Here is a 243,793-nt window from a genome sequence, read left to right as displayed (position 1 = left end):
GCTGATTCATTTTTCAATTGACCTAAACACATAAACGATGTTTATTGAGAGAGGCAGGGTGGCACAGTTATTAAAAGTATAGGCCCTGGTGCCACACTATTCCTGACTCTACAGTTTACTGGCACAGTGACATTAGAAAGTTGCATCACCATCTCTGTACCTCAGTTTCTCACCTGTAAATGGGGATAATAAGCGCCCACTGCCTGTGGCTGCTATGAGAACTTAATGAGATAGGTGTAAACACTCGGAACAGCACCTGGCAATGACTGAGTGTGAGCTGTTGTTGTTGTTTTTGATAATACCCCATGACATGCAGTTGCCTAGCACTTCACGGACATGACTTATTTATTGACAACGACCTATGAGCACTGACTAGTAAGCACCTACTGTGTTTCAGATACTGTCGTAGGATCCTGGGATTCACGGAACGAATCAGACACAGATCCCATTCTGTGGAGCCCACGTTCTCCTGGGAGGGAGAAGGAGACAGACAGTAAGCAATAGGTAAAACAAACAAGCTGTGAAGTTTGACAGAAGATGTAAGTGCTAAGAATAAAAGAAAAACTAGAGCAGGGTGAAGGGACTAGAAATCCTGGTGGAGGGAGGACAGGTCACAATTTTTGTTTGTTTTTTAATTTTTATGTATTGATATTTTTATAAAGAGAGAGGGAGAGAAAGAGAAATATCAATTTGTTGTTCCACTTATTTATTCATTCCTTAACTGCTTGCATGTGCCCTGACCAGGGATTGAACTCGCAACCTTGGCATATAGGAATGATGCTCTAACCAAATAAGCTACCCAGCCAGGGAAGCTTGCAATTCGAAATAGAATGGTCATGTTCAATCTGGTTGAGAGAGCAAATGTGAGGGAAGACTTGAAGAAAGAGAGAGAAGTCAGCTATGCAGGTACCTGAGGGAAGAGCGTTCCAGGTAGAAGGAACTGTTGGATCTGTTGGATTAAAGGTACTCCATTGAGAGTGAGCCTGGTAGGGTTGAAGGACAAGGCAGGGGACGGTGGGGACAGGAGTGGATGGAAGAGAGGGAGCAAGGAGGTGTGGGAGTTGACAGAGTAGAGGGTTCAGGAGAGCTCGGTAGGCTACTGCTAGGCTGTAACTTCCCTCTGAGTGAGGTGGGAGCCAGTGGTCAATGATGGGAACCATTACCAATCCATTTACTAATGAATAAATTGGGCAGAAAGAGGCTAAGTAACCACACAAAGTTATAAAACTACTAAAATGAATAGTTGGGATTATTTCCCTACAGAGTTTTATGTTTTTTTATGGGGCATTGAGGGGTGATGCAAACAGGGGCAGGGAAAGCAAACATTGAGGAAATGTGGCCTGCATATCCTCCTTTGTAAAATGAAAAGATCGAATCAATGATCTCGAAGGTCGAGACACAATGGTCTGTTGTCCACTGGCCTCCAGAGGACAGATGACCGAAAGTCATGGAAGATATGGTGAGACAGCCATTGTTCTTGTTTGGCCAATTGACCGTGATCTTGTGTTCCCACAAAACCTTGTGTGCAGCTCTGTCACTGTTCTTTTCATACTGTATTAAAAATATGTGCTTAAAAATCTGTCTTTCCTTCACAGACTAAAGCTCCCCATTCTTGCATCTGACACTTGGCTTATCACAGGATTCTCTGCACTTGGCAATGGATTTGACAAAGAGGAGGCTCTCAGTAAATATGTATGTACTCTGCTTTTGTTTTAAATCAAAACAAAGGTCCTTTTTATTGCAGGGAAGTGGTGATCAAGAGAGAATAGCAACAGGAGAAAGTCACCACCACTGTCGGCTGGAAGGGCGGAAGGAGAAAGGGTTACAGCAGTCCACTGGTTGGGTCACCAGCTGGATACCTAGGAGAAGACACAGCCTCTGCCTCAAAATGTTTTCTGACCTGGAACTTAATGTGCAGCCTGACATGGCCCAGACACCAACCACTTCATAGGAGCTTTTCCAGAAATCCTCCTCCCTTATCTTCCCTATCATATCTGGAGCTTAGGGGCACTGGGAAGACTGATTAAAGGCACAGAATCCATCATTTCTGGGCAATGCTGAGAAAGTTATTGGCCTCTTTGTGACTTAGTTTTCTCCCCTGTAAAGTTGGGAAATTACTATCTGTCTCAGGGGATACTTTAAAGACAAAAATGTGAGGTTACAGGTATAAAGCATCTAGGCTTGCCTGGCAAAAAGCAAATGTTCAAATGATGCTAATTCACCCCACCCCTTTTAAATGACACAGAACATAACAAAACGATTTTGTATTCAACTCTTCTCTATTAGAGAAGAACTTTTCTTTTTTTAACCCTTACCTGAGGAAATGCTTATTGATTTTAGAGAGAGACGAAGTGGGAGAGAGAGAAGCACATTGATGTGAGAATTATCGATTGGCTGCCTCCCACATGCGCCCCTGCAGGGGATGAAACCCTCAGCCTTTGCTGTATGGGACGACGCTCCAACTAACTGAGCCACCTGACCAGGGTGAGAAGAACTTTTATGTGGACACTGGGAAACCTATCAAAGGGCAGAGGACCTTCCTGGAAGTTTTTGTCCCATGGCTCGGAGTATAACTGTATGCCTTGGTGGGTGGGGAATGGAATACAGTGTGAGTGGTTACAGACATGGAGTTCAGAGGCCTTCACTGTGGAGGACAGGACCACGGGAATGGCTGACAGGGGCTGAGGGGGGTTATTTGAGGGTCCCTCCCCTTCCTTCTTCAATCTCCTTTTTGAAAATGACAATTCAATTAAGTGATGATAAATGATTTTTTTCTTCATGTCTGTCTCTTCTTTTTTTCAAGCTTTCTATGAGTGGATGTTACTTGTGTAATAAAAAAGTTAAGTGTCAAGTTTTAGGCCCACTGAGAAGACTCCGTTGGGGAGGCTGCTAGGGAGGCTTTCCCTGTTACCACCCATTACCTGTACAATGGGTGGTGACAGGTGAATAGAAATAAGATGGGCTGTAGGAGGGGCCGAGCTGCAGCTGCATGGGACAGCGATGGCCATTTCAAACCAGCCTCACCATCTGGTTCTGCAGCCCTGACAGCTTTCCTTCGACTAGAGAGTGCCTTTGCAATAGTTAGGACTGTGGTGCTGTTCCTTCGGAGAACGTGGGCATGCTTTCAAGACTTAGAATGTGTACTCACTCCCTTCTGGGGGCTGAGGTATAATCATGGTGAACATTGGAGTCTTTACCTCCCCTCTATTTGCTGTGCATTTTTTTGATTATGGTATTTGGTGTTATTTTGCCTCTGTGACGGTGAAGGCTGGTGCTCACCCATATCCATGTATGTGTCTCTCTGTCTTGGGGACACACTAGACTAATTTCCCAGCCTGACTTGCAGTCAGTCGTGGCCATGAGTCTGGCTATGGGAATGGGGGAGAGTGATGTACACTACTTAGAAGCCTGGCCTCTGAAACCTCTCACAGAGTCCTCCAGCTCTCTTTCCTCAACATCACCTGGCTGAAGGCTGAAGAGCCAGTAGCCAACTTTGAAGCCCTGAAGGATGGAAGGATGGTGGAACTACCAGAGAGGGGGAGTCTGGGACCCTGAATGATTGGATAAAGCAAATCCCTCCCCCTTTTCCATCAATCACATTGGACTCCGATGTGAGCAAGAAACCCCTTTGCCATGCCCAGCATCAAGATTCTGCTGTTGTTTGTTATAGCAGTTAGAATACTCTTTACTAATACACCCATAGAGGCTCCATCCTGGGGGAGAAATAGCTTACTCTGAGTGGTATCCCTGGCCACATGACGCCAGATGGACACTTCCAAGGGGGGATTGGCTGCAGCTGGATATTAACTTCTCTCAAGGGGCCACAAAAAGCAAACAAGATCATTTCTTGTAACCCATGAGGACAAATTTCTCTGAATTACATTTGCTGGTTTATGTTTCCCTCTTCTGTGAATAACTACCTCTGCTTCTTATTATCTGCAGGTTGTTCATGAGGATGGAGAGCACTGAACCCGGTGATAGAGTGAAAGGTGTTACACAGCAGGGAAGGGTTTTGACAACGTGAATATGTGAGGAGCCCAGAGTAAGCTGACTACACTTAACCCTGTCAGCACAGTCCTGACCTTTGCGCGCCCTCCTCACGAGTCGCCCTCCTTGCAGTCCAGTGCAGAAAACGCAAGGAATATCCAAGTCTCTAGAGCTATATTGTGCGACATGGTATCCACTAGACACTGTGGCTACTTAAATTTAGTTAATAAAATTTTACTAACTTGAAAACAAGTTCCTCCATTGAACTAGCCACCCTTCAAGTGCTCAGTAGCCACGCGTGGTTAATGGCTGCTCTGTTGGACAGCACAGTTCAAGAATGTTTCTGTCATTGCTGAAAGTTCTGCTGGACAGCACTGCTCTGGAAACACGCTTCCTGCCTTTGGGGCTCATCTCAAGATCTACAACCGTGGCGGAGTGCTGGGTGAATTTAGTCCAAACCCCATTCTCATCACACTGCGCTTCATTCCCACTCAGAGATGATACTTTCTCATTCAACTAATGCACGCTGGTCACCCACGGCTGTCAGACTCTATGCTGAACATTGAAACAGGCTGAATTATCACTTCGCTAAAGAAGATGGTTACAGCAAAAACCTTCTTTTGTGGGTTGGTTGGATGGGCTCAAACCTTGATTAAATTACTTAACTTTTCTGAGCCTCATAGCACTATTGGGAGGTGATGTGTGAAAAACACATTTAGTAGACTCGATAAGTGATAACCATTTTTGCTCACGACATCGTCGTCGTCGTCGTCATCATCACCATCATCACCATCGTCCCAGTTGATAGGGAATACAACAGGAAGGGAACTCAGTCTCATCCACTATGGGATAGTAAGGACCGTTGCATGCCTCCCCTGTACTGGTCAGAGATCTATCCTCTTTACAGCGTGTAGTCACTGGTCTTAGCTCTCCTTCGGCTGCTCCTACCAGCTCTTCAATGTAAAGAATATGTACTCCGGTCCCCGCCCCACACGCAGCGCCCAAGCAGTCCTTCACGCCCTCACTCGCTTCTCTTTTTCACTCTCTTCTGAGTATGTTCTTTTTTCACAATATCTTTCTGAAAAGTAGAACCCAGAACGTTCCCAAGTGCTTCCAGCATTGTTCAAATACTATCTTCTCAATGTCTAGCAAGGTACATGGCCACGAGGGGATATTCATTTAAAATTTTAAAATTAATTTATAAAGGTTTACTTCTGCAACTGAATTTTGAAAGTTAAATGTAAGACAGTTCATAACCATTACTACACACAAACATACACCTTTTCTTACATAAACGTAAACATTTAAAATGAATATTTTTCATTAACAGTGTATCTGGAAACATGTGCAGTGCTGAGTACAGTGATATGACGACCTGCAGTCATCTGAACACAATCCGACATTTCTGTTATAGGAGCGAAAATTATATTAGTTGTTTTTTGGGGGGTGGGGATGGTGGTGGAGTATTTTTAACATTAGGTTGGGCTAGTACAGTGTCATCTAAAATCTCAGATTGTTTTTCATAATACTTGTTATGGGCCAAATTCTTTCTATTCTCTCCTTCTGCAACTGAATTTTTTAAACCTACATGTAAGACTTGGCATTCATTCCCCTCAAGTTGCAATTTGTTGTTTTGACCTAGACTGAAGGTCTTTTGAAATCTTGAGTCTTTTATCCACACAGTGATCCCTCGCAGCTGTGACTATAGTAAATATGACTTTACTTCCAAATCACTGAAGCATCCAAGGCCAAGAACAGAGGCCTGTATATAATAAAACAAATGTGACCTTGTCCATCTGCATAAATCTGCTTCCCCCGCACTGATCCTCATAGGAGTGCCGTTCCGGGGCTCCATGTTCTCCTGGAACCTGGCCCTTTGCTTTCCCCCTCCTCCCTGTTAGGTCTCCCTGTTCAGACCCAAACCAAAAGACCGTCAAGCATGGTAAAGGAGAGAATATGTCAGTTTACCCTACTGCACCTTAATAGCTTTGATGACAAAAACAAAATTCAACACAGAGTTTGAAACAGTGGAGATAAAATAGGGTTTGGGGTGCATGGAAGATTCCAATTAGAAATTAAATATAGATCAGAAACTCATTTGATGAATTCTTCCCTTATTTCATATCCTTAGTCAGGAGAAGGTGAAAGGCAGGTGACACTCACTCTCCCTGTAAAGAATCAGCAAGCACAGAGGGGAAGATGAATACCACTCTACAGGCCACCTTTCCAGAGCCTTTGGTTTGGGCATGTGAAGTCATTCCTGGGGTGTACAGATGTCAAGCTCTGTCTCCCCCCAGGCACTGGCAGGGGGTGGCTCCCCACGGCTCACCACCTCCCCAGAAGCAGCCCCTGTTAACTGTTGGACACATACCTTTCCAGACCTTTCTTCCACATCAAATAAATAAATATGAATAAAAAATGTCACAAGAAAACATTTAGAAACAGTAACCAAATTCTTCCCTTGCTACAACACTGGTTCAGACAGCCTGGGTCTTTTGGGCTTGTTGCCATGGTGAGAGAAAGAAGAGAAAAGGCAAATATAGACGGTTGTGAGAGTCTTCGCCTGGCTTTGGCTTTCAAGAGCCAAAACCTTTGGAATAAGAATGAATCCTGGCATCTACAAAGCCTTTAAAGAAATATAATAAATAGGAAAAGGAGATGATTTGAGGAGGACAGAGGAATTGCCCATTTGGCATTTTCCCTACCGTTGGATATTCTCCTGGGGACGTGGGAGCAGAGACAGAAAAAAAAGCTGTGAAGAGGTAGATTTTGGAAGGTCCTGGAGTGAGGGGCTTGGAGGCCTGTCTCTGAGGCAGCATCCTGGGAAGTTGCCCATAGACAGTCTCTCAGCACAACTGCCTGGGCAGGAAGCAGGAGCAGCAAAACGAGTGCTGGGCCTGAAGAAGGATTTCTGGGCCCTGGGCAGCATGGAGAAGAGGCAGGGGAACCTCTGGGTTAACAGGAAGGGGTGACCCAGACTCAGGCAGGATGACATGAGGATGTCTATCTTGTCAGACGCCCGTGTTGACGCACAGCCTCAAGTGTCAGGTGGACTGCCTGCTGGTTATCCCATCTTCCAGTTCCTGGCATCTCAGATACAGCTCCGGAGAAAAGGAACGAGAAACTTCAAATTCACTGAGAATGTATCCATAAGGTTGATACAATGGAGATTCAAAACAGAAATTAGACTAAATCATAGAAAAATAAGAGGAGTTTTATTTCTTGTACACCTGAGTTATAGACCTACTAATGCACACACAATATTTTTTACATAAATGGTATCATAATCCACATATTGTTCTTATGTTTCACTTACAATATATCTGAAAAACTCTCCAGTGCATAGTATTACATATATGGATTGGCTATGATTTATTTTTACTCAGCCATATCCTTTCTGTAACAAATTTGGGTTGTTTCCAGTTTTTGCTGTTGCAACCTCCAGTGGGTATCCTTATGCACATAATTTAGCGTCCATATGTATTTCTGCAGGAAGGGTTTCTTGAAGTGAATAGGATATAGGATCAAAGGACATGTGGATTTTTAATTTTTATAAATACTGGCAATTTGTTCTCCAAAATGACTCTCAAATTTGTATATCCTGTGACAGTATATGTTTCCCTTTATAACTTTACAATCTTTTTTAAAGTCTATTTTATTAATTATGCTATTACAGTTGTCCCAATTTTTTCTCCCCTTTATTCCCCTCCACCTTGCATGCCCCCCTCCTCCAACATTCCCCACCCTCTTAGTTCATGTCCAGGGGTCATACATATAAGTTCTTTGGCTTCTCCATTTCTTATAGAATATACTATTCTATACTATTCTTAACTTCCCTCTGTCTATTTTTGCCTATCAGTTATGCTTCTTTTTCCCTGTACCTTTTCCCTCCATTCTCCACATCCCCTTCCCCACTGATAACCCTCCATGTGATCTCCATTTCTGTGATTCTGTTCCTGTTCTGGTTGTTTGCTTAGTTTTTGTTTTTGTTTTTTAGGTTCAGCTGTTAATAGTTGTGAGTTTGTTTTCATTTTACTGTTCATAGTTTTTGATCTTCTTCTATTTCTTAGATAAGTCCCTTTAACATTTCACATAATAAGGGCTTGGTGAGGATGAACTCATTTAACTACCTTATCTGTGATAACTTACAATCTTTAATACTATTAGTATTTTAATTTTTGAGAGTTTGATAGTTAAAAATGTTTTTCATTGTTATTTTTATTTTTACTTCCTTAATTGAGGGGTTTAACCACTAAGAGATCAATAAAGAATCAATATTTTTAATTTTTTCCCAACTTAGTATTTAAAAATATTGCCATTTACAGAATTCTTATTTATGGCAAAACATGAAAGGTATTTCTTCTAAGGTCAGGAAAAGATAAGGATGCCATAGTCTCCACTACTATTTAATAGTGTGTTAGAAATATAAGCCAATGAAGTCAGACAAGAGAAAACAATTGGAATTAAAAGTGAAAAAATAAGTAAAACTATTTCTGTTATAGATATCATACATGGAAGCCCCAAGAGAATCAATATTATAACAAAACAACAATAAAAGAATTTCTTAACAAAATATAAAACTGACATTCAATAGCCAACTGCCAGTCAGCCAACTGCTCCTGATCTTCAAGAAGCGAGAGAGCGAGCACCAGCATCTAGGTCAACCAGGCCACTGAACACATTACTCAGCTGGACTGGCAGTTTTTTAAAGAAAAACTTCCCAGTTTCTGAGGAACACAGCAGGCGGATCTACATGGCACGGGTGGTAGTGCCAGGATAAAGCAAGTAAGTAAACACACTTCTGCGAATAAGAACCAAGCTTTGCAGCGTAAGAAGAAAGGTATGAAATAAAAGAAGGCATGGAGAAAGTCTGTAATGGCTACATTTGAATTAGAAGTAGAAGTTTATAATTTAAAATATATATTTCTTAACTCTGTCGAATACCACTACAGCAACAATGAGCACGCCTGGTGCCAAGATCCTGGCGGTTTCTAAGTAACATACCCCACCCACTAAAGGAAACCAGAGCTCTGCGGAGAAATGGCTAATTCCAGGAGTTGAAAGGGAAAGGACAAGGTGAGGTTCAGATCGGCCAAAAATCAAGTTAGTGTTCAAATACTGACAGAGCCACATAAAAAAAGAAACAAGAACAAGAGCATCCTACTTACCAAACTCAGAACAATTTGAACATGAGAAAGAATAATTACTAGAGCTAAAAATGTTGTTCAGCAATGTGTCAAGACACAAGATCAATATACAAAAATCAATTGTATACATGTAGACTAGCAATGAACAATCTGAAAGTGAAATTTAAAAACAAATCCATTTAAATAGCATCACAAGAACAAAATAGTTAGGAATGAATTTTTAAGTATAATACAAGACTTGTGCACTAAAGAAAAGTCATTGAAAGAAACTGAAGAACTAAGTAAATGAAAAGACATCACGTGTTCATTGACTAGAAGATTTAATATTGTTGAAATGGCGATACTCCCCAAATGCATCCACAGATTAAATACAATCCCTATCAAAGTCCCACCTGTCTTTTTTGCAGAAGTTGACAAGAGGCTGATCCTAAAATATTTTTGGAAATGCAAGAAACCCAGAAGTGACAAACCATTCTTGAAAGAGAAGAACAAGACTGAAGGACTCACATTCTCTGTTTCAAAATGTATGACAAAGCTACCGTAATCAAGATGGTGTTGTACTGGCACAAGGATCGACATATAAATGAGATAGAATTGAGAGTCCAGAAATAAAACTACATATCTATGGTTAGTTGATTTTCAACAAAGGTATCAAGACAATTCCAACACATTGAGCTGGGAACTTACATCTCCACATTCAAAAGAATTGTTGGAGCCCTCTATCTCATACCATGTACAAAAATTAACTGAAAATAGATCAAAGACCTAAATGTAAGAACTATAAAATTCTTAGAAAAAAACATAGGGATAAATCTTTGTGACTACGATTTTGGTAATTGTGTCTTTTTAAACATAATTTACATAGGTAGTTGTTTCTTAGATATGACACCAAAAACACAAAAGAAAAAATAGGTATATTGGACTATATCACAACTGAAACTTTTGTGCTTCCAAGAAGACTATCAAAAAAGTGAAAAATAACCCACATACTGGGAGAAAATGGTGAAAATCTTGTGTCTGATAAGTGTATATATAAAGAACTCTTCTCTCTTTGTGGCACCACGGAGGTGGTTGGCTGCTTCTATGAAGATGAACATCTCTTTCCCAGCCACCGTCTGCAAGAAACTCATAGAAGCAGAATTCATTGTCTAATGAATTCAAACTTTGTACCCTTTACGAGAAGCATATGGGCACAGAAGTTGTTGCTGATGCTCTGGGAGAAGAGTGGAAGGCTTACGTGGTTCAAATCAGTGGTGGGAACGACAAACAAGTTTCCCCATGAAGCAAGCTATCTTGACCAATGGCCGTGTCTGCCTGCTACTGAGTAAGGGACACACCTGTTACAGACCAAGGAAGACTGGGGACAGAGGCACAAATCTGTGCAGGGTTGCATTGTGGATGCTATTCTCAGTGTTCTCAACTAGGTCATTTGTAAAAAAAGGGAAGAAAGGTATTCCTGATCTCACTGATACTATTATGCCTTGTTGCCTGGGGCCCAAAAGAGCTAGCAGAATCCATAAACTTTTCAGTCTCTCTAAAGAAGATGATGTCTGCCCTGGCTGAAATGGCTCAGTTGGTTGGGCATTGTTCCGCAAAGAGAAAGGTCACCAGCTTGATTCCCAGTCAGGACACATGCCTCAGTTACAGGCTCAGTGCCCCATCGGGGTGTGTGTGAGAGGCTAGCAACCAATGTTTCTCTCCCTGTTTCTCCCTCCCTTCCCCTCTCTCTAAAAAATAAATAAATAAATACATGTGTTTGAATCATGCACCCCAAACTGGGGTGGGGGAGGAGGGTTAGGGAGAGTTTAGTATGTCTTAGATTTTATGAAACTCTAATTTCTGTAAGAAACTTAATTCCCACCAACTTCTTTATTTTTCCTTCTTCATGAGTAAATTGCCAAAAGATTTCCTCCAAGTTCCCTTGTTCTCTTCCAAAAGTTGTGCCCTCTCAATACCTACATGTTTAAACTCATGTACTTTCAAGCCCTTACTTTTCAATTCCCCATTAGCAAGCGCTCTGATCCAGCACAGCTGTTCTCAATTATCTCTCTACTTAGTGTGGGACTCTCTGGGATGCGACTGAGCTTTCTTTTTCCCAAAGAGTCTCTGTTTAACTCTCCACTTCCACGTGGCCTTTATAGCTGGTGCCACTGATTTCAGGTATTTGTTTCCCACTCAATGAAATGGGAGTTTGCGATATTCTATTTCCCGGTTATATGGTGGATATAATTGTGTTGTGTGGAGAGTTGGGATTTTATTTGCTGTCCTGATCTGCATGGTTTTTGGAAGATGTGTAGAAAGATTCAGTTTAGACAACTGTCATGCCTACGAAGAGCCCTCACTCTGTAGCCTCAGTTGATAAATGCTGACACATCAATTGTTAGATAAGACTTTCAGGAGTTCCAGTCAAAATGGAGGTGTAGGTAGACATGCTTCACCTCCTCGCACAACTACAGAGAGAATTACAATTATATCCCAAAACAAACAACCAGAACTATGAGAAAATCGAGCCTATGGAAATCCAACAACCAAGGATTTAAAGAAGCCGTATTCATCCAGATGGGTAGCCAGGCAGAATCACAGAGATAGGCCGAGAGGTGCAGAGACGTGGTGTAGCCTGGAGAGGTGCTGGCAGTGGAATGGGCAGTCCCACGCTCACATGTGCTAGATAAAAACTGGAAGGGACACCTTAGGAGCAAGTGATCCCAGCCCCAGGCCAAACTACACAGCCCGGGGTTCCAGCGCCAGGAAGATAAATCCCCGTAACTTCTGGCTGTAAACATCAGTGGGGACAGGGGTGGCAGAAGAAACTGCTGGATTTTCAGAAGAGTCCATTTAAAGGGCCCACATGGACTTAGAATATATGCAAACCCACCCACTCTGGGATTCACCACCAAGGCAACAGCTGGAAGGGCGCCAGCCGTATATGGAGATTGGGTGAAGTAACTGGAAATGTGGCAAGTGCCAGGCAAACATCCAGAAGCCAGGCAGCAGTACTGTCCCTTCTCCAAGCCCTCCCGCCACACTGAGCCACAAAGCAGTGAAGAGGGTTACCCTGCCCTGGCGATTACCTAAGGCTCCACACCACACAGTGTACAGGTGCCGTTCCTAAGACAGGGAGTCAAAGCAGCTCTACTTAATACATAGAAACAAACACAGGGAGGCTGCCAAATTGAGGAGGCAAAGATATATGGCCCAAATGAAAGAACAGAACAAAATCCCAGAAAAAGAACTAAACAAAATGGAAATAAGCAACCTATCAGATGCAGAGTTCAAACTGCTGGTGATCAGGATACTCAAAAGAACTCACTGAGTATGGCAACAACATAAGGGAAGAAATGAAGATTACACTAAGTGAAATAAAGAAAAATCTACAGGGAACCAACAGTGGAGAGGATGAAGCTGGGAATCAAACCAACAATTTGGAATACAAGGAAGCAAAAAGTATTCAATCAGAACAGAAAGAAAAAAGAATTTAAAAAACGAGGATAGGCTTAGGAACCTCTGGGACAACTTTAAATGTACCAACATCCCAATCATAAGGATGCCAGAAGAGGAAGAGCAAGAAATTGAAAATTTATTTGAAATAATGATGAAAGAAAACTTCCCTAATTTGGTGAAGGAAATAGACATACAAATCCAGGAAACACAGAGAGTCCAAAACAAGTGGGACCCAAAGAGAACCACTCCAAGACACATCTAATTAAAATGCCAAAGGTTAAAGATAAAGAGAGAATCTTAAAAGCAGCAAGAGAAAAGCAGAGTTACCTACAAAGGAGTTCCCATAAGACTGTCAGCTGATTTCTCAAAAGAAACTGTGCAGGCAAGAAGAGACTGGCAAGAAATATTCAAAGTGATGAAAAGCAAGGGCCTACAACCTAAATTACTCTATGTAGCAAAGCTATGATTTAGAATGGAAGGGCAGATAAAGTAAGTCTCTTTATTTCCCAAAGTAAAGCTAAAGGAGTTCACTATTACCAAGCCATTAAATTTTAACTGTTATTTTCTACCACATATGCATATATATACACACACACACAATTCTATTTACACATTATTTATACATATATATGCATACACATATGTACATAAAACACACACATATAATTTATGTAGGTTTCTCCAAGTATGGGTGTGGTTTTCATTTAATTATTGGATGCTTACATTATTAACTGGCTGAAATGAATATGAGAAAAATCCCACTCAGCTGAAGTCTGGAGTAGAAAACTCGATTTGAATAGGTGGTATTCTCTGATAAAGCAGAATTCTATATAATGATGCATTTTGTTGTCCTTGTCAAAGCTGGAATATCCTCCCCTTCACACCCCTTTGCCCTTACATAGCCTGTCTCCTTACTTCTCAGACACCTAGCTAGCCACGGAGATCCGCATCCCTACCTCCTGTGTCTCTAATGCAGACGTCCCAAAATGGATATGCTGTGTGGCCTGTGCAACATTCCATCAAAATTTAAATTACAAACATTTAAACACAAGACTTTTAATTGTTTTTTCCACTACCATTTAGTCCCATTATACTCCCTCCCACCCCACCCCCGCAATCACTACACTCTTGTCCATGTCCATGAGTCCTTTTTCTTTTTTGCTCAAACCCTCCACCCCCAACTGCCCCTCCACCCCAAAAGCTGTCATCCTGCTGAGTCTGTTTCTATTTTGCTTGTTAGTTCAGTCTGTTCATTAGATTCCACATGTGTGAAATCACGTGGTATTTGTCTTCCTCCGACTGGCTTATTTCACTTAGCATAATGTTTTTTAGGTCTATCTGTGTTGTCACGAAGGGTAAAATTTTCTTTTTAATAGCCAAGTAGTATTCCATTAAACGTAAGATTTCACGCAAGAACTTGTTTCTCATTTCTTTTCACAAAATGAGTGACTAGACAGCATTCCTGAGGTCATAACAATCATCCAGAGCTGAGCAGTGATTCCTATTTAGAAAAAGCTCCTCACAGCCCCTCCCCTTTATAACACCTCACACTCACGCCCCCCCCCACCCTTTCACTCTTTGCCTTCCCGACTTCTTCCCTAGAGGCATTTGACTCTTTTACTCCAGTTCTAACCATCCTTTTGTGTTGAACTCTATTACACCTTAGTCCCGACCTGTAGTACAGTTCGTGTTATCATGAAGCACTAATGAAGCACTTTCCAGCATAGAGACGTGAAGTAGGGAGGTCCACACAACTTGGCAATACTACTCAACCTTACTTACCCTTCTCTCCCAGACCTGCCTTACTTGGCACACACGTACCTTCTCTCTGCCTGGGCTCCCGTTCTGATATCACTAAGAACCCTCCCTCTGTGTTCTCTCAAGTATAATCCAGTGATTAATTCCAACAGTTACATGTAGTGTTATGTAATCACAGTCCATCCCCTCCAGGAGACTGAGGCAGGAAAGAGCAAAACTGGGTCTTACTCATCTTTGCATCCCCAGAGCCTAAAAGTGCTTGATAAGGAATCCGTTATAATGGCAGGACGTATGCTAGGCCCATTTCAGTCAGGTTGAGCTAAATTATGCTGTGGTGCCAAATCTCAGTGGCTTATAAAGCAAAGGTTTCTTTTTGCACCATGGATTAGCTGCATCCTGGCTGCATGTGTTCACCTTAGGTTCCAGGTTGAAAGAAAAGCCCCATGAGACTGCCAATCTCATTGCAGAGTAAGGGACTGGTGTCCACATTCTGGCTCCTAAGGCTATTAGGCTTCTGCTCAGAAGTGGCACACTTCATTTCTTCTCACACTGCATTGGCTCAAGCAAATCATATGCACCAGCATGAAGCCAATGGGGGCAAAGATGCAAAACCCTCTTAAAAGGCAAATGGCTTGAACATTAATAGAATTTACCACATTTGCCATTGCATCCAGCTCACCTTTCTAGGGACATGGAAACCTATAGAACATGTTTCCCAGGCTTCTCTGTCAGCTGACTTCTCCTAGTGGGAAACCCACACAGGAGGCAGGAGAGTGTGAGGCTGGGAGAGCCAGGGCATTTGGCCCCCTCCCTATCACAGGGGGCTCCTCCTGTGGAGGCTGTTTTTCCTCCACGGCTCCAACTCTCACCAGACGGACTTGTGAAGTTTCTGCTTCTGCCGAGTAGCCCGGGACACTATGACTTTAGAGTTAGTCACATACTTTGGTCATTCTCCCAATCTATAGGTTGTGATCTGCTCACATCATCCAGTTGTTTCACAAATAAATTTAAAGAATGTCCATGAAAATACGTGAAAAATGAAGTGGTGGACAGATAAAGTACTTAAGGGAATACAAAATGAGCTGACCTGGTGCAGATGAAAAGAAAGTGAGCCTGCGGATCGTAACTCTTGGGTTCAGAAACTCGCTCTGCCACCAGCCTATCCAGGCAACACTGTGTTCTCTGTTTTCCCCACCAATAAATGGGAATAATGCTGTTGATAACGGAGTGGTAACAGAGTAGCACAAGCGAGGATGAGTATCTGTGAAGATGTATGTTGTCCAGTGTGAAAAGCTATACAAATGTTAAATGAATTTACGAGTTATAACCAGTAAACAACTTTATTTCTATCAAATTAAAAAGTATGAATAATCTTCAAGCAAAATAATCAAAATAATCAATAAGACAATTAACAGTTAGAAGAGCATTTACAGATCAGGTTTAGGTACTTTGAATTAAGCACATACACACAAATCAAGCGGGCCGACGACGTTCACATGGAGGGAAAACACTGACTCATCGTAAACACATGACTTCTGGGAAAGTGGAGCTGACATTTCACAGGACAGTAAACCAAAGAGACCAGCTGTCATTAGGTTAGAGAACTGATTGGAGCTTGAGAGGGATCACAGTGAAATGCCATTGGAACTCAACAGTTTCCCCCCAGAGATCTGTTCATCTCAAAAACAAGAGTATATAAAAATCAGTAGTACAAATTCTCATAAGACTAGAAAAGCCCTCTAAACCTTAACACTTTGGAGCTTACATAAAGACTCAGTTTCCATTTTTCTTCTCTTTTCTTTAAATTAAACATGTCAATTTGTTTTTATTTAGTACACTTCTGACTTTATAGCCAAAGCTTTAAAGTAAGGAAAAGAACGGTTTAATGAAATGGAGTTAGACACACACTAACCCCAAGGAGAATCTTCTAGGTGCACTGCTCCTTTGAAAAGTTTTACACAGGAAATCTTTCATTTCAAAGATACCAAACTTCCTAGAATAGCCTGATTATTACTAAAGGAAGGAAGGAAGGACTAGCCACGCGATACAGAAACTCTCTGCCTTTGGGAAATGTTTTACCATCTCTATCTCTTTCTTGTTCTCTCTCACACACACACACTAATTGGGGGATTCCCTGAAGCATACACATAACGGCATTTATTTTGGCAAGAGTTGTGCAATTTGTTAAAAGAAAGATAAGGTATGGCATTTATAAACAATTGCAATTATAATATATCTGAACAGATGCAGGAAGCAGATTTTTCTTCACAGCTGAAATATGGCTTCATGGTTCCCCGACATCTGTGTGTTGCACACTTCTCCTCTGGAAACCAGGCTGGGTCGGTTCCATACGGAAAGGGCTGATAACTTACGAGCAGACCACATTCCCGTATTAAAGGAAATCTCCATTACTGAGTTCTTTTGAGACACCAATACACAAGGGAGTTACTGAAAATGGAGGGGAAGAGGGACGCAATTCGTACTGTGAACATGACTCTGCCTTATGAATTGCCTCTCTGGCAAAATTAATTGCAGCAAGAACAGATACTGTCTGTTAAACGAAAAGTAAGAAATGAAATTCATCAGGTGCATACAGATGCCTCCCAAGATCCTCTAACCCAGGTAGAGTACAGATGAGACATTATGCCCCCTGTCTATACAGTGTGTAACTACCACCAGGACGCACTGAGTGCCCGTGTCCTCTCTCAGCACCCGAGCGCCAAAACCAAAGATTCCGGGTGGGAGCAAATACATTGTGTTATCTATTAACGAGAATAGAGAGTTCAAACTAAAGAGAGGTACCAAAAAGGCCCAAGTTCATGTAAACAGGATTATTTCAGTTTTTAAATGCAAGGAGGCAAGATAATTGAAATAATATCTATTACTTAAGGTAAATGTTAAGGAGTTAATTAGACAATGCATGTAATGTGCTTAGCATGAAGTAGCAATTAGCAGCAACTGCTAAGAATGCCTATACCATAACACTGGGAAATCTGTGGTCTTCACGATTTGAGCAAAGACCTCCAACGGGCTGGTAAACCATTTAGACCAACAGCTAAAGTCAAATACTGAACGCAGGTTCCAGTGAACTAAATTTTATAAAAGCCCTATTTATGGGTTTGCACAGGCATCCTTCTAACATTATCCTGTCTCAACAACAATTTAAGTGGCAGGAAAAGCCACAGCAGAATTTAAGTGGCAGGAAAAGCCACAACAGCAGCTCTCTCACCCATTCCTCTTATCACTTTTTCCCTTCCCTACCAAAGAGGGGGGTATAACCTGGCTGAAGCTAGAGCTCATCTGGGCTTGGCTCCTGGAGAGTGATGGGAAGTAACACTGGGGAAGGCAGGTAAGACAGGAAGCCAGTCTCCCCTGGTTCTGCCAGAACTGTGCATGAGAAGCAGCACTACCACATCAGATGGCAGGCAAAAGGGTGAACTTGGCATTCAGAATCATATTAATGTGTGATGTAATATAGGGAGATGGTATAAAGTCGGGGTTACCCTGTGTTAGGTGCACAATCACCATTGGTTCATCTGCCAGAACTTTAAGGGGATCAGTTCATTATCAGAACCTCGTTTGGGATGGCAGCGAGGGAGTGATTTGTTCTGATCTCAGGAGCCCAGACCTATATGTGAGCACCATGGCTGAGGGTGGCTGAAGGGTAAAGGTCCCTTTAGGGGCACAAAACCATGGACACAACAGGGTAAAAGTGAGGGACATGAGCTCGCCTTCTCCACAAATTAGCCCGGACTCAAGCCAGCCCATGTTGACAGCCTTTCATTATATTCGTAAGTGAGTAGTTACAGAGAAGGGCCAAGGGCTCAGATTTTCCTGTAGCAGCTTCCTTTGCTTAAGCAAAGAAAATAAAAACAATATCATATAAACCTGAATGTCACCACAAGTAACTCTGTTATATTTGATGTGAGTCTGCTCTTAAATATAAGCAAAACCAAGCAGGTTTGTGCCCTGGGCTGCATGGGACAGGAAACAGGAAGTTAACATCCAAAGGAAACTCAGGCGGCAGAGTCAGGAAAACCTGGGTGTGAGTCCTGGCTACACTGTTTATTGGCAGCAGGAACCTGGGCAAATCATTTCACATCTATGACCTTGGCTTCTTCCTTATAAATGTGGGACTGTGCCTATCTCACAGGATGCCCGGAAGATGAAACACAGGGCAGGGCAACAGTAGGCTTCAGTTGCAAGTACGTGAAACATAGTTTATTCTTGTATTATTATTTATTAATCATTGTATTATTTTCCATATGGGCAACTGTACCTACTTTTGTCCCAGCCTGTATTTATAAAGGTCCAAAAACTGCATATATCACTCAGTAGGCCTTTGATAAATGGTACCTATTTTATGTTTGCAAGGGCATTAAACACAGCGATATTTTCAAGTCTAAATAAGCCTGTCAGGATAATGGAAAGCAAAATGAATTCAGAGCTGCTTAGAATCACAGATTATAAGGACAGGTATAAATCTTAAGAGACCATCCAAACTATTTCTGCCTAATAGGGAAGGAACCACGTGTGTGGCAATAGAATGAAAACCAAGAAAAGCTGTTCCTTCAATTTTACTTTTCTCATAATATTTACTTTTCTCAAAAATTTAATCTTTTTACAAAAAGTTAATATTTTTCAAAGTCGTTGAAGGAGTTTGTTGAAGAAAACCAGAAACATATATTTTTAGGCCACTGAACATGAGACACCCACCATCGTTCAAAGACCATGGAAAAGGTGTTTGTATTTTATTGGTATCACCTAGGAAAGGGCCCCTCAGTTGCTGGGCAATCTCGGAAACAGCAGACACTGCTGAGACACAGTGAGTGACCTTGACGCTGGCTGAAGCTGTCTATTTTGCTGGAAGGGAGAAGGAGGAGAGTGAAGGATGGAGGAGTAGAGTATGGAATCGGGGATCAGGCCATTTCCCATTTCCTATACCTCTGCCCGACCCCAAAGGCAATGATTACACTGAAGTCACTCCCAGGAATAGTAAAGGACCCTTGCTGGGGATAATCACAATGCTTGAAGAGGAATACTTATTTTTAAGGCAGCAGGAATAAACTTCATTGTCCTTCCCAGAGGAGAGCAAGAATTAATTATACAAGGTGGCCACCAAGTCTGGAAACCTAGCAAATCCTTAAAAAATGATTTATTGATATTACATTACAATGAATGACAAAATAGTGTTATCTGTATTTTTAGACTTTATGGCCACCCTGTAGAATCTTTGGAATAAAAAAAATTAAGATTTTGTTTTCTCCTAATTGTAAAGCTGTATACTTAGCCTAGGCACAGCTAGTGCAACACATTTCCTGAACGCACAGGCTCCATTCCCTTTACCAACTACTTATAACAAGCACGGGTCACTTACAGGAGAAAAACACTGTCAGCATTTAGCAGCATTTCCAAACATGTTTTCTTTATCTTGAATAAAAAGTAAACTATTATTTTAGTTGGGTAATTCCATATGGTGTTATTATATCTATACAGAAGATACGATCTTTTAACATTTATGTAGGTGAATATTTCTTACTTTTTGAGGATTTAAAAAAGACTCTGAGGATTTTATTTTTGCACAAAAAAAGTAAGGGAATGATGTCCACCCATGAGCATCAGACCAGCAGTGTAAGGAGACCCTCCAAGAGCTCAAGTTCTGGTGCATGAAGTGATTTGACATCATCCCCTAGGTCTCAGCTCTTAGAAAGGAATTTCAGAGGGATAAAAGCAATAAGTATCCATATAATTTAATAGCCTAGGAAGGGAAGAAACAGATGTAAAAAAAAAAACCAAGTCTAATAAACATAGCAGAAGCCCAATCCTTTCATTCCAGGATGTCTGAAAAGGAGAGATTCTATGGTGCATGGACACAGAAAAGGAGGTGCTCCTAGCAGAAAAAATAAACGTGGATACAGTCACTCAAAATCAGAGAAGTAACCACCAGGAGCTATTGGCTTCGACCTCGTTGTCTCCAGAGGGGCACGAAGCATGTGGGACAAAGTCCAGGCTACAGTCCTTGCCATTCCCAGGCCTGCTGGTGCTATGGTTCAACAGCCTTTAGGGGATGGGAGAACCAGAGAGCACCACCACCAAGGGTAAAAAGGCTGCTACTATGGCAACAACATGACTGTCAAAAATCAGCTAGAGCTGGGGATATACACTGTTAGAAATCCAGCCTGCACTTGCTTTCTTGTGAAGGGCTTGACACATGTGCAGAGATATCTTCAACATGTCTAGATGACCCTTCCTTTGAAAGTCAGAGAAGAGCCTCTTCAGTAACTCTTTTTACTCATTAGTTTTTATATCAGATCACCACTTAAACTAGAAAAGACGCAAGCTATCTCAGCTAGCTTCTAATTGGGACACGGCACCAGTACTACACACACAATTGAGAGAATGACCACTTCTTATGGTTCTTCCTCCAGGTAGGCTCAGTATGCTTCTTTGGACTCTATAGGTGTGATCTTGTTCGAGAAAAGCGTGTAAACATAGGGCCAGATTTTGTTAGTCTCCGTTCCAGAAAATTGGTGGAGCACTCCTCGGCTCCTGAAAAACAAAGTCAAACCCACAAAGGCATTTTAGGTTCCCTTTTAACACAGTATTAGAGCCAATGAAGGTCCTGGATAAAATGTAAGCATGATCTTATAGTCTATATCACACACGACAAAGAGCCTAACTAGCCCCTTCAAATGCACCAACACCCCCCCACCCCGGGTGTTATCTAACTAAGACCATAGCTTTTCAATTGCGGCATGCTTGCCACGATGCCACCTTTCATTCTTCCCTTTAAAACATATCAAAGAAGGCCCCCGTGGCTACTGTTGAAACGGGCAAGTTTATGAAACTCGGGAAGGTGGTGCTGGTCCTGGCCGACGCTACTCTGTGTCATTGTGAAGAACATTGATGCTGGCCCCTCAGACCATCCCTACAGCCATGCTCTAGTGGCTGGAATGGACCACTACCCCCACAAAGTGACAGCTGCCATGGACAAGGAGAAAATTGCCAAGAGGTCATAGACCAAGTCTTTTGTGAAAGTTTATAATCACCTCATGCCCACAAGGTACTCTGTGGATATCCCCTTGGACAAAATTGCCATCAAGAAGGACAACTTCAGAGACCCTGCTCTGAAACACAAAGCTGGACAGAAGACCAAGGTCAAGTTCATGGAGAGGTACAGACTGGCAAAAACAAATGGCTCTTCCAGAAGCTGTGGTTTTAGATCTTTTTTGTTTCAGTCATTAAAAAATTTTTTAAAAAGAACAAAAAATATATGAAAGAATAAGATTATTCTTTGGGGACAATCCAAAATCTGCCTCACTACACATTCCTGAAAACCAAATTACTGACCAAGTTTGGTCTCTAAAACCATTACGTTGGCAATGATTGTGAAACACAGGATGAGTCACAACAGTCTGATCAGGAACCTCTGATCTAAGGGCTAAACTACTTGGAGGTGACAAGGTCAGCAATGGACCACAGCGAAGGCTGTAAACTGCTGTCCCGGGTGCAGATACACATGTGGTTTCACTGGGCTGACACGCTGTGAGAATTTTAAAATTTGTCGCTAATATAAAAATCGGGATTCCTTTTCTCCACACAAAGAGCCAGATTTCTACTCCCCTCTTGAAAACCAGGGATCATTGGTCACAATGGGCCTGAGTGCCCCATGGTGATTAACTGGCTGGAGCCGCACAGAAGCTGTACAGTTCCACTGTCACTCAACTGCCCCTATCAGGCCTGACACTCCTTGCAATACCTGCCTGGCCCCTGAAGCCATTCAAATTTGCAATCTTCAGCTTATAGTTTTCCAGACACATGGAGGCCAAAAGTCCCATCCAATCTTCTAAGATATTTATGTGTGGCAGTGTCAAGATGTAAACCATTATTTTGGCCACTTAAAAATAAAAATGAAAATAAGTCTAGATGCAATTTATAGCCAGAGATGATCAGGTTTCAGAGCTTATAGTTTCAGCATAAAAGTACTGGGCATTATCTCCCACGAACAACCCCAGCATTTCAACTGACTTCTGGGGATGTGCTGGGGCTTTTAGGGCTTATCTGTCTGAGAGAAACACTACCACCCCCCACCCCCCACCCCCAGGCCCTTCTCATGAAGCTCCACACCTTTCCCACTGGCTGACTGCCGTGAAAACACTGAAGCACACTCACTTGTACAGTTCAATGACTGGCTTTGCCACATCCTTGTACTGTCTCAGCCTGGCAGCAACTGCTTCAGGTTTATCATCCTCCTGCTGGACCAACGGTTCACCAGTGACGTCATCAAGCCCCTGCAAAGACCAGAGAAACCAGTTAATATGGGCAACAGTGGGGCCACTTCATAGGTAAAAACTTTCCAGTGTGAAAGCATGTATTCATCTTTGATTCCTACCACATAATGACTTAGGCCTGGGCAACCATGGTAATGGCAAAGGTACTTGAAAAAGAAAATGCACTCTTAACAGCAATTTAACCTTACTTCATGAGAGCTGACATTAAATCTTTATTAACTTTTTAGATCCTTGCAAACATGTTCCAGTGCTGTTGATATATGATCTCTCCAATTCAGTTTAAATTTCCATTGCAGCCTCCTTCCCCCAATAAGCAACCTTCAAACAATGTCACTCTGGCCCTCTAAACATTCCTAAAGCTGCCTTGCTTTCTAACACCTGAGTTCCTAATGTAGAAAATTAAATGTTTCAAGGAACCAACTGGTTTTCTTAAGAAAAACACTAATCCAGGAGAAGGTATTTCAGTCCCATTTCAGCTAACTTTCAAATTCTATCATGTAGCTTTTCTAAGGTTAATCCTACTCAGGTTATTTTAGTAAAAAATCAAGTAATGCCTTAACTAAAGTTGAATTAAAACAGGCATATCATACACCCATGATAATCAGGAACAAACATTCTGAGAACTAAAAAAAAAGCAAAAAAAACCCCACCTTATTTTTGATGTATTTTAACCTCCTACGGAACCATACTTACGAATAGCAAATTCAACACATCAGAATTTTGCCTCCCATGTCCATGGCTATTACCCACAAGGGGAGATAATCAAAAGAAATAAATCTGTCAAAAGGCAGGCTAGAGCAGAACCAAAAGGCTTAGGCAACTCAACTGGATAATCAGAAACTGGCTCTAAATTGGAAACGCACTGCAATCCCATTACAGCTCAGGGTCTTGGGTACATAATTTACACTCAGGATTTATTGGTGAGCCACATAATTATCCTGTGTGTGTTTCATGTCCGTTACCTTATACAACAGGAGCGACAGGGATGGGAGAAGCTGTACATCACCTATATCCCCCTCTCCTTTATTCTACTTTTGGCTGCAAAGCTCAGAAATCATTTCTGGGATTCTGAGCACCAGCAAATACAACTGTTCCCAGAAAGAGCAGAATGATACGCGGGCAACAGCACCGTCCTTCTGGGGGAGCCAGACCACAGCAGCTGGTTGAGTTGGCCCAGACACTTTCACTGCTGTCTTCGGGAGCAGCACTGTAACTACAGGTGTTCTTTTTGAGAAACTCAGTCTTTGCAAAGTAAGTCAGTGTCAAAGCTTCTCAAATTTTATGAAACCTTTGCAAGGCCAAGTCTAGGCAGGCCAAATGTGAAGCATTTGTGTTGGACTTCAGGGCATATTCAGAACCCTATTTTCTTCCTCTTCCATTTTCCCCCTATTCTAAACTTCTTGTGATGGAAAGGAGAAGAGATCTAATAAAGAATTCCAGATCTACTTACATTTTAAAAAGAAGTCTTCAAAAGGAGACTGGTGCTCAGTCCAAATAGTAAGACTCACTGGAACTTTACTGAACTTGTGGCACCCAGGAGTTAGGAAGGCATCCTTAATGTTTGTTGCTAGGTTGCTTTTTAAAAAGATTATTAATATTTCATATACCTAATAAAGATGAGAATACCATTTTTCTCAGATCCCATCCAGGAATCGATGTTACAAACTTTAACTTACATTCCTTAACTACTAGTGAATGAGCATTTTAAATATTTGTTGGCTAAGTATATTTGCTCGTTTCTGAATAGTTTCTTCCTATCTTTATCCACTTGTCCACTAAAACGTTTTACCTCTCTCTCGTCAGTCTGTGAGAGTACTTTGTATTTTCTTACTTGTACATTAGGTGGATTGAAGTCCAGGTTGTAGACCCTTCCACTGGGAGGGTGAATCCAACGGCGGCTGAGACGGTCTTTGAGCGTTTCAAATGGAATGTTCAAAGTGATCACTAGATCCAGGTCACAGATTCTGTCCAAGGCTTCAGCCTGAACTAATGTCCTAGGAAAACCTAAATGCCAAAAATAAAACACAACAAATGCAAGACATTTCTCAATTATAATTATTCAATGAAATATTACCCACTTCCAAAATTTAGTGTCAGAAAATTGCTACTCTTAATGTGATTCCAGCATTGGGAATACTCAAAGATTAAGGAGTCACATGATAAAAGTAGAAAGTGTACTAATCTAACAATCACGTGACTAGTCCCAGGTCCAGTCTCCTCTCTGCTCTTGACCACCTGTGTGAACTTGGACAAGTTATATCACCTCCATTTCCTCTTCTGATAAAGAAGTGAAGGGTCAAAATTATATTTGTGTCCTTTTAGCTCTATCAGTTTGAGTATATTATTCTTAGGTTGCCACAAAAAACTGTGTATTTTTTTTAAGAGCCTAAATCAATTAAAGTAGGGTCCTTCACTCAGGCTTTGGAGCCTGCTCCTTAACAAGGTGGGCAAAAGTTCAATCTTAAAAGAACTGGTGCCTTTAAAACTATCTCGATACTGAGAAATTTAGAAAGTCAGCCTAGTTTTCCATTTGTGGGGAAATAAACAGCAAAACTGAAATTTGGGCACATGAGCATCTCTTCCTTTTTTCTCTTTAAGCGTAAACTCTTGGTGACTCCTAATTATCTTTCTTTCCCAGGGATTAATCTGCTTTAAATGTAACTCCAAGTTTGGCTGGGATGGGACTACACAATGGTATATTTCTCCCAAAAAGAATCATTTCAGGTTGTCCGCTCTGTTAAAAAAAACCTTCCTGTATCTAACATTATTTTTTTTTTTAAATGTCCTTTAAATCTTAGGAAAAAGTGTCAGGTAAACGGGAAGCTGGAAAGCTGATTAGAGGTATGACAGGAAGTGCAACATTCAGAAGAGAAACTTTTGAATCACTAATCTATCTCCACCTTTCCATCATTGGAAATAATGAAGATGACCATGCAAAGATGGGTCTTCATGGCCCTAAAACACTTCATATTCAAAGAACTCCTTTTCCTACTGCAAGAAGTCAGTTCAAACATGAGTGAACATGAATGTCCTGTGCTCTGTGTTGAAATCCTAAAGTGGTATGAAGGTCAAATTGATTTCAGAGTGCTTGTTGAGTTAAAAGTGACAAATTCCATCCAAAGGCTATCTCTACGCCCCTGCTTCAGGTACAGACCACTGCTGAAAACTCTCTCCGATACTCCCTTCAAAGCCTTCCTTATTGCCTGTCCACGAGGCCAGGCCCCTCTCTCCAATGCCCGTCCTTCCCAGGCTCCTCATTTTTTCCATAAAGAAACAGGTTCTCCTCTCCACATTGCAGGGGTCTGGGCTAAATCATGGATGAAATTCCTGGATTTCCTGGGTCCTGCATGTTACCCAGTTGCAACCCAACTCACCTGTTTCCACAATTTCACCTTCAGGCTGCCATGATACCATTTTCCTCATCTATATTTCTCTAATTTACTCTTCTTTTGCCCATTATCAAATGATATGAAGCCCAAAGGTGACTTTGGCTGTATCAACTTATTTTCAACATTGCTCTCTGCAGGCCTCGTTAGCTCTTTTCTGTCGTTGAGCGTGTCAAAGATATCTCAGCCTCAAGGCCTTGCACTTGCTGTTCTACACCCAGAATGTTCTTCCTGCAGATCCCTGAATATCTGACTCCTTATCATTTGGGCTATGTGTGCATATGTAGCTAACTTCTCAGGGTGACTTCTGGAAGTAGTATATTTAAAATAGCCCTATTCCCCTCCCATTTTCTATCTTATTACTTTTACTTATTACTTTTTAAATTTTCCATTATTTTTACTGTAAACAATTTCTTATTATTTACCTACTTTCTACCCCTACCTCACTTCCTGAGAAAAGGGACTTTGACTTAATCATTGCTGTACCCTTTAGTGCCTAAAAAACATCGACACAGTTGGGCAATTTAGTATATGGCCTTATTTCCAAAGTTTATGCACTGATAAACTTGCTTATACTTTGCATTTAAGGTTGCAAGCCCATCAGAAATTATTTCCAACTCTTACAAAATTCAACATGTGGTCTGCAGCCCAGTGCAAGCCTGGGTCGCAGTAAGTGCAGAAACAAGAGAAAGCATTTAGGAATTTCATAGCAATTCCAGAGTAACTTTAAGTCTGTTGAATCTAAAATTTGGGCTTGAATTTGTTTTTTAACTTTTCTAGCAATTTGTTTTTATTGTACTTGACAAAAGGATTGTTTGGCAATGGATTGGGAAAAAATAAAACTGGACTTTCACTCCAGATGGCTTGTTCTAGGTTTCCCTTGGAGTTTACTTTCTAATTTCTCCAATAAGGGAAACCATCCAACCACCCCAGTATGTAACTTTTGATGGTGTTTATTACAGAAGGGATATAAATTAAGCTGCATCTCTTCCCAAAGAACACAAGAACAGAGAGCCAAACCTGCAGTACATTTCAACTCTACTCTTATGACAAGGAAAGACAGAATAAGTTCGAACAGAGATGAAAAGAACTTATCTTGCAGGTAACATCTAGTGCAATGGCTATCATGTGCTTAACCTGAGGTACACACATGTTCCCGCTAGGCAAAAGGGTTGTTTCAGCATTACAGACACGTCAGAAGAAATTGCCTTCATGTTCTCAGAGCTGGCCTCTTCTGATCCACTTTGCATTCAGGCTGGTTTCAATGTAGAAATTCAACCGGGACATTGGTATTTCTGATCTTGTAGTCCAGGCTCTTGTGCTAACAGCCACCCAGCCACCCTTCCTCCCGCACTCACTCTGGCTAAGCAGCCCCTTCATATAAAGGCACCCAAATGCTGTGAAATTATGCTGGAAAGTATGTTTATAGTAGCTTTCTTTTGCAATAAATGGATGGGTGATTACTATCTACTCTTCTATAGTTTCTACTTTTTTCTAATTGAGCATAGAGTATTTTCAATGAAAAAAAAAAATCTTACCTTTAAATAAAGAATTGCTGACTACTAGATTTTTGTTTCAAATCTCAACATAATTTCTATCAGACCGGGTTTGTGACCACTTGACATTTGAGGAAGTGAAATACATCATATTTGCCCAAATCACCCAAGTACACCATGGAAACCTTGGCCTTAGCCTTCAAAGGCAGCAATGCCTGGCACACAGTGGACAAACATTTAAATGTAACACTAGGGTAGTTGTCTTCCAGTTTTCCATTCAGTGATCATACTTATTTGACTAGTCCACCTTATTTTAAAATCCCAGTTTAAATCCATGAAATTTTATGACTCTTTTGAGCTCTGTAAACTCAATATGTAACCTTCTTTCTATTATGGAATGGTTTGATTGCTTTAATATCAATTTAGTAAGCACCTTCTCTTTTGATTATGAAGTTTAAAAACAAACTGAACTTTATAATCGCTGCTTTACAGCACTTGGGTGTATTCTTGAGCCCCAAATACATGGTAGCTACCAGGTAGATAACAATGCGATGCTATCTGAGTCCCCAAAGAGCAAGACTGGACCCATGTGAGTCCTCAGGGCTCAATTCAACATATGGCTACTTAGACTGGAGGGTAGGGAAGGAGTCTCAGAACATTTCAGATAAAACCATGCCTCTTTTACCTCTCCCATTAAATACCTTTACAATACTACACCCGCTCAACCAGATCCTTTCCTCTGCTTCCCTTCCCCCAACAGCTCACTGTAGATCACAACGGGGATGCTAGAGAGAGAACACTGGGAGTGGGCCTGGACACTATGCTTTGTCTATTAGTCGACGTTAGGCCTTACTTCCCCTACACTGTGCTAGAGCTTGGTCTAGAAGATGAACTTTCTGACAGAAGGCTTAAGGCATGTCTTACTCCCCTTGTGATCCTCTGGTACTGTGCCTGGTACATTCTACACTGAAATTCCAGCAAAGACAGGGCAGTGCACTTCCACATTTTAAAGGCACTCTCTCACTGAGTGCCAGGTCCTGGCCAACTGGAATTAGAAAGGTTCCTGCAGCCAAAACAACCCCAAGATCAGTCTTTATGCTCTTTTCCCAAATCCGTCAAAAAATTTTTTTCTAAAGCAGTAGCTTCCAGTACGACCCTTACTGGAGCATAGAAAGAAGATAATATAACTTCTATTGTATTTTTTTGGTTCCTTCATTTTAAGCTTCTATTTTGGAGGATACATTTTATAATGTATGTAATAAAAGTGTATGCGCACATTTATGCATATATATATAATTTGTACATAAATATTTATACATTGAAGATGAACACTCAACATATTTCCTGCTAAGTGCGCACAAAGAATTTTGGGGATCATGCCACACTGAAGACCTTAGTCCTCAGCCACAGGCCCTAGTCTTGTATTCTCGCCACTGCTCTAACAAGAAAACAGTGCTCATTATCCTTTGGATAGAGGCTGAGAGCTGAAAAAAGTAGTAGGAGAGAACTGGAAACTCTAAAAGAGACCATAACCATTTTTCCAACAAATAAAAGCTCAAATATTATTATTGGCTAACATTTCCTTGCAAACCAATCTGTTCAGCTTCCCAACTGTTTCTGAGCTCTGGGGCCCTCTGCAGGAATGGGTAGAAAATGCAACTGTGTACAAAATAAACTGAACTCAGAATGAAACTATTTTGGGTAGTCCCTACCTATTCAGCTCTCACATTCAGAACTGCTAAGGACCACAAAGAATAGTTAATTCTGGTGGCTTAAAGGTCTTCTGTTAGGACAACGGCTCTTAGCATGTCCTCCCAACCTCAAAATAGGTTCAAGTTAAAAGAACCATGCAAAATACATTAGCTCAAGGAAAGTTAAAATTAAAGAGCTCGTTTTAAGATGTTAATACTGTTGGAATGCAACCATTTCAACAGTTTAGAACAGTGATTTTCAACCAGTGTGCTGCAGTACATTAGTGTGCCACAAGAATGTTTAAAACATGTAATATCTGACTATCCAATCAGTGGCGCTGACCTCTTTCCCCTTAGATTGTCAAATAAAAAAAAATGACAATAGCCAACACAACAACAGCCGTCCAGTGGAATGAATCAAAATAATACCTAATTTTTTCTGTAAGATCAGAAAAAAATATACTTTGTGTGTGCCACAGAATTTTAGTAATTAGTTTATGTGTGCAATGAGATAAAAAGGTTGAAAATTGCTGGTTTAGAAGTACCAATAACAATGGGGAGAAAAGGCACACAACTGTAATTGAATAACAATACAAAATTAAAATTTAAAAATAAATAAATAAATAAATAAATAAATAAAAGAAGTACCAATAACAGAAATCAACCAGTTATTCCACATCTTTAAGGGTTCCCCAACTGATGGACTAAGACAAAATTATCAGAGAAGATTTAAAGGGGAAAATAAGGGTTATAGGTGCCCAGATTCCATCCCAGATTTATCATGATGAACTTTAATTTGGGGTATAAGTTAAACAGCCTAGTAAATTAGCACAAAGACTCAGCCTTAAGCTGCTGATAGCACAAGAGTACCATGAGGCAGGAATGAAACACAACTTCCAGGAACCCAAGCCACATGCATTAGCTGTAGCCCAGAATCCAAGTCAAGAAAGGTATAGCTTTGCAGTCTTTTCCACACATTGAGTGCCCCATTTTTAGGAGCATTCACACAGACAAAGCAACTCTGCTCAGGAGAAGCTGGACTAGATGGCTTCCCAGTCCACAGTTCAATAATAATTCAGCAAACACAGAATAAAGAGAAATGTGAGCTTTTACAGAAGTGGGAAAGATCAGTAGTGGGCTAAAGATAGTTTATCCAATAAATGGTGTTGGGAAAGTTGGACAGTTACATGTAGAAAAATGAAATAATACCACCTTCTTATACCACATGCAAGAATAAATCCAAAATGGATCAAAGACTTATATGTTAGACCTGAAACCATAAAAACCCTAGAAGAAAACATAGGCAGTAAAATCTCAGACACTGTTCATAGCACTATCCTATCAGATATTTCTTCCTAGGTAAGAGAAACAAAAGAAAAAAAATAAACAAATGGGACTACATGAAACTAAAAAGTTTTTGCACAGCAAAGAAAAACATCAAAATAGAAAGACAACCCACAGAATGGGGGAACATATTTGCCAACACATCAGTGCATCTGATAATGGGCTACTGTATTTTGCCATATATAAGGTGCACTTTTTTGCCCAAATTTTTGAGGGAAAATTAGGATGCACATTATACTTAGGTAGTACCTGAATTTCCTTGTATCTGTTTTTGTGTTTTGTAATTATTTGTTATATAAAATTCCCTGTACATAATGTGTTCAAAAATAAATGCTAAAATTACTTTATAATACAAAAATCTAGTAGCTAAATAAAAATAATAATCAAATTAAAAAATTAAAATGAAAGATTCTTTCCCTGAAAGTTCGGGCCAAAAATGTGGGTGCACATTACACACGGGAGCACACTGTACACGGCAAAATACAGGTAATATCCAAAAGTTATAAAGAACTTTCAACACTCAACACCAAGAAAACAAACAACCCAATTTAAAAATAGGCAAAAGACCTGAATAGACACTTCTCCAAAGAGGACATACAGATGGCCAATAGACATATGAAAACATACTCAACATCACTACTCATGAGAGAAAGCAAATTAAAACCACAATCAGATATCATCTCACACCTGTCAGAATGGCCGTCATCAACAAATCAACAAAGAACACGTGCTGGCGAGGATGTGGAGACACAGGAACCCTTTGCACTGTTGGTGGGAATGCAGACTGGTGCAGCCACTGTGGAAAGCCATATGGAGATACCTCAAAAAATTCAAAATGGATCTGCCTTTTGACCCAATGACCCACTTCTGGTACTATATCCAAAGAAACCCAAAACACTAATTCAAAAGCACATAAGCACCTCTATTTTCATTTCAGCGTTATTTACAATAACCAAGATATGGAAGCAGCCCAAGTGCCCATCACTAGATGAGTGGATAAAACAACTCATTTTACACAATGACATTTACACAATGGAATACCACTCAGTGGTAAAAAAAGAAGAAAGTCTTACCCTTTGCAACAGTATGGATGACCTGGAAAATATTATGCTAAGTGAAATAAGCCAGTCAGAGAAAGTCAAATACCATTTGATTTCACTCATATGTAGACTCTAATGAACTAACTGAACTAACAAGGAAAATGGGGACAGACTCATAGGTGGAGACCAAGATGGCAGCTAGCACTGGGGTGGTAGGTGGAGGGAGGTGAGGAGGTGGAGGGATTGAGCAAAAAGGAAAAAGGACTAATGGACACCGACAACAGTGTGGTGATTGCAGGCCTATGGGGGGGGCTATAAGGGAACTAAATGGTAGTGGAAAAAATACAATAAAAAATTATTTGAAAAAATTTTTAAAAAAGAAAGAGGCAGTGGGGAGACAGAATATCACCACCACCATCATCCAACATAACATTTCCACGTGGGAGAATGAGTCTCCTTGACAACAGAAGAGATAAACAGCATCCTAAGGGGAGACGAGGTTTCCTTTAAGGCAGAAGGACAGAGCATTCTGCATAAAGCTAGAGAGTATGTGGAGAGGAGGTTGGAGGAAAGGGTAAGGAAAGAGAATTCCAGAGAGGACAGTGAAAGAGTCAAGAATCAGGGAGAAGGAGAAGGAGAGTCAGTAATAGAAAAAGAATTTGTTTTAGAAAAAGGACATTGAGGGAGGCTGACCTTTCTATGAATAACCAAGAACCTCAGAGATGAAAGGTATATGTAAAGTATTTAAGTGCATTCCAGCTAAGAAAGTATCCTCTCCTACATACATGATTTAGACTAGGCAGGCTTTGATTACAACGATGGGCCCAAGGGTTTGCCACTCTAGCTGTGGGTGTGTATTCTTCTTTAAATACGTTTGCTTGTAGACTCTATTAAAATCAGGAGCTCTCTGAGGGCTGGGGCTGTGTTTATTCCTGAGGTGCCCAAGCAAGACCCAGGCAGTTCCACGCGGACACTGTATTCCTGGTGGGCAGGGATTACTGGCCAAGTGAACTGGATGCACACTCAAATTCTATCAACAGGTGGCAGCATTAATAATTTTTCCTTTAGAAAGAACTGCAACCAAGTTCTAGTATGCTTGTATTTTTACTGAAAGTAATCCTCAAAGACCTGTTTTCTTCATGACTAGCATATTCCAGCTTCCTTAGATGGCCTATTCCAAGTGCATATATTCCATTAATTGTGGAGGAAACCAGAAAATGCAACAGGCAAAGTAAAATAAGGACCACATTTTAAGCACAGAAAGCTGATTTTCCTCCCCACTAACGACACATGAGACTGTTCCATCACTTGATTTCTCACCAGAAGTACAGAAAACCTACCTCTTGCTTCTCCATACGAGCCTACCCCTACCTCTCGTCTCACAACCCAACCTAGAAGAGCTGCTCTGTCCTCTTGAATCAAACAGCCAATCCACATTGAAAGCCAAAATTTTATGTAGTTCAATTTCTCTCCAAATCTGGCATGCTATATCATGAACTATGGTTGCCTACAGGTTGTTTTTTACACACCCTTCCCCACCCCCTCAAAAATAAGATTTACTAGGTGCAGGGAGATGTCGCTAAATTCCTGACTGGTGCTGTGTTCCCAGCACTGCGGGCCACTGGGCCTTGGCACCTGCTCATCTCGGCCATGCCAAGAGCCTGAGAGAGGGCAGCTGGTGCCACAGCAACAAGCTGCAGCGGTGGCAGGGAACTAGGACGCTTCTGTTTTTCTAATTTGGAGTGCATTCATTCCAGAGGAAGGGCGCAGAGCCAGAGTCCACTGCCACATTCCCAAGCAGAAAAGCAAGCCCTCCACTTGACGAAAATAAAAGGGCAGTTCTGAAGGGCGACATCTGCCTATGATTGGCAGCTTGTGAAAAGGCCACACAACACCAGGCCCCCTTCCTACCAGCACTAAAAATGAAAGTTTACCATTTGTGCCAACATGGATGGACCTACAGAGTGTTATGCAAAGTGAAATAAGTCAGTCAGAGAAAGACAAATTCCATTATGATTTCACTTATATGAGATAGCTAAAGAATAATATAATTGAATGAACAAAACAAAAACAGACTCACAGATACAGAGAACAGACTGATGGCTACCGAAAAAAGGTGGGGGGTGAGCTAGGTAATCTGGTGAAAAAGGTGAAAGGATTGAGAAGTACAGATTGGCAGTTACAAAACAGTCATGGAAATGTAAAGTACAGGATAAGAAATACAGTCAGTAGTATTGTAATAACTATGTACGGTGCCAGGGGGGTACTGGAAATCCCAGGGCAACATTTCGTAAAGTGTATGATTCTCTAACCGTTATGCTGTATACCTGAAACTAATACAAAGTCATACTGAATGTACCGTAAACTGTGATTGAAAAGATTGAAAAATAAAAAAGATCTGGGGCCAACATGGAAGAGATCATCCATCTCTTCCCAGTTCGTTGGGAAAGCAAGAACCAAATTATAAATGCAGGCCGTGGCTCATCACAATTAATCACTGAATGATCAGCTAAATCTGAAAGCAGGCAGTGCAGTTATTCCTGCAGTCTTCCCTGACCCAGAGGCGTTCGTACCATTCAGGTCATCAGCCAGAAGCCTCAACAAGTGAAATTATTCAAAATCTGTTTTATGAAGGTCTTTTCTCGTTCATTTTATAATTGCCTTATCTCTTTACACAGTATTCGTTTGGATGTGTATCTGAGACCTCCATATTCCACTTCAACCAGTTTTTACTGACAGACGGTGAAAACAAGAAGCAGCTGTGTTCCAGATGTTGGCAAACAGAGCTGAGGCTACACCTCACTGTTTTGAGTTCCCTATTTCCCACTGTGCTGAGCCTTTGGACACACTCCCTCCTCACTGAAACCTCCCTGGGACACTTGGAATTCCTCTATATTATATCCCAGAGTTTAAGAGATTTGTAACAAATGAGTCCTGCTCTCAAGGAGCTTGTAGATTAGTGGTAAATGATTTTAAAACCTACATGTGCTATAATCACTACTTACTGATCCACTGATAAAGAGAAGATAGATACTCCAGAAAATGTGGTTTTAAGCCACATGTCTGCCTCTTCAAAGTGGCTTTGTGAAATAAAAGATGAATTCCTACGACGCGAACATTCTTGGGAAGTTTTCTAACTGTCATTGAGATCGGCATGATGGTTTTCCTGCTTAAGCACTTACCTTACAACCTTTGTTCTTAAACATGTTACACTAAAAATCTTTGAGCCCTTTCCCCAGTAAGGGAGAGGCATACTGCATTAAGGAAGGATATGCCATCTGCAAATCCCTTCCTCAAAGGCTCTTCTTTTTAAGAATTCTGCTTGCTTGTTTTTTAAACATAAATCTCTATGAACACATTAGGGGAAGACTGGTCCCCCTGTATCACAAAAGGAAATTATAAATAATTTTACCACAGGCCCATATTGCTCCAAGGAAAATACAGAAGCTGAGTACCCCCTACACAGTTTGAGCAACAGGCTGCAAGTGAGACCTCTCTGTCATCGAACACATTTAATCAGCCTTTTCTGTGTGTCAAATACAGTTGTAGGTACTGTCAACACGGACATGACCCAAACAGACATCATCTGCTTTCTGAGGCCTACTTTGGGGGTGAGGGTATAAGAAAGGTGGCAAACATCAAATACACAGATAAATGTGTAGTGCCACGCGATCACGAGGTAAGAAGAGAGCACGACACGGGTAGATAGGACGGTATAGGAAGGGCAATCCACATGGGTATCGGCGGGCAGAGGGCACAGGATGTGCAAAGGCTCTGCAGCATGAATGTGTATGGCACATACAGATAGAAAAATTACTAAGTAGCTACAGGACATAAGCAAAGCTTTGCTCAAGCCTGCCCTCAAGTAAAAGGTCTGAACGTGGTAGAAGGCAAAAGGAAACACAGAAGAAAAATTTAAAGTTCTGAAGGGCACAAGGACCATTCAAGAATATCTCAGCCGGCTGAACTGGTGAACAAAATGACATTTTTAAACATGCAAACTCCTGGAATATACGGCACACACCCCAAAAGCCCTCTGCAAGGAGGGAGGGAAAGAGAAGAGAAGGGAGGAAAAACTATCTAAAGCGAATCCAGTCAATCAACTGATGAATGAAAAAGTTGTGTCAAAAAGAAGTGCAAATTCATAATCAACAAAAAAGCAAACAAAATATAACCAGAGACATTGAAGCTAAGAACAATCTAACAATAGCCAGAGGGGAGTGGGGAGGGGACAGTGGGGAGAGGGGTTTACAGGAACTACTATAAAAGACACATGGACAAAATCAAGGGGCAGGGTGGAGGCGGGGGAGGGAGGTGGGACTGGCTGGGGTGGGCTGGAGGGATGGGGAGAAAAGGCAGACAACTGTAACTGAATAACAATAAAAATTTTTTTAAAAGGAGTGCAAATTTATTCACATAGAATTCATTACCACAAAATTCACTCATTTATAAAGTGCACAGTGCAAGGGTTTATAGCGTACTCACAGATGCACAACCAAGAGATCACTCAAAATAAAATGAAGAGAAGTGGTAGTGGGGGGGGGGGGGAAGCACTGCAGAAAACTCATTTAAATTTTTTAAATGTAAGACCAAAAAATGGAAAATTAATAATACAGAAGAAAATTTATAATAAATATTAGAAACAAAAGCCAACTAAAATTGGGAAGAAGGGGAGCAGAGGCAGTGGAGGTATAAAGTATAGTAAGAGGTTCACTGTAGGAAGATAATATATCCTGTCTAATCTGAAATGTGAAAATTGAAACCCAAAACGAGTGTGTCTATCTCCTAATGGCTTTCACAGTCGTAAAGAGCTCCCACTGGAATTAATACCCCTGGTGATGAAGAAAGGTGTACCTGAATTCAGTGATGATTCTTTCAGCTTCACTTCAGCTTTGGCTGCTGAATTTGAGTAAAACTAAATATTTTTCAAAAGTGGGTAAAGTATGATGCCAATCTTGTACATTTCTACCTGCACTTGTGCATGGAAAGGTGTCTGGAATGATGGTTTTCAATTATTAACCCTGGTTATTTCTGGCCAGTAGGATTTGTTGCTTTCTTTTCATATTTCCAATTGGTTTGAATGTTTTATGGTGACCGTGTATCCCTTTTATAAAAACAGTGTAAAAAGATAAAACTAAATTCTTTGCATTTTTCCACAACATATTCTATTTTTAACCGTAAGCAACTTGTTCATCTTTCCAAAATCTGGATTTTCTTATGATAGCACAATCAACAGAAATTGGTTTGCTTTACATTACTAGGTAAGATTTAATGAAGATGAGTGGCTTCATTTAGTTATTTTTCCCAGAGTATACTTAATAAGGTGTGAATATGATCATCTTTAATTATTAAAATGACAACATTCTTAAGTTCTCAGCAGTTTATTATTGAAATGTTAAGTTGTAACAGGATCTTAACATTGATGATAACAACCCATATCTGCCATTGGACATTATACTACATTCCAGAACTGCGCTAAGGGTTTTAATTTTGTTCGCCAGTCCTTGCAAAACTATGCCATACATACTTGTATGTTATGGATAATAGAAAAAGAATCCAAGAAAGGTAACTCTGCTTGTTCAAGGCTACCCAGCTGCTAAGTCATTCAGGCAGGTTTGACCCACAAGTTCATGCTTTTTCTACCACATTACCATTTTCTTAGTACGGTGCTTTGTGTATACTAAGTGCACAATTAACTGTTTCATTTTAAACCAGCAAAGCATACCTCAGAAGTTTTGGATGAAGCTTTGTAATAAATTTTCTTGGTTTATTCAATTCCCAAGATATCTGCTTCATAAATTAGGGAAGTAGGCTCTCCTACCACCTAAAATTAGGATTTGAAGACAGTCTCATCTTGTCTTTATAGACTTCTGATTAACTAGTAATAACAAATGTCATTAAGTACAACTACAAGTATATGAGAAGACATGCCCCAATGCCCTGGCCAGTGTGGCTCAGTTGGTTGGAGCATCATCCCATACATCAAAATGTTGTGGGCTTGATTCCAGGTCAGGGCACATACCTAGGTTGCAGGTTCGATCCCCAATCAGGGTGCTTACAGAACGTGGCCAATTGATGTTTCTCCCTCACATCTTTCTCTCTCTCTCTCTAACCTCCCTTCCTCTCTAAAAAAAAAAAAAAAAAAAAAGCAATGAAAGAGTGTCCTTGGGTGTGGATTTCAAAAAAAAAAAAAAGACATGCCCCAAATATAGAGAAACCACAGTTTAACATCTAAAGTGTATATAAGTCAAAAATTTTAAATCAAGTTAAAAAATAAGTTATTCACTCTTTCAAACTCAAGTTATTCAGTCTTTTAAACTCAAAGTTTTAAATTTTATTTTTACCTTCCTTCTAACTCATACTTAATATTAACTTTGACATGTATTCAACTCCCTGTTTTTGAATTCATGCAGTATTTAACTTTTGCCCCACCCACTTTCCCAGCCTCTTTGCTCATATTGTTGGTTTTAGGATTATCCAACTGCTTGTGGTTTCCAGAACACATCGTGTTGTTTCACGCCCCTCTAACGTTTGCATATGATGTTCCCTCTGACTAGCTGTGGTGTCGCCTTCTCCAGGAGGCCTTCCTAGTATCTGTCTCTCTCCCAAAACAGGGCCACAGCCACTTTGTTTTCCGTGTAGCCTCTCCCCTTTTGTCCCTCCCCCTGTGCAACTGGAGATGCAGCACTTGCTCCTTCTGCACTATGAGGTCAGGACGCGTGCTATTGCCGCCTCAGACCCATTCCAAGCACATCAGGACACATAAAAATGTACACTCCATTCATTGTTTGATCTCTGAAACAAGTTTTTCTAGGGTGTGCTCAAATATGTGGGTACAGATGTTTTCCACATGGCCCTTAATGCTTACATATTAAAATCTACTCATCCTCTGAAAAAGAACCACATAAACAAAGTCAGGATTGTCTGCTATATTAAGATTGCTCCTCACCCCAAGGCAGCAGCCAGACCAATCAGAAGAAGTCTACCAGAGATGGACATGGGAACGGGGTCTCAGGAGGGAACCCAGCCAAATGAAGAAGAGACTCAAGGCTTTACCATGTTTTTCACTTAGATACTCTTGAGCTCATATTGACAAAATTGATAAAAAAGAAAAGAAAAAATGAGTTCCTATTGGTTGGATTTAAATCAAAGAAATAAAAGACGACCCTCACTGCCTAGGGTAACCAAAGGTTGGATCATCACTAGACTCAAACTCCAAGGGGCCAGCCCCTGCCCACTCTGCTGCTCTACTGTGATGTCTGGGCAGTGATCAACCCACAACCCTTCGGCTTACGGGAAGAAACTCCAACCGACGGGGCCACACTGCCCAGGGCAGGGTTGTAATACCTCTAATGGAATCCACAGCTAGATATAAAACCTGAACAGGCTGTGCACTCTGAACAAGGTGTGTCATAAGAGAGTATACTACATTTCAATTCAAGTGGCATCAGAATGACTCTGTAACCTAACCCTGCTGGGTAACTGTCTTTTCTCTCTAACTCAACCAATAGTGCTTTATGTAGAATACTGTTGCTTAGTCCGATCTAAATACAGACAATATTTCTTCTTGTTGCCCACCTTCCTCTGGGGAAGCCATGTGTTCTTTCTCAGAATACTAGTCAACCTGAAATTAATTATATGCCTACAAATCCTTTCATTTAAGAATATCCAAATACTTAATCAATTTAGGAAGTATAATCAAAGATAGGCCTCAGGTTTTGTATTTCTTCTTCTAAGAATGTTATTTTAAAGTGACTAAATTTATTTTAAAGCACAAATTTAAAGATGCAAAACTTTTGTGGAGAAGATTATTATGGCCGTCTGGCTATAATAACAACTTTTTTAATCATCCAAACCCAACCAACATATAGATGTGGACCCTTCATGAAACCCAAACATACAACAAGCAAATGCCGTGATCAGACTCTACGCCCAAGGCACTAAAATAACAACAACAATGTGCTCACATAGAAAATGAGCAAAACAACAACCATTTAAGGAGTGCTGCCCAAACTGTCCCTCCAGTGAGAATTGGGATGTGGAAAAAAACAAAACCAAACACTTGTCAGACAGTCACACTGTCTAGGGGCATGGATGGGTCTCTGGCAATGCGGCACTCAGACTAATTATACACACACCCGTCTTTGTCCCTGCTGTCATCTCACCAAGAATACATTCCTTTCTTGAAAAAAATCTTCCCACTTAGCTCTCAGAACAGACACCATCTGCGCCATGACTGGCTGAATGCGTCTTCATCGGGAGCTCCTTGATAAGCTACTCTGCCTCTATTCTCTCTCCAGTAACTTTTCCTCCTTTCCCCTTCACTGACCCAGTGCAAAGTCAGTCATATTTATACTTTATTCACTTTAGAAACGCCCAGGATTTAACAGGTGTTTCAGCCTTTTATGTAGGTATAACAAACACTGGTTGAACCAACAGAGCTACCGTGAGGGGCAAGTCATGAGTGTGTCAGGAAGGACAAGGCTGGTGAGGCACCGAAGATTTCGATTGTTCAATCTCTGCCTGGCAGACATAACTGCCACAGTACCCCAGCAGAGTCCCATCAATTCTGCAACACTCTGCATTCCTGAGGAACCATTCCAACCGCTTCGAACCTCCCATTCGAAGTTTCAGAGTATACATCATTGGTTATCTGATACACTTTTCAGGACCACACATCTGAAGGGAAATGAGTAAGATAATCTACTACCTCTCACATGCATGCGCGCGTGCACACAAACATACACACGGAGTGAAAGAGGAAAAGCGTAATGCTTTTTCTCCCACAGAGAATGTCTTCAGTGACCTTCCAAAGAAAACTATCATACCCTTTGTTCTTGAAACATCCCCTACATTCACAAGGACAACAACAAAAAAAATGCCCTTGGCATTCCTTATAATATGTGATTCCGAACTTACAGGGTTATTGGCTTTTTTCTGTAGACATATGTTGCCCGGTGGGATCTAACACTCTTCAGAGCATCTGATCCAGAAAGAAAAATATGGAGGGGGTAAGGTCAGAGCAGCCATGTGCCAGCGCAGGACAGTAAAACACATTGCAGAGTCCGAACGAAATATGCCACGTCCACCCCCTGGCGTTTGTTTTCCCAGCACTGCCTTTTATTTCACACCGAGGCCTCTGAGTGAGCATGCACCCTGGAACACCTCAGGTCTGAGGCCGTGGAACTCTCAGGCAAAACAAACACATGCGAAACACTGCACACATTCAAGCCACTCAGACTTCTGATTTTTTTTTTTAATCCCAGAATTGCCTACAGAAAGTGCCCGTTAGCATTCAACGCTGCTCTGGATGCAACAAATGGAGCACTCAACCGTGGGCCGAATGATGGTTCTCATTCTAAAGGTATCTTCATCTCCAACGAAAAGGCTTAAATTGCATTCCACTTGTAATTCCCAATTTTAAGGCTGTTCTCTGTGAAACCAAACTCTGACAACAAATTTAAAATATTCTGATACCTACACCTAAAATCATCTGGCAGACAATTCTGTTACATCTTGCTATCTGGAGATAAATTAGGACCAAGTTTTAAGAACACACAGGTTACTGTTCAAGTGCACAAGTTGGCATTCAAGTTTAGACATGAAAAATGTCTAATACTAACAAACCTTCCTACTGGCTCCACCTTATTTCCAGCCTTCTTTGAGAAAGTGAAGAATTTGTATTTGTTTTAAAGAGCTGGTTATTATGCCCTAGTTACTATTTCACCTTAAGATCACCTAGTAAGCAGTAAATACCTTCTTTATGAAACAAAAAATGGTTTCATAACAAATTTGGAAGTCTTGTGCATTATATTTCTCTGGTAGGATAATTTTTCCTAAAAATTAAAGAAAACTATTTTTAAAATACTGCTCTCACACATTAAACTTCTAAGGAAATTAAAGAAAGAAAAAAAGGGAGGGAACCCCATACACATATATACATATTAATGCATAAAGGAGTGTTTCTCACCCAGCTGAAAAGTACACTGTGAAGGCGAGGTCGTGCTGAACTTTTTTTTAGCAAGGGCATGGCTGAACAAACCACAGAGCATTCCCCAACCCCATCCTCCAGCCCCCTTGGTGTTCCCTTGGCTTCCAGCCACTGGACTCATTTCCACCCACCATTTGCAGGATGCCTCTCTACAGCCATATGGACCAAGATGATGAGTCATCTGTCATCCAGAATTTTTCTCTTGACCTTTCCACACTCAATCACCTTTCACACACTCAACAGGCACGTCGTCTGCAGAGCACGTGCCCTGCACCTAAGGAGTTTAAGGCTGAACATGGAACTCAGCATTCCTGACACTCCTCACTTTGCCAGATGGATTTATTCCAGAGCTTTAAAGAAATATCAAAACTCAAAAAGTGACCAGATGGGGGTTCAAGGAGAAAACATACAAACTCAGTTAGGAGACTGACGTACTTTATTAAAAACAGGCCTACGATGTAAAAGAACTTCAGTTATTTACCCCAAGGGAAAAGTTATGGCAAAAGCAAAGCATTGAAAAGATACATAAAACAATCCACAACTGAAACTGACTTTTCAACTTTGCATAGTTAAATGCTGTTTGCAAAACTACTTTTGAACTTAATTCTTTACGCAGTCACCAAGGAAAAGAATAAAGGCCTGCACATGGTGTACAACAAATAATAGAATCTCATACTTCTACAGCACTTACAACATGCAAGCATTCTGCTACGCTCTTCGCATACAGTCACTCACTTGATCCTTACAAGCCCCTTTCTGCTCCCCGTTTCCGTCAGGAACGGGATGCGCAAAGGTGAGGTGTCTGGCCCGAGGTCACACACACTGGCTGTAAATGGCAGAGGCGAGATTCAAAGCGGGCAGCCTGGCACTACCTGGGGTAAGTCACTATTAGACTGACCGCCTTCCCCAAAATGTGTAACATAGATGATCACTTTTTAAAACAGAGTTTTAAGTGAACTTAAAAAAGTTCACCTTATAAGTTGAGAAGACTTACAATTCAAGAGTTTAAACTTGGGAAATTACTGTTAGGTGGTAGCAAAGCCAAAGTTTGTTAGTCATGGCAAACACCTACCCAAGAAGTGTCAGAGGGCTAACTTTTGAGAGCAAAATTGTAAAGTCTGGAGAAATTAACCTGGCTGAACAAGTGTAGGGAAGGTGATAATAGCCAAGAAACTCAAAAGGCTTGGAAGACAGTAAAAGAAACCCCAGGACTGTGATACCTAACATCACAATCCTGTCCCTTCTTTCTGCTCAGTCTGTTCTCTCCCAAATGGTATCTCCCCTCCAACACACTGCTATTGTTTAAATTCAGACTGTCAACTATCCCACCAATCTCTTCTCTGGCTTTTAGTCTCCACTGCCTCCCTGCCCCCAGCACCTAATCTCCCCTCTGCTGCTAAGCAGAGAGTCTTTCTGAGACACAAATCTGAGCATGTCATGCCCCTACTTAGTAAGTCTTCAATGGTCCCAATAGCCAACGATTTCCAGTTCCACCATCTCTGTATGGAATCCAATACCACCCCCTCCAGGATTTCTCTTGCTTCCTCCTGCCTGTAAGCCCAGCAAATACTAGGCTGTCATTCCTCTCTTATCCAGTTCACACTGCCCCTCTGCTGAAAAAAAATCTACCTTCCCAACCCTTATTCATCACCCTACAAAACATCACTTTACCTCTTTTTCAAAAGTTGTTCCAATCCTTACTATCACTAACACACCATAATTTTCTCCTTTAGGTCCTGAGGGTACCACATATATATATACTTCTATTTTATACTTCAGTGATTAATTTTTTACATACCTGACTCCCCTACTAAAATATAAGCCCTTAAAGAATAGCAACGTCTTACTTTTTTTTTTAAATCCTCACCCAAGGAAATGTTTTTATTGATTTGAGAGAGACAGAGAGACAGAGAGAAACGTCGATGTGAGAAACTTCAACTGGTTGCCTCCTGTACATGCCTTGACCAGGGATCGGACCCACAACATTTTGGTGCACAGGACTACGTCCAACCAACTGAGCCACCTGCCCAGTGTGGCAATGTCTTACCATTTTATCAACAGCACTTAATAGTTTCTGACACACAGAAGACGTTTTATTCATTATTGCCAAAAGAATAAACACATGCCTTCCGCAAGCCATTACAGTCTTTCTTTTAACAAGTTTTCAATTCAGTCCATTGGTATCCTCCAGCCCTATGAAAACACAGTTCCAAGTTTTAATGGGAGTTATTCTAATAAGATATGATCTACTTTATAATCAACTTTTGAGAACATCTGCAAAGTGAGTAACATGTTGAGTAACAGTTCACAAAGAATGCTCCACAGAACAAATCCTGGAGGTTCAGAAAATACCTCATGATATCTCCTTCTGTGAAGTATTAAATCACACTATCATATTAAATGTTTGACAAAATCCTGACGTAAAGCAAACTGATTAGCTTTGGCACTTACTTTGGGCAGGTAACTAAACCCCACTTTGTCTCAGTTTTCTCATCTATTAAATGTGGATAATGGTACCCACTTCATACAGTTATTATAGGGGTTAAAGGAGATAATATCAAGTGTTCAGAACGATTCTTGACACACAGTATGTGTTTGTAATTTTTAATATTTAAACCGACATTTTTCTAAACATATTTGAACACAAAGTCTGTTTGTGATCTAGCCATAATAAACATTGCACACTACATACTTTGAGAAGCTCTGACATAGAATATACTCCACCGTGTTAGTCATTCCGGAGGTCCATGACTCCAGACTTTAGCGCACATATAGGCAATCTGATAGTTTAAATGTAGGACAATTCCTCCGGTTTCTCTGGGGCTGGCAAGCATCAAGGTTTCAACTGTCACAGCTTCCTGAGACTTCAGTTTCACCAAATTAAGACAGAAATGACCGCATGGTGTGAACTGAAGAAAAACTGCGAGGCACTGGGAAGAACTACTTCAGCTAAGTCTACTGTCACTTTTTTTGTTCATAGAAAGCAGTATGTTCATCAAGTTTCTATTTTCTTTGCACTAAGGAATCTTGCTGCTTAGTAAGACAAAGAACCCACCCAGTCTATCTTTTTCCTTTGATCAATCAAAAGATTTATACCAGGCAAATTTAAAGTAGAAGATTCTGAATTCCAGCTTGCTGAAGTATAAAATTATGCAATATTTTGTGTGTGAACCTCTGTATGCATTTTCTTGGGTGAAATATCACAGCTGTCATCAAGGGATCCATAATGCCTAAAAGGCTAGGAACGACTGGGTTTTTAAATCAGGTCCTTGTACTGTTTAAATACGTATTAAAACTCAAACGGTATCAAAGGGCATATACGGTCAAAGGTAAGTCTCTCTCCCAACCCTAATCTTTATCCAGAGTGAACACTGTTATCAGTTGTTTATATCCTTCCAAAGATAGCTTATGCAGGTGTTTGTAAGTATATACAGTAATATTATACCACAGGTGGCAAACACAAGGCCCACGGGCCGAATCCAGCCCTCCACCTTGTTTTATCTGGCCCAGCACCTTGTTTCTACCCGGCAGCAGCGCCGAGCTCTCACTTAACTGTTAAGGAGTAGTTACATTTATACAGCCCTAAAATTACATTCAGCCCTTTGAAGGCAACTGTGAGGCTGACGTGGCCCCCGGTGAAAATGAGTTTGACACCCTGTATTATTCCATTCCTCCATTTGTTACATAAATAAGAATGCATGATACACACTAAACTGCAGCTAGCTTTGTTCAATTGGCAGTTTATCGTGAGAGCTATCCCTATTAACACAGAGGTACAGATTATTTGGTTAATGAACACACCAAAACTTAAAGCATCCCTGTGATAGATACTGGGGTTGTTACCAATGTCTTGCTATTTATAAATAATGCTGAAAATTAACATTCTTGCAGCTATATCTTTAGGCAAGAAATCCAGCACAGAATTGCTGAAAAGTATGAAGTCTTCTAAGCTGCTCCAAGGGTTGCCCATTTTATACTCTCAAAAGTACTTATTTCCTACATACTCAATAAAAGATTTTCTGTCTTTGTTAATCTGACAGGTAAAAATGATAACTCATGGTTTTAATTTGTGTGGTCTGTTGAATGAAAGAACCTCTGATTTCAGATGTGACACGTACAGCAACTTAGTCATGGAAACAAAAGGCATCATCAAAACTGGAACAATAATAGAATTCAATAAAGGACAAACTATCCACAGAAATCCAGCTTAACCCTGGCCGGTGTGGCTCAGTGGACTGAGCGACGACCTGCGAAACAAAAGAAATCCAGCTTACCCACAGGTTGGACTCACCGTCTAGTAGCCAGTGCTGATCACGCCTGTTCTCCAGCTCCAACATCATCAGGCGTGTGATCACATGATCTGGAACCAAAAGACCTTTCTCTATGTACTGCTTTGCCATACCACCAACTTCTATTAAAAAGACAGGAAAAAGGGACACTCAAAAAAAGCTTCAAAAAGCTCAAAAAAAGAGACACTCAAAAAATACAAAGCTTATAAACTCTTTTTTTTTTTTTTTGACAGCTTCCCCTTCTCTCCCATTTGTCCCTGTTGGTATGGGGGGAAAGTTATAGATAGATGTTTTTTGAGCAATGTCAAATATTGGTTTCAATAATGGCACTGCCTCCCTATTGTCTCCCAAAGAATTATAAAAGCAGCTTGTGAAGATATACACAGGCAGAAATAAAAGAAAATATAAATTAGACATAAAGTGAAAATAAGAGTAGGAAACAAACTTGAAGTCTAGAGGGAAGATGGTACATAAAAGGCCAGGAAGTCAGTCCTGGAGACTTCCTAAAGGTGAGCTACAAGTGGATACTGAGCCTCCCAACAGTTTATGATAACAAGGAAAGGCTGGCACCTACATGACTCGCAGTATAAACAGCACTAAAGGAGGCTGAGAAGCACAACCACTCCTTAAAGACCAAGGGAATAAAAATTTCCACTGTTCTTCTAGAAAGAATTCTGGGTCATATAAACAACTGGTTTATTTCCTTTCTTGGGCCTCAGTATAAGCCAGTGGCATCTGGCTGACATAACTGTAAAGCAAACTCAGTGTTACCAGTGGACTGGCAAGTTCATAAAGGGAGGAGAAATTTTTTAAAGATTTTATTTATTTATTTTTAGAGAGAGGGGAAGGGAAGGAGAAAGAGAGGAAGAGAAACATCAATGCGTGGTTGCCTCTTGAGTGCCCCTTAGTGGGGACCTGCCCCACAACCCAGGCACGTGCCCTGACTGGGAATTGAACCTGCGATCCTTCAGTTTGCAGGCCAACACTCAATCTACTGAGCCACACCAGCTGGGGCTGGGATGAAAATTTTTTTAAAAATTATTTTCAGAGATGAAAATGCTTGTATTTTGGGGTAGAAACAAGGGAAGGATGGTGGGGAGTACTGAGGTGATGGGGAGGAGTGGAGGGGAAGGCAGATAATTGTACTTGAACAACAATATAAAAAATAAATTTAAAAAATGCTTGTATTTTAATTTAAAATAACAATTATTTATGGAAATTGTGAGTTGGGTTCAGCAGAACAAATTATCAGTTTAAATTGGTTAAATTCCTAGAAACTGATTTTTTAAAAAACCAAGATGAAGTCCTCTGCTCTCCAAAGAATTGATAGTGAACCAGGAAGAACCACATTCTTGACAATTCAATTAAGTTCTTATAAAAACATAAAGCAGAATTATATTCTTTGGTGGGGGAGCTCAAGAATCATTTTGCCCCCACCTTCACCTTGAATTTAAAATAGAGCCTTTCCTTCCCAAGACTGAGTCTACACGAATTCCACCTTCCACAGAAATATGAGCCGGGAAGAGCTCTGGATCACTGGATCACCACCACTGGACAAAAGTAGCTCAAAGTTAGGCCCCATGGCACGGATTCGGTAACTCGCTGAAAGAAGCAGAACACAAAAGCCAACCACATTACTGGATGTGGCTGAACATGAATGTGAACAAAACACATTCATTCAACAAGTACTCAGACTACATACTGCATGACAGGTGATGTTCTACAAATGTAGCAGTGAAGAGGAGCTGCTTACTGATATTTCAAAGCAGTGTTACTTTCCTTAAGAACAACTATAACTGTTGGGAACCTCCCTGCCTAGTTTCAGAAGCTGTAATCCCAGGTGGCTAAGACTGAGTAAAAAGACTTTGGGAACATTTAAGAGACAAAGCTTATCTTTCTTGTACAGGCACAGCCTCTGCCCCCTTTCACCTCACCCCACTTGGCCACAGGTGGATGAATGGTTAGCCAATGATGGGTAAGATTCCTCAAAGGAGGGCCGACCTAAGACAGGCATGGTCGCAAAGGGGCCCTCAGGGAAGGACTTGGGGGAGCTATAGAAAAAGGGGGTGATGGACCCTCACCCCTCGGCTTTGACATAGCCTGAGTCCTCATTCTGTCTGCAAGAAGTCTCCTAATCTCTCAGCTGCCTTACTTCCCCTCCCTGACCTAAGCCTGAAACAATTCTGGAGGTGGGTGCGGCCCTGTGCTGGAAAGGGTGGGTTCCCTAGGGCAATCAGGTCTAAGAAAGAATGCATAAAATCCAACGAAACCTACTTTGCTAATACCCTTAATTTAAATGATAAGGGTCCAAGACTGAAATGAGTTTGTTTCCCCAAAGTTTTATGGTCCTTTCGCAATCTGGCCCTGCCTCTAAATAAGCCCTCATAGTTCTTTGAATGTTATCTATTGTTTGATCATTACTGCCTGACAATGACTGATGAGCTTTCCGTATATGCCCTGTATTCTTACACAAATTAAGCCAATAAAAGCCTGTCAAGGCAAGGGTCAGGGCACTCTCCCCTTGAGAGAATGGCCGTGCCATCCCTTTTCCTCCACAGGACTCAGTAGTCCGTGTGAAGTTGTCTCATCTCAGCCACAATGCCACGGACACTGCTTGACTGTGTCTGCGTCATACAACAATCATTACCTGAGCATGTATTTATGTCCTAGGCACTGTGCTTTAAGCACTGCATGTGTGTGTCATCTCATTTAATCCTCATAAATCCTCACCCTCACACAGGAGGTAACAGCCATTTTTTGTGAATACAAAAAATGTATTCACCTTTTTGAGATACAACACTCACCATAACATTCACCATTTGAAAATGTACAACTCAGTGGTTTTTAATGCATTCTCCACGTTGTGCAATCATCACCACTACCTAGTTCCAGAGCATTTTTATCACCCCAGAAAGAAGCCCTGTACCCATCAGCAGTCCCTTCCCATTTCCTCCTCCCTCTAGCCTGTGGCAACTGCTACCCTACATTCTGTCTTCACAGATTGGCCTATCCTACACACCTTGTATGAACAGAATCACACAATATGTGGCATTTTGTGTCTGGTTTCTTTCACTTAGCAGACTGATTTTAAGGTTCATTCGTGTTGTGCCATATATCTATATGTCATTCATTTTTATGGCTGAATATTATTATTCCATTGTATCATATTTTGTATATTATTATATCATATTTTGTTTAGCCACTTGATGGACACTTGGGCTGTTCATATGTAACTCACTTTTGGGTTATGTATGCCTTCAGCTCTCCTGGGTAATACCTGGAGGGTATGTATGTGCGTTTTACATCTGAAGAATCACTGTCACATAGTATGCTTGTAACTGACAAGCTTGGTGCTGTCCTACTTGGCAATGGTCAGACCAGCCAGCCCCAAGCCCTGATCTAGTCCTACCCACCACACTTTACACATCAACAAATACACATCTTCTAAGGGGAGAGACCGAGATGTGAAATGGCTCCAAACATCCCCCGAGGAAACAGTAAAAGACCAGGGAATGCCTTCTCCGGAAAAGAGAAGACCCAGAGAAGGACATGATAACAACTTGCCTGTGCCCTGACACTTTACACATGGGAGAGGCATCCCAAGTGGACAGAGAAAGCTGCCTGAGGAAATGCTTGAATGGAGACTCGAAGACTGTCTAGGAAGGAATACTGCAGAGAGAATCTGACAACTGGACTTGGGATTGTGCAACATACTCTTCCAACTATTTTTGGCCGCCTTGGCTCTTCTCTGGAGAACAGACATGGCATCATTCTGATACAAAATCAAACTTCCACCACATCTCTCAATCCCCACCATGAAAACCTGGAAAGATCAACAGCCAGAGCACAATGGATTTAACAACATGAATCTGAATGAAAACGTTACTACAACAACAAACAAAAATAAAACATGGATGAGAAGTTACAGGCCCATTCTGGAAAACATGACCTTCATCGGCCCATGTGAGCTTGCTTGGAAGAAAAACAGTATCATTAAGTGCTAATGCTAACATGTTTGGATAAAATACACAGCTGCTCCAATTTCTCAAGTAGAATTCCAAAGAAAGGCTGCAGACAAGCACGTATTTTAGTTCTGATTGCCTATAAAAGTGCCTATAAATGGAGGGCAAACTGCATACAGACGACAGAGCTGAAAGCGTCCACAAAGCAACAAATTCGCCAAGATGCCAGCCAAATCACCAGAAACAGATAACAAACTCCATGTTCTCTTCATTGTTCATGCCAGAAAACACAGAGAATGAAAGACCCCAGTAAAAGAGCTTCATCTCCTCACAAGGCTGCCTAAAACTAGGAGAAACCACTGTCACTCCCAGGATCACCTCTTCTTCCAAAGGTCCTTGAAAATGCCAAAACACACACTCGCTCCACACGAGGCAAGGTCCAAATGAAGTGTAGCTCTGTGATTCTACCAATTACAATTTCTTTATCCCCCACTCCTGAGAATATTTTGGCACTGAAATAGTTACTTTTTAAAAAATTAATAAAACAAAGAAAAACTGTCTAGAAACTGTTTATCCTTGATATCATTTTGATGAATCTCTTCTAGTCAAAAAAAAAAAATTAGACTTTTAAAAAAAATATTGGTTAAGAAACAGATACCAAGGACCTGTAGAGGTGAAGCTTACGGAAGCAGCTCCTAAATTTAGGGTATTTTGGCAGTGAACTCAATGACTCATTTCAGATGTGCAGGATCCACCCTTCAATTGGCCCTGCTCAAGGCCAGGCTTTCTTTTTCCTTCACACCAAAAAGACGCGGTTCCAAAGTCCTCCGTGACACTTCCGTCCATAGGTATGAAGAAAATTCTGATGTGATGGTCAAGAGCATGGGCTTTACAGCCACACGTCCTGGCTTAACACCCTGACACTGCCACTTACAGGCTTTTAAGACTTTGTCCACATTGTGTGTTTTTGCCTCAGTCTCTTTACCTATAAATTGGGAACAATACCGCCTAGCGTTGTTTTAAAAGTTGTATGTGGTTAATGTGTGTAAAGGACTTGGAATAATGCCTCTTTGCAAATTTCATTCAAGGATACGGAGACATTAAGTATTTGCTCCTGTATGCCAGCTGTTGTTCTAAGTAGTTTAAACACATGGACCTGTTTAATCCTCACAAATATCTACAAGGTCAATGATATTATTTTCCCCATTTTATAAGTAAGTCAGCTGAAGCACAGAGAGGTTGAGTAACTTGCCCAAAGTAATTCAGCTAAATAAGTGCTGTAGCCGGAACTCAAACTCAGGCAGCCTGGCACCAGAGTTCATTTTCTTAACCACTCATTACACTATACCGTCTCTCAATGTTTGTAAGCATTTCCTTGAACAGAAGCACTTTGAATGTTAGAATATGTGTGTAATTTTGTGATTTATAAGAAACATAAATAGGGTCCACAGTGGGGCTCAGCACTCCCCAAACCCTTGGAATTTCCTGAGTGGTAAGAACAATGGGAGCATCTTTCATTATAATATTTGGTCTCTTGTCCTTAGGTCCTGAAAATGTTCCAGAGCCCTAAAAGTGAAATGGGTATTTTGCTTTCACAATAATCCCCTTTCCTCATCTCAGTTTACAACAACAAGGTAGCTGTTGGAAAACACCTAAGGGTACGCACTGGTTGCCAGAGGAACCAACCATAAATAGAGGGATATACTTTCACTCCCACCCCCTGATTTCCCGGGAGGGGAGAAGGGCTGAAAGTTGATTCAATCACCAGTGGCCAATGAGTGAATCAGTCATGCCTATGTACTGTGGCCTTCACAGAAACCCAAAGAGGGGGGGTTAGGAGAGCTTCCAGGCTGGGAACTATAGTACTTCAATGTGTTAGACCCCAAGCTCCATGAGGACAGAAGCTCCTTTGTTCCAGACCTGTCTCTCTGTATCTCTTCATCTCGCTATTGGTTTGTATCCTCTAATATCCCTTGTAGTAAATTGGTAATCTAGTAAGTAAATGGGTTTCCTGAAATCTCCGAGCTGCTCTAGCAACAGGACCCAAGGAAGAAGAGGGAACCTCTATTTATAGTCAGTGGGTTAGAAGCACCGGTGACCACCTGGGCTGACAACTGGCATCTGAACTAGAGGGTGATCTTGCAGGACCTGTGGTGTCTACAGATAGACAACACCAGAACTGCGCCAAAATGTGGAACACCCTGCTGGTACTGGAGATCTGCTTGGTGATGGGGAAGCTTTCCCTCTCCCCGAACACACACACCTGCCAACATTTGAAACTGACTGCAGAACCTTTCAGCATTCCTCTGGAATAGTGAAGCCCCGGGGTAAAGGGACAAGAGCATAGTGGGAATTGAGGTCTTTTTGTGAAACTCTGGCAAAACCTATTTCCTCAGTGACAGTATGCTCTGAGGGGAAATACCTGGTCCTGTTCTGTTTAACAACTTTGCTTCCATTACGCACTGTATATCCCACAAAATAAATAAAGCATTTAACAGCAAGTGTTTCTGAGCAGCTGCTTCCTACCCAATTCTAAGCACCCTCCAATCCTGTACCTCATAGCTAGTCAACCTCCTCCTCTCCCCAGGGCCCCCTCCCTCTCTAATACATCTTCCACTCAACTTCCAGAAGAACTTCCCCAAAACACAAGTTGGCACAAGTCACTTCCTCGTCCAATACCAGAAATGCATTCCCTGGCCTATAGGATGGAATGGAAACTCCTTAGCAGAGCATTCAGAATCACTGTGATCTGGCTCTGCGGGACTCCTCAAACCTCACCTCCCGCCACAGTTCCATTATTGGTGGACCCTGGACCCCCTGCTCTGTGCCAGGCACAATTTAAGTAAGCTGTGCTCCCTTCCCTCAAGCAGTGTGTAGACTCATGGAGGAAAGGCAGGCCTGGAGAGAGGCAGTGCTCTGACAGAGATGTGCCTGGGACAGGGACACAGGGACCTCAGTCCAACCTCAGACCCAAGGAACACTTCCCGCCCTGGAGCTGGGCTTTGAGGGGCTGGCAAAAGTTGGCTGGAAGGGCCACCCTTCAAGTTCTACATGCACTGGCCACATCACAGCCATGAATTTTCCACTTCCTTCAGAAGAGTAACCCCTCCTATGTTCCACCAGATTCTGGGTTGAAACTAGTCCCTAAGTGCCTCTGTACAGATGAGAAAAAAGATGTTTATGAGCCAACCTTTAAAGATTTCTGAGCTTATGACTCTAAAATACTCTGTAACAGAAGAAGCAGAAAGTTTAGCATGAAGGAAACAACTTATTTTTCAAACATGTAAGTGGGTACTTGGAAGTCACCCCCAGTGAGAGGCTATACTAGACTAGACCACCAAAAACAGGCTGCCTGTCTCTGAGCCATCTCTTCTGGGCCTCTGTGTGACACAGGTGACCTTCCCCCTAAAGATTTTCTGATACATCACAACATGTTAGAGATGGCAAAGTATTTCTAAAGAAGCTAAGAAAGATACTTTATAATTTATTTAATATAAAATAATACAACACTTTGACACTATAAACTAACACTTTAATCCAATTCACCCTTTGTTTCTTTGGACACCAGACTAAGATTCCCAAGGGAATCTCCTGAGGAACAGTGACTTCACACAGAGCACACCGGTCTTCAAACCTTTCCTTTGCTATTAATCTTAAGGTACAGTCCTTAGCTCATCATGAGGACAATTATATGGGTATAATAAACACAGGAAATTGTAGCTAAAATTATTTGAATCTGTGACCTATATAATTAATCATTCACAAGGTCAAAAGAAGGTTAATAGAAAAAAAATTTTCTTGTAACCTAGATTTGAACCCAAATTTATATAAAGTACAAATGTGCATCTCTTTACCACTAATGGTGAGATTAAAATAAAACTATAATATGATTTCTCTTTTTATTAAGGTACAATTGACAGATAATATCACATTAGTTTCAGGCATACAACATAATGATTTAATGTTTGTATATCAAATGTGGAATGATCATCACAATAGATGTAGTTAACATCTGTCACCACACATAGTTACAAATTATTTTTTCTTGTGATGAGAATTTTTTTAAGACTTTATTTATTTATTTTTAGAGAGAGGGAAAGGGAAGGAGAAAGAGAGGGAGAGAAACATCAATGTGTGGTTGCCTCTTACATGCCCTTTACTGGGGACCTGGCCCAGAACCCAGGCATGAGCCCAACTGGGAATCAAACAGGAGACCCTTTGGTTCGCAGGCCGGCACTCAGTCCACTGAGCAACACCAGCCAGGGCTTGTGATGAGAATTTTTAAGATCTACTCTCTTAGCAACTTTCAAATATGCAATACAGTATTATTAACAATTGTCACCATGCTGTATATTATATTCCCATGATTTATTTATTTTATAACTGGAAATTTGTACCTTTTAACCACCTCCATCCATTTTGCCCACCCCCTACCTCTGGCAACCACCAATCTGTTCTCTGCATCTATGAGCTTGGTTTTTTGTTTGTTTTTTTTTTTTAGATTTCACATATAAGTGACATCATATAGTTGATTATTCCTGATATCTGCCTTTTAATCATGGGAAAATACCCTTTTAAAAACACTAGAATGGTTTCATAATGAGGCAAGGAGTCAATGATACAAAGAATTAGCCTCAGGCTGGGAATCAGGAGTCTTAGCTCTCAGTTCTGCTTCCAAGTGACTGCTCACAGGACTGAAAACATCAGCGCACTTCCCTTATCGTGGCTTCAAGTTTCCTCCTCTGCAGGAGCGAGTTGGACCTTTCTACCTGTCATCTCAGACGTGGAATTCCAATTCCCTGTACCTGGCTTTGTGGCCACGTGTGAAGGTGAGAGGACTGGCTTGCCCAGTATGACTCAAACCACGCTAGTGTCCTTTTAACCACTGACATTCCACCTCTGCAGGGAGGTAAGGGACCTCAGAGATTAAGGAGAACCTCCCCGCTTTCATAGGCGGCCAAGGCATGGATCATTAAACCCACTCTAGATGTGAGGAGTGGAATCCGGACCAGAACTCACACCTGAATCATCTGTCAGTGTTCTGTGTATCATACCTTGCCTGGAAGACTTTGTGGGATTAAGGGCCAATGCTCAGGCTTCCTTGCTCCTTTCTCTCTAGCCAGACTGGATATTTACATTCACTTAGTCTAATTTTATAACTCTGGGTCCAGAAATGTGTCGACAGTGGATGTGTTTCTATAATAGCCAGGATAAAAATATGCATGGACAAAAGCCACAACAACTTTCAGTAGGGGAGGGGCTAGCTTAACTGAGAAAGAAGGTGATATAATACATAAGCACAAAGGATGTCCAGCAGATTCTTTATCCATAAGCTTTCTCAATCCATCAGCAGACCAATTTTGACCCTCCATACTGATTTGAAGAACAAAATAGTGCAGTAATCTCATTTTAAGACTTTAAGTAAATCATGAAAGAAAAAAATGCTGGGATTTCATAAGCCCCAAAATACTGGATTTCCTATATGTCAGGAGTGTTTTCTTGGCCCAGAATAGGAACACATGCACTTACCACGGACATCTGGCACAGGACCAGGTGCTGCCTCATATAAGCAGCAAAGGAGAAAAAGCAGATTGGGGTGGAGGCAACAGAAGCTGGGCAAAGGAACAAATGGGAAAAGGCAAGTAATCTGAAAGGCTTGCCGAAATCATGAGTTTTAGACCGCAAATGTTTAACCATCTCCTTAAGCCCACGTTCTGCAAGTCGGCCTGGGAATCCACTATACCAGGCACTTTCAGCCCTGAGGAGTGGGATCATACTTCAAATTTCTTGAACTCTCCAGATTTTCTCTGCCTACCCTACAACCTTATCCCAACCAATTCCTAGTCCCATTCAGAGGACTGGGAGGAATTTCACTTTTAAAGCAATATAAGAAGAAATTCTTTCCTTTGCAGAAGGCCCATGGTATGGATCTGGCTATGCCAGGCACCTTTTCAGCTGCCTCTCTGTGCAGGATCTTGGCTGCAGAACCGCACAAGGGAAGCTGCTGTTTCCTCCAGTACCATCTGCTCCAACAGGATGGACTGCTACTGCTGCCCATGGGGGACTCTCTCTCCTCCTTCCCTCCCTCCCTCCCTCCTCTCTTTCCTTCTTCCCTCCCTCCTCCCCTCCCCACCCCCTTCCGTCATAGCTCTCTGGCAGTGCTCTGGTGGAGAACTACAACAAGGCCACCAAAGATGTGCCGTGCTCACCAGCCTCCCCGTGCTGGCAGCAGACAGTCCTGCAAACAAAGGGAAAGAGAAGGAGACAGATAGCTGATGCCAACACTCTTTTCCAACAGGGCTCCCAGTGGGGTCATAAGGTCACTGAGTTGGATGACATGCAATCATCCTTTAACACCGAGCCAAAACAATAATACCAAAGGGCAGCCAGTATGAAAAACAGCATGGAGGGCCCCCCCAAAATTAAAAATAGAACTACTTCTGGGTACTTATCCAAAGGAAATGAAAACATTAACTCACAAAGATACAGGCACCCCCATGTTCACTGCAACATTATTTATAATAGCCAAGATATGGAAATAAATGTCCATTGACAGATGAATGGATAGAGATATGGTACTTTTATACAATGGAATATTACTCAGCCATAAAAAAACCAAAATCTTGCCATTTATGACACCAATGCGGAACCTTGAGGGCATGATGCTAAGTGAAATAAGTCAGAGAAAGACAGATAGTGTCATATGATCTCACTTGTATGTGAAATCTAAAATAAAATACCAAGCTCATAGATACAGAGAACAGATCTCTGGTTACCAGGGGTGTGTGGGGGGGGGGCGGCAAAATGGGTAAAGGTGGTAAAAAGATATAACCTTCCAGTATAAAGTAAGTCAGTCATGAGGATATAATATATAGCATGGTATCTATAGTTAATAATACTGTGTTGTATATTTTAAAGCTAAGAAAGTAGAAAGTTCTCATCACTAAAAAAGTTTTGTAACTATGTAAGACTTACTGTGGTGATCATTTTGCAATGGATACAAATATCAAATCATTGTGCTGTACACCTAAAACGAATATAATGTTATATGTCAATTAGTCATGTGCCCCTTAACGAAGGGAATCCATTCTGAGAAATGAGTTGTTTGGCCATTTCATCATTGTTTGAACATCACAGAGTGCCCTTACACAAACCAAGATGGTACAGTCTACCGCACACCTAGGCTGTGCAGTATAGACATTGCTCCTAAGCTACAAGCCTATAAGCATGTCATTGCACAAAATTAAATCAAGCACAAGAGAAAATGGTTCAATCAAGAGATGCACTAAGCACAGGTTGTAAGGCAGCAGCAGGCATAACACAGCATACTGTTTTACAGCAAAAGTATTTTTAGTAAGTAAAAAGAGTACATTCTAAAATAATATTTATGCCCTGTTGGTGTGGCTCAGTGGATTGAGTGCTGGCATGCAATCCAAAGGGTCGCCAGTTCGATTCCCAGTCGGGGCACATGCCTGGGTTGCAGGCTAGTCTCCAGTAGGGGGCGCTCAAGAGGCAGCCACATATTGATGTTTCCCTCCTCCCTCCCTTCCCCTCTCTCTAAAAATAAATAAAATCTTTAAAAAATAAAATATTTTTAAAAGTATAGTACAGTAAATATATAAACCAGTAAAACAGCCATTTATCATCATCAGCAAGTATTATGTAGTAATGTATGTAATAATTGTGCTTTAAATGCTGGACCAGCGGTTGCTGACTGGTGTCAGAATCACTAGGTATTTTGTATATTTTTTAAACTAAAAAGTGTTTTGTATGCAAATTGGGAAAATATTATAAATTTTAAAATTTATAATATTTTAAATTTTATGTATTTGTATGTATATACTTAACTGCAAGGTTAAATTAACTATTAAAAAATGGTCCATGCAGACAATTTTGGTGATTCAAAGTTTAACACTTCATGAAATGGACAGTATCCTTAAGGAGAAATACAAAAATAGGGTAGAAGGCAGATGTTTTTATAGAATTTTAAAAATAACAAAAAAAAGAGAAAGACAGAAAATACCTGATTGGCTGGGGCCAATCAACCTTATTTAGGGTGAGACAAACCCAGAGCTGGCTTGGTGCCTGGGTTGGCTGACTGGATATAATGCATTTCTGGTCAAGCAGAACATTTATTTACAGGGTCGTGAGAGTTATCTAAGTCCCAGTGTGGTGATGTTGCACCCCAGGCAGGAGCAGTTCCATCTTGGGCTGAGAAATTTATTTCAACACCATTGTGGGTCACATTTTTAAATATTAAACACTGGGCCAGGCATTACTCTAATGCCTTCTATGTGTTATCTCATTCTTACATTAAGAGGGTAGTACCATTGTTATCTTGGTGTGCAGTGGAAGAATGTGCAGATACAAAGTGCTTTAGCAACTTGCTGGCCAGCTTCCCAGACAGTGTGATCCCGGAGGCTGCACTCTTAACACATGCCCAACAGTGGGGTGGCTTCCCAGGCCCTGCCTCCAAAGCATTCCTCCACTTCCTCAAGCAATTAGTCTCTCCTCCCAGTCCCTCCCACTCTGGAATCCTTTGTTGTACCATCTACCCTCTCCCCTTCTGAACACCTCAAGAGCAGGTCTTGTTCCCCTGAGTGACTTAGACTAAGCCTCAAGGAGCTAAGGCTACCTTCTATGGTTTTTAGGTTGAGTAAGTAAATAAATAAAGATGGGATCTTTTTTTTTAAGGAAGGAAGAAAAGCAAAATAAAATGTAGCAAATAATAATAATAAACCTTGACCCCGTGAGGTTCTATCCTAGGCAAAAGGAAACTAACTTTTAAAAACATTCCTCTCTTTCTTAGATACTTGAGGGGAAATATGACACTTTAAAATTTTGATTAGGTTAAACAATACACAGACTAAAGTTCTAAAGCATCAGTCTATGCTTGTTCCAGGTCCTTTCTTCAGGGAAAACAAACAAGTAAGTTTTGGGCTAGGCAAAGGTAGGGCTAAGATTTATTTTGGGAGTTAATTGTGAAGAAATAAACTGTTCTGGATAAGAAAGTAACAGGTAGTGGAAGGCTGAAATCCAGGAGACAGAAAAAGAACAAATTCTCCAAAGGGAAAAGAGCAAGAAGGTAACAAATTGTACTCTCAGCTAGGGGAGGGGCAAGCAGGGCTAGAGGATCAGAGGATCGCCTAGGGAATGACTGACAGGTCTTGGGATGGAGGTGTCTCATATACCATGTCAAGATATTGCCTGTGCCAGACGCTAATCCTTATCACCCACAAAACCTCAATACAATCACCTTATATTAGGGGTCATTTAGGAGAGGAAAACAAAGGTAGTGTCCAACATAGGGTGAAACAATGCAGAAAAGGGCAGCCCTTACAAGACTGGAAAGCACACGTGAAGAATTCCAGAGAAGCATGTAATCTGAGAAGGAGGTAAGTAGGGAGAGGAGTAAGAGACAGTGGAGTGTAACAGCTGTGCCCACCAAGCAGGAGATGAGAACCCGTTTTTCTAATTCAATAGATAATGCTGGAGGAGCAGCCAAGTGCCACAGACTGTTACCCAGTGTCACCAATGGTTCCTACTCTGAGAGCACATCTGTTCCCAGGCAGTGCAGTCAACTTCTTGCTACAATGACTCAAAACTAACAACCAGGTTGGCAAGCCTCTAACTCAGTCCAAGCTGGCCCCAAAGCAGGAGCAGTGGGAAGGAAGAGGAGAAAGCATTGGATTTCATCTTGCAATCTGGAAGTTCTACCTCACTAACTAATCTAAAGATGAGCTGCTAAAGTACCCAAGGGGAAACATTAAGCCCTGCCCATTAAACCAAGGATCACTTCCAGAGTAAAGCAATCTATTCCCACAGTTGCCTCTATACATTATGAGGTCCTAGATACCTGAGAATATTTCCCTCATAAATCAAACCGCAGGGGCCCCTCAATTCCTACCTCTTAAGTTTATTCTGCACTCAAGTCTTCTTCTGCTACATATTACTATTCCAAATAGCATATACATGAAATTGAAAGCTCCACCAGATATACTAATTTTAGACTCACTTTAAAACTTTCACTTTCTCCACCTGCCAAATGAAAGGAGGAAAACAAAGCAGGCATACAGTTCAGCTGCCACAGCTGTTCTCTAAAAACTGGTACAAAGAAGGTGACATACATTCTTTTTGAGACAAGAATTTTCCATCCCTGTTTTTATTTTTATTATTACTTTTTTTAATGCGAAGCCAGAAGATACCTGGAGTCTCTAAAAATGATCAAACTTGTGTAATTGAGACACCTCGCCACAGCAAGGCAGTGATGTCTGGCAGCAGCCATAAAAATAAAGTCATGTTTTAAACTCACTCCACTTCTCAAGTACATAATTGGATTCCACTACAATCTAAAAACAAAAGGATAAAATTTTCAGATAGATTTTAATTTAATAGAAACCACTGATAATTGCTATGGTGATTATTATTTTATTTATCTCTATTTTATACCAAACATCAACAACATCCAGTTCATGTAACTTTTTAAGAGCAACTATTTCTTCTATTTCATGCAGAAAGCATCACTGAATAAATCTGTGTCAAAAAGAAAAAAGACCAAAGAGAGAAAGGAAAGGAGGAAAGGAGAAAGAGAGGGAGGGAGAGTGAAGGAAAAAAAAAAGATTTAGAGAGAGAGAGAGAGACCATTACAACAGGGATGATGCCCCAACATATAACAGCTGCCTTGCCTTGTGCAAAACTTGGACTGCCAAGAATAAAGCTTTAAAAAAAAAAAGATTCTGCATTTTTTTTCTGCCTTTCATGGGCCACTAACTATAAAACAGATTTCTAAGGCATGTTTTCTAATCAGGTCTATATTACTAAAAGCAAATTAGAGCAGAACCAAATTTACAGAAAGATTCTATCATCATAATTTAACTTTTAGAAACACCACTTCCCACCCCCCACCCGGGGGTTCCTGGCTTCTGTCGCTTAGAACATCTCGAGCCCATTAACAGAAGTTCCAGCTAGGGCTCAGCCACCATCTGTGGCTGTCTTTCTCAATCCTGGCCATCAAGGACAAGCAATGTTTCAGTGCTGTTTGGCTTGGCTAGGTTCCTCTAGACATAAGCTAAGTGTTCACATTTTTTATTCTCTGGGGTTTAAGCTGCAGCAGTGCTTGAAACATGACATCCAGAACCTAACTTGACCTTGATTATGACATTTAGACGGGCACTCTGAGACAGCATGACAGAAATATCTGTGCTGGAAAAATAAAATACTTCTACTAGGCTCTTAAAATTCATTTCCTCTAAAAAATATCATTGATCATTGGAAGTGAAATGAACAAAGTCTGCCACCCCAAAATACGCCTTTTGGGGTATTGATTATTTTACCTTGGTTATTTTCAAGATATAAAAGGAATTTAGACAGAGGACCTGCTTTAGGAAGGGAACTATCATCACAGATAACTACAGTTACACACACACACACATATAGTTACATATAGATATAACTATGAACAAAGTGTGATGGACAGGAAAGAACCTACCCATTGGAAAGATGCCCCCCCCAAAGAGTGTTTATTTACCAAACAGTCGCATTTCAGTCTCTATGTGAATTGACTTCTGGCCCTTTGAAGTCCCAAATCACAACCCCTTCCCACTCCCTCCTTAGCTCAAGATGACATATAAGCCTTTTAACGGCCCCATCTTTCCTTGGGCCCCATAACTTAGGGGACCCCCATAAGTACATATGTAATAAATTTGGTCACTTTCTCCTGTCACTCTGACCCATGTTAATTTGAGGAACACAGAAGGGTCGCTGGAAATCAACTCCCGACAACTAACACCAACACACCGGCTTGCTACTTGACACTCACTTTGGACAAAAAACTGAAGAGGGTGGGGAAAAAACACCTCTAGTAATCAAGACAAATAATATTTTGTTGCAATATTTTAAAATGTCAAAATTAGTACAAAAAAACCATGATGAAAGGCTATGAAAATTTTAAATAAAGACAGGATCCAACCCTGCACTTGTACAATTTACTGACTTCACCCTAATCTCAATCCTACTGGATCTGGTCTTTAGTCAAAATGTCGCTATGTGTGGTACAGGCTAAATCTATACACTGGAATACTACTTGGCCATAAAAAAGAAGGAAATTCTATCTTTTGCAACAGCATGGATGAACCTGGAGAGCATCCTAAATGAAATAAGCCAGGCAGAGAAAGACAAATACTGATTTCACTTATGATTTCACTTATATGTAGAATCTGATGAACAAAATAAACTAACAAACAAAATAGAAATAAACTCATAAATACAGAGAGCAGACTGACAGCTGTCACAGAGGAGGGGGGTTCAGGGGCTAGATGAAAAAGGTGAAGGGATTAAGTAAAAAACAAAAAACTCATAGACAACAGTATGGTGATTACTAGAAGGAAAGAGGGGTAGTAAGAGGTAGAAGAGAGTAAAGGGGGGATACATGGGGATGGAAGGACACTAGGGGTGCAGCAGACACACAATACAATACACAGATGATATTATTATAGAATTGTACACCTGAAACCTATAATTTTATTAACCAGTGTCACCCCAATATCCAATTAAAATAAAAATAGAAAGATAAATTAAAATATAAAATGACAAAAGTAAATTGTTGGTGTTTTGCTCATTTTATCGCATTAAACTACTGCTTATCTTAATTATTTTCTTTTTGGTGCCCTCAAATTTTTCATGCAGAGAGAGTGCCTCACTCCTCACACCCCAGCCTCGGCCCTGCCACCAGCCCTGGGAGGTGGCTCTACAGCTACTCTCATCTGTAAGTGCGTAAACAATAAAGACTAGCTACTTTGCCTAAAATTGTAGAGTGCGGGTGGCCAGGCCAGACTCCAAACCAGCTATGTGGCTCAGAGCCCATGGTCCTACAGACAGCTTACTACCTCTCAGAGCTTCGCATCATCACTAAGGCATTCAGCATAAACCTACGAAATCCTGAATACTAAGAAATAACATGTGGAAAACAATCCCAATTAACTGTAATTGATGATAATCTGAGCACATTTAGTCATGACTTGTTTGTTGCTGATCAATGTCCTGCAATGTTGAGGTAATTGCACCGAACTCCTGTCATTTTTCTAATTTGTCCCTAATTCTTTAGCCATCCTAACCCTTGGAACTGGTTATACCTGGTTTGGAGTCTGGCCTGGCCACCCGCGCTCTACAATTTTAGGCAAAGTAGCTGGTCTTTGTTGTTTACGCACTTACAGATGAGAGTAGCTGTAGAGCCACCTCCCAGGGCTGGTGGCAGGGCCGAGGCTGGGGTGTGAGGAGTGAGGCACTCTCTCTGCTTGAAAAATTTGAGGGCACCAAAAAGAAAATAATTAAGATAAGCAGTAGTTTAATGCAATAAAATGAGCAGAACACCAACAATTTACTTTTGTTATTTTATATTTTAATTTATCTTTCTATTTTTATTTTAATTGGATATTGGGGTGACACTGGTTAATAAAATGATAGGTTTCAGGTGTACAATTCTATAATAATATCTTCTGTGTATTGTATTGTGTGTCTGCTGCACCCCTAGTCCTTCCATCCCCATGTATCCCCCTTTACCGCCCCCCCCAACACTCTCCTCACTTAAAAGGACAGGACTACAGATGCAAGTAGCCTGAAGTATCTAGTGCCAGTACTTAGGTTCTGAGATGACCCTGGTATATATTCTCAAACACTGTCAGTTTTATGAGGCTCGCTGAGCTACAGTGTGCATTGCAGGACAATGTATAGAAATACTCCCAAATAATGTGTTCATTTACAAAGAGAGTAGAATTCAGAAATAAATCCACTTAGCTCCGATGGTCTCAGCACCATGGGAGCTAGTGGTGGTGGACAGTGCGGTTAAAAGGGGTCATAATGAAACAGGCTGAAAAAGAGCCTAGAAATGATACGGAAGAATGGTTGTGGGAACTAGGGCTATTTTTCTTGGGGGGAAAAAAGACAACTCAAAAGTTGGGGAAGTGGTGCCTAGCAACTATTTTCAATGATCTAAAGAACTAGTAGATTTAATTTATGTGACACAAAAGACTGAAGTTGGATAAGTGGATGACAGCTTATGGGTAACAGTTTCAAGGAGCTGGCTTTCATCTCAGTGTAAGGGAAGAAATCTCCCACAATGAGACCTGTCCAGCAATAAAAGCCTGCCTCCAGAGGAGGGACACTGCTATAGAAAGGATCCAGCACGGAGTGGCCACTTGGACAGAAGACTTAAAATCCCTTCCAATTCCAAGACGTTAAGAAATAGAAACTTAACACATTGATTGCTATGCATAGTGTTTAGTTCCTAAAAACCTTAGAAAACTAAAACAAAACCATGAGCTTAATGGAAAGGAGGTCTTACACTTTCATTTTATTCCAAGCTAGATTCTTCATATTTTTAATTACTAAGCCACTGAAGTAATGCAAGTTAAAAATCAATGTCCCTTTTGGAAGAACTAAATTATGTCCTGAGACAGTATTTATAGCTATAATTTAAGAAAATTAAGACACTACTCATATACGCAAGTCAGTATTTTATAGCTATCCTGCATACTACACTGGCTATTCTCACCAAGATCTATAGGTATCATGTACAAGAAAAAAATACAGAAGCAGCTGAGTTAGAATTTAGGGAAACAGAGCAAAGCAAAAATCGAATCAGATATACCAGCAGCCCAGTAAATTAAAAGAGCTTGGGAAAAATCTATCCAATCAGACAAATAGGTAATGTTCAAAAACAGTCCATCTTAATGATTAAATAATTTTTATCTTTTTTAATCCTTACCCAAGGACATGTTTCCATTGATTTTTAGAGACAGAAGAAGGAAGAGGGGAGGGGAGAGAGAAAGAAAAAGAGAAACACCGACGGCTCACGCACCCCATGCACCCCAACCAGGGATCGAACCCACAACCCAGACATCCAGGCATGTGCCCTGACGGAATCAAACTGGCAATGTTTTCATGCACCAAATGAAGCTTCAACCAACTGAACCATGTGGCCAGGAACACAATTTTTAAAAAGCAGTTTTGCATTCTGGGAGTCTTTCAAAAGAGGTACACACATAACTTTAACGTAGGTATTTTTGTTTGGACAGAAATGGAAACAAGACACATTGAAAGATCAATAGAAGAACAACAGAAGTAATCAAGAGCTTACAAACAGTGAGCGCGTGCTTGTGGCCTTTGCTACACACACACGCACACCCGTGCACATGTACATTGCCTAAACCCCGATGGATTATGCCAGCGATTCCACTGATGCACTACACTCACTGGGGAGGACTTTAAATGGAATCAAAGCATTATGCCACAGAGAAGGGAACAAACCACAGAGAAGCCTCCTACTTGCCAAGCATTTTATAGAGATGACCTCCCGCCCCTCCCCTATCTGGCCCCCCACCCAGTACCCCTGCGAGGTAAGAATTCTTACAAAGGAAGCCAAGTTAATTAACTTCCCCCCAAATGTACAGAGCCCATTGAGCCTAGACTCCAAAGCCTAGCTACATTTTCTCTATGCCATACAGCCAACTCCTGCACCTACCACTTGCTATGCCAAAACCCACTGGATTCTTCCACCTGGAACTTCCCACAAATACGCAGGTATGTTGAACTCCTTATCCTCCCCAATTCTGGACTGCCCTTTCTATGAAATGGGGACACTCTGCCCCCCAATCATTGAAGTTCAACCCTTCAAAGGGCTGCCGTCGGCTCTGCCTTTCCACCATTCCCACACACAATCATACTAAGTACTGCCGTCACTACCTCAGCTCCCCCCAGACCCCCTGCTTGCCCGTACCCTATGCCTGATCTAAACCGCTGTGACACAACCGCAGCTGTGCTCCACTTTCTTTCCACTACAACGCACTCCATACTTTGCTATGATGAACAACAATCATGCCACTGAAGGAGTTTTAGGAAGGCACCGACTCCCACAGACTTCCTATTTATAAACTCAATCGGAATTACATGTAAGCCCCAAAGGACATTTCTAATTTCCTGCCTATAATTCCTCCAACTCTAGGTTTCAATCAAAATACCCCTAATTTTAATTACCTACTCTCAGCCATGGTATGACCCCTCCTGCTCCCGCTTTTCCACCTGCCAGAATCTTACCTGTCCTTCAAGGCTCCATTTCAATACCATCTCTCCTACAGCTTTCAGTTACCATGTCATGCAGAGGAGTAACAAACAACATTTTTTAATGTTTTAAAATATTTTATTTATGTACTTTTAGACAGAGGGGAAGGAAGGGACAGAAACATCAATGAGTGTGAGATACATTGATTAGTTGACTCTCACATGCCCCTAACTGGGGACACGGCCTGCAACCCAGGCATGTGCTCTGACTGGGACTTGAACCAGGGACCTTTTGGTCCACAGGTCCATGCGTAATCCACTGAGTCACACCAGCCAGGGCACAAACAACTCTTCATCCCTGATGGTAGGTTAGACATTGGAGATACAAAAAAGAACTCAAAAGTTTATACAAGTAACTTCTCTCTTCTTCACTGATCTTATTAAAACTTTTTTATATTCATTTTTAGTAGCCCTCAGTATATTCTGACTTATAAAACAATTAATTGGGCATATGCTTTATTGCTTTGTCAATTCCTTAAAGGTGGAGACCATTTTTTTATTCCCATTAACAGGATGCAATGATTTATTATCTGTGACATCACAAGCACAATAAAAGAAAAAGATAAACTGCACTTCATCAATATTAAAAATGTTTGTGCTTCCACAGATTTAATCACAAAAAGAAAAAAGACAATTCACAGAATGAGAGAAAATATATACCAATCATATTATAATAAAAAGACTTATATCCAGAATATATAAAGAATTCAACAATAAAAGGACAAAGGAGCCCATTTAAACATGGGCAAAGGTTTTGAACAGACATTTCTCCAAAGATACACAAATGGTCAGTAACACATGAAAAGACATCATTAGTCCTTGGAGAAATGCCAATCAAAATCACAATAAGATACCACTTCACAACTACTAGGTAGCTAAAATTAAAAAGACAAGACAGTAAGTGAATGTAAGGAGAATTAAAACCTCATTCATTGCTGGGGGGAATGCAAAATGGTGCAACTGCTTTGGAAAACAGCAGTTCCTCAAATTGTTAAACATAGTATCACCATATGACTCAGCAATTCCACTCACAGGTATGTACCCAAGAGAAATGAAAACATGTACCCACACAAAAACTTGTATGTTCATAGCAGGAAACAACCCAGGAGTCCACAACTAATTAATGAATAAACAAAATGTGACATATCCATACCATCAAATACTACCCAGTAACAAAAAGGAATTAAGTAGTGATACACAGCACAGTTGAACTGTGAAAATATGCTGAGTGAAAGAAGCCAGATACAAAAAAATCACATATTATATAAATCTATTTATATTTAATACCCAGAATAAGCAAATCAATAGTCAGTAGATTGGTGATTGCCAGGAGCTGGAAGGAGGGGGGAATGGGGAACGATGGCTAATGGGTTACAGGGTTTCTTTCTGCGATAATAAAAATGTTCTAAAATCAGACACTGATGATGGCTGTACAACTCTATAAAATGTACTAAAAACTACTGATTTATAGACTTTAAAAGAATAAATTTTATTGTATGCAAGTTTGTCTCAGTAAAGATGTTATACATAAAAAAACAAAGACAATAAGACAAAAAACCCCAATTGCTTTCCACCAGTTATACTGAAGCTCAAACTCGTGGTCCTGCCTCAAGGTCCTTTGCCTCCCTTTCCAGCCTCCCCTTCTATACCACCTCCTCCTCACTCACAGTGCTCCTGAGACACCGCCTTCCTCTCCGCTTCACTACAGAAAGCTCACTCCTACATCAAGGTCTTTCCACATTTGTTCCCTCTGTCCCCAAATCTCTACACATCTGGCTCCTGCCCTCATTCAGAGTTCAGCTTAAACAGCCCCTCACAGAGACGTTCTTCAACTTCGCGATCGAAAGCAGTCTTCCTGGTCACTGTCCATTATTGCATTGCCGTATTTATTTTGTGGTACTTGCACAAGATAGAAGGTATGAAATGTAAGGAACACAAGGTTTCCTTTGTGCCAGGCCTAGCACTGCTTGGCCCGCTGAGAATGTTAGTTACGATGACCAGGCCTCCAGAATTACAAAAAGTGCCAGCATCACAGGTTGCTGGTCAAGAAAACTGCTGAAGAACAGAAAATAGTTAATTTCTAGATTCTTGGCAATTTGATGAGTAGGGGTGACTCTGCATTATTTCAATACTATCATTCTCACTGGTTAAATAAGGGATGCTTGACCTGTCATTTAATTAATATAAGAATTCTTGGAATTTAGAAGTCAAATGTTAAAATGTAACACCAGCCATCTACTTGGACTTGGTGAAGCTACACAAATGAGACCTTCTGTACCATGTCTCAAAGGTCAATCTGAGAACTAAACTTCAAGTGGTTGGGGGTGGGGAGGCACAGAGTAATCCAAAGCCTCTACTACCTGCCCACACTTTAAAAAGAAAAAAAGAAAAAAAAACTGGTTTGCTGAAAACCAATACACAGTTGATATATCTGACCCATTGTGAAAGCATACTGTCTAAAGTTTTACAAGAAAAATATAATTTCCAAGTCTTTAAATCTTCTCACAGTGCTAGAAAACAGACCAGCATTATATAATATCCTTTAACAATTTACTTGGCGGATTTTAAAGGAAACAGGCAATTCAATATGCCCTTTATAATGGGTATATTTATATATAGCTAAAAGCCTGGTTCCCAGTTTACTAGTTTCATGATTAGTTGCCATCACTTGAGTTCCAGGAAATTGGAAACAGAAGTTTAAAAGTTTCATAAACTATGGCACAGTATTTGTGTGTACCTTAATAAGCACAAGTACTGGAAGCTGGAAAAGATGATAGGGAGCAGATACTATAATCCTTTCCTTTGATACCACTTTAGCTCACCTGGAGTCACTTCACACAGCATCCCAAAGGTAATTTTTAATAGGCAAATCCAAACATCACTGTCCTATTTAAAACCCTTCGACAGCTTTCCAAAGCCACTAAATAATATCCAATCCATTCCAGGACCCGTAAGGCTCTATGTGTTCTTCTCTCTCACCTCACTCCCTTCCACATTTCCCTTGCCCACTAGGATCACTGGTTTTCTTTCTGTTCCTCAAACAAGCTGTGCTTGTTTTCACCTTAGGACCTTGGTGCTTGCTTCTCCCTAGAACACTCTGATCCTAGATCATTACATGTTCATTCCTCTGGCTATTTATCTCCCAGAGAAGTCTTTCCTAATCACATGACCTAGAACAGCTACCTTAGCCCTCACTACTAATTCATCACCACTTTACTTCCTTCACGACATATATCTATTGAATACCATCCTATTTATTCCATATGGTCTCATCTGTCTTCTCAACTTCTTTGTCCCCTCAACTCCCCATGGACCTGCACTTCTAAGAACAAAGGAATATTTGAGTAGGTAGTCAAAAAACATCTGTTTATTGAATGGGATATTATATAGAAATTTAAAATGCTTTTGAAGAAGCTTTAAAAACAAAGAAAAAATTATCATAATACATATATAAGTGGAAGGGGAAAAGTTATCAATTAATATAACCCCAAGTTAGTTCATTAGGGGTAGCAGGGCAAAGACACAGGAAAGAAAAAAACAAAATAACATATTAGAATTTTCAAGAGTCAGGGTGGTATTACAGGTAGTTTTTATTGCCTCTTCAATTTCTCCCACAATTTCACATTTTCCAAATTTTCTAAAAGGTATGACTTTGATCACATAAAGTTACTTTTCAAAAATGATCACCCTGAAAGAATGCTCAGATTCCGCAGCTCCTGTGGCTATGGCAGACCTACAGAGCGCGTTATTCAAGTCACAGATAGCTTTCTACAAATATGTGTGAAAACCCTCAAAGAAACCAGAAAAAAGATAAGGGGATGCGCAATGCACCTGCAGACTGAAAAGATGCCTCAAAATTTGACAGATTCCTTGATCTGGGCTGTATCCCTAGTCTCACCAAGCTTGAAAAAAAAAAGTAATATAGCATATTCTAGAAATCCTATAATAAGCCAAGACCCTGTAGGATCTACACAAAGGTTAATATAAAGCTGTGTTAGATACATTGCTGAACTCTGTCTCTCAAGTCTCTTTAATAGAGCTCCTTTATCCTTTATCCTCCAATTCTCAGAAGTTTTCACTTAAGTAAAAAAAGACAGATATTTATACTTAATAAGTACTGGAAAAAATCCCCAAAATCCTGAGCCCTCCAAACTAGGTCATCTTTTCAGAAAAGAGAGACACAGACCATAGTCTAATTTGAAATGCTAGTCCCATCTGCAAACCCAGCAAGAGCTGCAGTTAATATTAATTAAGAACACAAATAGGTTTATCCTTGAACATCTTCTCTCTCAGTCAAGTCCAGGATACTTCCAATGAAAATCTGTTAACTTTCCTGCACTTGAGACAGATCAAGTACAGAAGAATGTGATTTTTAAAAGTACCGCTATTTTTCCAACCCATAACAGAGATTCTCAGATTCTTCAGAGGACGGTTTCGGTCACACATCACTCAACAAAGGAAGCTATCACTACATATAAAAAGTTTTAATGGGCCCTAGCCACGTGGCTCAGTTGGTTGCAGCATTAGCCCATACCTCAAAAGGTTGCAGGTTTGATCCTTGTAACATATGGGAGACAACCAATCAATGTTCCTCTCTCCCATGGATCTTCCTCTCTCTCCCCCTTCCTCCCTCCCTCTCTCTAAAAATCAATAAAAAATATATCCTTGAGTGAGTCCACGTAGGTGTGTGCACTCATACACACACACAAGCTGATGTTCCTTATGACAGAGTGTAGGACCCAGCTCCTGTCAATCTCAGATAACTCTCCCTTCTATATACTCATGCATTAAGCTAAAGAAACTGTGAGCCAAAAATTTGGGGGAGAGTCTTCAAATACGGTATTTGATAAGCCTCAGCCTGCATTGCTTCAGGCAGCCTAGGCAGAGCCAATGTGCCACGGCTAGCATGAGACTAATCTCAGATCTCTAGTAATCTGAGGTTGCCACCCCAAAATATGCCTGTTTGGGATATTATTTTAGGCTGGTTCATTTTGAGAAACAGCAGACATGGGAGAAGCTCTGAAAAACAAGTATAAGTTACCCTTTATAATAGTTAGAGTTGTAAGGGAAATCTCCATTTGTCAGGGTGTTTCCCTCACTGTACCAGGCTTGCCTTCACTATTAATGGAAAAGGCTTGGATTTAAATCTGAATCTTACCCTGTCTACTGTGCTTTTCCTGATAAGTGACTCTCTACCCAGAACATCATTTTTTTTTTTTTTGTCTTTAGCTTAAGGTATTTGAGGTGAGGGCTTCTACCATTTTGCCCACTCACTTTTCTTGGGTCTCCCCCATGTATGCAGGAGGTACATGTTATTAAATTTTTATTTCTTTTTCTCTTGCTAATCTTCCTTATGTCAATTTGATTGTTAGACCAACCACAAGAACTTGAAAGGATAGAGGAAAAATTTGCCTCTCCGAAAGGTGGGGAGCCAGTTAGGAGGTAAGCATTCTTACCCTGCCAGCCTCCCTGAACTCTATCTTCCAAGCTCGGTGGAAGTTAGACTTGGTGAGCTAATTTTAGCCTGGCAGGAGAAAATATTGATGAAACTAGTTTCTGGGGCAACAGTGACTCTGGTAAAGACTTGGTTTGAATGTTCTTATTTTCGGTTGATCCTGCCCTTCCCAGAGATGGTAAAAACAGGGCCCCTCATGGTTCTGGTTTGCTGATGGCCAGAGGATATACATTCATCTGGTGGGAAGTGGAGTAGGCTGTGGATCTAAAGATAGAGAATTTTTTAAAAAATGAAGTTACCCTACTCTGTTCAAAAAGGGGGGCAGCAGAGAAACACATGGTTCCCTATATTTTGCAATAGCTGGTTCTAACTCTGGTGATGTAAAGTATGTAACCAATAAGGGCTGCAGAGACTATCAAAGAGATAGGAAGACCAATACCCAATAGATTTATGGCTTAGACTAGGCAGAACACCAGCTTCATCCAACATGGCAACTAACTTCACACATCCCACACCACCATGGGCACTGTGATCAGAAACAGAAAACCCATATAAGGACACAAGATGGCAGATGGGGCTCTTTCCAGAAGTCTCTACCGCTTTCCCAGAAAACTCCTGACTATTCCTCTCCTGGCCTTCAATTATATAAGCCTCAATAAAAGAAGTAAGTACTAGGGAGGGATTGCTCTGCCTGTGGAGTACCCTTCTCCCTGTCCTACTGCTTCACTAACAAACTTTCACTCACGTTTGAATTCTTCCCTGTGGGAAGCCAAGAACCCACAATGGGTCACAGACCTCCAGATTCCCAGACCTCCAGACCGTCTGCATCACTGGGACTGAACTTTTGCATCTTGGTTATCCTTTGCTCTCTTTTGTGGGGGCCTCATGCTTCCTTGGTTAAACCATAAAAAGCTTATTAGTTTGAGTTGCTATTGAGATTACTAGATTCTACTACCAAAGGCCAGATGATGGATTCTTTGAATTGGAAAAAATTTTAATTTGGAAAATTTTTAGAGAGCTCTCATTATCAACAGTTCTTTTGTAGCCACCTATGGAAAGACCAAATACAAAGAAATATAATGGCTAGGCTTCTTGATTTGAGCACTCATTCTAGCGACCCTGTATATAAGTGGATCAGTCTATGGTGTCATTTAGGTGGCAACTCAGTTCTTTGAGGAATTTAAAACAGCTGTCTTGTTCTACAAATTTGTCTTTACATGCCCAGAAATCAAAGCCTATACCAAACCTCACCTATTCATCTCAAAAGGCTTGTAAATATAGGCCTCAGGAAACCAAAGTCCTTTTAAGAGGAACTTTGTATCTTTCCCTTTGCCTTTGAGATGTAAATACCTGGTCTTCTCCAGGAGTTCTTATCTAGGCCATCTTTACTAAATGTACATTTCACAGAGGTAATTCTTTTCTTTTTTCCAGAAATTTTTTCAAAGTTTAGCAAGCATGCTCAACTATTACATACACTTTTTTTACTTATTTATTTTAATAGAGGTAATTCTTATCTAAGGAAAAAAGGGGGAGAGGAAGGTCACCCGACTGGATTCCACTTCTTTTAAGGAAACCAGGAGGTCTGTTTGCATCAGTTTGTAAATTCCTGTAGCTGGATATATGTGTGTTGTAGATGTGTGATGTTTTCTACACCCAGGTGGTACTGATACTTTGTTAAAACAGTTCTATTTAACTGGCTTAAAAACAAGCAAACACTTATAAATTAAGAATTGGGTGTTCTAGGTGTGGAAGAAAAGGGGCCACATGCCAAGTCTGACAAGCTCAAGGGAGGCCTGCATGACAGCCTTGCAAACTTGGAGACCTAAAATAACCACAAAGGGTGGTCTGAAATTTAAACATCAACTAAAAGCTGTTCATGGTGGCCAGTCATGCCGTAGGCTCCAACCTTCCCTGACAAAAGACAATCTTTTATCTTAATTGAGCCTATTCTTTTTTTAAATTTTTATTTACTTATTTATTTTATTTTATTTTAGACGGTAAGGGAGGGAGAGAGGGAGAGAAACATCATTGTGAGTTGCTTCTGGCGCCCCCTACTGGGGACCTGGCCTAGAGCCCAGGCTTGTGCCCTAACTGGGAGACTCTTTGGTTAGGAGGCTGGCATTCAATCCACCAAGCCACACCAGCCAGGGCTGACTATTGTCTTTTTGCATCTACAACAACATACCTTTGGAACATCAAAGTAACTTCACCTTCACCCGACCCCTCTGGGCACAACAGCGGCACTAGAGCAGAGACCATAAATCCCCTCATTGTTATTATTGTTGGCTATTAACTATCCTGCACCCACCTATGTAAAAGAAGTGTCTGTCTTTTTACTTTTATCCAGTCCCAGAGGTTCCTCAGTCCCACCCCCACTTTGCTTTCTCCCACCTCCCCAATCTATCACCAATGGATTTCAGGTAACCCCCCCTATGCCTTCTTTGATTATAACATGTAAAGTAAGATGCAAAACTGCTGTTTTTCTGGTGTATTTTCTCAACTTGTTGAGATTTTGCTTGCCAGCAATTGTCAGTTTGGCTCAGATAAACTCACAAAAATTCTCTACAGGTTTGAATGTTCTTACGTTGACAAAAAGCATTCTCTCCCTCTCAGGAGCTTGCCTGCCCTTTTCCCTTCCTCCTCTTCTTCCCCTGGGCCCATTACCTTTGCCTTTCTCTCTCAATCTCCAAGGGCCTCTTTTCTGTCTCTGTAACTTGTTTCCTGAGCCAGCTGGCTCACTTTTACTACCTCTGTAATTTTCTAAATAAACTTTCTCATCATTTTAAAAAAATTCGGGCATTCTGAAATTGTCAGAAATAAGGAAATTAACTTAAATGATTTTCTTTCAGGTTTATGTAATTTGGGGAAAATGTTCAAAATTAAAAGTTGTTTATTGGTTTAATTAAAACAGGTGTAGAGCCCCAGCCAGGGCTCAGTTGTTTTGGAGTGTCAGGCCAAACGCCAGAAGGTTGCAGGTTTGATCCCCAGTCAACGCGAATAGGATATGGGAGGCAAGCGATTGATGTCTGTCTGTCTGTCTGTCTCTCTCTCTAAATCAACAAACATCCTCAAGTAAGGATTTAAAAAAAAAAATAACAGATGGAAAGTTAGTATAAAATATAATACTTTTATTCTACGTAGGCTTATAAACTTGTCAGCAAAAATAACAATTTAGAATGATAGCTGACTTGGTGTCACATTTCACAAAGTTTTGGGGGATAACCTAAACATAATTATTGAGAACAAGTAAAATAAATAGATGCAGGTGAAATAAAGAGGTTTTGTGAACTTCTCAGCAATATTTGTTTTAAATAGTTTTTAAATAGCTTCCGCAAATATTTTGGTAACTTGAAACATTCAAGTTTTACTAACTGCATTAAATAATGAAAATTACTAAGTATGCAGTTCATTTCCCAAAAAAGGTGAAATACTGAAATATTAATTGTTAAATAAGTCTATATTTATCTACTTTGGCTCTTATTATAGAGAAAGTAAGATAAATTTGGTTTACTAGTAAACATATCTTGTGTCAGACTGAAAGAATGTAATATTAAAAAGGGCATGTTTCTTGAAATTATGAAGTACACTTGCCAGTAAAAGGGCTTATGTTTCTAGGTTATGAAATGTACTCATAAATTTGGCAACCTAAAGAATGCTAACTGCTTAGTTTTCATTAGAAATCAAGGTTTTTAAGGGTTAAAAATCCCTATATATGTAATTGAAACTAGTAGGAATAAGGGAGAAATCTTTACATGAAGGAAAGTAGGGTGTGTTTCCAATTAAAAAAAGGGGAAGGACAGGGGCATGTGAGATATGGAGATACACTTTTGGTAAGGGAGATGAGAGTAACTTTGTTTAAACTACAATGAGGTTATAAAGGGCAAAACTAATATACAAAAGTTGAAGAGAAAATTGTACCTTGTGTAATTAAACTGACCACAGTTGAATTGTTGTTATAAGGGTTTTAAAAATTAAGCTTTAATATCAATGATATACTTATATAAAGATAAAATTTAATTTTCTTTTATTTGCTAAAAGAACAAAGCTTTCTTAGACTGTCAGTCTTCTAAGAGATTATAAAGGTTTTCCTTTTCAGGTAATCTGTCCAGAAAGCAAATATTCTATGTTCTATCAAACTAATTTTCTGCATTTCATGTTGTCTTAAACACATTCTTGAATACTTAAAAAAAAATGAATCTTCTCAACAGTAAGAGCTAGATTTTGCTAACAATTATGTAAACTTTGTCTTTGAAATCTTTTGTTGCCTTAGTTAAGTATTGTTTCATTATGACCTATGATCCTATTTAGTCAAGTGTTTTAAAACCTTTTGATAGTTTCTGACAACTTCCCAAAATTCCAATTTTTAAAGAGTCTTTTTCCTAAACTAACAATAACTTTGAGATTTTCCTAAAGGGCCCTTGAGTCATTTCAAAGGATATCTCTCTCCTTGTAAGAGGGGAACAGTAAAATAATCTGGCTTATTTGGTATGTTGAATTGTATGGGAACCAAGGTCAAAATAAGTGAAGATAAACTTCTAGGGTATATTGTATGGGTAAAAAATGGTTGTAAATTAAATCAATAGTTGGGACTGTGGGAAACCCAAGACAGCCTCTTGGTTCTTCTAGGCTCTCGGGCACACTCCATTTTTCAGTATTTTGCATTCCTTCATCCACCATAGGGCAATTCAGTTGGACTTCATTCCACTGCCACTTAGTATGGATTATCAATATGTTCTTGTCGTATTTATGTTTCCAGATGGGTTGAAGCCTTCCCCCCCCTACAAGGCTGATACACTCACAGTGACAAAGAAACTGTCAGAAAAAGTGTTTCCCACCTGGATATACCTTCCACAGTTTCTAGTGTTTGAGGCACCCACTGCACTGGGTAAACCATTGGAGCCTTGATGAAGGACTTGCAAACTTCTTAGAATTATCATTATCACCCTCAATCATCAGTCAAGGTTGAGAGGACTAATGGAAAAACTGGATTCAAGGAGAACAAGTCTTATTTACATGGAAATGAATGAACTGACAAGGATGATTATACTGTTTATGACTTTTTGTTTGAAATATTGATCTTTTACATCTTTTGTTTTCCAGGGATAAAGAAAGCTGTTTCTCTTCAACTACCTATGATAGATCGACTTGGTAAATTATACCTTTATGAACAGAATAAAAACATTTATCTCTTCCTCCCTACCTGATCCCTCCAGAATTTGGGACCTCTTAGCGAATAGCCTTATTTTCAGGGCAATATAGTTGTGTGCATAAGTTCAGAAAGAATCTATTTTCCTTGTAACAGGACTCAATTCGAAACACTGGTTTTATTACCAGGGCTTTGACTAGAATGTCATTTTGAGAGAGATATGCATAGACTCAAATATGACCAGATAGCTTTATGGAACTAAGATCGCCTTTGGGAGCCAATAAAAGGCCTCTGAAAAATACCAGCCTGATACCTTGCTTAGAGTTCCAACAGCCTACCTAGTGAGTAAAGGTCACTTCCTGGCAGGTACAGGATCCTCAGGATATTTTGGGGACCTCAAAAACGGAGGACTATGCCCAAATCTATAGATACTGTAGGTGAAGTCTAATCAAGCCCTTTGCTTGGCTTTTCTGGCCTCGAGAGGCTATTAAAAGTTCAATCTAGAGATTCCTTATGAGAAAGTCCAGCAAAGCAGATCTAAAAGAACCTATATAGTTAATTATTATTCTTGTTGAACTTGCACAAATAATTAGGCCAAATTTACTGAAATTAGACTTATCTTGCAATTAAATTAGTCTTAATTTGGCCATCTTTGGTAAAATTGAGGATGATTTTAGAGGGAAATGTTTATTTCAGTAATACACCTTTATGGATCTAAGACTCTAGCACCATTCATTGTCTTTTGAGATTTTGTTTCTATCTGTAAACTGGACAGGATCCCAAATTACTCTAATTTCCTCAAATATTTGGCTGAACTCTACAAACTAGTGTTTCAAAATTTTCTCTCATCCTTGACTTGGAACCACTGAGAACTATAACTGTCCTTTTTCCAGAAGTCCTGCAAACTGCAACTAGACTATTTGATACAAACTTTAAAAAATAACCAAAATTGCCACAATAGCTCAAGTTTAGTCCATCTCCAGACCTGGCATAAACCACTAAAAACATTTGTCTGAACACCTAATTGAAAGGACAAAGTCAGCCCCCTTTGCTATTGTGGCACCGTTTGCCTAGCAGGCCTATGACCTTGCTAACATGACTTCCATTTCAACTCTTCTGAGCTTGTCCCCAGGACTGGAAATCACTGGAAGCTAAAAGAGAACTAACACTCCCTACAGCCACAGGCAGGAGATAACATTGGAACAAACTGTAGCCTCAAGTTACAACACCCAACAGCCCAGGGGCCCACAGCCCAGAGCAACCCCCACCCTTTTTTAATCCAATTACAATCCAATAAAAGCTCAAATCTCCTCCACCCCTCAGTGCTGGAGTATCTCTCTACACCTTGCCCCTCTCCTTCCTCAGAGAGTGAATAAAAACTTTATTCTTTACACTTCCTTCTCTTTGTGAATTGGTCATGGGATCCCCTTAGCACTGATGACATCAGAGACATTTCAACCTGCAAAAGCAGCACTGAGCCTGACATCTAGAAATCTTCAGTGGGCTCAGAAACAGATTTATAATTTGCTCCAATCATTAACCTTTTTTTCTTTTTGGTCTCCACAGATATGCCTCTTATTAATTACCTGATTGCTTGCTCAATATAAGCCCAATGTTTGGAGCTCACCTGCAAGACCACATCCTGAAATGAGACACAACTGCTTAAGTGATCTGACCCATTCTCAAGACTAAGGCTAGTTTAATAAAATCTAGAACAATCTATCAACAGTGCTTCTGGAATGTGAAACTTCTTACTTGAGGTTTCAAAGATGGGATTGAAGGGGAGCAGAAATTGCCACCTCAAAATATGCCTCTTTGGGGTAGTGACTGTTTTAGACTGGTTAATTTTAAGAAACAGCAGACAGTGGAGAAACTCTGAAAACCAAGTAGAAGTTACCCCTTGTAAAAACTAATTGCATTTATAAGGGAAATCTGTATTTGTGAAGGTGTTTCCTTCACCGTACCAGGCCTGCCTTCATTGCCAATGGAGAAGGGTTGTAAATCTACATAACAATTTTATCCTATTTATTGTGCTTTTCCAGGTAACCTCCTATAAACTGACTCTCCATTTCCAACATCTTTTGTCTTTAACTGAGGTGGTATTTAAGGTGATGACTTCTGCCATTTTGACAAAGTGCTCAGTTTTCCTAGGTCTTCCCCATGTATGCAGAAGGTAAGCATACATACTATTAAACTTTTATTTCTTTCCAGCTAATCTACCTCGTGTCAATTTGATTATTAGACCAGCCAAAAGTACCTTGAAGGTGTTATAGAGGAAACCACAGGCCCAAAATAGCATCACTGGCGCTAAAAGCCTCTGATACCAAATGTAGACTCAATACTGGGTCTAAGTACATTTTCATCCTCTCCGTAAACAGAATCAACCAGTCTGGACTTTTCTGGTCAACACCAATAAAGTAATCTGTCACATGGGCCCTATATATACCCCAGAGAAAGAAGAGGCATCTCGGTTATACAAACAGTCACGGAGATGTAAAGTACAGCATAGGCAATACATTCAATGATATTGTAATAACTGTGTAAGGTGTTACATTACATGGGTATGAGATTTATCAGGGTGATCAGTTCATAAGGTATATAAATGTCTAATCACTATGTTGTACACCTGAAACTAATATATAATAATACGTAAAATCATGTGTCAACTGTAATTGGAAAATAAGTTAACTTTTAAAAAATCATTCTCTTTTAAATAAAGACCAATATAGGAATAAAAATTAAAAAGGAAAATGTGCATGATAAAAAAACCCTTCCCATTCTCCTCACTCCCCACCCCCTTCAAAAAAAAAAGAAGATGATGTCCTGGCCCCAAAATAATCTTTTTTCTTTTATTAATGGTTCTTTGCCCAAACCTTCTTACTTTAAAAATCTTCTATTTTGTAAACCCCTGAGTGCCCCCCTAGGTGCTAGATAGGATGTTGTCCCATTTATGAATACTTAATAAAACCAATCAGATGTTCAAATTAACTCAGTTGATTTTTTAACAAAGGATAGAGAAAAATTTTTCCACCCCCTCAAAATCATAAGTACAAACTTTTACCATAAAGCCAAGCTAATTAATCACAATGGATTTGATCACTGGATGCTGTTTGACTCCTCCTGGGGAAGGTATAGATAGAATTCCTGACCCACGCCTTCCACACAGACTTTGTCGAACTCGTATGCATCAGTTACTTTGCTAGATTCCTCTCCTCTGTGTCTCTCAGTAGAAACTGGAACATGGGGAAAGCAGAAGGGACAAGGGGCACCAGATAATCTTAGATTTTGCTACAGTTCCCAGCACCTAGGAGACTGACACATAGCAGGTACTCCGTAAATATCTCCTGGATGAATCTGACAGACATTTGCTGCACTTCATTATAACTGTATGTGACAGAAGCAACTGAACCAACAAGCTATGGGCAAAGGAAAGAGACAAATTCTGCCAGGGCAGGTAGGGGAGGAAGATTTCCCAGAAGCAATGAGCTCCTTCCCTGAAGGAGCAGCTTTTCACCAGGCAGAGGCTGCGGGAAAGCCATGTGGACGACAGTGTGCCCTAATCAAAGCTGGAACAGATGGCCTGAGCTACTTTCCAATTCAAATTCCTACCGAGGTTTTATTTCCTGGGGTTTTGTTGTGTTTCATCATCTCCTTCAAACCTTCACTATAAAGGGGGTACATACACAGGGGTTGTTGTGCTTCTCTACCCAGGAAGCTAGCTAAAAGCGAACAGCAGGTAACAGAGAAAGAAATACTGTGGAATGTTTTATTTACTAGGCAGTAAGCCTGTAACTCTTAGGCCTTCTGAGAGAAAAAAATAATCTGAGAACACCCTCCAAGTCCACTAGAAACAAGCCACTTTAAAAACAAATTTGTATCCTTTATTTTTCTGCTTCTCTAAATGGGTTCATGCAAAAACTACTTGATTCCCAATGTGGGGGGGTGGGGGCGGATGGTAATCTAAACATTTTATAGTCATTTCTTACTCCAGGGAGAAACACTGAGGAGTAAAGGGGGTGGAGGGAGGGAGTTTAAAGATAGTTGAAAGAGAATGAAAATTAAAATTCAGAAGAAGGGAAAGTTAAAATGAAAAGAAATGAGAATAAGGGAAAAGAGCAAGTGGAAAATTTTCAAAACCTCTAACAGCAGAAATACACCACTTCCGATCATATTCTCATAAAATGGAAAGGGCCACTAATGCAGCCCCAGCATGGACGGTGTGAAGCCCTTCATGCCAGCGGAAACGAGTCACAAAGTCAAGGAGAGAGAATGCTAGGAGATGGGCTCAATCCCAGCTATCATTTCCTCCCCTCACTCTGCCTCCCTCTCCCCACCAGGGGCAAGCCCCACCTATCACAAAACCCTTCGGTGGGGAACCAGACTCCCCCCTCACACTGCTCTCCCTGAAAACTGAGAAGAACTGTCCCAAACATGGAAAGAATAAAATGCATTTTAATGTGGTATTAATGTTAAAATCGACCTAATAATTGATGTAACAATACCCTCCCCCCACCCCCGAGAAAATTCAAGCTGTAACCTGGTACACAGAACTGTTCCGTTTGAGAGATGGGCGTGGGGGGCGGGGGGAGGCCGGGGAGAATTATTGAAAATCCAAGTAAAAATCTGCTTTCGGCCCTGACCGGTGTAGCCCAGCTGGCTGGGCGTCCACCCGCACAGCACACCGCGGAGGGCCGCGGGGTTGCGGGTGGATTGCCTGTCGGCGCACACGTAGGTTGCGGTTTAGGTCCCCCACCCAGGCGCTTACCAGAGGCGAGCGTCAATGCTTCTCTCCCTCGCTCTGTCCCTCCCTTCCCCTCTCTCTAAAAACAAATAAATAAAAATCTTTTTTAAAAAAACCAACTTGCTTCTATAACCTGTTTAAGAGATAAAAAAAACTCAGCCTTTGAGACTCCTAACTCCCATTTTTGAGCTTGCTTTCCAGCACAGTCCTCCACCCACCTCTGCAAACTACTGTGCGCCTCTGTGATGAAGACCCCTGGGCAATGACCACCTTGGACAACGAGAACAGCGGCGACTGTCAAATACGCCGTTGCAGTAACAAGTTTCCAGAAAGGAGTGGCTCGTTAGGAGCATCGGCATCCCCCGAGGGTTAGGCACCTCACAGCGGCGCACCAGCCACCTCTCTCCCTTCGGTGCCAGTTAATGAGCTGGTGTGAACGTGGGGCGGAGGACAGCGCAGGGCCATTCTGAAACCCCAAGAGATCAGGCCATCTACATCCCCACATTCATCATGCAAGCCGGGGGAGGGGGGGCATTCTTAAAAAGCCAGTTCTGTGGAACCTTGATTCAATGTGTGATTTATCAGCTCGGGTCTCCTGACCGCCAGGCCCAGGCTTGGGGAGGAGGGGACTTCGTGGTGACAATTTACCTCCGAAGCCGACAGGGAACAGACAGGCTTTTCAGAGCCACCCGGGGCAGTCTGGAGGCCCGAGGGGACACGGAGGGGCTGGAACTGCGCGGCTCCCATCACCACTGCGCCACAGGTTCCCCGCGGCGGGCGCAGCCGGGCGGACTCCCACAGGTGGGCGGCCTGGGGGGCCTGGGCGAGACGGGGGGGGATGGGTGGGGGGCGCGGGATGGGCCTGAGGCGCAGCGGAGGGGGCGGCTGTGCCTGCAGGAAGCAGGGCGAGAGGGGAGCTCGGAGTCGCCAGCTACCTGGTCCTCGCTCCCTCCGCTGGCGGTTACAGGCTTCTCCCCAGGGCAGGAGGAGCCCGGCGGAGAGAGGAGCCGCGCGCACCTCCCACCTCCTCCCAGCGCGCCCCGGCCTTGTCCCCGCACGGCCGCGGCCCACCGGCTGCATGCGCCCCGGCACGTAGCAGCCTGCACGGCCACGCGCGGGCGGGGGAAGAGCGCCCGGCCGGAGGAGACCTGGCCCCTCTCAGCCCATTCGTCTGCCCGGCCTAACTGAAGGGTCCCGCTTCGGTTCACAGCGGCCCTCGCCCGCGCACCCTGCTCACCCGTGTCGGCTTTGATGTTCTCCCGCAAGAAGTGGCCGCTGGAGAGATGCTGGAGGCCAAAGTTCTGGGCGATCCTCTGGCACACGGTGCCCTTGCCGGAGCCGGGCGGCCCGAGGATGACCGCGCGCAGGAGTTTGGAAGCCATTGCCTTCTCGAGGAGTGGGGCGGCCACACGGGCAACCCGGACAGCGGCCTCGGAGAAGCCCCGGGAACTTTGTTTCTTCGGCCCCCGCCTCTGACAGCCTCCGCTCGCTCCGGGACTCGCTGGCTGTCGCTGCAGGGGAAGGAGAGACTTTTGAGACAGCCCCTCCCCTCAGCCCGGAGGCCCGGCGGCTGGAAGGCGGAGTGCGGAGCCACGCTGCACCTCCCCGCCCTCCGCGCGCCCACGCCCGCGGGCTCGGACAGGTCCGAGGACCCCGCCCCTGGCAGGGTCGGCCTCCGGGGCTCAGAGGTCGGCCGGCCAGTCCCACCTCGGTCCCACCTCGATCCCTCCCTCTATCTCGTTCCCAACGTCCGTGCGAGGACGGGGTCGGGCATCGGACGCCCGCCCCACACCGTGCGCCCGCCCCCTGCCGCCCCAGGCCCCCTGCCGGGGATGACCCCCTGCGGGGCCCTCGCACGTGGGCTGTGTTTAGTGCGCGCCTCCGCCCCTCCCCGGCGGCGGCTGTCACATCCCACGAAGGCGCGGCGATGCCGCCGCCTAGACGACCCAGCGACCGTCTCCGAACGCGCTTCCCCACCGCGAGGAGCCGGAGGCCGGCGCCTCTCCCCCCAAAGCAGTCACAGAAACACACACCTTCGCCGGGACGCCGCGCTCTCCGGGACCGGCCTGCAGCCGGGATCCCGCGGGCGGCGCCGCCTCCGCCCGCCTCCGCCTGCCCCCGCTCCGGGTCACTGCCGGCAGTGCGGGACCCGCGCCTTACGTAAGCCGAGCAGACCGGCTCCACGCGAGACGCCGGCCTGCGCCGCTCCCCTGCCCGCAGCTCCGCCAGCCCGAGCCCACGTGCTCCCCGAGACCCAGTAGAGGCTGTGGGGGCGAAGGGAGGTAGAGAAGACTCAAGGGACTGAAAACCCGTTTTTGTGGTCGCCTAGGGACCCAATCAACCGCTCGAGGAAAAGAAAAATACAATTTATTGAGCGCCTGTTGCATGGCACGTTGTGGGCTAGGTGAGTTTCTTAGGCAACGACCATTCCTGGTAGGGCGGTCATTCACAGGTGAGGAAAGGAGACCTGGAGTATGGCCGTTCATTTCACTCATTGATTCATTCATTCAATCAACGTTTATTGAGCGCCTAAGGTGTGCCAGACACGGGCGCTTGGCATACAGCTGTGAACCACAGACGGAATCCCGCCCTCGTGGAAGCCACATTCCAGCGGGCGTCTTGAACCCTCGTCTGCCTGACTCCAAAGCCCAGGCTCCTTGGGGCGAAAGAAAGGAAGGGATGACCACTCACCTGCGCTCAGGATCGTGTAACCAACTGATGCCAGGACGTCAGGGCTCCGCTGTTGACACTACACTTACAACTCATCAAGTCCACATGGGTGCTATCGCCTCCCTCCCCTCCCCCACATATCCAAATTCCTGTGATTTTAAATCAGTTCCAACCCTATGCAGCCTCCATTTCCCACTGGGAGTACTGTGATAACTGCTGTCCCATTAGTCTCTGGCTTCCGTCAGTCCATCCTCACAGCTGCCAGAAATACTGCTAAAACTGCCAAATCAATTTCTGTTATTTCACTTCAGATATTATTGTCCCTTCAGGATACAGTTCAAGAAAAAAATCCAGCACAGGAACACAGATGCCTTCCATATAGCTTTGCTTTCCACCAGCTCCCCTTCTCTGCACTTCTTCCACAGGCTTCCTGCCTTTGGGAAATCCGCTGCAGGTTCTGAGTGCCACCAGCCACAGCTTACAGATAGGGAAGGACAGTGTGCAGAAGAGCGTCCTCTATATTCCTGGCTGCTCTATGTTAGGACGCTGGGGGTGGGAGGGAAGGGCCTGGCACAGTATCCTTTCCCCACCTCTGGCAGCCCTTTTCCTCCACACACAGACAGCCAGGCAGCAACTAGTGTCTGGCTACCTGGGCACGCTCATAAGTCACCAATGCCAGGGCAGCATTAATTCCATAGGCTCATCTCCCTCTCTAAAATATCTGAGTTTCTGTAGACCTCAGGGGGGTGTTAAACTGTTCAGCCCTTCACCTGGGAACAAAGAAGGGGTGGGAGGAGTGTAATCTCCCCTCTTCTTCCTGCCATATGCCCTATAATATATAGCAGATACTTTGTGCTGGTTCTCAAACCTGAGCTTGCCACAGAATCACTCCAGGGGCTTGTTAAAACAGATTGGTGAGTGCCACCCGCTTGCTGAGTTTCCGATTCTGTAGGTCTAAGGTGGACATTTCTAACAAGTTTCCAGGTAATGCTGTGGCTGCTGATCTGGAGACCACACTTTTAAACCCCTGCTCTAGTGAAATGAGCATTGAGACATGGGAGCTGGTGGTCCCTCGATTCCTCTGCCTGCTGTGGGATGTTGGGCCCCTGAACTCACCTCTTTCTAAAATGAGATTGAATTAGTATACCTCCAAAGGTCCCTTTGTGTCTACCAAGAATTGATTCTGTAAATTCCCACAGGAAATACAGCTTCTAGCCTCCACAAAAACCTTCCCTTATCACCCAATTCTTTTGCCTACTTTTGAAATGTCTTCACCAACATCACCTTATGGTGTCATGGAGCCACTCCCACGGTCCCAGGACTTTGTATTGAGGAGTTTAGGAGCTTATATTGTGAAGCAGAAAGAAGAGTTGTGACACAGGTAAACTTAGAGAACCCCAGTGGGAACGGAACCTAGCATTTCACAAAAGGCCACTCAAAGGACCTTCCCTGTGCACACAGCCACATCAGGGCCGCGCAGCTCAGCTACTGTTTGGAAGCTGTAGAACCAGAAGAAATGGGCTTTGGAGTCTAACACCCCTGGGACTAGACTGCAACAGCACCATTTACGAAGTCTGCAAGCTCTTGACCTCTGCGAGCCTTTGTTTGCTTAGCTGAAAAGGGAGATGATACTTACCTCATAGACTTGTGGCAAGGCTGAAATGAGGTAATACTTATAAAGGATTTACCACAGTGCTGGGCATATAATAAATATTTCATCATAAATATCATGGACATTTTAACAATAGGACAATTACTTGGCCTCTCATCTCAGTTCCCAAACCATGAGGAATAAATGAACTAGTGTGACAAAGAACCTAGCAGCTTCCCTGGCCTTAGGAAATGATAGCTATTCTTATTTCATATACTCATGTAATCAACTTCTTCCTATTTCCTTTGCCTAAGGTTTTAAACCCATTTACAATTTCTCACAGTCTACACAATAATATGCATCTATGTGTTTGTTTGCCCTGTAAACAAATGAAACACTAATGGCAGAGGTCAAATTTTAGTCATCATTCTATCCTCAAAAATACACAGCACTTTGCCTGTAATGACTATTTTGTTAATGTTGGCAGGTCTCCTTCCTCCTCCCAATACATATAACACTAAGCAGCATAGCCTCTCAGCAACTTCACTAGATGGTAATATGAAGTCTACATTCACACATTCCTTCATCAGAGTCTCACAAGCTTGCAAAGAAGGTAAAGTCCTTGCTCCTATCTTACAGATGAGAAAACTAAGGCTCTAAGAGGTTAGGTGAACCTCCCAAGGTCACAGAGCTAGTAGGTGGTACAGCAGGGAGTCAATCCCAGATAATGTCGTGTTGAGTATGGCACTCCTGTTTGTTAAACTTCAGTCATTTCTATACCACTTCCATAGTTTTGCCATAACCTGGTCTCACCTAGCTCTTAACTGCTTACCATGCTTTTTAATTTTAATTTGATTTGTTTAAATAATTTATTTGAAAAAGAAACTATATATAGTTCACTAACCATAAATAAAAAGATAAAATACAATGAACACACACAAAAAAATAGGGTTGCCATATTCCAACTAAAATCTTTGACCTGTTGAGTTTCTGGGTTTAATCTTTTTTTGCTGTTGTTAGTGGAGACTTTTTATTACTATTTTAAAGTATAAATGGCAATTGGTTTCCATTACAGCTCACATTCAATATTATTCTGTATTAGTTTCAGGTGAACAGCAAAGTGGTTAGAGAGTCATATACTTAACCAAGTGTGCCCACCTGACTGAGTTTAATCTTCATTGAAAATAAAAAGGGGGTTCTTTACCAAGTATTAGAGGGGTACTTAAGACATAGAGCATCTAAATGAGACTTTGTGTTTATCTGTAATTGCATAGCTCAAAATGAAATTAGATAAGGAATGCATTTTTTGTTATAGCACAACTTATATATTGCACTTGGACAAAATTAACATCATTTACAGTATCTTAAGAAAAATTGTCTTTGAATGGGAGCTTCCTTTTCAGTATTTTGAGTTCTACAAGATGTATTTAGAAAATTTACTACTGTGGAAAATTAAGACTGCTTAAATCGAAGGGGTGGAGGGGCGGGCCTGTGGTTTTTCTTTTTGATTAATTGCTGTAACGCCGTCCTTCAGGCAGCTGAGGGAGTTTCATATTTTCTTTAGACATCACTGGGCACTGAAGCTCCTGCGGGACAACTTTGATATGATATGAGTTCTGCCATTTTGGTAGCACAGATATGGCTCTTGGGTCCACCGCTCCATTAGAACGATTAACTCCATTCATATTAATTTTTGTTACAAATCATACAAAGGGGGGGGGTTGCTTCTGGGCATTTAGGTCCACCTTCTATTTTAAAGCTATATATTCAGTTTTCATAAATTGTCTGAGCCCATGGTGGCTGCCATCTTTCATGGAATACTTTTTTAATATTTGGTTTAATATTACTTGAAACCAGATCCATGTACCACATAGAATCATCCCTAACACCATATCAAATTATGTCTTGCATCATGAGGGATGCATGTCACACACTCTTCTGTACCTCAAAGGGTACCTTTGAAATGTAATTTACTATAACTCACCAGTATTTTTAAATGATGTGTTCACCCCAACCAGGGTTTACAGATATGATACTGATCCCACTTAAGTTAAACCCCCATTCTTCTAGCTGTCACTTCTTGGTCACTCTCTATCATAATTTCTGGCTTATATTTGTTGGACACTGTAGGATGTTTGAACATAGTGGCTTCATCTTTTTCATCATGGTCTCCACACAGGTAGATACAGGATAAGGACATAGAGAGTAAATATTATTGAATGGTTGACTTGCTGCTGAATGAATGAGTGGACAGTTGTCTCTCTCTTTGCCCTCTGTGAAGATTCTCTGGATACACAGAAGAAAGGCTAGTGACTTGGACATGCCAAGATGGACAAAACTTGAAAATAAGAGGAAGAATAAACAAGATTTCATTCTGACGGTACCCCACTCCTTTCTCCCTATAGGCACTCATTAAATACTCAAGAAGCCAAATGGTTCATTGAGAGAATGAACGGATAAATAATGAATGTGGCATTGTGAGCATATTTTGTGATTACAAGAAAAAGAAATATCTTATCCCCCAATTTTTCTAGCCCACATGTTTATTAACCTATAATACCTTAACAGTTATTGAAAAGAAGCAGCCGCATTTACTTTACTAAGGCTGCTCTGTCAAACAAACAGAAAAGTTCCCAAGTAGTTCAAAAAAAAGAAAGAAAGAAAGAACTGAGAGGAAAGAAATCCACATTCCTTGCATTTACCTGTCATGACCCATTATTTTCCATGAGCAACAGACTATTTACAAATCATGCCCGGAGTAACAGTTGGTATAGAGGAACTCTCTCAGGAGATGAAGATTAACTCCACCCTTGACCTTTTCACTGGGAAACACTAGAGAGCAAAGTAACCATCCATTGTGTACTACCCTTCAAATATAATGAGAGAATGATGGTGTCTTGCTCAGAACTTTGCTCTGATTTGTACATCTGGTAGTGGGGACGAATAGGGCTGTGCCATTCCCACTCTTCACCTCACCCTTCTAACCACAATCACTAGCAGAATTCCTTCTAGAAGTTGCCTTGGCATTAGGAAGCATATCTGGAGTCAGATGCCTTTGGGTGTGTTTTTCCTCTATGTAAAGTTAACTGCCAGGGCAAGTACAACTTTCTTTCTGCTTCTATTGAATAAAGGGACTGAAACTGAATACTATTTTATTCTGCTCAAGTCTAGCTCAAGGCTGGGTGGATAAAGGGCATCCCCTCTATGGAAGTCTTCTAAGTTTGGTGTTCTGATAATGGCAGTAAAGATTATAATGAACATTTATTGAGTGTTTGCTATGTGCCAGACCAGTTCACTCTCTTCTCTTCCCTCTCTCCCTCTCTCTCTCTCTCTCTCTCTCTCATTACTGTGCTATGCTGATTCAGAGACTTCTGGAGTAACACTGTTATCTTTGTACTTTATAGATGAAGAAACTAAAACACTAACAGGTTAGGTAATGTATTGCCCTGTGTCATGAGCTGGTTAGTAGTAGAGCTGGGATTTGATCCCAGGCATTAGGATCAAGCACATAGGCACTACACCCCATCCAGTCTCCCTAGCACTTGAGTGAAGAGGGTTCTAAGACTGTCAGGAGGTTCCACACCATACTATACAGAGAAATGCTAACAGGAGAGAGAAAGTCACTCATGTCCAGACTGACTTGACTACTTCAACAGCTAGGTGAGACAGCTAGTTCCAGGAAAGATTCTTCCCACGAGGCTCTCTCTTTCAGGCATCTCCACAGATTTTAACTAATACCTTCCTCCTGAACTTGCCAATTCATCTGCTAGGCTTATGTTTCCAAGTTATTGCTTTTCCCAAGTTTTGGTCTTGCTGCCAGACCCCTTTGACATGATGCTTGGCTCACTGTTGATCTGGCTCTCAAATGGCATTAGCACTTTATTCTTCACCCCATGACCACAGGCTAGCCTACCAACTCCAGGGTCAAGTTCAAGCTGTCATCCCCCACCACTAGCACCACCAGTCCCAAACTTGGCGCCAGATCCCCAGCCCAGGCCATAGACCCCACTTACCTGAGAGTTCACCATGGGCAAGTCATTCTGAGAGACAAACCAAAAGGGTAGAAAGGGAGTATAATTTAAGAGGTGTCTTGTTGGAGAGTTGCCCAGAAAACCCAGAGCAGAACAAAATTTAGAAATGTGATGACCAGTTGTAAGAAGGATGATTAAGTAAGGGTTTTTAAGTAAATCCCAAATATAGAAAGGCAATTTAGCGCAGGGATCAAGAGGATGAACTCTAGAGACAGGCTGACAAATTCAACTCTTGGCTCTACCACTTACCAGATGTGCAACTTTAGCAGTTCCTTCATGGATGCTTCATTTTTTCCACCTTAAAAAGAAATGGAAATAGTAGTAGTTCCTATCTCATAGGGTTGTTGGGAACTTAAACGAGTTAGCATATCAAAGACTTGGAACAACACCTGGCATGGAGTAAGTACTATATAACTGTAAATTTCACTGTTACTGGTTCTTCAATCACCACAAAGGTCAATGTACTTCACAGCACTACAAACAAGTTCTTGGAAGAATTAAGTTGTGCCAGACAACTATATTCCACTACCAGGGCTGTCTTCTGAGAGTACTCATACTATTTGTTTCTGCAGTTTGTTTTCGCATAAAGACTTTCATATGTTTGAAAACAGCTATCTTGTCCCACCTGAAGCTTCTCTTCTTTGTGCGAAATATTCTGAATTACCCAGCCATTCCTTAAGTAATATGGTATCCCACTGAAGACGAACAAAATAGTGTCTTTTGCTGCTTAAGTAAGAAATACCAGAAACTTCTGTTCATCCTCTGTTCAAATCTATCTATAAAGAGATTTATAAATAGGTAACATACAGAAAGAACCTTTTTAATGAAATAAAATAACAATAATAGCTAATTATATTGAATATTACTATGCCACCTAGTAGACTTCATTTTGAACTACACAAATCCTTGGGAGTTTTTGGATGATCCACAGAGGATTCCCAAAGAGGATGAGATAGAATTTTCTACAAGGCAGATTATGTCTGTCCCTGAAATACAATGATTTCCCTTCGTGAAATAGCCCTCCCTATCATGTTATCTCGGGAGCGGCCGTGTGAATTACTTGGGCAAATGAAAGCAGACACTGAAGAGCCAGGGTTCCCCGCACCTCTTTCCTCTTTGTCACCATGGCCAGCAGGTAAAACCCAGCAGTGATAAAAACTGAGCCATGAGTGAAAGTTTGACTAAGTTATACTTATAAGTGTTGGTAAATTTTGTGCCGGCTGCTGCAGTCATATGATTAACCCTAATCAATAGACATATGATGTAAAGCATATTTGAGATCACTTAAATAATACAGCTAAATTTTAACTAAACTGTAAAAAGTCCTAGCTATTATAAGACCTACAACGAAAGTAGCTTTAAACAATGTGAATACACAGCAGCTAAGATCCAAACTGGGATTAGACAGCCCACTATACTTAGCCTTAAACCTTAAAAATTATCATAACAAAACCCTTCTTTGCCAGAGCACTACTAGCCAAAGCTTACAACTCAAAGGACTTGGCAGTGCTTCATATCCCTCTGGAATATGCCTTGAGTCCCAAGGTAAAGATGACTCTACCTCCATAGACAAAATAACTGAAACATGATGGACATGTAACATAAGCAAGAAACATATTTTTATTGTTCTAAGACATCAAGTTTTTTATTTTTAAGATTTTATTTATTCTCACACAGAACCCAGGCATGTGCCCTGACCAGGAATGGAACCGGTGACCTTTCCCTCTGCAGAACAACACCTGACCAACTGAGCCGCGTCAGTCAGGGCGGCCACCAAGACTGTTTGAGGTCATTTATTATCACAGCATAAGCTAGCCTAACTTGGCTACTGCCTCCTCAGCCTTTGACGTTAAATGTTGTACAGAAGTCTTATTGATTATGCTCATATAATATGATGCAGAACCCTTCCACTACCTGGGTCTCTTTTGGATGAGTATATTTCTTCTAAGATGAGATACACAGTAACACATAAGACATTCTAAATATAGTCTGATAAGCAGTCTCTTGACTATGTTCATTCTATAGCAGGATAATATTGTCCCCTATTTTAATCCATGGTCTTTTTCTCTCTCTTTTTGTAACAGCTAAGTAATTTTATGCCCGTTGCCTTAGGAAGAAATAATTTAGCAGGAGAGAGTTTTAGGCTGGGCCTCCAAAAGGAAGAAAAATGTGCTTAGACAGTTTAATTGATTTTCAGAGTCTGCAAAATGTTGAAGGCTCTCTACTCCCTATACCTTGGACTAGGAAAAATCCCCTGGGCTAGGGTGAGGGAAGAGGCAAAGGAGAATTTACGTGGCAATGGTTCCCTGGAAAAAGCAGGACCTGCACATCTGTTTACTTCCCAGAACTGAGCCCTAAAGGGAGCATAAAAGACACGGAAGATAGGTTGGAAAGAGCCAAATTCAGGGAAGACTTGTGTCCTCTTTCCCAGGTAGCACCTAGAGAAGTGGCAAGACCCCAGAGTGAAGTGTATCACAGAATGGATTTGGTCTGCAAGCAGGTCTTATTTGGCAAGCACAAGATTTTTAAACAATTTGATTTTGAATGACTTGAGTGGAGTGTGCCTTCCCTAGGTTCTCCAGTCCTCACTCCCTACTATCTCACACCCAGTGTACTATACTGACTTGCCTCTAAAGGCATTTGAGTTTAAAATCCCTGACTTACAGACAGGTAGACATGACGAAACTTCACATGGTATTCCATATATCTCAGCAAAGTAATTCCACTTACTCAAGAGAGTGGTAAGAGAAAGAGAAAGAATAAAATGAAGAGGATCCCAACAGTCAGGTATAGGGAGAAGTCACCTGGGATGCTACGACACTTCCAAAATCCTTCTCTCCACCAAAACTGGGTAAAGCCTAGAGACACTGAATTGACTAAGATTAAGTTTTTACCACTTAGCAAAATAAATGTTTTGGGTTGGATATTGTGGTTGTCTCCCCTGAATTTATTCCTTCTCTCTCTCTCTCTCATTGAATACAGTAATGAAGCTTGGGGAGCTGGCCTTGACTCAAATGATATACCTGATTGGCCCAAGGGTATTTTAATTACCCCTTGCTGTTAATTAATTCAGGAATGGATAAGTGACCCTATTCTGAGGAATTATGAGTAAAACCAATTTTATAGAAGTGTCTAGGAAGGTTCATAGTAACAAATGGGAGCCATCAGTCTTTATTTCAAACAAGATGTTTTGCAGCCTGACTGTTGCTGATGGCCACCCGACAGTCAAGGAATAACTATATTCCAGGTTCTGAGCTAGGTATTGGGGATACAGAGTTGAATAGGTTTCCTATTTTAATAAACTTTACGTTTAATGCGGGAGTCAGACACACAACAACAAAAATGAAACCAAACAAAAAGTTTTGGAAGAATAGCCTGAAGTGCTGAAGTGTCAAAGAGACTTTAATCAGAAACTGGGTCCAGCATTTACAAGCCTGGTGATTTCAATCCATCGGTTAACATTAATTCCCTCCCACCTACAAAAAGAATAATAATACCTATTCCATAAGGGGTTTTTTTTTTTGATGATTAAATACTTTTTGAAAAATGATCATATATCAAACATACAGTAAGCACTCAATAAATATTAACTATTACTACCGATTCAACACTTTCTTTATTTTCAGAGAGAGGGAAAGGGAGGGAAAAAGAGAGGGGGAGAAACATCATTGTCTCTCCCATGCCCCCAAGTAGGGACCAGGCATGTGCTCCGACAGGGCATCTAACCAGTAACCTTTCGATTCGCAGGCCACCAGCACTCACTCCACTGAGCCATACCAGCCAGGGCAACGCTATCTTTCAACCACTGTTCTAGATGCCTGAGATACTTCAGGGAATCAAACAGATAGAAATCTCTGTCCTCATGCAGCTTACATCACTATTTTCATACAATATGATAAATATAATGAAGGTATGTATGAAACTCGCCATTATATTTCCAGAATCTGGGTTTCCTAGCTTGGTAGTCTCCCAGGTTCTAAGAAAAGGAATAGGGTACAAGTCCTTTTTTTGACAGATGACCCTAGCAAGCATGGTGAGGGAGAGGAACGTGAACATGGAAAAGGAGGGAAGCTGCTGCAGTACGTGTGAATGAGAGGGTCACCTCTGTGGGCAACGGGCGCTTGTTCTTACAGGGACCATCTGAATGAATGTGTAGAACACACCTCAGCACTGTCCGGGGGTATTAGTTCACCAACCTGTTCTTCATCGGTAGAAGGTTGCTCCTGAGGCAGCCCTCAAGCAGGAAGACACAGGAGGCCACCTGCATGCACAGTAATCCATCTGCACTTGATCTCACCGCAGGGTTAAGAGGACCCAACAGCTCTGCTATATTAGCATTGTGCCAGGCATGTGGTTGGCACTGGATAAATACGTAAAAGAAAAAGAAAAGGGGAAATCACTTAAGCCTGTCTGAGGGAGACAAGGGAGCCTTTCTAGAGAAATTCATAATTTCTGAGGTTAGATTTTAAGGACATGTCTGCTAAGGGGACAGAAGCACAGAGTGTATCCCTGGGAAAGGGAATAACATCAAGGATTTGGATTGTGGATGGAGAAAAAGACCCAGAACTACTAGAGGTTAAAAGAGTAAAGAATTAAGGATAGAAAAGGCAGGAGAGAGGGGAGAAGCCAGGTCCCCAAAAGATTTCTATTCAGTCCTAACCATTTAGATTTTATGTTAAGGGAATGGAATCATTAAGTTATACAAACACAAAGGCAATGCGATTGGTTCTGAATTTTGGAAAGACGAATTTGTCCCTGCAGACACCCAATAGAATGGATTGAGTCTAATCTCAGGTGAAGTAATTAAGACAATGTTAATAATATTCGAGGAGAGACCATGGCAGGAGAGATAGAACAAAAGAGTCAAATATAAAAATCACCCAAATGTCCTCGCGGGGTAGCTCAGTTGTTTGCAGTGACTTCCTGATGCACCGGGGTTGCAGGTTTGATCCCTGGTCAGGGCACACGTAAGCATCATCTGGTGAATGCATAAGTGAGTGAAACAACAGATCAATGTTTCTCTCTCATGTCAATAAATTACAAAAAAATTTAAAGTACATAAGAAATAGTATAAATTGGTTACATGTAGGGGAAGAGAAAGAAATGAGAATGATGGTCAAGTTTCTGGCTTTATGACTAAGGAAACACAGAAGGAGGAGAACAGCCGAGGGGTGAGGGATTCTTTTCACATATATTATACCAGGGGCCTTTGAACTTTTATGCTTTATTACCTCCTAAAATAATTTAGAAACATGTAACCCTAACACATGTTGACACTGCCTATTAAAATTGTGTATCATAAATGTAAAAAATGTCAAGGAGTACAATTTCCAGACACACTATAACACTGACATTTTAAACAAACTAATGTCACTTTGTTTGTTTGTTTATAGAGAGAGGGTAAGGGAGGAAGAAAGGGAGGGAGAGAAACATTGATATGAGGTTGCCTCTCCAGCTCCTCCCCCCACCCCCCCCCACCCCCCCCAGTTAAGGAACAGACCTCAGCCCGTGCATGCACCCTGACTGGGAAGCTAACCGGCCACCTTTCAGTTTTCCAGATGGCATCAACACCCAACCAAATGAGCCACACTGGTCAGGGCTATACCATTCTTTTAAATGTATCAGAGTCTAAATACCATAGCAAATTGATAGCCACTATGATCCTCTTGAAAATTACATGAACAAGTTCTTCTTTGACAAATTTTTATATCAATCCTTTTGTTCCTCGAGTGAACATCTCCATCCTGCTTCCTCTCACATCCCCCTTTTATTGTGATGTTATATGTTTTTATTCTTGAAAGTCTTTTATTCTTGATTACCCTAATATATTTGGCAACATTTACATATATCAACTTTGATAATTCCTGTGACCTTAAGCTCTTTTTAGTAACTCAATGCTACAATAGCAAAACGAATCACTAAGAATTGGGCAGAGGATCTGGACAGACATTTTTCCAGACAAAATATACAGATGGCCAACAGGAGCTCAACATCACTAATCATCGGGGAAATATTAGTCAAAGCTGCAATGAGATATATCACCTCACACCTGTTACAATACTTCAGAAAGAACTCAATTCTCAGAATTAAGTTATCATAATTATTAGTTACATACTAGTGCTCAAAATAAACAATGCATGACTATTTTGATCAAAATTATTAAATAAAAATAATATTACCAATTCCTCTCTAAGATAAGTTATAATTTAAAAAACTGCTTCATGTGAATATTGTTGCTAGACTGCAATATGGTTCAGCATTAATTCTACCCCATTTTCCATTTTTATAGATATAAGTGTTGAGAAAACGTATTCACATCAGTCAGAGGTTGGGATAGAAGGAGTTTTGTTGCAGCAATATCATGCAATTCTTTGAATTCCTTCCAAGTTATGTTCCAAAAACCACAGAGTGATTTATTATTAAAATGCATATTTTAGTCATCTGTTAGCTGAAACTTGATTCATCCCTTCATTCTGTTGAAAAAAATTACAAGCACCACACTTGTAAAAGGGTTTGTTATCCAACCATGAGAGTCACTCACTTTCTGGATTTCTGGGAAGTTTACCAAAAAGGTTTTCTCAAGAATTTTCAAATGATTATTAGATCATACCTGTTACCTTTCTACCTAGAGTCATTGTGATTAACTTGATATGCTCAGAAAGGATTAGCAAATGAAAACACTATTAATGTCAAAATACCTTGGTTAATAAAAATTTTGACAAGGAATTTTTCTTAATTAAATCATGTGATTTAAATGTAATTTATTCAAAACTCGGTGTTGTGTTTTTAGCTCCTTTGATTTATGGAAAATATCCACCTACCACCTAACTGCCCAAATCAGTCCTCACTGTCAAACCAACCAGCCAAATATCAGATCTGTTTTCTGTGTCAGAAAAGATCTGACTACATTTTTCTATTCAAATAAACATGTTGAGACACATCCCCATGACAACCATTTCATTTCTGAATTCAAAGAGAAAGAGAGACAGGGACAGAGACAGACAGAGGAGAAACCTGCTGAGAATTTGTTCCTGAATGAAATGGAATATATAAAATGCCATTCTATTTCATTTTTTTTTATCAATCCCCCCTCTTGTTTCATTTTGTTTTGTTTGTTTGTTTGTGTGCGTGTTTCTGCTTTCGCAAGGTTCTATGTCAGAAGTGGTAAATTCTTTGACAACAGTCAGAGGGTGGAAAAGCTGAGGTAGTTCAGTAAAAATTGTGTAACTTGATTCAAAACATCCCAACAGGGGCCAAAATAGTCCATTTCAGACGCCACCTTTCATTCTTCATACACATTCTTACATTCAGCCTGTGTGTAAGTCAGGCAAAACACAAGCCCTGCTTTGGGTGCACGCTGCCTGGATAAGAAAAGAGTTAGCCTAGCCCGGTATTTTCAATGGTCTCTCTGGGGTTCTGGAGGTGTATACACCCTGTGCAAGGTGTATAATACAATGAGGACAAGTAAAGCTCTTTATGTTATCACATGGGGCATGGATGATTATGAAAGTGGAGAAGAGAAAGAAAACTGGCATAACACCTCAACACACAGCATCTTCTTAGAGAAATCCTTTCTCTCAAAATTACCTATGGAAAACAAGATCCAGGAACTCATTCCCCCAAAAAATTCTCCCTGCTGTCACACCTCTTGGAAAGTCTTTCCGTTTGTCTTTGAAAACCATTTGATTCATTTATGCCATTTGATCCTCACAACTGCTCTGTAAGTTCTGTACTTAAAACAGCTAGCACGCTAACATGACTCTCATTTAACAGATGAAGAAACAAAGGTGCTTTTGCCAACTACCCACAGTCACTTGAACGCAGCTGAATAGACAGCTTAGCTTCTCTCAGCAGAGCCCCCTGCTACTCAGTGCTCCAGCCAAGCACAATAAGGCACAACCCCAGCACTATTGCCTTTGTACCTGGAAGGCTTCTGCTGTTCCTCTCTGCCTCTTCACAGAGTGTTGGACTAACATAGTTTCTATTGATTTCTCATTGAGGCTCAGTTAGGGTTTTATCCCTGGCTCAAGCTGATTTTTTCCTCCAACATCCTATTAAGAAAAAAAAAAAGTACTTAAAATACATCCAAATTAAAAATATATATATATATATTATATACCCACCTGTATACCCATCACCTAGATTCTACCATTATATTTTACCATACCTGCCAGGCTTATTGGTTTTCGTTCTGGAACATAAAGCTCTTTTTAATTAAAGTATTGTTGACATACAATATTGTATTAGTTTCGGGTGTAGAACATAGTGAGATTTCGTTTATATGCCTTACAAAGTGATTGCCACAAAAAGTCCACTATCCATCTGTCACCATACAAAGTTACTGTGGTATCATTGGCCGTATTCCCTATGCTGTACTTTACACCCCGTGACTTATTTATGCTGTAGCTATACATTTGTACCTTTTAATCTCCTTCACCTTTTTGCCCATACCCCACCGCTCAACCCTCTCCTGCCAGGCTCATTTTTAAACAATCCTTGAGCAGCTTATATTTCCCCCTCTTACAAAACGGGAAAATCCCACTGTATCATCATCCCAGGTGTTTTCAAAGATTTAGCGTTCTGATCCACAGAACCCTAGAAATATAAGTTTTCTCATCTCCACTGCTCAAGGTCATTCATTTAGTGCAGTGGTCCCAAACCTGGAGGTCCATTAGAACCATCTTGGGAGTTGTCTAAACATACCAGTAGCCTGGCCCTATCCCAGATCAACTGAGTCAGAACCTCTGTGAGCAGATACAGTATGTGAGCTCTCAATAACCAACAAGTAATTAATGAGTAGCAACTCTGTGTCAGGCACCATCTTAGGCATCAGGATGAATACGGAAGTCCCTTCCCTCACGGAGCACCACCCTCTCGCCTCGCCCCAGATTTTTTTTTCTGAACAAGGTGTTCCAGTTTAGAACTTCCATCTAATTCTCCTTCCCTCTCAGACTTCCAGATTTTTGTTCAGGACCCAGACTATTCTTCCCCTTCTCTGACAAGAGAGTGCCTACTCATGGTCAAGGTTCAGTTTACATGTCACCTCCTCTGGAGTCTCGCCCCGACAGCTCAGTTAATTACACCCATCTCAGGAGTCCTAGTGCTGGCTTTTCATATCCAAGTTAACATAGGATACAGCACACTGTGCTAGGGTTTCTAATGTCACGTGCGAGACTCCACTAACTGTGAAGAGGCAGAGACTGTTGCGTTTGACCTGATAACCTCATTACCTAGGAAAGTGCCCAGATCGTGGCACAACTTCAAATCGTTTTTCTTTTATGAAAGAGGATTTTCTTTTTATTTTATTTTACTATTTTTTATTTTATTTTTTATTTTATTTTATTTTTTATTATGTATACATTTTTTATTTTATTTTTTATCCTCACCAGAGGACATTTTCTCATTGCTGCAATATTTTGGTGTACAGGGCAACACTCCAACCAACTGAGCCACACCAGCCAGGGCCGAGTTTCATAATTTCAAGCAAACAAAAGGTCAGTTGATACTATACTGAATCTGAGGCAGTCGCCACCACAGTGCGTGGCCTGTTTCCTGAGAGTCATTCTGAATTCCGTCCAGATAACTTGTTTGATGGTGTGAGGGGACAGAAGCTAGACTTGGCAGAGGACCGAATCAAGATAATGAAGGGCTCCTGAGGCTTCCATATTGGGGTTGGTTTGTTTGTTTTGTTGTTTTGATTTTTCCAAGTTCTCCACTGCAAACTCTTCATTGAAAACAAAATCAATAGAATTTGTAGTGGGGAATGTCCTGGAGAAGACAGACATGAAAGACACCGCTGGGCTTGACAGAGAGAGTGCAGGCTTTGAAGTCTCATCTCCACCCTAACTATTTATTTGACTTAGGCAGTTTTACTAAACCTCTTTGAACCTAAGTTTCTTTACTTACAAAATCAAACAAATATTTTGTCCTCATCTCCGCATTAGACTGCAAGCTTTGTGAAGAATTATATTAATAGCTAACATTTACTGAGCGCTTACCACGAGTCAGCTACATTGCTAACTCCTTTACAATTTAACACACAAACCCTTCGAGGTACTATTATCATCCCTGTTTTACAGGTCATGAAACTGAGCCACATTAAGTGAGTTGACAATGATTATACAGCTAGCAAAGAGTGGATTCGAATTCAGACACTCTCACTTCTACACCTCCGTACCCCAAAGCCTGAACTCTTTCCTCTATACCTATGTTCCTTAAACGTTTTGGCTCATTTTGTACCTTTTTGTATTAACATCTAGAATTTTTTATCATTAGTTTAAATTATTGAAAAGACTACAATTTTCTGGGTATTATAAATATTGACATTTTAAAACCATTACATCACATTTTTTTGTGAAAGGAAAGGAAAGGAAAGGAGGAAGAAAAGAGCTGCAACTTATAAAAGATGACAAGAATGCACATCTAACCGACGCTACGTTGCGTTTGTTATTATTAATTGCACGTTTTGCAGGCTGTGACTGTGGCAGTCCTGAACAAGAAGGATCTCCTGTTTAAGTTGCAGTAATTTCTGGCTGTGGATGATCATCATTCCTTTGGTGGCTGATTTTCATGTTCTTCTATTGTTTTGGGGATGGCTCTCTCCAAGAAACCTGCAACTTTCCTCACAACCCTTTGCTCTCTCTCCTGTTAAGAACTATAGCCCTTTTCTGCTGAGTTTTTAGAACCTCCTACTACCATATCCACTACTTCTACCATCAGACTCATACTCACCACCATAAGGACTGCCCCCTTTATTGGTGCATAATTTGATTGCTGTTGTCCCCTATAATTTCTAAAATCTTTATAGTTCCTGCCTCGACTACAATTACCACTGCCAAATTTTCTCCTTCATTGTAACCGTTATATCCTCCAGACCTGCCGCCATACCTCCACCTTTGTTTCCACATCCTGGTCTATCACCCCGTCTACTACTACAACCAGTAACATATCTGCCATAATTGCCACCATCACCTGCAAACCTACTATCTACTATTATGTCCTTCAAATGTACCTGTGCTGCCACCACCGCCATTACCATAGCTGCTCCACCAAAACTACCACTAGGTGGGAGTTCCCTCCACAACCCCTACAATCGCCAAATCCCTCCCTGACCTCTTTGTGATCCAGAAGACTGCATTTCTTTGTAGAAAGAGCCTTTTTCACTTTGCGGTTATGCCCATTAAGAGTGTAGTATTTCTGAACAACAGTTGTATCAACTGCACCATAATCACCAAAAATGACAAAAGCAAATCTTCTTTCTTCCATTCTGCTTGTCTTCTATAATTTTTATGGTTTCAACCTTACCATACTTTTCAAAGTAGTCTCTCACATTCTTTTGTATCATCCTTGATACCACCAACAAAAATTTCGTTTCAGTGTTAGACGGGCACCAGGCTTTCGGGAATCCTCACTAGCAATAGACTCTGGTTCCATTACATGCCCACCAGCCTGGTCTAGACACATTGCTACAACCACCTCTTCAACGTCAAAGTAAGTTACAAAATCAAAGCCCCTGGAATGTTTTGTTTAGGGGTCTCATCTGAATCCCATCCTCTCAATTATCTTCTCTTAGGTATTTTCCACCCCTCCCTCCACTGTTTTCCCATCCTGATTATACATGCCAGCTCAATTCTCTCATGTCTTGAGCTCTCCATTTCTCCTTCCCTTCTAGAAAGAATTGTTTTCACTCCCTATCTCTTCTTCCTTATCTGCCATTCATGCCTTAGCCTATTTCAGTCTGACTTCTGTCCCAACCACCTCACTGAAATTCCTTTTATTAAGATGACTCATCAGCCCTGGCTGGTGAGGCTCAGTGGATTGAGCGCAGGCCTGTGAACCAAAGGGTGGCTGGTTCATTTGCAAGTCAGGGCACATGCCTGGGTTGCAGGCTAGGTCCCCAGTAGGGAGCATGTGAGAGGCAACCAACCACACATTGATGCTTCTCTCCCTCCCCCTCTCTCTAAAAATAAATAAATAAAATATTTTTAAAAAACCAGAGATGACCCATCAGTCACTTCTCTCTCGGCTATATTTATTGAAGGCCTACTCTATGCCAGGCACTGGGAATACAGCCACAAACAAAACAAAATCCCTGTACTTACATATTTCCCATCCTAGTAGAGATAACAGATGATTAACTAATAAATATTCTAAAGTCAGGTAAAGATATGTGCCATGATGAGGAACTCATCTGGATGAGGGGCTGGAGTGAGATGGGATGCTATATTAGATAAAGTGGTCAAAGAATCCCTCTTTGAAAAGGAAACATTTGAGGCAGAGTTTTGACCACAATAAGGGTGTAAGGCATGCAAATATCTAGGGGTTAAGAGGAGTTTAAGAAAGGGGGACGGCAAGTGCAAAGGGCCAAATGAGAAGGAACTCCTATTTCTTAAATCCAATCAAAGGACAGTTCTCAATATTAACTTTATTTGACTTTCTGCAACACTCACCAACTATGGACTTCTCCCTCTACCTTGAAAATTCTCTATTGACTCTACCATGCCATGTGTCTGTGGCTTTCCTGCTGCTTCTTTGTCCATCTCACTTTACTTTCGTGCTGGAGCACCTCATCTGCTACCTAATTTTTAACTTTATTGAGAAATAATTGACAAGTATGACTGTATGTATTTAACATGCACAATGTGATGATTTGACGTATGTTGTGGAATGATTACTAAGATCAAGATAACTAACACATCCACCACCTCACACAGTGGACCCTTCCTTTATGTGTGGTGAGAATGCTTAAGACCTACTCTCAGCAACTTTTAAGTACACAGCTCTGCATTACTAACCGCAGCCACCATGCTGTGTACTAGATCCCCTGCACCCTTTCTTTGTACTTTTTGACCTGCATTATTCCATCTCCCCCGCCTCCCAGCCTCTGGCATCACCATTCTATTCTTTGTTTCTATGAAATTTGTTGTTGTTGTTGCTTTTACGATTTCATGTATAAGTGATTATAGGAGACACGTATAGGTTCTGTGTGGTGTGGGCCCAACTCCCTCTCAGAAAGGCCAGTGGGGAGTGAGGTCCAGCCCACAGGACCCACGCCCACGGATAGGTTCTCCGGTGGGCAATCAGGCCTGCATTGTACCTAGACTGCTATGAGACTTGCTTTTGCTAAAACTCCCCCACCCTGAATTGAGGCAGCAAACATTTACTGCATATCTTTAAAGTAACTTCCTAAAATCTCTGCTAAACCTTCCAAGGAGGAGTGTAACCAGCTTAACCACTTTTCCCTTTACATTTGCAAATATCCTTCCTCTTTTATGTAATCAGCAACATTCTCTCCTTTGTTTTCTGTAACCACCTAAATCAAACCTGTGCATAGTAAATGAGGATCATCCTCAATGTAATGGGCCCAGAAAAGCAGTAAAAGCCTGTCAAGGCAAGGGTCTAGGCGCTCTCTTCTTGAGACAGTGGCCATGCTGTCCCTTTTCCTCCACAGGACTCGGTAGTCTGTGAATTTGTCTTGTCTCAGCCACAACACACAGATCCCGCCCTTGGGATCCGCATCAAGTGATACCATACATTTTTTTTGTCTGTCTCTGTTTGGCTTATTTCATTAGCATAATGCCCTCCAGGTTTGTCCATGTGGTCGCATAGCACCTAATTCTTTTTTTTTATATATTTTATTTATTTTTAGAGTGAGGGCAGGAGGGAGGGAGAAAGAGAGGGAGAGAAACATCAATGTATGGTGGTCTCTCGTGCACCCCCACTGGGGTCCTGGCCTGCATCCCAGGCATGTGCCCTGACTGAGAATCGAACTGGCGACCCTTTGGTTCCCAGGCCAGCATTCAATCCACTGAGCCACACCAGCCAGGTCTTGATTTTTTTTTTTAAAGATAACCCAATTTTATTTATTTTTTAAATTTTATTTATTTACTTTTGAGAGAGAGGGGAAGGAAGGCAGAGAAACATCATTGTGTGAGAAATACATCAATTGCCTCTCACATGCCCCCAAATGGGGATGGGGTGCATGACACCTAATTCTTAAACATGGCTACATATTATTTTCTTACGGCTTTATCTCTGACCTGCCTTTCTATCACTCTGTATTCTCTCACTGAGTGATCTCAGCTATGATTTTGGCTTCAACTACCAGTCGCATGTTGAGAAAACCAAGGTTCATATTTATTTCTAATGCATACTTACTTCCTGAACACCAGACTCATATATCGTATGCCCACCCCTACTGGGATATATCTTAGGAACTTCAAACTCATTATGTCTAAAGACGAGCTCACCATCTTCTTTCTTAAAGCAACTTCTTGCACAGTATTCCCTCTGTAAGTTGGTGGGAAGTATTATCTACCTAAACGTCTCTGGGACTCCTCCCACTTTCTTTCCCTCCACGATGAAAGAGTCACAGGGCCAGTCTATCTACTGTCTAGTTCTCCATGCCCAATGCCACTGCCTATTGCAGGTTCTCCCCCACCATTTCTTGCCATTTCTTACTGACTTGCCAGCTTCCCAGCTGGTTTCCCTGTGTCTAGTTTGTTTAGTTTGTTACTCCTGATCTTTTTTTTTTTTCATTCTTTCCTAGGGTATTAATTCTTACGTTAAATATTCCCAAATTCTACATGGACTCCTATCTATGAACCTCAGGTTTATACATTCAGTGTATATCCATGACTAAAACTCAGTGTAACTGTATGAACCAGAACTGTGAGGCTCATTCTTGACACTTCATTCTTTATGAAAGCCTGCACACAATCAATCATATGTCCACCTTGCCTCCAGATCTGCTCATTCCTCTCTTGCCTGGCTTCCCTTAAACCAGCAAACCTTTCTTTCATGTTCCCTCACCTTATTTTCTGCACTGACTCTGAAAAGATTTTTATGAAATATGTATCCAATCTTGTCACTCTACACTTAAAATTTTCCTCATTTCCATTAGGATAAAAACAAACTCCTTAGTGAGGAACATACGGTTTTTCAAGACCTAGCCTCCTACCTACCTCACCAAGTTAATATTCCATTACTCTACACAGGCACCTATAATTCTGCCATCCTAAATCAATTATAATCACAAATTTAATATATTGTGTTCTCACTGATCTTCAGGCCTTTGTATATGCTGTACCTTCTACCAGGAGTGTCCAACCTGAGGCCCACAGGCCGCATGCAACCCAGGATGGCTATGAATACAGCCCAGCATAAAATTGTAAATTTACTTATAGCATTATGAGATTTTTTGTGTGTGATTATGTGTCGCAATGTATTTAATGTGTGGCCCAAGACAACTTTTATTCTTCCAGTGTGACCCAGAGATGCCAAAAGGTGGGACACCCCTATTACAGGCAGTGCTGGCAAAATTCTATTCAATCTTAAACTCAGCTTAATCTCACTAGCCTCTTCTCACTTCTCATACTCCCAGGTATCGCTGTGGTAGGTGCTTCTCTGTGCTCTGTTTGCCTGAGTGCTTGCACACATCTCTATCCTTCCCTTATAATTCTAAGTCTATTGATTTTTTTCTTCCCCTTATTTATAATCTCTTTTAGTCCAGAGTCTGTGTCTTTCCTCTTTACCCCCAGAGCCTAGTTAGGGGTCTAACACACAGGAAGCATTCAGTAAATATTCTTTTGAAGGCATAGAAGGAAGAAAGAAATAACCAAACACAACCGTGGTAAGGAGGATTGCAGAAACTGGGAACAAGATGAGGCCAGACACAGCGAACAGACCAGATGTCTTAAAATCCCTTCCAATCCTGAGCTGCGATGAGTCTCTGGGATGAGAAAACATGAAAATCATAATGAGAGGGGACATTTGGTGTGATTCATCTCATTCATCTTGCTCCTTTTTCCCTCTGGTCTGCAAAAAGAAAGCTGTATTCAGATTCTGAACAAGGATCAAGCCAATGGGTTTACAGGTGCCATTACTTAACAATTTATCTATTAAAGCCCAGCAATGCACAACCTACCTATCTTTCTTTGACTCCTCTTCCTTATGATCTGCCTTTTGATGAAGAAAAAAAAAAGGAACAAAAGACTTACTGGAGAAATATGTAATTGTTTAATTTGGGCCTCTCTTGTATCCTCTAACAACCCAGCAAAATGGTGATTCTTAGTCCTTGCTGAATTTCACAGGGTAGATTATCCTTGCCCATTCTACTGCAGGAGAATAGCAGTGTGGGGAAGGAAGAGAAAGGGACATTATTTTTCCAGGCCTTCTTCCCAACAAAGAGGAAGGAGGGAAAGAATTATTGCCAAAGGGCTGTGTGTTTTGCTAGGCAATGAATCCTTTTCTCTGGTAATATCTAAAACCCTCTGGCAAACCCAGAAATCCAACTTTTGGAAATCTCTCTACTAAACTAAAATTATGAATAAATAAGGACATACATACATGACTCTTTTATGCAATATGATTTAAAGTTGAAGAGGCAAAAGACAAAAATACTAGAAACTACTCAGGTATTTATTATAGGGGAAAAATGAAATAAAATATGGTATATGTAAACTATGGATATTATGCATGAAACAAGGTTGGGTTTTTTTTTTACCAATTTTTAACATTTATTATTGACACTATCACAGATGTCCCCATTTTCTTCTCCTTTAACTGTCCCCACCCAGCCGCAGTTCCCCCCCTCCCCTCTGCCCATCACCTACAATAAGTTAAATCTATATTTACTTAGAGTGGTTTGAATTAAACATAGGTGAAAAAAGTTATTTTTATGAGTTTGTGAGTCCCACTTTAAAAGAGTGTGACAAAAATCTCTAAATAAGTGAATATGTATGCACACCATACGTATATATGGTATATGTAGCATGTGTATATAGATATACACATACAGATAAGGGTGTGAAAAGATACGTATCAAAATATTCACATTTGTTGTCGGAGGCATTTCAAGCGAAAGGGAATACTGTTGACTGATTTACACAATAGTATTCCCTCTGACTGGTATTATTTGGTTTGTTGCCTCAAGCAGGCATTAGTTTTGTATTTCAAAGTGAAAATCCAAATTTTAAAAGTACACACACACACACACACACACCCCAGGAGAAAAATGGGAAAACAGAGGCTAAAATCCTATGGCTGGGCTCCATGAACCTTTTCTTAAATCAACCAGTCTGCTGCGTGACAGCACCAAGTGCTACGGCAGCCCAAGCTCTGGAATCGACCATCTGAACTGTGTGTTCTAGGGAAGGAGAAAAGTAGAAAAAGGCAGTTTGATTGCCTCTGGCTCTGAGCCAAAGGAGTTGCTAGGGGTGGGAGTGGAATTTTTCCATGGCAAAGGAAAAGGAAAAAATCAGATCACATTTCCTACTGGCAGAGCCCTATTTATTCAGGAAGATCTTGGGGGCTCATGCTGTTCATAACAGAAGCACGTTCATTGGGCCATGCCTTAATTTTCACTATTATAAATCTTTTCTTTCTTCCTTTCTCTTCCTTTCCTATCATTCTCTCTCTCTCTCTCTCTCTCTCTCTCTCTCTCTCTCTCTCTCTCCCTCTCTCTCTCTCCTTTTCTTCTGCCTTCAAGTTTGAAAGTGTTTCCTTCCTAAAATGCAAACTAGAAAACTGCCCTCGTGAAGTGCTGTGTGTGACCGTCATTAGACTAAGTACACAAGGAAGTCAGGGCAAACCAATGTGAAGAACCATTGATTCAGCAAGGAAAGTTACATCCTCCAAGAGAAGCAGACTTTTCTCTCTTTTTACCTCACAAAACAAACTGCCTCAACAGTTTTGGGGGACTTGAAAGCCCACAAGAGGGGGCTCGTCTCCTTTACCTCTTCTCCCACTCTCTCCCAGCCAGGGTACTTGGACAGAAATAATGGACATTCAGAAATCATTTCTGTAAGATTTTACTTGGCAACAAATTCAATGGTAAGTGTGGATCTATAAAATCATGTACCTGGAAGGGACTTAATAGCCATCTACCCCCATCTCTACTGATACACTAGTAATACTTGTCACCATTTCCTGAGGGTTTACTATCAATGATGCATTCTCTCACTTCATATAATCCCCATAGTATTGCTAGGAGGAAGGGGCTTCATTGTCCCAGCTTTGATGAACAAACAGGCTAGGTAACTTTTTGATGTCACATAGGCAGTAAGTTATTATGACTAGCCAACCAAGCCCCAGGTTCCATTCTCTTTGCCCAGGTACACTGTGTCACCGAAAAGTGATCACAATCTCTAGTTGGACAGATAGTGGCAGGCTCACTATTTTTACAGGCAATTCATTGCTAATTATGAGGAATATTATTTTTATGCTGGCTGTCTTCAGCTCAAGTGTCACTCAGAATATATCTAATCTCTAGATCTCTGTTACCTGTTCTTAGTTCTTTCAACTGTCCCTTCTTACTTCTCACCATTCTGTTCCTGCCCCTCTTACACACACTCTAGTTTGTCAGCTTCCCAACTAATTTTTGTGGCCAGAACCGAAAACAATACCCCACTGAAAACTCCACGATGGAAGAGAATGTGTCTGTCTTGTTCCCCAAACAGAGCCAGACTCTTGTCTCACTCTGGATGGTTTCGAAGTTGGCTGATGCAGTCTAGGTCACTTCCTTTTATTGGCAGTCCACCCACCTCCGCACTGACTACCCGCCCAGATTTTGCTGCCACTCAAATCACTAAGGCTCTTTGAGCCTCTGTTTTCAGCATCTGTAAAATGGGGATAATAATGCCTCTTTCATGGAAATTTCTTGAGGATTAAATGAGATAATGGATGCAAGGTACCTAATACATAAGAAATGAATTTACTCAAAATAAATTTCTATCTTAACTTCTTACACTGTACAGGGTGGAGCAAAAGTAGGTTTACATTTGTATGCGAAACAGAGTTTATTGTTGTATTGTTATTTATTACTTATTGCACTATTTTCCATATGAACAATTGTAAAACTACTTCTGCCCCATCCTATATGTGCCACTTACTCACTTAAGGACATGGTGTTCAGTCTGAAAAGCAGAGAAAAAGAATAATATGTGAAACTCCTGGTGTTTATATGAAGAAAACAAAACCTAGGAATTAAAACACCTAAAAAACCCCAGAAGGTCAAGGCTGTTCTGTAGAAAACCACTCAGTCAGGTATCTCCCTGGCATAGTGCTAGGGCCAGAACAAACGTCATCCAGCCTGCAGTTATGAAACACTGAGGGCCCAGAGAGCCGTCAGGTAAGGTCAGTGACGTTGTGATGCCTCTGGACCAGGCTTCCACGGCGTCAGAAAGATAAACCCAAGGCAACAAAGCACCAGCAGTCAGGAAAGAATCAAGGTGAGTTTTGGGGGATTGAATCCAGTCACTTACTCAATAAACATCATAGAGCGCCCAATATAGGCCAGGTGCTGTGCTCAGCTGCTGCCCACGCAGGAAGGAGAAAGTCTAAGTTGCTGCCTCCAGCAGCTCAAAGTCTAGCCGGAAAGACCGGAACACAGATATTCTCGAGACAGTGGGGTCAGTACACAGATGTTTGCGCGAAGGCCAGCGGAGGCACAAAGGACTAGAGAAGGTGTCAATAAAATGACTATGTTGTTTCTAAAGTCTTACTTTTGAGCAAGGGGAATGATGTTATCTGAAAAAGTAATGAGCTGAGACTCAGGAGATGGGAGCTCTAATCCTTCCTGCTTCACGTAGACTCTACACAAGTATTTTCAACTCTCAGGGACTTAGGGTCCCAACTGAACCACACGTTTCTTAAGGTTCAGGCAGTGACTTAAGCTCTCTGTATGTCTGTTTCCTCGCTGAAAAATGGGGACAGCAATAATATCTACCTCATAGGATTCAATGGCTTAATATTTGCAAAAGTACTCAGAACAGGGCCTGATTCACAATAAGCACTACATGCCGTTAAATAAAATTAATATAACTATGGTAACTTTGTCACCAGGCCTCTATTTTTAGACCTCTGAGTGAGAGAAATTAAAGGACTTTTTAAGGACCCTACAAGCCCCACTGGTGACTCTCATATCATCAGAGCACCCTGCCCTCCTCCCTCCTCCTTACGGTCACCTTCCAACACTCGGGTCGCTGACTTACCTCCTGGCACGTGATGACTCTCCCAACACTCTTCCCATTATAGTCCTGGGATTTCTTTGCCCACAGAGACAATTCTTGTGGCTGCATGGCCTCTGCATCCCTTGACTTCTCCTGTTCACTCTCTAACCTGGGGAGCGTGTGGGCATGAGTCACACTCTAAACACCGTCATTTTGACTTCTGACAAAATGCAGTTTATTTCTATGTTTCCTTAGGGAGTTCCCATTTGATCCTAGTGTATACAGAGCTATGCATAAAATATAGATTTTTTAATATATCTTCAGTTCTTCTGATAAAGGGACTAAATGGGTCATAACATAGTGAGTTGAAATAATAGAGCTACTTAAAAATTAAGTGAATCAATTCCATGCCTAAAACAAACATATTTTATTTTAGACATTTCTTAGTTGAAAGTTGCAGTCCTTGGAGATTACATAGGTAGTCTGTATTTAATATTACATTAAGTGAATGGATGGGGGTGGGAGAGCCTTTGTGTTGGGTAGCTCAAAAAGAATCTATGTATGCCTCAAGAAGGCTGTAATTTTATTATGGCAAGACACAGGAAATCTGTTAAAATTTAAGGCTCTTTCTTCACTTCTAGATTCTCTCCTTGTGTTTACCAGGTTAATAAAACATAGCTCCACTCCCTCTTCCTTGTCTTTACCAGGTCTCCTCACCCACCATCGTGGGTTGCTTTTCATGTGGGTTTGTCCATGGAGTCCTTTAGCTATCAGGACAGAAGCGGCTTCTCTAACCTCAGCCCTTGCTTTGCTGGGTCTGGGAATGTGGGATTGAACTGCTCCCTGAATCTGCTAGGAGCCCTGCACCCCTGCTCTAGCCCACTCTTGGATTCCAGCCTTCCAGAATCTTGATTTACTGACCCTGCTTCTGCAGCTACAGGAAACTCCAAATATCTCACTTGTACTTGAATTCCCCACTGGGCTGAGAGCTCTTCTCTAACCCTATGTCTACTTATTTGGATTCTCACACCAGCTTAGCTCTTGCTGTAATACCAACGCCATCACTAGTTGTGAGATCTGGGACAAGTAACCTAAGTTTCCGAATCTTCATTTTTTATTTCTTTTTATTTTAGTTAAAAATATTTTACTGATTTTCAATTACAGTACTAAAGATTCATGCATCATTACCTCTGTGATTAGTAGCATATATTAAGACAACAAAAGAATATTTTTTCTATGTAACTTTCAACAGGAATTGAATCTGTAACATAAAGCACATTAAGAAAATGATGCCATAGTGCAGTAACCAACTTAAAAAGCAAGCAAAGAAAATGCAATAAAAAAGAAATAGAGCAAAGGGGAAAGAGAGAGGGAGAAAAGGGAGGGAGGGGGAAAAAGGGAGGGAGACAGGGAGGAAGGAAGGAAGGAAAAGGAAGAATCTCCATTTTCTGAATCTCCTCGGGCTGTTATGAGACAAAATGAATGTGATGGATAGATACAGGTATGAATATAGATTAGGAGATAAATACAAAGAACATAGATATTCAAGAAACATTATTTCTCTTCTATGCCTGCCTTTCATGTATCTCAGCTTAGGGTGCCATGTCCATTGCTTCCGCCTCGTTGACTCTCCATGAAAGCCCAAGTTTCCCATCCTTCTGAGATGGTCCTGTGTGTCTACCAGCCTGTGCTGTCTCCTCTCTCTTCATCTTCCTCCCCGGTCTGTGACCCTGAGGTCTCTGCTTGCACCATGGTTGAGCCAGCACATCTACCAACAGTTCCATCTGTTTAGACCATCATCTTCTCTTCTTCCTTATCGTCAAATCCTCAAACCCATACTCTCCAAACATCACTGATACTCAAAAGTTTAGTCTAAGGGCCAGCAGCAGCAGTATCCCCTGGAGCTTCTTAGAAATGCAGAATGTGCTGCTCCACCCAGACCTACTGAATAGTTACTGCATTGTAACAAGGTCCCCAGGTGATTGGTAAATAAGTGCCCTGTGATTTGAAAAGCACAGCACTAGATTCTTCTTCAGGGCTCAACTCAAAGTCCTTGCCTCTATGAAAGTGTCACTGACCCTCCTATCCAACTTGTCCACTTACCTCCATTTGACACTGTTATCTGCCTTCTTCTCTGTGCTCCCAGATACCCAAACACTCGCCCATTCATCCATTCCTGTCTCCATCCACCCAGGCCTGCATCCTTCTGTGCCTTCACTCATTCACGCCTCCACCCATCCTTGAATCTGCAAATACTCAATGAGGGCTTATCTTGACAAGACACTTCCCTTATTGATGAAGATAAAAAGATAAATCCTACATACCCCTTTCCCTCAGAGGTCTCACAGTCTTGCGGAGAAAGTAACTAGTTTCTAGACACTTATAAGATATTGATGAGTGGTATTTACTCAGCAGTCACAAATATTTACTTTTTTCTACCAGGCTAGGGAGCACAAAGAAGGAACACACCCCTCAGCCCAATGGGGTCAGAAAGGCTAACCAGAAACATTGACATCCAAGCTGAATGCTAACCTTTTTAAGTCTCAGCTTACACATTCCTCCTCCAGGGAGCCTTCTCTGATGTTCCTAGTAGAGACTAGATTATGTATCCTGTTCTGTGCACTATCCCACAGGAATCAGTCTGCCAAAAATGCAAAGAAAATACATCTCCAGGCTTGGGAACAGCATGTGCAAAAGTCTACAGGCTAAAAATATCATGGAACATGTGGCACATGCATACTAATATATCCCCTGCACTGTAATGGTTCCTGTACATATCATTCTCCCCTACTTATGCATGAGTTTCTAAAGGGCAGGAGCTATGGCTTGTTGATCTCTGCATTCCCAGCACCTGGCACAGTGACAGGACACCAACAAGAACATGGGTTTGGGAGGAGATTCCTTCCGGCTTTAGTTCACTGTCCTTCAAACTAATATCTTGGATCCCTTCTAGTGCAGTAGGATAAGACCTCTAAGAGAAAAAAAAATAATTAAATGAAAAATTACAGATTATAGCAGGTATATGAATTCTGTATAAGCAGAAGTTATCATTAAAAAAAAATCTATCTAATTCATTGGTAATAGTCTAAAGGGTGGAGAGGAAAAAGTTCAGAGGTGGCCAACTAGTAAAGCATGAGCATATGTTTCTGGTTTCACCGCCTCTCCACCATCAAGTCCAGGGGCACATGTGTCCTTCACTGGAGACTCTTCTACGTGGCTTGGTTTCAGCCCCCGCGTTACATTTCATCTGCATACAGCACCGAGGTGGGCACCTCTTCTACTCACTGTTGAGAAGGGAGTCGAAGGTCAGCTGGCTCGTTCTGGGTACCTGAGCTGAAGTTACTTCACTCCCATGCCCTTTTAAAAATTCTGTTGGAATTATGAACTTTAGAGTCAAGCAGATATTTAAAAAATGTTCTAGTTCACCAGTTTCCAACTTGCAACCCTTGGCTCCATTTGAGTTCATGGCAAGTGGTCCATGAACGTATCTTGGCACGCTGTCCTGTGTACAGACTGGACTATGGTTACACTCAGACAGGTTCTGGTTTTCAAATCATGGAGTGTAGCACTTCAGAACACTGACTCTGGAGCCAGACTGCCTGGATTTGAATCTCAGCTCCACCACTACCTGCCTTGTGTCTTTAGGCAAAGCACTTTCTATGCCTCAATTTCCCCATCTATAAAATTGGTATAATTAAGTATACCTCTTGTAGGATTAAATGAGCTAATATTTGCATAGTGCTTAGCATAATATCTAGAGTGTAAGAAGCATTATGTAAATGTTGGTTAAACAAAATAAAATAAATAAAGGTGGTTGCCGCATTTATTACAACTCAAATAATTATATGTACATATATTAAACATTGTCCATCTCTCCTTAGCCTGTAAGGCATAGGAGGACCATGTGGCCTTTTTCTTAATGATGCTGGCAGAGTAGCTGGCACATAGTGTTTAATGGATACCATTATATGGGATAGGCTCTTCACCTCTTTCCTCACTGCATCCCCCTGCTCAAGAACCTACTATGGCTCCCTATTGCTTACTGTACCAAATTCAGTTTCTGTGCCTGAATTGCAAGGCCTTGGCAACCTAGCCACTTTTGGTCTCCCTGTCCCATGCCTTCTCAACAAGGGCAATATCACCCCCAAGCATGCAAATACTGGTTCTTGGGATTGAAAAAAATCTTACTCTTTTCACAGATGTAGTACATAAACAGATCTATAGTATATAACAAATATATATCTGTGGTATTAAGATTTCAGTGGAGGAGTAATTGGGAAAAATGACTAAAAAGATTCCTCAGCAATAATGAAAAAAAGTTTAAGAAACATTGTTCCAACCATATTTCTCTCAAGAGAAAGAGCACTCACAGCATAAAGGGCCTGGAAATCATTTTGTTTTTTCTTTTGGTCATTAGTTTCCTCAGAAGTAAAATGAAGGAAATCTGCCCTTGACCTCTGAGGCCCTCTTCAGCTCTGACACTTGATGCCCCTAATAACTGAGTGCTCACCAAGACGACACATGTGTATTCAACTACCCTTTTCATAAGTGAATTTCATTACCACCTACTGGCCCTTATTTTCTCTTGCCATTCACCTCCCCCACACTCCCAGAACTTCTGTCTTTCCCTCCCCTTTTTAAGGACCCACCTCCTTCACATAAAGCCTTCTCTCACAGCACTGCCTCCCACCCGCCTCCTATCCAGACAGTGCTGGCTACCCTGTGTGAGCTAGGATTTGAGTGAAGAATAGTTCCCCAGAGCCCTGGGACATGAGATTTTTAGCTGGTCCCCAGTTTGGCGTAGACAATGACTATTTGCTGAGTCAGTGAATGAATGAATAATATTTATGTATCTCTCTCCTTCCTCCTCCCTGTCCCCTTTCACTATATACAAAGCAGTAAATAACTCATTGGACAGGGAAGGTTGTCCTAATTTGAGATACCCCTACAGCAAACCCCGAGACAAGAATTGGAGTGCAAGTTGTCTCTTTGGGAGTGGCCCCAGGAAACACTGGCAGAGGAGTGGAGAACTAAGTTAGGGAAGTAACAGATACCAATAAAAGTTGTGATTTTGGCTCTGGTCAGGTGGCTCAGTTGGTTAGAGTGTTGCTCCAATACACCAAGGTTCCAGGTTAGATCCCCAGTCAGGGCACATACAAGAATCAAGCAATGAATGCATAAGTAAGTGGAACAACAAATTGATCCATATCTCTCTCTTCTCCCTCCTCTGCCTCTCTCATTCTTCCTCTTTCTCTCTCAAATCAATTTTTTTTTAAGTTGTGATATTACATAAATCACCACTGTGGACAACCATAGTGTTCATCTTGCTTAATTCAACTGGAGGACTCTAGGAGCCTATGTAGTTACCCCACAAGAGGGGAAGGAGGTAGGGTACTTATCCCATTAGACTATGGTTGAGAGCTGCTCCCTGGGAACATTAACTCCATGATAGTTCCGTCCTGCTGCAGGTGAGGGCATAGTGGTCACTGGCATTCAGAGAATGCCATCTGGCAAAGAGACCTAGGCACTGGAGGTTGATATTCAGGTCAGTAACCAGGGATGCAATTAAGGTCAAGAGATATGACGGAACACCTACAGCATCTGCTACAGGGATACAGGTGAGGAGCGAGGGGAAAAGGACTGCTTGAGACCTTCCCATCCAAACAGATAAAACATAATCCATCTCAAACAGATAAAAGGACGGTCTTGCATTTGTAAAATACCTTGCATTTTTACATTTTTCTTTCACTTTTCTATCTCATCACCCCTGAGGGGATATCCCTACAATGTAGCACAACTCCTGGGCGGGCCCCAGTGTCCCTCCCTGGATGGCATTCCTGTAGTTACTGAATGTCCTGCCCGAGAGGCAGGGAGGACAGGAATGCTAGTGATAGTAATGTTATCACTCTGTTTCCATTTGACAGATGAAGAGACCTTAAACATTCTTTAATCAGGGGCAGAATCGAATGAGAAGATAGGCAGAGGCCGGAGCTCTTTCCCTCGCCTCCCCCACTCCGGGAAGTGGTGTGTTTAGAATGTTGTGGCCTAGTTACAGGTCTGGTCTCTACTCCTCTGGCTCCTTCCTGTCTGTTAGGACTGACCACACCTGAACCACTCCATCCCCAAGTTGCCCCTAACGCAGCTCCCTGAGCAAAGCAGCCGTGCTTGGCAAAGGGCCCTCTGACACTCCACCCCACTCGCAACTGAGGTTTACTCTGCTGCTAACATCCTGTAAGGCTGCAGCCAGGCCATTTAGCCTCTCAACCCTCGTTTGTCTTGTGTGTAAAATAGTTCAACTCTCTTGTTGACACTGAGAGATAAACTAGGAGAAAGTGTTTTGTCAGACTGTAAAGTGCTATAAAAATATAAGATACTATCATTGCTGTAGTTAATGCTTCCTTTCTCTGAACAAACGTGCTTGGGTCAAAACCACACAATAGCACTCACATTTTCAACCACCACTGCATCTCAGACGACTTGCTATTCCCTGCAGGTGCTGTGTTCTTCCTTGTCTCCATGCCTACATCTCTCAGCCTCTGCTCATGTTGACTTCTAGTTATCTCCTGCTAGTCCTTCAGGACTCCGCTCCCAGGACACTTATTCCAGGCATTCTTTCCTGACCACCACCCTCTGCAGTCTGAACAGATGTCCCATCTCTGCATGCCCATGGTCCCCAGGGCTCCCTCTGTTGCTCGCTCCCTTCCTTGTTTCACCCACCAAAACGGAAACTCTGGCAGCGCAAGGCAACTATACTACCCTGTTAGGGCTGCCTTAACGAAATGCCAGGTAGGTTAAACTACAGAAACTTACTTGTTCAAAGTTCAGCAGGCTGGAATTTTGAGATCAAGACCAAGGTATCACTAGAGCTGGTTTCTTCTAAGGCCTCTCTCTTTGGCTTGTAGGTGGCCACCTTCTTGTGCCTGTGTCCTAATCTCTTCTTCAGAGAAGGACACCAGTCATATTGGATTAGGGCACATCCTAAATGTAACGGGGTGCTGAGTCAGAGGTCCCCAAAATGGGGAAAACTCCCACTAACCTGGCATGGGGTAAGGGAAAGTGGAGCAGGGACGTTTAGAGGTACTTTGCATATCTAAAGAACTTGGCCAGTGTTTTAGTAATGCTAATAGCTGTGCCTGCTGTGCATGGAGCCAGGGAGGTGGGTGTGACTCTAACTCCTGATGCAGTGCGGCAGGAAGCGGTCTCCAGGTTACTGTATCTGGGCTAGTGGCTTGGAGGCTATTCCCACATCAAGGGACCAAGCCTGACTGGACTAACACTGGCAGTCTAGAAAGGCAGAAGAAACCAGAATACTGTCAGGTGTAACCCTTCGTGGGAGGAGTCGGAAATGGGGTTACAGAGGAAGATCCACCCTGGCAATTTAAACCCTTGTATGGGGCAGCCAAACTGGCTTAACCATGCAACTTGGGAAGGAGAAGCTATGGACCATGTGGCTTGGGAGCATTGCTGGCCACGTGGTTCGAGAGGATGGAGAAGGACCCCCACAGGCCCACCATGAGGAAGGGCCATGCAGTTTTGGATTAAGAACAGGAGCCTAGCTGAGCATGGACGACTGGAAGAAGCTGGAATACAGACGGGAATCACCCCAGCTAAGCTGCAGGCCTCTCTTTCTCTTCCTGAGAGACAGTACCCCAACTGGCTTGGTTTGGCAAGGGGAGGCAGGACTGTGTGATTATGGGTGGTTTTTTTGTTTCTAAAGGGAGTGGGACTTAAAAACAGAATTCCACCATTTTTCTGAACCTGTATAGTTTTTGAATACATAATTCCTTTCCTTATCATAAGACTCTGGCATTGGGAGTCACAGTTCTTGTCGGCAGCGGGCAGTAGAACCAGAGGAATAGAACCCAGTGGTTCTGTTTCAATCCGGTGCCCAACTCACAATTTCAATAATTGCCTGTGGCAGGCTGACCCCCTCAGGAGTAGGAGAGTGAGACTGTGGCATTCCCCAGTCTCTGAGAATTTCTCTGTACCCCTCCTGAGGGTGTTGGCTGCCTAAACACTCCTGAAAGGTGAATGGGAAATGGATCTGGGGAGGGATCAGATGAGTGAAATGGTTTGGCTGAAAATTGGTTTCTGAGCACTGTTTTGGAATAATGGAGTTGTAGGTAATAGCTTTGGTTTATATGCTGCTTCCAAGTTGTCCTGGTCTGCTCGCTTACACAAAGACCCCATTTTAAAGTAATCACCTCTTTAAAGACCCTATCTCCAAGTACAGGTTACATCCTGAGGGACTAGGGGTTAGGACTTCAACATATGAATTCCTTGGGGAAACAATCCAACACATCACAGGGACCTTGGTTTTATGTCCCTATAACTCTTTACTGACACAGAGAAAGTGCGCAATAAGTGCTAGTTTAGTCAATGAATGAAGAAATAAACAGGTATGAATTAGACATATATTCTCAACCAGAGCATAAGGTACTTGAAGACAATGAAAGCGCACTAGATTTGGGATTAGAGGACCTGGATTATTCTTTGCTTTATATTAGTAGAGAAGGAGATCCTTCTGGCAACAGCATCAAAAGATGCTCTTTAACCTGGGTCTAACATGCCTGTTTCTCCCCTAAAGGCATTAGAGATTCAGAGCATTTATTTTTCATAATGTCTGGAGCACTTGCCAAATTCCAAGCTCCTACAATTTCAACTTAAGAAAATGCCATTTGCTGCTCAAAAATTTATTATTGGCCTCCCTTTGCCTCCTACATTCTTCCAGCGAAAAGCTATGTTTCCCTGCAGGGTGGGTGATTCTTCCTTAGCCACTTAGTAATCACTGGGGAATCTGTTGTTCTTACTATTGTAGCTTGATTACTCCTTAGTGTTTCTTCAACCTAACAGCATTTTGGAATTGGAAGGAGATTTTAAAATCATGAAATCTGGAGCTTCAGACCTAATCTGAATCTTGCCTCCTAGGACAAACTAAGGTTTCCTCATCTGTCAAATGAGGAGAGTAATATTTCATACACATATTCTGAGTATTAAATAGGGTAATAAGGGCTTTGTACATAAGAGGATTGAAATACTACTAGTTTTTTCCCTCTTTTCATTTTGTAGGTGAGTAAATAAAGGCCCAGATTAATAGAAAGCTCTAAGCAATATCAAATCACCAGTCTTTAAAACAAGCCAGAGTTTGAACACTGATGTCTTTTAAAACATTGCTTGTATTTCATTGTGGTAAGAACATTTAACATGAGATCTAAGTGTACAGTATGTTATTGTTGACTCTAGGTACAGTGTTGTACAACAGATCTCCAGAACTTATTCGTCTTGCTTAACCGAAACTTTATGCTTGTTGATTAGCAGCTCCCCATGTTCCTCCCCCCTGTCTGTGACAACCACTATTCCACCCTTAGAGTCTATGAATTTGACTATTTTAGATATCTCATATAAGTGGAATCGTGCCATATTTGTCTTTCTCTAATGGATGTGTTTCACTTAGTATAATATCCTCGTTGTTCATCCATGTTGTCACATTATAGAATTTTCATCTTTTTTGAGACTGAATAGTATTTCATTAGTATGTATTATCTCTAACGTCTTGATTTTAAGTCAGAAACTAATTCTTTTACCCCCATGTTGCTTTGTAAAATCTCTTAACTACCCACTAAGGGAGGAATTTTTTTAAACAACAAGCAGATATCTCAGTTGGCAAGTCATCGAGAATAGAACAGCAACCATTTAAAAAAGAAGCGCAACAATTTTCTATAAGAGACTGGCATCCAACACTCAGGGATCTCGTGGACAAGTGAAGACAGGTTCCCTTGGAATGTTCTGCCATCCGGGCTAGTCTAGCCAGTGATAGAAGTTTAAAATTCCAGCCTAAGGGTGAAATCATGCAAATGTGTTTCCCTGAAGTATGCATTCGCTCCTGCCTTCAGCATTATTCTCTGGATGTTTCTGGAACTTTAGGCAGAGGATTAGTGCTTCTGCTTGAGGACAGCTGCCTCCTCATTAGATTTCCAGCCTCTTTTCAGTTCATTTTGCTGTTGACATCAGAATTCTCTTTCCAGGACACAGATCTGATCTTGTCACTATTCTGCTCAAAAATTCTTCATGGTTCCCAATTTCTACAGGATAAAGTACAGACTTTGAAAAAAGATTTTACTTATTTATTTTTAGAGAAAGGGGAAGGGAGGGAGAAAGAGGGAGAGAAAAATGGATGTGCCAGAGAAACATTGATCGGTAGAAACACTGATTGGCTGCCCCTCATGTGTGCCCCAGCAGGGGACCTGGCCCACAACCCAGACAAGTCCCCCCACCAGGAGTCGAGCTGGCAACCTTTCAGTTTGTGGACTGACACCCAATCCACTGAGCCACACCAGTCAGGGCCAAGTACAGACTTTTTAATGCAGGGAAAACAAGTGCATATTTTTAAATGCCTATATGCATCTGCGCAGATCATACGTGCGTGAGATTGCTCACGCTGCTGTAACAAATTGCTACAGACTGGATGGCTAAACAACAGAAGTTCATTTTCTCATAGGTCTGGAGGCTGGAAGTCCAAGGTGTTGGCAGGGTTGGTTTCTCCTCAGGCTTCTCTTCTAGGCTTTCAGATGGCTGCCTTCTAGCTACGTGCTCACATGGGCCTTCCTCTGTGCACACATGCCCTTGGTGTTTCTTTACGTGTCCAATTTCCCCTTCTTATAAGGACACCAGCCTAACGTCCTCACAGTCATCTGAGTTGCTGCCACCACCACTATACTGGAAAGGAAGAGAAGGCTAGAGCCCAGCTCTCTTCCTGCCTCAGTGTCCATCGGTATACTAATTAAAGTCCTACATGAAGCTGAGGGTCACACTGTCCCAAGCGAGACAAATGCCAGCGAGGTGTATCATGGGAAGCTCATTGAGGCGGTAGACAACATGAACTGCCAGATGTCCAACACTACAGTCACATACAGAGATGGCCGAGTGGCACAGCTGGGGCAGGTGTACATCCGTGGAAGCAAGCTCCCCTTTCTGATCTTGCCTGACACGCTCAAAAATGCACCCATGTTAAAGAGCATGAAAGATAAAAACCAAGGCCCAGTAGCAAGTCAGGGAAAAGCTGCCGTTGTGAGGAAGAGACACGGAAACACCCTGCAGCCCTTGTCTTTCTCTCTTGGGTCGTCTGGGTTCTGCAGCAGGTGTGCTTATGTACACGTCCTCGGTTTCCTTCAGACATCTTTCTCGTTAGATCAGGGGAGATGTTAAACTAAATATATTTTTTTTCTTCTTGAGAAAAAAAGGGACACCAGCCAGATTGGATTAGGACTCAATCTAATGGCCTATTTTAATTTAAACACATCTTTAAAGGCCTTATCTCCAAATACAACCACATTCTGAGGGACTGGGGGTTAGTTTCAAAACATGAATTTTGGGAGCAGATGTAATTCAGTCCATTATAATATGTGTGCCTTAGAAAGCCACACATTGTGGAAAGAGTTTGTTAAAGAGTATTTTACTATAAATTAAATTGTTTGGTTAATTTTTATAGTTCAGATGTAAATTCTCTTTGATGGGAAGACTTTGATATCACTGAAAGTATCACTGGCGTGAGCCAGACACTGAGAGCCGCCATAGTGGAACTCCCAGAATTATGGCTGCTACTAGGTCTCAATCCAGGGTTCCAGATTCACTGTGACCTAATATTCCATCTTAACTTTGTATCCCCAGCCCAACATCTAACAAGCATTCAATCGTTGCTTTTTTTTAATGCAATGAAATCAACCACCCCAAAGCCCTGCCTCTTTCATACCCTAGTTATCGGTCTCACTAAATGTCATTGTCTTCCCTAATCATGTCTCTCACTCCTTTGTGTCTTTACACATGGTGTGGTCTCATCCTTGTCCATTCCTTTCCTCAAAGCCAACACAGCGATTGAAACCTGATGTAAATGTCGCAGACAAACTCTCCCTCCTTTATTCTCTCATTGCATCATGTGTACCTTACTATTTAGTGAATATCAGAATGGGTTTTAAAAGTCAGTTTTCCTGTCTCCCTCACTAGACTTTAACTCCTTGAGGGCAAGAAAAATGTTCCATCACATGTTAGGTTGCAATTCTGCACGGTGGTACGGGTGGCATTCATTCACATGGATGGACCCAAGGAGGGAGCCTTGTGGTTTTTTCTCACCCAAGAGCATCTACAAGCCCAGCGTGACTCCAAGCCAAATAGAGGAAAGAGATCCTTTCACGATGAGGCCCCAGGACCCTCAGATCTAACTGCGAGAGTGCCCAAATCAAACTACAGCTTTGGAAGTTGACTACTCCACCCCCTACTCCTCTACCTCTCAGTCACTCTGCCATCTGACCGTAGGAGCCTGTCAGTCCAGGTCTCAGGCTGCAATAGAACATTAGCAAGAATGACCTGTCCTTGACAAACCTACATGACATTTGATAAATGGGGCCGGAAGAAGGAGGCAGATATTTTGTTACGTACTTGACTGGGACAGAAAATATAAAAGTGCTAACTGTCTCTGGGAGGTGACATTATGGAGTTTTACTTATCCTGCAGAATAGGTTGCATTGTCTTAACTTTCTGCAAAGACCATGCTTGACTTGTATAATTGAAAATAAAGATACATATTATAAGGAGAATAAAGTCCCATCACAGCATCCTAGGGTCCATAAAATTCAATTGTGCAACATGTGGGGGTCTTGGTATTATGAGATTACTGAAGCGATCAGGGCAAACCAAAGCAACCAGCCAGGGGGTATCTGGGGGTCAGTTATTGCCATCCAAATCTGCTCCTGCCGTGGCTGTGGTTTGGCATTTCCTACTGGGGGTGGACAACAGCAGCAATTTGCAGACAATTCTAATTAGCTAACCCTCATGTTGTCAACCCAATATTGGGGACACTGGGCACCCTTTATAATACGGAGCTGTCTGCCTTCCTGTACACATCTCCTCAGAGGAAAGGTGGGGAGATGTTGTGGGAAGTGGCAGGCAAGGTCAGTTGCCTCATCTCTGAATTTATGTTATGGGGGAGGGTCATTACCTTGGGAGTTGTGGCTGCCACTGAGGAGCTTCCCTCAGATCTCCCTTCAAGGAAGGAGCTGATGATGCTCCCCTTCCAGGAGAGCAGTCAGCAGATGGCTTCCCATTAGCATCTCAGGATCTGCCTCAGATTTGAGTTCAGGCCGTGCCCTTTCTCAGCAGCCCCCAGCCAACAACTAAGCATGGTGGGAATACTGGGCCCCAGCTGTTTCTGCCCAGTGTGGGGCTCTTCTAATGGGCAATCTTTGTGCCCAAGCTTCCCAATGGGTCATCCTAGACTTGTCAGATCTACATCATGGTCTGAGGCTCTTCCTGCCCAATCTTGCTTCTTCCACCTTTTATCTTTTTTAAAAATATTTTATTTATTTATATTTTTAGAGAGAGAAGAAGGAAGGGAGAAAGAAAGGGAGAGAAACATCGATCAACTGCCTCTCACACACCCCCAACTGGGGACCTGGCTGACAACCCAGGGTGTACACTGATGGGAATCGAACTGGTGACCTTTCAGTTTGCTGGCCATTGCTCAATCCACTGAGCCACATGAGCCAGGGCCCTTTTATCTTTTATAGGTATTATCTGCAACAAACTCTAGCACTCATAACTCTGGCTCAGTGGACCCTACCAACAGAGTTTTACACACACACACTCTCACGGGTAAGGGATCCATGAGTATCACTAATACCTAAGCCATCTACGTGCCTGGAAGAATATAATCACTTAGTCCACGTATGGTCAGTACCTACTTTGTGCAGGCACATTGTTTCCATACTTAACAAAGCCCTGTCTAGTGGGGGAGACAGAGGAAAACACATCAGCAAAATACATTGTAATATCTTTGTGCATTAAAGCATGCTTCTGATTGTTTAAGTAAATGAAAACCTCTAATGAGTTCCCAATGTTCTCATCCCACTGTTTTTTGCAGTTGAGTAAACACTCCTCTTGCAATCTTGTTTATTATTTTGCTTTGTAAAGCCTTTTGCTACTGACACAAAAAAATTTAACCCGAATGCACATCCAATTGGGAAAATTCTAATAAATTCTAAATTGAGGATTTGAATTCATGAGTTCCTAAATAACAGAGTTGATTATTATATTGTCCTTAGTATGCCATTTCCTGGTGTTTTGTTGGTTTTGGGCCCTGAAATGACTAATGATCAGCAGCCATAATAATGACAATGAAAACTGAAGTCCAGAAATAATAAGACTTAAGCCCATAGTCACATTAAAGCCAATAATAATAATAAGCCTCTACACATATATTAAAGCCTTAGCTTACTAATTGTACCTGTAACCTAAGGAACAACAGCTAGCAACTTCCGAGAGGAAAACCAAGAACACGACCAAGGAGCCAATATTCTGTAGCATCACAGTGGGATTCTCTCTGTTCTAAGAAACTCTAAAAGTATTTGTTGCCACCCTGGGGGAGTTCACAGAAAGGTGGAAACTGGGCCTGATATTAGTTTTCTGAATCACTTAAAAAAAGGCCAGAGTTGAATCTCTGTATCTTTGACACACAAGTATACAGCTATATATATGTGTGTGTATATATATACATATACATACATATACACACACATCTGTCCAGAAAAAGCCCAACCATTGTTAATATAATGAGAATGGTTTGCATGACATTGGTGTATCCTGGCAGCCAAGGAAAGTGGACTGGAATGCACGTGTGTGAACAATGATGACTTCACTATACTAGTCCATGGGGGCAGTAGACACTGCTGAGTGAGCACATGTACTGTGTGGCCATTGCATATGAAATGACTGAGTGAGTAGAACAACAAATCATCAAATTTTGCATTAAGCTTGAACATTCCACTGCAAAAACTATTCAAATGACTCAGAAGGCCACAGCTATGGGCAACTGGTGATTGGCAGCTTCATCACAACAACATACCCACTCATGCATCACGTCTTGTGCAGAGATTTTTGCAAAACATCAAATCACCCAGGTGATTCAGCCCCCCCTACAGCCCAGATTTGGCACCCTGTGACTTCTGGCTTTTCCCAAAACTAAAATCACCTTTGAAAGGGAAAACATTTCAGGGCATCAACGAGATTCAGGAAAATATGATGGGGCAGCTGATGGTATTGGAAGGACTGTGTGAGGTCCCAAGGTGTGTACTTTGAGGGGGACTGAGGTGTCATTGTCCTATGTATAATGTTTCTTGTATCTAGTATCTTCTTCTGTATATATACATGAGGTCTGTCCACAAGGTATCCAGCTATGTACTATGAAAAATAGAGACATTTACTAAAGAAGATACAAGATACAGGAAACATTGTACATTGTATGTATACATAGTTCATATGAATTTCAAAAAGGTCAAAACTAATGTGTGGTGATAGAAATCAGAGCATCTGTTACCTAGGAGGGTGGGACAGACTGACAAGAAAGGGACACTTTCTGGTAATGGGAAAGTTCTATATCTTAATTAGCATGGTGGTTATAAGAGGATAAACAATTGTCAAAACTCATTGAACTGTACACCTAAGATTTGTGCAAATTTTTGTATGTAAATTATACTTTAAAAAAACCCTAATGCCTAGGCCATACTGTAGTCCAATTAAATCAGTCTCTGTGGGTAGAATCTAGGCACAAGTATTTTTTTTAAAGCTCCACAACAGGGGCCTTATCTTCCACAACTAAAAACTCTACCATTCTGTTTCCATTAGATAAAGAAAAAACAAAACAGAAACCTTTTTGTATCTTTTAAAGTAGCTGACTCAAAGCACAGCCAAGTCTTAAAAAATGATTAGTGTTTCAACTTCCGGCCAAGATGGAGGCATAGGTAGATACACTTTGCCTCCTCCCACAACCAAAAAAAGGACACCAACAAATTTAAAAACAAAAAATAACCAAACCTGCCAGAAAGTCAAATTGTATGGAAGTCTGACAATCAAGGAGTTAAAGAAGAAACATTCATCCAGACCGGTTGGAGGGGCAGAGATGGGCAGTCCAGATGGAGAGGACTCGTGGCAAAGCAGAGGTTGGCGGAGCGGGAGGTCCCACATTTGCGTGCAGATAAACCGGGAGGAACAACTGGGGAGCAAGACAGACCACAAGTTTCCAGTGTGGGGAAATAAAGCCTCAAAACCTCTGACTGAAAACACCTGTGGGGGTTGAGGCAGCAGGAGAAACTCCCAGCCTTACAGGAGAGTTCGTTGGAGAAACCCACAGGGGCCTAGAATATACACAAAACCACTCACCGGGTATCAGCCCCAGAATTTGCTTGTGGGTAGCAGGGGAAGTGACTGAAAGCCAGCAGAGAGCTGAGCAAGTGGCATTGTTCCCTCTTGGACCCCTCCCCCACATACAGCACCACAATGCAGTGACGTATTGCCCCGCCCAGGTGAATACCTAAGGCTCCACCCCTTACTACGTAACAGGTGCATCAAGGCAAAAAAAATATGGCCCAAATGAAAGAAAAAATCAAAGCTCCAGAAAAAATACAACTGATCCATGAATAGACAGCCAACCTATCAGATGCAGAGTTCAAAACACTGGCAATCAGGATGCTCACAGAATTGGTTGAGTGTGGTCACAAAATAGAGGAAGAAGTGAAGGCTATGAAAAGTGAAATAAAGGAAAATGTACAGGGAACCAACAGTGATGAGAAGTAAACCAGGACTCAAATCAATGGTTTGGAGCAGAAGGAAGAAAGAAACATTCAACCAGAACAGAATGAAGAAACAAGAATTCAAAAAAATGAGGAGAGGCTTAGGAACCTCCAGGATAACTTTAAACATTCCAACATCCAAGTCATAGGGGTGCCAGAAGGAGAAGAGGAACAGCAAGAAATTGAAAACTTATGTGAAAACATAATGAAGGAGAACTTCCCCAATCTGACAAAGGAAATAGATTTCCAGGAAGTCCAGAAAGCTCAGAGAGTCCCAAAGAAGTTGGACCCAAGGAAATACACACCAAGGTATATCATAACTACATTACCCAAGATTAAAGATAAGGAGAGAATCTGAATGGCAGCAAGAGAAAAGGATACAGTTACTACAAAGGAGTTCCCATAAGACTGTCAGCTGATTTTTCAGAAGAAACCTTGCAGGCAAGAAGAGGTTGGAAAGAAGTATTCCAGGTCATGAAAGGCAAGGACCTACATCCAAGATTATCCAGCAAAGCTATCATTTAGAATGCAAGGGTAGATAAAGTGCTTCCCAGATAAGGTCAAGTTAAAGGAGTTCATCATCATCAAGCCCTTATTATATGAAATGTTAAAGGGACTTATCTACGAAAAAGAAGGTGATCAAAAATACGAACAGTAAAATGACAACAAACTCACAGCTGTCAATAACTGAATCTAAAAAAACAAAAACAGGAACAGATTCACAGAAATAGAGTTCACATGGAGGGTTACCAGGGGGGAGGTGGAGAGGGGAGAATGGCAGAAAAGATACAGGGAATAAGAAGCATATATGATAGGTACAAACTAGACAGGGGGAGGTTAAGAACAGTATGGAAATGGAGACGCCCAAAAACTTATGTATACAACCCATGGACAAGAACGAAGGTCGGGGAATGCTGGTGGGAGGGGGGATACAGGGTGGAAGGGAATAAAGGGGGGGAAATGGGACAACTATAATAGCATAATCAATAAAAAATATTTTTAAACAAGGATTACTGTTTCTCCCACTCCATTCATGTTTTTTAATGTATCACCACTGACAATGGAAAAGGAAATTGGGCTGATGTTTGCTGAGCACTCACCATGTGCCAGGCACTGTGCTACGCACTTTATACTCATCATGTAATCTTGGGCACAGTCTTTTTGGTAATTATTATCTCTATTGGAAAAGAAATTATGAGAGCCCCAAAAGGCAGGTAATGTGCTAAAACAACATTTTTCCCTTTAGTTCTGGGAATTTCTTTATTATTTCCTTCAAATGTCTACAACTCCTATTATTTGGAATAATGGGCTTCTTAAATTGATCCTCTAATTTTTATATTATTTTTCTGTTAACCCTCTCTTTCTTCTGTTTTCTGGGAGATTTCCTCAATGTTATATCCCAATCCATTTACCATGTTTTATGATTTTTTTTAAATTTTGGAGTGCTTTCATATTTTCTGTTTTTTCTTTTCTTTAAAAAATGGTTTCATGGTTTTGTTCTCTTGATTTTTGCAGTATCTCATTTCTCTGAGGATACTTTTCTTTTATATTTAATATAAACACTTTTAAAAGATTTTATTTATTTTCAGAGACAGGAAGAGAGGGAGAAGGAAAGGGAAAGAAACATCAATTTGATGCCTCTCACATGTCCCCAACTGAGGACCTGGCCTGCAACCCAGGCACATGCCCTGAATGGGAAACGAACCGGCAACCTTTCAGTACACAAGCCAGCACACACTCCACTGAGCCAAGAGGATATTAATTTGAAATGTGCTTCTGCCTGTACTGTCTCTGTTTCCTCTGACTTAATGTATTCTGTGTGCGTGTGTGTGTTGTTTGCTTGTTTGTTTTGGTATCATGATGGAGACTTCCCTCAGATGTCCGGTCTCCCTGGGCTGTCCACTCATATTTGAGGAGGAGGCACTAGAGAGCCAGTTGGAAGCTCTCAATGTGGGCTCATGGTAGGACGACTAGGTGGCTGGCTGGACTCTTTCATTGCGGAACACCAACTGTCAGTGTCAAATGGCACAGTTTTTTTTTTTTTTTCTAGAAAAGGATCCTCCAGTCTTGTCCCTCCCATTTGAAGGGTTATGAGCCCACCTGCCCAGAGTCCTAGAGCTGCATGGGGCACAGTAGTGGCGAGAGGGGTGTGGCAGGCTGGCTGAGTAAGAGGATTCAGAATGCCGGCTTTCGCTCCATTTTTGATCCCAACCCTTCTCTACACCCACCCTCTCTACAAAGTCCAGAGTCTCGGTGTCTCCAGAATCGTTCTGTCTCCTGCATGAGTGGGGAAAGATACACAATAAGTCGCTTGATTATACTGAAAGTGGCTGGTTTCCTGACTATATAATGACTCCTTTAAAAGATCTTCAAAGAGTTTCTGAGTTTTTAGACCCTTTCCTTCTGGTTTACTTCCAATTCATGAGCTTCTCTGGGCTTCTGAGAGAAGAGTCGGCTTGCTTCTTGTGGGTTTATGCCTCTGGAGGTTTGGGTCCTGCCTCTCCTAGTCCACTCTCACTCTCACATCCACTTTCTGTTTTTACATGATGTGGTTCAGGATCTAAATGTCTCCTACTTTAGTTGAAGATGGAGTTTGGGCTTCAATTTCTTATTCTTGTCATTCGGGGATGATTTTTGAGAGAAAAGGGACAGGAAGGGCTTTACTCCAGCATCTTGCAACCAAAGTCTGAGATGTCTTCTTGAGGTGGACAGCAGTGATGTCTGTGCCCGACAGTCTTAATCGTCAGTCCTGGAGTCTGGGAGGCCAAGATCAAGGTGCTGGCAGATGAAGTTTCCGTGAGGGTCTGCTTCCTGACTCATAGATGGCTACCTTCTACCTGTGTTCTCACATGGCCGAAAGGCACCAAAATTTTTTTCTAATGCATGACAGAGAATAAAATTTGCGTGAGTTTGTCTTGTAAGGTTTTATATTATGCTCACATAAACACTTTTTAGAATATCTGACATATAGTAATTTGAAAACACTACATCAAAAAATCAAGCCTTGATTCTTAGTTGCTCCAAGGCATTAGCTTTTGCATTGTTTGTTTTGTGAAAACAATGCCTTTAAGATCAGGGATTTCTTGTCCCATCACACATAAGGAGTGCTGTGATTTGTCGAGCAGGCTGCAGCTCTCAGCACAGTGAGTCCTAGATTTCACATCAGCTGGTGATTGTGAGGCAGACTATCTTCTCACAGAAACAGTATTATCATTGGTGGCTGCATTCCTGAGCTCTTTTCTCAGAACCAGATAAATCAAAGGAACAACCAGTGATTAAAAAAAAAACAAAATATACCTTCATAATCATTTTGAACAATCACACTGTGCTTTCCAGGATATAAGATTCTCACTATCTTTCCAAAGGTCCTGAGGGTACTCTACTGTACATACAGTATATATAACATACAAGTCTAGGGTATCATAAAATAAACCCAAAACTAATAATCTAGCCATGACCTATATTAATTAAACACTTAAACAATTATTTTGCTGATATTTTTAGAATTTTAAAAGGATTTAAAAAGATGATTTAAATGAACCGTAGCTCTGCAAACTAGCTTTCAGTTACAAAGAGGCTGATTAGGGGAATGCTATATCTGTAAGTTTTTGGACGTATCTGGGTAGAGGGACGGAGGGAAGAAATTAAAATGTGTACAAGATGAACGTCATTGAGAATCATTGCAATGAATAACTATTGAGTCATGCACTGCATTACGCATTTTACCTGTGTCATTTTATTTAATCCTCACAATTGTGTGAAAATGGCACTGTTCTAATGATTATTTTAAGATGAATAAATTAAGGTTCAGAAAAATTAAGTAACTTGTCTAAGGAGGCAGAATTAGGAAATGACAAGATGAAGATAAAGGCCAAGCTTTTGACTATAAAGCCCTTGCCTTCCCAAATAATAATGACTCACTTTCTTGAGAAGAAAGTCTGTGCTAGGCACTGTTCTAAGCACATTGCAGGTGTTTAATCATTTAATCCTTTCAAGGGTCTTCTGAGTCGAGTACTATCGTTATCCTCATTATACAGTAGAGGAAAAGGAAGCACAGATAAGTCAATGTGTACCTAGCTGAGCAACCATTCCTAAAGAATGCTAATAATTGATCACTATCAACCGAAGGGAAGGTCTTCAGTGGCATGCCACAGGGATTGGTCCCTGCCCTGAACTTTTAGTTCAGACTTTACTTGGATAAAGACTGGGATGTACTGCCCAAATATGGGAAAGCATAAATATGGTAAGATAAATTATAGTGAGTGGCAGAAAATCAGTATGCAGAAAAGATCCCAGTAGTCTGAAATAATGAGCTAAGTGTACCACCACGTAACTGTGGGAGTACTAAACATGAAGGTCTGAACAAACTCATAAAATAGATCAATTGGAGGCTAAAGAATTAACAGTGACCCATGTAAAAGAGTTGTATAGAATTTAATTGACAAAAAGTGTGACTTGAGTAATGGATGATAATTGAGTGCTTCCCCTAGATACTCACTCCAGCCCTGCGCATGCAGTTACACACGCACACTTCACTTGGACGTTAAAATAAGAATGTCCTTTCGGAGTAAAACTATAAAATAAGTAATGGATCAGGGCAGACAAAGGCAGCATAACTAGAACAGAACACTTCCTGCAAAGATAATCACTTTAATCTGGTTAAATGCATTATCACATCTAAAAAGAAGAGGATGTCCATCCGTTGGGTGGTTAGTGAATGACTGAAGCAAAGATATAGGCAAGTCATAGAGGCAAAGGGGGAAAGTATCCGAGGTGCATGAGCACCAGCACTTGGTGCCTGTGATATGTTTACCCTTGTACAGGAGATGCATGTGGAAGACTACCCTAGCTGGAGGTCAACACTGCTGTTAGCAGCACATTCCAGTCTTTAGGAGGAATTTAAGAACAGTTCAGTCTACCCACAGAGGAGGAGTGATTGACATTACCAAGAGTAAAGACATTTGGGAGCTATGATGTCGAGTGATAGAGAAACAGAGGGATAACTGAGATGCAGTGAGCAAAGAATTTAAAAGTTACTGTGATTCTCAGGCAACAAGATCTTGTATGTAGTTAATTGCAAAAGGAACCCTTGTACACTGTTGGTGGGAATATAAACTGGAATGGCCACTATGGAAAACAATGTGGAGATGCTTCAAAAGATTAAAAATAGAACAAATATGTGATATAGCAATCCTTCTTCTGGGTATATATCCAAAGGAGACAAAATCATTGTTACAAAGAGTTATCTGTACTCTCATGTTCATTGTGGCATTATTCACAATAGCCAAGACGCGGAATACACAATGTCCCTGGGTTGGATGAGTCAATATTGCTAACATGGCAATGTCCCCAAATTGATGTATAAGATTTAATGTAATACGTATAAAACTTTCATAGGCTTTTAGGTGGAAATTGACAACTGTTCCTAAAATTTATATGGCAGTACAAACAACATAGAGTAGCAAAACAACTGTGAAAAGGAAATATAAAAAGTTGGAGGGCTATTTGTTTTAAAACTTACTACAAAGTTACAATTATCAAGAAAGAATAGACCGATGGATGCAAGAAAATGGGAAGTCCAGTAACAGACCTGGTCCAGTGATTTTAAGAAAGATGCCAAATATTCATAATTCAATGGGGAAAGAACAATCCTTTGAACCATAGGTGCTGGGACAATTGGATAACCACCAGCAAAAAGATAAAACCTGGCCCTTACCTTACACCATACACAACAACTTCGAGAAAACAAAGGATGGCATCTTTGCCTCCTTGGATTAGGCAAAGAATTCTTATGCACGACAAAAAAAGTATGAACAATCAAAGATAAAATCAATAAATTAAATTCGATCAAAAATAGAACTTTTGCTCTTCAAAAGACACAATTAAGAAAATGAAAATATTTACAAAGCACATATCTGATAATAAAGGACTTGAATCCAGAATATTTAAAGAATGGTTATAATTCACCCATAAGAAAACAAACAACTCTATAAGGAGCAAAATATTGAAGTAATCACCTCACTAAAGAAGACATATAATATAAAAGGCAAATTAGTACCTGAAAAGATGCTTAATATCATTAGTCATAAGAAAAATTAGCGTTAAAACCAAAATGACATACCCCTACTACACCCCTACTAGATACCACTACATACCACTACACCCCTACTAGAATGACTAAAACAAAAAAGACTAAGTGTTGATGGGGACATAGAGAAACTCATACTTTGCTAGTGAAAATGCAAGATGGAACAGCCACTCTGGAAAACTAGCACTTTGTGAAAACTTAAACGTCCATTTACCATTTGACTTAGCAATTAAACTCCTAGGTATCTGCCCAAGAGAACTGAAAGCATACGTCCACACAAAGACTGGCATACAAATATTTATAGCAGTAATATTCCTAACAGCCCCCAACTGGAAATAGTACCTATCAGCTGCTGAATCGGTAACTACAATGTTGTATTATCTGCAGAGTGGAACATTACAATAGAAGTATTATACTAAATGGAAGGAGGCTGACACAAAGACAACATATTGTATGATTCTGCTTATTTTTATTTTTAATTTATGGATTTAGAGAAAGAGAGAGAGACAAAGACAAGTTGTTGACTTTTTTTAAAAGATTTTATTTATTTTTTAGAGAGAGGGTGCTGAAGAGGGAGAGGGAGAGAAACATCTATCAGTTGCAAGCCCCCAGCTGGGGATTTGCCCCACAACCCAGCATGTGCCCTGACAAAGACTCGAACCGGTTACCTTCCAGTTCACAGGCCAGCACTCAATCCACTGAGCCACACCAGACAGCGCTGTTGCTTCACTTATTTATCCATCGTTGGTTGATTTTTGTATATGCCCTAATCAAGGATTGAATCCAGCACCTTGGTGTGTTGGGATGATGTTCTAACCAGTCGAGTTACTGGGCTGGGCCCTGTATGATTCCATTTATATAGAAATTCTAGAAAAGGCAAAACTGTAGGACAGAAAAATCAGTGGTTGCCTAGGGCCAGGGCGTGGGAAAGAGACGGATTGTAAATGGGCATAAGGGGACGCTTTGTGGTGACGGAAGTGTTCTAAAACTGAACTGTGGTGATGGTTGTATAATTGTACAAACACTAAAACTCAACAAAGTTTACATTTGAAGTGGATACGTGTTATGGTATCTAAATTAAACCTCAATAAAGATATTTCAAACAAAGCAAACAGAAAACTATTGTGTCTTCATGGCACCCTTCTTGGCTCACCTTTGAAATATCTGGTGCCTGCACAACTCTGGGGCAAGATTCTCCTCGAGCTTTCCTCTCCACACCGTCAGAAGGCCTCGCAGGAGACCCGAGGTGGAAGGGTTAGCAAACAGCTTGACCCTGGGGGAATGATCTGCTTTCTCTTGGCAGAGGTAGCAGGAGAAAACTGACAATCAGGAGCACATGCAGAACAGCATGATCAGGGTGGTGAAGACCTGATAATCATATCCTAATCACTCATCATTCTCCCATCAAACACTTGTTAGTCTGTCCTGTGCAAAAGAATTGCTGTGGCTATAAAACAATGAATATCACAGCAAGGTCCCTGCTCTCATGGAGCTTATATTCTAGTGGTGTGAAATAGGCAGATGGATGGATGGTGGATGGAGAGATAGATAGGTAAGTAGGTAGATAGACAGATTTTTTTTAAAGTAATACAAAAATACCTTAATTACTCTAAAGAAAGTTAAAAAGAGTAATGTCAGAGAATGATGAACCAGAAGATGGAACCAGTCATAAAAAGACCAGGGAGAGGAGCATTCCTAGGCACTATTACTACTATTACTAGTACTACTATTATTATTATTATTATTATTATTACTATTATTATTATTATTATTATTATTATTACTGTCCTTCACCCCAGAGGCCCTCTATTTCCTCTTTACTCAGCTTAAAATTCAGGGTCAATAAATCTAATCACTCCCAGTAAACTTCCTTGATCACCTTAGTTCTGTCTTCGTTTCCAGTAGAGGTTGGAAAAAAATCATAACTCCAGTTGAATTCAACTTTTCACCTACGTTGGTCTGATTTTAAACTTGCCACCAGGAACCTAAGTGGGCCCTTACTGTTTCCTAGCTAACATCCTACGTCTCCATTCACTTTCCTACATTCTACATTCCTACATTCACTTTCTGTTAGCGGACTGTTTCATACCTATTCCTCTCTTATCCCTCATCCTCCCTCCCCACTGATGGTGCTTCTTTCCTCAGTGAGAAAAGAGCCAGAAGAGAATGTCTAGTCACTTTTACCACATCCATATGTCCTTGCAGGTGTGCCCCGCAGACCCCACCTTACCTCCTGCCCATCAGGCTGCACTCTCAGCACTCCTAGGCAAAAGCTTCCACTTGTACATTGCATCCCACCCTCTTGCAGACTCAAGAACATAAGACCCTCTCTATCCTACATCATGCATTTCTCTTCTACTGGACCATTTCCGTCAGTATACAAACAAATCATTTCAAGCACTTGAAAGGCAAACAAAACTCTCCCTTGGACTCTTTGTTGCCCATTTGGTTACCATCTTAGTTCTCTAACCCTTTGTAGCCAGGCAATTGTCTCTACTATCAGTCTCTAGTTCCCCTCCTCCTGGTCTTGCTCGAATTCTCTTCAATCTAGCTTTTGTGCCACTATTGATCTGAAACTAGCCTTTTCAAGGCCTACAAAACAAACAAAAGTAAAACCCTACCATAAAGGAAAATGAACGAGGCAGCCCTGAATACGAGCAAAGGGGCATTGAGGGGAGGGAGTTCTGAATTCTAGCCGCTGACTTGACTACCTGTAGCACGGAATTCCCCAGATCATTTGTCTTTTTTCCTCCCTTTGAACAATGCAACCTTTCCATACATCTTCCTCATTTTCTCTGGAATCTACGGTTGCCCAGCTTCTTGAAGCAGTCTGAATATCAGACTAACTGCTGACCGTTTAGGGTGAGAAAGAGTAAAACAAAATCATAGCAGTGAGAGAGAAAGCTTTCATTTTTGTTTCATCTCTAAAATCAACGTGAAACCTCAGAAACCTAAAAGCCTCTTTAACTCAACCAGGAATAATTTTAAAGTCTGAGAAAGAATTGCCCCCAAACAATATCGCTATTCTAAGATGAATGTAGTTGCCATCTGTGCTAATTCTGCAGTTATCCTTCTTTCTAAATAGCCTTGCCAAGAACTTTACATATTAACCTCAGGCAGCTTGGAAAGTCTGGCTGCAGTAGGCTGCTTGCTGACCTTATCAGAGGGACAACTGTGACTTAATGAGGTGATCTCAGGTCCTTTTTTGAGCAAGGTGGGTCCTACTGGAGACAGCACCAGATGAGGTGGACATTTGACAATTGCCCTGGTCAGTTGGTTAATACAGGAAATCTTAGTGAAAATAATGCAGATCAGTGCTTAGTAAGATGCAAGTCACAACCCATTAGTGGGTGATGAAATTAATTTGGTGGGTTGACCAATTTTTAAAAGATGAATATAACAGAAAATATCAGAGTTCATGTACATACTCAGGGTTGATATAGTTTGTGAGACTTTAATTTTAGTTATGAAGAGGTGTGTCCTGGATCATAAGATTAAAATTTTAAAAATTAAAGCCGTTGGTCTAGAGCTATTCATAATTCAAGGGCTGACATGGACTTACTCAGACTCACTCTCTCTGAGCTCCAGCACCAGGACAGCACCTTAAAGGGCACCAGTGGCATACAGGGAGGAACTGAAGTGTCTGGCATCAGGGAGAGAGCTGGAGGAAGCTTCCTCCCCGACAGAACTATAGACAGTGGCCATTGTACCTTTTCTTAGCCCTGTCCCACACAGAGCCACAGTACAGGAGCACCATATATGAATCTCCATCAGTCTGGCTCTTGAGAGCCATCACACAATGAGCCCTTCCCTGACAATTACCTAAGGGTCTGCCCCATCCAACTTATGGGCCCACCCAAGCTGGTAACAGTAGCTTTTCCATACAAAGGACTGGGCTAGGCTCAAGCTTCAGACCTTCCTAAATCTGCTCAAACAAGCAACAACTGAGCACAGTCCCCATACCTCTCACCAAGTGGCCCTAGGTCCAGCACTAGCAGCAGCCATATGCAGATTGCTTTATAGCTTATGCCAAGGGACACCAAACAGAACACAGGTGGAGTCTCATTTTGGCCTGCACCACCTGGGAAGACCCAGAGCCTGGGCACCCAGTGGGCAGTTACAGACCACACTGGAGCACCACCGAGCTACCTCTACAAGCCATAGAGGGTGGTGGTTACTGGCTAAGGGTCACAGTTAATCCTACCAGCTGTCTGAACTGGGTAGGTACCTCCCATTGACCTGCTAACAGCAATCAAGACTTATATACAAGAGGAGGGTGTATTCAGCCCACACAGAGGATGCACCTTGAGCACCCAGCTTGGGTGATAGGGGAGGCTGTGCCACTGGACCCTACAGGACACCTACTACATTAGGCCATGCAACTAAGACACAGAGTCAAAGCAGCTCTACCTAATACATAGAAACAAACACAAGGAGGCTGCCAAAAAGAGGAGACAAAGAAACATGGCCCAAATGAAGGAACAGAACAAAACTCCAGAAAAAGAACTAAACAAAATGGAGATAAGCAAACTACTAGATGCAGAGTTCAAAACACTGGTTATAAGGATGCTCAAGGAACTCGGTAGACACTTCAACAGCATAAAAATGATCCAATCAGAAATGAAGGAGGCACTAACTGAAATAAAGAACAATTGACCACGAATCAACAGCAGAGTGGATGAAGCCAAGAACCAAATCAATGATTTGGAACATGAAGAAAAAGACATCTAATCAATACAGCAAAACGAAAAAAGAATCCAAAAAATCAAGGATATGTCTGGTGCCTCTGGGACAACTTCAAATATTCCAACATTAGCATCATAGGGGTGCCAGAAGAATAAGAGAAAGAGCAAGAAATTGGAAACCTATTTGAAAAAATAATTTTAAAAAAACTTTCTCAATTTTGAAAAGGAAATAGACATACAAGTTTAGGAAGCACAGAAAGTCCCAAACAAGATGGATACAAAGAGAACCACACCAAGACACATCATAATTAAAATGCCGAGGGTTAAAGATAAAGCGAGAATCTTAAAAGCAGCAAGAGAAAAGCAAAGAGTTACCTACAAGGGTGTTCCCATAAGACTGTCAGGTGATTTCTCAAAAGAAACTTTGCAGGCTAGAAGGGATTGGCAAGGAGTATTCAAAGTGATGAAAAGCAAGGACCTACAACCTAGATTATTCTACCCAGCAAAGCTATCATTTAGAATCGAAGGGCAGATAAAGAGCTTCCCAGACCAAAAACCAAACCAAAACAAAACAAAACAAAACTAAAGGAATTCATTATCACCAAACCATTATTACAGGAAATGTTAAAGGGACTTATTTAAGAAAAAGAAGAAGATCAAAACTGTCAACATTAAAGTGGTAATAAATACATAACTATCAACAACTGACTCTAAAAAACAAACTAAGCAAACAAGCAGAACAAAAACAGAATCACAGATATGGAGAACATTGGAATGGTGGCCAGTGGGGAAGGGGCCTGGGGGAATGGGGGAAAAAGATGAAGGGATTAAGAAGAATAAATAGGTAGTTACAGAATAGTCATTGGGATGTAAAGTACAATATAGGAAATGGAGTAGCCGAAGAACCTATACATATAACCCATGGACATGAACAATGGTGTGGGGATTGCCTGAGGGAGTTGGGGGTGCTGGGTGTAGGGGGGCTAAGGGGGGAAAATTGGGACAAGTGTGATAGCATAAGCAATATAAACAGACAAACAAACAAATAAAAGTAATGCAACAGCCAGTATGGTCGAATGCACTAATCAAACTTAGAGGACATTTGGAAATTTTCCACATCATTTTGTATCACTAAGCATGAGCAGAAAAGGGAAATCCAGAGCACTTCAGAGAGGAGCTTCTATATACAACAGTAGGTGAAGGGCTCAAAATTTAGTCTCTAAGCTAAATTACCATCAGAATGGCTTTACACTTTACAAACCACTTTTACAAACTTGATCTCATTTGAATCTGTTATCCATCTTTTGTAGTAGGCAAGACAGGAAGGTGGCAGCATTGGAGGCAGGTTTCAGTGACCCTTCCAGTTTAGGTCAGGCACCCAGCCAGCAGCTGGGAGAAAGAATCTAGCCCCACAGCCTCAGGGAGAGAGTTGGCAAGGCTGAAAAACCATGTGGGGTTCCAGCCAAGTAAACCGGGGTTCAGGGCAGAACTCCAGTTCCAGGAGGGAGAATGGAAAAGATGAACAGGAACTGGGGCTGAAGCCCAGTTACTAAACAAGGCACACAGGTGGCCAGGCCCATTCCCAGCACGTGGATTCCAAACTCCCATCTGCAGAGTTCCAGAACCCCAAGACTGGCTTTTGAAGAAGCAACAGAACATGAATAAGGAGCAGTGTTGAGAGGTTATAAAGGCATGAGGAGCTAGTGGGAAATGGCAAGTTAATCAATCAGACTGGCATAAGTAGGGTTGCCAGGTAAAATACAGGATGCTTACTTACATTTGGATATCAGACAAACAAGGAATACATTTCAGTATGTGTGTCACAGGCAATATCTGGGACATTTATATCAAAAAAGTGGTGTTTACCTGGAATTTAAATTTAACTGCGTGTCCCGTATTTTTATTTACTAATCTGGCAAACCCTACATGTGAGTAATGGAGGATGAGGCTGGAGGGCTTGGTAGAGCAAGATCACAAAGGGTCTTGTGTGCCATGCTTGACATATAACGAGCAGTCACGGCAGTTTTTAAGTGGGGGAATAATGTAATCGGGTTTGCGTTTTGGAATCAACACTGTAGTAGTCCTTTGGAGGACAAAACAGTTCAGAAAGACAGGAACGGAGAGACTACAGGCTATTTAAGTAGCTCAGACTCTAGGAGAATTGAATATGACCTCCTTACTTCACACTTTTGCCTAATGCCAGAGATTCCCAAGTTCACGTGGGCTGTAGAGACCAAACAGTTCTTGAATTGCTCTTTGCAGTGGTGGGGAGAATATAGATATTTTGCCTTGCCCAAACCTTGTGTCAGTTGCACACTTCTTGAGGAAGCCGGAAAGACAGCTGTGTACATCAATCTCCTGCTGAACACCTTGTTCACCACTGCATCCCCGGTAGGTAATCAATAAACACTTGATGAGTTCCTCAAGGGCAGAGTCTATGACTTCATTGCCTTTGTTTTTTTTAGCTCCTGACCCAGGGCTGGGAATAAGTTTCTCAGAAAATAGTTCTTGATTAAAGTGGTCTAATTAATTAACAACCAGAAGTGCTTCTTATTAACTACATCTTCCAACACCACTTCAAAGTACAACCTGCATATTTTTCACACACATGCAAAAGAAGCCTGACTTTTATATGGGACCAGAAAACTGTTATTAAAAGCTGCAGAATTACACTGATTAGATGGACTTTTAAAAGTAATCCTCCTCATGTGAAAATGTGAGTGGTTTTGTTTGTTTGGGGGTTTTTGTTGGGCATTTTCCTAACTACTTCCATAAGCTTTGTCATTGCCTGGGTCATTAATAAATCTAGATCTGAATTAGATACTTCTCAGGTGGGTCATCAAAGAGTGGTACAAACCACGTGCATGTCTATCAGCACCAGTATAGTGACTTGAATGTGTGTCTTCTCAGGCTCGTCGGAACTTATTGAGGGCAGAACCTGTTCTTATTTATCTTTATACTCAGAGACCTTTCACTAATAGTGGGTTTGCTGAGTGTTCAAGAGCAGAAAGCCAAAAGGGATAGAACGATTCTAAGAAGTGCATGGGGTAAATACAAATACAATTAAAAAATTATTACAACCACTCATTTAAAGAGTATGTCACATTTAAAGTATCATGCTAGGTCTTTACATATATTTTACTAAATTTCAATCCTAAAAACTCCTCTTTGAGACTCATTTCATGAATAAAGAAACTGAGAATCAGAATTGATGAATAACTTGCCCAGGAAGACACAGCTAATGGACCTGGTTCCAAAGTCCATGCTCTCACACACCAGATTGTTGTTTCAAGTGTGTATTGGAGAGATTGAAGATTGTTGGTGTGCCTGTAACAGCTCTCTCTAATCAGCAGCTATGTGGCAGCCCAGAGAACTAAACTTTGATCTTCTTTGTAATGTGTGAGTGCACATATCTGGAAGACAAGAGCTCTGGAGGTATTTCCTCTATTTTTAAGCAATGTTCCTTTTTTCTCTCTTCAGCTTTGTATTTAAGGGAGCACATGACTTTAAATATAATTAGGTTTCATCCCCACCTTGCTGGAAAGGTGATATTGTTACACTTAAAATTATCATCACACTATTATTATCTGGGATGAATACATGATCAGTAATGATGTCATCATCGGGGGTAGCAACTTCATCTGCCCTACGCAAAGGAATACGTGCAGTTCGTGTTCATATATGCAATGGAACCTCATCAATCCGGGAGTGTATGAACTCATCTGTGACAATCCAGACCCTTCGCTGAGATGTAAATGTAATTGCAAACATCAGTTATTCTTCAGTCTTTAAAGCTGCAAACGTGCAGTTTTTGTCCAGATGCTGACATCTTTTCAGCAGCCCTCTTCAACCTGCCTCCTTAACTAATTGCCAGCCTCCTCACTTAGTTCACTGGGTTTCAGGAGGAACCAGAGTCTCATTAAGAATGTTGCCTCTGATCATTTGATTCCAGGATGAGCAGGGCTAAATCACAGCTTAACTTCACCAACCTTTTGGCGTCTATGAAAGCAAAAGTCAAAGGGCAAGTGTTGGCATAACTAATCATATGAATTGGAATGAATTTGAAGAAGAGGAACCAAACATAGTGTACAAAAATAAATAAAAGAGGGGAAGAGAAAGCACTTGGTTTAAAAAAGAAATTAAGAAAACAAATCATGTTTTGTTTTTCTCTGTTAACTGGAAGCCTGACAAAAATGGTCTGCAAAGGTGTAAAAACCAGGAAGCAGCATCTCTAGTGTTCTGCCTTTACCAGAAGCATCGAAGGAATTTCCTACAGATGCTCAGGATGGAATTATGGAAAAATCTTCACAGGCCTCCTTCCTTCTCTCACTCATTGCCAGATAGGGTGCTAAACATGGGAGATATAAAATGAACGTGTTATATCCCTGGCCCTCCAACCTTACCCTCTAGTTCACTGAAGTGTCAAAGTCACCAGAAAGTACTATTCAAAGGACACAATGGGTGCACAAAGAGGGGGAGGTCAACTCTGTGATTCTTAAAAAAAATCATAACCATCATGTGGGGCTGTTCAGTGAGATGACAAACTTTTCCAGGTAAAAGTGAAGTGGAATCTGAATTAACGGATACACTTGAGTCAAATCTTAAGAAAGAAAGGGGGTCTTGAGAAAGCAATCAATTCATACCGAGCTTAAGAAGTAAATGATCTGGTGAGTGTTCTCCACCTTTAATTTGTTGGATATTAATTTTACAAAGCAGAATTTCTGCCATAGATTACTAAGTGATCCCCTCTCTCCACGCCCATCTCCCACCCTCCATCTCCAACCCCCTAACAGAGTTATCAGGTGAGCCGGGCTGAATCCGAACTCCACCCAGACGCGTGACCTGCAGCGCCTCAGTTTCTTCCCCTGTAAATTGCGGAACCCATGTCATTTCTGCTTCGAATTATGAAATACAGACAAGAAATCACAAAGAAAACTCAAGAGAAACAAAAGTGAAAGTGGCCAAAGGAAATGCAGCAGTAAACAAAATCAAGAAATTTTACATCTCACTGAAAAACGTGGCAGAGTTCCCAAATTTTTTTTTTTCCCCAGCAACCGTGAACACGGGACTTGGGAAAGAATGAAATATCTATCACGTCCTCTGAATGTGAATAAGACCGTGCAACAGAATCCATCCACCTTGCTCCAAGCAACTGTCTTCTTAAAAAATGCTCCCTTCTTAAAAATGCTTGTTAAAAAATGGTCTAATAAACGACCATTTATTAGAAATCTCATCCAAAGACATCAATCCTTGATGTATACGGTCCGTTTCCACATAACAACCCTCCCCCCTCCCCCCATGAAATAGAATACAAAGGTGCGTCCCACTTTGGGCAGAGAGAGAAAAGGGGTAAAGAAAGAGTGGAAAGACTTGAACTGATACTAGATGCTGCCTGGCGTTGCCCCGCGGTTGTTTTAAACAACATAATGGAAGCAAACTATTCTAAAACTTGGGAAACACTTGATCATTTCCTTCCTTAGGTAATAGTGAGACCTCCCTGAACGTAACCCAGGACTGTACACTCGCCCGGGATCTGGAGCGCGAGCTCTGGGGTGGACCGGCAAGCGGAGGCCACCAGAAAGCACCAAACTGACAGCTTCGTCGAGCGTTTGCGGCGGGTGTGGGACCAGGACAGGCGACCACCTCGGCTAGGGGGTGCGACCTGGACCACCGATGGTCACTGGGTTCCCAAGACTGGAGGATGCTCCTTGTCCGCTGCGGCAGCCTCTCTTCGCGGAGCAGAGGAGGGAAGGGTGCGCGCGGGCGCGCGCGCACGCACACACACACGCACACACCCTTCCCTTGCAGTTGTGTCTCCTCTCTCTTTTGTTTTTCTCCCTTCCCGGTCATGAGACCCGGAAGTTTTTTTTTTTTTTTTTTTTTTTTTTTTAATCCCGTCTCTCTCCCTTTTCCAAACTCTCCCCCCACCCGCCCAATCTATCACATGGCAGAGATAGAATAAAAACAGAAAAATGGCGACGGTCACGTTGTGGCGAGCCTTGCTGCGTCATTAGATATTCCTCATGCAAATAGCGGGAAGAACAAAGAAAGGGGGGCTCGGGACCCGCGGGGGCGCAGGTGGGTGTGGGGGTGGCGGCCCGGCGCGGGGGCGGCGGCGCGTGCGGGGGCTGGGCGCCCGCGGGAGGCGTGCGGCCGCAGGGTTCCGTGCCGCCGGGTGTCTACGTCCGTGTGCGCGCCCGCGCGCCGCCGTGCAGCGCTGGCCGTGGGCGCCCGAGCCCGCCCGGGGGCGCGGGAAGCCGAGGGGCGAAAAGAGGCGTTCGGCGAGGCTGGCCGCGGCGCGCGCACACGCACACGCACCGCGGGGCTCCACCGACTCGGCGCCCGCGCGGGGGGCGGGCCCAGGGCGGGCCGGGCGGGGGCGAGGGCCGAAGGCGAGCTGCTGCCGGCCGCCTGCCTCCGTCCAGCCACCTGAGGGGACCGCACGCAGCTCGTCCGCGCTGGGTAAGTAGTGGGGCGACGGGGAAGCGACGCGGGGCGGGCTCCGGGCTCCGCATTCACGCACGGACTTAGAGCATGTTGCTTGCCTGGGTTTGTTGTTGCGGTGTGTTTTCCTTCCTGCGGGGTAGGGGGGGCGACCTCGCCCAGGGGCATTTCCGCGGTTTCCCTTAGGCCCCGGGTGGGATGTCAGGCATCGCGCTGGACGTACGAGGGCGCGGGCGGCCCCTGGGCGCCCCGCGCCGGCCCCGAGGAGGGGGAGCGGCGCGGAGGGGCGGGGTGGGGTGTGTGTGTGTGTAAATGTTGCGCACTCGCTTTTCCTCTACCCCCGCCTTCTTCCAGGGTGCTGGCGTGAGTCCCTCGAGGTCCGGCGGCGACTGTAAATAGAGCCTGGATGTTGTTTACATGAAGGATCCGGCAGGAGGAGTCTGAGAGGGGGAGGCGGAGGAGGAGGAGGAGGAGGAGGAGGGAGGTAGGAGAGAGGAAGAGCGGAGTCCCCGCGGCGGCGGTCCGGGGTGAGGGTGAGCCCCGCGCGTTCCAGGGATGGGGCGCTAGCTGGCACGAGGCTGGGACGTCGGACCCTGGGGTAGGGCAGAGAATGGGCGCGGGACGGAGACGGGGCTCTGTCACCGTGGCATTTTTAGCTTGCAACCTGCCACGCAGATTCTCCCGAGCTAGAGGGGTGAGGGCGTGTGGGGAGGGCGGGGAAGCCTCGATTGCTCTTCACGTTCATTCTCTCAGCTCCAGTCTTTTCCCGCTTCTCCTGGCTCACCTGTTTATTTTCATCAACCAGAGCTTGCGGTGTTTTATGTAGTCGCGAGAGGCTGTTTCTTTTATTAGAAGCATTATTGGGGAGGGGGGTGTCTTGCTGTAATTTATGCTGGTCCGGGTCGCTTTTCCAGAAGGGGGAGGGGACTTGGCGGAGGCCGCCTGCTCCTGGCCTTAGCTGACCCGAGGGCTTCTCCCTGCCATCCCAGGCCAAAGAGTCCTTTCCCTCACTCTGCTGCCCACTCACCAGAAGCCACCTTTTTGGAGAAGGACCACACCTGTGCTTATTCCAGCTTTGGAGGAGAGGTGAGCCAAGAAACGAGGGAATCCTCCGTTCCCCAGGGCTTTTAGCTAACCCTCATCCCAGAATTGGCCAGAAACTGCTGCTTTCACCTGCCGGTTGCACGGGCGACATCTATCCCCCCTGCCTGGCAAGTTGTGGTCTACAGATGTCTCGGGATTTTGTCTTCTCTCTGGACCTGCACCCCGCCAGTCAGCAACTGACTGCTACGTTCAGATCGAGAGACGGAGGTGACCCTACCCGCCCCCCTTGGTCCAGTGCCGTTATTTATTCCACACTGGGTTTTCTAATGGAATCCTCAGCTGTCCCCCTGTAGTCCCCGTCATTTTTCCCCTAAGAGCTTAACCCAGAATCAGGCCTAAGCAGTTTCTGGCTCTCTTTCCCTGGGCCCCACCCTGGCCCCTCTTCGTTCTCCAGAGCCAAATATGCCTCCCAAAGCAGAAGGCACACCCAGCCCCAAATCTAACCGTACAAAAGGGAGGAGAAAACAGTGGAAGAGAAGAGACCCAAGAATCTCCTTTCTGTCCTGAATGTCCTCCATACCGTTTTCCTTTCGGGCTTCCTAGATTTATAATCCCTTTATTCTTCTTACCAGCAGCTGTCCCTCCCATCCTCTTTGCCCATAGTCCTATGATAGATATTTGGGGAGGTGGGGATGACGGGTGGAGGCAAGAGGTGGTCACCCTTGTTCCCTGGATTCTTGTTTCTGAGATATTTAAAAGAGTAAAATAAGTCAATACATTTGCATGCTTACTTAAATTTGGTTTCTTGCTGGGTAATGAATAGCTGGGACTCAAATGGGAGGGAGGGGAAAGAGAGGAATAGTGAATATTTCCCCGAGTTTCTACCATCTGAGCATCCCCAGGGTTGCTGGAGAAGACCCTTGTGTAAAAGCCAATGGTCTCCCTTCCATGACATCACCCCCCTAAGCCCTTCCAACTTTAGCTGCAGAACAGGAAGAAGGCTCAAAATAGAACTACCTTAGGAATCCAGCTCCTTTAGAAGATCAACTTTTAAGTCAGCTGCAGGAGGAACGCTGAACTTTGACATAGGGAGGGAAAGCTGTAGTGTTTGTAATTGGCTCCTTTGGGGAAGGGTGGGGGTATGCTTTTCATATGTATTCAGAAAAGCTTTTCTCAACATAACTTGGTTACCTAGACCAATGAATGATTAATAGGATAGTTTGAGATTCATTTATTGAATTATTCATATGTTTCAGTGTGTCAACAATAAGCACTGTTCAGAATGAATTAAAAAGGGGCTCCTAGAATGTAGGCTAAGAGTTGGCTAGAGATACAGGAGGTTGTGGGGGTTAGGCTGAGAGGGAGCACTTGAAGAAGGTGAAGATTCTGAGGATGCAGTGACAGCTGTTGTGAGTATGGAAGTCGAGAGACTTATTATAAACAGTGGCCATAACTTCTGAAGGGTGGGTGACGTATGTCCTGGACAGAGAAGTAACGATGTCAGGATGTTCAACGTTTACCTCAGAGATGACCTTTGTCTCTGAATCTCTGTCTCTTCATTCTTTCCCTGAATGGAGTTGTTTGAGTTAAAAGAAGTTGTTCAGTCTTTGGAAAGAGCTGCTTATTAAGTGATCAACACTGAAATACGGGCAATTTAAGTAAGGATTAGTAGTGGAGCAGAAAATACTTGGCATAATTTGAGCACCAGGTGGGTGCTGTAGAAGGACTTGGTACTGAAGGCATAACATCTCTTAATCTGGTTCAGATGTAAAAGAATCCAGGCAGCCACTTAGACGTGTGGCTGTCAGGTACCTGAAATACGGCCATGGTGATAAGAAACTGAATTGCAAATTTTATATAATTCTTAAAATTGACACTTGATTTATATAGTTCTTAAAATCGATATTTGATTCAGGTATTGGAAAACTTAAGTTTGGAAAGAACTGGGGCATGTGCGTGGACTTTTTAATCTGTAAATTTTATACAATCCAAATACAGGCTAAGTGTTTCTGATCAACTTAGTATTAAATGGGTGTGTGTTACAAGTGTAAAATATGATCCAGACTTCAAAGACTCAGTCCAAAAACAGAAAGTAAAATATTTCATGAATAGTTTATATGTGTATTTAGATGTTATGCATTTATTTTTAGGGAGAGGGGAAGGGAGGAAGAAAGAGAGGGAGAGAAGCATTGATTGGTTGCCTCTTGCACGCCCCCAGCTGGGAAGCTGGCCTCAAACCCAGGCGTGTGCTGTGACCAGAAATCAGCTGGTTCAAAGGATGACACCCGACCCACTGAGCCACACCAGTCAGGGTGAATAATTTTTGTATTAACTGCAAGTTCCAATGATAATATTTTGGTTATACTGCGTTTAAACATATTGTTAAAATTAATTTTATCTGTTGATGTTTTTAATGTGTCTACTAGAATATTTTAAATTACATACGTGGCTTGGATTTTACTTCTCTTGGATGGTGCTGGCCTAGAACATCACTCCTTGTGGTCCATGGGTTAATTTTAAGAGGGGACTGCATGACAGTTATTTCATGTTTGTCAGTCATCTACTTTCCATGTGGAGATGAGGGGACCCCAAGAGTTGTTATTACAGTATATGAGACCTAATAGTACTGCTTTGCAGAATTCTGTGCAGGACTTGTGCCCTACTCAAGGTCAATAAAATGTGCAGGGTACTAGGAGGGCTAGTGAGGGCAGCATGGGAAAATTTGCATTCCCATACATCTGGCTATGGTTGCTTTTGTAAAAGGCTCCTAGGTATGCTGGAATATATCAGAGAACAGTGTGTGGCACAGTAACAATTGTGACACCTGGTGGCATCTTAGTGATTCGACTTGTCATTCACCTTTGTTCATTTTCTCTTCATCCTTTATTTACTTTCTCTCCTCATTCCCCATCCTAGCTCCACTGGTGGTAACTGTGCCCAGAAGGTTGCTGATCCCTTTCCCCTGAAAAAAAAAAAAAAAAACCGTGCTGATTTGAATAGATACAGTGCTGTGTTGGGGGTTTGGTTTTGTCTCACAAGCTTCTGTAATGTTACTTACTGGAAGAGACTGGAAGAGACTTAGGGGCCATTTAGTACTGTCCTTTTCATTTTATCATTGACAAACTGTCAAGTACCTTGCCCAAGACCATACCTACAGAGGCCGGAATTAAACACACACTTTTGTTGATATCCTATTTAGAGAATCCCTGGGAAATGAAGAGGTTCATCAATTAATCAAATGTTTGTTGAGCTTGCACTTTGTGGAAAGGATCGCCACTGCTAGTGTTGTGAAGGGACGTGAAAACAGTCTCTGACATCAAGAACAGCACTGTTGCTTTAAGTAAATAAGAGGTAAACAGTGCTAAGTTAAGTGACAGAATTTAATAATGAGTGCAACCCCACTGTGGCATATGTTACAAGTAGAAATGTGTTCATTTTACAGATGTAGAATAGAGGATCTGAAAAAGGTGAACTCTGCAGAAAAGAGGAGTGTAATTGTGTTTCTGGAACAGCCCCTGGCTCTACAATTGGAGGTCAGTACAAGTCTTCGGTATTGCCCCCTTTAGCTGCCTATTAAGGGAATTTGAGAATTTAAGACCCAGCATTTTTAAATGGCACTGCTGCAGTAATGAGATCATGAGTTAATTGGAGACAGGGTTTTCAGAGACGGGTAAGCTAGGGGTGGATCATTTTGACTAGTTACTCTGAAAGGGTATAGTGCCGAGGTGAAATCAGAGTAAAAGTGACTTGTGAGCAGACTATAAAATCCAAACTCTGGGGGAAAAATAGGATGTAGAACAAAAGCAGAAAGTAAAATAACTGTGTAGTAGACAGTTGGACTGAAAGTATGAATGCTGAGTGAACGTGTAAGGGGTAAAAGCCTGTATAACAGAATTTATGGGCCAGTCCATTTATTTGTGAATTTTAGTCTCCTGGAGCCTTTGTAAGCAAGAAAGCACATTCCTGTTTCTGTCTGTACACTATTGTATCCGTAGGTCTTCTCCTCTAGATGGACCTGCTGGAAGTTTCGGAGCATGAGACTATTGAGAGGTCAGTGCTTAAAGTAGGTAAAACAGTGACACCCGCATTAATGCTTCTCTGTGAGAATTGGGGCAGACTTTGCACAGGGCAGTGATCCTCAGCTTTTCCTTGCCTTTTCAACCAATTTCTCATTAAAAATTTCCTATTAAACTTTGGCACAAATTAGTTTTAAAACACACTTAATGTAGCAAAGTGTTGCAATAAAATGCAAATATATATTCTTCATACCTCACAAAGCGTTATTTTGTTGACAGTACATTCTTATAATATCACAGGTTGGTCAAATTTGCATATAATGTCAGTGAGTTGGATTATGGTTTTCACATTGGGGAAAAGATCACACTTCAGTAGGAGACTGGTAGATTTAAATTAACCTATTTTAGTTTTAAAGTGTTTTCAAATATTTTGTATTGCCAGCAGCTTACTAATACCTCCAATTATTTACCAGATTATATAATCAGATACTTAAAGGTTCAAAATCATTATATTTTCATTTTTGGTCCATAGATAAGAGGGATGTAAGATGGTTTTTGTGTGTGCTTTTACCATACAAGATTTAAAAGCAAGTTTTTCAGAATACCAGTTGCCAGAAATACTTGATTTCCTAGATAATAATATTTGGTGCATGCATCATGAAGAAATTGTTCTCAGTTGTATCATTTTTATCATAGAAGAACTGAATTTAAAATCAATTTACTCTCTGGAGGAAAACATTTTACATCACTCTCTTTTTCCCTCTCTTACTGTGCACTATACTTTCATGCTGTAGCAAGAGCACCTGCATTCACTTGTTTTAAAATTAAAGTAATTCCATTTTTTGAAGAAAAATCTGTGGAAAAAGAAATGTTTCTGGTAGATCAGGTTTTTTAAAACTGCACATTTATAAAGAATAATTTCCAAGAAGAAACAAAACTTAACATTTTGAAGCATTTATTTATTAGTACTTACAAAATACAATTCTAAAAACCCATAGTTTTCTTCCTTGAAATTGCTTTAGAATTATTTTGAGAGAATATTAATTTCAGTAACTATTCACAGAGTGACAATTTGCTTTTTATTACTTGGTCTTTTGGTTTTTTAACCCCTAATTTAGATAGAAAAAAAATGAAGTGAGAGAAGAACATGAAATAAAGGAAATATTCTTTACTTACTCTACCAAAAATATTCATTGTCTGGTTTTGGTCTCGGCTAGTAGAGTGACTTTCAACTTTGTAGTATATTACAAACGTTAAGTTCATCTTTGCGCACTGCATGGTTAGACATTCAGTCACACTAGTATTCGGTCTCAGAGAAGAACAGCCTAGTAACCAACCAGTGCTTCAGTGTCCTTTATTCGTCCCCATCCTTACCTTCTCCAGTATTTCAGTGTGAGTGTTCATCTTCTCTGAAGTGGACAGAACTTGTGGCCAGGACATGTTAGGTGCTTATCTTTTTGTCCTTTTGATGGATCAGCTGTCTTACATTTTATTCTCAAATAATCACAAAATCTTTGTTCATTTAACACATGTTTATAATTTGGGTGAAAATGTGGGGCTATTTCCAGGAATCTTAGGTTATGGGATCCAAGTTCTTCTTAAAGAATTCTTCGTTGCCCTCTCGTGTTTTAACTTTGTATTACATCAGTTGGCTAAGACTTAGGCAGTGACCTCTTTAACTTTTAGGTATTTTTGCACTTTAGGGAAGGTTGTTTTAATTTGTGTGTAGGCATGTTATTTCATTAGATATTACTTTTCTGAAGAAAAGCTGAGTTTCACAGTGCATAAAAGTTACTAATTGAGCTAGAATCATTGTACTCTATTTTTTGACTTCCAATCAAAAGAATTGACTCATCATCTGACTTACTTGAAGTACAGTGCTAATATCTAATTTGTATATGAGTCTTTGAAACTGTAAATGCCTAATTGAAAACATAATTATTTTTCAAATATTTGTCAAGTTTTACACCTATTGAAATAACTTGAGAACTTATGATTGGAAAAAAAAGAGTGAATCATGGTTTTACTAAGTTGGTATACTAAAGCCTGGATTCCAATTTCAAAGTCTTTTTCGTACTTTTTTAATAAAAGTGAGAATCATCCCTTTAATGACTTCAGGGTACATCTCAAAGGTTCAGTTAATTTCAAAGCATGTGATGTGGATATGTTGATTTTTTAAAGAAGGCATTCCAGAGGTTGTCAGTGATTTCTTGTACCACTGCGATTGTAGGGTTGACACTGACTACAGTGGAAAACACCCGGCAGGTGTGCTGAATGTTTAAGCATCAGTGTCATCAACTCGAGTACGTTCTTGGTGCTCAGAACAAGAACGGTGTCTTTTTTTTTACTAATGTACATTTTGTAAATCTCAAAACCCATACTAGTTTCTGCTTTATGAGATGAGATACTCAGAAAACTAAAAATCTTAAGCAAAAAGTAGATGTTTTCAGAAATCTTTCTGTTTTCATAAACTGTGCAATCTGAACATCCAGTTGACGGAGTTGAATGGCCAGATTGGGGTAGAGGGAGAAAGCTCTGGGCTCAGTTATAAGACGTGGATTTGAGCCCAGGTTCACCATAACTTAGGGCATGGTCTCAGGTAAAATACCTGACTGACCTCTATAGGTTTTTATTTTCTGTCTGTAAATTGGGCTAATGATATCTTAACCCATTTTCAGAATCCTTTTTTGATGAATTAATGAATGAATTCATTGACAACCCAATAGGGTTCTTATGGAAAACCAAATGAGAAAGCACATAGAAAACTATTGAACGTCAGATAGAAGTGAAGTATTATTGCTGTGTTTGGGAGCATTTTGAGAACAGGGACCATGTCTGACTTAATCTTTTTTATTTTTTTAATCCTCACTTGAGGATATGTTTTTTAGAGAGGAAGGGGAAGAGAGAGAGAGAAACATCAATCTGTTGCCTCCCATAGGCACCCCGGCTGGGGATGGAACCCTCAACCTATGTATGTGCTCTGACTGGCAATAGAGCCTGCAGCCTTTTGGTGTAGGGGACAGCGCTGCAACCAACTGAGCACCCGGCCAGGGCCATGTCTGTCTTACCTTAATTACTTAAGCATCCAGAAGAGGTCTTGGAACATTGTAGTCCCTCAATAAATATCCATTCCATGAATGATTGAGGTCAGGGATAGGTAGAGTCAGTGAATGTGTGCATGGAAGAAACACACTGTGAAATAAACTGGAAAGCTTACTGCGTAATCATGTTTGCTCATTCGCATTAATATGTGCAAGTCATGTGTTCATCTTTCATTCTGTTATAATTCAGCTGGGCCTCTTAATATTTCAGTATCGCCATTTGCTGGCCTATGAACCCACTTTTTCTTCTGCTTCCCCTCATCTCGAACCAGAAGGGGATCTTTTAGTCTTTCACTTCATGGGGAGCTTTCAGAGAGAGTCATTCGGTCACCTGGAAAGGACGCCGCCAGCCCGCACAGTGACTGACAGGCTGCCCTGGCTCAGTTATCACAGTGCTGATGCTGTCCATTCTAAAGGTACAGTACTGTGATAACTGAAGGATGGCAGCCATCTTGCCTTCCATCAAAGGAGCCATCGTGCCCAGGAAGGAAGACAGAAGAGGAAAGAGGCGTGCGAAGCAGGTGCAGGGATCCAGAGACCCTCTTACACTGTTGCTGTATTGTACCTTGCCTAGCGCGGAGTGCGTGTTATTCCCTCTGTCTTTGCCTTATTTTTAACACGGGGATGAAGGGAGTTGGGTAGTTGTTTGCACAGCAGCGTGAAGACTTGTACTGAATTGACATATATTACAATCTTTGGAGCTTTTAGGAGACTGCTATAAGTATTGAGTGTGAATTAGTATTTTGGGAGGGAAGTTCAGAGAAATTTGTGTCATGTTTATAAATATAAATGGTAACCTAATTAGAGTAGCTTGGCACTTGTCAATATAACCTATTCAAAGTGAAATTCAGCTTGAACAGGGAGAAAAAAAGGCCCTACAAGTTGAACAGTATTGATACAGTTCAGCGGTTTTCAACCTTTTTCATTTCATGGCACGTACAAACTACTAAAATTCTGTAGCCAATCTGACAAAAAAATAGGTATAATGTTGACTCATTGACATCAGACAGCTTTTGTTGGGTGGATGTTGTCATTTGTTTATTTGACAATCTAAGGGGAAGGAGGTCAGTGCCCCTAACTAAATCATCAGGTATTGCATGTTTTAAAAATTCTTGTGGCACACTGGTTAAAAATCGTTGATGCAGATGCATGAATAAAATCACATCTTTGTGTTTAAGAAATGGATATGGGCGTAGCATTTTTTTCCCCCAGAACATATAAATGTTTAAAATCTAGTGTAATTCAAAACTGTTTATTGAATGCCCATGTTGTTGGTGTCACCTTTACATGAAAATAAAATGTAAGTTATTTTTATCCACTAGTCGAGGACCCCCCTGCAGTGACAAGGGTAGGAAATTTTACAGAGCACACATCTTCAGCCTGCACCCTATTCTAGAGAGTAAGTACTGTTAGGGCGAGGTTATTAGAGAAGCCAGGGTTTCCCCCATCCTTCCTCCCTTAAGACTCCTAAGACATGGACAGCCGCAGATGGGCATCAAAGTACACGACTGTCGTATGTTAGATCGCAGTTGGCCGCAGGGCTCAGGTAATTTCATGTAGTTTAGGCTCAATGCCTAAATAAGGACCTCTTTTCCCAGGCTCATGTCCATATCTGGGAACCTCACCACTATGGATGGCTGACCAGTGAGGAACCCAAAGCAGTGACCCATGTGCTTGGGCACAGAGAGAACAAGGCCTGCACTGGTCAGGCCCTCCTTGGACCTGCTGGTTACCACAGGGTGAGAAGAGCCAGCATGAAGGAAAACAGTGTCTGTGATGTTTTAATGTACAAGAGTCCTAACCCACTAATCAACACAGCCCAGTCATTGTCTTAGACTTGGGCCATTTATATTATAAAGTCCTTCCCTGAAACTTGAGTAAGGAGGAAAGGGAACAGGAAGCAAGTGGCAAGGCAAAGAGGTTTGGTTTCACCCTTCATCATCCAGTCCTCAGACATCCCTGGTCACTGTTCCTTTGCTGGTTCACACAATTCTATCTTCTTCTCTCTTCAGCTCCTGAAGTAACTCTCTAAGGCACACCTGCTTGTCCCTGCATTGGTACTTTCCATGGGCATTGACCACATGATGGCCCTGTACCTTCACATGTCTTCATGTATTTAGAATGTCTCTAAACTGCAGGCTAGACTTAGGGTTTTGATTAACTATAGGGAGCAATGGCTCTGCCCAGTTGTGTATTATCCCACCAGCCCTGCTCCTTTAAAAGAAAAGGAATTTCTGACAGAAACCCTGGAAGAACTTCTAAGAAAGGAAAGTTCTGGGATTGGTGAATTCTCAAGTAATTTGAAACACTCTTACTTTTTAGTAGTATAGCAGGTGGAAAAAGTGCTTTAGGGAGTGAGGTGTTGTGCAATCATTGGCCTTGGTGAGGATTTCGCCACCTTCCCTGATCTTCCTGTTTTCCCATTACTAGTTCCATAAAAATTCGGGTTTTATGCTTACCTGACATTGATCCCAGGATCCGCACCCGAGTCTGGGGTGTTAACAGAGGTGAGTGTTGGTGCATTTCTACAGACGGAGCCACCCTGGGTCCCGCTTCCTGCCAGTGGGGAAGCTTAAGGCCCAGTCTGCTGCAGGAGCTCCAGGAGGCTTGCCTAGGCCTGGAGGTCCATGGCATCCTCGAGGAATTCATAGATGCAAAGTGTTCCAACAGGTTAAGTGAGGAGTAATGAAAGAGGAATCTGATGGGGTTTTTCCTCTGCTTTGATTAAAACATACACACACAGTGTGTTGGTTGGTATATTCTTTGCGTTCTTAGGTGGAAGTATGTGAGAATGGGAAGAACGGAATAAAACAGGAAAACACCATAAGATCCAGCTGTTCCACTTCTGGTTATATACCCAAATGAAAGATCTTGAACAAACTGTTCACAGCAGTGTTGGTCACAATAGAACACAAGCTACCCAAATGTGCATGGATGGATGAGTGGAAAAACAGAATGTATATACATGAAGTGGAAGACTCAGCTTTAAAAAGGAAGAAAACTGACACGTGCTGCAAACACGGATGACCCTTGATGATATGCTAAGCAAAGTATGCCAGACACAAGGACAGATACTGTGTGTTCCACATGTGTGGTACCTAGAACAGTCACATTCGTACATCCAGAAGATGGAGTGGTGGTTGCCAAGGCTGGAGGAAGGAGGGATTGGGAAGTTAATGGTTTAATAGGTTCGATTATTGGGAAAGATGAAAAAATAATGGAGATGAATGGTGATGGATTCACAACAGTGTGAATGTACTTAATGCCACAAAAGTGTGCACTTAAAAATCCGTTAAAATAGTAAATTTTATGTCTTTTACCACCAAAAAAAGCTTTTCAGGGCAATGGCACCATTACAGCCAACAAGAGGATTGAGTTGATGGCTGTCTTCCTTAGTCTTCAGGGTGAAGATAATCGCTGTTTCGTGTAAGCAATTAAAATGTAATTCCCATGTCCTTAGCATTTGAAGTTCTCTTAACTTGTGGAATGTTAGAGGTATTTCCAAGTTTCTGACATAGAATAGCTTTAAAATTTTGTGAAATGTAAAGAAAACCATACAGTGAAAATACTGAATTAGAAAAAGACCTCAATCAGAAATTAACTGAAGGGGCATCTCTTGATGGCTTAATACCCTTTATGGTGAAATTGGGCAACTCCCTGGACCTCTCCACATTCCACCTCTTTGGAATTGTAAAAATGAATGTATAAAATGTATACACAGCAATTTTGATAACTAAAGCAGCATTGAAATGGGGCATATTATTTACGCTTGAAATGTAGAAATACACTGAGATGATAGCATTAGCAATTTTAAGTTGAAGTTTTCAAAAACATTCTAATTACATTTGCAACTCATGTATTATCATCATCATTAAAAGGAGCGTTCCATAGCTTGATCTTGGCCGTGCAGATTTTTCTATTTGTTACATGTTTAAATGTGAAGGTAAAGGAAATTAAAAGCATATGGACTAGAAATGGATGGCAATAACCTCCTGTAAGGGCTCATGAGTCCTACTAGCCATGGGTAAAAAGCATTCATTTGCGGTCCTGCATACTTCACCACAAAGCTCCTACTTGGGGTCGTGCTTGGAAATCAGATTCAGGTGTAGGAACTGCCCCCACCACGTTCCGTGCCGTATTCTACCTTGATCACACCACACACAGTTGGAGACGAGAGTGAGCTGCTCCTTACCACACCAATTTCAAATAGTTTGCTATGCTTAGTACATTTTTTAGCTCCTCTGAATAACCGGCCAATTATAAATATGCCAAAGATTTGTCTATACCATTCTTAAACTGATTTATTTCTTCCAGGTTGTTTCTGTGCTTGACACAGGGAACTCTTTCCCTTAAAAATTGCTTTTTTAAAACTGCATTCATGTTGACACAATCCTCATCTAAGAGAGTTCATTCTCACAATCACCAGTTAATGTTTCACTACGTGAATTCTTCATTAAGTATGAGCAAGAGTCAGGGAGGCACCAAAAAGCCATTTTGTATTTATCTTCCATATTCAAAACGTGATGATTGTGAGGATTCCCAATGAAAGAAAATGCCAGGTATGAGAACATGTGCCTGGAACATCCTCAGCTGGGGTTCCTCATATTGACATTGTTTGAAAGGCTTTGGGGTTGTTTATACATTCCTCTGTTATAATACATGTTAAAACAATTCACATAATTGAAAAATAAAGCAAGCTGATTATATCTTGCTTTATGCATTTGGACTATTACTATTTTCCATGCAATCATGAAGAAATGGATAGTGATGTTAAAAAGTAGGAAGCTGTAGAGAACAGTTCCAATTTGGTGGGAAATTCATTTTCACATTGTACCACTTTTTGTAAATGCAATTCCAGGCATGTTACTTAGACTCCCATTGCTTGTTTTGGGGTTTTTTTTTCCACTTTGAATATGAGTATCTTTGGACTGGAATATCTTAGGGTCAGTTGGGGTAATACCTAGAGCACTTTACTGAGAAGACTTCTGAGGCCACAGAGAAAAGAATACTGTAACCACCAGTCATTGCCTACCTATTACCAACTCTCAGTGTTTGCCATAGGCATCAGATGGAGAAGCAATGGTACATTTGCTGACCCTTTTCTAGACTACAATATTAGTATTATACAGGTAGAGATCCTCTGGAAAGGCAGAAATTCTCAAAGTTATATTGATAAGGATTAGATTTCTGGGAAGCGGTGTCATTAGGAATGTAGATACCCTTTATGTAAAAGAGAATTACAAACTTTTAATCTTCTAGTGTAATGTGTAGTGTTATTTTGAGAAATGAATCTTACCACTCATTGATTTCTATTTTGATAAATCCAGACTCACCCATTAGGTCTCATATTATTCTAATCTGATAAAATTGCCATTCTGTAGTAAGCATTTTGTGCAATCCATTGTATAATTTATACATGTAGAATTTTGTACAGGTAATAGTATCAAATAGCTAGAAGAGGCTGTTCTCTTAATTGACAGGATTATTTGCTTGAGGTGAGTCAATATTTGTTGAGTGCCCTTATACCAAAGCACTCATTTCATTCTAATTCAAATCCTCAAAGAGTAGAAGAGTTCTCTACGTTGCACTATTGAAGAGCCTGCCTCACAGGCTTACAGAGGGTCCCCAGGCCACACAGCTAGTAAGTGGGAGAGCAAGGCTATGAGTCCGGGACATAAAAAGTACAAGAAATTAAGTTAAATCAATCCAACTTTGTTACTGAATGCTGATTAGCAGGTGAGCTTTGAAAAGGAATTAGACCTAATGTGTAAAGGTGCTTTAAAAACTTACATATCACCATCTATATTCTCTTCCACCATCCACTCTGGCCAAAATCTGATGCTTTCTCAGCAGTTCAGCTAGAATTACATTTTTAAAATGAAAATTTTGTCATGATACCACTTTGTTTTAAAACCCTCTAATGGCTTTACCTTGGGATCAAGACTACTGCCCTTAACATGCTCCATGAGGTCCCAGGCAGTCTGGCTCCTACCTACCTCCCTAGTCCCATCTCCTGCACCCAATTGACCGTTGACCTGGAAATCAAGCCGCTTTCTACTTCAGGTGCATTGCCTTCTGCCTAGGATACCCTTACCATTCACTGCAGTCTCTGGTTAAGTACCAGTTTCTCAGACCCCTTTCCTGACACCCCAGCTATATCCAGTCTCCTGACACTCCATTCTTTTCCTTCAGAGCACTTGTCACAATTGAGTTACATAGATTGGGATGTGTGTTTCATGCTCATTAGATGTGAGTTCCATGAGGGCTGAGGTCATGGTTCTGTCCATTGCTGTATCCACAGAACCTGGCGCGTAGCTTGCAGTAGAAATCAAACGTGGTGCAAGATGCTAAGCGGAGTCTTTTCTGTTTTCTACGAATGAGTGAGACGAGCCCAGAGCTAAAACAAGGTGTTTTAAAATCCCCACTTTTTCGCAGTCAGAGAACTGCAGCTCTGTGGCCATCACTTTCCTGCAGCACTTTTTCTAAAGGGGTCATTTCAGCAGAGCCAGCTGTCAAATTGCTCTCATCCCTCCACCCATATAAGAGGCTTGGAGGGTGGGGGGAGAGTTGTCACCTTTGGTGGAACCTCCCTCAGAGCAGGGGAACGTTCACATGGGAGAGAATCTTGTCTGAAAGCTGGTGAGCCACTGTCTCAGAAAGCTCCCTCTGCTCAGGCCCTGCAAAGCCACGAAAAGAAGTGGAAGGAAAGGTGCCATGTTTGATGGGCCAAGGATGATAGGTTATTTAGATACTACGGTCTGAGGTGAATTCGTAGGTGTCTTGGGACTTAAGCTTTCTGGCTAGTGTCCCACAGGACAGCAGCCCTTGGTCCCCTCACTTCCCCCAACACATGAGCGGACCCATCAGTGTCTCTCAACAAAGAGTTAACAGGTGTGCCCCAGGAGTGAGCCAGAATATGGATGGTATCTAACCCTTTGGCCAGTGAGAAAACTCACCCCACCAAGGTGGGGTAATTCACGTAGGGACTTGCTCTTGAACTTCACAAAGAAGTGAGCCGGCGTTTCTTGCAGAGCATTTTTCAGAGGTTTCATTTCAGCAGAACTAGCTCTCAAGTTCACTGTGATGGTCACGAAAGGAAACAACCTGGAGAATAAGCTCAGGGAGAAGGGGAGGAGTGGGGGGAAAAGAGACCACCTCACCGCCCCCGCCCCCCACACCTGCCTCAAGCCGCAAGCCTCACCTCAGCTGGAGACACGTGCAGAGCTTTGTACTGAATATGAGATTAAAGTCTTAATCAAAATGAAACATTTAGCTGGTAACAGGGCAATCGAGATGTTACTACTTCTTACTACTTGAAAGAAAAGGGGACGTTAGAGCACAAAATTTGAAGTTATTGGATATAAAATAATTTTATGTTTTTACTCCTCACTGAGTTGAATTCAGAACAGTTAAAATTATTCATTAAGTGGGGAGAAGGACTATAAAATATCCCTTCAGAACGGAGGTTGCACGTCAGTATTTACTTTCCCAGAAAGCCCCTTCACCAGCTACATGTGAAGGGATGGAAATACCAACTCAGTCCTAACACTTTCAATGGCCTTTGACTCTTACTACTGTCCCCTGGCCTTTTTCCAGAAAGCAGAAGGCAATTGAGCAAGACAGCAGAATCCAATAAGGAAACTTTTTCTTTATTTTTATTTTTAAATTAAATTTATTGGGGTAACATTGATCATTAAGATCATATAGGTTTCAAGTGTACATTTCTATGATGCTAGGTCTGTATATTTCACTATGTGCCCTCCACCTAAAATCAAACCGTCTTCCGTCACCATGTATTAGGCCTCTTCCACACCCACTCCCTTCCCTCTAGCAACCACCACATTGCTGTCTGTGTCCATGAGTTTTTGTAGCTGGGCTCCTGGCACACTTGGCTGAAGAAAACTTGCACAAGGGTAGGTAGGGATTTTTCCAATGATACCTCTAGGTAGGTCATCATCCAGTGGTATGATGGCCAAGACACCCACACCCTTGACCTTTCTTCTTTGTGATCCAGTAGATGCACTAGGAATTTACCAACGTAGAGCCAGCTGGTTTAAACACAAAGATAAAATCCTTTAGATGCACTTGCCTTACATAATGCCAGTCCTATCCTAGAAATTAAGTTGTAAATAACCAACAGAAACCCACTTAACTAGTTGTTAGTCCCATCAATATACCAACAAGGGTGGAAGTCATAGAGGTCATTTGCTCTCGTGTTTTTCAAACTGAAAAACTGATTTAGTTGAAATCAATTGAATGTTGAAGTCAATCAGCATTTAAAAAATAAAATAGGATAGAAGATTCCAGTGCATGCATGCAGTAAGGATAACTATGTCACCCACTTCGCAGCTGCTTGCTTGATTGTGTGTGTGTGAGTTTGTATACAGGGACACCAGTGTGTTTTTTCACTCTGTTTTCACTTAAGCTCGTAAGTCACTGATCTAGATGTTAAAGTCTGGATTCCAGATCATTTCACTGTGTGTTGTAAGTTTTGGAACTGAGGCCCAGAATGGTAAAGACACTTGTCCAAGGCCAGCAGGAACAGAGTAGAACTTGGACCTACATCTCTGTCTCCCGGCTAATGTTTACTCCTCTTCTCACCAGCCTGGAGGCAAAAGCAATAGTAATAGCCAATACTGAGTGAGCAATTACATTGTGCCAGACACTGCACTAAATATATCATCTTATTTCATAGAGAAAGGGGGTAAATTGGCTTTGTGTGTGGCTTCAAGTAAATGTTTGTGACTAAAACAGCGACTGAGATTGGTGTTGTAGTCCATGGTTGGATTAAATACAGAAGTTGTGAGTAAACATTTAAAGTTTTTATAGCAATTTGTCAGAATAATTTTATGTCTGTTGAGTCCAGTAATAAAAACATTGGCTTGTGTTTTATGTCTTTAAATTTTTTTTCTAGCAGTTAATTTTTATTGTGTTTTATAAAAGCATTAGACTATGATGGATTGTCAGTGAGAACAAACTGGTCCTTTACCACGACTTATACCCAGCAAAATCCACCTCCTTGTCGGTTGATGCCTCGTGCCTCCATTTGAAGTGCCAGGTGGTCACAGCTGGAAGAGGCAGATTGCTGGATGCCAGCCCCCTAACAGCAGAGGAGGGGTTACAGTGGTATCCAGAGTGCTTGGGAGGGGGGACTTCCAATGCTAGAAATAGCTCCCCTTGTGTGGAGAGTGCTAGTGGAAACTGCACTAACACCAGTAAATACCCCAAAGCCTTCATTTACTTCAAAATTTCCAGAAGAGGGACTGATGGGGATGTGAGTTTTGCTCCCCACTCCCCCTTCTGGGAAAGCAGAAAGAGCCCCTTGCAAAAAGCTCTCCTTGCGAGAAAAAGTTTGACACGGAACAAATTAAATTCTCATTCCCCAAGACTCAACCAGAGCAGTAAGAAGCAGAGGGACCATGCCGCAGAGGTCTCTGGGAAAACAGGCTGATTAAAGGGAGCCTGTGTATCTCCTGGAATTGCAAGCTCTGTGGAGAGAAGCACACTTCATAAATCCTTTAGGACTGCTTGTTGGCTACACCCTCAGGTATGTACGAAGAACTGTTGTGAGTGAATCAGTGTGTCTTTGTTTGCATCTCCTGGAATTCCAAAGGCTGCAGCCAAGGAGCTAGCAAGGTTGAGCACTGGGCTGAGCAGTTAATCAGTTGAACACTTCCTTATGTTTTCCTGGTTTGTTCTCCTAACAAGTGACCTTAGTCCAACTCCTAGCAACATGTGATTGTGGAATGTTCCCTCCTGAGGAATACTGCCTGGTTTTTGCATTCTGAACATACTGAAAATCTCTGAAGATTCAGATGAGTTTGGGTGGGTTTTTTTTGTTTGTTTTTTGTTTTTGGACAGTAATAATGTAAGCTAACTGTACTGCTGTATACCCAGTGTTTTACATATGTTACTACCAAGTGTCAAAACCACCCTGGTCAAAAACTAATGCTTAGAAAAGTTAGGTTACTTACTTGATGTAATGCAGTTCAAGCTCCAGTTTCTGTGTTTGTAAATTTTCTGCAGGTTCTTCTCAGCATCCTTGAACAGAGGAGTCCATGCCAGAACCCCAGAGTCGTGACATTTTCACTTTCTCCTCTCTTCCATCTGAAAACAATGTCAGGATCCACTTCCTTTTGGTTTTGACTTTGAATACACATACCTATTGAATAATTCAGGAGCGGGACCATGCATTTAACTACTGTAGGTCCCGCAAGCCAGAAGTCCTCATGGTAATAATAGCTAACGTTAAAGACTTGCTATCGAACCTGCCTATCCTGTAACTTTTACCTGCATTGTCATACTTAATCCTTTCACAGAAACCACCTTCCCACCCCTATCCCTTTTCCTGCTTCCTTTTCTCATAGTACTCTTACCTAGTATGTTCACACTAACACTTCACTTTACTTGCTGTGTTGCTTGCTACCTCCCCACAGGAATGTAAGCTCCATGAGGACTGTTTTTTTAGCTCAGTGATACAAGCTCCCAGCAGGCTAGGCCTGATATATAACAGGTACTCAAATACTTGTTGAATGAATGAATGAAGAGTCCTTTTAGGTAAATACCACTATCATCCTCATTTCATAGATAAGGAAACTGAGGTTTGTGGTATTAAATAATGTACATGAAATGGAAGCTTTTTTTTTTACTTAAAAATAAGTTTTTATTCCATAGGTTTTGGGCTGTTGTGTGTTCATTTTTATTTGTTTCCAGAAACTTTTTGATTTCTTCCTTGATCTCATTGTTAACCCATTGATTGTTTAATAACATGTTATTCAGTCTCCATGAGTTTGACTTTTTGAGTTTTTCCCTTTAGGTTAGTTTCTAGTTTCAAGCCATTGTGATTTGAGAAAATGCTTGATATGACTTCAGTTTTCTTGAATTTGTTGGGGCTTGTTTTGTGTCCTATCATGTGGTCTATCTTTGAGAATGTTCCGTGTGCATTTGAAAAGGGTGTATCTCTAGCTTTTGGGGGGTGAAAGGTTCTGTATATATCAGTTAAGTCCATTTGATCGAGACACCAGTAAGTGGAAGCATATAGTGTGTGCATAGATTGGAAGAATTAACATCATTAAAATGTCCATACTACCCAAAGCAATTTATAGATTCAACACAATCCCTATTAAAATACCAATGACATATTTCATAGATATAGAACAAATATTTCAAAACCAGAGACATAGAAATAAAGAACAAACTGACAGTGACCAGAGGGGAGGGAGGAGGGGGGTAACGGAGGAAAGAAGGGGAACATGTACAAAGGACCCAGGAGAAAGGACAATGGGGTGGGGATCGTCTTTGGGAGCAGGAGTTGGACAGGGCAAGGGAGAGCAATGGGGGGGTGGGAGGGTTGGCACGGGGAAATGGGGACAACTGTAACTGAACACCAATAAAAAAAATAATTTTTACATGTTAGTGGTAATAATAGCTTCCTTTGTATAGCTTCCCTTTTCCATTATATTGTTGAAATGAAAAATTTAACACAAAAAAGAGGTTGGTTTGGTGCTTCAGGTACGCACCTTAGAGTAGATAGGAGTATGTAATTGCTGAGTACGTATGTTGGACCTCTTATCTATAGTAGTAACTATAGCTAATACTAAGTTTAAAAAGCTGTTTTTCTCTTCTCTCCTGTTGTGGTGCTCCCAAATTAAGACAGTGAAGGAAAGGTTCACATACATGACTCACTAACACAAGACTGCAGCTGCTGGGACAGTTGTGGGCAGCTCCTGAGATAGAATTGCAGAGTTGTGAAGAACTTGGGGAGATGTCTACCGAGCCTCTCCTCCCCCCTACATCCCCCAAAGCTAGATTTTGGGACTCAGGGCCTTCCTCACTGGACAGCCTGTTCCACTGATGGACTGCTGCATTGTCATTGGATAACTGCAGTGTCAGAAAATTGGTTGTATTGAGCTGACATTTATCCCCAGGTAACTTCTACCCATTGGTCTGAGTTCTGCTCTCCAGGAAATGACATAATAAATGAAGTTCCGTTCACATGTCAGCCGTTAAACTATTGGTTTGTTTACTTACTCTTAGGTTTCTCTTGTCCTAGTCCTTCAAACATTCCTTATGTGGCATCTTTCCAGCTATTTTCCCAGCCAGCTTGCTCCCTTTGGCATGCTGTCCAACTTGTTCATGTCCAGTTTAAATGTGTTATCCAGTCCTGCAGGTGTGGTATTGGAATTATATGCGGTGTTTTTTGGCAATCACACCACTCTGTTGGTTCACTCACACCCCTGGAACTTTCAGTGTGAACTATGTTCAAACTCTAGTGGGAAAAAAGTACTGCGCAGATGGAACCACCAATTACTGATGATTATGAAAAATAATAGTGATGTCTGTGGACGCTGTCCTCCATTTCTCTGTGTACTCCTTCTGCCACACCCAAGAAGTTTTTGATGAAAACAGCCATTTATTGCATTGAGACTGTGTGTAAGACACTGTCCTACTTAACTTTCTAAACAACTGTATTTGTAGATAGTATTAAACTCTATATTTGAGACTGAGATTAGGAAGGATTAATGTGTTTAAGATCACAGCATTCTAAGTGGCGGAGCATGGATATGAATCTATGTTTGACTCTAAATCCCAAGCTTGATAAGATGCCTTTCTAGAAGTAACAAAGAGGATAAGCTTAGCTACCCAAGGCTCCTATTTTCATTCACTCTGAAAAACAAGCACAGGGAGATATTTTAAAGGAGTTGTGGTATCTTCTTCCTATTCTTTGAAAAAAGAAAACAGGATACAAATTATTGTGTTGCTATTACATACCATCTATTTCATATCTGTTTATCTCATTTAGTCATCAGGACAATTCTATGAGGAGAGCACTGTCGTCAGTATCATTTTACAGTGAGGAAACCGTGGCTCAGAGAGGATAAAGCTAGGATTCCCACACAGCGAGCTGAGCCCAGGGGCTTTCTGTCACACTATGCCACCTTTCTCCCAGACGGTTCTTAACGCTAACTGCCTCCCTCCCAGCGGGTATCTGGCTAGACTGTCACCCCTGATGATCGTCCCCTCTCCTCTCCTGTCCAGTATGTCCAAACTTAGTCCATTACCAAATTACCTAAGTGGAAAAACCCTTGCCAAATTAGATGATCATTCATTCATTATTAAAGGTTTTTCCTATATCCATAGCTTTGGGCCAAGGATTCACCAAGTAAGAAGGTTGTATGAGTAATGTGGCCCATCGTGCGCCCTTCCTCTCCAGTGGTTTGACCCCACCCATGAAGTCATGGTGAGTGCAGCGCCAGCTCGTTTAGCAATGTGATCCTAGAGGGTGGTGACCCACCAGCTCCCAGGCTGAATTAAATAACTTGCCAAAGCATAGCTACAGAAATGATTTATGTAGGGACCGCGAGTGGGAATCTTGTCAAATCACATTACTAACCATTGCATTTGTATAGAACATAAATGTTTACAAAAATCCTTTTTACTTAAATAATTCCATTTGTTCCTCTCACTAACCTGGTAACGCAGGCTGAGCAGGGGCACATTGTCCTGTTTTACAAATGGGGAATCAGAAACTCGGAGAGACCAAGAGACTTACTCAGAGCCTCACCATCTCTAAGGGGCAGAATCCACACAGTCTGTTCAAGCTGCGAATCCTGCACTTGTACTGTGTTGTCCCTTCTCTTCCCTCCTCTCTTGCACTGTACACTAAACTTCTGGTACATCTCTGCCCTTGCCACTGGCCTGTTGGCTAGGACCCATCACCAGCTCAGAAGGAATTGAGCTAGACCAAGCTGGAGCTGCTCCTTGTTTTCAGGCTCCACTTCCCAAACCATCTGGCTGTTCTGACCTTCCACAAAACAGATGCAATGGTTTGCAGGCTGTCATCAATCTTTGCCACCCTTTGAGAGTCCAGTGACTTTCTGCAGCTCCCAGCTGCCGTAAATGTTCGTTATGCCCAGGTAAGTACCTGTGCATATTAATCCTCAGGTCACACTAACCATGTAAAAAATTTACAAGTTCACTTAATTTCTCTAGGTAGACAGTAAGCTGAGAACGTGCCTTGGAGGCCAAGGCTTTCCTATAGTTTGACTCAAAGAACATCTGATGTAAAACTTGCTCTACCTTGCCCAGTGGCAGAAGCAGTGAGCTCCATTCCACCCAGCTCAGAGTCACAGCCTGCTGACCACTCCCCCAGCCCTGTCCCTATCTCTAACCCCTGTCAACCACTAACCTGTTCTTCCTTTCTAAAATGTCATTTCAAAAATATTATATGAATAGAATCATGCAGTATGTAACCTTTGGAAATGGCTTTTTCTGCTCAGTGTAATTCCCTGGAGATTCAAGCCTTCCTATAGGGTTTTGTTTTTGTTATCTAAAGTCCATATAATAAAATTTTTTAATTTATCATTTAGTTTTAACCATTTTTTACAAATTTCACTTAGATTTTTGTTTCATTTTTAATCATAGCCAGGGCCCCTTCTAGCGATGAAAAACTTGTGTATTGCTTAGTCTTTCAGAGACTCCATGTCTTCACCTTTAGAATGAGCACAATAATTACACCTCTATATTAGTTTGAAATCTTAAAGTTTCAGGGAGGAAAGCACCCATATTCCCTTCATTAGTGGAGGATTATTGTTAAATGCAAGACAATGTCTTCTTTAGCCACAGAGTGACTTCAAGTCCCAGTACTTCAAGCATTGCGACAAACACCAGGCCGTATGCATTATTTGAGGGGGAACAACGTTAGATTTGATGATACACCTTTTCTGTGGCTCCTTGACATTCTTATTGTCCGGGATAAAAGCTCTGGCTATTTCCATTATAGAGAACCTGTAATGGGCCCACACCAAACCCCTTAAAGGAACAGTCTTCTCCCGTGGCCCTCTTGTAGACCCAATGGGGGAATCTCTAAACCTCTGTGTCTGGCCATCAGTCAGAACCAACCAAAGATGAAGGTTGCTTTAGGAGGTGATGCCATGGTGCTGGAGGTATCAGGATGAAGACTCCATAGCAGATACAGGATGAAAGCAGAGAGTACAACTGATCCCTGGTTTAGTCTTTAGTAGATGAAGGTAGTATTTGTCTTATTCTGTGTAGTACAAAATGAAAAGTCTGCATTTAGTCAGTATTCTCAGAAGGGGACTTTGGATTTGAACAGTCTTTAGGGCGTAATGGACCCCTTCTATGGAGGACAGGTGTTTCACAGGGTTGTGATGAGAAACAAAATTCAATGTCCAAGAACACCTGGCCAGCTATAAAGCCCTACAGGCACCAGTAATTTCACAATGTCACCTGATTATTATGAATTCAGTGTCATTTAAGTAGTGTTTTGGTTACATGCCACTGGAAAGGAAATTTGTGTGTGTGTATGTGTGTGTGTTTTAAATAAAAGACCCTGGTTTGTCATAACTGGGAAGGTTAAACAGGAAAATTATATATATATTTGCTTGTGTTTCTGCAACAAGACAGTAGAGTTCAGTACAGAGCTGAAAACAAGGCCCCTGGTGTCTGAAAGTGTCTGTGGGCAGGAACATACAGACCCAGATGGTAGCTTCCGGGTTTCTTGTGATAAGAGTTACAGAGCGGCCAACAGGTAGGAACGAAGGCCGATCACCAGGCACAGGCAGGCTCCTGGGCTGTGACATAGCATCTAAAACAAACATAAACCATTGAAAGCCTGTAAGTTCTGGCTCCTTCGTCAGATTCCACATTCGAGATGCAGAAGGGAACTAAACTACATCTTTTTTAAAAAAGATTTTATTTATTTTTAGAGAAAGGGAGAGAAACATCAATGTGTGGTTGCCTCTCACATGCCCCCTACTGGGGACCTGGCCCATAAATCAAGCATGTGCCCTGAGTGGGAATCAAACCGGTGACCCTTTGGTTTGTAGGTCAGCGCACAATCCACTGAGCCACACCACCTTTCCAACTTTCAAAATAAGACCTTCTTTTAGGTCAGCCTTAGACTGGGGAAATGAGAGGATCGACCACCTAGGACGAGCCCACCACCCCCCAACACTATAAATAGCTTCTTCCATTTGTCAGGGATCCCCCTCGTCTTGGTAATGAGTACCTGCCGGCTGCCGCTGACCCCCTGCTGAAGCCAGCGTTCAGGAGCACAGAGGGAAGTCTGTGTTGCTGTGCTTCTCTGTGTCTGTGCAGCCAGCTCTGCCCCGAGTCACTGGGCATTGTCACTGTAGGAACTCCTGAGACCAGATCACAGGTCCTCATTTTCCATGATGATTTTCCGACTGTCTTATTTTGTGGATCTGTGATAGGAATATATCTTTACATATCCCTCGCCACCCCAAACCCAAGTCTTGAGTGTCTCTATACCTATTGTGCTCCCGTTTACCCCTGTAATTGCCAGATTTTCTTGTCTTTCGTGATTTTTCTGTCAGCTCAGCCAAAATGTGAACTCCTTCAGTACAGGGACTATGTCTTTCTTCTTGGTACCCCTGCCCCTAGCAAAATGCCTAGCGCATAATAGGTGCTGTATAAATGTTTATCAGCTGAGCACAGAAGAACCAGAATGCATCCACAGGAAGGTGAGTAGGATAGAGAAGGCCCTGGAATCTAGGTCACATGGGGAACTGTGCTTGTGTGAGACAGAGGGGGTGGGGAGGGAGGTTATGCTGCACAGAATAATGGGCCCCCAAGGATATCCATGTCTTAATTCCTGGAACCTGGGAATGTATCATGTTACATGGCATGGGGATTATAGGTGCAGATGGGATTAAGGTTACTAATCTGACCTTAAAATGGGGAGATTATTGTGGATTAACCAGGTGGTCAGTGTAATCATGGGGTTTTCAAAAGAGGGAAGCAGAAGGGCTGGAGTCAGAGAAGACATGATGACAGATGCAGTGGCCGCAGTGACATGGCCACGAGTCAAGGAGTGCAGCCGCTTCTAGAAGATGGAGAAGGGAAAGACTGGGTTTCTTCTAGAGCCTCCAGAAGGAACTCATCTCTGCTGACACCTTCATTTTAGCCCTCTACAGACCATTTCAGACTCCTGAGCTCCAGAATTGTTAGATAATAAATTTATATTTAAAAAAATTTTTATTGACTTTTGGGTGACATTAGTTAATAAAATTATATAGGTTTCAAGTGTATGATTCTATAATACATCATGTATATTGTATTGTGTGTTCTGTACCCAAAGTCAAGTCTCCTTTCATCATCATTTTAAATTTGTATTTTTTGGACCTCTAAATTTGTGGTAATTTGCTACAGCAGCAATTGGAAAATAACATAGTGGCTAAGCTGGGGTAGGGGATGCAGAGGGAACCTCAGGAAGCATGAACCTGGAAAAAGAAATGGCCGTGTGGCAGTACCTCAGTCAGCATCCAAAGAGAGCTCAGCTGAATCACCATAGATCAAAATTAGTTGATGGTTAGATTAGCATTGGCCAACAGCTCAATATGTGGGAGGCTGCCTCTAGCTTCCCAAACAGTAAGTGTCTTTAAAAACTTGGGAGAAACCTCAGTAGTGCATGGTGTAAAAGTCAGTCAGACCTGGGGTTGAATTCTCTGCCACCCGTAACTGTATGATCTTAAACAAGTTATACAACCTCTCCAAGCCACAGTTTTCTCATCTACAAACTGGGAAAATCTGTTTCTTAACTAGGAGGGCTGTTATGAAGATTAAATAAGAACTCACGTAACATGCTTAACATAAAGCCTGATACCTAGGAAACAATAATTGGTTTCTATTACTAAAAATATGCGCACAGTCTTAGGTAACTTTGTAAGAACAGTGTTTGAGGCATCCACATACTTCCTACTGCCTGTGCAGTCTGTGGTGAGTTCTGGGAACAAAAGTCGAAAAGAACAACCAGGATGGTTGAAAGACCGCAAATCAGGTCAGATAAAAACGACATCCCAAGGAATGAAGAGGTTTGACATAAAGCTATTTGAAATATTTTCAGGACTGGCTACATAATTGTGGGGTCCAAAGCAAAAATGAAAGGGTGGGTTCTCTTGTTCAAAAAATTGTTAAGAATTTTAAGATGACAGTAGGAGTCCTTCTGAACACAGGGCCCTGTGCCCAGTTTCATACACCCGCGAAGCCGGCCCTGTATATTATCACTTAAGTGATAGATTCGCTCTGTGAGGCAGTGGCGACAGCAGCAGCAAGAAGATGAAGAAGGTCAAGTTCTGGAGAGATGACGATGGTGGGGACCATGGTCAGGATGAAGACAGCACGTGGAAAAATGGTGAAAAGGAAGACATGGAATGAGAAATGTCTGAACAGCAGCAAGAGGAAGACTGCTGTGTTGTCCCGGGACGGGCAGAGCACCTCCTGCTGTACAACCGCACTTGCTGGTTCCTCAGGGAACCCCAGGTGGGCCCCCTGGCTCACAGCTATGAACAGAACATCACACAGATTGCTACCTTGGCCTCTATGGAGAGGTTCTGGAGGTTTCACAGCCATGTAAGTGTCTCCCTAGAATCAGACAGGTGACTTCTTTCTCTTCAAAGAAAGAATTAAACCCATGTCAGAGGGAATTAGCAAATAAAAATGGTGGCAAGTAGATTACTTGGCTGTGTGAGGGCTTGGCAGCCTGTTACTGGGAGGGTATCATCCTGGTCGTGTTGGGGGAACAGTTCATGGCTGGGGAGATCTGTGGGCCTGTGATGCAGGAGGTTGCAGGAAGACATTATTTCAGTATGGAGAACGTATTGGCGGCAACCTAGCAACTACGATCCAAATCTGATGTGTACGGGTATGGTCCAAATGGGTGGGAGGGCTCCAGCCAGTCCTTCCACTGCTTCCTGAAAGGACATCCCTGAGCTGCATGCTCCGCATTTGTCCTCATCCTGGAGGGCGGATTCTGCTAGACACTGTTCAGCATTGCTGACTTCATAAGGCAGAAAAATGAAAAATGTGACTTTGTAACAGATAAACATTGTTTTAATGGGGTCCTGTAGAGGAGTATTCAGCCTTTTATTTGCTCTGTGCTGTCCAGATGCCTCGTGGGCATTCTGCTGCACTCTCCTCACCCTTCCGGGCTGTGTGAAAGGCATTGTGACTGTGTGCACAAGCCAGACCTGTTGCCTGAGAGTTATCATTCTTATGAATGCCTATGTGTCCAGGAAGAGCTTTTTTGTTGGAGAGTCCTGGAATAGCTGTAAATGTGCTCTTCTAGCTCTGCCATTAAGTTATTGGGATGTTTTGTTTACTTCCCTGACCTCTTCCCCCAAGCCCATCACTTTCTGAAAGTGTTTTTGCAGGTTTTGCATCATCCCCTGCTTATGCTCTTGTCTTCCCGCCTGCAGCAGTCTCTTTCCTTTTAGGCACTGCTACCCGTAGAAATTGCATCCTGTGGACCACGCTGGTCTCGTCGAGGCTGCTGTGAAAGTAGGCTCGGTAAATTACCCGGGAGCAGAACCCAGTATGATCACGAGAGAGGTACAAAATACGTTCCACATGCAGGAGTTGGAGCTGAGGGCAGTGACCGAAATCACGTTCCCAGACGATCAGAGCTCATGTGTCAAGCCTGTTTCTGTGGGTTCTTGCCGGCACCTCACTGAGGAAGGGAAATGCAAACCTGGTTGTTGCCAGACATCGGCATTTAATATGGGAAAGTCTGTGATTCTGAAACTAGGATATCTAAAGAAAAGGCGACCTTAGTGGGTGGCTTCTTTTGCATGGAAGTGCCTGTCTGCAGTGGTTGGAAAAACATACTGTCAGTCCTCGTCTCCTGATACCGTATGTTAGCAAATGTGTTCTGATCCCGGATACCCGTACAGTAAATTCCTAAAGGCTGATGCAGGCATGCTTTAAAAATGACCAGTCGCTCATCAAAGCACCTAGGATTCAAGTAAGTAAGGATTAGCAGTCCTATGGCGGACTCCAAGTAGCACTCACTGTCTTAATTGACTCTTGTGAGCAAAAACTGCAGTACCTTAAATTAAGGCTTCTCTTTAACCATGTCCTTGAAGGTTAGGAGACTACTCAGGTCTCAGAGAAGTCATATGAAGGTAACGGGCATTTCTTTGTTGTGCTTTCACTATTACTCTTGTCCTACTTTTTAACTTCTGAACACCCTCTAATTACCACTGTGTGGGGATGCTCTTTTCTAAAAGAATAGAGAAGTATGGGGGTGGCAAAAAGAGGCACTTTCATTATAGGTAAAGGTAGATCTGACAAGAAAATCAAGTAGTGCTCCAAGAATGAATGTCCAAGTATTTGCCAGTGGAGAAGTAGCAGAGGCTGTGACAAGAGTGATTACACTATCAGAGCAATTGTCTATGGCCGTGATAAATAGAAATATCGGGGGGAAGAAAAGGGATGGACTTGACGCCAACAGAGAGAACTAGAACTTAAGGGGAAGAAACTGCCGGCATAACATAAGGGAAAACATTGCAACAAGCCATGTAAAGATAGGAGAAACGTTAGCACTTCTGTCCTTAGAGGTATTCAAGCAGAGGGTGGGCAGCCACTTTGCAGTTACTTTATACCGGAGGTAAGAGAACTCCTCATCACTAGAAGTGTTCAGAATCTGAAGAAATAAAATATTAATTGCATGACTTCTAAAATTTATCTCCAGTTCTGAGAGTTGGTAGTTCTATTAAATATTTTTAAAAGGGGGATTTAAAGAGCCCTCAAACTTTTCTTAGAAAAGTAATGTAATTTTTGAAAAATATGGAATACACACACTCACACATATACATACACCCCTTTCCTGCCATCACAGATTTTAATATATTTGTCCTATTGTATTATTCCACTTACATACAGTTTTTCTGTTTATGCATTTCATTACATGCTATTCCATTAAGTGGACATAGTATAATTTGTTATTCCCTAATTATTCATTGCTCATTTCTTTCCAATGTTATTATAAAGAGCCATGCTCTAGATTCTTTTTAGATGTTTTTGAATATACAGCTTCTCTTTGCTCTAATAAATGCTTTATTAGAAGAGTTAGAGTTTATTTGGTTGCAAATTATATAGCTCATTGGAGCAGCTTAAATAAAAAAAAGGCTTTGTTGATAAAAAACAATCACAAAAATACAGAATGCAAGACATACCTAGGAACTGGAAAGTTGCCCAACACACCACATCTCTCCTTCCTTGTCTCTGTTTTCTTTAGAAGGTCAAGGCTGTCTCTGCCTACTCTTGGTTCCTTCAACTTTGGTTCATATGGAGCTTTGACTTGCCTTGGAGCCAGAGGTCACGAGTCTGGATCAGGAGTCCAGAGCCAGCCACTAGCTGATTAGAACATCTGTATCTCTTGTATTGGATTCCTGAGCAAGAGTCTGATTAGCCACACTCCCCTGACTTTGTGACCTGTGCTCTCCAGTTGGAGGGGGTGGGGTATTGGCAGTGGGGTCAGGGCTGTGGAGTCTGCCTAGACTCAAATCAAGCTTCTCTGTGTCTCTACTTGCTAATCTGTAAAATGAGGATGACACTGGCACCTACTACATGAGGTGATTGGGAAGATGAAATAAAATAATCCTTGCAAAGGAATATAAGAAGGGCACATGAGACGCTGTATAGCTCATATGGGTTAGCTCTTAGTTTTTTTAAAAAATTATGGAAAATACACATAACAAAATTTACCATTTTAACTATTTTTAAGTGTACAATTCAGTGGCATTAAGTTGATTCACATTGTTGTGCATCCTTCACCACTGTCATAACCAGAACTTTTTCATCATCCCAAACTGTTGCTCTTTGTTTTACATTATCATTATTATAATTATTTCAAATATGGTTCCCTGGGTCCACCCTTTGGAAGAGTGTGATGGGACGTCGCAAAGAAAGGAACGTGGTGGTACTGAGAATACCACACTTTTACAACTCTTTAAGCCTTGCAGAGTACTTTCACACACTATTTTATGCATTCCCCCCAAGGAAGGACTTCTTGAAGTGGGAAGGGGTTATAATCCTTGTTTTACAGGAGAGGAAACTGAAGTTCGGGAAATCTGTCTCGCTCAACATCTCTCAGCTTACTCGGAGATTCAGGACTCAAAGTCAAGTCTTTTCACTCCTTTGTGTGTGTGTGTGTGTGTGTGTGCGCGCGCGCGCGCCTTTTCCATCATATCCCACAGATCTCATTACTCAGCCAGGCTTTATACCCAGTTGTTTATATTTCCTATTATATACCCTATTTCAGATTATGAGAAGGAAGAGGAGAATTCTCAAATTGGGACTTGTGGGTGGGCTCTATCTGGGAAGTACAGGCCTACAAGAAATCTGGCAGCTGTTCAGTTTACCAGTTTCCATCCTAACATACAGGAAAAGCAGTAGTAATTTAACTTTATTGTACAGTGTGGCAATTCTGTGAAAACCAAGGAGTGGAGGACTTGGCTAATGGACCTCAACCTTTACCTTGAAAAAGTTCTGAAATATTTACAGGAAACAAATGGCATTACTGAGTGGATTTTTAAAATGAAGTAAAGAAAAAGATGCCATTAGAAATGAAATGGGTGAGTTTCTGCTGATGTTTTATGGTTTGTACAGAGAAACATATTTTGTATGATTGGCTTGATTAAAATTTTTTTAGTGAAAAACACCTCTGCCAAATGCAAGCCTTCATTTTATACAAAAACCACAGGAAGAAAGATTGTATGGACTCCAGCTACCCTGCAGCACCTTTCTAACAATTAGATTAATGTTCGCTATTAGACAATCTTCCCATTAAATTAATGGTGACTTTTTGGACTAGACACTCACTCACTTTCCATTTGGCACTCCAAGTTATTTCCTTGTCACTTTTTCTATAAACTCAGGATAGCCCAATACCTCAATGTGATCGGCTTTTATTATGTCTGTTCTGATCATTCCTTTGTATAAAGTTTATGGATTCTCTCTTTCATATCTAGTCACAGATCTTCTCTTTGGCTTTCAACCTTATCCCACCCCATCTGATCTCACTTTCTATGCCACTCTATTTTCCTCAACTGTACAGTGTCAGTTATGTTGATTTCCCTATAGCTCTCAAACAGGTTGGATCCAGCCAATCCCCATGTCTTTATCCATGCTATACTTGCATTTCCCTTTATCCATGTGGAATACCTTTTTCCTTTATCCACTCTGAACATTTTCATTCTTCACTGACAACAATGTCCAACTTACTCTCTCAGGTTTTCCTGATACTTCAACTCTTATAGAGGTCATCCTTCAGTGAGTTTTTATAGCTTGTAAATACTACTATCTTTTATTGCACACTTATTGTCAGGCCCATTACTTCTACTGCTCATTGGAACCACACAAGGTAATTACTGTTACCCTAATTTTACAAAAGGGAAAACTTAAGTTCAGAAAATTTATATAATTTGACCAAGGTCATATACCCTAGGTTGCTAAGCTGAGGATTGCACTTCAGTGGTAAATGATTCTTCTGCTTCTGCAGACTGTCTCTTAACTATGCACTACCTAGAAGTGTCCTAGAAGTGTTTTTGGTGCACTAGTCTTCTCTCCTCGATTCTTAAAATCAGGGGCTACAGCCCTGGCTGGAGAGCTCAGTTGGTTAGAGGGTCATCCCCATACACCAAGGTTTTGGCTTCAATCTCCAGTCAGGGCACAAACAAGATTCAACCAATAAACGCATAAATAAGTGGAACAACACATTGATGTTCTCTCTTTCCATTCCTCTCTCTCTAAAAAAAATCAATCAATCAAATTTGTTTTTTTTAATCAGGTACTGTATAATTCAAGAATTGCATTTGGCTGCTAGGTACAGAGATCCAGAGTGATGATGGATTCAGTAAAACAGAAGTTGATTTCTCTCTCACTCAAAAGGGGCCCAGGACTGACCGTTTCAACCGTAGCATTGTAGTCCTAGCCTCTTTTAACTCTTCCCTCCTTTAGCCACCCCCAGGGTGTGGGCCTTATCCTTGTGTTTATAGGGTGGCTTCTGAGAGCCATCATGTTTGTGTTCCAGGCAAGAAAGAGGGAAGGACGAAGGGGAAGGGATAGGCCTCCCAGTAGAATTTTGAAGACTTTTTCCAAAAGCTCATCTTATAACTTCTGTTTGTATCTCATTGGCTACAACATTTGCAAGGGAGGCTGGGAAATATTACATAGTTGAGTAAACTCATTCACCCAGCAATAAAGATATTCAGTTTCTAAGAAATAAATGGATGTTGTTCATATGTAGAAATGATCAAAGTTTCAAAAATACAGATAGTTAGTCAATAACAATAATGTTTTTCTTGACTTTGTGATATTTACCACTTTTTTAAAAACTGTGACTTACGATTTCTTTTATCATTCTAAATAAGTATTCATTGTTGCATCTACATAAATAAATAAATAATTGCTACTTAAAAAATATATTTTTTTAAGTAATGAATGTTAAACAGGTAACTAGTAGTCTCTGCCACAGGGACCCATGTCCCAGTCTTCCCTGATATTGTCATAGCACCTAGAAGGGGCTCAGGAAACAATGGTAAGCAGACTAATGTAGAGAACTGGAGAAGGGGAAAGGTAATCGGAAAAGTGGCACATGAGTGCACTGAAGGGATGGTAGCCACCTGTGATTGCCAATCTATAAATACTCTCTAAGAAAATCAATGCCCATTGCTTTCTCCCTAATCAATCCCGCTGTCACTCAGACTTCGGGTAGGCAACGCTTATAAAGCTGACATCATGAGGCAGAAAATGAGGCCACGTCATTTGCAATTATTTTGAGTAGATACTCTGTTTCTTTCAGCCTTTATTCTTTGCATACATTTTATTTCCATTTACAAAACTGGAATAATAAAGTGTTCTGTTTTGCAAAAGAACGCATTGTAAAAAACCACTTCTGACAAGACAGCCAGTATTCAGGCAATATCTGAGGAGCCCTTAGAGAAAAAAGGTAAATCACATTTACAATAGAAACTAGTGCTCTGCACTTCTGGAACTCGCCTGAGTTTCTTGTTTTGACTTGCAAAGTAATTTAAATGCCTGAAACAAAAATTTACGGTAATCACATTACGTGTTTCCCCAATCCTCAGATTGACATAATCGAGAGAAGACCTTTGTTTGAGGTTAAAGCATATTTTTGTAATTTTGAAGGTTGATACAATTTAAAATTTAAAACACATTTGTAAGAATAATACCAGGAACTCCTGTATCCCCTTTACCCATCATCACTAATTGTTTAGAATTTAGCCCATTTGCTGTGTCCTTCTCCCTCTCCTCTCTCCTTGGTGTATGATTTTTTCCTGAAACTTCTGAGAGTGAGTTATAGACATCCTATGTTAGGAGACCCCCTAAATACTTCAAAATGTTTGCTGAGGAAGGGATATTCTCTTATATGAGCACAGCAAAATGATCACAGCAAGACATTTAACACCGGTGCAGCACTATTATCTAACACCTGGGTCGTGTGCCATAGCCCCAGTTTCCTTCTCCCGGGCAAGAACCCGGTCTCAGGTCCTGCACTGCACTTCGCTGTCACATCTCTAGGACCTCCCTTAATCTGGAACAGTTCCTCGGCCTTCCTTTGACTTTCTCTAACGTGACATTTTTTCAGAGTACAGGGGAGTTATTTGGTAGAATGCCCTTCAACTTGTGGGTTTGACTGACTTGCCTGATGATTACATTCAGGTTATGCATTTTTGGCAGGAATTCCACAAAAGTGCTTCATCATGTGAGGAAGCTCAGGGTACTGTTTTGTCCCGACACTGGAGATGCTGACTTGAACATGGCATCTGCCAGATTTCTGTGCTGTAAATATATGTTTTTTTTATAATTAGTAAATAATTTGTAGGAAGGTTTTTTGGGACTATGTAAATATTCTCTTTTTATCCAATATTCTTCTACTAGTTTTAGTATCCAATGGTGATTTTCAAATTCCTCATTTCTTCTGTTTTTATTCATTGGCATTCTACTGTAAGAATAGATTTCTCTTTTAAGAGAAAGTTTCTGATGCAGTGTGGCTACAGAAAATTCATTTCTCACAGTTCTGGAGGCTGCGAAGTCCAAGGCCAAGGTGTGGGCCAATCCAGTTCCTGGGAGAGCTCTCTTCTTGGCTTGCAGATGGCCATCTTCTCATTGTGCCTTCATATGGCAGAGAGAGAGAGGACACTGGTGTCACTTTCTCATTTTAGAAGGTCACCAGTCCCATCATGAGGGTTCCACCCTCATGACCTCATCTACACCTTAGTACCTTCCAAAGACCCTACCTTCCAATACCACCACATTGGGGGTTAAACTTCAACATGTGAATTTTGGGAGACATAGTCAGTCCACAACAGACTTTACAAAGGAATAAACAACCTACCCCCAATTTAAGAAGATGATATTCCCCTTGGACTGTAACTGTGATAGTAAGCATTAAAGCCCGTGATTATGAAAAGTAATTTCTCACTGTGTCCTCTTTAATATGACTCCATAATTTTGTTATTTTTACTCTCAAATGGTGAGGGAATTTGGCCACTCCCCCCTTCTTTATTCAAGTCTGTTGTCGTTGCTGTCAGACAAATCTGGATTTAAATTCCACACTTCCAGTTGTGTTTGTGATGTTGGGTTCCTTCTTTGGATTTCAGTCTTCTTGCTCATAAAATAGGGATGATAACACCTAATTCAAGTGTTGTTGGGAGGAGCAAATGCAATCATATATGTGCAAGCATGTAACATGGTGTCTGATACAAAAAAGCAGTTAACAAATATGTTTTCTGTCTTTAACATAAAATTCTGGTTTTTACTGATATAGTTTTGCAAGTTTCTTGACTTGCTTAAGGTTAGATGCTTGACCATCATCAAGAAGTTAGATCAGGGGTCCCAACCCCCCTCCTCCCCACCTGAGGATGCAGCTCATATTACCACCTGAGCATCACTTCCTGTCCTCCCCACACCCCCCTATTCCATGGGCAAATTGTCTTCCATGAAACTGGTCCCTGGTGCCAAAAAGGTTGGGGACTGCTGGGATACATGATGTTAGATATGAAGCATGAGAAAGAAAGGTTTAGTGGTATCTACCCATTACTAAGTGGTTTGTATGGTTATATCTATTTTATTCCTTCCTTCTTTCCTTTCATTGGACACATATTTAATGGCATTTGCTGTATGCTACTCACTATTTTAGGGATGCACCAGGGATAGAACATCAGACAAAATTTCCTGACCTGACATCAATCAAAGACAGTTGACAAATAATAGAAATAAAATAAAGTCAGGAAGGGGAATAAGGATCGTGAAGCAGTTGCTATTTTAATTAGTCAGAGAACTCACTGATAAGGTGACAGGTGATCAGAGACCCGAAAGAGATGAGGGAGGTAGTCATTAGAGTGTCTGAAGGAAAAGCATTCCAGGCAGAGGAAATATTTCAACATGAAGAAACCCAAGGTGTAGAGTGACTTACTGACAGTTCACCCAAGGAAGTCATAAAAGAAGCCAAAGCAGCTGTGTGGAGCACAACGACATTCTACTTCCCTTTTGTGAGTATGATGATAGTCAAGGGCAGAATGGTTGGATGGATAGAGGGAGTTGTGGCAGCTACAGAGGCTGCCACTCAGACCTCTTGTCAAGAAAGAACCTGCTTCAACAAGTGCAGAGAGTTGAGAGCATCCAGCTTAGCACCTCCTGGGTCCAACCCAGCATCTAAGATGCAGCACTTTCCCAAGACATTCCTCAGCCAGTGACTGAGCATGGTAAAGATATTGGAACACAACTACTGTTATGCAACGTGGGACTCCTTGAAGGAGGTCCCTGTAAGGTTGTCTGTGACATTTCCAGAGCTACATCACAGTCTGAGCCTCTACTTACTAATCATCCTTCCTTCTTATCCTTTCACAAGTGTTAGACCTGCATCATGGATTAGAGGATTTTCTGCTCATTCCTGCACCCTCTTCCTTTTACCTCCCACAGATACTAGTCCCCACTAAGTTGCACTTCTAACCTCATCCCTAGAGAGCCAGGGGGCAAAGCAAAAATGCCCATGAGGAAATTTGCTCTGCCTCTACTACCTACATAAGTCAGGTACAGAGTCATAGAGATGGAAAGAGGGTAGTTCACAGTGGTGTCAAGGGATAATTGAAGTTTCCAGATAATCACCATCTCCCCTACCACGAGCCATCTCAACTCATATATAATCTGAGTGAAACCAACTTATTGAAAATGCAGTTTCAGAAACAGTCCTGTACAGACTCATTTCAGCCAGACTGCTGCCCCTGAGCATTTCTTATTGAGACATTCTGGGGTTTCCAAGGGAGCACTTCCAAACCCTTAACCAAGTTTTGAGAAACAAGGGACCCATAGCTTAGTTACCATACTAGAATCTGAAGGGGCAGCGTGCATTGGCAGTAGGGAGGTGGGAGAGGGGTAGTTGGCACTAATTTTCTCTCCCGGAAGTCAAGCCATGGGAATCAGTGACGTTTTCTAGGCCTCTAACTGAGGTGATCATCTCTGTCTTCTATCCCAGGCTGTGTTCAAAGGCCACTCACTGCCCGTGTCCGGCTCTCCTTGCTGCACTGATAGTGCAACCTGAAACCAGTCTCAAAGTTGAGAGAACCATGCTCTAATTGCGTAGTTGAGGTTACAGTCAATTACGCAATGATCCAAAGGTTTTCTGGGTCAGAAAAGCAAATACTGGCTGGGAAGGAAGTGACTCTGGGGTGGGGCCACTTGGAGGGAAGGTAGAAAAGGTTATGACCCAGGATTTCAGAGTAAATACCCTTTACGCGCCAGGCACTTTCTTGCATTTGTATTTCTAGAGCCACCCTATGATGCCAGAATTATACTTTAAGGTAACCCCGTTTTTATGGCTTAGAAAAACGTAGTTTGGAAGGTTGAGTAATTTATCCAAGGTCATAATGCTAGCAAATAGCAAATAGACTTAGGATTCAAACCAGGTCTTCTAACTTTATAGTTAGTGATATTTCATGATTTTGCTGCTAGCTAACTGTTCTGCTGATTTTATCAGGATGCCTGTATCAGTAACAATACCTGTGGCCTATCTCCTGGCTTAGTTGCTTAGATAAAATCATATCAACTTTGTCATACCATGGTTGGGAATTCCTATAGTGAAAATTTGCTAGTTCTTGACTTCTCACCATCGATTGTCCTCTTCTTTTGGTAAACATATTCTAATTTCTCTCTAGAGAGCCCTTCCCACCCCCACTGGCAGTCCATGAGTTTTGAGAGGGCTCTAACTCTGGCTTCAGGAATGGGACCTGTGACTCCTAAATGAATCAAGGTACCCGTTCCCCCAGCCATTACAATTAGCATCAGTATGGAATTAGTCAGGACCGGTTAGTCTTTGGCCAAAGTTGCTGGGGAGAAGAGCTAGTGCTCTTTCCCAGTTCACTTAGACCTGGAAGAATATAGATTGGAGCTGCTGCAGCAATCTTGTTGCTCTGATTGATTGGAGAGTCTGTCCAAGAATGATGCTTAAACAGGAAAAAAGCAGAGCCAGGAGATGACTCAGGAGAAATTGGATCCTGGTGTCTCTTTTTTTGTACTGGATCAGGTCATTCTTAAAGCCAAAACTACCCTCAAGAACTTTCAGTTCTGTGACAATTCCGTTTGGACCTAAGGTAGTATAGCTTGTGTTTTCTTTTACTTTCAACTGAAAGAGGTTTACCTTATACAACAGACTTCCCAAAATCGATTCAACCAGTGTTAAAAATCAATTAGGACTCAAAAATAAAACATAAATAATCCAATTTAAAATGGGGGGAAAATTGAATAGATGCTATATAAGGAACATTTGTGTCTTCCTAAAATTCATATTTTAAACCTGTTCGCAGTGATGTTATTAGAAGGAGGGTCTTTGAGAAGTCATTAGGCCATGGGAGCTGAGCCCTAATGCATGGGATTAGTGCCTTTACGGAAAGACCCCAGAGAGCTCCCTCGCCCCTTCAGCCATGTGAAAACACAGTAAGAAGATGGCCAAGTACGAACCAGGAAGCATGCTCTCACCAGATACCAAAGTTGGCAGCAACTTTTTTGGTTTTGAACTTCCTAATTTCCATAACTGTGAGAAATACATTTCTGTTGTTTATAAGCCACCCAGACTATGGTATGCGGTTATAGCAGCCCGGATGGACTAAGACAATAGACATTTCTCTAAAGATGTGCAAATGGCCAATAAGCTCTTGAAAAAATTACTCAACATCTTTAGTCATTAGGGAAATGCAAACCAAAACCACAATGACATACAAATTCATACCCCCTAGGATGGCTTTCATAAACAATACAGACAATAGCCCTGGCTGGTGTGGCTCAGTGGATTGAGTGCCAGACTGCGAACCAAAGCGTCACTGGTTTGATTCCCAGTCGGGGTGCATGACTGCATTGCCGGCCAGATCCCTACTTGGGGGAATGCAAGAAGCACCCACACATTGATGTTTCTCTCCCTCTCTTTCTCCCTCCTTTCTGTGCACTCTAAAAATAAGTAAATAAATATTGAAAAATACAGACAATAACAAATAATGGCAAGGATATGGGTAAATTGGCACCTGAGATGTTGTCAGTGGGCATCTAAATTGATGTAGCTGCTTTGGAAAGCAGTCTGGCAGTGTGTCAAATGGCTAAACTAGAGTTGCCATGTGACCAGCAATTCTGCACCTAGATATATATACACACAAGAAAAATGAGAAGATACGTCCACAATAAGCCATGTATAAGAATGCTCATAGCAGTTGTATTCAGAGTACCTGAAAGCGGAAAACAACTAAATGTGCATCAACAGAGAGTGGATAAACAAATTGTGATATATATTCACACAGAGGAATACTACTCATCAATAAAATGAATGGGGTACTGACATATGCAGAAACATGAACAAACCTAGGAGCAGTTGTGTAAAAGAAACCAGACCCAAAATAATATATATGGTATAACTCCATTTATATGAAATCCAACAACAGGCAAACCTAATCTATAGACATCAGAATCTAATTGTCTCTGAGGAGGAAGGGTGATTCGGAAGGGACAAAACAGTGAGGGCACCTTCTGGGACTTCCGGTGGTAGTTACAGGGTGGGTACAACTGCCAAAGCTTATTGAACTCAAACTTACGGTCAGTGCACTTCGCTTAAAAAAATAATGAATACTATTTTTTTAATGACTGGTTTTTCACTTTCCGATGAGGAAAAGAGCATTCACCGAATTTAAGGGTTCTATCCAAAAACACCTTTCCTCATCAACTTAAGAACGGACTGCGTTCCTCACCCCACCCCCATTTAGTTTCTCCTTTGATATAAAGCATTGAAATCCCTAAATAAACTGTTACATTAAATTTTCCCCAAATCTATTTTAGCACAGGACTAATTTACGAGATTGCTTCCCCTTCTCCTTCTCAGCAAGGCATCTCAACCCACTATGGACTACGTGACCAAGTTGTTCAAGACCCTGTCCATCATCTCCATCATCATCATCAAGCCATTCATTTCCACCCTCCACTTCTTTCTTACAGAGTTGACAAGCCACCAACTCTTACAAACTAAATTTACACTTTGGGTAACTCATTTTCATTTATTCAATTCTTTTTTTACCTCACCACCTGCCCCCCCACCCCCAGCTTTATTATGCCTCATTACTTACAACTTACCAGTTTAATGAGCCCCAGAAAAGCTATGGAAATCCTAACATGCAGATTCACTTACCAACATTTCCATCATGGTTCCTGAAACCCCTGTGGGTATACTAAAATATCCATTTTATAGTGTTTGATGGATTAGAAAGAGTCCCCAGTACGGACTTCTCTGTGACTTAGAGAAAAAAGAGTGCAATGTGAGCTCCTTTGGGGGAATGCACATTGTAAAAGAAAAACATTATTTTCCAATACCAAGGAAGTTTATTAGCAAACATTTTAAAATGCACTTGATTTGTCATCACACTGAATTATTTTGGAAAAGGCCCTGCTTTGGGGGGGAAAAAACAGGGCAAAAACATCTTCAATCCTGTAGGTTGGCACAAGGAGGAGCAGGATGACAAATGTCTTCTATTCCCTATGGTGCCTTAATATTTGGAGGACATCTGCTACTATGTTTCCAGCCTCTCCTGAGGCACATTTATCACAATCTAACTCTATCTTACTGCTGTTTCCTATGTCCACCTGTTACAGTGAGAAGACACAGGTGTAACTCCTCCAGTGCCTGTGAAACAGATTAGCCTTAACGTCAGCAGGCTGACCTTTAGTCTCTCTCAGCTTCTGTGCTAACTGCAGTCTCAGGCAAATATCTCAAATTCTCTTGGCTTCAGGGCCTTCCTATGAGAAATAGGAAGAATAAAAGACATGGCTCCCATGAAATGGAGGCCTACTTCCTCCTGGTCATTAGGTGTTCCTCAGGCCACAGAACCAATATATAGAGACGGGGTGATACATCTTTGTGAGGAGTAATTGGCTTGTTGCTACATGTTGGCGGTGGTGTAGGGAGGGCTATATTTATAGCTCAGGGATTCCATGGACAACCTCTTAGTACTGTTTGGCTCAGTAGCCAGGTCTGGTCCCTGAGAAAGTGCATTCGCCTAATAAAAGATACAACTATCAATGGCTCATATCCCACAAGCTTGAAGTTCAGGTTTCTCCAAACCTGATTTAGGAAAGTAGGCAAAAATATCTTTTTTCCCCATATATTTAAAAACGGCTTTATTGAGTATAGTATTGAAGTATAATTGAAAGCAAAGTCTACAAAAAGTGTACAGTTTGATAAGTTTTGACATATAAACACACATGTAAAAATCATCAGCACAATCAAAATAATGAACATACCTATCACTACCCCCGAAAATAATTCCCTCTTACCCCTTAGTAATCCTTCACTGATACTCCCCAATTCCCAATCAGCCACTGTTTTGTCACAAAAGATGAGTTTGAATTATATAGACATCAATGTGTATGTAGTAATGCAATAAATAGTATGCAATAATATATAAATACATGATAAAAATAATAATTTTATATATATAATTAATTTAATTTTTTGCTGAGTAACTGTATTCATTATTAATGCATGGGTAAATTCAAACCCAGGATATAAAACTTAGATACTAAGTCTAAATGATTCTTTCTATAACTTTTAATTGAATTTATTGGGGTGACATTGGTTAATAAAATTATATAGATTTCAAGTGTACAGTTCTATAATACATCATCCGTATATTGTATTGTGTGTTCACCACCCCAAGTCATGTCTCCTTCCATCACCATTTATCCCCCCTTTAACCTCTTCTACCCTCCCCCCACCCCCTTTCCCTCTGGTAATCACCATACTGTTGTCTGTGTCTGTGAGGTGTTTTGTTTTTTTTTTTACTTAATCCCTTCACCTTTTTCACCCAGCTCCCCAAACCCCCTCCCTCTCTCTGACAGCTGTCAGTCTGTTCTCTATCCATGAGTCTGTTTCTGTTCTGTTTGTTAGTTATTTTGTTCATTAGACTCCACATATGAGTGAAATCATGATGATTATCTTTCTCTGGCTTATTTCACTTAGCATAATGCTCTCCAGCTCCATCCCTGCTGTCACAAAGGGTAAGATTTTCCTTCTTTTTTACAGCCAACTAGTATTCCATTGTGTAAATGTACCCACTGCTTTTTTATCCATCCATCTACTGATGGACACTTGGCTGATTCCAAATCTTGGCTATTGTAAATAATGCTGAACATAAGGGTACATATACTCTTTTGGATTAGTGTTTTGTGTTTCTTCAGATAAATTTGCAGAAATGGAATCACTGGGTCATGAGACAGTTCCATTTTTAATTTTTTGAGGTATCTCCATACTCCTTTTCACAGTGGCTGCACCAGTCTGCATTCCCACCCACAGTGCATGAGGGTTTCCTTTCTCCACAGCCTCACCAGCACCTATTGTGTGTTTGTTGATTTATTGATGACAGCCATTCTGACAGGTGTGAGGTGTTATCTCACTGTGGTTTTAATTTGCATGTCTCTGATGATTAGTGATGTTGAACATCTTTTCATGTGTCTATTAGCCATCTCTTTGGAGAAGTGTCTATTCAGTCCTTTGTCCATTTTTTAATTGGATTGTTTGTATTTTTGGTGTTGAGTCTTGTAAGTTCCTCATAAATTCTGGATATTAAGCCCTTTTCAGATGTATCAATATGTTCTCCCATTCAGTGGATTGTCTTTTTATTTTGCTAATGGTTTCCTTTGCTGTGCAAAACTTTTTTGTTTGATGAGTCCCATTTGTTTATTTTTTCTTTTGTTTCCCTTGCCTGAGGTGATATATCAGAAAAAATATTGCTACAAGAAATGTCGAGATTTTACTGCCTATGTTTTCTTCTCAGATTTTTGTGGTTTCAAATCTAACATTTAAGTCTTTAATCCATTTTGAGTTTATTTTTGTATATGGTGTAAGAAGGTGGTCTAGTTTCATTTTTTGGCACATATTTCTCCAATGTTCCCAACACCATTTATTGAATAAACTATCTTTACCCCATTGTACGTTTTTGCCTCCTTTGGCAAATAATAATTGACCTCAAGGCTTGGGTTTATTTCAGGGCTCTCTATTCTGTTCCATTGACCTATGTGTCTGTTTGTATGCCAGTACAATGTTTTGATCACTATGACCTTGTAGTATAGTTTGCATATCAGGTGGGTTGATTCCTCCAACTTTATTCTTCTTTCTCAAGATTGCTGTGCCTATTCAGGGTCTTTTGTGATTCCATATACATTTTTATGATTTTTAAAAATTAATTAATTAATTAATTTTAGAGAGAGGGGAAGGGAGGGAGAAGGAGAGAGAGGCAAAATCAATGTGAGAGAGAAACATCGACTGGCTGCATTCCCTGTGCACCCCGGGAACCAAACCTGGAACCCAGGCATGTACCCTGACCGGAAATCAAACTGGTGACCTTTCAGTTTGCGGCAGGACACCCAACCAACTGAGCCACACTGGCTGGGGCTCCATATAAATTTTTAAAATATTTGTCCTGGTTCTGTGAAAATGCCATTGGTATCTTGATACGAATTGCATTGAATCTATAGATTGCTTTGGGTAGTATGAACATTTTAACAATGTTAACTCTTCCTATCAATGAGCACAGTATATGCTTCCACTTATTTGTATCTTCTTCAGTTTCTTTCTTTGGTGTCTTATAACTTTCCATGTACATGTATCTTACATCCTTGGTTAAATTTATTCCTAGAGTCCCGGGTGGGTAGCTCAGTTGGTTGGAGCATCCTCCTTTACACCAAAAGCTTGCGGGTTTGATTTATGGTCACCGTATATACCTAGGTTGCAGCTTCATCCCCTGCATTCCAGGTCGGGGAACATATGGGAGACAACCAATAGATGTTTCTCACATCAAATTTTCTCTTTCTCTTTCTTTCTTCCTTTCTCTCTAACATCAATAAAAATGTCCTCGGATGAGGATTAAAAAAATTATTCCTAGGTATTTTATTCTTTTCGAAGTAATTGTGAATGGGATTCTTTTCTTAGTTTCCCTTTCTGAAAGCTCATTATTGGTGTATAAAATACAACTGATTTCTGGATTTTTTTTTTATTCTGCTACTTTACTGAATTCATTGATCAGTTCTGGTACATTTTTGGTGGAATCTTTAGAGTTCTCTGTATAAAATACTGATCTTGTCATCTGCAAATATTGCTATTTTTACTTCTTTCTTTGAAATTTGGATGCCTTTTATTTCTTCTTCTTGTGTGATTGCTGTGGCTAGGACTTCTAGTACTATGTTAAATAGGAGTGGTGAAAGTGGACATCTCTGTCTTGTTCCTCCTGATCTTAAAGGGAACACTTGTAGTTTTTGCCCACTGAGTATGATGCTGAGAGTGGGTTTGTCATATATGGCTTTTATTATGTTTAGGTATGTTCCCTCTAATCTCACCTTGCTGAGAGTTTTTATCATAACTGGGTGCTCAATTTTATCAAATGCTTTTTCCTGCATCTATGGATATGATCATGTGGCTTTTATCCTTTATTTTGTTTATGTGATATATCACATTATGTGATTTACAGATATCATACCAGCCTTGCATCCCTGGAATAAATCCCACTTGATCATAGTGTATGATCTTTTTTTTTAATATATTTATTGATTATGCTATTACAGTTGTCCCATTCCCCCCCCTCACTCCACTCCATCCTGCCCACCCCCGCCCTCCCACATTCCCCCCCTATAGTTCATGTCCATGGGTCATGTATATAAGTTCTTTGGCTTCTACATTTCCTAGACTATTCTTACCCTCCCCCTGTCTATTTTCTACCTGTCATTTATGCTACTTATTCTCTGTACCTTTCCCCCCTCTCCCCCTCCTCCTCCCCTATTGATAACCCTCCATGTGATCTCCATTTCTGTGGTTCTGTTTCTGTTCTAGTTGTTTGCTTAGTTTTCTTTTGTTTTGGTTTTAGGTGTGGTTGTTAATAACTGTGAGTTTGCTGTCATTTTTACTGTTCCTATTTTTTATCTTCTTTTTCTTAGGTAACTCCCTTTAACATTTCATATAGTAAGGGCTTGGTGATGATGAACTCCTTAACTTGACCTTATCTGAGAAGCACTTTATCTTCCCTTCCATTCTAAATGATAGCTTTGCTGGATACAGTAATCTTGGATGTAGGTCCTTGCATTTAATCTTGGGTAATGTAATTATGATGTGTCTTGGTGTGTTCCTCCTTGGGTCTAGCTTCTTTGGGACTCTCTGAGCTTCCTGGACTTCCTGGAAGTCTGTTTCCTTTGCCAGATTAGGGAAGTTCTCCTTCATTATTTGTTCAAATAAGTTTTCAATTTTTTGTTCTTCCTCTTCTCCTTCTGGCACCCCTATAATTCGGATGTTGGAACATTTCAAGATGTCCTGGAGGTTCCTAAGCCTCTCCTCATTTTTCCAAATTCTTGTTTCTTTATTCTTTTCTGGTTCGATGTTTGTTTCTTCCTTCTGGTCCACACCGTTGATTTGAGTCCCAGTTTCCTTCGCATCACTATTGGTTCCCTGTACATTTTCCTTTGTTTCTCTTAGCATAGGCTTCATTTTTTCATCTACTTTTCGAGCAGATTCAACCAATTCTGTGAGCATATTGATAACCAGTGCTTTGAACTGTGCATCCAATAGGTTAGCTATCTCTTCCTCGCTTAGTTGTATTTTTTCTGGAGCTTTGAAGTGTTCTGTCATTTGGGCCATTTTTTTTTCTTTTTTTTTTTTTTTTTTGTCTTGGCGCGTCTGTTACTTTAAGGGGCAGAGACTTAGGTGTTCACCGGGGCCGGGAAACGCTGGTTGCTGTGGTTGCTGTACTGTGACGCTGTACGTGGGGGAGGGGCCCAGAGGGAGCGATGGTGCCCGCTCACTCTCCTCCGGATTTCAGGATTTCAGTCTTTCACTCCCATACCCACAATCAAACTGGGCCCCTCTGGTGCTGGTTCCCGAGTGGGTGGGCCTGTGCACACTCTAGGCCCCTGTGGGACTCTCCAACGACCCCTCCCATGAGGCTGGGAGCCTCTCCTGCTGCCGCCCCAACCCCCACGGGCGTTTTCAATCAATGGTTTGAGGCTTTATTTCCCCGAGCTGTAGCCCTGGGCTGCATGGTCTGCTTCGCTCCCCACCGTTTGTCCGGTTTATCTGTGTTCGAATGTGGGGCTGCGGTGTGCTACCTGCACTCTGCCTGCCCCTCTCTCCACCACTCCGAGTCCGGCCCTCTCGGTTTATCTGCATGAATGTGTGGCCACAGGGTCTGCTAGTGCTCGGACCGCCTGCGTCACTTGTCCCACACTCCGCCAGTCTCAGTCCCGCCACAGCCACGCGAGTCCTCTCCACCCCGGTGCCCGTCTCCGCCCCTCCTACCGGTCTAGATGAATGTTTATTTTTTTATTTCCTTGGTGTCGGACCCCCTTGCCATTTGATTCTCTGTCAGTTCTGGTTGTGCGAGGAGGCGCAGTGTGTCTACCTACGCCGCCATCTTGGTTCTCCAGTGTATGATCTTTTTAACGTATTGCTGTATTCATTTTGCTAATATTTCATTGAGGATTTTAGTATCCATATTCATCAGGGATATTGGCCTATAATTTTCTTTCTTTGTAGTCTCTTTATCTGGGTTTGCATTTAGGATAATGCTGGCCTCGTAAAATGAGCTTGGGAGACTTCCTTCCTCTTTAATTTTTTGGAATAGTTTTAGATGGAGAGGTGTGAGTTCTTTGAACATTTGGTAAATTTCACATGTGAAGCCATCCAGTCCAGGACTTTTTTGATCACTGCTTCAATTTCACTAGTTGTAATTTGTCTATTCAGATTCTCTGATTCTTCCTGAGTTTTGGAAGAGTGTATGTTTCTAGGAATATATCCATTTAATCCAGATGGTCCAATTTTTTTGGCATACAATTGTTCATAATATTTTCTTACAATCCTTTGTGTTTCTCTGGTGTCAGTGGTTGCTATTCCTTCATTTCTGATTTTGTTTATTTGGGTCTTCTCTTTTTCTTTATGAGTCTGGTTAAAGGTTTGTCAATCTTGTTTGTCTTTTCAAAGAATCAGGTGTTGGCTTCATTGATCTTTTGTATTGTATTTTTAGACTCTGTTTCATTTATTTCTCCTCTGATCTTTATTATTTCCTCTCTTCACCTAACTTTAAGCTTTGGTTGTTGTTCTTTTTCAATTTCCTTTCAGTGTAAAGTTAGATTATTTATTCGAGATTTTTCTTGTTTCTTGAGATAGGCCTGCAGTGCTATGAATTTCTCTCTTGGGGCTGCTTTCCCTGGGTCCCATAAATTTTGGATTGTTGTGTTCCCATTTTCATTTGTTTCAAGGTATCTTTTGATTTCTTCCTTGATCTCATTGTTAATCTATTCATTGTTTAGTAACATGTTATTTAGCCTCCATGTCTGTGTGTGTTTTTCAGACTTTCTCTTGTGATTGATTTCTAGTTTCTACAGTTATGGTCAGAGAAGATGCTTGGTATGATTTCAACCTTCTTAAATATATTGAAACTTGTTTTGCATCCTAATGTGTGGTCTATCCTAACAAATGATCCATGTGCACTTGAAAAGAATGTACATTATCTGCTTTGTGATGAAATGCTCTGAAGATACCAATTAAATCCATCTGATCTAGTGAGTCAATTAAGACGACAATTTCCTTGTTGATTTTCTGTCTGGACGACCTATCCATTGAATATAATGGGTGTTAAAATCTTCTGCTATGACTATGTTACTGTCAGTCTCTCCCTTTATGTCCATCAAGATTTGCATCATCTACTTAGGTGCTCGTATGTTGGGTGCATAAATGTTTACAAGAGTTATATCCTCTTGTTGGATTGCTCCCTTTATCATTATGCAGTGACCTTCTTTGTCTCCTCTTATAGCCTTTGTTTTAAAGCAGGGGTGTCCAGACTTTTGGCATCTCTGCCCCACACTTGAAGAAGAGTCATCTTGGGCCACATATTAAATACATTGTGACACATAATCACACACACAAAAAAATCACATAATGGTTTAAGTAAATTTACAATTTTGTGTTGGGCCACATTCACAGCCATCCTGGGCTGTGTGTGCCCCACAGGCCACGGGTTGGACACCACTGTTAAAGTCTATTTTGTCAGATATAAGTATTGCTACTCTAGCATTTTTTCCATTTGCATGAAATATCTTTTTCCATCATTTTACTTTTAGTCTATGTGTATCTTTTGTTCTGAGGTGGGTCTGTTGGCGACAGCATATATATGGGTCTTGTTTCCTTACCCATTTAGCTGCCCCATGTCCTTTGATTGGAGCATTTAAGCCATTTACACTTAAAGCAATTACTGATAGGTACATATTTATTGCCATTTTATTCATTTAACTATGTTCCTGTTTTTCTCCTCTTCCTCCTCCTCCCCTTCTTCAAGAAAGCCCTTTAACATTTCTTGTAATACTGCTTTGGTGATAACAAACTCCTTTAGCTTTTTCTTCTTCTTCAATTCTAAATGATAGCTTTGCTGAGTAGAGTAATCTTTGTTGTAGGTCCTTGCTTTTCATTACTTTGAATATTTCATGCCAATTCCTTCTGGCCTGAAATGTTACTGTTGAGAAATCAGATGACAGTCTTTTGGGAGCTTTCTTCTAGGTAACTAACTTTCTTTTGCTGCTTTTAAGATTCTCTCTTTGTCTTTAAACTTTGTCATTTTAATTATGATGTGTCTTGGTGTGGGCCTATTTGGGTTCAACTTGCTGGGGACTCTCTATACTTCCTGGAGTTGTGTGTCTTTTTTCTTTACCAGGTTAGGGAAGTTTGGGGTTATTATTTCTTCAAATAGGCTCTCAATCCCTTGTTCTCTCTCTTTCTGGTAACCTTATGATCCAGGTGTTGTTATGCTTCATGTTGTTCCAAAGGTCCCTTAAACTATCCTCATTTTTTAAAATTATTTTTTTCTTCTTGCTGTTCTGATTGGCTTTTTTTCCCTACCTTTTCTTCCAAACTGCTGGTTTGATTCTCTGCTTCATCCAACCTACTGTTTATTCCTTTTAGTGTATTTTTAATTTTATTCTTCATATCTGACTTTTTTATGGTTTCTGTGTCATTTTCATGCTGTTGTACTTCTCACTAAGTACCTTATAGTTCTCACTAAGTTCCTTGTGCATCCTTATAACCATTTTTCTGAACTCTATATCAGAAAAGTTGCTTGCCTCCATTTAATTTAGCTCTCTGGTGATTTCTTTCATTTGGGGAATTTTTTGTTGTCTCCCCATTTTGGTTGCATCTTTGTTTGTTTCTATGTAATCTGTTGTGACTCTCAAGCTTTATAGGGTACCCTTATGTAGTATGTGTCCTGTGGGTTCCAGCAGTGCAGTCTCCTTGATCACCGATGCTGGGTGCTCCAGGAATATCCCTTGTGTGGGTTATGTGGGCCCTCCTGTTACCACTGAGTCTTGATTGCAGTTGGCCCATTTCTGCATGGGATTGACCCTCAGGGTGGCTTACTTTGAGTCTCAAACCTGAACACAGTATGCAAACTGCTGTGCAGGTGCTGACCACATGAAGCAGAACTCACCTCAGCAGGATCTGGTACCTGCTGAGATCTCCCTTTGGATATGCTGCTTGTGAAGCTTATTTGATCCTGCTCTGATGTCTGAAGCTGCCCACTGGATGTGTTAGTTCTGGGCCTCTAGAAAGGTCTCTGGTGCAGTCCAATATCAGATGCTGTCTGTAACTGGCCCTGGGAAACCTGTTTGGGGCTAAAAAGTGGTCCACAGATTTTGGCTGCCTCTGCTGGGCCTGGGTGTGTGCAGGAAGGACCAAGCTGCCAAGTCCGGCTGTTACCAGAACCTGGCCTGAGGCAGGTCAGCAAAAGTCCCAAGGCACCCCAAGATCCACCTCTGCCTATGTCTGCCTGCCAGCTGCCTGTTACGCTCAGTCACTGAAAGAGCCTCTGGTGGTACTTGAGTTGCATTAGGTGGGTTGTCAATGAATTACCAGGTGGGGGTGAGTGGTGTTCATCAGATTAGTACAGGCTCAAACTCCATGCCAGTGCTGGGTGTGATTACTCAGCAAAAGTCCCAGGGTACACCAAGTCTAGCTGCCACCTGCTGGGTGCTCACACACTTTTGTGGTGGGGCAGAGTCTCAGGGAGTCATCAGGGTGAGACCAGCAGAGTTTATCAGGCCAAAACAGACCAAGATTGGGCCAGGTGAAGGGAGGGCTCTGCACTGCTCAGGCACACAAGGAAAAAATGGTCCCTGTCCTAGAGCCACACAACTTAGTCTCTCCTAGAATCAGGCAGAAGTGCCTTTATTCCTGCAGCCTAACACGGGGGGTAAGCAAACAAAATTCAGCCACAGTGCTGATAGAGATAACAGAAATGGGAAGGCAGCCTTGAGTACCAGCTTAGGACCTGTGGCCCGCTACAGAAGCAGGGATTTTACCAGCTGTTTCATGTTATTTAATTTTCTCTCTCCACCAAACCCCCTACTTTAAAAGAAAAACAATGAAAGTGGCTACAAATGTAGGTGCAGGTGAACATAGACCAACTTCTCATCACTCCAAATCTACTCTTTACCCTTCTCCTTTCTCCAACCCTTGGGAGGTTGACCTAAATGCAGTGCATCAATAGGTTCTCTTGCTTTCTGGTTCAACAGGAAGCACAGATCAGAATAAGAAAGGGAGAAGGGTAGGACAGAGTATTTATGCCCTTTCTGTAGTCACTGTACTCCAAACTGACAGCATCCTTCCACTAGAGGTCATAGCTCCTGTCAAGCAGCTCTCTCTCCTGGTTCGCATATGGTTTTCTTTCCTTCCCCCTTCAAGTATGTGTGTGGTAATGGTACTCCTAGGTTACTAATACTAGGGTACTTTATTACTACATTTGGATTCCTTACACCCTGCCTACACTTTTGTAAATAGTCCCTTTATTAAACTCTCATCAAATTACAAAATTTGCACAAGTAAATTATTTCTTTTTTGGTGTGGTACTAATTAATATAGAGATTTTTTCATAGGAACCACACAGGTTAATTGTAAATCAAATCACATTTGTTCAAAATGTGTGTGAAATTTCTTTGAAGAATATAATGATCTTGTTGAAGTTGATGAAGCATGTGCAATACATATAGACAAATGCATAAAACATATATGCACAGTTTAAGGAATTACAAAATCAATACCTATATAACCAGTACTGTGATCTAGAAATGGATCATTGTTTGCTCCCCAGAAGCATAACATCCCTACCCCCATGTCCCAGCTAAAGTCACCTTTATTCTGACTCTCATTGGAAATCATTTAATTGCTTTTCTGCATTTTACCAACCAACATGTATTTTATCAGTTATGTGAGGATCCCTGAAATCTATGGTTTCATTTATCCTGTTATAGAACTTATATAAGTGGAATTGTGCTATAGACATTCTTTTGCCTCTTCTTTTGCTCAATATTATGTTAAGTTCATCCATGTAGTTGTGTGTAGCATCCACGTCTTATAATGTACTTTTGTTCACTCTTGCTGCTGTGACAATATTCAACCCTTTATTTATCCCTTCTAATGTTGATGAATGCTTGAATTGTTTCCAGTTTCAGATTATTTGAAGCAATGCTACTAAGAAAATTCTCGTTGGTTGGCTCTCCTAACTCCAACCCCAGCTTCTCCCCACAACCCGCTGGACTGGGAAGAAGGCTCAAACACCCCACTTATGCAGCAGCATACCCTTGTTCTGTCTTGGGACAGCAAGCTCAGTGGTCTGATCATCTTAGGTGGACAAAATTGTCTCACCGTAGTACTAAAAAAAACCCTCCATAATCTAGTCTAGCAGGTTTAACCTTTGATATGTCAATAGTTGTAAAAGAAAGGTGGAAAACCTCTTCTCTTTCATCTTTTTTTCTGGCTTTCTAAATAACTATTTTGATGAAAAATCCTGTTTGGGATGTCAGAAGCTGATTTTTAACCTCCTTTTGAAATTAATTCCTCCTTTAACAGTCTTAATCCCACCCTCCACATACACCCTCAGGTGAATGGATACTTCAGGCGAATTAAGAAAAAGATCATATGCATGAAAATGCAAAAGAAACAAGCATATTGGATGTTTCACAAGCATCCAAGTTACAGATAAGACATGTATATTTTTTAATAAATAGCATTTGTATTAATTATCTATTGTATAATAAATTACACCAATATTTAGTGGTTTGAAACAATTAACACTTACTATTTCACAGTTTCCATAGCTCATGAATTTTGGAAGTAGCTAAGCTTTGTGATTCCGGCTCAGACTCTCGCAGGAGTTACAGACCCGATGAGAAGGGGCTACAGTCACCTGAGGGCTGGGCTGAGGGTGAAGGATCAACTTCCAGGAGTACACACAGGACTATAAGCAGGATGCCTCAGTTCCTTGCTGGCTGTTGGCTGGAGGCCTCATTTTCTTACCACATGGGCCACTCCTCATTGATATGGCAGTTGGCTTCCCTCAGAGCAAGCAATCTGGAGAGAGAGAATGAGCAGGAAACTATCTTGCCTATTATGTCCTAGTCTGTGAAATCACAGTGCCGCTTTTGCTTTATTCTCTCCATTAGAAGTGGATCACTAAGTCCAGTCCATACCCAGGGGAAGGGGAATTAGGTTTGATAATTTGTGGACATTTTAAATCACCACAGCATACAAAATCACTCTTTGCTCCAGAGTGCAAAAGTCAACAACAAAACAAAGATTTCGTGCATAACGGAGCTCCACATCTAGTGAGGGTATGAACATGAACACAAGCGATTACAGTACACTGAGATATGGGTCCTGGTTTCTTCCCATGTGACATGGGGCACAATAGGTGCTTGGGGGCACACGTCAGTACTCGTGAAAATGCTTTTGTATACGTGTAATCAAGAAGCAGGATGCCTGCATCTAAATCCCAGCTCTGTCACGTACCGGCTATGTGGTCACGGGCCAGTAACTCATCTCCTCTGTACCTCAGTCTCCTCACCCCTCGCCAGTAAGATGAGAGAATGACAGTACCTGACTCATAAGGTCCTGGTGAGTATTCGATGAGCTTGCATGCGGAAAAGGCTTAGAAGGTCCCTGGAGCATAGCAAGGGTTAATTATATCAGTTGTAAACTGCAAGATGCTTCAGAAATGAAAGGTAATATTATTCTAGTTCCTAAGACTAGGTACATATCCTTATGCACATCTTATTGAGAATGAAATTAACTTCTTTTAAATTTAATTTTTAATAGTATATTTGTGTTTTTTTCTTTTTAAACATATGGCATCTCTAGTAAAATGTAAATGTTGCTTTTCACCTCCACCCTGCCCACTCATCAACCCCACTTCCTTCCCCAGAGGAAACCACTTTAACTGTTTCATGAATGTTCTTTCAGAAACTTTTCTACCTAATAAAAGCCATGCATTTTCTAAATGCTTTAATATAAAAGGAGTTATATGTTACGAATTCTGCTACTTTCATGCCTTTTTCTGGTAATAGTTTAACAAATCTTTTCATGTTAGTGACTATCATTTTACACGGTCGTTTTAATCCAACATAAATACTGTAGGCTAGATACACCTTCAATTCTTTAACCATTATTTTATGATGGGCATCCAGGTTGTTTACAACTTTTTATTATTATAAACTATTGTGTAGTAAACATTGCATTTAAACAGACTTTCTGACCTTCAAAAACTTCATGAATATAAATGTTTTTGATTAAATCCTGTTACACTCATTGAACCTTTACAGCTTGCTTATTTACTTACTTACTTACTTACTTTATTTATTGACTTAAAACAACAGAAATTTATTCTCGTACAGTTCAGGAAGCCAGAAGTCCTAATTAAGGCGTTCCCTGGGTTGGTTCCTCCTGGAGGCTCTGGAGTAGAACCTGTTCCAGGCCTTTCTCCTAGCTTTTGGAGGTTGCTGCTAATTCTTGGCATTCTTTGGCTTGCACCTGCATCACTCCGTTCTCTACCTCCGTCCTCACAGGACCTTCTTCTGTGTGTATATCCACAATGTCTCTGTCTTCAGAATTTTTTAAACTTTTAGCTTGACAGCCAGGAATTTCTCCAATGTGACCTTGAACTATTTCTCCAATTTTAGCAGGGGTGTCCAACCTGTGGCCCATGGGCCGCATGCACCCCAGGATGGCTGTGAATGTGGCCCAATACAAAATCGTAAATTTACTTAAAACATTACGAGATTTTTTTGTGTGATTATGTGTTGCAGTGTATTTAATGTGTGGCCCAAGACAACTCTTCTTCTTCCAGTCTAGATTCTCTGCCAGCCTAGATTCACAACTTGGTTTTGCCTCGAGCCCTGGGAATTCTCAAGCCCAGCACAGGTAGCAGCCATCTCAGATTGCATTATAACTCAGGAAGGGTGGGTCCAGGCAAAACACAGGTGGAGTCTGTCCTTGGCCTGCACCACCTGGGAAACCCCAGAGCCGGTGCACCCAGTGGACAGCTACAGACCACATCAGGCCACCACCACCCTATCCCCGCACAGTTAATCCTCCATGGAATGTGGAGATTGGTGTCAGCTGTCACAGCCACTCCTTGCAGCTGACTGGCCTGGGTAAATCCTTCCATTGACCTGCCAAAAGCAATCAAGGCTCAACTACAAGAGGAGGGTGTACTCAGCCCACATGAAGGGAAGGCTGGGTCACTGGACCCTATAGGAAACCTACTATACTAGGCCAACCTTCCAATGCCAAGAATCATAGCAGCTCTACCTGATACATAGAAACAAACCCAGGGAGGCCAAAATGAGGAGACAAAGAAACATGTCTTAATGAAAGAGCAGATCAAAACTTCAGAAAAATAACTGAACAAAGTGGAGATAAGCAATCTATCAGATGCAGAGTTCAAAACACTGGTTATAAGTATGCTCAAGGCAATTAGTGAGGACCTGAACACCATAAAAAAGATCCAGTCAAGAATGAAGGATGCACTAATTGAAATAAAGTACAATTTACAGGGAAACAACAGCAGAATGGATGAAGCCGAGAATCAAATCGATAATTTGGAACATAAAGAAGCAAAAACAACCAATCAGAACAATAAGAAAAAAAAGAATCCAGTAAAACAAGGATAATGTAAGCAGCCTCTGGGACAACTTCAAGCAGCCCAACATTCACATCATAGGGGTGCCAGAAGAAGAAGACAAAGAACAAGAAATTGGAAATCTATTTGAAAAAATAATGAAAGAAAACTTCCCTAATTTGGTGAAGGAAATAGACATGCAAGTCCAGGAAGCACAGAGGGTCCCAAACAAGAGAGACCCAAAGAGGCCCATTCCAAGACACATCATAATTAAAATGCCAACGATTAAAGATAAAGAGAGAATCTTAAAAGCAGCAAGAGAAAAGCAGTTAGTTACCTACAGGGGAGTCCCCATAAGACTATGAGCTGGCTTCTCAAAAGAAATGTTGCAGGCTAGAAGGGATTGGCAAGAAATTTTTGAAGTCATAAAAAGCAGGGACCTACAGCCAAAATTGCTCTACCCAGCAAAGCTATCATTTAAAATTGAAGGGCAGATAAAGAGCTCTCCAGACAAGAAAAAACTAAAGGAGCTTCTCATCACTAAACCATTACTATCTGAAATGTTAAAGGGACTCATTTAAGAAAAAGATCAAAAGTATGAACAATAAAATGACAATAAACATATACTTGTTAACAAATGAATCTAAAAAACAAACTAAGCAAAGAAGAGCAGAGACAGAATCATGGAAATGGAGAGCATTTTGATGGTTGCCAGATGGGAGGGATGTTGTGCGTGAATGGGTGAAGAGGTGAGGGGATTAAGAAATACAAATAGGAAGTTACAAAATAGTCATGGGGATGTAAAATACAGTATAGAAAATGGAGTAGCCAAAGGACATATGTGCATGACCCATGGTCTTGAATAATGGTGTGGGGATTACCTCAGGGTGTGGGGGGGAGGGTACTGGGCAGAGGGGGACAAAGGGGGAAAAATAGGGACAACAGTAATAGCATAATCAATAAAATATAATTTAAAACAAAAGAAAAACTATGAGGTGAACTACCTAAACCTAATGATATTTTCAAATTCTGATGCTATACTAGAAAATATTTCGGTGTGTGTAGATGGGAATGCTAAGTTTATGAGCTAGTGAACTACTCACAGAGCCTTATGATTTCTCAATTTGGCTACCAAATAAGATTTAATTTTACCAGCTTCAACTCTCCATGGTAAAAAATATTTTTCTCTGTTGCTTCCTCATACTTGTGTGGAGAAATAAAATCTCTCTTTCTAAGCCCATGCTAGCTAACTCCTATGTTAGTATGGGCGTCAAGGTCAGAGAAACAGATTTAATTGTGGGATGTCCTAAAACGGGTGTGGCTGGTGTCCAGTCGAGTCTGTATATTATATTCACCGTGAAACTTATGATGATCTTATTTTGCTTGCTTTGGTTTAGAACTGAGCTCCTTGTTTCCACCTACAAAACCTCCAGTGTAGTCTTTTGTTTTTCTTAATTGAATAGTTTTTTTAGAAAACTAGTCATACTCACATAAGAATGTATAAGACATAGATGTGCATTCTGAAGAATGAAAATAATGTCCCCCAAGATAGGAAAAGAACATTGTCCATGTCAAAGAAACACCCCGTGTGGGCCTCCTCAATTGCTCAACCCTCCCTACACACAGCGGTAATCAATATCCTGAATTTTAGGATAACCATCCCATGGTTTTCTTAAGTCTTATGACTTGTGTGCATCCCTAAACAAAATAGTGTTTAGTTTTGTCTGTTTTGAACTAAGTATAAACAGAATCATATTGTATGTTTTCTTCTGGGGCGTGCTTCACTCAACATTGTGTTTGTGTTATGTGTTGATGTATGTAGCTGCTAGTTCTTTCCTTTCCCTTTTATAAATATACACTAATTAGTTATATATCCTACCCTTGATGGACATTTGGATTACTTCCGGGTTTTGTTTGGTTTTTTTGTATTACTAACAATGCCATCATAAACATTCGTGTTCATGTTTCCCAATGCCAGAGTTTCTAGTCTAGGGTGTACGACTGGGAGTAGAATTGAAGAATCATAGGATATGTCCATGTTCAGTCCTAGTAGATAATGCCAAACTGTTTCTCTAAGTGCTTATACAAATTTAAGCCCCTATTCACAGTGTATAAGAGTTTCCATGGTTCCACAGCATTTTCTACATTTGGAATGGTCAGGCTCATTTTTATCAGTCTGGATGGTAGTATGTGAAAATCTTTCAATGTGCTTTTTTAAATTTCCCTCCTTATTCATAAGGTTGAGCAATTTGTATTCCTTCCCACCCTCAAAAGATAGCAGAAGTAGAGAAGGGAAAGAGAAACAGCAGTTAGAGAAGAGAATTGCCTCATTTCAGAGTGTATCTGGCTGACCTAAAAAATGAGACATTTCATAATCTGATCTGTTCTGTCCATCACTGGAAACCCCCTCCCATCTTCTTGGAGAAGAACGTTTGTACTCAGATTGTAGTATTATAAGTGTATCATGATCATCATTGTGGAAACCAGGGTTGATAAACCACAAAAGAAGGAAGTTTTACTCGTCATTGCCATAAGGTTTTGATTCCTTTGATCTTTACATCCATTGGTTTGGAGACTGGTCCCTAAAGGCAACATTTTGGCATACTTGGTCAGCCTTGAAACTTCAAAGACAACAAGCTGCCCAGCCATCTGCACAATTGTCATTGAAGTCCCTTGTGTTCTCACAGCTTGTGCATTCTGAAAGATGAGCAACAAATCAACACCATGCCTGAGTAAAATAACTGACCAGTCTCAGAGCAACCCTGTAGTCACTTATGAGTCCAGCGGGTCCCGTGCAAAGCACCACACATGGTACTTACAAAAGCAAAGTTAGTGGGAACCAGTTATCTTTCACACCATTTTAGAGAAGCACTTTATTTGTTTGCTTGTTTTTCTTTTTCTGTTCTATCTCTTTTGGGGCATATTTTGTGTAATTAAGAAGTGCTATCACTGATGGAAATGGGGCAAAAATGCCTTGCAAATCTTGCTTTGACAATGCCAACATTAGCCTGTTCATGCATGTATTGGCCTTGGGACTTCCTGTTGTTTTCTTTGCTTTTGTTTGTTTTAGATGAGTGGGGAGAAGGCATGGAGTAAGGATTTGCAGAGATTACTGCAGAAGGCATTTTATGTCCATAAAGAGGGAAACATGTACCCGCTCATAATCATAAGTATTTAGAGTTAAAATGTGAGACAGATTCTAGCCTGCCTTCCACATTAATTAGCTAGGTGAGTTTGAGCAAGTCACACACCCTCTAAATTTACTATCTGCAAAATGAAAGCATTGTTCTATACACAGCCATTTAAATACCTCCTCCAAGTAGACATTCATTCCCTATTAATTCAGTAGCTACTGTGCCCCATCAGTGCTAATAACAAGGTGATTCTTGGAGAGCTGGAGATGGAATATCACTCAGTCATAAAAAGAACAAAATCTTACCATTGGCAACAACATGAATGGACCTAGAGAGTATTATGCTAAGTGAAATAGACAAAGATAAATACCATATGATTTCACTTACATGTGGAATTTGAGAACAATATAAATGAACAAACAAAATAGAAACAAACTTAGAGATACAGAAAACAAACTGATGGTTGCCAGAGGGAAGGGAGTGGGGGATTGGATGAAAAAGGTGAAGGGAATAAGAAGTACAAATCGGTAGTTACAAAATAGTCACAGGGATATAAAGTACAGCATAAGGCATGCAGTCAATAATATTGTAGTAACTATATTTGGTGCCTTGCGGGTACTAACTAGACTTATGCGGGGGGGGGGTCACTGCAAGTTATATAAATGTCTAACCACTATACTGTACACCTGAAACTAATATAAAATTTTGATTGCTAACTGTAATTAACAAATGAAAATAAAAATTTAAAAAGGTTCTTTACTGCGGGAAAAAGTTGTGTCATCGAAGCCTTTAAGCATCAATCCCTGTCCTCCTTTAAAGCCAGCTCCAGAATTACCCCCAAATAGATTGAAACACTTTTTCTGTCTGCAAGTGCTATGTAAGGGGGGGAAGAAATGTCATTTGCCACACGGTGCTAACCTAGAGTGGGTGTACTAGCGAGATTGTCTTTCTTTGTAAAGGGCAACCCAGTCACCCTAAGAAATACGATTTAAAGGGCGCCTGGGGTCAAGGCAGTACACCCAACCGCCCCTTTCTCGGGTGGGGAAACCTGGGAAACATTTCTGGGCTCGAGCCAAGTCACGAGGCTGCTCCACGGGCAGGACTTTTGCAATGCGGAGAGTCAGGCGTGCGTCCGGGGGTGGAAAGAAGTGAGAGAAGCTTACGCAGTGCCAACTTTTTTTTCAATCCCTCCCTCCCCCTAACCCGCTTCCCCCCAGGGATCTGTGAGGCTCCACCATGCGGCTAGCACCGCGGGGGTGCGGGTGGCCTCAAACCGGTGCCAAGAAAGTCTCGCTCCGCTGCAGGGTCCCGGGGTGGAGAGGCGCGTGGGGGCTGTCCCTTCTCTTCTCGGGCAGAGACAGCCCCCTGCGCCTTCCCGGACTGCGCGAGGGGCCGGGCGGCGAACGGGAACTGCGGCCCGAGGCGACGCTGGGGAACGCAGACTCGCCACATCGATCGCGGCTGGGAACTCCGGGCTCGCACTTTCCGTAAGAGCGCCGGGGCCTCCAGCCGCGCCGAGCCCCCGCCCCCGGCTCGCGCTTTCGGTGGTGACGCAGCTGGCCGGGTACTCAGAACTGCGCGCAGAAACCCGGAACCACCCTCCCCGCCCCCACCCGCACGCACACCCGCACCTGGCGCCTGCTCCCTGCCCCCGCGGGGCCGGCCTCCCGCCTGCAGACCCGAGCTCCGCATTCCGAGCCCCGCGCTCCACCGAGCCCCACACCAGCGACTTAAGACGCACGCAAGAGTTAAACTTACTGGACGGTCCCTGGGTGTCGGCTAGGTGATAAACGTCTGGTGATATTCATTACTCTTGTCACTATCCTAGTGGTGCGCGGACTATTAGCTTCACTTAGAGGTGAGAAAACGGGCTCCAAAAAAAAAAAAGTTACTAGCTTGAAATCAACAGAGAGCAGAACTGCGAATCAAACCCAGGTTTGTCTTGACACAGCTGTGTCATCCTTCTCTTGGAATAGCCACTTCGCGGCTTCCATTCCAGTGAGCAGGGAACAGGTAACTGGTGGGGCAGGTGTACTGAAAGCTGGAGCCCCTCCTTCCGGGGCAGTGGGGCCATTTGCTTCTTGTCGGTGTTCACTCATTTGCCCAAGTATGCTGTAAAAATACATTTTTAAAGTGTATCACGAAAAGGAAACTATGGAAAGCATTTCTCAGACCTTGTGCCTGTATTTTCAAACTGTATGTTGGGACCAAGGGCACCCACCTATCATAAGGGGTTGCTGGAGAGTTAAGTAAGACAGTATTTCATATGAGTGCTAACATCTCGAGTACTGTCAGTACGTGTGAATTTTCTTTTCTTTTTGCAGCACTCCCAGGGACGTGTGGGCACTCACCCTCATCACTGGAGAGGGAACACAATCATTCTAGGCCAACGCCCTCTGTGACATATGAGTTAATCTACTCAACAGGAATATCACCCCTATAGCTATCTAATTAGTAACAGACAGGCAGCTAGAGGCCCTGCCTCTCGGTCCTGTGCAACAGCTCTTGCCACCACACCAGAAACTTCACAACAGCTCTGAGGCTAAAACGTGATTTTCTCATTGACCTGATGGCGGTGACATGGGCGGGGACCTCCAGGAAGGAGAGAGGAGGAAGTCACCGGGCTTGAAGCCTGCCTGCCCCCTGGAGAGGGGAACCCAGCATCTCAGGCTTGAAGCCTGCTCTGCAGGGCTGAGCCTCTTTGCTGGTACTGGCTGGGTCACTTTGGTAACTTGGGGAATCGCTGCAACCCAGTAAAGGATGGAAGTGTGTGTGTGTGTGTGTGTGTGTGTGTTTCCAGCTATGGAATGTCCAAGTAAGTGTAAAGTGAGAGGGAATATGCTGGCTTTAGGTTTCTCTTCCTAGATAGAACAGGGTCCTCCCAAGATAAGTCATTTCAGGGCCAGCACAGAATTTTGAGGGGGCTTGATCTTGAAAAGTGAAACAGGATAATGGAAGTTTTCCAATATCATGAATTCTTGAGAACTGTTTGGGTTTTAAAATCACTGCCCACTCAAGCAGCTGTTTTTCTCTTCCAAGGCTCCATTTTGTGAAATGAGGCTAATACCTGGATGGCTCTTTCCCTTGGACACCCTGGAATGTAGGGGATATGAATGGCCTCTCAGTAGACTTGGAGCTCCAAAGGGAAGGAAGACTGTGAAAGGACAAGACTCTCTCCTTTCAAAACACAACCCTCCTTTTTTTAAATCACAAAAATGATCAGTACTCATTCTTTAAAAGTTAGATTTTTTCAGAATCAAAAGAAAAGAAAAAAAAACTGAAACTCTGTACCCAGACAACCACTGCTGATAATTTGATGGATAGCATTATATGTAATCAGAGTGAACACACTGTTGTTTTCCTTGAACATTTTTTCCTTTAATTATATTACGACATGCCATGAAATATTTTCCATCCATGTCTTTTTAAAAAATATTTTATTTATTTATTTTTAGAGAGAGGGGAATGGAGGGAGAGGGGTGAGAAACACTGAATTGCAAGAGAGAGAAACATTGATCGGTTGCCTCTTGCACACCTCCAACCAGAGATCTGGCCCTCGACCCCGAGATATGTGCCCTGCTGAGGAATCAAACTGCGACCTTTCAGTTTGCGGGACAATGCCCAACCCACTGAGCCACACCAGTCAGGGCTATCCATGTTTTAAAATGACTATTTAGTATTCTGCTGTGCATTTATTTAGCCAAAGCCCAGTTGAAGGAATTAAGACCGTGTCCAGGAGTTTGCTATTGACGCAACAATGAAGAGCAAGACTGCAACGAAATCTTTGAGCACATTCTCAATTATTTACATTGGTGAATATCCTAGAAGTGGTGTTCTGGGGTCAGGGGTAAGATTGCCCTACAGTGACCTTTTAAGCTCCCCACCATGTTTTTCCAATTTTCTGTACTATTTATTGACCAAGAATTTTAGCACCCATCACATGCTAGACATGCCTGGACACAGAGATGAATACTTTGTAGCACAAGGTGCCATAGATGTTGTCAGAGAAAGCTTTGGGTAGTCAGATGCCCAGGTTGAGGAGGGCTGTGAAAAACCAGTAAACTTTCTTGAGATTTTAGGTAGAAGGAGATGAATGGGGAGCACTGAGAAAGGGTGGGAAGGACAAGAAGAGGTCAAGAGGAATTTTCTGTATGGAAACAAGTGGCCTAAGAGCCTGGTATGTGATCGTATATTTGGGGAAATTGTGAGTTGTCTTGGGTGCTTGTACTGAGAGTAGAGCTTGGAAAGAGGGCAGTCACAGAAGGCAGGAGTAGCTTTGATGCCATGCTAACAATGTTTGGACCTTATTCACAAAGTAAATGGAGAAAGTGATTTAAGGAACCTCCAAGGTCATGATAAAATTGGATCCCATCACTTAATTCACTGAAGGTCACTCTCTTCAGTGGACCCCCAAAATCATTGCTGGGGAGAGAAAACAAAAGATAGCAAAGTTTGCAAAGGAAACATCCCAAAAGAATGTTGAAATGAGCCCTGTCTGGTGTGGCTCAGGGGATTGAGTGCCGGCCTGAGAACCAAAGGATTGCTGGTTTGATTCCCAGTCTAGGCACATGCATGGGTTGTGGGCCAGGTTCCCAGTAGGGGATGTGCAAGGAGCTAACCACATATTGATGTTTCTCTCCCTCTCTTTCTCCTTCCCTTCCCCTCTCTCTAAAATTAAATAAATAAAATTTTAAGAAAAAAAAGAATGTTGAAATGAAAATTGCAGAGAATCAATTAAATTCAGTGGAAGTAACTGACATGTCCATTACACTTAAGAGTGTTCTGTACTTATCATTAGTAAGATTGGTCATGAGAAAGTTTCTTTTCTCTTCTTTAAAAGAGAAGGGCCTTAATATTGGTGCATGCCTAGGGATTACTTCAGTTTCCTATCAGGAAAACAAATCAAACACTTCCAACAAGTCTAAAAACACAGAGCATAGATTTTAGTATGTGAAAGCCCTTCATAAATTGTAAATTAATATTCAATGAAAGACATATTTCTATAAGGTGGTTTAAAAAAAAACTTTAACTTATAGACAAGGGATGAACAATTCAAATGCCTTCTGGGACCAGGTAAGTAATGACTTTCAGTGATACTGGAAATTTCTCAGCTATTTTCTAGTTGATTGTTTCCTCTCTCTCATTTTTGCTATCTCCTTGAAGAATTCTGATGTCATGTATATTAGACCTTCCAATTCTATTTTTCAACACTTGCTATCTCCCTTTCATATTTTGTATGTGTATTTGGATATAGTTTTTTTTTTTTAGGATCTGATTTCCAGTTCACTAATTTTTTTTCATTTTATTTTTTCTCTTTTTTAAATTGTTGTACTTGAACAGTTGTCTCCATTTCCCCCCTACCCCAGCCATCCCCACATCCCACCCTCGATCCTGCCTCCTTTGGCTTTGTCCATGTGTCCTTTATACATGTTCCATGACAACCGTCTCCCCTTTTCCCCCGTTATCCCCTCCTACCTCCCATCTGGTTACTGTCAATTTATTCTTTATTTCCATGTCTCTGGTTTTATTTTGCTTGCTTGTTTGTTTTGTTGATTAGATTCCACTTATAAGTGAGATCATATGGTATTTGTCTTTCACCACCTGGTGTATTTCACTTAGCATAATGCTCTCCAGTTCCATCCATGCTGTTGCAAAGGGTAGGAGCTCCTTCTTTCTCTCTGCTGCATAGTATTCCATTGTGTAAATGTACCACAGTTTTTTGATCCACTCACTTACTGATGGGCACTTAGGGTGCTTTTAACACTTGGCTATTGCAAATTGTGCTGCTATGAACATTGGGGTGCATAGGTTCTTTTGAATTGGTGTTTCAGGATTCTTAGAGTATAATCCCAGCAGTGGAATCACTGGGTCAAAAGGCAGTTCCATTTTTAGTTTTCTGAGGAAACTCATACTCCTTTCCACAGTGGCTGCACCAGTCTGCATTCCCACCAACAGTGCACTAGGGTTCCCTTTTCTCCACATCCTCGCCAGCACTTGTTTGTTGATTTGGTTATGATGGCCATTCTGACTAGTGTGAACTGGTATGTCACTGTGGTTTTAATTTGCATCTCTCTGATGGCTAGTGATGCTGAGCACCCTTTCATATATCTCTGGGCCCTCTGTATGACCTTCTTGGAGAAGTGTCTGTTCAGGTCCTTTGCCTGTTTTTTAAATTGGGTTGTCTGGCTTCCTGGAGTGGAGTTGTGTGAGTTCTTTATATATTTTGGAGATCAAACCCTCATCCAAGGTATCACTGGCAAATATATTTTCCCATATGGTTGGTTCCCTGTTCATTTTGCTGATGTTTTCTTTAGCCGTGCAGGTTTTTATTTTGATGAAGTTCCATTTGTTTATTCTTTCCTTTATGTCCCTTGCTCTAGGGGACATAGTGGTGAAAATATTGCTATGTGGAATATCTGAGATTTTCCTCCCTATGTTCTCCTCTAGGACTTCTATGGTGTCATTACTTATATTTAAGTCTCTTATCCACCTTGAATTTACTTTTGTATATGGTGTAAATTGGTGGTCTAGATTCATTTTTTTGCATGTAGCTTTCTACATCTCCCAACACCATTTGTTGAGGATGCTATTTTTACTCCATTTTATGCTTCTGCTCCCTTTATCCAATATTGATTGACCACAGAGACTTGGGTTTATTTCTGGGCTCTCTATTCTGTTCCATTGATCTATGAATCTGTTCATATGCCATTACCAGACTGTTTTGATTACTGTGGCCTTGTAATATAATTTGATGTCAGGTATTGTGATCCCTCCTACTTTGTTCTTCTTTCTCAAAATTGCTGTGGCTATTTGGGGTCATTTATAGTTACCAATTTTTGAAATGTTTGTTCTATATCTGTGAAATATATCACTGATATTTTAATAGGGATTTCATTGAATCTATAAATTGTTTTGGGTAGTATGGACATTTTGATGATGTTAATTCTTCCAATCCATGAGCATGGTACATGCTTCCATTTGTTTGTGTCTTCCTTAGTTTCTTTCTTCAGTGTTGTGTAGTTTTCTGAGTACAGGTCTTTTACCTCCTTGGTTAGGTTTATTCCTAGGTACTGTATTTTTCTTGTTGCTCTATCAAATGGTATTTTATTTCCTTCTGGTTTTGATATTGCATTGTTGGTGTACAAAAATGCCTTTGATTTCTGTATATTAACTTTGTATCCCGCTGTTTTGCCAAATTCACTTATTAGGTCGAGTAGTTTTTTGGTGGAGCCTATAGGATTTTCTATGTACACTATCATGTCATCTGCAAACAATGAAAGTTTTACTTCCTCTTTTCCTGTTTGGATGCCTTTTATTTCTTTTTCTTGTCTGATCACTGCTGCTAGGACTTCCAATGCTATGTTGAATAGTAGTGGTGAAAGTGGACATCCTTGTCTTGTTCCTATCTCAGTGGAAAAGCTCTAAGTTTTTGCCCATTGAGTATGATGTTGGCTGTATGTCTCTCATATATGGCCTTTATTATGGTGAGGAATGCTCCCTATACTCCCACTTTGCTGAGTGTTTTTATCATAAATGGGAGCTGTACCTTATCAAATGCTTTTTCCACCATCTATGGATATGATCATTTGATTTTTGTCTTTTGTTCATGTGATGTATTACGTTTATTGATTTGCAAATATTGTGCCATCCTTGCATCTCCAGGATGAATCCCACTTGATCATGGTGTATGACCTTTGTAATGTATTGCTGGATGCAGTTTGCCAATATTTTGTTGAGGGTTTTAGCATCTGTGTTCATCAGTGATATTGGCCTATAGTTTTCTTTCTTTGTTGTGTGTTTATCTGGTTTTTGGTTTAGGATGATGCTGTCTTCATGAAAAGAGTTTGGGAGTCTTCCCTCTTCTTGGGTTTTTTGGAATAGTCTGTGAAGGATGGGGACTAGTTCTTCCATAAATGTTTTGTAAAATTCTCCTGTGAAACTATCTGGTCCAGGGCTTTAGTGTGCCGGGAGTTTTTTGATTACTGCTCCAATTTCACCAGCCGTTATCAGTCTGTTCAGGCTTTTTGCTTCTTCTTCATTTCTTCATTCAGTTTTGGAAGATTATATTTTTCTAGAAATTTGTCCATTTCACCCAGGTTTTCAAATTTCTTGGCATATTAGTTGTTTGTAGTAATGTCTTACAATCCTTTGTATTTCTGTGATATCAGTTGTAATCTCTCCTCTTTCATTTTTTTTTAAGATTTTGTTTATTTATTTTTAGAGAGAGGGGGAGGGAGAGAAAGAGAGGGAAGGAAACATCAGTGTGTGGTTGCCTCTCACAAGCTCCCTACTGGGGACCTGGCCTGCAACCCAGGCATTTGCCCTGACTGGGAATTGAACTGGCGACCCTTTGCTTTGCAGGCCAGTGCTCAATCCATTGAGCCACACCAGCCAGGGCTCCTCTTTCATTTCTGACTGTGTTTTGGGGGGTCCTCTCTATTTTTTTCTTGATGAGCCTGCTTAAAGGCTTGTCAATTTTGTTTATCTTTACAAAGAACCAGCTCCTGGATTTATTGATCCTTAGAATTGTTCTTTCAATCTCTATGTCATTTAATACTGCTCTGATCTCGGTTATTTCCTTCCTTCTACTCACTCTGGGCTTTGTTTGTTGTTGTGCCTCCTGTTCTTGTAAATGTAGTGTGCAGTTGTTTATTTGAAATGTTTCTATCTTTTTTAGGCCTGTATCACTATGAACTTCCCTCTCAGGACTGCCTTCGCTGTGTCCCATAAATTTTGGACTGCTGTGAGTTCATTGTCATTTGTTTCCAGAAACTTTTTCATTTTTATCTTGATCTCATTCTTAACCCATTCATTGTTTAATAGCATGCTATTCAATCTCTGTGAATTTGAGTGTTTTTGAGTTTTTTTCCTTGAGGTTGGTTTCTAGTTTCAGACCCTTGTAGTCCAGGAAAATGCTTGATACGATTTCAGTTTTTCTTGAATTTGTTGAGGCTTGTTTTGTGTCCTATCATGTGATCTATCTTTGAAAATGTTCCATGTGCATTTGAAAAGAATGTGTATTTTGCTTTTTTGGGATGAAAGGTTCTATATGTATCAGTTAAGTCCATTTGATCTAGGGCATTGTTTAATGCCACAATATCCTTGTTGATATTTTGTTCAGAAGATCTATCCATTGTTGACAGTGTGGTGTTAAAAATCCCATAATATTAAGTGTGTTGCTGTCTATACCTTTCTCGAAGTACTCCAAGATTTTTCTTATATATTTTGGTGGTCCTATGTTGGGTACATGTATGTTTATAATGTTTATGTCTTCTTGATGGATTCTTCCCTTGAGTATTATGATGTGTCCTTCTGTGTCTCTTTTTACGGCCCTTGTTTTGAAGTCTATTTTGTCTGATAAAAGTGTTACTACCCTGGCTGTTTATTCCTGTCCATTTGCTTGGAATATTTTTTTTTCCTAACCTTTCACTTTCAGTCTGTGTAGGTCTTTTGTTCTGAGGTGGGTCTCTTGTAGGCAGCATATGTGCGGGTCATGTTTTCTTATCCATTCAGCTACCCTATGTCTTTTGATTGGAGCATTTAATCCATTTACATTTAAGGTTATTATTGATAGGTACTTATTCACTGTCCTTTTACTTCCTTCATACCTGTATTCCTGTCTCTCTCACTCTTTTTCTTTCTTTTCTTAAAGCAATCCCTTTAGCATGTCTTGCAGTGCTAGTTTGGTGGAGGTGTATTCTCTCAGGCTTCTTTTGTTTGGGAAACTCTTTATTTGGCCTTCCCTTTTAATTGAGACCCTTGCTGGATAGAGTAGTCTTGTTTGCAGGCATTTGTTTTTCATCACTTGGAATATTTCTTGCCATCCCCTTCTGGCTTGGAACATTTCCCTTAAGAAGTCAGCTGCTAGTCTTATTGGGGTTTCCTCATGTGGGGTTCCTGTTTTCTCACTTGCTTCCTTTAAGATTATCGCTTTGTCTTTGAATTTTGCCATTTTAATTATGATGTATCTTTGGGTTCTTCTTGATTGGGATCCTCTGTGCAACCTGGATTTGTGTGACTTTTTCTCTCATCAAATTAAGGAAGTTTTCCATCATTAATTTTTCAAACAGGCTTTCTATCCCTTGCTCTTCTTCTTCTCCTTCTGGTATGCCTATTATACGGATATTATTACGTTTCATGTTGTCCTGCAGTTCCCTTACCACCTCTTCATTCTTTCTGAGTCTCTTTTCCTTTTCTTGCTCTTTCTTGAAGTTTTTTTCTACCTTTTCCTCCAGTTCACTGATTCAATCCTCTGCTTCATCTAGCCTGCTTTTGATTCCTTCTACTGTGTTCTTCAATTCAGAAATTTTATTCTTCATATTCTCTTGGCTCTTGTTGATAGTTTCTATGTATTTTTTCATGCTGGTGTAATCTGCAGTAAGTGCCTTGTAGCTTCCCTGTAGTTTTTGGTAATTCTCGCTGAACTCCTTGAGCTTCCTTATAATCATTGTTTTGAATTCAATATCTGATAGTTGATCTGCCTCTATTTCATTTAGCATTCTTTGTGAGGATTCCTCTTTTCTTTTCGCTTGCAGGGTTGTTTCTTTGTCTTGCCATTGTTTGTGAGTCTCTGCTTGTTTGCCTCTTCTTAAATTGATCTGTTTTGACTCCCTGACTTTGTGGTGTGAACTTCTATGGTAGGAGACCTGTGGGATTCAGTGGTGCAGTCTCCTTGATCTGCTGAACTTGATGCTCTTGGGATACCCTTTACGCCATTTGTGTTGGCTCTCTGGATGTAATTGGGTTTTGATTGTTGTTGGGTCATTCTTTGGTGGGTCCTTCTCTCCTGCTGGCTGACTGAGGGTCACTCCACCCACCATGTTTTGTATCCTGTTGTGCAGGTACAGTCAGTTAGTGCTGAAGATGATTCTTCTGTATGTCCAAGGTTATAAGGCTTCTCCTTCACTATTGTTCAGTTGTTTGTTCTGGGTGATTTCTCCACAATTTAATTGTAATACCCGATTGGTTCTGGGAAGAGGTTAGTGTGGCTTCCATTTATTCCTCTGCCATCTTGCTTCCTCCTCCCAGGATATCTCTTGCCTTTTTCTCCGGCATCTGGCCTTCTTCTGCAGGTATGGCTAAGTGCTCCCACCGCTGCCCACCAATACCTGCCTTCCACTGACACGAGCCTCTTCACTCAGCTTCCATTTCCGGTGAGTATTGTGTGTGTCCTACTGCACGGCCAGGGCAGGGGAAGGAGGAAGGAGGGAGGCCTGCTCCCATGGCTCTGCACCCCACACTGCCTGACTGTGGCTGGGAAGGTAGGTGCCTTCCTGCTGCTGAGCCAGGGCCGCAGGGCCTGCCCCCACCAGCCAGCTCCACTCCTAGAGTCCTAGCACCCTTGACTGCCTATTTTTTTTTTCTTTAGCTATGGCTAATCTCCTTTTGAATTTGAGTTTTAAATTTCTATCATTTTTTTTTTCATTCCTATAAGATCTATTGCAGATTTGTTTGGACAGTTCTTTATATCCTCTGGTTTCTTGCTTATAGTTTCAGGCTTTTATTTCTTGAAACAAAGGATTTAAAGGTAAGCCAATTTTTCCCCTGGCTTGATTTTTATGTGAAATAGCAATTTTTAAATGCTGGCTATCAATTCAAATTTATTTTTTAAGCAAAGTAGGGAACTCTCTGAGGTTGGATAAAAAATAAAATGGAAAGACTTCTTTTACATTGGTGGAGTGGATGAAAAAGGGGCCACATAGTAACCTGAGAAGCTCAGCAGGAGGCAGTGCAGGCCCTACAAACTCAGAGACCAAAAGTAACCACAAAGGATGGCCTGAACGTAAAAATGTCTAACTAAAAGTGAGTCATGGCAGGTAGTCACATTCTAGGCCTGTATCTTCCTTCACAAAGGTCAATCTTTACCTTAAGTAAGGCTGCTGTATTTTTGTATCTAAGGTGACATACCCTTGGAATGCCAGAGTAATCAATCCCCTTTTTCTGGACCCCTCAGGGTGTACCTACCACACAAGAGCATCAGATCACAGAACCCCTAATGGTTATCTTATTCTCCAAATAGCATCTCTATGTGCTCTAAATGTCAATTGTTAACTATCTTATACCCACCAATGTAAAAGAAATACCTATCTCTCCATTTTACTCTTAATCCAATCTGAGAGATTTCCCCACTTTGTTTTCTCCCCCTTCCCTAAGCTGTCATCAACAGAGTTCCTGTGACCCTCCCCCTAATCTCCTCCTTTCATTGTGACGTATAAAATAAGTTAAGCTGCCATCTTCCAGAGTATTTTCTCTGTCTGTTGAGGTTTTGCTTCCTGGCAACTGTTGTCTGTTTTGCTGAAATAAACTCATACATATTCTGTACAGGTTTGGATACTTCTTACATTGGCACAACCCACTGATTAAGCCTATGTATATTGTATCTATGGGATGCAGAATGCATTCCGCTGGAATGCATCTTTTAGATTCAATAATCACAGACTTGGAGAGGAAAAATCTATTTTCAAGTTTCTGTTTCTTTTTCTCTATCAATTTACCTGCCAGATAGTGTCTAGATTTACTGTTCAGGAAAAATGTTTATATATCACAATATAAGGAAATACTTATATAGGATATTGCCCCTGATCTCAAAGATTTTACATTCTATGTAGTATGTGAGATAGACTGAAATATCAAGAGATTGAAAGAGAGAGAAGCGACTAGGAAGTCACTGCCTCGGTTTGAGTCTGTTTTTAAAGAGCTGTAGCTAAAGTGGGCATGTTGGCACTAGAAAGAATGGAGCCAATATCAGATATTTAAGGGAAGATGTAACAGAAATTGATAACTGAGTGTGTGTAGGGTAAAAATGAGAGAAATGGTATTTGTGTTTAGTAAATGGGAAAATTCTAACCAAGCATCGTGTATTTCATGATTGTTTAAAGGGTGCCTTCCGTGATTAGTTTGAAGGAAAATTTTTAGAAGCTCAATGTCACTTTTCTTTTGGTTTGTTTATTTCCTGTAAATCAAAGTCAATGGGACTAAGTTTCTAATTTATAAAAGACTCAAAAATGTAATCAATTTTTATATAATTAGAAGAAGGGAAAACATCCAAGTATTAGGGGGAATATTTTAGCTGGCACATTCATGTGTATTATCCTCTATTCTACCCTCTTATCATTAAAGGATTGGCTTTCTCCTTTAATAAACAAACAAAAAAATGTGCATGGGCACATCCAGATTTTAAAATCTCTGTAGGCTTCTTATGCTGGAAAGCTTCATTGAAATAGACCACCGATATTCCCCTAAATCAATGCTGTTATTTCACTCTGGCATTTCACTAACATTGATTGTTTGAAGGGGCTGTAGGGAAATTGATGACATTAAGTAAGATAGATTATGGATCATATTCAACTCTCATCTCTCAGTAGGCCTGCAGAAGTAATTCTCCCTATTGCTTATGGAGGTTGTGAGCATAAGCCTTTGTGTCCTTCAGACTTTACCATTAAGAATCTATCAGTCTCCTAATCCTTGCAATAGGTTGCAATTGGGCTTTAACTTTAGGTGTAATTGGTTCTTTGGTGGGACAGCAGCCTGATTGTGAATGATTAAAACCCAACACTTTTTCCCCTCTTCTGCACCTTTTAGTTCTAAAACAAATGGGCGTTTATTCACACCCTAGAATAAAGACAGCACCAGGAGAAGTGGGTTGCTTATGTAGATCTAAGGCACAGCGCAGGAACCCAGGTAGGATTATGTTTGTAATACTTTAGGAATTACCAAGCACATTCATCTGCACGATGTCACATTTGAATCTCACTGCTGCAATTCTGTCCTGGTAGTTGGTTAGTGCCTTAGTTCAGGTGACTATAACAAAGTACTGGGTGGTTTATAGACAATAACATTTATTTCTCACAATTATGAAGGCTGCAAGTCTGCGATCAGGGTGCCAGCATGGCTGGGGTCTAGTAACAACCCCCTTCTGGATTGTGGACTGCCCTTTCATTGAATCTTCACATGGCAGAAAGAGAGTGAGAGAGCTGTCTGGGGTCTCTTTCATATGGGCACTAATTCTATTCTTGAGGGCTCTACCCCCATGACCTGATTACCACCACAGGCACTACCTCCTAATATGATTACATTGGGGCTAGGATTTCAACCTACGATTTTGGGGGGGAGGACACAAAGATTCAGTCCATTGCAGTTGGGCACACCTGTTGTACCAGTGTACCAGTGTAGAGACGGATTATCAGAGTTGCCTTGAAGTGTTTTGTTTAATATCACAAAGCTTACACATATGAAAACCAGTTGTAGAACCTAAATCTTACGGGGAAAATTCTGGTGTTTTTGCCCCAAATCCCTTCTCAGCCATTCAATGTAATGAGTGCTCCTTCAGGGCCCATTACATGCGTAACTCCGTGAGGCTCTGAGGGTGGCAGGAGTGCACAGCAGTGCCACCAGTCTCAGAGGACTTCGAGCTTATTGGATCGAAGTTTGTGTACTCATAAAGTGGCTACAGCGGGAACTTCATTTTCATAAAGTATTTTAGGACTGCAGAGAAAGGGAAATCATCGTGGGCTGTTCGTGGGGGAAGACTGCATGGAGGGGGCCTGTGGGTGTCCATGGATGCTCTACAACAAAAAGGGTCCCTAGAGCTAACCCTTTTGGCACCCACTCTGTGTCAGGTGCTGTGCTAGGTCCCTCTCATAGCTCCTCTCCTTTAAACCTCACCATAGTGCTCTGAGGAAGGTGTCATACTGTCCACTTCAGATGAGAAAAGCCGTGCTCAGAGAGGTGGAAGGCACAACTGTCCAAGCACACAGACGGAGCAGTACCAATGGTTAACATACGGGGACAACTGTGCCAACCCTTACCCACTAATGCACATGATTTTAAGTTGATTTTAAAATGTAACTTTAAAATGCATGCAAAATTCTGTACAGTCTCCCAAAGCAAAAACAATTACAGTTCCCCCCTTGCTTGACATATGGTCAGACCTGTGGGATAGAACAGAGAGAGGGAATGTGCTATGCCCCACACTTGCACTTTACAAAAGAAAGCCCTGGCCCACAAAATAATACCCTTAAGCTTCAAGGTAATTGTTAAAAGGCCAAGTAGTCCAGCAAACATTTAGCCAAACTTAGTAAAATAAAACAAGAGGATCAACATAAGGGCTCTACTAAATCTTTGAAAGAAACTCTATCTGTTGGCCTAATACTTGATGGACAATCTGTTTTAGGAGGTTGAGTTGTCACAGCTTTCTATCCCAAACCATTGAGGTGAGAGGTGATCCAGGAGAAAGCTCATCTCCCTGGACAAGTTTCTACAGCTATCAAACATGGCTGACCTGTGGTTTTCTAGAACTTTTATTCAAAGTACTTTAGGTACACATATTTACAATACATACACATTTTTGTACTCACAATATTTTGTTTATTTATTTAAGAAAGATGGGAAGGGAGGGAGAAAGAGAGGGAAAAAACATCAATGTGAGAGAGAAACATTGATCGGTTGCCTCTCATACGCGCCCTGACTGGAGACCAAACCCGCAACCCCAGCCTGTGCCCTGACCAGGAATTGAACTGGCAACCTTTGGCTTTGCAGGATGACGCCCAACCGAGCTACACTGCTCAGTTCCTTTTGCTCATTTTTAAATTGGATAGTCTGCCTTTTGTTGAGTTGTAGGAGTTCTTGTATATTTTGGATATTAAATCCTTATCAGATATTTGATTTGCAAATATTTTGTCTCATTCTGTGGGTTATCTTTCATTTTCTTTTAAAATTAGCAAAGTTTTACTTCAATTTTTTCTGCTTATAGATAACTCTGAAAAAGCCCACATGTAAGAGGCTGACAGAGCTCTGGAGGCCACTGAGAATGTCTTTCAGACCAGAGGCACTGCTCAAAATCCCTGCTACGCTGGGGCCAGGTGGGAGGAGGAGGTAGAGCTCTGTCAGCAGGACTCCCAGGTCCCTCCTCCCCAACCCCTTCCCTATAGTAGATCAGACTCTGCAAAATTGACAGCTTGGAACTCTCAAGGCTGCCTGAATGTTTGGGTGTGTTAGGGGAAAATGCCAGGGTTTCAAGATGGCTCACTTGCCAGCCATGTGCCAGCTCAAGGGGCCCTGGGCCAGCACCCTCTTCCTGCCTCAGCCACAGTTAGAGCCAAGTGCCAGGCTGGCTTGGGCCTGCTGGGGGCCTGGGGTGAGAGGCAGCCTTGTACCGCCAGCAGCCCTCCTCCACAACCCCCAGGACTTTCTGCTGTCAGTGGTCTCGTGCAATGTCTGGTGCTGCTGAAACCTACCCCTGGCTCTGAGGCAGACAGTGAGGGCTGGCAGGCAAACGTCCCAGGACTGTGGCTGAAGTGGCTCCTGGCCTCTCCAGCTCTGGCCCGGCTATCCCTTTATTTCTAAACTTTTTTCCATTTCAGTGAGGAGTGAGTACAGCAGGGTGCTGGCAGCCCTCAGCCCTTTCTTGTGTGTGTGTGTATATTGGGGGCTGAGGGTTGCAGGGGCAGAGGACAGGGACAGGCCCAAGTGAGAGCCAAACAGGAACTCCCCTTGAAGGTGGCCCATCTGAAACTGTTCCCAAGGGGCTGCTCATGTCTGGCCAGCTGGGTGATCACCCAGGGCACAGGCAGGCCAGCATGAACCTGGAGCCACAGCATTAAAAAAAGGTGACAAGGGAGGACTGGCTGGGGAAAGGGCATGGTGAGTATTCAAGTGTGTGTGCTTGCCAGAACCCAGCCATTAGGAGGCAAAACAGTGCTCCCTGGAGTGGTCCATGAGGTCCAGCTGGGCAGGTATGCATCCTGGCTCATGGGCAGGGGCTCCAGTGGCTCCTCCTCCAGGGGTGGAAGGTGGTCCCAGATCATTAACTTGTTCACAAAACCCTAGCTGTAGTCTCAGGCTTCAGGAACTCTTCTCACCATGTACCATAGCTTGAAGCAAGCTGAGTGTTTGTTCTTCAGTTCTCCCAGTTCTGGCGGCAGCAGGATGTCATTCTCAGTCTTATTGGCAAGAGCATGTGGCACACGGTGTGGCTCTCCAGGTCCTTAACGATGGCCAAAATCAACTGCAGCATCTGATGATGCCTGTTCCTTCTACAATAATGCTGACAGACTTCCCTGTCTTGATGTTGGGGTGAATTTCTTGTCTGGACAGATGGCAAACTTTCCTTTGCTCTGGTAGACTAGCAGCCCATTTGGGTATTTTAATTCAATGATGTCTCCTAATTCATGTTTTCTAGATACTGTGACATCTTTCCTTCCAGTGAGAAACTTGAGATGGGTGTCTTTGAAGTAAACCTTGATGACGAGGTCCACTAAGCCTTTGTCATGGCTGGAGATTCATTTTGGTGGACTTGAGCTGACAGGTAGGTATGTTAGTTAGCCTTCAGGATGGCCCAGAATATGATGGGGCCACAGCAGGATAAAGTAGAACTGCTGGGTGTTTTGGCTGATGATCTCCTTGTTGATGAACCACAGTGGATTCTTGATGTCTGGGCTTTCAAAGATGATGGTTGGGGCCCACTGCTGGATAGCTGGGTAGACTGTAAAGGAACCAGATTGGGGAGAGCCCCATTTGGCCCACTGTGCTGAGCTGGGCTCTGTGGTGATGACCAAGACAGGTGGGCCACTTCTTTTCACTATTTAACAAAGTCCTTTGATGCACAAAAGTTTTGAATTTTGATGAAGTCCAATTTATCTAGTTTTTCTTTTGCTGCTCGTGCTTTTGGTATCATCTCTAAGAGTCCATTGCCAAATCCAAGATCACCAAGATTTACCACTCTATTTTCTTCTAAGAGATTTATGACTGAATTTTGCATTAATTTTTGTATAGCATGTCAGGTATGGGTCCTACTTCATTCTTTTGCATGTGGAAATCGACCTGTTGAAGAGACTAGTCTTTCCCCATTGAATGAACTCGGCACCCTTGTGGAAAATCAGTTCACCATAGATGTATGGGTTTATTTCTGAACTGTCCAGTCATTTTATTGATGTATATGTCTGTCTTTATGCTGGAATCACACTGTTTTGATTACTGTTGCTTTGTAGTAAATTTTGAAATCAGGACGCATGAGTCATCCAACTTTGCTCTTCTTTTTAAACATTGTCTTGCCTGTTCTGGGCCCCATGCAATCCCATATAAATTTGAGGATAGATTTTTCCATTTCTGCAAAAAATGCTGTTTAAATTTTGACCAAGTGTATCAAATTTATCAATCATTTTGCCATCTTAACAAATTAAGTTTTCAATCCATGAACATGGATATTTTTCCATTTCTTTGTCTTCCTTAATTTCTTTCAACAATGTTTTAGAGTTTTCAGTATACAATATTTCACCCCCTTAAACTCGTTTTTAGGTATTTTATACTTTTTGACATAATGTTAGTGTGGTTGCTTTTTTAATTTACTTTTTGAATTGTTAATTGCTGGTATATAGAAACATAACTGCAAATTTGCTGAATTTGTTTATTAACTCTAGCTTTCTTGTGGATTTCTTGGTATTTTCTATATATAAGATCATTACACCTGCAAATAGATAGTTTTACTTACTTTCCAATCTGTTTGCCCTTTATTTTTCGTGTCTGTTTGTTCTAGCGAGAAACTCCAGTGTGGCGTTGAAAGCAGTGGTGAAAGCAGGAGGCGTCCTTTTCTTGTTCTGCTGTTAGGGGAAGAGCTTTCAGTCTTCCTGCTGAGTAGCATGTTAGCTGTGGGTTTTCATAAATGCCCTTTATCATGTTGGAAAAGTTCCCTTTTACTCCTAGTTTTCTGAGTGTTTTTATCATGAAAGGGTGTTGGACGTTGTCAAATGCCTTTTCTGTGAAACTGAGATGATCATTTTTTTAACCTTTGTTCTGTTAATGTGGTTTATTACATTGACTGATATCCTTTTGTTGAACCACTCTTGCATTCCTGAGAAAAATTCAACCTGGTCATGGTGTATAATCCTTTTAATATGTTGTTGGATTTGATTCACTAGTATTTTGTTGAGAATTGTTGCATCTACAAGGGATACTGGCTGTAATTTTCTTTCCTGTCTTTATCTGCCTTTGGTAGCAGTGTAATGATGGCTTTATAGAATGGATTAGAAAGTGGTCTCTCCGTCATGATTAAGTGCATCAACTTTGGAGGAAGATGGTGTGAATTTTAATTGTGCCTTGGCCACCAAAGTTTTGTAGTAAGTTATTTCATTATTGAACCTCTGTAAACTTCAGTTTCCCATCTGTAAAATATGAGCTTTGGGAAGATTAATGGGAAGATTCATTGTAAAACCAGTGATGTGCTGGTCAATGCCACAATCAGCTCTCAGGTGTAAATACTTCTGCCGATTTTAAGATGCCAATGTGAAGTCATCTAACATGGGTTGATTAATAATCATAATCTGCTTTCATGAGCCAGTGGGAGCTAACCCCAGCGCATCACTTTTTAGAAAAGTATGAAGTATATAATACATAATCAACAAATAAATATTATCATTTTCAGTTGCCTTTAATAACAAAAAATAAATTAAAAAGAGGGGATTCCTGGAGAGTCAAGATATATCATTCTCCTCAGTGTTCTATCATATTTCATAATCTAGGTGCTTTGAAATATTATTCGCAGGTGGTCTGTTCTCTGTGGGAGTCATATTTCATATCCCCTTTCTATCTCTGGATCTTGCATCATTGTTGACAGTGAACATAATCACAGAGAGACAGGTCCTAGCCCGCAAGTCTGCCTTGCTGACAACTGACCCACCCCTGAAGGGATTTGTCCTGCAGCCTTCAAGGTTAATATTGACATATTGATATATTGACATATTAGCCTTGAAGGCTGCAGGAAAGCTAAGAGACATCACCCTGCCTTGGCTCCCTGGTTGCTAAGGTGTTCTGCCTAATACTGGTCCTGCCAGCAGTCAGCAGCCAGTTATGCTTTCCCTGGAAGGCACACATAAAGTGCCCAGTCACACTCATGGGCAATAATTCTGCTCAGACCCAGGCTTAGGAAAATTTATGAAGAAAACAGAGATGGTTTTACCCTGTCCCCTGGGTACCCAGTTTTAATTGCATTACCAAGTTATTATGTTTTCCCATGTTCCTTATCCATCCATCTGACACCCAGTGCCTGTGACTGCAGATACAAAGATGCTATATGGTCCTACTGTCCAGAAACTCACAGCCCGGGATGGTGTAGAGTGGAGGTAGATATGCAAACAAATAATGAAAATAGAATATGATAACAGAAAGTACGAAAGTATATGAAAAGTACTCTGAGAAACTAAAGGAGGAATCCTGTTTGCCTGGGGGAGCTAAGGAGGTTTTTTTCACAGTTTGTGCAGGAAACCACAGGGAAAGCAGAGGCTTGGGCCTGATTATGTATGTATGCCTGACTGTGGCATTGGACTTGATCCTCCAACAACAAAGGAGCCATTCTTTCCTTTCCTTTTTTATTGCTCTGCATCTTAGAACTTTAAGGCCTTGGTCCTTGCTAATAATAAAAGAATAACCAATGGTTTTAGGGCTTACAATGTGCCAGATACTGTCCTAAGTGCTTTGAATTCATTATTTAACTTACTCTTCACAACAACCTTAGAAGACAAAATATTATCATCCTCATTTTACAGATTAAAAAAAAAAAAACCCTGAGGTTTAAAACTCAAAGTTACACAAGTAGAAATATGCAGAGCTAAAATGCAGCTCTGACTCACTGCCAAGCCTGTGCTCTTAGAAACACAAGTCAGCAGGGTTTGGTGCATTTGAGGGATGGGGAAGAGTGGTTCTGTCTCCCCAAACCAGCCCCAAAACTTCTCCACATTTTAAAATGCTCATACTTCCTACTGGGGCTGATAGCAAGCAACACTCTGAACCCACCTTATGGAGGTGGCAGTGGCAGTTACTATGGAGAAGGGCTTGAAAGGATGTGGACTGCAGTGTCAATTTACCTCCAAGGACTGTGGTTGCTGCTGGGTAACGCTGAGTTAATGATTAAGCTTCCCTTGTGTGAGTCAGCTAATGCCCCTCCCAAATAATGTAAAGTGTTAACGCATTAAAAAAAAAACCTGCCCCACTAAGCTGAATGTCAGACTTGAATGTCAACTCCCATTTTACACTCTAAAAGGGAACATGAATTCCACTGAACTCTGCCAACCAGGAACTTAGTGTTGACATCAACTCTGTAAAGTTGTGTGTGAGCAAATAAATAACCTGAAGCTCAGAAAGATGAAACCCCTTGTTCAAGTTCAGAGGCAATTTTCTTTCTATTGCTCCAGGACTCTGACTATTGGGGGTACTCTTTGTTAGTTTGTATGCTGGTGAATAATTGCCCTTCTTTTTATTATGAGAGTTTAAATGTTTCTAGAAAGCATTAGAGAGGTAGTATAGTGAAAAGAATGGGAACTTTGAAGTTAGGTGTTTCTGGGTTAAAATTCCAGTTCCAGCTCTGTTGTAGTGGGACCTTTGGCAAATCACCTACACTCACCTCAAAAGATAATTGTCAGAATTGAGGTGGATGGCTGGTCCCTAGGGAAATGTTAGTCCTTTCCAGCTCCTCCTTAGGGTAACATGAGTGGGCATCTCCAGCCATCTCAAGCAGTTGGTTAAATACTCCATACATGCTTAGAGGTATTTGGATTTAATTAAAACAAATTCCTGCCATGTGGCATTTTCGGGGGGAAATTTAGGGAAGGTATTGTGAAGCTGGGCTAATGATACAGCTCCCACAGGTTAGGAATCAATAGACCCACCATGAGTAAGGCCCTTTAACCCTGGGAGTAGCTGTGAAGTATCTGGTCAGGGAGACAAAACATACAGATGCAAAGAAAAATAGCAATAGAAGGCAGCAGAGGGCAAGTTTTCAAGGAGTGATTAGGCAATGTGTGAATCTGGAAGACGGAGAGAAAGAGACCACTTAGCATGGGCCACTTTGAAACCCTTCCTGACCCATTTCCTGCATTCTCTCTCTTCAGTCCCTCCATAGCACTTTGAGTTTCTGTTAGAGTCACCAGTGCGCATATTTCTTTGTAAATATCACTATCTCTTAATAACCAGTGCCACAATTCCTCTTGTGGATAGAAGCATCTAAATTTGGAAAATTAGGTACCCATGATAGAATAGGTTGGAGAGAGGCTGAAGGAAGTTGAGATGCAAGGATCTGGATGTTAGAAGAGGGGCAACTTGCTATGCATACTAAAAGAAGAATTTGGCATTCTTGGTGGGTAATATGGAGTGAAGAGTGTGAGGAAGAAGGGAGAGAGGGGAGTGGGAAAAGGGAGAGAGCAGCTAGCAATGCAGCAGAGCTGATTATTCCCTCCAATTACCTACACCTCCAGCGATTGCTACAAAACTCAGGCAGCTTTGTGAGTGCCTTTGAGGAGAAAACCAGAAAAGGGCAGAATTTCATTTCAACACTGCAGAACATATTAGACGTGATGAGGTGGAAGTGTCTCTCTGGAAGTTAACCTAGCTCTTGAAAGAGCTGTATATTTCCATAAGCTAGGTAAAGAGTTGGGAGTTCACACTGGGTTTACCTGGATCTTTGAGAGGCACAGGGATCTCAGCTGACTTTTATCTTCAATTCCTTTCTCTTTCCTCCTTTCCCTTTCCCTCCCTTCCAAAACTTACCCAGTATAGTACCCAGCTATAGGCACTTTGAAAATATCTGTTGTGCTGAATTAAATATAAATATATTTTTAAATTTTTTATTGTTATTCAATTACAGTTGTCTGCATTTTCTCCCCATCCCTCCACCCCACCCCAGCTGAACCCACCTCCCTCCCCGTTGATTTTGTCCATGTGTCCTTCATAGTAGTTCCTGTAATCCCCTCTCCCTACTGTCCCCTCCCCACTCCCCTCTGGCTATTGTTAGATTGTTCTTAACTTCAATGTCTCTGGTTATATTTTGTTTGCTTTTTTCTTTTGCTGATTATGTTCCAGTTAAAGGTGAGATCATATGGTATTTGTCCCTCACCGCCTGGTTTATTTCACTTAGCATAATGCTCTCCAGTTCCATCCATGCTGTTGCAAAGGGTATAAGCTCCTTCTTTTTCTCTGCTGCATAGAATTCCAGTGTGTAAATGTACCATAGTTTTTGGATCCACTCATTTGCTGGTGGGCACTTAGGTTGCTTCCAGTACTTGGCTATTGTAAATTGTGCTGCTATGAACATTGGGGTGCATAGGTTCTTTTGGATTGATGTTTCAGGGTTCTTAGGGTATAATCCCAGCAGCAGAATTGTTGGGTCAAAAGGCAGTTCCATTTTTAGTTTTCTGAGGAAATTCCATACTGTTTTCCACAATGGCCACACCAGTCTGCATTCCCACCAACAACATACTAGAATTAACATCATCGAAATGGCCATACTACCCAAAGCAATTTATAGATTCAGTGCAATCCCTATTAAAGTACCCATGACATATTTCACAGATATAGAACAATTCAGAAATTTATATGGAACCATAAACAACCCTGAATAGGTGCAGCAATTTTGAGAAAGAAGAACAAAGCAGGAGGGATCACAATACCTGATATCAAACTGTATTACAAGGCCACTGTAATCAAAACAGCCTGGTACTGGCATAAAAACAGGCACATAGACGAATGGAACAGAACAGAGAGCCCAGAAATAAACTCAAGTCTTTACAGTCAATTAATATTTGACAAAGGAGGCAGGAGCATAAAATGGAGCAAAAATAGCCTCTTCAATAAATAGTGTTGGAAGATCTAGACAGCTACGTGCAAATATAAATATTATACATGGTTTCGGCTGTCACCATACATAAAATTGAATGAAAACAACACATGCATTTCATACATAAAAATAAACCTAATCTTAACAATTCTGGAAAGGATATAAATACCAACTAAATGTAGGCTTAACACTTTCCCACGTCTTTGTTTTTCAGTATTCTTCAAGGGCCAGCCCACATCTCATCCTCCAGGAAGTCTACCGATTTTCAGTGATATTTCCTGTCTCTGAAGTCTTACGACATTTCCTGCCTGTATCAGCCATTTGACACTTGATCATTCATTTTTCAGATGCATGTCTTGCCTTTTCCACTAAATGCTAACATCCCTGAAGGCAGGAAGAGTGGCCACTCTCGCTAAGGGCCTAGTATAGTACCCTGTATATGTAGTGGTTCAGTTGAGTGTTACTGATGATTTGCGTACTGCATTGTATTCTCAGAACCTGACAACTTTACTGAATAAATATTTGTTGATTTGAGTTAAACTGTTGGGTGCCATAGACCTCTGAGAATAAATGATTCCTACATATTACTCTCATGCCAGAATAACAGGAAATTAGAACTTTGGAAGAAATCAAATCTAATTTTTGTCAACCTATAACTTATTTTTCTACTGCTTTTGGGCAGGTAATTTTGACTTTCCACCTCAAAAGCAAATACGATTTCTTGGCTAATAACTTTCATATGAGGTTAAGATACACAGAATTTTGATACACAGAAGATACACATAATTTTGATGCTGATAGACATAAAATCATGTGATCTAACCCAGAAGAAATGTGTGCTCAGGGAGGTTAAACAACTGCCTTACGTTTCTTCAGTCTGTTGCAGAGCTCACCTAGCATTCAGGTCTCCTGCTTTCTGGTCCAGTGGCCTTCCCAGGGCACTAAGCTTGTTTGTCAGAATACCATATTTTTACAAAGTGTTTTCATTATTAATGCAGTATGCTAAGTCTCTGGGGTAATTTATTACAGCTAGGAAAGTCAATCCTAAGCAGTCTGATAGTCCTGTAAAACTGAATAGATTTTGAAATAAAGATCCTTGGGCTCGCTGCCTTCTAAGGGAGCCAGCATCTCATATGATATATACAAGGTCTGTCCGGAAAAAGTCCAGCTGTTGTTAATATAATGAAAACGGTTTGCACAGGGACATAGATGTAGCCCAAAAGCCAAGAAGAGTGAACTGGGATGCACATGTGTGAACAATGATGATTTTACTGTACTGGTCAGTGGGGGCATTGGATCCCGTTGAATGAGAATGGGTACTGTGTGGCTGTCGCATTCAAAATGACTGAGCGATAGAGCAATGAATCTACATCCAATTTTTCATTACGCTTGAACATTCCTCTGCAGAAACTATTTGGATGTTTCAGAAGGCCACAGCTACGGGTAACTGGTGTTTGGCAGCTTCATCATGACAATGCACCTGCTTATGCATCACAGTCTCATGCAGAGTTTTTTTGAAGAAACATCAAATCACTCAGGTGACTCAGCCCTACTATATAGCCCAGATTTGGTGCCCTGTGACTTACGACTTTTCCCAAAGCTAAAATCACCTTTGAAAGGGAAGTTTATTTCAGACTATCAAAGAGATTCAAGGTAATATGATGGGGCAGCTGATGGTGATTGGGAGAAATGTGTGAGATCCCAAGGAGCCTACTTATAAGGGGACTGAGGTGTCATTGTCCTTTGTACAATGTTTCTTGTATCTTCTTCAACAAATGTCTCTATTTTGCATATTATATGGATGTATAACTTCTGAACAGACCTTGTATATATATGCCATAAATGAGCCTTTCTTTATGGAAATTCATTATAACTTAGCTTTATTGATTCTATTATAGTGCTATTAATTACAGGAACCACAAAACCTTCTATTAGATTAAAGCCAAAATAAATAAGATTAGTAACACTTACCCTGCTCTGTATATTGAGTGTTTTTATAATAAACTGATGTTTATCTTTTTAGAAATTACTACATTGACATATCAAAAATTATATCAGATATTTCGATGTTTTTGGCAAAAACAGTCGGGCATCTTCTAATAACTAATCATATTAACTATATTATGAATCATCATGATGGCTCTTTAAAGTGGACATTATGATTAGTCTTACAGATGAAGAAATCAAAGCTTATAGAAATCTAGTATTTTGCCAAGATCCCACAATAGGGGGACCAAGATTAAATGAGGTAATATACGTGTACTCAGCACAGTGCTGGGCAGCTGGTATATTGAATAAATGCAACTGGAAGGGTCAGTGTGAAGTGAGTAAGGTGAAGCTGTTATGAAGACAGTACATAAAGCACGTGGTATAAATTCCTATATATAATGCATGTATGACTAAAATTTGATTGAGCTTCCTAACAATCAAAGGGAGAGAGACAATCAGTGATAAGTGATAAGTAACCTTTCTCAAGAGAAGTGTAACTATTTCTGGAGTTCAAACCTAAGGGTCCTTTTTCAAGACACAAGATTTAATACCCTAGCAACAGCCTTGGAGGGTGAGGCAAAGTCACTGTGGGATGGCTGTTAGCAGCCTGGGGAAAGTGATGGCCAAACCTGAGTGAAGTGGAGAAGCCTGCATTGTCCTGGAAGAAGGCAGAGGAAGGATTATGAAGTTGAGGAAAAGGACATGCTAGAATGGGGATATTCTGTAAGGTCAGAAGACCCACCAGAAGATTATGTTCCATGGGAGGCCCAAAGAACATGCCATTCACCAAGACCATTAATAATGCACTGCCAAGAGGGGTACCAGCATCACCAAGAAGTGCAGACTACCTCTGAAGTCTGGGACTCAAGGTAGAAGAGTGGTCCCAGAGCTAGGCTCCTAGACAGTCATGGACATAATTGGGCTCCTCCCAATAGAGACCAATTGTAAGTGCTTAACTACCAGAAGCCAAGAGGCCACTATTACCATGACAACCTATAGAGTCAGAGGGACAGCCAAGGGGGCTTGGTCTGCAGGAATTGTGGAAAGGGTTAATAGACTGTGGTATGCTAAGGGGCAAAGCTGTAGCCAACAAAGGTACTACATAAAATCTAGAAAAGATGGGGGGGCCCATGTCCACGAGGTCCTCTGGTGACTTGACAATATGAATCAAGAATCTAGCAATATGCAGGCCATTTGACTCAGAAATTCTATTTCTGTGAAATTCTCCTCAGCTAATTAAATATTACATATTTAATTATTAAGTTATTTGCATGAAGAAACCCATTAGTTATGATGACTTCTGTAGTAACATGGGAAAATGCTTATAAATTAAAATAAGTATAAGGAACAAGTTACGAAATAACATATATACCATGGTAATACTTATATTAAAATACGTCTAGTGAAAAAATAACTGAGAAAATATTTAATACAGTAAGCATGTTTATATTAGGGTTGTAAGATTACAGGCGACTTTATTTCTCTAGTTTCCGGCTCTTAATTGAATTTTGTGATTTCTTCCATGGTATTTGAGTTGTTTCCTTCAATAGAACCTTTTAAAGGCAAACCTCATTGTTTGAATCTATTTTCCCACCGTGATCTAGGCTAGCTTTTGCAGAGAAATAGACTGGTGAGCAAATGTTCTTTTGATGAAGATTTATGTGTGAAGCCCATGTGTGTATAATTGTTGGTTGGATTGAAGTTTTTAAGAGAGGATTTCCTAATAAGAAGCTTCTCCTTCATTACATTTGGTTTACTTCGATTCAGATGAGTATTTGTAGCAGGTTTGCAAGTTTCACACCACATATTAACATGTTGGAAGGAAACACTTTTCTCTTTCTCTTTCCTATATATTCCCTATAGAGTGACTTAAAATTTTTTTCTACCCTTAAATATGAAATTGAATTCCTCATTTAACTTAATTGGTGGCGTCCTTGGTCAACTTGTCAACTAATTCACACAATTTGCGAGTCACATGAGATTCCTTCCTGTGCCGAAGCACCCACATTTCATCGGTCACCACGCATTGTCTATTCTGTCTCCTCAGGCTTTTGCCATCTTCCTGGTATCCCTCCCTAGTCTACTTTAGATACACTTCCATCACTTGCAGCCTGCTGCTCTACAGTGCTATGCGATTAATCTCCTGCCCTCCAATCCATTTTCTACATCTTCCCTAGGTTAGTGTTTCTCCATGGGGTGAATTTTTGTCTCCCAGGAAACATTTGGCAATGTCTGAAGACTTTTTGGATGGTGTAACTGGGCCAGGAGTGGGGTGGGGGTTTGGAGAGGGTGAGGAGTGAGGGGGATTGCTACTGGCATCTCGTAGTTAGAGGACAGAGATGCTATGCTTCCAAACATCCTACAATGCACAGGACAGCCCCACAACAAAGAATTTTCCAGCCCAAAATGTCAGTTATGCTGAGGTTGAGAAACCCTGACCTAGACTGATTCGTCTAAAATAAAAACCTGCCTAAATACCTCAAAAACACATTATTTCTTTTAGGCAAAACCTTTTGCATAAGGCTCATCTTTTCCCCAGCCACACAGTACATATACTTATTACTGCCTGAACATGCCCCTTACTCCATGGCTCCTGTGACCTGACTGATGCTTGTAGCTTCTTGATTTCCTCAGGCTGGGTTGGGTGGTCCTCCTGTGTGATCACTTATATTAATTAATTAATTAATTAATTAAAACATGGGAAAGACATTTATTACCAAACTATAATTAGAGATGATGGGCCTGAGTGGGGTGGGAGGAGCCAAGTGGTCACATTTGGGGGCCTCTGCTCTTTCTGTCCTCCTGGGCCTGGATTCGGAGTTCTTCCTCAAGGCGCCCCTCCACTCAGACCGCCTTTAACTTCAGGTAGAAGGAGCTGCCCACAGATTTATCATGCCCCTTGAATAGGTGTTCGTAATTCTGCAGAGGAGGGGAGATGGTGAGAGGTGTGCAGTCTGAGTTACAGAGGCAGGGGAAGCTTCTGGATCTCCTTGGGGTTCAGCTTGGAGACACTGAGGATGTGTTGTACCTACTGGGTCTGAGGCCAAAGAGGACAGAAGCAGCTGCAGACTGGTGTCTGGCATGTCCCTGGTCGTCAGCTAAGGCCAGGCTGGCTGCCAACTCCTGCTGCAGGGCCTGGGTAAAGGCCCTGCCCACCACCTGTACCCCCATCACAATAATCTGGGCCAGGTACTTGGCCATGGCTGCAGCTCTCCCTCCGGAACACTGGGTCCAGCTTCCAGGGCTCCTGGCCCCGGCTCAAGGGTAGCAGGCGGGTCAAAAGGGGAGGGAGGTGGGACTGGCTGGGGTGAGGTGGAGGGAAGGGGAGAAAATGCAGACAATTGTAACTGAATAAAAATAAATTAATTAATTAAAAAAAACTGTGATCATTTTAGAAGAGTGTGAATCACACTTAATTGTTGCTTATCTGCACCCCCTCCCCATCACTGTAGTATCAAGAGGCCAGGAACTGGGTCTTTTTTTCTCAGAATCCTCAGCAGCTAGTGCAATGCCTTGTAGAGGGTAATGGATCTAAACTCAACCTAGGCCCTTTCTCCTTATTCCCTTTTCATGAGCCCTGCAGAGCACTCAGATTCATTCTTGAGCACAGAGGAGTTATTGCCGCCTTTCTGAGTTTGCATTTACTTCACCCTTCACCTTACCTGAAATGTGGTTGATGTTTCTGTCTCCATTTGTGTCATTTCCACCTGTTCTTTAAGGCCCACCTCAATAAAAAAATAACAGTGATCTACCAAGCTCACCACATATGCCAGGCCTGCATTATCTGAGTTCATCTGCAGCATGATGCCTGTAAGGAAGTGTTCCAATTGAACAGGTGAAGAAAATGATGCAAATAGCTCTGAGTGACAGGTGAGGCAATACATGCACAAAACACTCACATTGTAGGCAGCTGAGCCATGGCCCTCTGCTTGATTCTCCTGTCTTCTCTGTTAGCTCTTCTATCCCCTTCCAGAAGCCATGTTGGAGAGCCTTTGTTCTGCCCCACAACTTCTACCATAAATAGCAAATTGTTTAGGGTAACAGAGGAGGTTAATGGTGGGAGCCCGAACTAAAATTCAAGACTCTAGATTTGAATCCTCTTTTCACTCACCAGTAACGCACTCAGCACTTTCTGCTCAGTGTAAGTTGCAGTAATCCCCCAAGCCCAGGGTGAGTGGAGTCAGGGCAGGTGGAGAAGCCTCAACAGTGATCTTGGCTGCAGAAGCTGATCGTGCATGGCCGAGGATTTTCATCCGAGGGTTTTCTGGGGGAAGGCATTGGACTGTTTTAAGCTCAGGAGTGAGGAATAGATCTGAATATTTAAAAACTCACTGTGGCGAATCAGTTGGAGACGGGAGTGAATGCAAAGTAACAATTTAAGAGGCGTTTGTGGTCTGTCAGGTGAGGGATGGTGGCAGCTCTGATCACGTCGCTGAAACACTTGGAGAAGGGAATGGACTGGAGAGATATTTAGGAAGTAAAATTGTCTGGATTTGGCTGTACAATGCCTACAGAGAATGAATCTTGGCCATAGTGTGACCTTAAGATACTTAAGTCTTTGTTTCCTTGTGGATAAAATGAGGATAATCCCTACCTTGAGGGATTCTTAGTAAAAATATGAAAAGTGCTGGACACATTATCAGCAAGTGTTAGTTCTTATAACTATTAGAAATAATTATTTTTTTAAATTAAAAGGGCTCTTTAAATACAGAATAGGTTGGATCTAAGGTAACCTGTCAACGTTGGAGAATTTATTCTTAAGTTCCCGTTAGTCAAGTACTCCGCAAGCTCACCTCTTACTCGGGGTCGGGGCACGGGGCAGAGAACTGTGATAAATGCATCCAAGTGCACAAAGACGTGGAGGGCACTCCAAACTTGGGAGGAGTCAACTACGGTCAAATCCTGACCATAGGCCTTTCCGCGCTGGCTGACCTCTCCTCCTCTAGATGGGTGTTTCTAGACACACCGGGTAAAAAGCCGCGAGTCAGAGGCAGGAGGGTGAGCGGAGCCGGATGGGGGCGGGTGTGGAGGCTGGACGTTCTCGGTCCGGCGCTTTGGTCCTGCTGCTGCCTCAACCGCGGTCCCCGCCCCCGCCTTTCCGGGGCTGCCGCCCGGCACGTCACGAGGGGGAGGAGCGGGCCGTGGGGTGGGAGGCGGGGTGCGTCGCCGAGCGCAGGCCGCGGCGGCCGCGGAGTACCCAGAAGCCGCAGAGAACCGGCCCTGCGCTCCAACCCTGGTCGCCCACCCAGCGCCCCTTCGTCCGCCCCGGGCGCACGCACGCACGCCGGGGCCCTGCGGGGCTGGCCGCTTTGCGAGCAGGCCGTCGGATCGGACTCGTGCAGCGACCCGGAGCCCCCCCGGCCGGAGCGCACACGGAAGTGGTGAGTGTCACCGAGGGGACGAGAAGAAGCCGTCGGCGGCCGCGGCAGACTGGGCGAGGGGCGCGGAACCCGGCGCTGTCGGGAGACGCGGCCGCTGCTGCCGGTGCTTGCGCGTCGAGGACTCCGGGCCTCCCCGCGAGCGCGGCAGTGAGCGGGAGGGCGCGGGCCGGGCGGGGGCGTGCGGGTGCGCGCGGGGGATTTCCAGCCGAGCGAGGCGTGCTGGCGGCTGGGAGGTCGCGGGGCGGGGGCTCCAGGTCGGGAGGGGAAAGGTTCGGGCTCGTTGCCCCCTCCCCCAGAAGGCACATCAAGTTTTCATAAACAAGCCTGGAACGCTCTGACATCCTGTTTATACCACCCCGAGATACAGGCGCGGGCTTGAGGTCTGAGGTCCCTCGTTGTCGCACGGTGAATGTGACCGCCAGCTCTCGGGCAGAATTGCCGCGGGTGGGGCGGCGGGAGGAGGTGTTTTCTGGCCTCAGGATGGAGGCTGGGGGTCTTAGCGGTTTTCCTCCTTTGCCCTGTCAGGGAAGGAAAGTTTCTGGGGTCTGGGGTCGTGCTTGTGGCGAGTAGGAGGTGTCTGTGGACTCAGGAAACGCCCCCTCCCCGTTTAGGTTCTGTTGGGACCCAGGCCCTTGGCAGCCAGCGAGAAGGGCGAAAGACGCACCCGCAGCTAGAGGCCGGGGAAGAGGAACAGAGAGGGAGAGAGAGGGCCACCTGGGGAATTGAGAGTCCTACTGTGAAAGGACTGATTAACTGAAAGTAGGGCTGGTCTCTGGCCCCTTGTCTAACTCCGCCGACCCCAACTGCGCGATCGTCTAGCAGCAGAAACGTCTCAGGAGTAGTAAACTCCCCTCCCAAGTCACTCTCCAAGGTTCCCGGGCTGTGGGTTCCTTGGGTGTGTGTTTACCAAGGACTCTCTCTGGGAAGACTAGATAAAAGGTGTGATTATTGCCAGGTGTTTGTGCACATTTTTTGTTTGGTTGGCTGTATATATTCTCTGTGAATTCCAGTGTGTCCCTGGAGAGGAGGACCCGGTCCTCCCTGCCGCCCCTCTTAAATACGTGTCTGAGTTGTCTTCTGCTCCTGGTTGGATACATGTTATTAACATTTTCTTTTTAGAGTCGGGGTATTTCTCTTAGCGGCAGGCATTTACAGCTGTATAAAATTGTCATTACTCCTTATGGGGAAGGAAAGCCCTTGGAGACTTACCATGATAAGTCCAATGCAGAAACAGATGAGACCATGGAGTCTGATTATTGGCTAAGTGGAAAAAACATTTAAAAACGAGCATTTTATATTGATTAAACCTTTGTTCTTTGTTTCCAAAACCCCCTTTTGTGTTCTCGCTTTTGCCTCTGGTAACTCTGATGCTTTCCAAGACCTCACTTATTATACGCTGAAGGATCTGTGTGTTCTTTTGTACTTTGTGGTGAAGGTTAATGGAGGCTAGACACTTTGGGTACAACATGCTTTGTAATATTGAGAATATGTTTCCTATGTATAGATCTAGATCACATTTAAAGATGTAATACATCATACCTGAGTATTTGTGAACATTGTGAATAGGAATACTCATAACCTCTTATTAATTCCATATATCAACTAATTTCACTCTCAGTTTCAATAAATAGCTGCAAAATATATTAATATTAGGATTGTAGTGTGACACTCTACATTAAATAGAGCCACTTTAAATAGTTTCTGCAGTCCACAATATACTACTTATTACCATTGGGGAATGATGATAGAGGGTGAATACATTATTATACATGTAGAGATAGAATTTAGACATTTCCCAAAACATAACTGCATTTCAATTTCTAGTCCTAATTTGGGTAGTATTAATATCAGTTTAGCTAATGCTATACTTGTAATTATCTCTGATCGTTTAGAGTGTACCTTGTACAGATTTAAGGTGTTAAGGGGAATTAGGTTGCAAAATCTTTTCAGTTCAGACATGTGCTAAAAAGCTGGTGAAAATGAGTTGAGGGTGGAGTGCTCTTGCAGGAATAGAGGCTCAGATTAAATGGCATGAAGACACTTAAACTGCGTGTCTAAATAGGATTGTGAGGTTGGCCAGTTTAGACTCTGTGTTCACAAACACTAGTGGTTCATACTATCCATTCTAGTAAGGTTCTAAAGTTATCACTCAGTTTCTCCTGAAGAGCTTTCAGTAACACGTTTGGATAGAAACCCAGCTGAAGCAAGTATTGAGAACATGTGTAGGAGTATACTCGCTTTTACACAGGGAACAGAAAAGTGTAATTGTGTTAAAAAGATTTATTAGCAAAGTCCACGACCTGTTTTATAATTCCTCTGATAAGTGTTTTTTCCCTTAAACCCACACATTCATTTTACATATCTTTATTATGTATATCCTTATTATGTTATAATGAGATAATATGCCTTTAGATTCATTGTCTGAGATGTGCATGCTTGTACAAGGAGATTTTCTTGTTCCTTTCCACACTTAAAAAATTACTTCAAGTGGATGGGGAATTGGTTAATTAACCAATCTTGCTGAGCAAGCAGCAGCTGACGCTGTTTGATTTATTGTGGCTCAGTCGTCTGTGGAGCCTTGTCAGAGAGATGCCAGAGGAACATGTCAGATAGTTTCAGACCAGTGTTCCTTAACTGGGTGGGATTTTTGTGTCCAAGGTGATATTTGTAGTTTCTAGAGACATTTTTTGTTATATCTTGGGGGTGGGAGGAGGCAGTGTTAATTATATAACGTGGGTAAAGGAGAAGATGCTGCTAGACATCCAGTCATAGGTGGAGCAGCCCCCTGCAAGAAGGAGTATTTGGCTCAGAATGTCCGTAGTGCTGTGGCAGAGAAATCCTGTTTTGAAATGCCACGTGGGGAACAGAGAGACCCCGCTTCTGTCATGGCAGATTGTTTCACTTCAGGCTATTTTACTTATCTGTAAAATGGAACTAAAATATTCACTCTGGCCATCTCACAGAGTTGTTGGGGGAAATCAGGTAAATAATGCGTGGAAACTGAGTGCCACACAAATTGTAACTATTAGGACGACATGATTTAAAAAAAATGTAAATGAGTTGTTAGATATACTGGTGTTGAATTCTTTGTTAACTTTTTGGGTAAAGGATTTTTTAATGTTTTTTATTAGAACATACATTTTTTAAAGAAAGCTCCATGCTTTCTTTAAACTTAAGATTATTTTCTCATAACAAGAGGGAGAACTCACTGTAGAAAAATTAGAAAATATAGGAAAGCAGAAAGTAGATGAGAAACAGCATCACGATCAACTCCCTTTCCCATTTAAGCAAATCAAATTCTTACCAATTTCTTTGAGTCAATAAGATGAGAAGAAAGTTAATGATAGCAAAAGGGGAGCAACAGCTGTTTGTTTCTGTGTCCTTTGTTTTCTCTTTTTTAATGATTGTCATGTACAGGTAAATTCAGCTGTAAGAGACATTAGAGGAATTGGCTCATTGTTTCTATTCTTTGGCGGCTGACCTCCACCCCTTGTTGTCGTTCAGCATGTTGTTTCCTCTGCTGCTTGTTCTCCCCTGGACTCAGCTAGGTGTGCCACTATTGCTTCCTGTCTCGAAAACCCTATGGTAATGTGGGGTTTTAAACAGCTGCCATGTTGAAATAACTGGGTTTCAGGGGCAGGAAATTACTTCCTATGAGTATTCTTCTCTGTGAAGTGCACCAGCTTTTTTAGGCAGCAAGAAAGCATAAAGTATTAAGTTCATTTCTGTGACATATTTACTTCTAAGGTTTATGATCTGTGATTCTTAACAGCTGGCAGTGGGCACAAAGTTTTCCTTGGTGCTCTGTGAATAAATTGCCTGGTCCCAAGGCTGGACCTGCTTGAGAAGAAAAATGAAAATTTCTTTGAGTCTACTCCAGCCAGAAGACAGAGCTGGTCTCTGTTGGGATATTTTTGATCTGTAGTAACTGAATTTACTTAACAGTAATATCACACAGCACTTTGTTCATTTAGTCATTCAGTAAATACGTGTTGAGCTTCTGCTATGAGTCTCAGGGCGTGAGCAGAGAGAACAAAGGCAAAAATCCTTGCCCTCATAGAGGTTACAGTCTACTGGAAGAGCCTTGGGCCCCTTCATTCAGAGTTTCTCAGTTGTAAATTGTACATATTCAAGAGTAAATTTTACTTTATGTTTATAGAACATTTTCTAGAAACCTTTATGGCACTCCTTAAGCCTGAAGAAGCTGAGAAGTAAGAAGTAGCCCACCCCCAACCTTTTTTTTTTTTTTAACATCTTAACTCATTCTTCATATCTATAAACATCTTTTGGGTACCTACTAAGTTCCTGGCCGATGGGTAAGACAGTTTACATGGAAATTAGCCTGCTGTATGTAGCCATAACAGTGTGGGTGGAATTTCGAGCACGGGGACCCCTGAAGAGAGCTAAACCCTGTTCGGAGCAACTGGTGGGTGGAGTAAGAAGCTGCTGTCAGGATTGCAATAGGACAAGCTCAAAGAATAGGTTTTCTTTAGAAAGAAAACCAGTCAGGAGTCTTTGCTCCACAAAAGGTGTTTTAACTCTTCAGGGAAAGTTATGTAAGAGTGATCTAGGAGAGGAGGCTGCCTCTGAGAAACCTAGAGAGAGGAGCCGTCGCTTGCAAAGAAGGCAATAGTAACTTGAGCCCAGCTGGGGGAGACTAAATCAGGTCAACATATACCTCTAGATAGAAGAGAGACTGATTTATTGTATTTTTATCCTGTTTTTCGTACTCTTTATTTTTGGAGACTCCAGCCAAACTGCTAGGTTTGATCCCAGCTGTGAGAACGTGGGCGAGTTACACTTGTTTTCTTAGAATGAAGACGGTAACTAGCTCTGAGATTGTTTTGAGGATTGAAAGACTATACCTAAAGATTTCTGAATGGTGCTAGGCACATAGTATGAGCTAAAACTTTGTTAGCTTTCTTTACCCTCTTCGTATTGGTAAATATGCTGTGTGTCAAAAAAAATGGGGGGTGGGGGACACACATGCCTGGGTTGTGGGCCAGGTCCCCTGTTGGGTGCGTACGGGAGGTGGCTGATCCATGTTTCTCTCCCTTTCTCCCTTCCCTTCTCTCTAAAAATAAACAAATAAAAATCTTCAAAAAAAAAAAAAGACAACTCAATTTATATTAAGAGTACTTTTTTTAAAGATTGCAGAGAAGTGCAACCCCCTAAATGCAAAACAAAGAGTAGTTGATACATTCTCTGCTATATCGATTTCTATTAGAAATGTATAAATAAAAATGTTTAGGCACTTAATGAAGGCCATTCCTCAAGTTTGGCGGAGTTGTTATGTAGACAGCACCAAAAGTCATAGATAAATTAGGTTTTGCTCTACTTTTAAGGAAAGATGAGAAACAAAGATGCCTTTAATTTAACTCCAGATGCCATCCGAAGTATACAATTTGGTAGGTTTAGATTTATTACGATTAGATTAATACAGTTAGATTTGCATTAGATTACTGTGTTGCTGTCACTGATTGTTAGCAAGGGGTGGGCTGTTGTCAGGGAGACACAGACATGCCAGTTTGTAAGATGCTGTCTTCAAAGTGGTGTGGAAATTAAAAATCTTGTAAATCAGCTAATGTGCCGTGAAGGCACATTGGCTGCTAAAGAAATTATGAGAGCTTAAAGGAACTCTTAAGTATATATTCATTTTCCCCTAAATGTTGATTTATCAGTTTCTATTTTCATATATGTATTGTGCTTTCCTAAAGCATGATGTACCCAAAGTATGAAATTGTACAAAAAGTAGGCTCTTGCACTGGCCAGGTGACTCGGCTGGTTGGAGTGTTGTATCTACAACAAAAAGTTGTAAGTTTGATCCCCAGTCAGGGCACATACCCTGCCAGGCCCCTACAGGAGCCAACCAGACGATGTCTGTCTCTCTCCCGCTCCCCCCACTTCACCCTCCCCCTCTCACTCCTCTCTCACCCCTTCTCTTTCCCCACGATCAATAAACATACCCTCCAGTGGTGAACAGGCTGACATGTAGGTATTTAAAAAAACCTTAGGTTTATTATCTTTAGTTACATTAGGCAATTCAGACCAAATCCACATGTATAAAGTAGAAATAGATAGGAACAATTTGTAGTTAATGCAGCTCTTGTTTTTAATGGTGCTTCAAAGGGCTTAAGGGTATTAGAACTGACAAGAGTTTACTCCATTAAAGCACAATTATATCTTCAAAGTTATTTGCACCGTTAATTTGCTTAGACTATATAGCAAGGCTGTAATTTATAGTAAGTTTTTCAATTAGTAGAATTTAAAATAACTTTTATGTTATGGTAAGAGAAAAGACAAAAAATATCTCAGAAGAAGACAATCTGCCCAATGTGTATTTTTGCGGTGAAAAATCTTGTTATTAAACACACAGGCAAGCAGACAGATGTGATTCATATTATAAAGAGGTACACTGGGTTTTTGCCAAGTATACCTGCAAACCCATTTTAAGGCTAACTTACAAAACACAGACTTAAAAAACTAAGGTGTGTCATGCCTAAATTTAAAATCTGACTAATTTTGTTCAGTTAAGGCCATTTTGTAAAACTTAAGGCAGGACTGCTAATCACTGTGTATCAGCTGTCTAATTGGGGACGTCATTTGATACATAGTGGTATCTCCAAAGAACCCCGTCTTTTGGGTCTTTGAGAATGACGGTTCACTCAGGTGGGTTAGCAGTAGGCCGGGGCAGTCAGAGCAAGCCCGCTGGCCGGAACATGAATCGTAAGCCCACTTGATGTAGATTTAGGAATTAGGCCACTTGTGATACACAAACTGGTGGGAAAATGTTCTCAGGTTTTTATGTTTATTCCTACCTTCAGGAAGCTTCTTTACTAGTGGAAAACACAATAATTCAACAGTTACACAGCTCTTTGTTACTGTACAATTATACTGTGTGCCAGGAGAAGTGTCTTAGTTTGCTATACAGCAGAGCTGGGGAACAGTAAGAAGAGGGCGTCTATGGCACATACAAGAAGCAACGTACGAATGCATCATTAAGTGGAACAGTAAATTGACGTTTCTCTCTCTTCCCTCTCCCCCTCCTTCCTTCCCTTGCTCCCTTTCTCTCTAAAATAAAAATAAAAGCTAAAAAAAAAACCCCTCCAAAAACCTTAAACAAGTGGTGAGAAAACTCTCTCTGTAAAGGGAAAAATAAATGTTTTCAGCTTCGAGGGTCATGCTGCCCTGTTCCCTGCATGCAATTCTGTCTTTGTAGAACGAAAGCAAACACAGACAGCATGTAAACCAGTGAGCGTGGCTGTGTTCCAGTGAAACTTTTTATGGACACTGAAGTCTTAATTTCCAGTTGTCACAAAATATTTTTCTCCAACTGTTTAAAAAGGTAAAAATTTGTAGAAGTTCTTGGCTGTATGAGACAGATGGCAGGCCAGATTTGGCGCTCGGCCAAAGTTTGCTGACTGGTGCCTTAGACGGTCTGGATCTCTCCCTTTCCTTGCTCCCCACCCTACACCCAGCCCAGCCGTCTCAGTTCTCCCTCCCAGTATGTCACACCTTTGCCTTCTCACCCTCGCCTGCCTCTGACATGGCTTTCTTTTACCTGGGTGATTGCGGTAACCTACATTCTAGTCTCCCTGCTTCCAGCCTTGCCTCTTTAGTCGGCCATCCACACAAACATTGAACAGTCTGTAGCCTGACTCGGGTCATAGAAATTCCTGACCACCAGACTGTGGAGGCCCTTATTGCTTAGAAAACAGTCCGAGCTCCTCCTCCTGTGGTGGTGTTCAAGCTTGCTGTGATAAGATGTCAGCTTTTCAGCTTATTCTTCCTTTTCTCTCCTTCTACACTGCCAGAATAGGTTGCGTATTTACTGTTTTGCATTTGACCCTCAAACATTTCTCGTATTTTTCTATATTCTCCTTTATTTTTAAATGCATTTACTTTTGCTTCATGCTCTCCACCTGTCAAAATTCTGTAACTTTCAAGGCCCCTTTAAATGTCCCTGACTCCTCCCTCTGCCCCCAGAAGCGGTTTGTAAACAGGTAGTACTTGGGTGGTGTGTGGTCCTCTTTCCTGGGGCGTTGTGTTCTGCCTGTGCTTCAGTGCTTTTGTAGACCTTCCTCCACTCTGCAATCCCAAGGCCCTCGAGGACAGGGCCTTGTCTCATTTAGTGTAATATTCCCTCCCCTTTCACAGTGGGCACATGGCTGTGTATTGAATAAATGCTAAATCCTGTGTAGCTTTGTACAATTTGTAGAAGTTCAAAGTGGGAACATTTTACTGAAGGGAGTTTGGTCAGATTAAATCCTTGATTCTTATATAAAGTAGTACAGTGTTGTGAAAGATCACCAAGTATTTTGGGAGACTTTGGTGGTATTCTCGGTCCTGTCAGTGGCTTAGATAAATAAGTTCAGGCAAACTTATTGCTGCTTTTCTTCAGAAATTTATATTATACTTTATAAAAAATAAATAAAAGATTGTTCTGTAATTCATAATGTTTCCTTGTTGGAAAGCTCAGGGCCAACTTACTAGCTTATTTTAGGTTGCTACCTGTTTTTCTTACAATAATCTCCCTGCCTCAGTCTCCCACCAGATCTCTCGTCATAATGAGTTATTCTCTCGTGTATGTCTTCTGTATTTACATAGGCAGCTCCAACTTTTTCAGGGTTACGGAAATGGGAATAAATAAATTCTAGCCCCTTGGTTTACCCAACTTAAGGATGACAGCAAGATGGTAGGTGAAAGGTAAATATCTTGGAAGAAACAGGGAAAAGGCCATGGGGCAGTATGAGAATAATGGTGTAGGTCTGGTGGGAAGTGAGAAAAGTGCTTTGTAAGGGTCTCGTGATCTTTTGGTTAACATGTGCTCGGGGTGGGCATGTCTCCCAGGTTTGTGTGGTGTGTAGCACACCTTCCCCAAGTGGAAAGGAGAGGGAGAAAGAGGACGAGGCTCAAAATCAGTAAGCTTTTACTGTGTCAGCTGTTACACGTGCTTTGCATTTCATACTTAATTTAATCTTTTAATAGCCAGAGAGATGCATCTTAATGGAATCCTTTTCTAGATGAGCAAACAAAGCTAATAAATGGCAGAGAAGGAATTCAGATTTCAAGGTCTCTGGCATTAAAACAAAATGAAAACCCGCTTTTACTCTTTTATCCCTTCTAGCTTTACTGAGGTAAAATTTGGAAAACCCTTCTATTCTAACAAAAACTAACTACTGTCTTGTCACTTGTCTTTTTTCATTTTGCTGATACTGGCATTTTAAATGAGAAACTATGGAGTTTGTTCCTATCCTGTTTTCCAAGCTAATGCTCCCGAAGCAGTTTTAGGCTCTTGGAGAGCCCGTATTGTATTTTGTATTGTTAGAAGCTAGATAATAAAGAGGATCTGAAAGGATTTGGGGAGGGAGGCCGTTTTGATGGGGTGGGTAGTAAAATGGTCAGTTGGGTTCATTTAGCTTTCCTAAAGAGAGTTTAGTGTTTTCGTGTGACATATCTTTGGCATAGTAAATCAGACTTGAATTACTGTTACTTTATGCTGCCGATTATTATATAACATGTCCCGCGTTTACCTGTTTGGGTATGAGTGTGCCAGATGTGTTACGAAAGGCAAACTGCCTGGACTTGGAACCAGGAAGAGCTGGGTCTGAGGCTGTCCTTCGCCACTTACTAGCTCTGTGACTTTGGGCTCATAATTGATCCTCAATTTTTCTCAACTATAAAATGGATTTTTAGTACCCATCACAAAGTTGCTTTGTGAAGGTACGACACACAGAATAACTTCAGACAGTGCCTGGGACTCAACAGCGTTGAATAAGTATTGGTTCCCCACACCTACCCCCCAACTGTTGAACAATGCCAGAGATTCTGTAGATAATTATGTAATGTTTACATGCTTATGAGTGGGAACTTTATAGATACATGTTACTCAAGTAATGAACTTCTGATGAAGGAAACACCCTTGTACAGATGGCTGGGTTCCCACTACTCCAAAAGCATTAGTATAAGATAGTGGTTCAGACTCCTAAACCTGGAACCAGAGTCTGTGGTTCATCCTGCCTTAGTTTCCTAGCTGAGTGATCCTGGGCACGTTATCCAACATCTTTGTGCCTCAGTTTCCTCATTTGTAAAATGAAGATAATAGTAACACCTGCCTTGTAGGGTCGTAAAGATTAAATGAGTGTGTTTGTGTGCACCAACACCTTTTAAGGGTTTATCAGTCTTATTACTTCTTATCCCTCTGGTCTTCCTTTCTTCCTTGTGTAGGCAGCCCGTGTGTCACCTGGAAATTCCCTGGAATCCCCCTCATATCTTCTCTCATCAGGAGAACTCTGTGTACAACATATGCCTGTCTTTTCCCTCTCTCTTCAGTTCCTTCCTAGTTACTTCATTTTAATTCAGGATATCTTTTTCTCTAGTCTAATACATTCTTGTTAATGACCTTCCTTGTACATTTTTGTCCAGCCACTTTAAAAAATCTGTTTTTTTTTTAAGTGTGGAAACTGAACATTTTCTAATAATGACTGGTAAACCCAACTGTGTGTTAAGGATGCATTTATACCAAGGAAGATGAAAACCATATAGTGTCAAGCAATGAAGAAAATAAAATACTTTGTTGTTTATTGAATGCTAGTTTTGTGCCAGACATTCAGATCAGTAAAATGAGACTATGAATGGTTGAATAACATGTTTAAAGGCACCCAGCTTTAATGCAAGGGAACCCGGATTTGATTGAAACCAGGCCTACCTGGCCCTTGCTCTCAAAATCCCTGAGATTAGTTGCGTGAAAGCTTTCAGGCACCCCCTCACCACTCCATCTGCACCCTTTAATAACTTGCATTCTGCTTCCCCTTAAGCTTCAGCTTTCGAGATTACAAGATCACTCACTGGTGAGGTTCTTTGTGGCTGCAGTAATGTTTTCTGCTCTTTTAGCAGGGCAGATGTATAATGTTTCAGGGACTGTATGTGTTAGATCGGTCTTCTGTGTGTTGGTTTGGAAACATAACCAAACTTACAGCAGTATGTGTTGGGGGAAAATGTGCTTCACATTTCAACAACCAACTGGAAATGAAGTTTTAAAAAGGCAAAACTGTTTATAAACTAGACTACTGATGCATTTGTTTTAGTGTGTTACCTGCATTGATTTACTTTAAAGGCGTGTGTGCCGTACCTGAGTCAGGCACATTCTGGAATGGATACATGTTATTACACTTACTTGCTTAGCCATCTGCCCCATCTGTGGCTGACCTTTGTATCTCGAACTACTATCGTTGTGTTTGGCACATTGTAGGAACCCTATGAAGATACATATTTAGTACTCTTTAAAAAATCAGTGGTTCTTTATACTTTTCTGTTGGCCTCATGTATTTCAATAACAAAATCAATGGAGTAAGGGTCAGGCAACATTGAAAGAGGAATGTTGCCATCCAATACTGCTTATGCTGGGCCAAAGCGAGACACATTTAAAGGTGTTTGGGAGCCAGACACTTATGATAATATTGCTCTGATTATTGGGAGGCAAGGAAAGCAGTCGAACAAGTTCCTTCTTGGCTCGGAGTCTTGTTTACCTTTTTCAGGTTAGAACTGATAGCTGTATCCAGCAGGTCATGGAGACAGGTTTGCCGTGAACCTCAGCATATTTGGTTTCAAGTTTATAGACATTGTCTAGTAAGTGCTGTTTGAGGATTTGTAGTACACAGTGGTCATAAAATCTTACAGTAATTTTCAGAGTTGGAAGAAGTCAAAGTTGCCGAGGGACACTTCCTTTTCCAATTTGGCAACAGCGAAAACTGAGATTCAGAGCAGTTACGTGACTTGCCCAAGACTTCTGTGGGTCACCACTTCAATGTTGTTGTTTTTAAATACAGCATCATGCTGGATTTGTGATAGAGTAAACAAGTGATGCAGAAGGTAGCATGTGGAAT

The 243,793-nt window shown here is 41.6% G+C and overlaps 3 protein-coding genes, 1 long non-coding RNA gene and 4 pseudogenes across 9 annotated transcripts in view; 4 read left to right on the top strand and 4 right to left on the bottom strand.

Moving 5' to 3' along the window:
• Positions 1-19,394: 19,394 nt before the first annotated feature.
• Positions 19,395-143,659, bottom strand: AK4 (adenylate kinase 4). Of its 4 annotated transcripts, none has more exons than XM_071220934.1 (6): positions 143,454-143,659; positions 82,516-82,789; positions 45,864-45,983; positions 24,456-24,628; positions 22,506-22,624; positions 19,395-20,882 (listed from the first exon to the last, which is right to left on the bottom strand). In XM_071220934.1, exons 2-6 carry the CDS (start codon positions 82,658-82,660, stop codon positions 20,768-20,770), a joined length of 672 nt encoding a protein of 223 aa, XP_071077035.1. In that variant the 5' UTR covers positions 82,661-82,789; positions 143,454-143,659; the 3' UTR covers positions 19,395-20,767. The 4 variants fall into 4 exon arrangements, with proteins under 4 accessions (XP_071077035.1, XP_024421269.3, XP_071077036.1 ...); XM_024565501.4 differs by lacking the exon at positions 143,454-143,659 and adding an exon at positions 89,820-89,910; XM_071220935.1 differs by lacking the exon at positions 143,454-143,659 and adding an exon at positions 83,312-83,384.
• Positions 21,172-21,555, top strand: LOC112309290 (large ribosomal subunit protein eL27-like; annotated as a pseudogene).
• Positions 86,826-87,402, bottom strand: LOC128780367 (ubiquitin-conjugating enzyme E2 variant 1 pseudogene; annotated as a pseudogene).
• Positions 142,932-161,036, top strand: LOC112309262 (uncharacterized). The gene is made up of 5 exons (XM_053919698.1): positions 142,932-143,370; positions 144,342-144,438; positions 147,839-147,929; positions 148,392-148,446; positions 160,901-161,036. Exons 1-5 carry the CDS (start codon positions 142,932-142,934, stop codon positions 160,966-160,968), a joined length of 750 nt encoding a protein of 249 aa, XP_053775673.1. The 3' UTR covers positions 160,969-161,036.
• Positions 161,037-168,629: 7,593 nt separating this feature from the next.
• LOC112309267 (eukaryotic translation initiation factor 4E type 2 pseudogene) lies at positions 168,630-172,744 on the top strand (annotated as a pseudogene).
• A 44,844-nt stretch (positions 172,745-217,588) lies between these two features.
• On the bottom strand, positions 217,589-229,728 carry LOC112309097 (NADH-cytochrome b5 reductase 3-like; annotated as a pseudogene).
• A 76-nt stretch (positions 229,729-229,804) lies between these two features.
• Positions 229,805-231,544, bottom strand: LOC123480291 (uncharacterized). 2 transcript variants are annotated; one of them, XR_006656212.3, is made up of 4 exons: positions 231,321-231,544; positions 230,639-230,791; positions 230,427-230,538; positions 229,805-230,335 (listed from the first exon to the last, which is right to left on the bottom strand). It is a non-coding gene; the product is annotated as an uncharacterized lncRNA (long non-coding RNA). The 2 variants fall into 2 exon arrangements; XR_006656211.3 differs by having other exon boundaries at positions 229,805-230,538.
• A 148-nt stretch (positions 231,545-231,692) lies between these two features.
• The window catches only part of JAK1 (Janus kinase 1), a 122,767-nt gene continuing 110,666 nt past the window's right edge, over positions 231,693-243,793 (top strand). For both annotated transcript variants that reach the window (XM_053921356.2, XM_053921358.2), the window contains exon 1: positions 231,693-231,908. The gene's annotated coding sequence lies outside the window, so the exon portion shown is untranslated. The remainder of the gene's footprint in view (positions 231,909-243,793) is intronic.

This window comes from Desmodus rotundus, chromosome 3 (genome assembly GCF_022682495.2).
Source record: "Desmodus rotundus isolate HL8 chromosome 3, HLdesRot8A.1, whole genome shotgun sequence".
NCBI classification, from domain to species: domain Eukaryota; kingdom Metazoa; phylum Chordata; class Mammalia; order Chiroptera; family Phyllostomidae; genus Desmodus; species Desmodus rotundus.
The sequence above is the reverse complement of the archived record's forward strand: the minus strand, read 5'-3'. Positions and strand labels throughout refer to the sequence as shown.

Excerpts from the sequence above, each read along its gene's own strand:
- AK4 (XM_071220934.1), bottom strand. The coding sequence starts at position 82,660 with ATGGCTTCCAAACTCCTGCGCGCGGTCATCCTCGGGCCGCCCGGCTCC. Across the intron at positions 24,629-45,863 it reads TCAGCACTGGCTACTAGACG|GTTTTCCTAGGACATTAGTT; the intron begins GTGAGTCCAACC and ends TTTGGCATTTAG. Across the intron at positions 20,883-22,505 it reads CCAGTCATTGAACTGTACAA|GAGCCGAGGAGTGCTCCACC; the intron begins GTGAGTGTGCTT and ends TTTGTTTTTCAG.
- LOC112309262 (XM_053919698.1), top strand. The coding sequence starts at position 142,932 with ATGCAAATAGCGGGAAGAACAAAGAAAGGGGGGCTCGGGACCCGCGGG. Across the intron at positions 143,371-144,341 it reads ACGCAGCTCGTCCGCGCTGG|GCCAAAGAGTCCTTTCCCTC; the intron begins GTAAGTAGTGGG and ends CTGCCATCCCAG. Across the intron at positions 147,930-148,391 it reads CCCTGGCTCTACAATTGGAG|GTCTTCTCCTCTAGATGGAC; the intron begins GTCAGTACAAGT and ends TTGTATCCGTAG.